This window comes from Anoplopoma fimbria, chromosome 4 (genome assembly GCF_027596085.1).
Source record: "Anoplopoma fimbria isolate UVic2021 breed Golden Eagle Sablefish chromosome 4, Afim_UVic_2022, whole genome shotgun sequence".
Taxonomy (NCBI): Eukaryota; Metazoa; Chordata; class Actinopteri; order Perciformes; family Anoplopomatidae; genus Anoplopoma; species Anoplopoma fimbria.
The window spans coordinates 10,432,664-10,672,197 of record NC_072452.1 but is presented as its reverse complement, the minus strand read 5'-3'; the positions used below and the strand labels follow the sequence as shown (position 1 = coordinate 10,672,197).

General features: G+C 40.2%; 11 protein-coding genes across 16 annotated transcripts in view; 9 read left to right on the top strand and 2 right to left on the bottom strand.

Moving 5' to 3' along the window:
* Positions 1-22,475: 22,475 nt before the first annotated feature.
* si:ch211-153b23.4 (uncharacterized protein LOC335392 homolog) lies at positions 22,476-27,049 on the bottom strand. The gene is made up of 9 exons (XM_054598070.1): positions 26,998-27,049; positions 26,406-26,519; positions 24,618-26,291; positions 24,420-24,519; positions 24,182-24,330; positions 23,946-24,058; positions 23,777-23,866; positions 23,562-23,684; positions 22,476-23,464 (listed from the first exon to the last, which is right to left on the bottom strand). The coding sequence occupies exons 1-9, from the start codon at positions 27,047-27,049 to the stop codon at positions 23,258-23,260; spliced, it is 2,622 nt and encodes an 873-aa protein (XP_054454045.1). The 3' UTR covers positions 22,476-23,257.
* A 642-nt stretch (positions 27,050-27,691) lies between these two features.
* si:ch211-153b23.5 (uncharacterized protein LOC321177 homolog) lies at positions 27,692-29,454 on the top strand. Its single transcript, XM_054597627.1, has 5 exons — positions 27,692-27,771; positions 28,205-28,317; positions 28,553-28,724; positions 28,816-29,017; positions 29,107-29,454. The coding sequence occupies exons 2-5, from the start codon at positions 28,210-28,212 to the stop codon at positions 29,297-29,299; spliced, it is 675 nt and encodes a 224-aa protein (XP_054453602.1). The 5' UTR covers positions 27,692-27,771; positions 28,205-28,209; the 3' UTR covers positions 29,300-29,454.
* Positions 29,455-32,317: 2,863 nt separating this feature from the next.
* On the bottom strand, positions 32,318-183,271 carry si:ch211-153b23.7 (uncharacterized). 3 transcript variants are annotated; one of them, XM_054596922.1, is made up of 10 exons: positions 183,218-183,271; positions 182,340-182,431; positions 160,651-160,714; positions 38,495-38,585; positions 35,863-36,016; positions 35,292-35,435; positions 35,017-35,145; positions 34,699-34,932; positions 34,326-34,454; positions 32,318-33,881 (listed from the first exon to the last, which is right to left on the bottom strand). In XM_054596922.1, coding segments are annotated over exons 1-10 (1,266 nt in total). In that variant the 5' UTR covers positions 183,219-183,271; the 3' UTR covers positions 32,318-33,653. The 3 variants fall into 3 exon arrangements, with proteins under 3 accessions (XP_054452897.1, XP_054452898.1, XP_054452899.1); XM_054596923.1 differs by having other exon boundaries at positions 34,326-34,451; XM_054596924.1 differs by lacking the exons at positions 160,651-160,714; positions 182,340-182,431; positions 183,218-183,271 and adding an exon at positions 39,358-39,375.
* On the top strand, positions 162,345-178,921 carry frmpd3 (FERM and PDZ domain containing 3). The gene is made up of 15 exons (XM_054596921.1): positions 162,345-162,385; positions 162,578-162,732; positions 162,850-162,952; positions 163,238-163,283; positions 163,952-164,056; positions 167,563-167,670; positions 169,470-169,601; positions 171,242-171,361; positions 171,690-171,826; positions 172,356-172,482; positions 172,866-172,955; positions 173,202-173,381; positions 173,604-173,739; positions 174,446-175,330; positions 176,112-178,921. The coding sequence occupies exons 1-15, from the start codon at positions 162,345-162,347 to the stop codon at positions 178,919-178,921; spliced, it is 5,175 nt and encodes a 1,724-aa protein (XP_054452896.1).
* A 60-nt stretch (positions 183,272-183,331) lies between the features above and the next one.
* Positions 183,332-189,279, top strand: LOC129089641 (ribose-phosphate pyrophosphokinase 1). 2 transcript variants are annotated; one of them, XM_054596925.1, is made up of 7 exons: positions 183,332-183,676; positions 184,095-184,284; positions 184,905-185,003; positions 185,222-185,346; positions 185,544-185,717; positions 185,903-186,062; positions 186,344-189,279. In XM_054596925.1, the coding sequence occupies exons 1-7, from the start codon at positions 183,555-183,557 to the stop codon at positions 186,434-186,436; spliced, it is 963 nt and encodes a 320-aa protein (XP_054452900.1). In that variant the 5' UTR covers positions 183,332-183,554; the 3' UTR covers positions 186,437-189,279. The 2 variants fall into 2 exon arrangements, with proteins under 2 accessions (XP_054452900.1, XP_054452901.1); XM_054596926.1 differs by having other exon boundaries at positions 183,338-183,676; positions 184,095-184,278.
* Positions 189,280-189,594: 315 nt separating this feature from the next.
* Positions 189,595-192,151, top strand: LOC129090377 (solute carrier family 25 member 53-like). The gene is made up of 2 exons (XM_054598016.1): positions 189,595-189,845; positions 190,079-192,151. Exon 2 carries the CDS (start codon positions 190,086-190,088, stop codon positions 190,965-190,967), a length of 882 nt encoding a protein of 293 aa, XP_054453991.1. The 5' UTR covers positions 189,595-189,845; positions 190,079-190,085; the 3' UTR covers positions 190,968-192,151.
* Positions 192,152-192,375: 224 nt separating this feature from the next.
* On the top strand, positions 192,376-198,131 carry LOC129089921 (thymosin beta-like). 2 transcript variants are annotated; one of them, XM_054597344.1, is made up of 7 exons: positions 192,376-192,559; positions 192,964-193,081; positions 193,837-193,868; positions 194,147-194,249; positions 195,608-195,639; positions 196,864-196,966; positions 197,565-198,131. In XM_054597344.1, exons 2-7 carry the CDS (start codon positions 192,979-192,981, stop codon positions 197,603-197,605), a joined length of 414 nt encoding a protein of 137 aa, XP_054453319.1. In that variant the 5' UTR covers positions 192,376-192,559; positions 192,964-192,978; the 3' UTR covers positions 197,606-198,131. The 2 variants fall into 2 exon arrangements, with proteins under 2 accessions (XP_054453319.1, XP_054453318.1); XM_054597343.1 differs by having other exon boundaries at positions 192,380-192,559; positions 192,967-193,081.
* A 2,756-nt stretch (positions 198,132-200,887) lies between these two features.
* Positions 200,888-213,253, top strand: zgc:66447 (SLAIN motif-containing protein-like). The gene is made up of 9 exons (XM_054597091.1): positions 200,888-201,107; positions 202,019-202,677; positions 205,871-206,007; positions 207,689-207,811; positions 209,598-209,738; positions 209,857-210,186; positions 210,325-210,468; positions 211,642-211,927; positions 212,049-213,253. The coding sequence occupies exons 2-9, from the start codon at positions 202,028-202,030 to the stop codon at positions 212,101-212,103; spliced, it is 1,866 nt and encodes a 621-aa protein (XP_054453066.1). The 5' UTR covers positions 200,888-201,107; positions 202,019-202,027; the 3' UTR covers positions 212,104-213,253.
* A 48-nt stretch (positions 213,254-213,301) lies between these two features.
* Positions 213,302-220,591, top strand: znf711 (zinc finger protein 711). Of its 2 annotated transcripts, none has more exons than XM_054597089.1 (8): positions 213,302-213,621; positions 214,994-215,104; positions 215,217-215,315; positions 215,768-216,652; positions 216,763-216,909; positions 217,051-217,230; positions 217,486-217,620; positions 217,720-220,591. In XM_054597089.1, exons 3-8 carry the CDS (start codon positions 215,237-215,239, stop codon positions 218,898-218,900), a joined length of 2,607 nt encoding a protein of 868 aa, XP_054453064.1. In that variant the 5' UTR covers positions 213,302-213,621; positions 214,994-215,104; positions 215,217-215,236; the 3' UTR covers positions 218,901-220,591. The 2 variants fall into 2 exon arrangements, with proteins under 2 accessions (XP_054453064.1, XP_054453065.1); XM_054597090.1 differs by having other exon boundaries at positions 213,302-213,896.
* Positions 220,592-225,746: 5,155 nt separating this feature from the next.
* On the top strand, positions 225,747-229,245 carry kctd12b (potassium channel tetramerisation domain containing 12b). The gene has a single exon (XM_054597917.1). The coding sequence runs from the start codon at positions 226,485-226,487 to the stop codon at positions 227,334-227,336; it is 852 nt and encodes a 283-aa protein (XP_054453892.1). The 5' UTR covers positions 225,747-226,484; the 3' UTR covers positions 227,337-229,245.
* A 700-nt stretch (positions 229,246-229,945) lies between these two features.
* Positions 229,946-239,534, top strand: part of LOC129090536 (uncharacterized) — a 9,888-nt gene continuing 299 nt past the window's right edge. Inside the window, exons 1-2 of the mRNA XM_054598184.1 lie at positions 229,946-230,072; positions 238,924-239,534. The exon at positions 238,924-239,534 is cut by the window's right edge and continues 299 nt beyond it. Coding sequence (XP_054454159.1) covers positions 229,946-230,072; positions 238,924-239,483 — 687 coding nt within the window. The 3' untranslated portion in view covers positions 239,484-239,534. The remainder of the gene's footprint in view (positions 230,073-238,923) is intronic.

Genomic DNA, 239,534 nt, shown 5'->3' with positions numbered 1-239,534 from the left:
GGCACCAAGGACAGCATCATGATCCGCGTCCCTGACCACACTGTGACGGGCCACCTATGTGACATCACCGGGCCCCTTGCTATTACTTCAGCCAATCCCAGCGGAGAGCCAGACAGCACTCACCACACCATGGTCATCAAGTCAGTGTTTCTTCTAGGAGCTTAAATTTCCTTTTACAGCAGATTATTCTTAATGCTACTTGTGTAGCAGAGTGTCTGATGTGTCATCTTATGCTAATTGTTGGAAACTACATGAACATTCACACACACTCTCCTACCATCTTTTTCTTTGCCACAGTCGACTGGGACACAAGATCCAAGGGGTTCTGTGTGATGGGGACTCAAATGAAATTGTTGCTTCAACTGTGGTCAACTGCCTGAAGATTGATGAAGGTGGGACACAAAGATATTCCCAGTATGTTCTCTCTTTTTTATGTATTTTTAGGCACTTTCTAACTCACGTCTATCTCACTGTTTCCACAGGGACCATCACCATTGTGAGAGAAGGCTGTGTCCCTGCAGTAAAAGTCAGACAGATATTCGAGAGAGTGAAAAGCACTATGGTGTGATTGTCTCGAAGCTCGTTTCTCTCCCTCAGAGAGCCTCCTGATGACTGGCTCATACAAGATCAGCAAAATTCAGGTCCCTCATTTGCATTCAACAATCTCAGAGACACTTTATCAACCATTATGTGAAAGACTGAGTGAATATGTGTGTATTGACGGTTCTGGATGTGTATAACTGATGATGTCTTAGCAAATGTTACAATGAAATATTTGTTGCTCACAATTCCCCTGATAGACACTTGTAACATGTTGAAAATCAGCTGATGTACCACAACTTTATCATTTTGTCAAAGTTTTGTGACAAAACTGAAAGGACTTTAAATTTTGGTTAGTATATCGAATATCAAAATATTTTAATGAACTGACTGCTGTAAATGTTAAAGCTAATCTGTATATTTGTATTAATTGAATTGAACTGTATGTTGACATTAATTTTGCATTTAAATATAAAAATATATAAATATTTTGGGTGGAATTGAAAAATGACCAATACATAAGCTCACTGTGCAAACAATGAATCTGATTGATGGTGTCTAAAGTTTGTTTCCCAAAATAGATGTAAATTAATAATGTAAATCATTAATATAATGTGTAGTTGATTCCTTTTTGAAATTTTTTACAATAGCATTTCTGCCTATGTTCAAAGCTGACAATTTATATGTGATATGAAACAAGGGGAACAAGAAAGGGGGAAATGAGATGCAACTAAGGCCCCCAGCTGGAATTGAACCAGTGACGTAGTGAGCAGAGAGAACATACTGTGAAGAATTCTTAAGTAGTAGATTTCAGCCGCTGATGGCTCCATGAAATGCCCATCACTTGCAATTGCTATTTCCCCCTTCACAAGGTCCAATTTACAAAACATATTGCACTACTGATAACACAGCACAAATGTTTCACCCACAAAATGCACCGGACTCAGGAAGAACATATATGAAGAAAACGTGAGGATTGTTTTATTCTGAAACAATAAATAAAAACAAACAGTTATTTGAATGGTCTTCAGTAGCTTTACTCTGGGTATCACTGCCAAATCATTTGGTTTAGATTGGGTCATATTATATGATCCTTTATTGTTTCCCTTTGGAGAAATTTGTAATACTCTATATGAAGGTTATGTCTATAATGCATTTAAAAAACATTCATAAGGCATTATAAATAATTTTAAGGCTTTATTAAACTATTTTAAAAGGTTTATAATCATACATGACAACTTATAACAAGGTGAATAAAGTCTTATACAGCAGGTAAAATAAGTATTGAACACGTCACCATTTTTCTCAGTAAATATTTTTCTAAAGGTGCTATTGACACGAAATTTTCACCAGATGTCAGTAACAACCCAAGTAATCCATACATACAAAGAAAACCAAACATATGAGTTCAGAAATTAAGTTATGTGTAATAAAATGGAATGACACAGGGGAAAAGTATTGAACACGCTTGCAACAATAAGGTTGCGAAGGTCTTGAGAGAGCTCTTTGCTTTTACCGATCATGAGAGGTTTCTTGTGTGACACCTTGGTAATGAGACACCTTTTTATAGGCCATCAGTTGGGACTGAACCAGCTGATATTCATTTGCACTGACAAGGGGCAGGATTGCTTTATCAAACTGGGAAAGGTGTAGATGATGCAAAACTCTTCCTTTTAGACACAATGTATAAACATTTAGAAAAGCCTGGATCTCATGCTAGATTGTTATTTGCAGACTTTTCTTCTGCTTTCAATAAGATGCAGCCACATATTTTAATTGAGAGACTAGCTGCTGAGTTTGAGTTACCCCATCAGATACTGTTGTTGCTTTTAAACTTCTTAACAGACAGAACTCAGAGGGTCTCTGTAAATGGACACTTGTCCCAGGCCATTACATCGAATACTGGTTCACCTCAAGGGTGCGTACTCTCACCCCTGTTGTTCATTTTGTACACAGATAGCTGTAGGTCCTCTCAACAGGGAAGTTATCTAGCTAAATTCTCAGACGACACTGCGTTGCTGTCCCTTTTCCAAGGTCCACATTGCAGCCATGGCCTTGCTTTGACATCGTTTGTTAATTGGTGTGATAACAACTTCTTAGATCTAAATGTAGAAAAAACAAAGGAGCTAGTCATAGATTTTAGGAAAGTGAAGGGAGCGCTCAAACCAAGTGTCATCCATGGGGAGGAAGTCCAACTTGTAGACACCTACAAATATCTAGGCACAGTATTTGATAACCAGCTTAAATTTCATCCAAATACTGAGGTAATTGTTAAAAAGGGACAACAAAGAGTTCACCTGTTGAGAATGCTGAACTCTTTCAGTGTCTCTAAAGTTATTTTGAGAATTTTTTACCAATCTTTCATTGAGAGTCTTTTAACTTTTTCATTCATATGCTGGACTAAAAGTCTGTCAGTGAAGGACATGAATAGTTTAAATAAAATTGTGAAGATCTGCTCTAAGATCACTGGCATCCAGCTCAAGAGCATAAGTTCATTGTGGAACAAACAAGCAGTCCAGAAAGCTAAATGCATTATCAGTCAGCCTGACCATGTCCTCAGTAAAGAATTTAAACTAATGCCTTCAGGGCGGCGCTACTGTTCAATCAGGACAAGAACAATGAGGTACTCCCACTCTTTTATCCCTGCAACCATCAGGTTACTAAATGATGACAAAAGTCAGGAGTAGGTGGAGAGCACACCAGTGTTGCTGGGTGTTTCCGGGGGCAGGGTGGTTGTTACTGACGGGTTGAAATGAATTGTGAGTTAAATGTGTGTGTTGGACTGCCTTTGATATATGTTTTTGTCTATCTCCTATTGCTATTTATTGTATTTATTTTATTAAGTAATTTATTATGTGAGACGGGAAACTGTGAACGAAATTGCCCATTTTGGGATAAATAAAGTTTTTCTAATCTAATCTAATCTAATTATTGATAGATTTCAGCTGGTGTCTTGGCTTTCCATGCCTTTTTGCACCTCCCTTTCTTCATGTATTCAATACTTTTCCCCTGTCATTCCATTTTATTACACATAACTTAATTTCTGAACTTATTTCTTTGGAAAATTTCATGTCAATAGCACCTTTAGAAATATATTTACTGAGAAAAATGGTGACGTGTTCAATACTTATTTTACCCGCTGTATCTGGTGGACATAACATATTATAAGTTCAGCATTCGTTATGCTTTATAGTTTCATGCCAAAGTGACAACAGTGTTTGAAAGAAGAATTTGATTGCTCGGTTACACAGCACATTATAACTGATAACTTAAGCCTGTTATGAAGACGAATAGAGAACTGCTCGAATTTATCTTAAGAAAATTGAAGTTTCTGAAATGGAATTATGTCTTTTTAACATCAATAACACGCTAAAGCATGACCTTGACATATATTCTACTTTGATATTTTTAGACATTGTATACTATGAAGTTTTTCAACAGACTTTATAATTACTTTTTCCGACATAAAGTACCATCCTTTTTTTTGCATACTATACTAGATATATTTTCAATGTAAATTACTTTTTATGTGTTTCTTGGCAAACTACACTGACTTTTTTTTGCCATAGTATAATACATACTTTACTATGAATGACCTTTTTCGATATACTGTACTGGCTTTTTTCAACAGGCTATTATATCACAATATTTAACTTTTTTTATAAAATGACTTTTTTAAATAATTTTCCCCATACTAGACTATGACATTCATGACATACTATTATATGAATTTTATAATAACATTTTTGTACATTTCATACAATGATCTTTTAAAAACTGTTTTCCGACATACTACACTGTGATTTTTTTATTTCTTTCAACATGCTTTACTATGACTTTTTTAAAAACTTTTTTAACATTCTATACTATGACTTTTTCAACATACTTTACCATGACCTTTTTTGTGTCTTATACTATGATCTATTTTCGTAATACTATAATATAACTCTTTAATGACTTTTTTCGAAAATACTATAGTATGACTTTTTTAAACACTTTTTTCAACTTACTATACTATGACTGTTTTGATGACATTCTATACTAGCACTTTTTATGACTATTTTTTACATACTATGTATACTATACTATGACTTTTTAAAAAACTTTTCTCAACATACTATACTTTGCCTTCTTTGACAAACTATGCTATACTTTTTTAAAGATGTTATACTTTGACTTTTTTATACTTTTATGGACATACTCTATAATTACCTTTTTCAACATACTTTACTATGACAGTTTTTCTACATACTATACAATGATATTTCAAGACTTTTTTCTACATAATATACAAGACTTTTTGATGGCTTTTTTTCCGACTGTTTTAACAATTTTTCAACATTCTATACTAGGACTTTTTCTACATACTGTACAAGAACATTTTAGACTCTTTCTACATTCTATAATAGCTATTTTGTATTTATTTTTTGACATGCTATACAATGACATTTCTTTAGTACTATGCCTGTTTTTACTTTTTTTGACATGCTGTACACTAAAGAAACTATAATTTGACCTTTTGACATACTATACTTTGACGTTATTAGACATACTTTAATATGACTTGTTGCAACATTCTATACTATGAATTTGTTTATGATTTTTTTCAACTATATACTATGACATTTTTACGACTTTTTCAATCATACTATAGTATTAGTTTTTTCGACATGCTATACCATGACTTTTTAATTACTTTTTGATATACTATACTATGACTTTATTCAACAAGCTATACTATGACATTTTTACAACTTTTTCGACATACTATACTATGACTTTTTTCGACATACTATATTATGACTTTTTTCGACATGCTATACTATGACTTTTTTCGACATACTATAGTATGATTTTTTTAATGACTTTTTTCGACATGCTATACTATGACTTTTTTCGACATACTATAGTATGACTTTTTTCGACATGCTATACTATAACCTTTTTCAACAAGCTATACTATGACTTTTTTAGGACTTTTTTCGACATACTATAGTATGACTGTTTTATGACTTATTTCGACATACTATACTATGACATTTTTACAACTTTTTCGACATACTATACTATGATTTTTTTATGATTTTTTTCGACATACTATACTATGACATTTTTACGACTTTTTCCATCATACTATAGTATATAGTCTATACTATGACATTTTTTGACACGCTATACTATGATTTTTTTATAACTATTTTCAACATGCTATATAATTACTTTTTTCGACATACTATAGTATGACTGTTCTATGACTTCTTTCGACATGCTATACTATGACTTTTTCGACATACTATAGTATGACTTTTTTCGACATGCTATACTATGACTTTTTTCGACATACTATAGTATGATTTTTTTAATGACTTTTTTCGACATGCTATACTATAACTTTTTTCAACAAGCTATACTATGACTTTTTTAGGACTGTTTTCAGCATGCTATACTTTGACTTTTTTAGGACTTTTATCGACATACTACAGTATGACATTTTTTGACATGTTATACTATGATTTTTTCATGACTTTTTTCGACATACTATAGTATGACTGTTTTATGACATTTACTTAATATGACATTTTTTGACATGTTATACTATGATTTTTTTAATGACTTTCTTCAACATGCTATACTATGACTTTTTTCAACATGCTATACTATGACTTTTTTATGACTTTTTTCGACATACTATAGTATGACTGTTCTATGACTTCTTTCGACATACTATAAAATGACATTTTTTGACATGTTATACTATGATTTTTTTAATGACTTTTTTCGACATACTTATAGTATGACTTTTTTCGACATACTATAGTATGACTTTTTCTACATACTGTACAAGAACATTTTAGACTCTTTCTACATTCTATAATAGCTATTTTGTATTTATTTTTTGACATGCTATACAATGACATTTCTTTAGTACTATGCCTGTTTTTACTTTTTTTGACATGCTGTACACTAAAGAAACTATAATTTGACCTTTTGACATACTATACTTTGACGTTATTAGACATACTTTAATATGACTTGTTGCAACATTCTATACTATGAATTTGTTTATGATTTTTTTCAACTATATACTATGACATTTTTACGACTTTTTCAATCATACTATAGTATTAGTTTTTTCGACATGCTATACCATGACTTTTTAATTACTTTTTGATATACTATACTATGACTTTATTCAACAAGCTATACTATGACATTTTTACAACTTTTTCGACATACTATACTATGACTTTTTTCGACATACTATATTATGACTTTTTTCGACATGCTATACTATGACTTTTTTCGACATACTATATTATGACTTTTTTCGACATGCTATACTATGACTTTTTTCGACATACTATAGTATGACTTTTTTCGACATGCTATACTATAACCTTTTTCAACAAGCTATACTATGACTTTTTTAGGACTTTTTTCGACATACTATAGTATGACTGTTTTATGACTTATTTCGACATGCTATACTATGACTTTTTTCGACATACTATAGTATGACTTTTTTCGACATGCTATACTATAACTTTTTTCGACATACTATAGTATGACTTTTTTCGACATACTATAGTATGACTTTTTTCAACATGCTATACTATGACTTTTTTCGACATACAATAGTATGACTTTTTTCGACATGCTATACTATGACTTTTTTCAACAAGCTATACTATGACTTTTTTAGGACTTTTTTCGACATGCTATAATATGACGTTTTTTGACATGTTATACTATGATTTTTTTAATGACTTTTTTCGACATGCTATACTATGACTTTTTTCGACATACTATAGTATGACTTTTTTCAACATGCTATACTATGACTTTTTTCAACAAGCTATACTATGACTTTTTTTGGACTTTTTTCGACATGCTATAGTATGACTTTTTTCGACATGCTATGCTATGACTTTTTCCAACCAGCTATACTGTGACATTTTTATGACTTTTTTCGACATACTACGCTATGACTTTTTTATGACTTTTTTCGACATACTATAGTATGACTGTTCTATGACTTCTTTCGACATGCTATAGTATGACTTTCTTCAACATGCTATACTATGACTGTTCTATGACTTCTTTCGACATACTAAAATATGACATTTTTTAACATGTTATACTATGATTTTTTTAACAAGCTATACTATGACTGTTCTATGACTTTTTTCGACATACTTATAGTATGACTTTTTTCGACATACTATAGTATGACTTTTTTCGACATGCTATACTATGACTTTTTTCGACATACTATAGTCTGACTTTTTTCGACATGCTATCCTATGACTTTTTTCGACATACTATAGTCTGACTTTTTCGACATGCTATACTATGACATTTTTTCGACATACTATAGTATGACTTTTTTCAACATGCTATACTATGACTTTTTTCAACAAGCTATACTATGACTGTTCTATGACTTCTCTCGACATGCTATAGTATGACTTTCTTCAACATGCTATACTATGACTTTTTTCAACAAGCTATACTATGACTTTTTTATGACTTTTTTCGACATACTATAGTATGACTGTTCTATGACTTCTTTCGACATACTATAAAATCACATTTTTTGACATGTTATACTATGATTTTTTTAATGACTTTTTTCGACATACTTATAGTATGACTTTTTTTTTATGACATACTATAGTATGACTTTTTTCGACATACTATAGTATGACTTCTTTTCGACATGCTATACTATGACTTTTTTCGACATACTATAGTATGACTTTTTTCGACATGCTATACTATAACTTTTTTCGACATACTATAGTATGACTATCTTCAACAAGCTATACTTTGACATTTTTATGACTTTTTTTTATACTATGACTTTTTTTTTTTAACATACTATAGTATGATTTTTTTAATGACTTTTTTCGACATGCTATACTATGACTTTTTTCGACATACTATAGTATGACTTTTTTCGACATGCTATACTATAACCTTTTTCAACAAGCTATACTATGACTTTTTTAGGACTTTTTTCGACATACTATAGTATGACTGTTTTATGACTTATTTCGACATGCTATACTATGACTTTTTTCGACATACTATAGTATGACTTTTTTCGACATGCTATACTATAACTTTTTTCGACATACTATAGTATGACTTTTTTCGACATACTATAGTATGACTTTTTTCAACATGCTATACTATGACTTTTTTCGACATACAATAGTATGACTGATTTTCGACATGCTATACTATGACTTTTTTCAACAAGCTATACTATGACTTTTTTAGGACTTTTTTCGACATGCTATAATATGACGTTTTTTGACATGTTATACTATGATTTTTTTAATGACTTTTTCGACATGCTATACTATGACTTTTTTCGACATACTATAGTATGACTTTTTTCAACATGCTATACTATGACTTTTTTCAACAAGCTATACTATGACTTTTTTTGGACTTTTTTCGACATGCTATAGTATGACTTTTTTCGACATGCTATGCTATGACTTTTTCCAACCAGCTATACTGTGACATTTTTATGACTTTTTTCGACATACTACGCTATGACTTTTTTATGACTTTTTTCGACATACTATAGTATGACTGTTCTATGACTTCTTTCGACATGCTATAGTATGACTTTCTTCAACATGCTATACTATGACTGTTCTATGACTTCTTTCGACATACTAAAATATGACATTTTTTAACATGTTATACTATGATTTTTTTAACAAGCTATACTATGACTGTTCTATGACTTTTTTCGACATACTTATAGTATGACTTTTTTCGACATACTATAGTATGACTTTTTTCGACATGCTATACTATGACTTTTTTCGACATACTATAGTCTGACTTTTTTCGACATGCTATCCTATGACTTTTTTCGACATACTATAGTCTGACTTTTTTCGACATGCTATACTATGACATTTTTTCGACATACTATAGTATGACTTTTTTCAACATGCTATACTATGACTTTTTTCAACAAGCTATACTATGACTGTTCTATGACTTCTCTCGACATGCTATAGTATGACTTTCTTCAACATGCTATACTATGACTTTTTTATGACTTTTTTCGACATACTATAGTATGACTGTTCTATGACTTCTTTCGACATACTATAAAATCACATTTTTTGACATGTTATACTATGATTTTTTTAATGACTTTTTTCGACATACTTATAGTATGACTTTTTTCGACATACTATAGTATGACTTTTTTCGACATACTATAGTATGACTTCTTTCGACATGCTATACTATGACTTTTTTCGACATACTATAGTATGACTTTTTTCGACATGCTATACTATAACTTTTTTCGACATACTATAGTATGACTATCTTCAACAAGCTATACTTTGACATTTTTATGACTTTTTTCGACATACTACGCTATGACTTTTTTATGACTTTTTTCGACATACTATAGTATGACTTTTTTCGACATGCTATAGTATGACTTTTTTCAACAAACTATACTATGACTTTTTTTGGACTTTTTTCGACATGCTATAGTATGACTTTTTTCGACATGCTATACTATGACTTTTCCCAACCAGCTATACTGTGACATTTTTATGACTTTTTTCGACATACTACGCTATGACTTTTTTATGACTTTTTTCGACATACTATAGTATGACTGTTCTATGACTTCTTTTTTTTCGACATGCTATAGTATGACTTTCTTCAACATGCTATACTATGACTTTTTTCAACAAGCTATACTGTGACATTTTTATGACTTTTTTCGACATACTACGCTATGACTTTTTTATGACTTTTTTTCGACATACTATAATATGACATTTTTTGACATGTTATACTATGATGTTTTTAATGACTTTTTTCGACATACTTATAGTATGACTTTTTTCGACATGCTATACTATGACTTTTTTCGACATACTATAGTATGACTTTTTTCGACATGCTATACTATGACTTTTTTCAGCATGCTATACTTTGACTTTTTTATGACTTTTTTCGACATACTATAGTATGACTGTTTTATGACTTCTTTCGACATACTATAGTATGACTGTTCTATGACTTCTTTCGACATGCTATAGTATGACTTTTTTCAACATGCTATACTATGACTTTTTTCAACAAGCTATACTATGACTGTTCTATGACTTCTTTCGACATACTAAAATATGACATTTTTTAACATGTTATACTATGATTTTTTTAATGACTTTTTTCGACATACTTATATGACTTTTTTCGACATACTATAGTATGACTTTTTTCGACATGCTATACTATGGCTTTTTTTGACATACTATTGTGACATGCTATACTATGATTTTTTTAATGACTTTTTCCGACATACTATAGTCTGACTTTTTTCGACATGCTATACTATGACTTCTTTCGACATGCTATAGTATGACTTTCTTCAACATGCTATACTATGACTTTTTTCAACAAGCTATACTGTGACATTTTTATGACTTTTTTTTTTTCACATACTACGCTATAACTTTTTTATGACTTTTTTCGACATACTATAGTATGACATTTTTTGACATGTTATACTATGATGTTTTTAATGACTTTTTTTTTTAGACATACTTATAGTATGACTTTTTTCGACAAACTATAGTATGACTTTTTTCGACATACTATAGTATGACTTCTTTCGACATGCTATACTATGACTTTTTTCGACATACTATAGTATGACTTTTTTCGACATGCTATACTATAACTTTTTTCGACATATATAGTATGACTTTTTTCGACATACTATAGTATGACTGTTTTATGACTTCTTTCGACATACTATAATATGACATTTTTTGACATGTTATACTATGATTTTTTTAATGACTTTTTTCGACATGCTATACTATGACTTTTTTCGACATACTATAGTATGACTTTTTTCGACATGCTATACTATGGCTTTTTTGACATACTATTGTGACATGCTATACTATGATTTTTTTAATGACTTTTTTCGACATGCTATACTATGACTTCTTTCGACATGCTATAGTATGACTTTCTTCAACATGCTATACTATGACTTTTTTCAACAAGCTATACTGTGACATTTTTATGACTTTTTTCGACATACTACGCTATGACTTTTTTATGACTTTTTTTCGACATACTATAGTATGACATTTTTTGACATGTTATACTATGATGTTTTTAATGACTTTTTTCGACATACAATAGTATGACTTTTTTCGACATGCTATACTATGACTTTTAAGCTATACTATGACTTTTTTAGGACTTTTTTCAGCATGCTATACTTTGACTTTTTTAGGACTTTTTTCGACATACTATAGTATGACTGTTTTATGACTTCTTTCGACATACTATAATATGACATTTTTTGACATGTTATACTATGATTTTTTTAATGACTTTTTTCGACATACTACGCTATGACTTTTTTCGACATACTATAGTATGACTTTTTTCGACATGCTATAGTATGACTTTTTTCAACAAACTATACTATGACTTTTTTTGGACTTTTTTCGACATGCTATAGTATGACTTTTTTCGACATGCTATGCTATGACTTTTTCCAACCAGCTATACTGTGACATTTTTATGACTTTTTTCGACATACTACGCTATGACTTTTTTATGACTTTTTTCGACATACTATAGTATGACTTTTTTTGACATGTTATACTATGATGTTTTTAATGACTTTTTTCGACATACTTATAGTATGACTTTTTTCGACATACTATAGTCGACATACTATAGTATGACTTCTTTCGACATGCTATACTATGACTTTTTTCGACATACTATAGTATGACTTTTTTCGACATGCTATACTATAACTTTTTTCGACATACTATAGTATGACTTTCTTCAACATGCTATACTATGACTTTTTTCAACAAGCTATACTGTGACATTTTTATGACTTTTTTCGACATACTACGCTATGACTTTTTTATGACTTTTTTCGACATACTATAATATGACATTTTTTGACATGTTATACTATGATGTTTTTAATGACTTTTTTCGAGATACTTGTAGTATGACTTTTTTCGACATGCTATACTATGACTTTTTTCAACAAGCTATACTATGACTTTTTTAGGACTTTTTTCAGCATGCTATACTTTGACTTTTTTAGGACTTTTTTTCGACATACTATAGTATGACTGTTTTATGACTTCTTTCGACATACTATAATATGACATTTTTTGACATGTTATACTATGATTTTTTTAATGACTTTTTTCGACATGCTATACTATGACTTTTTCCGACATACTATAGTATGACTTTTTTTTTTTTGACATGCTATACTATGACTTTTTTCAACAAGCTATACTATGACTTTTTTTGGACTTTTTCGACATGCTATAGTATGACTTTTTTATGACTTCTTTCGACATACTATAATATGACATTTTTTGACATGTTATACTATGATGTTTTTAATGACTTTTTCGACATACTTATAGTATGACTTTTTTCGACATGCTATACTATGACTTTTTTCGACATACTATAGTATGACTTTTTTTCGACATGCTATACTATGACTTTTTTCAGCATGCTATACTTTGACTTTTTTATGACTTTTTTCCGACATACTATAGTATGACTGTTTTATGACTTCTTTTTCACATACTATAGTATGACTGTTCTATGACTTCTTTCGACATGCTATAGTATGACTTTCTTCAACATGCTATACTATGACTTTTTTCAACAAGCTATACTATGACTGTTCTATGACTTCTTTCGACATACTAAATATGACATTTTTTAACATGTTATACTATGATTTTTTTAATGACTTTTTTCGACATACTTATAGTATGACTTTTTTCGACATAATATAGTATGACTTTTTCGACATGCTATACTATGGCTTTTTTTGACATACTATTGTGACATGCTATACTATGATTTTTTTAATGACTTTTTTCGACATACTATAGTCTGACTTTTTTTTTCGACATGCTATACTATGACTTCTTTCGACATGCTATAGTATGACTTTCTTCAACATGCTATACTATGACTTTTCCCAACCAGCTATACTGTGACATTTTTATGACTTTTTTCGACATACTACGCTATGACTTTTTTATGACTTTTTTCGACATACTATAGTATGACATTTTTTGACATGTTATACTATGATGTTTTTAATGACTTTTTTCGACATACTTATAGTATGACTTTTTTCGACATACTATAGTATGACTTTTTTCGACATACTATAGTATGACTTCTTTCGACATGCTATACTATGACTTTTTTCGACATGCTATACTATAACTTTTTTCGACATACTATAGTATGACTTTCTTCAACATGCTATACTATGACTTTTTTCAACAAGCTATACTGACTTTTTTATGACTTTTTTTGACATACTATAGTATGACTGTTCTATGACTTCTTTTGACATACTATAAAATGACATTTTTTGACATGTTATACTATGATTTTTTTAATGACTTTTTTCGACATACTTATAGTATGACTTTTTTCGACATACTATAGTATGACTGTTTTATGACTTCTTTCGACATACTATAATATGACATTTTTTGACATGTTATACTATGATTTTTTTAATGACTTTTTTCGACATGCTATACTATGACTTTTTTCGACATACTATAGTATGACTTTTTTTCGACATACTATAGTATGACTTTCTTCAACATGCTATACTATGACTTTTTTCAACAAGCTATACTGTGACATTTTTATGACTTTTTTCGACATACTATAATATGACATTTTTTGACATGTTATACTATGATGTTTTTAATGACTTTTTTCGAGATACTTGTAGTATGACTTTTTTCGACATACTATAGTATGACTTTTTTCAACATGCTATACTATGACTTTTTTCGACTTACAATAGTATGACTTTATTCAACATGCTATACTATGACTTTTTTCAACAAGCTATACTATGACTTTTTTAGGACTTTTTTCAGCATGCTATACTTTGACTTTTTTAGGACTTTTTTTTCGACATACTATAGTATGACTGTTTTATGACTTCTTTCGACATACTATAATATGAATTTTTTTGACATGTTATACTATGATTTTTTTAATGACTTTTTTCGACATACTATAGTATGACTTTTTTTGACATACTATAGTATGACTTTTTTCGACATGCTATACTATGACTTTTTTCGACATACTATAGTATGATTTTTTCGACATACTATAGTATGATTTTTTCGACATGCTATACTATGACTTTTTTCAACAAGCTATTCTATGACTTTTTAGGACTTTTTCAGCATGCTATACTTTGTCTTTTTTATGACTTTTTTTTCGACATACTATAGTATGACTTTTTTCGACATGCTATACTATGACTTTTTTCGACATGCTATACTATGACTTTTTTTCGACATACTATAGTATGACTTTTTTCGACATGCTATACTATGACTTTTTTCAACAAGCTATACTTTGACTTTTTTATGACTTTTTTCGACATACTATAGTATGACAAGCTATACTATAACTTTATGACTTTTATCAAAAAGCTATACTACGACTATTCTAATGACTTTTTATTCAACATACTATACTCGAAATCTAATTCTCAGATCTTTTCCAATATAGTATACAATTACTTTTTTTGACTTTTTTGACTTCTTATTTTTCCTATTGTTTCCTACAAACTCGACTATCCTTGTTTTGACTTTGTTTCGACATATTATATTTTGCCTCTTCTGACATAAAATACTCGGACTTTTTTCATAACTCATTTTTTTTTTTTTTTTTTTCAAAATACTATATTATACATTTTTTGATAAATACATACTATGCCTTTTTTCTACATGCAAAACTATGACTTTTTAAAAAGCTTTTTTAACGTGCTACTCCTAAAAGTAATTGTTTCAACAAAAGTAAATTAATTATATACATAACTGGACATTGACCAGATGCAGATAATAAATATCATTGCAATTAGAAGTGTAAAGTGTGCATGAAAGAGGAGATAGTGTAAGGGGGGTTGGAAGGTGCATAAAAGATAAAATGGAAAGTCCTCAAACAACTGGCAGTGTACCTGTAGGACAGAAGAGGGAGGCGGTGTGAGAAGCAGAGCGAGCAGATTGCGGGGAGAGCATGAGTAAAAGCACCTTGCTTTTAGGCTGGGAACACCAGGCCCACTTGAATTAGGGGGATTTGTCACCATCTTAACCAACAGTCCTTACAAAGCCCCCACTTTTTCACAAGCAAACATCAATGGCGCAAAGTAATTAGGAGCAGCGGCTTTCATTTCTTCCACTGTCGAAAACTGCAAAAAAACAAAACAAATGCAAAATTAGTTTAAGTCCTGTCATAATAACACCCTGAAATATACATATGTTTCAAATCATTCATGTGTGATGTCATTATGCTCATAGGTTGTTTTTATAAAGTGCTGTGATTCTTAAAAACAGGTGAGAATCATTGTGTCTCATCGTTAAAGGTGTTTTGGATGCATTGGTTGGAAATGGTGTCATTATGAATATGCGGAAAATTCCCATACATAGAAATGATTTTGTATAAGAAGCTAAAGTTTCAGGCTCTTCCTGAAGATTTGTTGTTTCAGGGTTCAATTCCATTGCTTGTTTTCTCTGTTCATTTCATTGTGTACATTTTCATAGTGGGTGGTTTACAAACAAAGCTCAGCAACTTGATCCACTGGATTTGACTTGATTGACATCAATAACACGTTGAAAACTCTGCTCCCACCCTGTGGGCCCACCACCCGCAGGGATAGGCATTGGGGTCGGGTGCAATGTGAGCTGGGCGGCAGGCTGGGGCGGAAACCTGGGCGTGCTGACCCCCGGCATCACAGACTAGCTCTAGGGACATGGAATGTCACCTCTCTGGCGGGGAAGGAACCGGAGCTGGTGCGGGAGGTGGAACGCTACCAACTAGATATAGTTGGGCTCACCTCCACGCATAGCACCGGTTCTGGAACCAAACTCCTGGAGAGGGGCTGGACTTTTTCCTTTTCCAGAGTTGCCCAGGGTGAGAGGCGCCGGGCGGGTGTGGGGATACTCACAAGCCCCCGGCTGAGCGCCGCTGTTCTGGAGTTCTCCCCGGAGAACGAGAGGGTCGCCTCTCTGCGACTGCGAATCGCAGGAGGAAAGTCTCTGACTGTTGTTTGTGCCTATGCACCAAACGGCAGTTCGGAGTACGCGGCCTTCTTGGAGTCCTTGGGTGGTGTTCTGGAAAGGGCGCCGACTGGGGACTCCATAGTTCTTCTGGGAGACTTCAACGCTCCAGCACCAGCGGTGAAGGAGGCCGTCAAGCTGAAGAAGGAGGCCTTTCGGGCTTGGTTGGCTGAGGGGTCTCCTGAATCAGCAGGCAGGTACCGATTGGCCAGAAGGGCTGCAGCTGCGGCGGTTGATGAGGCAAATACCCGGGTGTGGGAGGAGTTCGGCGAGGCCATGAAGAAGGACTTTCGAATGGCCTCAAGGAAGTTCTGGCGAACCGTGAGACGACTCAGAAAGGGGAAACAGGGCTTTTCTCAGGCTGTGCTCAGTAGGGGGGGAGAACTGCAGACCCGGACTGGGGATATTGTTGAGCGGTGGAAAGAACACTTTGAGGAACTCCTGAACCCGACCAACACGTCCTCTGTGGAAGAGGCAGAGTCTGAAGACTCAGGGGAAGACTCGTCCATATGCCTGGCGGAGGTCGTTGAGGTAGTTAAAAAGCTCTTCAGCGGCAAAGCGCCAGGAGTGGATGAGATTCGACCGGAGATGCTAAAGGCTCTGGACATTGTTGGGCTGTCTTGGTTGACACGTCTCTTCACTGTCACGTGGAAGTCGGGTACAGTGCCTGTGGAGTGGCAGACCGGGGTGGTGGTTCCCATTTTCAAAAAGGGGGACCGGAGAGTGTGCTCCAATTATAGGGGTATCACACTGCTCAGCCTCCCCGGGAAAGTTTACTCCAGGGTGCTGGAAAGGAGGCTCCGTCCGATTGTCGAACCTCGGATTCAGGAGGAGCAATGCGGATTCCGTCCTGGACGTGGAACAGCGGACCAACTCTTTACCCTTGCAGGTCTGTTGGGGGGTGCATGGGAGTTTGCTCATCCAGTCTACATGTGTTTTGTGGACTTGGAGAAGGCCTTCGACCGTGTCCCTCGGGGAGTCCTGTGGGGGTACTGCGGGAATATGGGGTACCTGGTTCGTTACTACGAGCCATTCGGTCCTTGTATGACCAAAGTGAGAGCTGTGTCCGGATACTCGGCACAAAGTCGAGCTTGTTCCCAGTGCGTGTTGGCCTCCGCCAGGGCTGCCCATTGTCACCAATCCTGTTTGTGATTTTCATGGACAGGATTTCAAGGCGCAGCCGGGGGGAGGAGAGTTTCCGGTTTGGGGACCTCAGAATCGCATCCCTGCTTTTTGCAGATGATGTGGTTCTGTTGGCTTCTTCAGAACGTGACCTTCAGCACGCACTGGGACGGTTCACAGCCGAGTGTGAAGCGGTCGGGATGAGAGTCAGTACCTCCAAGTCTGAGGCCATGGTTCTCTTCCGGAAAACGGTGGATTGCACCCTCTGGGTTGGGAGTGAGTCACTGCCCCAAGCGAGGGAGTTCAAGTATCTCGGGATCTTATTCACGAGTGAGGGTAAAATGGAGCGGGAGATGGACAGGCGGTTCGGTGCAGCGTCAGCAGTGATGCGGGCGTTGTACTGGACCGTTTTGGTGAAGAAGGAGCTGAGCCGAAAGGCAAAGCTCTCGATTTACCAGTCCATCTATGTTCCAACCCTCACCTATGGTCATGAGCTTTGGGTAGTGACCGAAAGAATGAGAATCGCGAATACAAGCGGCCGAAATGAGCTTCCTTCGTAGGGTGGCTGGGCTCAGCCTTAGAGATAGGGTGAGGAGCTCAGACATCCGGAGGGAGCTCGGAGTAGAGCCGCTGCTCCTTCGCGTCGAAAGGGGCCAGCTGAGGTGGCTCGGGCATCTGATCAGGATGCCTCCTGGACGCCTCCCTTAAGAGGTTTTCCAGGCACGTCCAACTGGTAAGAGGCCCCCGGGGTAGACCCAGAACACGCTGGAGAGATTATGTATCTCGTCTGGCCTGGGAACGCCTCGGGGTTCCCCAGGAGGAGCTGGAAAGTGTTGCTGGGGAGAAGGACGTCTGGAGGACCCTCCTTAGCTTGCTGCCCCCGCGACCCGGCCCCGGATAAGTGGAAGGAGATGGATGGATGGATGGAAACTCTGCTCCAAAGAATAACCCTTCGACAGTTCAAATTACATATATCTATGACTTTCTTCGACATACTATACTATGACTTTTTCGACATACTATACTATGACTGTTTTATGACTTTTTTCGACATACTATAATATGACATTTTTTGACACGCTATACTATGACTTTTTTATGACTATTTTCAACATGCTATATAATTACTTTTTTATGACTTTTTTCAACAAGCTATACTATGACATTTTTACGACTTTTTCATCATACTATAGTATTACTTTTTTCGACATGCTATACCATGACTTTTTAATGACTTTTTGATATACTATACTATGACTTTTTTCAACAAGCTATACTACAACTTTATTAATTTTTTTCAACATGCTATACCATGACTTTTTAATGACTTTTTGATATACTATACTATGACTTTTTTCAACAAGCTATACTACAACTTTATTAATTTTTTTCAACAAGCTATACTATGACTTTTTTAACGACTTTTTCTTCGACATACTATACTATGCCTTTTTTAACGACTTTTTCTTCGACATGCTATGACTTTTTTCGACATACTATAGTATGACTTTTTTCGACATGCTATACTATGACTTTTTTCAACAAGCTATACTATGACTTTTTTCGACATACTATAGTATGACTTTTCTATGACTTTTTTCGACATGCTATACTATGGCTTTTTTCGACATACTATAGTGACATGCTATACTATGATTTTTTTAATGACTTTTTTCGACATACTATAGTTGACTTTTTTCGACATGCTATACTATGACTTTTTTCGACATACTATAGTATGACTTTTCTATGACTTTTTTCGACATGCTATACTATGGCTTTTTTCGACATACTATAGTGACATGCTATACTATGATTTTTTTAATGACTTTTTTCGACATACTATAGTTGACTTTTTTCGACATGCTATACTATGACTTTTTTCGACATACTATAGTATGACTTTTCTATGACTTTTTTCGACATGCTATACTATGGCTTTTTTCGACATACTATAGTGACATGCTATACTATGATTTTTTTAATGACTTTTTTCGACATACTATAGTATGACTTTTCTATGACTTTTTTCGACATACTATAGTATGACTGTTCTATGACTTCTTTCGACATGCTATACTATGACTTTTTTCGACATACTATTGTATGACTTTTTTCGACATGCTATACTATGACTTTTTTCGACATACTATTGTATGACTTTTTTCAACAAGCTATACTATGACTTTTTTCGGACTTTTTTCAGCATGCTATACTATGACTTTTTTAACAACTTTTTCTTCGACATACTATACTATGACTTTGAAAAATGTGTTATTTAGAGCTTAATGAGATAACAAAATATGTGTTCATCATACTATAGTATTACTTTTTTCGACATACTATACTACGACTTTTTTCAACAAACTATACTGTACCTTTATGACTTTTTTCAACAAGCTATACTATGACTTTTTTAACAACTTTTTCTTCGACATACTATACTAAAATTTGTTATTTAGTGCTTAATGAGATAACAAAATATGTGTTCAAAACAGAATATATTCTGCATCATATAATCATATAATAAAAACCCTCAGTCACATCATTTCAAAATGTAATAAAAAAAAATCTTCTTAAAGCAATGCATTTTATTTTCCTTATTTATCACTTTAAAATAACTTTAAAAAGTTATAAATGTTAAACAATGAAACTGTTCCTGACACACCCTATAAAAAGGCCCCTCAAAGATATCTATAAAATAAACTTAGAATTTTCCCCCAATCGTCACCACAAAAGTGGTTACATATTAACCCATTACCAGGAAGACTGGTAAAAAAGAAAACTGTTAAACATATGTGATTCAGTAACACATTAACCCATTCCACAAGCTTATAAGGCTTCAAAGATAAAGATAATAAAAATACTTTGAAGGATTTGAATTATAAACATTCATAGTCTTGAGTGTTATTTTTTCATGCAAATCCTCAAGGAGGGATAGTACTGGTACAAGCACAATGTTTAGATTGTAAGCAAGCATAGAACAATATGCTCTGGTGGCATTTAAACATATCAGCACACAGTCTGAAAAGGGAAGAGCTGGTTGGACAGTCAACACAGACACAAGTATTGATGCATATATAATGAGCGCCGTTACATATCCATGTAAATACACAAACCTTGTCTGACATGAACCCTGTTGTGAGATGTTATAGTCTTAGGCCCTGTGTGCAGATGTCCTTTTATTCTGCACCACAGGTTTTGAGTCACTGTGGTTAACAATGTGAAAAGGGCACACTGTGGAGTTCAGACAGCCTGTTAACTCAATGACTCCTAAAGTAAGAAAGTAACGAGTTAATGAAACTCTCCACTGGCCTGCTTGGTTCTTAGTGCCTCACTGTGATTCCTGGTAAAAAGTTTTTTTTATTTATCAAGTGCGAGAGTATTAATTATTAATCCAGCAAGGGTAAGTAAATATTTTCAGGAAAAGAGACATACATAATAATGACATACATAATAATCAGGAAACAGCAGTGTTTTCCTACAGTGTCACGCATTGATTTCTACATGAGGAGATACAAAGCTTAAAGTTTCATTCAGTTCAGCATCAAACACAATTTACCCCATGAAACTGATTGGTTAATTTAGCCCTCTGGGCTTGAGTACCACATTCTGCAAAGGAAGCTACTATCTACCGAGAATCTGTGATATTGGTGAGAAGAGGTGCCTGCGAAGAGTTCAAAGGATATTAAAAGACAATACCCACCTCAGCCACAGCTTGTTCACCCTGCTGCTGTCTGTCGAGAGATAAAGAAGCTGCTTTACCAACAGAATTGAGAGCGGCTCCTTGAGACTACTTCATTTATCCTCCTGACTTCACCATAAAGTTCAGTTTTGCATTTTTTGTTTGTTTTTCGTATGTAGCAAATGGGACTACAAACTGCCAGAAACTTGCAAAACACTGTGATATACAATGACGATAAAAAAAACCTGTAACCTGATGTAAGGAGATTCCAGTGTGGAAAGATTTTAATGATTTTTACACAATAGGATGAACAACAAGAGGAAAATCGATATATTTCAATCAGGAGAGACTTCAATAAAATTGAACAATTTATTACACATATGAAATTAATATTGCAAAGTCTTTGACGATTGGACTCCATGGCGATGAGTCTGATCTCAGTGATGCTGAGATCAGACAGGTACAATCCCCCCTGGAGTCCAGACACTGGTGGTGGTGATGTAATGAGTCGTTGAACGATGTGATTGGCTTAAGGAAACCGTGGCAGACTCTGGTTGGTTAACTTTAAGTGACACCCATAATCAGCTGATTGAGTAGTCACGTGGAGAGAGTGACTGGGATCATGAATGACAAGAAGCGTAAAGATAGTCATCCTGACTGAATTTACGTTAAGCTTGATTTCATTTTACCCTGAAAACACAAATCTTTCGGGAATAGTAAAGTGTTTTTTCTCAAGTCCTGTTCATCATTGACAACAACTACTGGGTCAACTGACATATACCCTATACAATGATCACAATTCTGTGCAAAACCTGTTGCAAAGTTGTTGTTTTTTTTTCATATTGAGACATTTTCCACACAAGTAAGGCATCATCAGACATTATTGGATAAACATATGTGATTCTTTATTCCAACACACATTTTTTTCATATTTATTTTCTACTTTTTTTTTTTTTTTCTTGACTATATGATACCTTGCTAACGAAAGTGCTTGAAATAGAAATGAGCAGACAATATGAAAAAGTCTTTTGAATGGGCTTGATCTCCTTTTTTGAATAAAACTCATTGAGAGTTTAAGTTAGTAATATATACTTGTATACTTATGGCTATGTTTCATTATGCCTATACTTGTTTACATTTTTAAATAATATTGCCCTTAATGCACAGTTATAGTGCAGTCAGGTAACTTTCATTTCGGGCAGTGATCTGTAAATGTTATAATGAGTATCTTTTCATAGTATACAGTTAAACACAGTTAATAATAATAATATATTCAAATAGTATTGTATAAATACTAGCAGCCGCTTTTGGAAATAATTGAATGTATATCTCATCATGAAAAAGTATATACAATACATCCATGCATCTTAAAGACTAAGATTACCAGAAAAATAGACAATTGAAATTTTAAATATATGACATACAGTACAAAACACAAATTAAAGTTAGTTACCCAGCTAGTCATATTACAAGTGACAGTGCATTAGAGCCTGTATGCATATTTTCAAACGAATATGCAACATTCAGATAACCAATTAAACAAAATAAATATATCAGTTTGCTCGTCATAAAACACCAGCACATGAACAGCTTGTGGGGTTGTCCCTGTGCAGTGGAACCTGAGACCTCCTCAAATAACAGTGTGGCAGCTATTACGTTTCCTATGTGTGTAATGAATCTGAGTTATGTTACATTTGGCATCATTTTCACAAGCAGTGTATTGATACTATGACCCATTTCTGAGGACTGGGCTTTGTTCCAGTGATACTTTAGACAGTGTTGATTTTCCTCTATCTCTCCCCAACTCTCCTGTGTCGTCTTCTCCTGAGCTTTTGTCCATTTGTGTATCTGACAGATGCAGTTCATATTCAAAAGCAGGATTTGTCTGCCCATGTTTGTGCTGCTTCTGAACCTCCTCAAAGATATGAAGAACCTTCAAAGTACAAAAACAAAAGCAGCAGGTATCAGCGTAAGCATACACTAAACTGAAATTGTGTATTTATAATGAGTAAAACAGGAAGGGATATTACCTTGGATTTAGGAATGAGACCCACTCTGAAGAAACCAATATGCCCTGTTTCAATCTTAGTGCAGTCAACCACAGTAGATGCAATATTCTCTGGAGATGGTCCGTCACATAACACTCCATCCACCTAACCGAACAAAAGGCATATGTTGTTTGCTGCAAGAACAAAAACACCAGTGCCTCTTGTATTCATTACACTCACTGAAATAGTGTCCTTACCTTTTTTCCCAGCTTGGCGTAAACTTGATTGTGGTGAGTTGTGTCTGCCTCGCCTGTAGGGTTGGCTGAAGTTACAGCAACAGGCCCCACCTACAAGAAAAAACATTCTTGTATTTACTAAAGTGACTAGTTTCACTCCCTTTATAGCAATTAATTCCACAGCCCTTACCAGATTAATGAGATGCGTGGCCACAGAACAGTCTGGGTTTCTGATTGCAATGCTTTGTGGAGTCCCTATGTGTTTGGCAGCGTCTCCTAAACCAAAGGTGTCCATCCATGGGCCTGTTTAAGCCAAGCAACTAATATGAATCTCACAAAACCCCCATCATGTAAAGTGAGGCACCCATACATACACACGTACAAAATGTTACTCGTACAAATGTACATCCATAAACCCACACCTACCTCTGGGTATAACCATGCTAATGGAGGAGGGCCACGCAGCCTCCATGAAGTCAAGGAGCAGAGGGCTCAGCAGGTGTCGCACCGGCTCCAACTGTTTGATGGAGGAGATCCACAGGGACATGGGGCGGTCCTGCGCCTGCTTCTTCACCCTGAAGTCAAGCACAGCAATTAGAGAGTAAAGAAATTAAATCAATAGATGAATGCAGATAATTGCACTCTCATGAAAATGGAAACTCACTTGTAAGCTTTAACAACTGCGTCGGGCCTGTTGCAAGCAGCCACCAGCACATAGACGGTGTCAGTAGGCATTCCACATATGCCACCATTTTTCATGATTTCTGCAGATGGAAGAATAAGAAAAATGACACTTATATCAAGTATACAAACAACTATGTATTTTTAAAAATCAACATTCAATTATTTTTCACATTCTCACCCGCAATCTTGTGAACAGACGTAGACTTGCGGGCTGGTAAATGTGGACAGATATCTGCGCCTCCCCCAACCCCACTTAGCTTGACTAGAGGTTTTCCTAAGGGGATCAGCGGGGACTGGAAGGTGCTATTAAAAATGTTTGCCAGGAAACAATAAAAACTGACAAGGCCAAAAATAATGGTGACTCCTATGTCATAACCATAAGGCAGTTCACCTACTGCATCCAGCAGGAAGCTAATGAGGATGAGCTGGAAGGTGAGGGCGTAAACAAACCAAGCGACACTTAGGAACAGCGCTGCAGCTGTCACTAAACAGTTAAACAGCATGAAGCTAATGATCCCGACAGCCACATTTAAGCTTCGGGTTTCACCACACAGGCCGCCGTATCGTGTTAAACCCCACACTGCCCACATCACCCCATAAAAAATAAAAACTGTGCTCTCAAAGGTTTTCCCTCGAGCAAAAGCTACTAACCCACAAAGCAGCTGGAGTGCCCCTCCAGCCACCACCACCCAGGGCAGAACCAGCACAGACAAAGGATTTACGTCACCAACTGTGGCTGTTATGGCAAAAGCAGCCAGCACATTACAGGCGTGGCCTAACACCTCTGCATCAGCATACTTGGAGTAGCCCAGGTGAGGTACATGTAGATCTTTATCATGGGCTCTGAGAGTAAGACCCTGCATCCTGGTTACTAAAGCTTTGAAATATCCCCGCCCCGTAGGAATCATTGTCGTGGAAACCATATTGAATGTGGTAATAAAAAGCATGGCGGCAGAGAACACAAATATAGCTCCCTGAACACCCTGAGTGCCTCCTTGGAAGAAGCCTTGAGGCTGGGCTGCAATGGCGATACAATAAGCTGCAAAGAATAACTGGTAGACCCCCTCTAGCAAGCTCTTCTGACAACTGAACAGAGCCAGGATGGAGAAAAGCACAGAGAAGACAACGGGGAAGGGAACGGGGGAGAAAGGCTGAACTGAGGATGATAGGAGAGCGCTGTAGCCCTCTGCAAATTTCAGTAGAGCGGTGAAGCCGTAAAACGTGGCAGCCAGTGTGTCCATGGCCCGGTAGAAGAGGACACACATGCCAAGCTGGAAGACTCCTGCTGTCCACAGCCAGGGGACGTGGCCGGTGGAAAGCTGGGGGACCACACCTAACAGAGGACAGGCTAACACAGAGGCGGACAGCAAGTTCATGACCAGACCCACTGATACTGCATCACCACACCCCTGGTTCCGCTCTACTCTCAGCTCGGCTTCTCTCCTAAGGTCGGTTCCTGGAGGCTCCGCTCTACCATGAGTGATGCTGGAGAGCAGACGTCCAAAACCAAAGTAAACACCCACCAGACAGACAAGAAGGTAGTTGGCAGCTGTTGCCGACAGACCAAAACCTGAAGCTGACAAACCGGCGATTTGATGGGCACATGCTAAACTTATGCCGAAAGCTATGAGAAATAGAACTGCTTCCTTTGCTACAACTGCTACGCAGCCTATGACAAGCAGGGCTAAGGTAAATGCTGCTAGGCCCGGGACCAGAGAGGATCTCAGCTCTGTAGGTGGCAGCACCGCCTGCCCCACCAGGATGTACACCAGACCTGAACCACACCACAGGGCCGAGACAGTCAGACACAGAGATGAAAACAGCTGGGCGTGGGACAGACTGCGAGAGATACCTAAGATACAGGTGAAAACAGAGGACGGGATATGAGTTAAACTAACAAAGACAAATCAATTAATACTACAAATGAATGAATTCAATATTGTGATAAGCATTAATCAAATCCAACCTGCATAAGCTAAGAGGACTGCAATGATGAGGAGCAGAATCCCCAGTGCAGTATGGGGGATGAAGTCTTTTTCAGGTGAGCTGGCATAGTTGGTTACCAAAAGCAGGAGAGAACCTATAAGTAAGAAAACATTTTTTTTTATCCCAAATTAATATTATTATTGTTTGATGAAAAGTTAGATGTGATTTTGCCCCCTCTATAGCACGATTACATTTATTTTAAGAAAAGCATTTGGTATGATAAGTTTAAAGAACAAAGTTGCTTTCTAACCTAGGCAGTATGCTCTTCTGAAGATTTCAGCTTTAGTATCTATAGCTTAAAACGTCAACATGTTTTTAAAAATGTGTCACTTTATTTTTTTGGTACACTACACAATACATAACATGTTATTTGTTTCTTAATACAAATCTGATATTTGTGTTGTGCTACTCATTCCAAAACGCATAGGCTACATCACACTTTTTAAAATCAAGGAGGATGTCAGTTTCATAATAATAAGTAATGTTAAAATAAATGCTTAGTAGCCTACAAACGCCGAAAATGTTAATTAAAAAAAAAAAAAAATCACTAGCTTTTGCAATTAAAATCTTACCGCCAGAGATGCCCAGGATGCCGATGGAATCATGCAGTGAGTGTTGAGCCATGGTCGGAGTTGATTCCTGAATCCTGAAGGCTGAACTTTATAGTCTAAAGTTTCGGGTGACGTCAGCGGCACGCAGAAAAATTGAGTAAACGAGAAGGGCAGCACCAAAGGAAACACCTTTGTTATGAACGAGGAAGTTAAGGCTGGTGTTTTTGACACATTTTGTTCCTGTGTTACCCAAATGCGATCATTTCACCTGTAGTTTTTGACCACTAAACAGCCAGTAACATATAAACATCACATTTAATGACTTATGTTTCGAGATTAATCTTTTTCCTCCAACTATGCGTCATAAAATGCAAATAACGACAGGACTGACATTCATATTACACTCAAAGGACCTGTTATTATTATTTAAATGTTTATTTATCCTAGTCATAAAAATGAATGAATCGTTATCTATCAAAATATTCTATATTTATTTTTATAATCAAATAACTTTAAAACACAGGTGATTGAATACAACCCAGTAAAACAAACTAATCATGTAATTTAGTTCCCTCATTACTTCACTTATTGTTCATTGAAAACTAAGTTACTGAGAGGAATGATTCAGCACTTTATCTCCAAAGCTGGCCATGACGACAGGTTACCTTTCAGCAGGTTGTGGGAGGAGACAGAGAGGCAGGCAGGACTATAAAGAGTCTTCTTCAGAGTTAAGCCGGCACACCTTCGCTGAACAGCTCGACCATCACATCTGGGCCGCCTACTGCACATTACAAGGTGAGATCTGGCTACATTGTCTTCATCTCTGATATCTGAACTTAATCAATGTTTTTCGTCTAATATTTTAGGAACAAACATGTTGATTTTTTTCAGCAATGTATTGATAAAATGCAAAGAAGCATTAAAAAATGCATAAGGGAAGTTATGAAATGCTTAAAAAGTGTCTGGAACATATTGTTTTCACAGCAATGCACATTCATTTATACCAGTGGAGTCTTGCGCAGCAGGCTTTGGCCTCTTCCTGTAACTTAACCTAGGTGTTAGCAGTGTAACCTGGCAACAGCAGCTACTCCTCCATCCCCTGGCTCTGTGCATTTTTTTTGTAAACAGGTGCATCATGTGGCTCAGGAGCTCTTCAGGATTGATAGGGAACAAATAGGGGATATAAACACTAGATAAATATATGTGCCTTATATGTGTTTGTTTAAAGGAACCATGGCAAAGCGTGTTGCAGTTATTCTCTCAGGCTGTGGAGTTTATGACGGCACAGAGATCCATGAGGCCTCCGCTGTCCTCGTCCATCTGAGTCGAGCTGGAGCAAAAGTAAGAAAAGCTCAGAAGTAAACTTATTACTGTTATTTTATGTAACATTTCTGGATTCAGTCCCATTAAGAGGGGCTTTGCAGCAATCATGTATACGTTTCTATCTTTTTATTTAGCAATAATAGAGCATTGAAATAAACCTGACCCACTAATATATAAATGGCCTCAATAACAACTCTAAGTAGATCCTATAGTCCTTGGCTTCAGAGGCTAAGTTTTACGTGCTTCATTTCAGGTGCAGATGTTTGCTCCGAATGCAGATCAGATGCATGTTGTTAATCACTGTGAGGGGAAACCTACAGAGGAGAAAAGAAACATCCTGCAGGAAAGTGCTCGCATCGCCAGGGGTGACATCACCGATCTAGCCAAGTTAGATGTTTCAGCATTTGATGCCGTCATCATCCCAGGTACGGCTGAACCAGCCATCAATAAATGCCATTGAGTCAATTATTCTCCAAACTGGGACATTCTTAACAAATCCTGTGTGCTCTCATTCAGGAGGCTTTGGTGTGGCGAAGAACCTGAGTGACTGGGCAGTGAAGAACAAGGAGTTCACCATCCAGCCACATGTAGAGAAGCTCATCACGGCTTTCCACAAAGCCGGAAAGCCGATGGGCATGTGCTGCATGTCCCCCATCCTCGCCGCCAAAATCATGCCTGGCTGTGAGCTCACTGTGGGACAGGACAAAGAGTGTGAAAAGTGTGTGACATAGTTTATCATAACCAGTATATACATAGTAAAAATACACAGTTCTACTGTTCTAACTTTCCTTCTCTTCTCATCGTTAGGTGGCCGTATGCTCAGACAGCGGGCACTGTGAAGGAGATGGGCTGCAAACATGTCAACACGGATGTGGAGAAAGCACACGTTGATGTCAAAAATAAACTGGTCACCACCTCTGCATTCATGTGCAATGCTCCCATTCATAACGTTTTTGATGGAATAGGAGTCATGGTTAAAGAGACACTGAAACTGGCTTAAGAAGTCTCTAATTATATACTGGATGCTTATATTTACTTGAAAACCAATTGTGATTTTCTGAACTAAATTTTAAATATATATGTATAAGCATTTTTCTGATGTTGTATCATCAATGTGTTTGGAGATTTTCAATAAAAGTCAACTCAACAAATTTCAATTTTTGCAATTTTCTTCTTTATCAAAAACAAACAAACAAACAAACAATGAAAGACATAAATACTTAAGGATAATAGGCTCAAATACTCATATATAATGTATTGTGTTTGTACCGAACATGGAAGAGTCTTCACTGGTTTGTTTAACAGGGCAGATCATTTTTCCGCCCACCTTCTGTCTCTGTAGGCCAAGTTTCAAGATATTGTCCAGGCAGAGATCCATGTGACCTCAACCTTTACATTATGTTAGCCAAGCAGGAGCTGTTGTTGCTTATGGTATTGTTAAAACTTTTATTCATTATTGCTTCCACAAGAATCAATTGATTACTGTTAACCAAAAACAGGAAAACCTATTCTTATTCATCAAAGATGTCACGATGTCCTCCATATTTTTGCAGAAACTAAATGGACTGGGATGAATTGAAATTCACCGACTGCTCAGTGTCTTTGTATTTTGAAAATACAATTGATATTTGGGTATACTTAAAAACAGTTTAAAACAGTTAAATGTATATATGTTTTATTCAACGTTGATATAAATCAAAGAGCTTTTTTATAGTCTTTGGTTGGAGTAAAATAAATAAAGCTTTTATGCTGTTTTTTTTTAAGTTAAGGTCCAACCAAGGCAAGGCAAATGTATTTATAAAGCAAATGTCATACCTGAAGACTACTCAAAGTGCTTTAAAGATTAAACAGGTAAAGCACAAGAAAATGATAGGTCGATAAAATGATAAAAAAACTATTAAAGCAAGCAAACACAAGCACACAGAGTAAAACAATAAAAAACTATCGAACAAACAATAAAAAGCACACAGAATAAAAACAATAAAACAAACTCATTAAAAGCACTAATATGCAAGTCTTCATCTTGAATTAGAAAGTAGTCAGCATCATGTCAAGTCTGGGCTATTCAATTGAAATGTATGTCAGAATCCAGGATAACGGCAAGGTTTATAGCTTGATTTTACTTACTCTTCAGAGTAAGAATATTGAGGTAAGAAAATGCAAAGAAGCATTGAAAAATGCATAAGGGAAATTATGAAATGCTTAAAAAGTGTCTGGAACATATTGTTTTCACAGCAATGCACATTAATTTATACCAGTGGAGTCTTGCGCAGCAGGCTTTGGCCTCTTCCTGTAACTTAACCTAGGTGTTAGCAGTGTATCCTGGCAACAGCAGCTACTCCTCCTTCCCCTGGCTCTGTGCATTTTTTTTGTAAACGGGTGCATCATGTGGCTCAGGAGCAGTGCTCTTCATGATTGATAGGGAACAAATAGGGGATATAAACACTAGATAAATGTATGTGCCTTATATGTGTTTGTTTAAAGGAACCATGGCAAAGCGTGTTGCAGTTATTCTCTCAGGCTGTGGAGTTTATGACGGCACAGAGATCCATGAGGCCTCCGCTGTGTGCTCTCATTCAGGAGGCTTTGGTGTGGCGAAGAACCTGAGTGACTGGGCAGTGAAGAACAAGGAGTTCACCATCCAGCCACATGTAGAGAAGCTCATCACGGCTTTCCGGCTTTGTGGAAAGCCGTGATGAGCTTCTCTACATGTGGCTGGATGGTCCGTCTAACGTTATGTTTTCCAACTAGTTTTGGAGACAAGTTGAATTTTACTTCATGCAGACATAAAAAGAAAGCCTGGCCTGCCCAGCTGGCCTGATGGAAAAAACATCTAACCACATTTAGTTTTGTTGCACCTTGTTCTTCCTGCCCTGAGACCAATATAGCTCGACCACACAGTTTACAGGTGCTGTTACATGCAATTTCTTTATAAATAGGTTATTCACACACACATACACACACACAAAACGACTACACTTACTACTACCTTTTTCAGTTTTATTGTCTCCATACATTACTGGTGTTTAGTCTTCTCTTCCTCTCCCTGTGAGTCTTGTCTCTGGAGGCTGACAAGCTCCTCTGTGGAACGACTATACAGAGCACAGAGCACCTGCTGGAAACTCCACTTAATTTGTTACATTCTAACATTCTTAAAAACAATTTAATTCACAGGGAAAACCCATGACTCTGTGACGCACACTGCCTTCGCATTAATCCAGGTGTGGAGGGCCATTCAAAGACATTTCTGACTAAAGTAACCTTTCTTTTCGGGAGCTATATGCCGGTCTTGTGTTATCTCCATATAAAGGACTGATGTCATGAGTTAACAGTAAATCAGTGATTTACAGACACAATAGGCTATTTTTGGAGCTCTCTATTATCTTTGGTCCAGTCTGAAATGAACGATACTTCAGTTCCCGGTTACTAATTACTCTGTCACACAGTCTTTCCCAGTAATCACCGCCTTGTATTAAACTTTTCTCTTCCTTGTCAGGAGGTAGGAGTGTAGAATGGGGGAATGAATATCAGAAGGGAAAATCAACATCAATGTTATTATTAGTTCAGTTTTTCCTTTTTTAATCTTTTTTTTCTGTTTATATATAAGAATAAATAAGAATATCAGTAGACATATGTGTGTTGTAAAAAGATGATAAAAGTTTGATCACAAAAAGAACAAATGGGGTGGGAAGGGGGCTGAATATTACTTTTTTCTTTTTCTTTTTTTTTTTCAAATCAAGGCCCTCAAGTGCATTATAATTGGTTTTTGCTTTGGGCTCTCTGCAATATAAATAGATACTAGAAAACTGCAATACCTTCAACCCAATATCTCAGAATTATATATCAATGGCAAGTATAACAAAAGAGTGAAAAATTAGCTACTGTGATTTGAATAAAGAGCTGCAAAACGTTAAGCCTGTAACTGCTGCCTGTGAGTGAGTAGGGCCAGGCTTAAAGGCTCTTGCAGACTAGAGTGAATAAAAAAGAATTGCTTAAAATACATACAAAAAAAGTGAGCACTGTATACAACATTCCTAAAAAAGCTGATAGCAATGAAGAACTGCTATAAAAGATAAAAGATCCTGGTATGGTATTTGCAGAAAATACAAAATGAAAGTATATGTTTAATAAATGTTTAAAAAACGTATAATAATACAAACTCCTATCTAACCCCCATTAACCACCTAATACTTTTTATATAGTACCTAACTTATTTATTTTCCGTTGACATTTTGATTAATAAACAGGGAAGGAGGAAGATACTTAGCAACGCACAAACAAGTTGTCAACTTCCTTCTCTGAAACTGTGTAATAACCATGTTTGAGGCCGTAGATCATTGTCAGTGTGTGGTCAATAAACAGCAGAATCCACAATTTAACTTCTGCCACAGTGACCAGAAACATATGATGCAACCTCTTGGTGTCCTCATGGGTTTATTTAGTCTCCTAGCTGCTGATGCATGCTGTCATTCATAAGACTGCTTCATAAAATGCACTTTATGTTGTGTTGTGTTGTGTTTAACAAACAGGAGGCTGGGTGACTGATTTACAGACGGGAACCCCCTGATTGCCTGGTGGCCATCTCTGTTGTGTGTCAATAGTTTCAGTTCAGATAGGAACCAGTGAACAGGAAACAGCAGCAGTAAACCGTACAGCTTCCTTCAGTGTCAAAGCAAACATCAACTCTGCAAAACACTCCAGAGGCAACCGTCTGCTCCTTAACAGCTGCTCTGGGGGAAACTCACCCAAAACAAGCTTCCTTGTCTGACATTCTGATGTCATTGACTTTTAATGTGGATGTGGCTGTTTTAGTGAGCCAAGTCATTTGAGAGGAAATTATTGTACATACATTAAAGTAAAGCACCACATAAGGAAGATATGATTAAACTGTTATTAGAAATAAGCCAGATAACCCTTTCTGACGCAGAGACGTTGAAGCAGGTAACAATCACCCAGCATTAGCGGTTATTATCATTTATTTGTATTATTTTTTATATATTTACATATTTGTTATGTGTCTTTGATAGAAATCAAAGTCAGAGTAAACAAAATATTACCAATGAAGAAAAAGATAAGAAAAGAGATATATCAAAGGACGTATATTAGATATATTAATGATATATAGGTACCGAAATTGGCAACTTTTTCTGTTATGGTAAGGATTGCACATTTAAACAATGTATTTATTATAAAGGGTAGAAAGCAGAACCCTAAACGGACAAACAATTAATTTGATCTCAGATTTCCTGATGTTGGTCTTTTTCCATAAACATTATGGAGTTCTTATTAATCCGATATAAGTGCTGTCAGTGAGTATGAAGGACGACAAAAAAATGATATATAGTTTCCGACCCTCAGTCTGACTCTTTGTCCCTGTTCGGGTGCTTGGGGCAGAGTGGGTGGTGCTGTTTTCTTTTCTCTCCACTCTGTGTCCTCTTGTCTCCTCCTGGTGGCTGCTGCTCATTATTGCAGCGGTGGATTAGCACAGGGTCCTTGTTTGGAGCCGTTTTCTTCAGCAACAGCCGCTGCAACATCTGTTTGTCCGACCGCTCCCGGCGGAAGTCATCCTCATAAACCTTGAGCTGTAACAATGTCATAACCACAGACAGTAAGACAAAATCATCAAAAATAACATGAGATTCCATTGAAAAACCCATCCAAAGAATTTCAGGAATCAGCAATAAGTTGGTTCATCACCATATATTGTCAAAATAGGTTATTTTAAACCCTGGAAGGAGATGTGGAGCTGTGAAATATCTAATCAAGGTTTTTTATTTTTTATTTAAATTAGACTTTATTTTATATCATGTGGTTAATACAGTATGTTTAACATGCTATTGCATTAGCCAGACACGTATAATCTAGTACATTCAACCAATACACCACTTGCTCATAGATCATACCTCATTTATGTTTAAATAATGTATCATTCTGTATGAATGTGCATGTGTATATCTGTGAGCGTGTGCTTAAGGCAGGGTGTGCATTTGTGTGCATGTGTACTGTAGAGAGCATCAAAACACTACCTGCTCTTGTAGTAGTGCCACCTGTTGGCGCGTGTCCTCCCTCTTCTTCCTCAGCCTCCGGTTCTCCTGGAGTGTGTGTTTGTGGTCGTCATGCTCTGTCTGATACTCTGCTTCATATATCTGGGTCTGCTGACACAAGACATCAATATGGCAGTGAGCCAATAACAAAGCCATATCTTGTGATCTGCAGATACTTCTTACTTCCTGTGAGATACAGCACCAAGCCACCACTTGGTGGTGCACTTTACTGTCTCATTCAAGTTTAAGCATTAAGCAAATCTTTCCCTGGCAACAGTGAGCTGACTCCAGTTTTGCTTTCATCACATCAGGAATGGGAAAATGTTTTGATGCTGTGCTGAAGAGAGCATCCCACCTGACATTGCAGTGCCTCAAGCTGCTTTTTTAGATCCTGCACTTCTTGATGGGAGTCTGGCAGTGCTCCCAGTGGGGTACTTCTACTTTGGCTTTTTCCCTGCCGCCCTGCCTCTGGGCTGGAAGAAGCTGTGAAAAGGGAGGATGAGTGGTTGTATCCAGAGGCGTGACTGGGTGACAGGTTGGGATCTACTGGAGGATTAGTGGTGGGGCCAGTCACAGCACTGAAGCTGCCCTATAATAAAGATATTTAGAAAAAATGATTAACCAAATACAAGTCATAACTCATGAGAGACTTTTCCACCGACAGGTATAATACCTGTTTGGCAGGTGTGCAGTCTCTGTCTGGGTGGTGCATCCTGCTTTCCATCAACCTGATGTATTCATACAGCTCCTGGTTCTTCTTCAGCTCCTGCATCAACGCCTTCTCATAGTACTCCTTTGCACTCTGCAAACCCAAACAAAGCATACAACCTCACACACATAAACCACATCCATAATCTTCCACCATCAATACCTCCTAAGCCATATCTCACCGTTTAGGAATTTCACCCATAAGCTGTATCCACACTTAAAGAACTGTTGCTTGTTTACCTGCTGGTGCTCGACTTTGAGCAACAGTCTGCTGTTGAGCTGTTTGATGGCAGCGTTCTCCAGCTCCAACGCCTCCACTCTGTGCTGGAGACCCAGCGTGGCACTGCGGTACACCTGGTCCCAGTCCTCATTCAGCTTCATCAGCTGTAACACACCATCATCATCACAACATCATCAGTGCCATGGCCTCCACTACAGCCATCGATATCAGCAGTCATTCCATCATTACTGTTGTCATTCCCAGCCTGTCCTGACAACAATGTAGGTATAAGGGAGTAGATTTAGGTCAGTGAGGTGAAACACGACACAACGCATTCAAAATACATCACAGTTTACAACCGTTAACAGAATCATTTCTCATTTCCCTCATTCTCTTTTTATTAAGCAGCATCTAATTAAAATCAAGAAGCAAAGGTTGTGTAAGTTTAACGATGATTCTTCACGCTGCTAAGCAGCAGTTTTCACAACGCCCACAGTCCTCCTCTGGTTTTCAGAGAGGACTAAATGCCAACATCAGCAATACTAATGTGGTCCTGTAGAGAATCTGCACAGTTTTAAGGGGATGTTGTACCTCTTTGTTGACTCTGCGGAGCTCAGTGTTCTTGTTGAGCAGCAGCAGTTTCTCCTGGTCGGTGGAGGTGACAGTCATACTCTCAGTGATCAGAGTGACCTGCTCCTCAGTGGACAACAGCCTGCTGCCACCCACGGGACTCACATCCTCTGTCCTGCACACCAACACACAGATGCAGTTACAGAGAAAATGTGCCATAAATAAAGTCATGATGAAGAGCATTAGCAGAGGATTTCCATTAATAAGCAAACACATGTGCTCACAAAAGAACGTCAGAGTACTTTTGAACACCCACTCGCACAGAGTGCACTTACAGAGAATTGAATCGAAGCTATTATGCACACCCACGCACACACATGCATGCAGTCACATTATGCACTCAAGAAACTCAGACACACACGCACAGAGTGATGCATTTCTCTGCATCCGAGCCAATCAGAACCTCTGTTTACTATCAGATGTCTTTGCATATCAATAGCCCCTGGAAACAATATGGGTGATAACCCTGCAAAATGTTTATTTCTATTGAACCACTATTTGGAAAGAGTAATAATCAAACTATAATAATAATAATAATAATCAATCCTTTATTAGTCCCACAATGGGGAAATTATTTCTCTGCATTTAACCCATCCCGGAGGAGCAGTGGGCTGCAATGAAGCGCCCGGGGAGCAACTTGGGGTTAGGTGTCTTGCTCAAGGACACCTCGGCATGTTGCCGGTAGAGGGGTTTGAACCACCAACCTTGTGGTTACGGGACAAGCGCTCTACCTCATGTGCCACAGCCGCCAAACTAGTTTCCTTTCCAGCAGCCCTGCTGTGAAGTCTTGTCTAAAAGGCATATCTGACAGGGATGTAGAGGACATCTCAAGCCTGGGGGGATCCGCATGCTCATGGAAGAACATACAACTCTGAATGTAGCCCCCAGGGCTACTTCACACATACATACTGTAGTAGCACTTTCTTCCACTTACGCACAATGTTCTGCTATGTGAAAACCAGTGTTACAAAATTTTAGAGAGTTGTATTAAAGGAAGTACAAATGGGTGCTTTGATTATGTTTAAGTTTAATGAAATATGATGTTTTAATTAGTGAGGTTTAGAGGTGCTGAGGCTAAGCTAAGCCAATCGACTGCTGGCTGTAGCTTCATATTTTGTATGTAAAGACATGACAGTGATATTAACTGCTTATCCAATTCTCAGCAAGCAAGGAAATTGGCATATTTAGGGGCTTTTTGGCATAAAAAGCCTCTTAACAATGTGAGGCTATGTGAGGCTATCAAGGACAAGGGGATTTCATATTTTCTGAAAGGAGTACTTTTCAGAAAGGTATTATCCTAGTCAAGGTTATGTTCTTTATAAAATGAAGTTGTATTTCAAGATACACTGCGATTTGTGTGAAAACTACATAGTCTTATCAGATAATTAAAAAGTACATAATAGATAAGTTAACCCAGAGTGAAAACATTTGTACAAATCTGCCCTCTGTACCATCTGTCATCAAGTTCAACAATGCAGGAATCTTTAGTGAAGGGTCTTTATTGCCACTAATGAGATAATTAGCCACACAAAAATAACAGTTCTGCAATTTGGGAAGTGTAGGATGAAGTCAGAAGAGGAAATAATACACATGAAATGTTTTTTTTTGTGGCCAGTATGAGCACAACACGCTAACATACCCATGCCCAATACCCTGCCTTGGCAAGTCAGCTCTGTGTATTCAGCCATCCTAGTGGGAACACACCATGGTCCATGTCGCTCTGATCCAGAGCCTTTTCTCTTACAGCCTCACTGACAGCCGATACACACTGTCTGACCCAGTTTCACAAAGTTTTCAATTGTATGCCGCCTTGGAAGGACATCAAAATGCCACTGCTTCCAGCAGCAATATAATAATTCACTGTCATGGCATATGATAAAGAGAGATATATTATCTTTCCTTCTAGCTTGTGGCAAACCTGAGAAATATCACTCTAGATAGGCCTCTGTGTGTTACTGGTCGATGGCCACAGTCAGATCCCCTTACAGAGGAGAGAAGTGTGCAGTTTCAGTATTTCAACATGGTTATTTTAAGGCAGACTAATCATTTGTGTAGGTAGTGTGGTCACGACATTTACCAAGTGTGCCCACATTAAGAGCCATGAAAGAAGAGACCAACCATGAAAGAAGAGACCAAAGCTAACTTCAGGTTGATGGCTTGACATTATATAATTGATATCATTATTAAAGCATTTTTATATGATATATGATTTTAAAACATGATGAGTATCAATGTTGTGAAATGACGAACTGAATGTTCCATCTTCATGACCTCATGGGAAACTCCGCGGTCACCCTTTATTCTTCCTCTCATTAGACTATAATCAACTATCTCTGTAAACATGATGAGAAATATAATTCATCCATAATGTAGATTACAAAATGTTTCTAGAATTTAATACAATACAATATTCCTACAATAAATACTACGTTATATTTACTGTATAATGTTTAACATTTGTTCACACTCACTCAGAGAGGTGTTCATGGCTGTAGTTGGTTGAGTTGTTATATTACATTTATAAAGATTATACTATAATATGTTGCTGTTTTTTTTATTCACCCTGTAATTTAGAAATGTGAAACATACGTACCATAATTCTTCAGTTGATTTGTGATCCTGTTGACTCTGAGGGAGGCTGCTGTCGTTCTTTGTTGAGGTATCTTTCTGGGTTCCTGCCGCTCCTGATGATGATAGGGATAAGGAAGACGACAAAGACAACACATCTCCATCCATGATCGTTAAAATGTTCAAATCTTCATAAAGTGTGAAATAAAACAAAAATGCTGCTCTACACACGAGCCAAAGTTTGTCTGCTGAGGATGTGTTTGAAAGTCAATACTGTCGTCAGTATAGATACATAGCTAATGAGGAAGTAGCAGAGACTTTGAGCCACATGATGCACAGTTATGAGAATAGGAAGTGACTGACAACTGTTTCAGCTTTTCTTTCAAGAGGGACTGTCCCACTGTTGTGAATTGAATTAATGTATTATACATATTTTTTAATAATGTTTACACAGTTGACATGTTGTTTTGGCGTCATTTAGAGAATCTGGGAAACTCCACTCTGTGTAGGAAGTGTGTGTATGTGTAGTGTGTTAGTTAGGAGGCTGTTGCCTGATAGCCGAGTTGCCATTTTGTGTTTTTAAATGAGGAATTCAGGGAAGAGCTAATAGCAGGGGAGCTGCATAGATATGCATAATTGCAGAACATGTAATTGATGATGATAGTGACACATACATTTATTCATGACAAATAATAATAGGGTCAGGATGATTGCATTCACTAGTCTGCTCATTATTGGGATTGAGGGAAGTGGGCTGCAGCAGGTTAATTAGGAAATCCCATGTTCATCCAAGGGGCAATCAAGTAAATTAAAGAAATTTTGTAATTATGTTCCTCTTAGTCAGGCTAAGCTGTCTTTTATTAACACCAAGGAAATTAATTTGCCAACCTCGTTTGCTACACATTCTCCTCCAACAGTTGAGTCAAAGAGAGTCAAGGCCACTAGAGAAAGAGGTACAACATGGAAGAGGATATGTAGTGCAGTGGCCCAGATGTAAATATCCTGCTCTACAGCTGATATAGTTTACAGTATGTTGAGAGGTCAAAGGTAAATAGAAACAACTCTCCTGCTTCCTTTGTAAGTGAAACTTGTCAGCATCTCTTCTCTAGGAACCGGATAATATTCTGTGTAGTTAAGATAAAAACATAGAAAGATGTTTTTTCATCGTGGTTGAAGCACTAAAACTGAGTTGGATATTTACGTACATAACATTTAAATTATGCTTGGAGAATGCATGAAAGATAAGAAAAAGCTCTTGCTCATGATACATTTAAGGTTATAGTTGTTATTTATATTAAAATACATTTTTATACAGTATGTTATTGAAAAAATAATTGTTACATTTTTTATGTTTTATATATTATGGTGTCTTCCATCCCATGTGAATTAGGCAAAATGTTTGCCTTGACAAGACTTAAAAGTCAGAAATGCCGAATCCAGCCTCGATTAGCAAAAATTCCTGACTTTGCGATCTGAGTTTACTACAACATACTCAACTGCCATTCAATATTTAATAATTTTAACTTGCCTTAAAATAATACTGGAAAATTATTACAATAAAGTGGTTATATTGTTTAAATTTGTGATATTCAACAGGAGCTCAGACTGGCAACGTTATGTGATGCAGCAAAGTGAGTATTTCTTGAGTTTACTTCAGTATGAACAGTGTGCTGGCAATGGCGTACTTAATTGTTAATTTAGTAGGCAGTATGCAGTTCAAACAGTTTGCGTAAGTAGTATGCAATACGTTAATACGGGGCATTGAACACAACCATGGTCTGAGTGACAATGCTAACATCCTGATGTTTAATAGATGTAATGTTTACAAAGTTCACCATCTTAGTTTAGCGCCACTATTTGCAAAATTAGCAACACAAAATACAGCTGTGGGAATTTCATTAGCTTGGCAGGTATTTGGTCATAAACCAAAGCATTGGACAAATTCGAATTTTGACTTGATGATGGTGAACAGTCATGGTTCCTCAAAGTGATTCATCTAAATGTATGTTTCATAGCAATCCATCCAGTTGTTTCAGTTTGGACCAAAATGGGCACATGGGAGAAGTTAACCTTCAGGGCTTTCTGACATAATTTTCCTTAGCTTTAGGTAACAAACCTACTTGTTTAGGTTAAGTTAAAGATTGTGATAACACCCTGAAAACCCTGAAGACAAACTTCTCCCATGTTCCCATAGTGGTGGACTGACAGACACCATTTAACTAGCATGCCTAAAAATATGTCTATATCTAAAGAGATGATAGAGTAGTCATAAAGGACTGTTTCCATTAAATTTCTGACCCTGGTACCTCAGTTTAGACAAAAACACTGGTGGAAAAAAAAACAAGATTAATAGTGTTGTTATCTACTGTGGTATCCAGAGGGCAGAGTCAAAGTTTCTGTCATTTTACCATCTGATGCACCACCATGAGATAAAAGTGTGAGAGGCAACAAAATGTGTCAGTCGATCCGACTTGGTCCAGTAATTCCATTCACATGCCTGTGCCATCTATCATGGATGGCAGTCAGTATTGCTGTGCCAAGCAGAGGCTTTGCTGGGAGGCCCAATGAGGGAGTAGCGATGCAGTGCCTTTATTGACCCAAGCTTCTGTCAAGCCAAGGACAAATGGGCTGCTGCTCCATTGGGGGATTGATTTTTAGTCTAACAGGAGATCGTGGAGGGGAATAGAGATTGTCCCATGTAGTGAGGACGACTGAGAGGTGGATAGTTCTCCTGGGTTACTGCCACTCCTCTTGTGCTGAGTTCCTCATTGGAAGCTAAAATGAGAAGGTCTGGGTTTTTTAACTGGGTTGGATCAAATTGAGGTCTTTAGCACTTGGTCTCTCTGCAGAGCCACTCTAACCAGTTGCTTTACCTGTTAAGTCTCAAACTGCAATAGCTTGAACAACTCAACAAGGGCCAATGATTGAATTTGACTGAGACAGTGACTGAGTACATCTCTGTATGTCTTAACTAAGAACCTGGCTTGTGTGTGTGTGTGTGTGTGTGTGTGTGTGTCTGAGTTGCATGACTGTGGGTGAGTGTGAAAGTGAAAGTTCAGGCTCTGGAGAATTTCTGTCAAAGCGTAACAATGCATTAAGCTGTCCTCTCGTGGTTTACCACAAAGGGACGTGTCTCACCGTGCAGCATACATGCAAGCTTGAATTCACTCACACCCACGTGCATACACACAGACACACACACCTGGTACTGAGTTAGTGCGCTAAAGCTCTTGGGACCAGTGCAGCAGAACTGCTTTGACTAGTAAGTCAAGAAAAGACTGGGAGTTAATTCCATGTAGATCCACAAAGAGCAGTTTTCCTATCACAAAGATTTATCCATGTATTATTTATTTCCTATGCATGGAACACTGTCACATTAATTATATTTTGAACATATTAAATGTTGATTTGTGTGCATCCCATAAAAATGCAAGAGGCAATGAGAGAGAGAGAGAGCGTGAGATGAGGCATAAAACATCTGTGTCCTCCAAAGAAGATGAATGTATTAGCATGCAGACCGATGCAACTGAAGGCCATTTCAAATGCAAAGGCTGTCAATAATAGAAAAGGCTCTTTAATTAAGCCTCTGGTGGAACATGGCCTTCCCCTGCTGGTAATATCAGCAAGCAGAGAAAAGTGTAGGAATAGAAAAGAAACTGTTGTTTAAAAGCACCAAGCAAAATGTGTGCTGTTTCCAGCTTTGAAACTGAGTAAGATCAAGGTTCCTCAGTTGCTTGCAGCATTTCATCAGCAATGTTTTGCACTAGAAAACAAACAGGGAATCTATGGAAGTGTAATGTGTTGTCGGGAAAAAAAAGATATTGTAAAGATAAAGACATACACACTTTTAAATTGATATTGCTCACATGTAATTATGCACTGGGTAACACATCTGAAGGTATTACCCCACAACAACATTCACAACAAAGACTGCTGCAAAGGCAGAGACTAAAGAGACAAAAATATGTTGTAAGATAAAGCTAAAACTGTTGCCAGGCAGGTTCAAGGGCTGACAGAGAGTTATTGCCTCGAACTTTTGAACAATTAAACAATTCAATCTGTAGGATGGGGTGGTGGTGGAAGAGGGGGCCAGTGCCCCCATAATATTAAGCTTGGCCTCCTTTGCTGTCTCCCTAACTGTGACAAATGTTTTTGTTCATTTTAACCCCACATTTATCCCCAGAGGGGAAATTGTAATTATTCATAGCAGTGATAAATTGTACTGAATGAGTATTATTATTTTAATTGTTATATAATATTATATGTTGTTGTTGTTACATTGTTTTGTTGTAAGACTTTTGGAGGACCAAACATATAGGGGTAAATGGACTCTATTTATAGAGTGCTTTTCTAATCTAAGTGACCACTCAAAGCGCTTTACAACAAAAGTCAACATTCACCCTTTCACACACACGTTCATACACTGGTTACAGAGGCAACTATACAAGGTGCCACACAAGGAGAACATCCACACTGGGGCGGCTGTGGCCTAGTGGAGAAGCGGGTCATCCTTCAATCAGAGGATCGGCAGTTCGATACCCGGCTCCAATAGTCCATGTTGATGTGTTTTCATAACACTTATCGCCAAATTTGTCCTGAGGGGCTGTTCCATCGGGGTGTAAATGCTTAGTTAGTCCTGATGGATTGTGGCTCCTCGCATTCACACCCGTTCATGCACTGCCATCATTGTATAGATGGGTTAATGACATGTAGTGTTAAGTGGCCAAAGACTAGAAAGGCAATTTAGAGTTCAGTATCTTGCCAATGGATGTTTCGACATGTAGACTGCAGGGGCCAGGGATCGAACCACGATCATCCGTCACCCTACCTCCTGAAGTATGTTATAATTAACAATTTTGGTTCCCCTTAAATTGCTTTTGTCCCCATATATCATCATATAGCTCCATTGTTGTCCGGAAATTGTTTAAAAAGTATCAGTGATTGTGCATCAATCCTCAGCTAAAAAGCACCATTTCCTCTTGTTTGAATAACTATGACAAAAACTACACGGTCCGGCTGTGTTTAGTTGTTTTTTTAACTGCTTTTACTTCTCATGTGATTTGTTGACAATAATAAAGTTGGCTTTATCATTTAATCTTATACTTTGTGCTTTTATTTTCTACGCGTACATTTCTAACTCTATATTTAAAGCCCATTCGGATTGCATCTGAAAAACCCTGTGTTACAGGAGGGAGGGCAGACTGAGCCCAGTAAAGTTTCAATGTGCCGCTTGCAATTAATTTGGCCAGTTAATCACAAATGCTCACTAGTATTCACTAACTAAACTTTTAATGCCCCCATTAAGAATTAATATCACCCTGCTTTGTACTTAAACATGGGTGAGCTCATTAGGGAAAACCTCTGAACATGGCTCTTCCCTGCACGGCCATAACACAATACATCAAAGTCCTGGTTCACTGTCTGGATTATATTCTTTGGGAATAAATCTGGGCCATTTAAATCAGTAGCCCAGCCAGGTCCATCATTATGTCCTTGTGTAATCTCAATCTCGTTCTTAAATTATATCTATGTCCTTCATTTCTCTTTCCTCAGTCTGTCTGTCCTTCCTTGCATGCTTGAAAGGTCCTTCCCTCTGTCCTCTCCTCTTTCTTTTCTCCTTTATTTCTCCGGCATGACAAAGAGACCAGAGCCAAACACTTTGCATATCTGGCCTAGATCTCTGCTGGATAGTTATGACCCCTATTTATCGGCTGGATAAATTATAACAGGGGACAAAATGATGAGCAGCACCGTGTTCTACTGCTACTTAAACTGTGAATCACAATCACAGTGCAGTGGGAGAACTAGAGTGAAATTATGCCTGGATCTTTTCCATCCAAATTAGAAATAGAGCTGAGCAAGACTTGCTCTGCCTATCAAACTGACTTGCGGAGGAAGAGGAAGGGGGCCCCCAGTCACAGAAGCATCCATCAACAAATGAATCTGTCCTGTGTGTGCCTGTGAATATCGTACAGGTAACAGGGTGTGTGTGTAGGTCTGAGTGCAGCAGGAGCTTTTAATATCGCAACAGGCTACATCCGAAATATTTCATTTCCAACATCTCCCTGCTTTTTAATATGTGTACCAGCTCAGAACCCAGAGAGGGTTGTATGGAACATGCAAAGCATCAAAGTAGCTGGAAAGATTTCTGGGCAAAGAATCAAACACAAATAGACTCTTGGCATGTAAAACACAACTACCACTGGGTACATTTTACCACTTTCATCTCTACCTTTTACTGTAATGACTGCCAAACATGGCTCAATCACAATATTTGTAGGGTATTCACAAAATCTTACATCCCGTGACAATCTTTTGCATTCATACATGTCTGCATGCTAGCCTTTAGTCTATACATCCTCTGTGAAGTTCGTCCTGGACCCAGAGAACCTAACACCAGGTGATAATCAACCATGAGACAGTAAATCAGAGTCATTCATGTGCTGATCACTGGACCAACTTGTGACCTCATGAACAACCTAGCCAAATATTGATCTTCACCTGCAGACTTCACACTGGCCATGACAATAACCACTCTCATAACTCTGCTCTGCAGCTTCTGTAGAGCTAATCTGTCCAGCAGTGGTATGTGGTTACTGTATTTGACATGTCATATTTCCTGGCCAGCCCCTTATTGCATTACAATTGCTCAGCCATATGAATGAATGTATAGAGCAGCAAATACTTGCTGAGACGACAGAAATTCCCATTACAATTATTTCAGAACAGTGTGGGGCCTTTATTGGGCAGGAGTAAAATAAATAGGAACTCCATGGCCTGTGAAATACGTATTTGTATGTCGCATATTGCATTGGTGAAATGCTGTGTGTATATGTGTGTGCTGGCTAAAAGAATATGAGGTCAGTGAGAATGTGAGCTGAACGGGGCGGGGGAGCCTGCAGGCTCTGGATCAGCCTGACAGAATCAATGGGATCAATTAACATAGGGCCCGACTGAAAGCAAACACTATATCAAACTCCATCGGTAATCCATGATGCGTTTCTTCAGTGTGTGTATATGTGTGTTTTTGCATGGAGGTGGGTGAATAATACCAAGATCAGCACACAATATGTAGTAAAAGAAAAAGTGAAAAAAGATAGTAATTTCCCCTTACTGGCAGGAGACCAGCGTGAGCGGAATAAATAAATAAATAAATAAATAAATAAATAAATAAATAAATAAATAAATAAATAAATAAATAAATGGCAAATCTTTAAAGGTCTATACGGGATTCAGAATATCAATATACCATCAAACAACTAGGCCTATTTGCCAAGTAAACATATAGTTGAGTAATGTCTACCTGAGCAGAGAATGAAGTTGCTCTTCCACTGTGTGTGTGTTGTAATGCGAGTTTCTCCTAGTTTTCTTTACCTAGCTGGGCTGGCCGTGCATGCCTTTTAGTGTACATTAGTGCATGAAAGCAAGTCAAACTGGCTAGCTTATGGCCGCCGCTCTGCACTGTGTTGTCATCACTAGAGGGAAGTCCTGGCAGAGAGACAGCGGCAGTGGGCTTCCATGGAAAGTTGATGTACCAGCTAAAGATGAGATTGCATGTATTTGGGTTTGTGTATGCAAATTTGCAGTGGGACAATGTGTGCTTGTGATTGGAGGAGAGTATTACCCATTGAGTCCAATAAAGGGCGGAGCCTGTATGAGTCCTTGACAAGTCCAAAACTGACGCTGGAAGGCCAACACATCATAGTGTGAAGCGTAGGGCCACTGACTCAGCTGCGTTATTTAAATAGTTGAAAGAGAAACCTGTTGGTCTTCGCTCATCTTAATTAATGTTGTCTTAACTATCAACTGTAATCAGGAATTTGTAGGAGATACCACAAGCAGCCAAAGCTGACCAATCACAGTTTTAGCAGTCTCCATCTACATAGCTGCTGCATTTTTGAGGACGTGCATGTAAGTTGTGGCATAGCAACAGCAGCTACATGTGTATGCTAACTACACCATAACATTTGAACGCATCAGTATAAATTCCCCTTCAGGTCTGAGTGTGGGTTGAGCTCCAAAAAACACAGAATCTTTTGCTTCCTTTTATTCCGTTTGCTAAATGCCCTCATCTCGCAAAGTTTGTAACCTTTTGTTATAAAACTGTACTCCCCAAAACCAATCTGCGAAAACCCAGATGAGGTAATTTTCTCTGACATGATGAAGCTCCTCCAGAAGACATTATACAACAGTTATTACAGGCTGAGCATACCTCCCTGTGACCATTTAATTAACTTTGTCTTCGTAAAGTGCCAATGTGGAGTGCCTCTTTGAATGAAACCTTAAGGTCTGCCTGCACTTTATCTATATTAAGGGACCAGATGTGTTGATGCGACACCTTTCAGTCAGTCATGTGTTCAAGGTATTGTGAAAACAGCTATTTCGTATATTCACTGTGGGTCTTATTGCATCGACAGGGAAAATGAGATAATGATTCTGTGAGACAAATACCTGCTTTGGGCCTGTTATAGTATATGAGGGCATTATCCAGACAGACTCCAGACAGTAAGTTTCTGGCTGTGCCTGCTTTTGATTTAGTCAAAGCCAATATGACTATTTATGTGGGGCGCTGGGAAATGATAAATGATGATGTGCAGCCTAATAAATATGAAATCCCAGGATCATTAGCTGGATTAGATTGGAGGGAAAAGTGCATAATCAGCCCATGGATGCACTGTAATCAGGGAGCCATCGATATCAACGCATCAGCTCAACCTCAGAGAGACAGAGATAGTCAGAGAGACAGAGGGAGAGACAGTTAGAGAGAGAAAGAGAGAAATTATTAATTCAGTAATGGACCGTGAGCAGGCCGAAGCAATTACAGAATATGGCTGTCTATTTAGCATTGAAATGGGAGCACTATTGCCATGTAAAGAGAGATTGTTCAGTCTTGGAGCAGGCTGCCTGATGTAAAGCAGGGGAAGAGGAGGAACAAAGGTATACGCTTCCTGTTAGTAGCAATGTACAAAGGCAAGGAGAGGGAAACTGAGGAGATGAAAACAATCTTTCTTGTGTTAAATATATTGTGCTGACATCACATTACATCCAGTGTTGCCTTTACCTTTTAGCTTCCAGCTAAACCTCAGAGGTAGTGGAGAAGCGGTGTCACAGATTGCTGCAGTGGGCCATCCCTCCAGCCCGCTGACAGAGCAGTCGATGTGTTTAATCAACCAAAGACAAGATATAGAGAAACAGGCTCTGCATCAAAGAAGTGCTGATACATTGATTCACCTCAACTCCAGCCATAATAGCCTATCTGCTTTGCCTGATCCAGGGCAGCCAGGAGCACAGGGCAGCCAGGAGCACACTCTGTCGTCATGACAGAGAGAGAGAGAGAAAAATAAGATGACCTTAAAGAGGAGATATTTAGCTAAGAAATGGAGGATGTGTGCTGTTAAAAGATCAATATGGTGTTCAAACATTGCTGTGCTATAACATCAGGGCACCATATAATTGATCTGGACTTCTGAGGGCTCCTAATTTCAAATATCAGCTTTCTCCTGACACTGTCATCATGAAACACATATAAATACAAAATGTGACATTACAAAGTTTCACATGCAGCAACGCTGACGGTAAATCACCCCTCATCTTCTAATGCCCTTCTAGATTTGGGAGCTGTTCACCAAATCATAGAGATTGACTATTATCTCCTCAGTAGTAGGGCTCTGTCTGACTTCCACTGTGTCCTTGTGGGATCTTAAAAATGAGCAATGAAAGATGTCAGTGTCTTTCATGGGACAGTAACTTTTCCCAAGCAGTTTCTTTGAGCAATAAAAGTATTGAAATCTCTGAAGTATGAGGATAAACGAGGGCTTAGAGAATGAGATGAAACAACTACATTGCTTGTGTGATGGACATTGTCCCATACACACAAACATACACGTCCATCATACATGTCCATCATATCAACATCAGACTTTCAAAATGTGTCGCTGAGCTTTTTGTCTCTGAAGAGGTTTTTTTCTGGTGCAGATTTCATTGCCAGTGTAGAAAATGGATTTTCTGTAATTTATTCTCCTAATCCTTTGACATGATCCTTCTTTCATATGAATACACCATAGAAGATAAACCCTACAAATTTTTTTGCCTCATATATTCGAAGAGAATAACAGCAAAACTAGATTTCTTTGAGGATATGGCTTGTGAGATTACATTTCCTTTTATATCATCCTTTCTCATCTGCTCCCAGTCCTCCCACTCCCAGAAAAGGGGCTGATGGAGGCTGTGCTGTTACCCTCTAGGTTTCCTTATTCGTTCCACTGCCCCTCGCCCAAGCCCGGCATCGTTAGCTCACCGCAGGCCTAATTGGGCTGTGTCTAATAACTGCAGTCCCCAGGGTGTGCTCTAATGAATAGAGAATATAATTAATGCCACGGTGACGGATATTGGCTCACAGCCCTTAAGCAGGAGCTGCTCAGCATTCAACTTCTTAACCAACTTATCTCCGTCTGTCCCTTTCTGTCTCTTCATCCAGTCAACTGAGCGATCACAGCATTAGAAGCATAGTCTCTTTACGTAAGTTTCACAAGTGGGATTTGCTCCAGAGTTTTCTGAAAAAGCTCCAGATGCGTAAGCTTCCATTTAAGATAGCTGATCATGTGTAGTCCTGCAATGACTGGAATTATATAGATGTTAATCTTATTGTGAATAATGCTGAGGCTGTCTGCCCCACTGCTCTGTGCTTAGGCGTTTTTTTTATTTTTTATGTGCAGGACATACTGTGAATTTTTAAGCATGTTTTTGTGCGTGCGTGACTGGCTGTGGGTGGATGCGTGAGTGTGTGGCACCAGTGCCGTGTCAGCATATGTGTCAATGAGGCATCCAGGTGAATCCAGCAAAAGACGGAGGAGTGAATAGCCAGCTGCTCTGCCCCTCAGTGGGCACACCTACAGACATCCATCTAGCTGTCCGTCGCTCTGTCACGCCTCACAGGAAGACGCTGATGGATTCACCCTAGATCTTGCCCTTTCTACTCTCTCTCTCTATGTAGCTCCTCTCTGCCCTCCCGCATCCATCTGTCTGCCATCTGCTCCATCCTTCTAACTTCCTCGCTCCCATGTGACCTCGAGTACAGTTTGATTTCATTCCTCTCCTACTGACTCTATACTTACTCATGTTTGGGCTGTTTGATACAGGAGTTCCTACTCTATTAATTCAGTCAATCCATCTGCTTCTGAATCATTAGGGTTCCGCCTATTTGTGGGAATTTTTAGCTTTGGAATAACACTTTGTAGGTTTGAAAAGATAAATACTTTGTGGCACATTACCGGCCCCCAGTGGTGGATTATGGCCACTACATCTCACAGGTATGATTACCTCCAGTTTGAGTGGCAGGGTCTTTGGCCAGGCATCAGTCCAGGGTAAGCTCTTAATGAGCATTCAGTAGGGAGAGAAAATGAGAGAGAGAGGAGTAGAGGATAAGTAGAGCTGGAGAGGAGAGAGGAAGAGGAGGAACAACGTTGGCAGGATAAAGAGCTGCAGTAAATGGGGGTGAAGTTATAACGAGGTGTTGCTCTGTTGCCTCAGTTAGCTGGATGTTAAGCAAAGCTGGTATGTAAAGCTTTGGCAGGATTAAAGAGTGAAAAAGCATCTGCGCAACGAGAGGCACGCTAATGACCATGCTAGAGATTATGGCAGCCTTTGACCAAAGAAATTCTTAGTGGAGTAACACTCATACAATTTTGTCAATTTTGTCAATTTATGAATTATTTAGTTGATTTAATCGACAGATCTGTAAAACTGAGTTTCTCCACAAAGAAACAAAAAAAAGCACCACTTTTAATCTTGTGTTTACCAGAGATGTGGTAATTAGTTTCTTGGAAATAAGTCAATCAGCATGAAAAAGCATAAAAAAACGACTTATCAACTAGATAAATATTAGCCGACAAAGACCAAAAAGCCCAATTAGTAAGTAGACTAATCGACTAAGAGGGGGCAGCCCCACTAGAGATGGACGGACCAATGACCAATGTGTTTGTGTAGGTCGGTTTCATGAATGAGCATATAGGCCTGTGGTTGCTGCGATGCTGCGATGAGGTTATTAGTGAACATGGTTCCTACATATTTATCAGGCTGACAGAGTAAAGCCGAAGCTTTATGATAAAACAAATAGCAGGAGGCTGAATTCATGACATGCATGGCTTCTATGCCAGTTGACTGAAATAGCTATAAATGGATTAAATTAAGTATGGAAACATCCTGACTGACATAGAAGCCATGCTGAATTACATTTGTAATTTCACAGAAGGTTTTGGCTGCTGCAATGTAATTCTATGGGATAGAAAAAATGTCTTTGTTTGAATGAAATGAAGATTTCCTTTCCCTTTTGTGTGCATACCAGTGTGTGTGTGTATGCATGACGGAATAGGGATGCCATAAAAGCCTCCATTAAACATCTTAACATTACGGCACACTGCACTCCACTGCACTGACCTTGGCTGTAATTGCAGCAGGACCTTTTATTTTATGCATTGGTCACCAGGATGGAGAAATGAAATGTCAACCAAGCCTGAGGGGGAAGAAGCAAAGGTATCGGATTGGAACCTCTCCAAAATGTCCGACATTCAGTCTCACTGTTCCCTCTGCCCCTCATGAGAAAGCCCCAGTCTCACTTAGCACACACACACACACACACACACACACACACACACACACACACACACACACACACACACACACACACACACACACACACACACACACACACACACACACACACACACACACACACACACACACACACACACACAAGTACTTGGAGGGATGTCAGAAACAGTAAAACCCTCCATTGAAATGGATACTAATGGAATTCTGTGGGAGTCTATCTAATTGCAGAGAAAATTAGAGAAAACAGTGAATAAACACACACACATTCATTCATGCAGCCAGGAGCAGAACACATACACAAGAGTACACATATTGTATGTACATGCACACATAGGCACAGGCAAACACTTGTCACTAAGCGGTACAGAAGACAGAGGGATGGAGAGTATTCACATTTGGAGGGGAAATAGAGCATGTGGTGACAGCAGAGTGGTGGCAGCGTCCAGAGGGAGTCGGTGATGTGCAGCAGAGAGGAACATCTTTGAGTCAAGGTTTCTCACAGTCACAGGGGGAGGAACACAACACCAGGCTGTCTAAAAGGTTTCTCTGAATCAAAAAGTGTCCCAGACATTTTCTGGTTGTGCACTACGATCACACTGCTACATTCGTGAGTTGAATGTTCAGGACCTAGAAATTGATTTCTACGGAGCAAAGTATATTTATATTCTGCCAGGACTTGTCGCACTGGCTTTGACATGAAATATCAAATGATACATTACATTTATATTAAAGTTCACCTTTCATAGTGGCTGATCAGGAAAGACTTGTACATTACCAGTTGTCAAGTTTACAGCATAAAATAGACTTATTTATTTGATATTGCTACCCTATCTGTTGCTATTTGCCATGTGACACACAGCAAGAGTGTTGCTGTCATGTTGTTAATATATCATGGCAGATATTTCTGCTTCCCTATTTTTTTTCATCAGTGGCGCAGTAAGACTTAAAAGCCTCAGTAGCGTTGAAAAAAAACCATGTTCCCACATGGATTTTAGAATCTTTGAAAAATGCGTCGTTAAAGTCTAAGATCAACAAAACTGATCTCAGTCAAGCTTCAAAGAGCGTTTCAGATTTAGAAGACGGCGAGGCAACTTTTAATCATACACTGTGCTTACTGTGATGTATGATCTAGTTTGTCCAGCAGTGACCACACTACAGGGTATTTTCTCAACCTTAAGACACTAAAACCAAAGAGGGGTATTTTGCATTGTCATCTCGAGTAAATTATTTTTAGCAGGTCTCACCACTAGCTTAGCCCGTCTCAATGGCATTTAGTGGATTCATTGCCAGTATTGTCTTCTCTAGCCGGGGCTCTCCCTTGCAAGGTGGTTTTAACGACGGTGGTTTAAGTCCTGCTAAGTTTTTTTTTTTCCTCCAGGACCTAGTGATTGTGTTGAATTTTAAGAAATCGCTGCATTCTGAAAGTCTTCCCCCGGAGGTCTGAGACCAAATTGCCGAGTGCAGATTAAGCCCACCATTGTCAAGCATCTCACCCAGGGGAAGAAAAAAACAAAGTCGTTGGCACAAATTCCTTCAACCTTGTGGAGGGTATCTATAGTCAGAAGCACACACTTAAGTAATGAGGATGATTTTCTGTACTTCTGTATGAGAATGTTGGCAAATCTGTAGACTTGGAAATAATGAGCGGGTCCTCTAGACCTAGAGAAAGATATCAGAAAATAAAGTTATTTTATTACATCCAGAGAGAGATGATTTATAAATGGGGCTCTTGGGTTAAGGATGCCCCTCAACAACTGCAAATCTCAGTATTATATGATGAGTCATCTTCCAAATCTGATGTGGGAAACTGAATTTGGACTTAGTACAAACTGAAATAGCTTTTGACTTTAACTGAACAAAATCCAGTTGAAAAAAGATAGTCAGCATACTATTTTATATTTCCACCAAAAGGTTTTAGAGGGGAAACCATAGACATAGAATGTGTTTCTATGAAGGACACACACACAAGATATCAGTCTGTCAAAAAACTTGTAATTACACATATGAAAGTTTCAGAAGAATTTCTGTTAATAATGGTATTCAGCAAGCACCGTTTTTATTCCCCATCAATCACCAATCGCCCTCTGACTCCTTTAAATGAAACAAATAAAACTGTGTGATCCATCTTTAACAGAAACTGGCAGTTACAGCCTGAACAAACTGTTCTTATCACACTTTGAGTGACACCTTGGACTGTTAGTGAGCCAGTTACTTTTTTACGAGCTGCGATTACTGTGCTGTGTGAACATTCTTGTTGACAGAGTGTAGTAGTGCACCATTTTGCGTATGTGTGTGTGTGTGTGTGTGTGTGTGTGTGTGTGTGTGTGTGTGTGTGTGTGTGTGTGTCCGTGTGTGTGTTTGTGTACAGTATGTGTGTGTTCTTCTTCTGACCTGAAATGTCTTGCAGAAATCCAATCACACAGTGAAACTCAGCTCAGTTTGTCACAGCTCAATGAACCCTGGATGTAATCACATCATATTCTGGAAATGTTTCAAAAGTCTGAAGGGGTAGGAAATGTTATTCACCTAAAACAGCTCCCTCACCGTATACCAATTTAGCAGAAGACATTATGTGCTTTTTTCACTACTTTGGAATGGAAATTAAAGGTTTGTGCGTGATTACTTACATACTTTATGGCTGAGCTTCGGCTGTGAATGGTTTGCAATATATTTTTGAAGACGTCTTTGCAACTGTAATGAAAAAAAAGGGAATTTTAAGACCTGGCTCCCAATTCTGTAATTGTAGTCTCTAAAGGGATGAGTACATTTTGCTTTTCCATTTGACATTTTTTTGTCTTTGAAAACAGATTCAAAAGTGGTTCATTGAGGAGAGCTATTAAATCTTCAGAATAAAGAATTGAAGTGAAATATCTCTAAATTGCTGTTGGATAATTCTCAGTTATAAAAGAAAAATACATACATAGACACATACAATGAAGGCTGAATAACACTATGTCTTGTGCATGTTATCGGACTGCCTATCCATTGCATGAAACATACATTTTCATATCAAAAGAATTCATATAATTTTACTCTTCAAGATCGATGAAAGGAGTCGAAGAAGGTGTAATAATAAAAGTGTAGATGGTTGAAGTTTATCTGTGAGCTTTGGTGTTGAAGCTTTCACTCTCTATAGTGTCACATGCACACAAAAACTGTTCAACTTGACCACATCTCGAGATAAGTGAGGTGAAAATCTCCGATCAGCAATCAATTACAAATTCGGGGGTATGATATACAATGTGTCCTGGTACCAATTTAAAAGTCAACAATATCAATATAGATCAATATTTGTGATATTGACACTAATTAAATTGAAACCCTCTAATGTGAAATAGTTTTTTGTACTGCCAAACTCACTGAGAATCAACATTCCCGCCAACTACCCCTTAGAAGGCTTTTGGCTCATTGTTTTGGATCAGCTAGTCATATGGTTGAATCTCATGGCTCTCAACAACAGATGGATGAGATTCCATTTTCAAACATGTCATAAAGGATTATTAATGGACATTTTATACTTTTAGAAATAACGCAACCTGCTGGAAAACCATAATAATCTTTAAAAACTAATTTGTACAAAACAATCATCCACGTATTTTTATGCAAGCCACATGCTGACAACTAACGTGCTAATCTAGCTAATGCGACAAAGTGAATCCCTTTGTCCTGGCTGAGGCTAAGAAGGACAGATTAATAACATGGATACTAGTAGCACAAATGAAATCTTGCCATTTGCCAGCGAAATACCAGCTACATTATCACAGCGGATTTTTAGTGTCACATCAAATGTAATAGAAGTGATACAATAAAGCATAATGCAAAAACTCATAAAAGATGCCTGCGATGGAATTAGGCAAAGCTTCACTCACTAAAACTGTGTCAATATGGGAATTATTATGTAGAATTATTAACAAGCTCAAGGGGAATGCAAAAATAGACTCTGAGCACACATGTGAATCAATAAGTACCTTACATCCATTTTTGATAATGTTCTTGGAGAAAATTACAATAAAGTTTGTATCGTTAGCAGGGACAATGCACAATACATGTATAGCACCAGGTACAGCTAAAAGCCAGTTTTCGTTGTGTATTTCCTATCTAAACCCATCAGTCTTTCACCTCTATCAAACCTGAAATACAAGCCATCTTCAAATTGCTTACTGTAACTTAAGTCCAACAATCACTTAACTTTGTATTGATCAGCAAAGCACAGATCATAAAGCCTAAGAAACTGTTGCACTTCACATAAAACCAGCCATAAACATGCTGTGTTTACGGCTGGTTTAATGTTATCAAGCCAGTGATAATGACACAGCAGATTACTTTAGATATATGCATCCGGGTAATACTTTTAGCTAAAAATTAAGTTTTTCCTCTTGGGATATTGGGCATTTTCCAACATCACTTACTGCTAGATATGGTTTGTCTCAGGAAGAGTAGCAGTTGTTTCTGTCAAGTGAGGTGAGTGAGGCCGGGCCAGCAGCAGTGACAACTAATCATACTTTATGCAACGGTGCCTTTATACATGTGAGTGTTGCTCGTGGGAACCAAACAAGATTTGATAAAACTAAACAACCCTTGATGAAGAAAAATAACTTGAAAATATCTGTTAATTTAATGAAAGTCAAAGTATTATTCCACATATGTCACTGGCACTTTGCAGACTTAGATTGTGAGTTTAATCACACTGATATCATCAGACTGGAGTGTTTACTCTGCTTGACTTCAATTTTTGCCCTAATGGCACCATAACAACATTTTGGGAAAACATATAGATTCTGAATGTGAAGGTCGATCAACCTAATATATATTACCAGAGGCAGTGAAAGGCAGGTGAATGGAGACACGGATGAAAGAGGGGGATTTTAAGAAGGAGTCAGACAAGGTGGGAGAGTGGTGACGAGATACAACCAAGGGTGATATAGCTGCACAAATCAGCTCTGAGTTGATGCTGTGACACTGGAGAATTAAAGTCTTTAGGAATGAGAATTAACACAAAATTTGCACATTTTAACATAATCCTTTCCTTTATTCAATTTTTCATGATGTCTGTCGGTCTGGGCATCTCTGGTTCCTCATTTGGTCTCCTTAATAATCCATTCAGTGTCTTTGGGAGTCTTTGCTTCCCCAGTGAACTATAGCTAAAAGGCAACAACTCCAAATCTGCTGAATTAGTTTTGCTGCACAGGCCGATAACAGATTTATGGCATTATTAATCGGTGAAATATAAAACCTGTATGCAATATATAAAAGAGAGAAGAAGCCAACGAGGAGTTTTAGGATTATAGAACAGTGACTGAGGCTGTAGCTCTGAGGTGAGTCACAGGCACTTATTGAGTAACTGACAGTCCCAATATGTTAATAAACTGCACTGATAAATACTGGATACCTGAAACAAGATTGAATTAAGGATGAAAAAAAACCAGGGATTGTATGAGGCCATTAAGTCTCTGTCAGTATGAATTGTAATAACTTTGGTGACCCCTCAGCTTTTCCTCTAGTTTAATCATCAGTTTAACATTTCAATTTGTCCAGTACAACTCATAACATTCCAATCAGTCTCAACTTTACATTTTGTTTTGTGATAATTAAAAAAATTATAGCATGTTAACATGCTAAATTAAGATGGTGAATACTATAAACAATATGGTGCTCAAAGCACTGAGCCATGTTAGTGGCCTTACAGAGCTGCAAGAATGGTGTAAACTAGTCTTATCTTAACGCACAAGCATAAAAGCAGTTGGATAAGATTTTTTTTTTTAAACTGGCAAAATCTGGAGTAAATTAGATCACAAATCTGACCGATGCCAGTTTTAGGGACTTGATTGTTGCTGCTACGTACAGCACTGTAGCCTGAAGAAACTGAGGTCAAATATAAATACTGATAAATAATGAAATAAATAGTAATAAAACATGTTGGTTTCAATACTGATGAATACTAATGTCATAGCATTCTGCAGACTGCCAAGGATAATCAGAAAATATATTTTGCAAAAACACGTTAAATCTCAATTCTATCACTTCCATGCATTTCGAAAATCCCTGAATTCCTGGAAAAAACACATATCCATGACCTCAGTGTCCTTAATAGGAGCTACTTCCATGGCTACCGACATATATAATTCTCTACAGCTCAATACCCAGCTCTATATTCAAGAATAATGCCCACCTTATGTTCAATATGTCCTTAAACAAGAGTAGTACATTACTTGCTGTGTCTCTCCGCTACTCTCTCACTTTTTCTCTTTCCACCCTGAAATCGATATCCATTTCTCGAAATGGAACGGAGGGGGGATTGAAGTGCTCATTAAAAGCAATGATGTCACACTCTGGGGCAGGTTTGCAGAGAGATCCGCCGTCTAAGCCTCAATATTTAGAAAAATAGACTCACACACTGACAGAGACATAGGGGCTTATTTATGTGTGTGTTTCGAGGTCCTGCATTAGGTCCTGCAGTCCACTGACAAAGACCAAAAGACATATTTTCTATCACACCTTCTGCCTCCAGCCCACCTCGCCCAGCTACTACTAGCGGGTAACAACGTCATGCTCCTGCTGCCTGGCAACGCCTCTTCACTGGATGAAAAGTGCTTCATTGTTTTTCTGCCATTCAGAGCAGCTGTCTCAAGGTCCCTGCCTCTAAGGGAGAGGAGGGCACCTTTCCTTTTTTTCTCTGTGTGTGTTTGTGTTAACCTGCGTGAGCATGTGAGGCAAGACGGAATGTACTGACTGAAACAAACAAGGTGGACCCTTGGGCACATGAGGGATGCAGCGTATCCAAGGTCTCCACTAAACTGCACAATGGTACCCAGCTTACCTTTGTCTCTTAACAATTTTGAGCTATTTTGCTATTTAAATGTATTATTATTTAAAATCATTTTGGAAGAGTAAGACAGGAAAGAGAAAGACAGACAGATACATGAAGGAGGAGATGAGAAAAAAAAAAAGTCTATCACTGTCACAATTTAAGTGTCAAATCACGTAATGCTACCTCACTTGTGTCATACTTAGCTCCAAATTTGCTGCAGATCAATGAAATGTCACCTATCACCAGAGGCATGGTGTCTCATACTAACCCTAAAGACAGCGTGTCTCGACAACCAGGTGTATTTATCACAGCGGCTCCCTCTCAAACTCTCTAACTTTCTTTCCCCTGAAGGTATTAGCGGTTTCAAAGCAATGTTCTCATCCTTCTTCTACTCTTTACACTTCAGTGCCTTCGTCGAAGAAAGTCTCCCAGTTGACCCTGTATTCTTACAGTAATGTCTGTTCTATCAGATCAGAAGAAGGGCTATTGCTCCCTTTAAACAAATAGCTTTGCAACATATATGCTCTAACTATTCACACACACACACACACACACACACACACACACACACACACACACACACACACACACACACACACACACACACACACACACACACACACACACACACACACACACACACACACACACACACACACAACAAATCAGAGAGTGCTGATGGATACAGTAGAGGCATGCACACACACACACACATAATCTGACAAAGGCAAGGCACTGGAGTGAAGGCAGGGACACTTTTGTACTTGAAAGCAATTGCACAGTCGGGATCAGTGCAGATAAAATGAGGTCCTGGGAAAAGAAATAAAAACGCCACTCCATTTTTAAACCTTTGATATACGAGTCACAGCTTCCGTTTGATTCTCAAGGCTGGCAGATTGGAGAGATGGTGAGAATGCACCTTATCTTCTCTCGGCACCCTGTCGCTCTTTTTAGCTCGTTTTAGTTGGGCCATAAAGAAACTGGTGTCGCTGATAAAGGTGTCCAGTGTCCGACTCTTTCACCTCTATTTAAGGGAGAATCATTGCTCTTTCATACGGGTTGAAGACAGACAGTATGGAATGTGTTGCTTCCACTCTTTGTGGTGTTTAAGTCAATGTATGATCAAAATGCTGAAAAAAAACTGAGATTAACATGTTGAAACCGAATTTGGGGTCAATAAAGCAAGCATGCAAAGTCTGCAGGACACCTTTTTTTTGTTTTTAAACTAGTTGTAAAATATTCTGATTAAAGCTCATTTTGTAAACACTTTTATTGGAAGGTGTGTTATCAGAGCACAACTGGAAAACCATAGAGAAGTGCAGCCATGTGTAAAAATCATAGACAATCTTTTTTTCAGGATTTATTTTATGCCCGGGCTACTCAGATTTATTAAACCGCTAGTCACCTGCTACAACATCTCAAATTTGCTCTTCATGGCAACCTACGCCGATAAAACAACACTCATTTTTACCAAAGCAGACAAACAAAAGCAGCAACACTTAAACACAAACTTTCTATTTATATAGCAAACATAACTGCAAGACCTTTAAATGGTTCCGGCACATTGTGTAATGATTAAAAGGTCATTGTTTTCACTCTTGCAATTAGAGTTAATTGACTGAAGCTTTCCAGCAAAATAGTTGAATAGAGCTAATTACAAAATGGGAAAAAATAAAAAAATAAAAGCTTTAGCCCAAAAAGTGATTAATAAGATTCATAATAGCTTTTTTTCTCCCACAAATCTGATACTGTTTTGTGTAAAATTAAACTCCTATAGTGATTGTTTGCTTCATTTCACTAAACTGTATTGCAGAATTTAAGCATGCTGTAAGGGATTGTTACAATATCAGTGAAGTTGAGGAGTAATTTTAGACTTAATGGGTTCGTGGGCTTGGATGATTAAGGGTTTAAGCAAATGATTGATGGTTTGTTCCGCTGCCTTTGATATCTGAGAAAAGAGGCACTTTCACAGGAAACTCTCCATGGAAGAACTGGATTTTGAACACACTGTTTTGTACCTGGGGAGATAAGGATCAAAGTAAAATGAAAACTCTGACAGAGTGTTAGAGGGCAGCATGAAAACCTCCAGCAAGGTTCAAGCTCTTTTAATGAACTAACATTTTCTATGGGATGTTTTAGATGTTTGATTTCATATTTGGGCTAAAGGAAGCAATTAGTGAATGAAGCTAAACCCTAAATACCTCATTCAGATGAGATCTGACCACAGTGGGATGTCCGTTACTGTAGTTTGAAGCAATAGTACAGTGATCTAGACTATTATCTACATAAAGGGAGAAGCAATCATCTTCTTCTGTTCTTTCTAAGTGACTGTAGCAGCTTGTTTGCTTGTAGGCAGGCTGGATGAACTTAAATAAACCCCCATACAAAACTGAAATAAATGTGTCAACTTTGAACATTTTGACAAAACCCGAAGGAATGATTTAAAAGTTCAATATTTTCATTAGCCCTACTTAACATGTTTTGAAGAGAGAAAGCACTTTAAACATTACTAGCTTTTATTAAAAGACTACCTCACCATCTAAATATTCCTGTTTTAAGTGTGCAGAGACCAGACAACAAACCTGAACTCAGTGAAAAGACGGATAAGGCCTCCATCCCATAATGAAACCTAAAAGCTTTTCCCTGATTTATGGCAACAGTTATAGGCAAAAGCAACTTTTTAGGCCACCATCAGAAAGTAATGTTCTGAATAATGATATATGCTGCTGGCGTTAAGCAAACGTTCTGCTTCGTCTGAATCAGATAAATGAAAATGATATTACACAAATCAGGACAATCAAAGCGCATACTTGTGCCTCAGGCCTGTAAGTAAATTATCCCAACAGTTTATCAAACACCATGTTGTTGTGAGAGTCACAGTGCAGCCAAAAGACAAAGGTCGTTGGGTGGGTTCACAGAAAATGAGCTGCCTTTGTAATTTAAGGATTTTCTATTTTTCTTTGTTTCCTATAATTGTAATTTGAATAATCTTTGGTTTGGGGATGTTAGTTGGACAAAATCCAACATTTGTGATCCTTGACTTGAGCTCCTGAAACACTTTGAGGGATGTTTTTTACAGAGATTTCTTCAGCATTTAAACATTTTATATGTTAAATTACATATTTTATAAACAATAGACCAGTATTAGTCAAAATTAAACACAAATTGATCATTAATGGAAATTGTATTGTATTGTATTGACCACGAAACTAGAACAATCTAAAACAAAGACAAACACACAGAAACCCACACAGAAAATCCGACACAATAGCAACAGCGTTAATCATAATTAAAGATCGACAAGAACCAAAAAGACAAGCAGTTAAAACAAAATCAATGAGACAAAAAGACACAACAGCCTAGCACAGAGGCAAAATAACCACACACAGATCTGGCAGAATTGTCTATCGTTCCTTTTTTATACCTGCATATCCTTTCAGGGTCAGAGAAATAGCTTCATAAAATCCAATTGCACCCATTAAGTCTCCATCAAAAAAATACACAATAAACAGTAATAAGCAATAAGGAGCTAAAGAAGGAAGCTAGCTTTCCTTTGATGGTTACGAAATACAGAAATAATTTCTCAATAGTCCAGTGGATTAGTCGGGTATCAACTAATTTTGGACAGTGTTCAGCTTTTGTGTCTTTGTGCTGATGGCAGATAACAGTTTATATACAACTGACAGCTGTGGAGAGTCTTTTCAAAGCACAGTTTACCACAGGTGGGGTGCCTGAGGTGACCATTCATGGTGGCAACTATCTCATTTGGGCAAGTGTCAAGTGCTACAACAAATGATGGAAAGTCGCTTCTCTTTGTGACCTTTCTCTTAAACTGCTGTACAAACACTGTACGTTATGTCCTCCAGTAATGGAAAAGTGGTGCTGGCAGGTTGTGTTAGGCCTGAATAAGCAGCTGAGGGGAAATCAGTGCAGGAGCATGCTGGCTGAACTCTCTTGATTCTGCTCCTCCATGTTGTTTTGTGACAAAAGTATGCAAGGCCCTCCATTTTTACATTGGATAACCTTAGAATTCATTACATTACTACGAAAAGATACATTCTTTCATAAAGAATGGTATTTCAGAGCTGTTGAACAATAACAGTATAATATTTTTGGAGGCTGAAGCTGTCGTTATTGTTGCTGTACTGGAGTGTACTGTAAGGTTTTCTTGCCATTGTGTCAACCCTTGTGAAGAACAAGAGGAAGAAATGTGAGCACTTTTCACTGCAAACTGTTTAACAGCCGCTGTTCTGCTGCTGCTCCGATACCGAGGACAAAACAAACATGGCTGCAAGGGTGAATATCTGCATTACTGCATCAGGACCTCTGTCATCTTTGTTTTTGCACCCACCGAATACTAATGTTTTTACAGGCCACTTGCGACTGGATTTAGTTGCAGTTTTAAAGTTGAAAACTACAGTTAAGGATGAATGTGTGTGTGTACGTGTGTGTGTCCGCGTGTACATACTGCACCCTATCTTCCAAGAGAGGCAGGAAAAGCTCTGTGCTTCGGGCAAAAGGATGACAGATGCTGCGAGTTTGGGAGTGAAGACTCTTTGGGTGTCTCCAATGTTGAAATAAGACATAAGAGTTTAAACGACTTTCTTTTCCTGTCACTGAGTCACTCTCCGTGTGGGAGACTTGGTCCCTGTGTTGGAACTGTCTGAAAAAACCTTGCAAAACCAAAGACACCAGACAGAAGTGTGACGGAAGTGCAAGTATAAGTGCAGTCCTCCTGTGTTGAATTTCAAATGGTACTCCCCTTAATGGTAATGGAGTTTGACTTCCTTTGACCAGCTGGCCGGTTCAACACAAAGCACAAACAGCTTAAAGCCATGTTCAGACCGACAACAGCTCTGTGTCAAAAAATCTCATTAGTTCCGATGAGGCCACTGCATTGGCACAGCAAGGGATTAAGAGTTGAGTTGATCCAAGTGCAACTTTAACTATTGGCTCAACTTGGCCCAACATGATGCAACATTATCTGACAAAACACTGCCCTTGCAAATCTAATTAAAAAAATTAAAAATAATCAACAACAAAAAAATCTAATGAAAGCTCAATCTTAAATTTCTAGTATATTATTGGACTGGTTTTAGACAATCCACATTTTGATTTTATTCAGTGATTCAAACAGATCTTGTGATGCGGCCATTGACAGCTGTATTACCAGAGCTGTGAGAAACATTTGACCATATTAAGGAATGGGACGTCATTTTGCTTTATAGCTAGCTAGCAACATAGCAGCATGGGTGAGATTGACGCAGCTGTACAGGTTGTTGTCAGTCAACTTACAGAAATAACTACTCTTCAATCAATATATGTCTTTGATTTATGTGAGAAACATTAAATTGGCTATAATCATTTTTTCATAATAACAATTAATCGATGACTATTCACATGACTATGTGAGAACAAAATGGTTGTTTTTAGTGATGAATCTACTGAAAATGTTCACCTGAATCAGTTGATCCCTGTCAGCTTTATGAGACTCTATGGTTTTTTTTTTTAAGTTTCAGCTCAGTATTTAGCTGTCAAGCCTGCAACTTAACTTTTGGTTCACTCTCGTTGCCCTTTTAGTTTCATTTTGCAACAGCAGGCAGTTGTTTTCAGTGTAAAAGCCTCAAAAATCTACTGGACATCACAAGCTGGTGCACATAGTGGAGTATTATCAGCTAAAGAGCCAACTCTTTCGCTCAGTAGTTGGCAGAGCAACATGGCCCATTGCCTTATATTTCAACACAATGCTATTTTCAGTCTGAACACGGCCCGAAGGTAAATTAATTGAAGTCACAGCCAGGTAAGATGTAGGAGTAGTGTGAATTTGTTATCGTTATTGGTAGAACAGTGTGCTACACGTTTCATGCTTCTGTGTGTCTTGACAGCCTGACCTGCCTGTCCTCAGCATAATCCCTAAATCATTGATTTGATCAAAACAAATTCTGACCCAATCCCTGGAACCCATTGTGAATAGTGCATTTTTAGTCTGTGCAAAATAAGAGGAAAGCTTCTTGTCTCCTCTTTCCTCTAACAATCAGTTTTTCCACCCTTCAGTCCTTCATGACCAATAATAAGGCTAATTCCTCTGGGGCGCCGTTTATCGGTGTGAATCCTACATTCGTCTGGTGTTTGATTATATACTGTGGTCCTGATATCATGGCTGCAGAGATGTCAATCACGATACCCCATTGCATAAAGCATGGCCAGACTATTAAGGTCCCGGTTATGTGGGAGGCCCACGTGCCTCTGTGTATTCCTGACTCAATCAGCTCAAGCAGGTACATCTCTGTGGCCCCTCTTGCCCTGTTTACATCTATCTGAGATTGGTTTTGAACAATGTGAATCTGTCTCTCCACTCTGCCCCTTCAAACATACAGCTTCTACATTTAAACACAGATGGCTTGAATTCATGATTTTTGGTCACAGTTAGTCTTATTGATTGATTGTCCGTTTCTTTGTGAATCTGTGCGGTCTGTATAACACCTTCTCTTTCACTCTGAACCTTTTCCAACTCGAGCCATACTAAAACATGTATTTCATGTGATTATCTGTTAATTCTGTCACATTACTGGTACGCTGACCTTAGTGTCAGTCTGCTCTTTTATCTCCACATTCTGTATCACTGGAGGAAACTGCTCCAATTCATAGGCATACCATGTGTAGATTTTGGTCTCAAGTGCCAAAAAATTAACTAGAGAACAAAGGAAATATTTATGATGGATACATTAACTGTCTTCTTCAAAGGCGACCGCTGAAAACTAAATATGCAAAATGTTTATCCACCCACAGAGATTCTTTCATTGTAACCTGACATGCTGAAAGTGGTCTGTGGCATTTTCTTCCTGACTCTGAAAGACAGAGGGCAGGTGAAAATGCACTATAAAAGCTTTTGGAAGAAATTTACAACATTTGGAATGAAAATGAACAGCATTAAATGTCTGTCAGAGAGAGAGAGAGAGACAGAGACACAGAGAGAGAGAGAGAGAGAGAGAGAGAGAGAGAGAGGGAGAGAGAGATTGTTTTATGCTGCCCACTCACTGACTGAACGAGAAGACCATCAATTATCTCCATCCAATTAAGCCGGACTTTAAATCCATCAGCACACTTGAATCTGCCAAGGTGCTTCTGTCTCACATACATTTATACATATTTGTTCCATTTATAGACACCAAAGGAAATCCAACCATAGAGAAGCACACATAAGGTTACAGTGTATACATAAAAATATACAACTGTCACATACTTGGTGCACTGTGTTAAGCTCTCTATGCTGCAAACGGAAAACACTCACTACTGCGCAGCGCCCAGATTCTGCAAAGCTTCCGCACTGTCATTGACAAGAGATCCAATTCTAGGCAGTATATCTAATCGTACAAAACACCAAGAGTCAGCATGTTTGCATAATTAATTACTTTGCATTTCAAATTCCATTTGTAAAATAAATATTTCATTTAGACAAGACACCCTGAGGCTATTAATCATAAAATATTACAGAAGCAATTCGTGCATATTACAATATGTCGGTCTCTTGATTTCAAGGTCTTTTAACACTGTGTAGCACAATTTTGTAAAAACAATTAAAACAAAATGCATTACAGTTCTTCTTAAACTATCACCAGCTGTAGCATACAGTATTAATCCACAGCACTTCAACTGTATATCAGTTTTTAAAATATTGTGCACAACTGGGAGTTTGGCCAGAGCTACAGTAAGCAGAGATTTCACTTTGTTGTCCCTGATGATTCACTCTTTCCTCCATGAGTACTGTCAAAGGACTATGGCGTAAATTACGCCTCTGCATATTAATGTAACGCAGTTAGTCTGCTGGAGTGCCTGACCCCCCCTTAGGAGAGATAAACCAGGAAACTCTCCTTTGTCTGCCCGCCTGCTTGGTTAAATATTGATGCCCTCTGTGCTGTCTCAGGCCATTGTTTGGGCTGACTGTAATGTTGCTATAGTCAGGTTACCCTGTTGTGGCCGGAGCTTTGTAAACAGGCTGTCCCTTGTGTGTCGGCTAACCTGTGTTGCAGTGTCAGTCAGCCTAATCAGATATCACAGCCTTTTTGTTCTCCATCACACTGAGCCAACAGCTGATGAAGCCTGTTGTTTGATTGCTGAGAGTTTAATGCACTTGCCAATCACAAAACCTGTGGGTGTGCTAGCGTGAAAGTCAAGCTGTCTACAGTAGCTCGCTCTGTTGACATTCATCAGCCTTTAACCTGTGTCTAGAGATATTTTTCATATTTCCATCACTTCACAGTTCCCTGGATACCAAAACTAAGGTTAGATCCACTATATCATGTGATTGATTGAGCCATTGGATCAAGAAAACTTATTGCCCCATAGTGTCGTCCATCCGGCAAGCTATTCAGGGAATTGTCTGCATTCAGTCAGGATGTCATCCGTTGGAGCGCCAGAAATGGAGGCCTGCAAAATGGATTGCTGCATTTATAAACCATCATTTGATGTTTCAAATCAAGACATTTTTGTCTGAAGGGAGTTTTTCCCTAAGTGGTCATTTTCTTTAACTTCCTTAAACATAATTTCTACTCCATCATTCCAGTTGACGCAAATGCAAAAGAAACAGATTGTATAACTGTGCAGTGAACTTCTTCAACTTCCCACTCAATAGCACTCGAGAAGTAGCAGTGAGTGGTCCATGATTTCCTGTGGGCTTGTTGTAAAAAAACACTAACCCCCCCCTTCCCCTACCCCCCCAGTCTAGCCTTTAGTTCTGTGTATCTGGAGGGGAGTGAATAAAGCTTGTTCACGTTGAATGATGAGGTCATTAGCAGAGATAATAGGACTTTGCTGTAACAACCTTAAAACTGGGATAACACATCACATTTTAAAAAGCTTATCTGTACAACCATAAGTCACGGGCCTCATTTTCCTAGTCAGATCTCCCCCATCACAACTGTAATTTTCATACAGAGACTAAATTTAACATTCGCATCGCAACAGCCATCTGAGCTCCGCAGTCTATGACAAGGTGAATAATGTCTGCTCCCTGACGAAACATCTGACACTCAAATCATTTCTGCATGAGATAAGGTTGGTCATGCATACTGCAAGCTATGGTGTGTCTATGGGAATGAGGTTATATTCTCTCACCCTCTCTTGCTCTCTCTCACTCTGTCTCAGTGTATTTGCGTGTGTATGTATCAGGGGTGGGGAAAATGGGAGAGTGATGAGCTCTGTGGTCCTTTTTTGTGAGCAAATGTTCGAGGTCTTATCATTATGCAATTAGGCAGATGTGAAAGCATCAAGGTCACTCTCTGAGAGGGACATGAATAAACTGAATAAAAAAAACAGCAAGGAGAGCTGTGCTGTCCAGTCATATGTAAAGCTTCATGCAGACAGCCAGCCTATCTTTTTAGCATGCACTGTGGCTGTGCAAAAATCAGGAACCTATGACTTATAAACCATAAGTGATTCTATTCACATGTTAATGTGTATGGTATCTCAATAAATGTTCTAAAAAAATAAAGTATTTTATAAACAAAGTAATTGCTGAATGTCGAAGCTTATATATGTGATATTATAAGTATCACATATAGATGACAAGTTTTGAGGTATCTGGAATTTGGTTTCTCGTGCTCATAGCGTCTCTGCTGGTTGCTTGGCAACCCCACTGTACTTACAAGACACAGCCAGGAGTGAGCTTTTGTTTGATTCGCTCATGTGCTTTTAATGAGGGTAATGTCAGTTGGTCAGTCTGGCAGTACAGAGTTAAAAGTCTCAATAACTGAAGGAGAGATCACCATTCAATTTGGTACAGACATTCATTATACACGGAGGATGAATCCTAAGGACGTCTTGGTTGCCTGACTATTCAACTAAGAATATTTAACTTGTCAGACAGGGTATCTCTAAACTTGATTGGTTACTTCCTGTCAACTTCAGCTGCACATGTAGATTAATGCTAACACTGTATGCTGATATGCTACCGTTATCATGCAAACATGCAAAGTGTTGGAAGGTACAGGACTGTTTGGGTAAAATGAAAATATATTGTTATTCAATAAAGAATACAAAACACAAGTAAACTAGTGATAAAGTGATCAAATATTTATGATGTGAAAAATGATGTTCAAACTTTTGTACTCATGGCTTACCGCAATTCAACGCCCACAGCAGTTTAAAATAGAGCAATACATGCAGTCAATTTCCTCAGTCATGCACATGAATCTCCAGAGGTGAGAGCCATGAAAAAATCACTATGATTAGCTTGTTTTTAAAGCACAATCAATTCCAGAAGGAAAAAATAACAGAAGGTAAACACACCTCTACACTTCCCTCTTTCTTTCTCTCCCTTCAAAGCGCAAGGACACCACGAGCTGGTGTTCTGAAGTGTAAACGGAGGAGATGTTATGATTATGCTGAACCAAACCCATCCTTTCATAGATGAGAGGTGAGATATCTGACTGCCAATTACTTCAGACTAGCAGGAGGTCAAGCATAGCAGCCAGGATCCGCCAGCTCAGCGATCTCTGTGCAGATGACCCCTGGGAACATCAGTGGACTTAGCTGAACCTAAAAACCCACAGAGAGGTGCTCCAAATAGTTTGACTATGGCCTTGTCAACACCCGACCAGAATTACACAGGGACATCCTGTGAATGCTGAAGCTGTACCTAAAATTCTATCAAAGCTCTTATTAATAATTTTCACTGTACCCATCACATATTTGATGACCTCTGCGTTTGGTGCAATATATTCAGTGTTTGCAATTGATTTTTTTACTTTGCAGTTTTTAAAGTCAGGAGGTTAAAGCGAGGTTAAGATCACCAATTATCACAAATCATGCAGGGACTCCAGGTAATACTAGCCCAGTGCAAAAGGCTACATGAAGGCATTTCTTTAAGCAGTGGGATGATGCTATGCACCTCATACAGGCCCCTTCTAAACAGATAACCAGTGTTGAATTTATGAGAAATAAAGGTAAGGTTCATGGTTTTTATTGCTCATGAATGAGACAGGAGATCAGCTAGCTAGCAGAGGTGAACATTTGGGGGTATTACTTATGACTTTTCCGCCTACAATCAAAGAAAGGGTGTAACTCTGCTCTTTCGACTAGCAAAAAGGTCAGCTCACCCCTTGAAGAGGGGGGGAGAAGATTCTGGGTGTAACCAGTCTGGACCTGTGAATGTGAGAGCCCAGTGCCCCGTTGTGTAAAAGAGCAGAGCACAACCTTTTAGAAAGGGCTGGACAGATGTAATGTGCTGGCTCTGTGATTACACTGCTCATCCTTGTGGTGCCCTGAGGACGTGTTCACACTGGTCACATATGGAGCGGTTCAATCACACTGTACCATTCCTGATTTATTTTGTGTATGTTATTTTAAGGTCTTCTTTTTCTGAGGTAGCATGATTAAAAACTTTATGTATAGCACAACTAATTTATATTTTGAGCTACATTGACAAGAAGTAGAGTCAGGGTCAACAAAACAAGAACCTTTCCTGACATTTAGATTTTAAGCTAGAGTAATAAGGGTCCAGCTAAAGAGGCGTAACCATTACAAAAAGGTGAACAGTGCTAGCTAGCTCCGTAACAGCTCAGCAAACCCGGTTTATCAGGCCCATTCATCTTGTCATTGCTACTGGTCAGCCTGGGCTGTGTGATAGATGATATGACAGAGACACAACAGGACTTACATCCTAACATTAATCACCAGGCCGGTATTTACACACCAGGAGAGCTGTTAACAAAGACAGAGGAAGGGGAGGGTGGGTTAAGTAACAAGAGCATTTCAGAGCACTATTCTGCCTCTAAATTGGGCTTTCATGTGTATGTTAATTTGTAATTATTGAATATTGCAGAGGGTATGGAGTGGCACACCTGCTCTATTGTGCGTATTAAACATATAACGAAACACAACACACACACACACACCATCTGGCTCTGACACTTGTGAAATCCCAATAGCAGACCACAGGGCCATCGGGAAATATAGATCTCAAAGACTGAGAAGTCTTGCTATCTGCTCTAAACAGATCAGCAACATGAACCCCAGCGCTCCTCATTGCACTCATAAAGTTGTCATGTCACTGTTGAACTCATCTCTCTATCAATAAGATTTTCTTTGAAACAGATGGTATTTCAATTACTGGACATCTGTTACTGCATGTTTATTATATTTTGTAGACCGTGGCAGAAATATTAGCAACATAGATCTCCTTTATATTGTCATAGCTGTTTGACAACTTTACTTTTGTAAGTAAATGACAGCTGCCATTTGGGGTTTACTTTATGGATCCAAATATTCCCACAGACCCTTAGGCCAAATTTATTGAAATGTCAATGAATAAATGTCAGTGTGTGCGTGTGTGTGCGCTCTGTGTGTGTGACTGTGTCCTGTCCTATTTGGATGTAATATATATATATATATATATATATATATATATATATATATATTATATATATATATATATATATATATATATTTGCACACAACACACCGCATGCATGTACAGTATTTACTGTACACACTATATCTGACTATACATGTGTTTTGTCCTTGAGGGAAAAAAGCGTGGAAGCGGATGGGGTTTAAACAGTGAAAACATCTGTCTGGCTTAAATTAATTATACTTTTACATTCAAAATGTCAAATGCTATCTAAAATTGATTGTTTTACCTAAATGCACTGTGTGTATTCTCCTGGTCCAACAAGTGGACCAGGAGAATCCATTTCCTTGTTGAATCCATTTCCTTCCTCATGAAACATATGAAAAGCCAATTTTTCAAATAGTTTAAATTGTGCCTTGTTTTCTTTCATGTTTGCTGCCAAACAGCCTTGTTCTTGTCTGCGTCGTTGGCATAGTGCTACTTTTGGCAGTGGCATTAATGAGAATCGCGTCTCCCACATGTACATCTCCATGCACAATACAAACAAAATGGGAGAAGACTCAGAAAAACATTGCTCCAGAGTGCTAATTGTGTTCAAAAACTGCACATGGTAACTGAGGATTAACGTTTAAGCCATGTGAAATGATGATAGATGATGAGATACAACAGTTTAGAATTTCATCCGTAGCTAATTTTTTTTTAGAACAGATGAAGAGAGGATTAAGGAGAATCTATATTTGCAAGGTTGTTAGGTCCAATGATAGCCTGCTGCACAAATGGCATCAGTGTGATTGGTTGATCAATGGTCACCCAGTGTGACTGGCTTACAACCAATTATACTGTAAGTATAATCAACTGAGTTTGCATCACTAATTGTTCTGCCAACTTGAATGTGGAAGATGCCATTAATGGGGCGGGGGTGCAGTTAAGTGATTTTAACTACACTAAATGCTCGGTTCAGTTATAGTACAACAAAATATCTTCTTCAAAGAAACTATAACAATGAAAACTTAAAGGGCACTCTATCTTTAGTCACACAAACCAGTCAAGTCTCATAAGTTAATCATTCTGTGAATAACATCTGGTGTCCCTCCTGGACAGCAGGATAGAAGGCAAGTCTGGCCACGAAATAGATGGCTGATTCCCAACCTGGGGGCTAATTAAAGGAGGTGACATTCAACTAACAATAGAGCCGATGGAGTATGGCAGCAGTGCTAATGACTGTCTTCTCTTAATCAAAGGTGTTAATGCCTTGAGTTGGGAACTCATAATAGCCACATTGAGAGTAAACCAAATCTAAGATAGAAAAAAGAGGGAATCCAATATACACCCTTATTTCCCCGTTAGTTGCTGTAATGGTGAAAGGATGGGAACAGCTGAGAGTTAATAATAACTCGTTTGAGATAGTTATTCTGTTGCACAGTTTCATTGTTTTCATAGTTTCATTATTATTTAGGAGAATTCTTAACATTCATGTTGGAAAGTCTCCAACCATCTGCCACTTGGCTGTCCTTGACTGAATGATAAATATCTGAATGAGCCCTCAACTACATTGTATTAATATAGTCAATACAACATGAACACCCATCACCGTAAGGCACCATTTGGCACCCCTCAATGTATGCAGAATAAGCAATTAGCAGTCTCTGTTTACAATATACCCATGGAGGATGTTTTATTGCATTGCTTGGATACTGAAGGGAAGTTTAAAACATGGTGATTCTCAGGCAAGTTCTGGAGTTAAAACAAGTGTCTTTTAATGATTTCAAAGCAGCTTAATGGATGATTACATTGCAATGGTAACCTCGGAGTGTAAGTCAAACAATATGTGCATCATGTCTGTGTGTTCAAATATGATTGAGTTATAACTCTAAGAAGGAGTACTATTACTACAAATGTGCTACTAAACAAGTCCCTTATTTGCCTATCACTGGAGAGGACACTTTACAGTTTAGAAACCTCTGTATTATGACAATCTGAATTTGTAATTATGTGGGTGATGTCAGGTCATACAGGCGATAAATCTCATTAGCAAACTTGTCTGTTTTGGACATTGCAATTTACAATCAGACTACAGTCTTCATACTGCTGTTCAAGTAATTTCTTTGCATTGCAAATATATCCCTAGGATATGGGATCAAAACTCTTTATCTGTATATTTAATAGCTACAGCTTTAAATCAATATGTGGTTTCATGTAATGTAGGAAATTGTAATCCACATCACCACTAAAAACAAATCAATTGTTCCTTGGCTCGAGGCCTACCTGAGTACAATATTATAAAAATCCTTTTATAATTTATAATGGTTAAAAGCATAACCTCTTTGGCATTGTTGATGAAATTAGATCCACAAAACAATTGAAATAGTCTTCTGGGAGATTGCGTAAATAAGTAGGCAGGTAGGAGTGGCAGGCAGTAGAACAAGAACAGAGTTAATTACAAGGAGTAGATTGCGGGATTTATCTGTGGTGCCGGGTCTTTGCCCTACATTTTACAAAAAACAGAGCTTGTACTGTCTTGCTTTTGATTTCATCATCTGTTTTTCTGTTTTCATGTCCCTCGCCCTAACTTGCAAACCCTAACTCTCTAGCACGGAGAGCCAGACCCTCCAGAGGGCCTTTACAGTAGCTTGTTGTGGATTACACTCACTTATCACACAGTACCGACTAATGACTCTGCAAATGGTAGCCTGTGAGGTAACAACAGTCAAATGGCCAAAACAGAACACTGGGAACATCAGAGCAAAGACATTGAATAACTGCATCAGCCAGCCAGACAGCATCAGCTTGCCATGAAATGTCATACTTGCCTGTAAGAATTAAAATCACACATTGACACACAAACCAAATCTAAACGCTAAAATCCCATGGTTCCCCACCATTCTGTTAGGATCCAAAGCACACACACATACACAGACAGATGTTGATGTCATAATAAACAATGCACACGCACACGCGCACACGCACACACACACACACACACACACACACACACACACACACACACACACACACACACACACACACACACACACACACACACACACACACACACACACACACACACACACACACACACACCTGCAGTATATTTTTAAAGCTGACTACCTCTCTCTGACAAAGTGGATTCTGGACGTGGTCTGACTTCGATTTTTTTATGATTTAAGAGAAGACCTGTCAATCTTTGAGCACTCTGAATTCTGACCCTTTCTTCTGCTGTTGAGTTCCCTGAATGGCTTTGACTTGAAAGCGACTCCGTCCACTCCTCTCTTGTCTTCCCACATCCGTCACTGCCAGACCAGACAGGACAGGGTCATCATCAAAGATAACGGGTCACATCAAAGACTCACTGCATAAAGAACACTTCATTCCTCAAACTTCTGAACAAACTTGTCTGTGCGTTTAAGCATGGTTATGGAAAAAGTCTGGCAGATTTGTTTGCGTCAAATTTTCCAATTACTGATGAGAGGCGACAACTTTATTGGTGCAGTCTGTTTCTCTCCCTTCTTCTCATCATCTGTCTCCATCTCTGCAGTCTCTGTGTCTCTCTACCTCTCTCTCTTACTGTGTCTTTCCTACAAAATCGATAATTTCTAATAGATTCAGGACATGATTGAGTATGGGCATCAGTTTTCCAAAGGCTGGAAGAGCAGCGTATTAATCACTGAAAATGTCTTTTTATTATTTTGCACCACAGAGCCCTGTGGTAACCCTCCAGCACAGTCTAACTGAAGTGAGTGTGTGTTTGTGCGTGTGTTGATGTGTATGTTTATGAGTCTTATTTCAGTGAAATATCAAATAACCTGTCATAGTCAATGCACATTTGTATTTGTGCAACTACAACTGCACATCACAGTCTGAACATAGTTTTGTATGAGAGATCAATACCATTGAGGAATGAGTTCACATCAGCCTTGTATCAGAAACACTGGTTTAGCTTACCGCAAAGTTTAACTGTGGCCTTTTCAATAGGTGGACGATTTGTGTTGCAGCTCTTTCACTCCATTTATTGCCTGGTCCACCTCTGTCTCACTCAGGTATACAAAACACACTCAGGCCAACACATTGTAGTTAACATGAACCTGACAGCTGATAGCTCCCTGGCTTACATTTAACCTCAACAGTGTAATGTCTGTCCAGAGTATTCACTGGGGAAACAGACACTTTAACATTAGATAACTCCTTTTATTAGCTTACAATTCTGAACTTGGACAGATTAATTTTTTTAAAACAACAATAATTCAGAGTTGCAAAGTGGGAGAAGCTATGTTTTTTTCCCCAATTCTGTATTTTCAATTCAAATGTTTCTTTGAACGCTATACTCAGTGTTATTTCACACAGAAATGCAGGACTCTTAATGTAGAGATCATATACTGTAGAAGAGAATTTAACAGACAGCATCGCATTATCCTAATCCTGGCTTCTCTCCATTAGCTCCTTTTACTTTTTTGAATTGATTTTAAGATTTTGCTAATCTCTTTAAAGCTCTGGCCTCAAGCTATATGGCAGAAATGTTGATCCTCAGGTGGGACCTCGAGGTGTGTGTTATTTACTCTTAATCACAGTACTAATCTATGTAAACAAAGCTTTTGGAGCTGGCTGTGCGCCATCGCGGATCTAACTTTGCAGACAGAGGACAGCAGTCAGGGGACGGCAGAGCTGAGGAGCGCTTCATGTTAGGATTTATGCATGGTTAGCCCCGCTTACACCCAAGTAGTAGCAAATTCACAAAGTTTGTTGTTGAAGTTGTGAACAAAACACTCTGTCATGTTGTTGCATTACTCCAACTCTAACCCAGAATCCGAAAATAAATTGATTTAAGCTGCAAATTGTGTTGTCAGCCAGCACTGCACCTGCCGTTAGTGGTGCAGCAATCTAAGCGATTTTTTTGCTGAAATGCAATGTGGGAGTCATAGTTACATTTTTTTTATGTGTACCCTTGACTTTTTAATCATAGAACCAGATATTTTTTTTCCACAGAGTTCTTATTCTGTTAGATTAACAAGAGGAGGGTTTAATGCTGATTCAAGCAGTAAATTAGCTCCAATGGTGAGTCATGTATCATTGGGCCTTATTCAGAAATGTTCTCATACATTTCTCTAATATTTTCTCTATACTATCTCTCCAGAGAAGGAATAAGAGAAGTCAACTCCAGATGCACCAAAAGTTCTTAACCATCCAAATCTGCTCTTTCCCAGATGTGCTTAATGATGAATCCCTCTTGATCATATATTGGAGGTATATGGATGATTGTTTATTATTTGCATAGGTAAAACTAATTGTGCGAGATGCAACCAAAAAAGGCCTTAAGAAGTACTTAGGTAGTAATGAAACAGAGGTACCCATTAAATAAACAAAGTAAAGATGTTATTTTCCACAATAACAGGACTGGCATCAGCAGTATGTAAGCCAGCTGAACACACACAATATCATCCATATTCATTATCTTAATTAGTATCAATGGACTAAGAACATGTTCTTTGGCCCACAAATTTAATAATCCAATCATTACAATTACTCCCAAACATATAATATAAATTTGAGTATATGATACTCATGAGTTTTTTGCCTCAAATCTAAAAATTTTAAAAGTTTCCTCGCATTGGGCAAACAATTTGTGGACTGCAAAATAATGATATTTTTTTTGAGTACTGTTGACCACTAAATAAATTTTCTCTTAAGAGTGAAAATAATGAAACATTGGTAAATCACAGAAATCAATACAAACAAAATGAACAAATCATAGACACGAACAAAAGTAAGAGGAAATTTGTTCTTAAATTGACTCCTTCCTGAGGCCCAATCCTAACATTGAGTGCTAGATGATCCTTATGATATTATGTTACAGAAATCCCCCCAATCTTTCTACTGCGCCCCCTAGACTAGACCTTTTTACACAAGACATTTCACTCTCAAGACAGATGTTCCTGCCCTTTAAGTAACCTACAGCAAACAAGCACATGAATTGTCATTGCGAAATAGAGTTTTTGTCAACAGGGATCTCATTTTCTAACCAGTCAGCCAGAGAAACCACAGAGTCAGTCAGAGACATTCCCCTCAGGGATTAGGGATTCAGTGTCTCACTCAAGGACCGGCAGCAGCTTGAGCCGGGGCCCTTTGATTAAACAACAGTCTATGGCTGCTGTTGCTGCCACCCTGCTTCTGCTGTGAAAGGTACAGTCAGTTTGATCCTGTGAAAACTGAAACTAAAATCGAGACAGCATCAACGAACACATGCATGTCGACTTGCAATGTGTTAAAAAAGGGATTTGTAAACTTAAATTAAATCAGTCTCAAGGCTCATCAGCCTGCCTCTTAAGAAATTGGAATCACGCTTGGCCAGACCACATGGCAGATGCGAAGTCAGAGGAAACTAACTGGCTCCTGCCAACGTTGCCCATTATCTGCTGGGCATGCACGCAGGGCACAAGGTTAAACAAACAGGCCTGCTTGTCCCAGATCAAGCCTTGCTGACTAAACACATCGACACACATACACACACACACACACCCCACATGGCCCAAACGGCTGACACAACAGTATAGCATAATGTTTATGTACATGTTCATGCAGAAATCTAGATTTGGATTCATTTTAGCGTGTGGGGAAGTTGCATTGTTGACAATGTGCATCACAGTGAAGACGGAGAAGCATGTACAGCGGGTAAAAAAAGCATTGAACACGTCACCATTTTTCTCAGTAAATATATTTCTAAAGGTGGTATTGACATGAAATGTTCACCAGATGTCGATAACAACCCAAGTAATCCATACATACAAAGAAAACAAAACAAATAAGTTCAGAAATTAAGTTATGTGTAATAGAATGGAATGACAGGGAAAAAGTATTGAACACGCTTACTGAAATTGATTTAATACTTCGTACAAAAGCCTTTGTTGGTAATGACAGCTTCAAGACGCCTCCTGTATGGAGAAACTAGTCGCATGCATTGCTCAGGTGTGATTTTGGCCCATTCTTCCACACAAACAGTCTTCAAATCTTGAAGGTTCCGTGGGCCTCTTCTATGAACTCTGATCTTTAGTTCTTTCCATAGATTTTCTATTGGATTCAAGTCAGGTGATTGGCTGGGCCATTCTAGCAGCTTTATTTTCTTTCTCTGAAACCAATTGAGAGTTTCCTTGGCTGTGTGTTTGGGATCATTGTCTTGCTGAAATGTCCACCCTCGTTTCATCTTCATCATCCTGGTAGATGGCAGCAGATTTTTATCAAGAATGTCTCGGTACATTTTTCCATTCATCCTTCCTTCAATTATATGAAGTTTGCCAGTGCCGTATGCTGAAAAACAGCCCCACACCATGATGTTCCCACCTCGCATGTAAACAACTCTATTAGCCAGCTGTCCTTGGATGATCAAGAGAGTCTTTCTCTGGTCTTCTGTCTCACCACCTTCCCCTTTTCTCTCGCTCCTTTTTCAGGCAGCACAAGATGGCACAAAATGGAATACTTAACAGACTGTGATCACCTTTACTGTTTTCCCTGTCACCTCTTATGCATCCACCACCAGTCACTGCACAGTGCAAGCAAGACGTCTAGCTCTGATTAAGTGTAGCTTGCCTTCTGTTCAGATGTCCATTTGCCATTTCGCATTTCTAGTCCATTATTTCAATATTCTATCCCCCAGACCCCCACCTCATAATCCCATTACTGTCAAAAGCCTGCTTTGTGCCCCTCGCTGTCTCAGGTTCTCATTTTTCTTCTCTGACAATAAGCCGACACAGAAATGAGACCCCTTTGAGCTCAGGAGGGAAGAGTGAAGATGGAGAGTAGCAGGGAGACAAGACAGGGGACATAGACACACAATGGAGAAAAGAAGAAAGAGGAGTGAGGCAGAGCAGAAGGGAGAGCAGGAAAAAAAAGGAGAACTGACAGAAGACGGTTTGGGTTTGCAAAGAAAGGCGAGGAAAATACAAGCCACTTGAGGGAAACAATTTAGAGGGAAATAGGTGAATAAGAAACGAAAGGCAGGACAGGTTCAGGTATTTCTGGTCATGCTGGGGGATAAATATGTGTCTGTGCTCATTCATTATGTACTTTTTCTAATTTATCTTCAGCAAAGTGCAAAGGTTTATAGCGCCTCTTCAGTGCAATCGCGGCATCATGCTCAAAACGTATGGTCGGCTCCAAACTCCATCTTCATGTTCTCTGCAGTCTATTAGTTCACATAAGACCTCCTCTAATCTCTTACTCCCTTGCAGCTTGCACATGTTCAGTGCTACTTTATCAGCATCAGAAGGACTACACTGAAGAAAGGCCAGTGGTGTGGAAATCTTCTCCCCTCATCAGCATAACTGTGATAGGCAGAACACACAGGAATGCAAACGTTTAACCTTGGAGCTGTCTCTGGTAAACATAGTGCACCATTACGCCCTCACACTGCAGCACAATATAAGACCAATGATACTGTAGGACTTGGTGTGTGCGTGAATGGTTAGGTTTGTAATAACCACACATTCTGTACCTGACTGTAATGCTTCATTCTGTGTCAGCGGGAGGGAAAAAAACATTTAACAGAGGGAATCTCTCACGCACACACTAGCTGAAACAGTGCTATCTTCAGCATCTTCACCTCTGAGACACTGCCTATTACCACACACACACACACACACACACACACACACACACACACACACACACACACACACACACACACACACACACACACACACACACACACACACACACACACACACACACACACACACACACACACACACACACACACAGCTGTTCAGATGCACAGCCTATGGCAAAGGCTGGGATACAGACAGAAGCATACTCTCATGAGAAACGAGCTTTGTTATCTCCGTTATCTTCCTCCCCAGCTGGGCCCAGCAAGACACAATAACGTTGTCGCAACGATCGATGCATTTCCACAATACACAGAGCTGATGGAGTGGGTGTCAAACTCTGTAACTTACTTTTTTACATCACACCCCCTCCATGCGGGTACAGGCACACACAAACACCTGCCAACACATTGCCAGAGCTATTCAATCAAACCCTGTTATCTGAGTTATTAGGAAGGTCAAAAACATCAAAGGTCAAAGCAGCTCGTGGATGTGTTGGGAGGTAACTTTATTATGTCATCATGCCGGTTGGCAGCTTTTATTTGCCATTGATGAAGCTTGTGTTGTGTCGCAAGAACGTATCTCACCCAGGGAGGAAGAATAATGGCTTCAGAGGTGTGAATGGCATACTAAGTGTCTCATATACGAGTCCTGGAAATTCATAAAAGTTGCTGCAGCACTGAGTCAATTGTTGATTAATCAATTGACAGACAGATATTTTAACAACTCATTATCATTTTTCAAGTAAAAATAGCAAACATGCTCTAATTTCAGCTTTTCAGTTGTGTAGATTTGCTGCTTTTCTTGGTCTCATGATAGTAAATTGAATATCTATATTTTTCAACTGCTGTTCAGATAAAACAAGCTAATGATGAAATTATCTATAAGTCCTGCAAACCACATACTCTAAAACGCTGAAAACCTACAGAATATAAATATAATATAAATAGGGGTTTGTGTACATTTGGCATATTGTGGAATAGATAGATAGATAAAAATATACTATTCATTATAGATTTTTTAAAGAATTTTCTTTGAGAATTGGTGGGACTTACCATTAGCAGCATATGGTCTGTTTTTCATCCTCTCCTGACAATTTCCAGTGTGATTTTTCTTCTTACCTCAGCAGAGACAAACAGGGTCTTATAATGAAAAAGAGAAAAAACTCAGGGATTCTCTCAGAGAGGTGATGTCAGGTTTGGTTTGCAGGTTTTCACTGTGCATCTGTGCACACGCCTGTGATCCTGTGTTAGTGTTGAGTGTGTCTGTTTGTTTGTGTGTGAGTGTGTGTGTGTGTGTGTGTGTGTGTGTGTGTGTGTGTGTGTTGATGTTTTATGACATCAACATGTGTCTGTGTTTGTATTTGTGTGTGTGCTATGGATCCAAACAGAATGGTGGAGAACCATGGGACTTAGCTGTTTCCTGCTCCTCATGAGTTTCCTGATTAAAAGGCCTCTGGCAGCGAAGACTATTTTAATCTCCGTCTCTGTCTGTTTGTCTCTCGACGGTTTTCTCTAGAGCTTTCTCTCTCCCTCGTCCAACATGGGCCTGGACAAAAGCCTCTTTCAACCAGCTGAACACAGGATCCTGCTCCATCCCAAAAGACGGCATCTTTTCAACTCCCATTTAAAACACTATGAGTAATATAATATTATGAAATAGTAAAATCATATTTATATAGTACAATATTAGGATTTAACTGTTGAACACAGACAGTGGAATGTGCCACAGTGCACAGGGGGAAGAAATAAATTGAATCTGTGCCTGGCACATGTGTAGTTAAAGAAAGGTATCTTCCACTTAGATAATTGAATTTCCCAGAAACTCTCTCAATCCCAAGTGGAGAATAAAAGAGAAACCTGTGATTAAGTTGAAGGTGAGTGTGGAGGAATAGAAAATAAACTCTGTAATTAGCCAGCGCATTAGATTTAATTTAAACGGTGTTGAGCAGTTTTCCCATTTTTCCTACAGCGGGGCTGTGGGTTGATTGAGACAAACACCTGTAATCATTGCCACAGAGCATCTGGCTTCTCATGAAAAAAAGGACTCAACCTTTAATGAGTTCAATCTTTTCATCTATTTTATAAATGGAAAGTAAAGAAGGAAATATCAAAAATAATGTAAGAGGCCTTAGATTCCTGGCACTGCAGTCAAAAACTATACAGAGAGTGATCTATTAGCTGATGCTTTATAGGTGTTACACTTTTTTATTTTTCCACCACATGATCTAATATGTTGTCGAGTAAACATGCTTTAGAAAAAAATTACCTATGCTGTTTGTTTTTTTCTGATATGGCCTTGATGGTTGAGTAAATATTGAAATAGATTTTTATTTGAGTCACAAAGTTCGGTGTTATTTTCTATTCTTCAAGTCAGACACAACACGTAAGGAGAAGTCTACATTGTCTGTTTACGCCTGCACATTTCCAAAACCACTATGGACTTTCTGTCTTTGATTAAGCTGCCAAGATGCTGAAAGCAAAGCTATTGGGTACTGCCTGCAGGGAGTGCAGAACAGAGATACGATGATAAGTCTTAGTCTCTCAAGTGTTAAGGCTTCTCAATGTTTTTTTTGTTATTCCCTATTCAATGTCTCAGAAATGCACATAAGTATTCTACCCTCACCTCATTATATGGCAGCTTGTTGGATCCCGGCTGCTGCTTGGGATGGGAACAAAACATAAGCTAGTGTGTGTATATAGTATAGCTGAATTTGGTTGGATTTCTCACGTATTTGCAGTACACTGGTAATAGGCAAAATGTGATCCAATTATCGGCGCAGCAATGTAAACAGCTATGTTGGCAGGAAGAGAACAGCACTCACAAAGCCTCTCTCTGTCTAACACAAACACACACAGGCAAACACTGTACAGCATGGAAACACTGCAACACTACAGAAAAATCTGTATCTTATTTACTCTTGTGTTGCATCTTAGTGAGTTTTGACACCTGCTGTTTGTTTGCTTTGTTCCAAATTAGCCACTAAAGTGTATTGCTACAGTGTTGAACCTGGCCCTTGGTTTACTGTCTGTGCACACCGCTGCATCTCTAAGCAAAAAACATTTTGTACGCATTTGGCAAAGTGCAATTAAATTCTCAGTCGTCAGAATTTGCAGGAGTTTATGACAGTAAAGGATTTATGTGGGAAAAACAACGGAATGGCACTGTGGTATACAACAAAACAAACTAAATGAAGCATGTAGGCATCAGTTTAGAGTTTGCATCACTGCCTTTGCGTTGATTCTCTGATTTATTAAACTAGTGTGAAATGTGAACCAAGGCTGCATCTATGTGGTACTGCGTTTTAGAAGAAGAGGAGACTTGCTCTGATGAGCACCTACAGCAATTCAGTGACCCACCATTTCCTTCATAATGAGTTTTGTGAGTAAGGTATGTGTCAGAGAGAGCTGCCCTGTCTGTGGGAGCAGGAGAGACAGTCATAGGAACTGCGGAGATGTCATATGAAGAAATTACAAACTGAGGTTCATTTCAGAGTTGCAAGCAATTACATTTGAGCTTAAAGAGAGCTTGAAAGTGTGCCAACATTACCATCAGCATTGTCCTTAGACATAACACACCTGATTTGTTCAATCTTGCTGTAATGTTATTCGTTAATGTCAATAATGTTCAGGCATACCGAAGAAGAGAAGAAGTGAAATTCACTCTGACAAGAAGATGGTTATATCCATATTACAGGTGTGTAGTTGTGGGCAGGAAATTGGCAGATTTGCTTGTTTCTCTAAAAAGTAATGACCTCTAAAATTCTTCTTGCCAGACAGTTTCTCTAACTTGACAGAAGCAATTTAAACAAGGATAGGCAGATGACTATTTTCACAGATGAGCCACTGACTTAACTGTCATTTTGTTTTTTCTCTGCTCCATTGACATAAATGAGCCGTCAGCTGGCATCTCCACTGGCTGCCAAGGATGAGTAAAGGTATTTGCTGGATTATAATTCTTTCTCTGAATGAAGTGTACTGCTTTGCTACAGTGCTGACTTTGCAAAGTTAAGTATATTGCCACCACACATGCCGGCATAGTTTAATACCCCTTATCCCCATTCAACACACAAGTTATTTCCTATTATAAGCATTTTTTACTTCCCCAGAGCCAAATTGCTCGAGCGGCAGTGAGAATATGAATCTCTCCAACAGAAGAATTGAATTAACAACAGCTAGTGAAATATTAAGGAATGAAACACCGGCCAAAAGAAACAAACAAAATCAACCAACTTTGAGTTTTCCAGCACAATGAGACTCTTATCTGGTTTGTTTACAGCCCATTGGTTTCAGTTATTCAATGCTTAAGAAGTGAGTAATATAAAACTGAGGGCTTTTCTAGCAAACGTTCGTCTAACATAAGAAAAGGGGATTGATAAGGTTAGCTGGATTCCTGCTTAGAAGTACACACATTTACAAAGGTTATATAATACGGAATCCAAAAACATTTTTACGTATTTATTGAACAATGCATGCTTTATAATTTGCATGCACTCAGACAAAAGCATTTGTTGCAGTGCCACCAAGGGATGCTGCTGAGGAGCATCAGCGAGGAGTGATTCATAAATGAATAAATACAACACTTTGACACTTTTGACTTATTCATGCTGAGCTTTCAGTTGCTGAGATATACTCTGGGTTTTCACATGCCACTGAGGATCTTTGAAAGCCAAATGTGCAAATCAAATATCTCCATAAAAAATGAATCTCTGTCTTTTTCACCCTCTCTAACACTGAGTGCAAGTCTGTTGTGTGATAAAAGAGCATACACATTACATGCAACCTTCAAAAGCACTGCACATATAAAGATCCATTAATAAGAACATGGAGAAGTTCCCACGGAAAACTTGGTTCAGTTGCTGACTGACAAATGTAGTTTGTTCTGTGTTTATTCCTCCCAATTCACAACAGATCTCTTCCTTTCTGCTAAAGCTTTTATCTCTTTTAACTTTAAATATTGTTTAGTTTAAGCCAGTTAGGAGGTCAGTCATGAAATTAAAGTCAAGGGTAAGCAAAATATATCGATTGAATTTAAGCAACATGTTTATTGTAGCTTTTTGGATAAGAAGATTGATGAATGGATGGATGAGTTTATCCCATTTCCTCTTCCCATGCAGTAGCTCTGTTAAGCACATGAAAATTAGGAAACCTGCAAACAACTAGCCCTTCAATCTGCCATCAGCAGGAAAACAAACATCATCAGTCCCATGAGTCTCTGCTACATTCAAGAGTCTACAACCATTTTGTACACATTGAGGGCCCCGAAAAGGCAGGCCGAAGAAAAAAGGACTACATATTGACAACACGGAGCACTAGTTAAAAATAGACATCATAATAAAAAGACCAGTAGTCAGCGTATTCTCATGATCAGAGGGGTGCTCTGCGACACATTTGAGTGTTAAAGATGCCCTACAAAGCTTCCCCATGTGTGCAAACTGTAGGAGGTAGTTGGTTGGGGAAGGATAATTAATAGGAGAGCAAACAGGAGAAGCTCAGTGCTGGCCCTCTCGTTCTGCTCCATTAGAGGGAGAGAGCATCATTGGCCTAATGTGCCCAGAACCAGCTGTAGAAGAAGAAAGCGCTGTCTGGAGTCCAAGTGGAAACACTAATGAGCTGCTTTTAAAGACACAGCCCTGCAACTGGCCAAGAGGCTGAGGCCTGAGGGACTGACACAAGCATGTAAACAGGCATACGCACGTGCACGCGCACACGCAAACGCAACTCACACAAAATTGTGTGAGTGGAGTGAAAATACTGAGAAAGAAAAGGCAGGGGAAGTAAAAGGAGGATAATGGCTGCTGGATTGGAACAGATGACAATACACTTCCTTCCTCCTCCTCACCGATCCCCCCCCCAAAAAATATCTCAACGTAATGGCACAGCAGTCTACAGGCACATTTGTCTCACCCTCCCCTGAGAGTGACTTACATTATTCTGCAGAGAGCTGCTGCTGATGATGATGGGAGAATATCAAGGACACTCACACACAAACAAACACGCCCTCAAACATGCACTGAAACATATACAGACACCCACCCACCCATTCAAGGGCAAATAATCCACTGCAAACGACATTGCTTTATAAGCCAAGACCTCAGCGGGCCTCAACAATCCCTTTAACAGCTCTTAAGAGAGCAGAATTACAGCAGGGGTCATTGTTATTTGTGCTCCTCTCCAACAAACATTTCTGTATTGCATCAAATCGAATACACATTTTAGACTCAGTGGGTAGAGAGGGTCGTCCTTTAGCCACAGGGTTGGCGGTTCGATCCCCGGCTCTTACTATCAGTATGTCAAAGTGACCTTGACTGGGACACTGAACCTCAAGTTGCTCCTTGAGTGATTTACAGCAGCCCACTGCTCCTAAATGCTTATAGGTTAAATTCAGTGGTCAAATTACATGTATGTGTAGCCGAGCTAAATTTAATTTGATTTTGTTTTATTTTTTTTATCATTGTTCATACCTTTTTTTATTGTGAACTCCACCAAATATTGGTTCCTAAGTAAGTTGGTTTCGTTGTTCCCTATGGCATGCCTTTTGTTTCCCTGGGGAGTGGTTTGCGTTGCACCTGTGTGTCTAGCGTGAGTGAGCGCTGATGCACGGAGCTGAGTGGAGAGTGATATCCCGGATTGTGTGTGACGCCCGTGTTGTTTTGTCTCCTTTTGAAAGAATAAACCTCCAGTACTCGACTCCTGTGTGTGCCTCACTCAAAGATAAAAGACACAACGCAGAAAGACATCGGTTACAAATGGTGCCGTGACCCGGATTCTTCAGATCAGCCGCTGCAGATCGCGAGGTTATGCTGTGAGCAAGTAAGCGTATCGTACAGCAAGCAGGAAGGATCCGTTGATCGTTGAGACCTTTCATAAAAGTTTTTTTTATTTGTGGCTGTGTTTTTCCACAATTTATCATTATTTTTCCTCAAATACAGTGTCCCTGTACAGTTAAATATTATTTTAACATCACATTTCGACTGTTATATTCCACCATATTCATTGTGTTTTAATTGTAATGGATTTTACACGATTTGGGATGGGTAGAGGGTGTTTGCAACCAGGGAATGCAGAGCAAACTAGGACGCCAGGCATTAGCAGCCCTCAGAGTATAGATAATGGTACGCCTGTAGCAAGGCAGATGTTTTCCACTCCCGCCACTGCTGATAATGACACTCTGGCACAACTGCGTGACCTCTTAGGGGAGCTGGGAACCCACATTGGTAACACTGTTGTGAGTCGCATATTAGCCAACCAAACACCTACCCCCAAACTCAATTGCCCACCCCCCATGACTCCCCACTCCACCATTCCGCCATTCGCTTTGCCACTGGGGCTCCATTCACCACCCCCATGACTTCCCCTCCACTCGAGCCCATGCCTTCCCTAGTTGATATGTCTCGACTAAACATCATGGTAAAAGCAGCTGTCAAGGAACCAGTGATGTTTAGAGGAGATGGCTCTGACAAATACACAGTACAAGAGTGGATAGAGGTGATGGACACTTACCTGCATAAAAATAACTGTCCAACCTCAGAGCAGGCCGATGAAATCCTCAGTCACCTTTTGGGACGAGCTAAGAGTATCGTTAAAGTGGGGCTGAAGAGTAGTGCCGATGTCAACACACACCCTGAAGTGGTATACGACATACTCAGAAGATACTTCAGTGATTCTCCCATGTCCAGCTTACCGATGGCTGATTTCTATTCTACACATCCCGATGCAAATGAGAACCCAGTAGATTACTGGGTCCGGCTCAATGCAGCAGCTGAGCATGCTGACCGGTATCTGGGGAAAAGTGGAGAAAAGAGGGAGACCATGTCAGCGCAAATTGCTATGATGTTCATCAGGAACTGCCCCAACCCAGAACTCTCCAGTGTGTTCCGGTGTAAGCCTATCAGCAAATGGTCAGCCATGGAAGTGCAAGAGGCTATCGATGAACACCAGAGGGAGCACCAGGCAAGGAGGAGGCCCATTAAAGCAGAGAAGTTCAAAATGGTGACAGCAGCTGCCACTACCTGTTTACCTGTAGTTGAAGAGCTGACTGCAATGAGGGCTGGAGTTCAAGAACCTCCTACACAGCCAAAGGTGAGTGCAGTCACCTCTTCAGAAGCAGGGGCCTTAGAACGAGTACTGAGCATGCTGGAAGGCATCATGGCCAGAGCAGCTTCACCGGTCCAACGGCCGACCCCGTGGACACGCCCCACTTCTTGCCGTGTATGTGGTGACAAGACTCACATCACACGTGAACACTGCATGAAAGAGAACAGGTGCTTCGGGTGCCTGGAACCTGGCCACGCAAGGAGAGATTGCACACGAGCTGTACCACGGCAAACCCAAGCAGAGAACCACACACCTAACCAGGGAAACTGAGTCGCTCACACTACGGAGGGCAAAGTGTGAGTGTGTTATGTCAGACCCTCAAACCTGAAGAAGACTCGCGTTCAATATATGAAGAGAGCTGCAAGACTGCACCGAATGGCAGCGTCATGATTTTCCAGAATATACACAAGCTCGAGAAAGCAGATGATCTATTCTACACTGATGTGCTGGTTGATGACCAAGTTGCACTGCACGCAATGCTAGACACAGGTTCAATGGCTTGTACAATGAGTGAAGAAGCAGAAGAGGAGCTCCACAAGGCAGGGTTGCTCTCAGAGGGTGCTCAGTCCAGCGAAGACATCTTTCTGGTGGGTTGTGGTGGTGTGCATGTGCGGCCCAAGTGCATTCATCAGTTAAAGTTGAAAATCTATGGACAAGAAGCAATCGTGCCCACATTAGTCGTGCCAGGTCAGCGTGACCAAATGATAGTAGGCACCAATGTGCTGAAACACCTGCTACGCCAATTCAAGCAAAATCCCAGCTATTGGCGCGTGATGAGTAAAGCTGACTCCACTGGTGAACCAGGCATCGAACAGTTCTTGAGCATGCTCTCGGGCATAACAAGATGGAAAGGTGACACTATCCCAGACGTCATTGGGACTGTAAAACTTACCAATGCTGTGACGCTGATGCCCAAACAGGAGCACATAGTGTGGGGAAAGCTTCCTGGAAAGGCTCCTATCTCAGAGGGAAGTACCATACTGGTGGAACCTTCAAAGTCCCACTCAAACCGGAAAAGCATCATGGTAGGGAGAACTGTGTCATCAATGAGTGGAGACAGGTGGGTTCCTGTGAAGGTCGTGAACCCAAGTGACAAGCCTGTAACACTGAGGAGGAACATGAAGTTAGCTGATGTTTCACCATGTGTGGCACTTGAAGACTTCGAGCTCGGAGTGGACCATGTCACCGACACAGAGCTAAAAGCACAAGGCCAAAGCGTAAGAGTAAGCACTGACCATGTCCCTGATACCTCTGTAACTACCACCCTTCAGGACAAGCTTGCTGGTCTTGGATTGAACGATATAGACATCAACTCTTGTGAAGTGTCCCTGTATTGGAAGAACCAGCTTGTGGAACTCATACAGCGGCATGGAGATGTGTTCTCCAAGGACAAGCTGGACTGTGGCCTGGCCAAAGACTTTGTCCATCGGATCCATCTGACTGATGAGCGCCCCTTCCGTCTAGCATACCGCCGTGTCCCACCAAGCCAATACCAGAAACTAAGAGAAGTCCTCTCTGAGATGGAAGAGAAGAACATCATACGCAAGTCATCAAGTGAGTGGGCTTCGCCATTAGTACTGGTTTGGAAAAAAATGGAGAGCTACGCATCTGTGTGGACTACCGGTGGCTTAATGCACGCACAGTGAAGGATGCCCACCCAGTACCCCACCAAGCTGACTGTTTGGCTGCGTTAGGGGGAAATACCATATTCAGCGCCATGGACTTGACATCGGGGTTCTACAATGTCCCCATGCATGAACAGGACAAGAAGTTTACTGCCTTCACTACACCAGTAGGCCTCCATGAGTTCAACCGACTACCCCAAGGCCTGTGCAACAGCCCGGCGATTTCATGCGGCTCATGATGAGTGTCTTTGGAGACCAAAACTTCTTGACCCTGCTGTGCTACCTTGACGATGTTTTGGTCTTTGCCCCAAATGAAGAGGAAGCCCTGAACAGACTCGAAATGGTCTTTAAGCGGTTGAGAGGACATGGGCTTAAGTTGGCACCGAAGAAATGCCATTTCTTTAGGCGAAGCGTCAGGTTCTTGGGCCACATCATTAACGAGAACGGAGTTGCCACTGATTCTGAAAAGATACAAGTCATCACAGACATGAGTGAAGCGGATTTGATGATGGAGGATGGAGTCACACCTTCAGCAAAAAGGATCAAGTCTTTCCTCGGTATGATAATGTATTACCAGAGATTCATACAAAACTGTTCCAGCATGGCAAAGCCCCTGTTCTCCCTGACCGCCGCTGCCACTGGAAAGGCCAACGCAAAACGGGCTTCTCACTTCAAAAGGCTCAGCCCAGGTGATTGGACTCAAGAACAGAGCAACTCATTCAACCAACTAAAGGCTGCTCTACTGAACTCAGTTGTGTTGGCTCATCCAGACTTTGGTCGCCCTTTCATTCTCTCAACCGACGCTTCATTGGATGGATTGGGCGCTGTACTCTCTCAAGTCCCCGAAGGAGGGAGCAAGGCACGTCCCATAGCCTTCGCAAGCAAGGCTCTGACTCGCCCTCAAATGAAGTATCCAGCTCATCGGTTGGAGTTCCTCGCTCTCAAATGGTCTGTGTGTGATAAATTCAGCCATTGGTTAAAGGGACATTCCTTCACCGTCTGGACCGACAATAACCCGTTAACCTACATCCTCACAAAGCCAAAGTTGGATGCTTGTGAACAGCGGTGGGTGTCGAAGCTGGCTCCATACGACTTCAGTATCCAATATATCCCAGGCAGCAAGAACATCGTCGCGGATGCCTTGAGTAGACAACCCTTTGTCAAGCCACGGGTCAGCGAGAGACTTATAGCAGAGCCGTATGGAGCTCTGCTGGAAGAAGCGCAGCAGATCCGAGATGACAGGATACAGGATGTGTTTCGGCTGAGCACCAACTGCCAAGAGGTCAAAATGGGTGGATCTGAAGTGGCATGCAGTTCAATGAGCAGTGAAGAAGTGACAGCCGTCCTGGATGGTCAAGTTGAGTGGGTTGAGGGGCCCAAAGGACGAGTGATCTCCTGGCTGGCAAACAATGTGCATAAGCTCGTTCCACCAGGTGAAAGTGCCTTACCTGTCTTCTCCCTTAAAGAGCTCCAAGACAAGCAACAGGAAGACACTATACTGGCAAGAGTCATACACTACGTGTCACGTGGTAGTAGACCATCGAGGAGAGAAAGAGTCAAAGAGCCTCTCAAAGTCCAGAAAACTCTAAAGCAGTGGGAAAAGCTCAAGATGTTGGATGGTATCCTGTATAGAGTGATCAAAGACTCACTAACTGGGAGAAGGCGTTACCAGTATGTCGTGGCTGCATCACTGACCAAGCAGGCTCTGCAGGGTGTCCATGATGAGGCTGGGCACCAGGGACAGCACAGGACTCTATATCTTGCGAGGCAGAGGTTCTTCTGGATTGACATGGAACGAGATGTCCGTGAATATGTCAAGTCATGCAAGCGCTGTGTGGTAAGCAAGACACCCGAACCTGAAGGGAGAGCGCCTCTCGAGAGCATCAAAACAACAAGCCCTCTCGAGATGGTCTGCATTGACTTTTGGTCAGCCGAAATCCCAAATGGAAAAACTGTCGATGTCCTGGTCATCACTGACCATTTCACAAAAATGGCTCACGCTTTTCCATGTCACGATCAGTCAGCAAAGCAGGTTGCCCGTCAGCTCTGGGATCGATACTTCTGTGTCTACGGCTTCCCAGAGAGAATTCACTCCGACCAAGGAGCCAACTTCGAGAGCCAGTTGATCCGAGAGTTACTGCTGATTTCTGGTGTAAAGAAGTCGAGGACAACGGCTTATCATCCCATGGGAAACGGTGTGGTTGAACGCTTCAACCGGACATTGGGAAGCATGATCAGAGCTCTCCCTCCAAGAGCCAAGCAAAAATGGCCCCAGATGTTGCAGACGTTGACTTTCGCCTACAACTGCACTGCCCACGAGTCAACAGGCTACGCCCCGTTCTATCTAATGTATGGGAGGATCCCCAGACTCCCAGTTGACGTGATGTTCCACAATGTGGAGAGGGACTGTGACATCGCTGACTATGATAAATATGTCCTTAAACTGAGGGAGGAGTTAAAAGAGGCATTATCATCTGCTCAGGCCAATGCTGTCACCAGTCAGCAGCACCAAACTGAACTGTACAACAAGAGGACCAAAGGTCATGACATCGCTGAGGAGACCAAGTGCTCTTGTCAAACAAATGTGAAAGGGGACGCAAGAAATTGTCTGACAAATGGGAGTCTGTCCCGTACATGGTGGTCTCAAGAGATCCTAGGTGTCATACCTATCGGATAAGGAATACAAGCAGTGGCCGTGAAAAGGTTGTGCATCGCAATCGCCTCCTGTGCGCAAACTTTCTTCCACTTGAGGTGGAAGATGAAGAGGATGTTGACGCATCGTTCACTGAGTCATCTGAGTCGAGCCATGACGAGACACAAAGCCGCGTGTCAGATGTGGCGACAGGTGATGTCACAGAAGACAGGACATCCAGTTGGGTTCTGGATAGTGCTTCTGTTGTCCAAACATGTCTTGACGATGATGAAGAGCTTGGAGACATTGACCTGCGGGAAAGTGTTAGCCAGAGGTCAATGAGTGTGTCAAGTGTGGTCGATGAAACAGGCTGGAGCAACGACCCCCCAAGCACTGTGAGCAGTGTTGTCTCCCGTATTAGAACAAGGGTGGGTAGGCTGGTGAAACCTGTAGATAGACTCATTCAGAACATGACCCAGAGGAAAATACTAGCTTGAGTGATGAACCTCTGTAAGCCATCAAGTACCTTAAGACAATTCTTTAATCCAGTGTTTGGGTTGAACATGTGTTAGAGTAGCAGTGATAAATATTAGGTACTCCTTGTCTTTTGAAAGGTATATTTAAGTATTACCTTTATGAAGTAATGTGTAAGGTGGTGTAAAGGGCACCCTTTTTTGCAAGTGTACCCTGGAGGGTTGCGCAGCCCTCCTCGGCCATTTTCTCAGTAATATGAGTAACTAATGAGTTGCATAACGTGAATGTATTGGAGTGTTCTGCTAAAGTCTTGAGGTATTTTGGTGAAGTTCAGAGGGGAGTATGTAGCCGAGCTAAATTTAATTTGATTTTGTTTTATTTTTTTTATCATTGTTCATACCTTTTTTTATTGTGAACTCCACCAAATATTGGTTCCTAAGTAAGTTGGTTTCGTTGTTCCCTATGGCATGCCTTTTGTTTCCCTGGGGAGTGGTTTGGCGTTGCACCTGTGTGTCTAGCGTGAGTGAGCGCTGATGCACGGAGCTGAGTGGAGAGTGATATCCCGGATTGTGTGTGACGCCCGTGTTGTTTTGTCTCCTTTTGAAAGAATAAACCTCCAGTACTCGACTCCTGTGTGTGCCTCACTCAAAGATAAAAGACACAACGCAGAAAGACATCGGTTACATATGTACCCAGGCCCGCCGACAGGGGGGACAAACGGGTACGTTGTCCCGGGCCCTGGACTGGCCCTGGAATGGGGGGGCCCATAACTGGACCCCCATGAAGTTAGGATTAATTATTGTATGTATACTTCAAAATGTGTTGATTTAGAGAAGAAAAGTGCTTTATTTGCATTCAATTAATGACTCCTAGATTGTTTGCCTTCATTGCCCTTGAAAAAACGGCCAATAACCCCCTATCACCCCTATGCCAAAATGGTTTGGTCTTTGGAGAAGAAAAAAGACGACATCATTCCATTAGTGGTCAGTGCGCGAGTTGATTCAACATGCACAAGTCAGGAGCCCTGAAAAAAAAAAAGAAAGGCGAAAAAGAGAGGAAGAAGCCGAAAGCCTGAGGGGATCTCTTTATAAATATTTCAGAAAAGACTCAGGTGATGCTGCAGGTACCAGTAAAGGCAGCTGTGCAGCACAGCCAGGTAAGACACGGCCAACTTTTTCCAGCCCCGTCGTCAAGTAACACAGGCACAGGCGGCGTATCAAACATATTAGCGCAGCACCACATGAGCAAGTCACACGGAGATCAATATCAGACAGACAGGGGGCATTGAATAATTTGATAACCACAACGGCTTTATTACACTGTGTTTCATACGCCTATATCTAATTGAATCTTAGAATATGCACATTACCCCGCAAATAGGCCCATGTCCAAATCAAATGTTTCAGGCAGGCACGCGCTGCGCACTCCAATCAGGCTGAATTGATTTGAGAATCATTCCCAGTCAGCTGAATTACAGCCAGTGTAACGCGGCTCATGGTTTAAAATAAGCCAGTGGCATGGCAACATGTGAAATTGCCATTTAGATAGAGTTGGATGTAACGAATGGGTTATAAACGTGACGTTTTGGGGTAGCCTGTAACTTAGTTTCTGATTGCCGTTAACTTGAAACTCGCCAGATGAATGGGCTCCGCCTTGTTCCCCAAACATTCTCTGGAAGTTCAGCGGACATAAACGCGGGTCTGGCGATAAATAAAAGTAATGTAAAATAATGTAATGTACCTGTATGTATATGACGGTTGAAATGAAGTTCCCTCTTTTTTAAGTTTAGACATTATTGTAATTCCATCAGTTGTGCTAGTGATATTTTACAAATCAACTGGCATCATTGTTTTTGGGTTCCAGACCAAATGGATAGTTTATAGTTTCAACTTTAGATTTTGGTCCATATAGAAGTATTTTTTTAGACTTTTTTTTGTTTCTTTTAGATTTATTTGATTTAAAATGCGTGATGTTATAAGTGAATCTTCAGTCCAAGACTTTGATATTCTGTGTTAACATGGCAGCTACTTTAATATTAGTAGGTATATAGGGCCATTGTGGGCACTGTTACAAATCATTGAATAGGACAGTTTTATGGCATGTTAGGTTATCCTGTGACTTTTGCATTTATGTGATAGAATACTTTATGAGGTATTTACATGCACTGAAATACCAAACAGTCTGGTCAAATAAATCTAATTCTTCATTGATTGACCAATTCACTATATCAACATATATATGAATATAATTTGAATACCATGATATAAAAATACATATATCATGGCATTATATCCATTATATTTATTATACTACCATACTGTGAGTTCTAGTTCTTTATTAGCTTAAAACAAAATAAATATGGTAACATTAAGGCTGCATTACAATAAGACAAAGCTCCACTACTAAGCACCCATATGGTTCACTACAGGATATTAACAGTAGAATAAAATCAGCTGCGTGGGATAATAAAGGAGGCACTTGCTATATTCAGACAAGTCAATCACGCACCATACATCTGCTATTGACTTATTTGATAAGCAAAGCAATAATCGCGCAACCAAACAATCTGTTGTTGCATTTTCAATTCAAGCAGAACATCTTTGCCTGGGGCAGAACAAATGTTTAAATCCAGGATTTTCCCAAACTGTGTTTACAAGACTTTGCTTATGTACGGATTAAAAAAGTAAATTTTAGGGGGGGCGGGCTGGTCAGCATGATGACAGACTGTGGTCTCCGCTGTTGTTATTGTTATTGACCTCAGATGTATGTTGTCATAGTCAGAGGGACATTAGTCTGAGGGGAAACTCTAGAGGAGTACTAACTAATTGAAGGATTGAAACAGAGTGGTAAAGGTCGGGTGAAATTGCTCTCTTGATGTGAGAGGAACAAAGAGCAGAGCCCTGAGGTAAACAGGGATGGTCCCAGTAGCTGGCCCAGACAGATGGCCCAAATCAGACGGGTTTAGACCGACTGAGGTTACTGGAGGCTGACAGACGGCAGCAAAAGGGCAGCGAGTCGGCCTGTCGGTTTGTTACCACAACAGTTTAGGTAGTTATTCAAAGTTACAAACATGAACATAAGGACTTCAGTCAACAGTTTAAACTGTGTTAATAGTAACAATCACAGTGTCAGAGATAACAGTGGACATGATGGCAGAGGCGAGATCTCTCAGAGAAGTTTGCACATTAATAAAAGTGTTTTTAGCAGCAGATAGGCTAAAAGGAAACAGTTCTTGGCGGACTGCTAGTTAACTGAATAACCATTGTCTCACACTCTTTGCTCTGTGTGCTGATTACTTGCTGTTTCATTATTTACATCCCAAAAACTTGCAAATTCAAAAAATCGAAAAAGATTCAAAGAAATGGTCCACACACTGTATTAAAATCTCCCAATAGCTGTAAGACACACACACATTCATCTTTCGGGTGATTGTTTTCTGTGTTTGATTGTTTGTTTGAAATAATATCTAATTACAGCATAGATAAACACTGATTAGATTATTAAATACAACAGAAAAAAATGTGCATTGATCAGATCATTGTTTACAATAACATGCCTAATACAAGTGGTAGTTTCACAAAATTGCTGTCTTTTGACATAAGGTAAGCTGTACGCTACAAAAAGTCTCTTATGCACCTCTTATAATATTCAGTTTGATAGCAAAGTAGGCACTAAGGACACAAAATGCTGTCAGTTAATTTAACCTAAAATACATTGTGTGTATTCTTGAGAACAAACAAAGGTGATGAAAAGATTTTTTCTAACTCAAGTGTATATTAGAAATGTTTGGAACATGCATTGTTTTCCTCAGCATGATCAATTTTCATCTTTTATTGACACATTAATGGGACAGAATTGGCATTAAAAGTATATATGCATAACTATTCTCTGCAGTCAATTAGAAATGGCATTACTTCACTCCCGTGCTTATGAAGCAGAACATTGCTCTACAGCGACAGAAGTGGTCGAAACCTACACAAGTGATCTTGTGATAATTATTTTCGACGATCAAGCTGTGGGTTCTTGTAGTCACAATTTAATAATCATGTTACCTTTATGTAACAAAAATACTTTCTTGAGATTATGACTCGATTGGTAACTAATTGTGGCTGCAATCTCGGTGTCAGATGTTAATTAATGTAAAATCTAATGTGGCACTCAGTCGAGAGCTCTCTGTCTGACTTCCACATTAATCTGTCTACAGTGTGACTCCACTATCAGGTCTACTGCAATTGCCTTTCATGAAGGTAACAGCAATTAGATTAAAGTTATGACCTTGAAAAACCATTAATATTCTATCTTGAGATAACAAGATAATTAAGTCAGCATCGTGAGATTAGAAGAGTTAAAAAGCATGTGGAACGATGGTTGCACACAGGACCGCTGAGGTCAGAAAAATTTGGTTGAAAGACTCGACCGTCAGCCAACTGCATGTTTAATGACCAACTTTTCGCAATTTGTGATCCCATCAAAGATAATTTAGACAATTTAAGCCATGGTTTGGATGAAACCAATTTATTATCTCCCTGTAATAAGATACCTGAATTCTGATATCAAGAAAATAAAGTGTCACAATAAATTATGATTACAAAGATAACATTTTGATGATAAATCATTGAATAAAACTACAAAAAAAAAAGAAAGTGAGCAACCAAACGCAACCATGCCTGCTTTGAGCTCAAAAAGACATGTAGGAAACACCAAAAAATATTAGAAGGTATCGCACGTCATCAACCTGTCAGTTTAGGGCCGACACTCTGTGAAGTTTCTCAAACTGTGCTGTTACACAGGCCTCTGTAGGTTTTTTTAGACTCCTAAAGCTGATTCATCTTCTGACAGGAAGTTTTGCCAGCAATTGTCAGGCTCCAGTGTGCAGAGTGTGAATTCAGCTGTGCAAGACTGCCAATTGCAATCAGTAATAACCAGACCTCCTCTGGTTCTCACAAAAGGGGGGGGGTTTGTGTAGCAAGATTGTTTTGTGTAGGTTCAAAAAGACCCTTTAATTGATCGGGGACACAGGATCCCAGGAGCCCAGGGTTGTGTACTAACATGCCTGCTTTGTGTCCGTCTGTCTAATGTGCTGCCCTTTGACTGGCTGGAGTCCCAAAGGCTATTTTTAGACTCATTCCCATGATAAAGATATCCAAGTCCTTGATATGTCTGGACAAAGACTATCTTGTATTGTCTGTAAATGTGGACAGCATGGATTGACCCTTCTTTTTGCAAAGACCAGAGCCCTGAGTCATGTGCTTTAATCGCTTTTGTGCCGGACAATTGGTTTAAAATAAAACACACACACACACGACTGCATGATTGTTCTTTCTGACTTGCTGAGATTTTGTGGAGAACAGAGAAGGCGCAGACAAAACCCAGCAGGAAACACAACAAAAGCTGCCCGGGGCGCCTGGTAGAAATACCCATTACAGGTGTGGCACAGTTGAAATCTCACAGATTCATGTGGTGAGAAAGGCCACTGAAGTTCAAAACCTTGCTGCTTGTCCCCTCTGGTTGTTGAATTAGATGGCCCAAAATAACAACTGTGTGAAGGGCAGCCTGTATGTTGATTGTCAATTGTGACATGTTTGGATTTGCTTTTTACGTGTGTTGTTGTGAATTCTCTTCGCGGACCAAATTTACTCTTATAATGAGCTTATTTTAATTCAACAGCACAGAAGTAATAAGAACGTAAATAATTTGAATTTCACTTGATTTACCTGATTTGAACACAGCTACACAAAGGAAATGACAACAGATGAGGCAGCACTATTGTCAGAAAAATAAAAAGAAAGAGTGATAATGGTCAATGTGAGGAGAACTATATACGTACTCACCCCTGTTGTTCATTTTGTACACAGATAGCTGTAGGTCCTCTCAACAGGGAAGTTATCTAGCTAAATTCTCAGACGACACTGCGTTGCTGTCCCTTTTCCAAGGTCCACATTGCAGCCATGGCCTTGCTTTGACATCGTTTGTTAATTGGTGTGATAACAACTTCTTAGATCTAAATGTAGAAAAAACAAAGGAGCTAGTCATAGATTTTAGGAAAGTGAAGGGAGCGCTCAAACCAAGTGCATCCATGGGGAGGAAGTCCAACTTGTAGACACCTACAAATATCTAGGCACAGTATTTGATAACCAGCTTAAATTTCATCCAAATACTGAGGTAATTGTTAAAAAGGGACAACAAAGAGTTCACCTGTTGAGAATGCTGAACTCTTTCAGTGTCTCTAAAGTTATTTTGAGAATTTTTTTACCAATCTTTCATTGAGAGTCTTTTAACTTTTTCATTCATATGCTGGACTAAAAGTCTGTCAGTGAAGGACATGAATAGTTTAAATAAAATTGTGAAGATCTGCTCTAAGATCACTGGCATCCAGCTCAAGAGCATAAGTTCATTGTGGAACAAACAAGCAGTCCAGAAAGCTAAATGCATTATCAGTCAGCCTGACCATGTCCTCAGTAAAGAATTTAAACTAATGCCTTCAGGGCGGCGCTACTGTTCAATCAGGACAAGAACAATGAGGTACTCCCACTCTTTTATCCCTGCAACCATCAGGTTACTAAATGATGACAAAAGTCAGGAGTAGGTGGAGAGCACACCAGTGTTGCTGGGTGTTTCCGGGGGCAGGGTGGTTGTTACTGACGGGTTGAAATGAATTGTGAGTTAAATGTGTGTGTTGGACTGCCTTTGATATATGTTTTTGTCTATCTCCTATTGCTATTTATTGTATTTATTTTATTAAGTAATTTATTATGTGAGACGGAAACTGTGAACGAAATTGCCCATTTTGGGATAAATAAAGTTTTTCTAATCTAATACACCGAGAGAAATAATGTGCATACTTGTCAGTCAGACAGCCATAAATAACTCTCATAGATGCCTCAAAACCTGGATATTTTGACATCATGACCACCTGGTTAATTAAGTTGTTGTCCTTTTTTAGCATTAAGAACATGAACCAAATTTCTATGCACATTTGATCCAAGAGAAAAATAATTGATAAATGAATCAAATTTAAAAAATATTTTTTTGTATTAGACCTTTTGAAGCAAATAGCCATGATGAACTGGGCAATTCTAACAGATACTAACAACTCCTAATGGCATGGCCCATAACACGTTAAGCTACATTATCGCAAACTTGGAGTCTGAGAGCTCTAGTTTGCCATTTATTAACGTAAGTGCAAAGATTACGCAAATGAGGAAAATGTAATTTTTGAAGCAAAGAATAACATATGAAAAGATCTGAAAATCAGCAACTCCTTAAATGCTTAATATTTCTTTGGCAGATGCTTTATTTTACATCTAGAGTGGAAAACAGATGACTGTGTTGTCGTTTTTTTATTTGTCTTTTCTTTTTTTGAGCTGTGTGTTTTCACTTCAGACTTAGTCTTCACATAATCATAACATTCAGTCAATGTCATAAGGCAGTACAGCTGGGTGTCATGTCAATGCAGCCAGGGGTCAACATGGATATGGTCTTATTTCTTAACTATGGTTTCATGGCTCAGCCTCTCGTGAAATCCAATATACACAGAACTGCTGACCCCTGAAAACGATGAGGAGGAAGTAAGATTTACATGTGAGTATATAAAATCTGCAGTGCGACTTTGTCCAATGAAGGAGAACATGGAGCCATTATCTTTGAGTGGAGCCTCTGTGTGTGCAACATGTATATATGCGCTGATGCAGCGTTGTAAACCGCAGGGTTCAGAACAGATCAAAGGGTTAATCGACCGTTAAGCCTCCATGATGTAAAGATCAAACACTTGCAAGTCTTAGGATCACAATCGCACCTTCTCCATGATCCCGCTGCAAGATCCTCTCTGGCAAGGTCACCGCTGACAGAACGCTGGATTGGTTAGGATTTATTGTGTGTATCATGTGTGGACCTGTGTGTCTCAGATCAGAGTTAGTGTCAGCACGTGTGAAACAACAACCTCGAGTGTAATGCAACCAATCTTCAGTTGTCATGGTGAAGCCTTGTGTACATATTTAATTTGATTTGTTGGATGAAAATTCAACATCCCAGATGTTTGTGTTCATCATTTGCATGCTTGCTTGTGTGCTGCTTTGTACTAAGGCATGATACTGCTGTAGATTACACACAATAGATCAGTAGATCACAGTGTAAATAGTTGTAAATAAAGAGTATGAATTAAATACTATTACAATTACTATTGGGTAATGGGGCACCAGACTTATCGTGTATGTCCTCTCACAATAGTTTTATTATTAAAAAGAGCTAAACTAAGTGTGACACTTAAAAAAACTACTTTATTGTATATATGTAGAACATTATATATACCTCAGCTGGAAACACCAAAAAAACAAAAAGGTTTAAACATAGAACACTAGAGACCATCTTTAAATGGGATCACATCAGCCGCAACACCAAATCAGGCGTGGGTTGCGAAGCTATTGCAACATGTAGACAAAATCTGTCCACAAACAGAAATATAAACACCCGTCTATGTACTCAAGACCTCCTCTGTGCAGTTCCTGATATGGAAGGTGTCTCCAGGACAACCATTTGCCACGATGACACACACACACAGACTCACAAGGTGAAAACAATACCAGCGTCAACGTCATGGCTGGTAATTAACATGCCATTAGTAAGTGATGAGCAGCTCACCATACGTTTCTTTATACTTCATGCTGTCCAATGAATAATGCTCAAAAAGGTCTGTGAGATCTAACGACGAGACAGGACATTATAAGCTCCTCTAGGTTTTTCTCAGACATCAGCGTTAATTGTCAGGTGGGTCTTTGATCACAAAACCACATTACTGTTCCCAAGTATATCATTATAATCTAAAAGCTATACCATTTCATAGCTATAAAGGTGCACCCTTCTCCCAGGGAAACTTGTTTCCTTGCAATAATAACACACATCTGCACTTTATCAAGATTTAATAATACTATAATTAAAATGTTTTACAGGAGTACTGTTTTTTTAATCAGATTGGCTTGTACGACTGTTCCAGGTCTGATTCAGAAAACACTCTTAACTGCAGAAACATATTTCAACATGATGAATGCTACCTGTGCATGTGCAGGTTTGTGAGATTAAAATCATCAACATCATCAAATTACTGTATAAGAACGCCTGTTGGGCTCCATTTCTTAGCTAGTTTCACTGACAGAAATGCAGAAAACACAGAAATTAAAAGAATAACTTTTAGCAGAATCAGTAATGGTATTAGTGGGCCTGGAAATATTACCCAAGCTATCAACACAGTCTCATCACAGAGCCCTACTGTGACAAAAAAAGCTACAAAGTGTTACTCAGAGTTTTACTCCGAACTCAAACTGATCTGTCCTCATATCCCATATTCATTACAAAATAGCATTGATCTCATATCGCATTTTTGTCTCTAGACCCTCACCCTTACTGCTGATATTATCCATCTGCTCTCTTCCACTGTTACAGAGACCTTCACTAGCAGTATCTTTAAAGCGAATAAATGGAGGCAGCCTGATCTAGCCAGGATCAGAGAGTGACAGATTCCCTCTTTTCTAGTCCAGACTGACTCTGATTTTCTCGAGCTTCTCCTTCACAGGGGGAGCAGTAATCCGAGTTTGTAGTGACCATGCTGAGTATTCACCTTTTTTAAAACCGTATGCGACATAATCCCTGACTGAAAGCCTGTGGAGCCCATGTCAAGGAAGTAATCTTTAATCCTCTCTGGGTTTTCAGGAAGAAGCCGCCTCTAACCACATCTCACACTGTTTAGATGTTCAGACATGATGAGGTGTAGACCGGCACTGGATCACAGGAGTGTAGGAGGTCATCTCATTATCTTATCTTGTCCCAGAAGCTGAAGGTCAGGTTGTCCAGGTGTTTGGCCACATCAGTCAGAGGTCCTGAGAGTGGCTCTGGATTCTCCTGTAGGGTTCACTGCTGGACTCTTTCCACTGCAGCCCTTTCAGTTGCATAGGGATGTCTTCAGCTCTGGGCTCCTACTCTGTGGCTCTGACTGTGTCTAAAAGAGCTTCTATCTCTCGAGTCTCAATCTTCTTTTTCATCATCTGGCTCTTCTGCTCCTCTTCCCCCCTCAGGGCATCCATCCTGGCCTCCTTTTTCCTCTATAATAAAGTGGTGAAACTTCATAAACCGCTCATTAATCTGCCTCTCCCTGTGTCAGGCCTGGACGGGAGTGTGCTCTACTCTTTGGTCGAACCTCAGTTTCACTTTCTTAACTTAAGAGCTTCAGGGATCAGTGGAGCAGTGGGCCTGAATCTGTGGTCGTTATGTGTTTTTGAATTTCTGCAGTTTTGACACACGCTGATAGACAGAAGAGTTTAAGTTTCTCAGAGTGCCGACTGCAGAGAACCTCTGAAGCTCTCAGATTGCTCTCCTGCAGCCCTCACACAGATTATTTAATGCCAAGTTTAAAGGTGATTGTTCCTTTGAAAATCTTGTCACATGGAGTGGACACTTGTGATTTTGGTTTCCGTCCAACAGCTCTCCAGACAGTCCTTACATGGGCTACATGACAGAAGAACATGAGACTCAAAGATATATCAGCAGAGATTTTTGACAGTGAAGCCATTTTCTCTGTCTGGAGCTGAAAACACAAAAAGTACAGGCAGTACTTTCAATTTCACCCCAATATACTTTCACTTTGAGTCCAGTTTGTATTTTTTTTAAACTCACATTCAGTGTGTGATATGTGAGTTTAAATATGAGGACATTGAGAGTTTGTTGTGGAGGTGATTTTTTTTGTTTGTTCTGTGTTCATAAAAAAACAACTCCAAAGTATTGTTCGTTCATTGTTCAAAGGGAAATGTGGATTGATATTGTGCAGAGGTATACAAATCATCTTTGTTTGTCGTTACTGTTTGTTTATATACACACAAGCATATTAATATATAACACATTTAAGAATTATTTCTTCCTATAAAGTATCAAAATATTTGAATATCTCTACTCACTCTCATATGTCTATTGGTAGATACACTTTCTTGTCTTACTACCAATGTTCTTGGAGACACTATGGCAGTACCTTTGCACCAGTCAGCTGTGCTTCATTTAAGAAAATAATTTAGCTAGTTTATTTCCTTAATGTTTTTTTTTTTGTATATGCTTCCCATGTAAGGTTTTTGTCTGAAATCCTGCTTATGGTGTGCTGTGTACAAGTAAATCTTATTATTTCAAAGTTACAAACTTGGAAATTGCAGATTTGGATTATGTAAAGAACCTTTCATTATGGACCTAATAACTAATACAAGTACAGATGACTTCAACTTCTGCTTGTCACTTGAAACCCCTGATGTTAATTTTTTCAGCTGTGACAGCAGGGTAGCATTGGCGCAAACACAACAACTGGACCTCTGTGACTGCTGTAGCACATCTGTATGAGAGCAGATGATATATGTTTGTGAATGTAGGTACCGGTGCATTTGTAATCCAGAGGTCTGCCAGAAGTGCAGGAGCCAGAGGGAATTACCATCTGTTAGTCCTCTGCCAACATCCAACGTAGTACTAACCGTCTTCCTCATGCATAATTACCCCCACACACACTCCACAAGGCTGATTCTTCTCCACGAGATTGCCTCAGTGTCTGCCTCGGCTAACTCCTAAAGCCTGATTTAGCAGCAGATTAACACAGCCGGGCGTCAGGGAATGTTTCAAAAGCAGACCCTAGGTCAGCGCAGAACTGTTTCCCATGAAGGATCAGGTCTGGATTCAGTCAGGCTACTCTGAGCTCTGCTGTAGGATGAATTACAAGGCACATTGTGAAGCAATTTTAAACTGTTGTTAATCAGTTCCTCCAAATCCATTACTTCCTTTTCATGTTGGAAGTCCGTTCCATAATTTGAATTTGCTATAGCAGGTACGAAATGCAACCTTTTTGGTAAACATTGGTCACGCACTCATATCTGGGAGAATCAGTTTCTGTATCAGAGAAGGCTGTTGATTATCAAGAAAGCAAAGCCTGAAAGTTGGTGTCAAGTTGGGTGCTGTAGCAGAGATACATTCTCTTTCTACTGCCCTCGAGAGGCCCGAACATCCTGAAAGTCTTTCGTCTGCTTCAAACAAGTATATCTGTCAGTCTAGACATTTCAGTTTGCAGAGATGCTGGAGATTATCCATAGACTTTTCTTTCAGGTTGACAGGGGTGACCACTGTTTTTCTCTGCTTGAATCCTAGTTTCAAGCTGGACGGGGGACATGCTTTATTCAAAGCCGGTTACATGGAGAGGTAAGAGTGGATTCTCCTGAAGATAATACATAACTAAAAAGGATGCAAAGACAAGGACATCCTTATCTAAGAAAGAAATGGAGAAATAAAGAAAAGATGAAGAGGTTGTTTAATATGCACCATGTGCTTTCTAAATGTCTGTTTTTTTATCAGATATGAAAATGTCTTAGTGCATGCATTTCTCGCTCTTTCTACCTCTTTCCTACTTTGTATTTCTTTCTCTGTCAATTTCAAAAGCGTTTCTTCCAATCTCCAGATCTTAAATCTTCTACAATCCGTTTCTTTCCACCCTGTCTCTTTAATTCTTGAGGCACTCAAAGCAGAACAGACAGCATGCTCAGAGAACAAAACAGAGCGCACTGTCAGTGAAACTGAGCCTCCACATTTCACATCTTGCCTTTTTCATTTCCTTTCCTTCCCCTTCTCGTTTCTCCCTCTAATCAAATGGCCCACCTGCCTTTGGGGTTCGTTTAGGAGAGGCGTCTCACCACAGGGGCTATCGTATTTATTCTTCCTCTCTCCTCTCCTTTCCTTGCCTCTCCTGTCCTCTCCTCTCCTTTCCTCCTCTCCTGTCCTCTCCTCTCCTGTCCTCTCCTCTCCTGTCTCCTCCCTCTCCTCTCTCCTCTCCTCCTCTCCTCTCCCTCTCCTCTCCTCTCCTCTCCTCCCTCCGGAGTGTCGAAGTGTGACATATCATTCCCCTGGGCATTGAAGGAACCTGTTCAGGCTGTAGGTTCTCAGGGCTGTTGATATACTCATAGCCTGAGGATATCTGAGGCGTTCCTCTCTTCTGTGTGAGTTTGGCTGTGTGTGCATTTAAGCTGTGTGTACATGATGTGTGTACACAACAGGCTATAAACTTCTCAGCTTGCACAGTAAAACATGTTCATTAGCATTCAAATGGTTTACAAGTATGCATTTGCACACATAACACAAGCAAGCTGTGCAATGCACCAATAGTTAAATGAAGTCTCTGCTTATGTACAGTACATCTTTTGCCTCTCTCTCTCGTTGTCAGTCACACACAGCGACATGCGTCTAGGTATAGATGACTAATTAACTCAGCCATGGCCATGCATCCCTGATTGAATTGATAACGATAGATGGAGGAGGAGGGAAAACAACCTTTCCTATTTTCTTTCCCTTGCCATTCTTCCTCCCCCGCTCCTGCACACCTCTCTCTCTCTCTCTCTCTCTCTCTCTCTCTGTCCCTCTCTTCCTCTCTCACACTGCCTTAGCATCTCGGAGCCACCGGCAGCATTAACAGTTAGGGAAAAGACTCTGTTTCCAAACACCGCACACAGAGTGGAGCCAGCACTGACGCGCAAACGCACAAAAAACGCATGCACACACACACTCACACACATGCACCGCGAGAAAAGGGAAGGTGGAACGAGGCTCCAGCAGTAGCATGTCCACTGGCTGCAGTCAGACATGTAGGAGGAGGAGGTGCTCTGCTCTCCGTTCCATGTCTGCCTCAGTCCTCTAAGCACCTCCCATCCCCCCCTGAACGCTTGCTCCCTGGCTCTGCGGTTGTTGAGGGGCTGGCTGGAATGACCCAGGAGAGCGGGAGACACAAGGAGATGCACTAGACGGGGCTGCCGGCTGGGAGGACCCTCTGATCCTTGATCCCTCCTCTTCTCCAGGCTGAAAGATTACAAGGCAGACCTCTGATCTGCCCCACAGATGCATGCCCATATAGGAGGGCATGGCTGTGTAGACCGAGGGTCTTCATCAAGCACAGCCATAAAGAATAGGACCACAACAGAGACACGCAGGTAAGAGGCAGCACAGCTGGGGCTTTTCTGCTGGATTTCCATTTATATTGATCTGTGCAGATGTTAAGGGATCAGCTATGTGGCGTCTGATATATAGATTACTTCGCTCCTTTGATTGTCATCTGTGTTCATCCGTTGGCTTGGTAATTTACAAATATTCAGCCGTGTCTGTCTTGTTTGTTAATGCCTGCTGTGCTGCATGGTCGTTGATTAGAAGGGGAGATGGGTCTGTGAATGAGCGCTGTGGCATCATGATAATGAAATACGTCTCCTGGAGGACATGGTACAATATCCATTAGACGTCTGGGGAATGTCAGCTGGAAAGAAAAGGGTAAAACAGGGAAGAAAAAAGAAAATAGAGACAGACAGAGACAGAGGGTGAAAGTCCATGGCATTTTAATATGATTTATGTGAGCGCCATGTCCTGTGGGCTTCTGATGCTTTTGGGGGGTGACCATTTGGCTTTGCTTTTCATCAGTGTTTCATTTGTGATTCATATATTCAACTCACACTCCACATTTGGCCAGTTTTTCAAAAAAGTCTTAAGGCTGCAGGTCAGTGTAGCTCGTGTTGACAAAATGCCAGAGATGAGTTTGAAGAAGGGGTGCTCACTGTAGCCAGAGAGCACGAAGACCCCATGAGTGTGAGTATGGTGTTACAGCCAGCAGGGTGGAAGTTGGGATGGAAGCCTCGGGACAGATATGGAAGCTGGGATTTGCTGCATAATTAGAGTTGCAAACTGAGATAACACATGTTGAGCAAACGGAGGTTCATTAAAATGACCACTGAAAGTCATATTACTAAAGATGAAACACAGCTGCTGCAACCTTGAGACTGTCCTGTGGCTGCCCCTGCAGAAAAGGGAAAAAGGTCAGTTTACAACCCCTGCCAAGAGAAGATTTCTCCCCTCAACCCTCCAATCATTTTCTCAAGCCTCATTACATGACTCTAAAATGGTTATGGTGCTTTTCTTCTTCTGTGGAAGTGCATTCCAGAGTTTGGCCAAGGGGTGGATGTGCTTTTTCAGAGGTGCCTGTGTGGCTGAGAGAGATGAGCTGTCCAGTGGCGTTGCATGAAGCATACATCACTGGACGCAGGGCCAGAGACCCAGGAGGAATCAACAGAAGGAAAGCCATTACTTAGATGACCAGGCTTCTCTGATCTCATCTTGTGACTGGGCAAGTTATAGAGACACTGGCAAGGGGCAAATGGAGGGAATGAGACAGGTAGAGGCCGGCAGTCAGAGAGCACTCTCCTCAATGCCATGATTAATTCCATAGCCGGTGCATTCAGCATATGGCAAAAAACATCAATATTTTCCATTATACTGTGTGTTTCAGAGTGGATGGTGGCTGATTTAGAGGTTGATTTTAAAAGCCATTCTGCAAAACCCATCTAGATGCCTCAGACCAACACTGGTTAGGCTGGAATTTGATGGAGTGAAAGTCTGAGGTTGTTTGGGTGTTCTTTTGCAGAAAATGCATCTGTTGGTTGATAGTGAAAGTTTTTCTAACAGTAAATATAAACACAAGCATCATTGGAATAGAGGAAAAGTTTTTTTTTTTTTCCATTTTGACACCAGAAATGGATTTATTTGTTTTCCAAATGTAAAAAATGTAATCAAAAGCACATTACAGTCCTGAAATCATTTCTGTGATCTTACTATACATTGTAATTTCACACGCAGGTCCTATTTTATCCTCTCTGTCAACTACTGCTTAGTCATTGGAGAAAGCAGAACGTCCCCATGGTAGAAGGGTAGAACAAATTGATATAACTTGGGCTGCAGCCTTTGTCCAAGTGCACAAACAGATACCAAACCTCGTAAAACGGCTCATTTAGACGTCCTAATTAACAGAATTTTTATAAAGCCTGAACACATTTTCAGAATCCAATCAGTATCAAAGTAGTCTGATGCACATGTAAGGAGAGCCGTTGGCACAAGCTGGCAGCTCTGCAGAGGCACATAAAAGAACATTATAAAAACAGACATGGCACTCGATAAAACCTACAGATCAGACCAATTACAGTGGAGGGCATTTAAATGAGGGGAAACATCATGCATTATTTCAGTCTCTCAAACACTTTGCGCTGGTAGTTAAGCATGAGTGGATAGCTCTGTTACAAGACATGTAAACCCTCTCTGAGACACGCATGAATGCACACACTCACACCAACTGCCTCCTGCGCTAGAGTTGATTTTAAATTTAAGCACTGCTCTACATCTTCAGTCTTGTTTGGCTAAATGATTTCTGTCCATCTTTAAAAGCTCCACAGTTTATATTTTTGTTATTATAGTTATTTTCCCATGAAAAGACCGAAACCACCAGTGAATTGATTATGAAACGAGAGTCTGTGCAGCCAAAAGTATCATATAGATATTGCATCTTCCCCATTGATCTCTATTGTAGCATTTGGGTTACACGTGTTTAGTGTAATTGCAACGAGGATAGGCGGTGTTTGGTTTATTCCTTTGAGTGGTGTACTACATCCCTGTGAATGCCAAACAGCATCTGTCCAACTGGTTGCTCATCAGAGATACAAACAAAAAAAAGTCTGGTTTTGTCAGGATTAAATACACTGGCTATGTTCATCATAAAGAAGGACATGCATCAATGCAATGGTATCTTTCATGTGTTTTGGTTGGAATTCAGTGGCATGCAGTGACAGGCTGTGGCTACACAGATAATGCTTGGTTAGTAGAATTGACTTCTTAGATTGATTTTTGAAAACTGTTAATAATGTTATAGTAGGTCATACTGTTTAAAACCAGTATAGGCATCTCTAGTAAAACCCTGGTAGTGACATGTTTAACATGTTGTATAGTTGAATAGGAGTACAAGTATGATCTGAAGGAATCATTTTCGAAATACAGGACTATAAGACTTCAACACTTCAATTTGACAGGTGAAACATTTTTCTATGTTGCTGAAATGTGATTTCAAAGAAGATCACTGATAAACAATTTAGTTCCTACAGAAAGCTTTTCTATTTCTCAAGAATACACAAAAGAAAAGCACTCATTAGATAGAGATTGAAAGAGAGGACAGCACATACCATGAGCAAAAAGAGTAGCCACTCAGAAAACTGTATGACAAATCTCTCTTTCTCTCTCTCTCCAACTTGCTTGCACGCTCTCTCTTGTGGTCACCCCTGACAACCAGCTGTTCCTGCTGCTGTATCCGAGGACCAATCTGCCTAAGCTGGATTCATGGCATCACACGCTCATGAGAAACTAAAAAGTAAAAAATTCAACCACAGTAATACACTGGCAGTGTTACTGGGGCGATAAACATCTGAGTAACAACATGCATATTAATTGCTCTTTTGTGTCAGCACATATCTGAGAATCACGCTAGTGCACCGCAGATGAGCAATGCAGTGTGAAGTCATTACTTTACTTGGCCAGGATCCCAAACCATCAAATGGGGAAAAGAAAACACTTGCAGCAAATTAAAAAATAAAAACACACTTTGAAGACTGGAATTGTAAGATATGTGTGTGCTAAGAACAGCTTTCTGCCCTAAATGAGAGCGAGAGCTATGCTAAGTCCCACCCCCTGCTGTTCCTCCATCAAACATTAGGAGCTGCCATGGAGCCCACACTGTCACTAACTGCACTCCCTGCATAAATATTAGCCTATTTAATTTTCAATTAAACAAAATTCAGAGCAATTTCAGAGGGAAACCGACAGAGGAGTCCACATTCAGGGAAAGGAATGTAAACTGGCTTCATTCAGGTTAGAGCAGCCACACAGCCTAAAGCTAAGTTCCTGTGAAGACGAACGTTTATTTTGAAATTACACTGTGCATTTAACAAGCGTATATTGACACAATGCAAACTAGCGCTAAAGTTGTTCCTAGTGCTTGATCTCTGATGCCACATGGCAATGAGCAAGCGGAGGTATTTAACAAGTTCGGAGTGAGAATGTGTTGCTGCGGCTCATACTACGGCCAGACCTCAACAGATCATTATCACTTATCTTAGCTGAGAAAACACATGGCTGAATATAAATTACTAAATAAGGGGGCTTCACAAAAGGCCAAAAGTTGAACTAAACATGGCCTAAATCTACTTGTTGTTCCTGATGTTGTGTTCATTTTAACCTTTACAAATTGCAGCATTTGGCTTTAACTCATGGAGTGGGAAATGGTTGAATCTATTAACATTAATCTAAACAGTCATGGAACAAAGAAATCTCTCTTAAACTTTAAAATATCTCAGGCCAAAAATGGAGACTTCGTGTCCCTAGTCTAGCAACAGCCTAAGTTGAAAATGTGCTGTCTCTGTGGAGAATATTTGCATTCTCTCTTAAGACACACAATTTTGTACATAAATATGTATGCTTTGCACAAAAACACACACAAATGCTCAAAGTAAAAGCACAATCATTACTATTAAGATCATGTTGATGACTTTTTTTCTTGTTTCAAAGGGTACAAACATAGCCAAGGGCCACAAAGCTAATTACATTATCAACTGTGGTTCCATGTTCCCTTTTCTTTCACAGTGATGCTCTAAAGGCCGCTTCAAAATAAAGCATTTCATGGTTGGGTATCACAAAACTCCCATCTAGTCCACCTGAGAGTGTGTGTCTGGACAATTCTTTCTGCAGCCAAGTAGAAAACAGATGACTGCGGTGCTTTCTGCAGGTACAGCCAGCTCCACTCTCTTTCTTCTGATAATGTTATCCCATTAGGTTTGCTTTTCAGCACCCTTCATTTGTCAACAGCGAAAAACAGAAGCATTTTAAACATGCTATAGATTTGTGTGCCGTAAAACAAAAACACAATTTTGCAGTTGAGGACAGTTTTAGAAAAATAGCCAGGGGGGAAGCTGTGCACAGAGGGAGAAGTAGTGGGCAGAGATGGAGCTACTGCAGGAGAAACGAGGAGATCAGTGAGGTAGACTAAACTGAGGAGCCATCAGGAGTCTCTCTCGTAGGCCACACGTGTGGAAACTCAGAATGAACTAAATCTTTCAGTACAGTTGGTCTTTCACCAAAGGAATGGGAAACGTATTCAAAAACAGATATATTTACTTAATATTTCAAAAGATTTTAATGGATTTTTCTCTCTCTTTCACGCTCCATCCCCCACACCCCGCTCCACCCCCCCTTCTCTGTGTCTTTTCTTCCTCTCTGCCGTTTCTTACAATCTGGTTGACGTACATACAGTGTTGAAATATATATACCTCATGGACATGGCACAGCGATATTAATATTAGCAGCTTAAAATGTTACACTGTTATAATATTTTATTAAATGGAGCTAGTCTTGGGCTTTTAATATGTGTGTCGAACATTTGTTTGTTTTTATCACTGCTGTCATGTTGGGGATTTTTTGTTCAATTGAGAATAATGTCCCGATTATTCCCCCATAACATCCACTGACTTAAATTATAAATCAAGCTTTGTTCATGTAAACATTACATTCTGGAGACACTAGGGTTTTTACCCCAAAAAAACAATAGCACAACCAAGAGTTATCTAAGCCTTGAGATTAACAACAAAAACTGTAATCTTTTCCCACAACTGAATTTGTTACCCTTAACATTTTCTCCATTATTCAATGTCCATTACACATCCAGTACCAGTTTGGACCGAGAAACGAACCATTCGTTATCAGATAATATGCAGAAAATTAGTATGATCAAGATAAAAAAGAACTCAATATATTCCTCGAGTCTGATAGCAGACAGAGAAGCAGATGAAGAAAATAAAAGAGATGCATATAAAAATGTGGAGTTGAAGATGATTGATGATCTTTAATTTTTTCCATCTGCAGAGGAGAAAACAACCTCCTATAAATGTTAGAAAGTAGATTTTGAAGACTGTTTTTTAAAGTATTTTTAAGGGGGGTTAAAAAATAATATGAATGCATGAATAGCTTTTCACTGTCATGCATAATACACACAGAACAACAATCTTTCCTCATGTGGCTCAAGATTTAGGAAGACTTTGTGATAATATTTGAATTATAATCACTAATAACGATCACCAGCAGTGAATGTGGGGCATTTGTCTAACAAGCTGTTAGAAACTGAATTGCAAATTAATAATAAAAATTAATTATAAAGTCTGGAATAAAACAAAAGGTTCTCTGTCTGGTTGTGTTGCTCAAGACTGCAAATCTTTATATGGTTGATATGTGCTGAGAAGGTCAAACAGATACAGTGTCCGTTATATAAACAGCAACAAGCAGGACGATGAGAGGAGGATTTTCATCAGAGAGGTTTCTGAATGTAATGATACAACCCATTGCGTACACACTAAATCATCGAATCATTTCTGTACAGAAAGACCTGATATTGTGCACAAGCAGAACAGCAGCTCAATCTTATTTTTCACACAATTTTTCATCCAATGATAACATTTCATTGATTTTAGCGCAGAGCAATTGAGCAAGACATTGAGCCTTGCTATTCTCCAAACTTTAATAAACTTATTTTAACTGTGGTGTCACAAAATGGAGGGTACAGTGACGTCATAGACTTGTGAACAGATATGCCGAGATGATTAAAGCCATATATTCAACACAGTGAGTCACATTTTCCACAATGATTAGCATACCATGTGGCAATCAGTCAAGTCAAGAAGCAGAAATAAAAGAAGAAGATAGCAACAAAACATACCAGTCGTACCATCATAGTATTCAAGTGGGCTACCCACAGGGGTACAATAAAACATTAATGAATTAAAGGGGCAAAATCAATTTTCTAAATAGCTTAAAAGGAAGCTAGGACATGATCTTGCATTAAATTGAAAAAACGCATTTGATTAATGGGGCCTAAGTGTACTGCATTACTGCATACAAGTATTATTCAACAGCACTGCAGCCAGACTTTTACATTTTGTGCTTTAAGACACCTACTGCAGCAAGAACTACCACAGAGATGGTTTGAGTTCTCTGCCAGGTGTTTATATGTCTTTCTGTCTGTGGACAGATTTTGTCACCACGAAAGTGTCACAACCCTAAAAGATGCAGTCATGAAACTGAACAGGAGTGTAATTCAGTTAAAAATAAAGGCAGAATTAGAAGGTGGGCGTGGTACGAGCAAAGGTGCCGGTAGTAGCAGGGTAGGAAGTTGGGAAAGGCCCCTTCCCAATACGAATTGGCATTGCGCCTGGTGTGATCCCATAGCAAAATGGTCTTAAGTTTGTAATTGTGTATGTTTTTTACAGTAATTGTTTTTCTGTTTTTTCTATTTCTGATCCCAACAACACAAGTGGGCTGTAAATATATGAAGCAGGCTGGCTATCTCTGTCTATTCTTTGTACAGATATGACCTAATTAACAGCATTATAGGATGCATTAATAGATGTAACATACATAAGCCTGGATTAAACAACAGCTGGGTGATGTAGTAGAAAAACACCTCGGAAATCTGTGCTGGTTGCAAAGACATACTTTACATGCTGAAATGTTTCACTTGACTGTCACTACTTTGACATTGCCACTTTATTTTAATAAGAAAATCTAAAATAAAACAAACTGCAACAGCATCTACAATAATTAGATTAACCCTTCAATTGCTGTAATTATGAGTGAAATTATTAAAAACTGGTTTAATTCAATACCCGGCTCACTGTGTTGTGTTCTTTCTACATTTGTGTTAACTGACAAGTTAAGTGTACTCGTTTTTTTGGTTTGAATAAAAAAAAGAAAACATGATCATGTCTGCTAATGACAGAGAATACTGTTATCTCTAAAGAAAGAAGCTTATGAGAGGGAAAACTCTTGTGATTTGTTGGAGTAAATAAGTCTGAGGATTCACCTCAATCGTTTGCTGTTGTCTTCTGTGGAGATTTGGGAAGAGATCTGATGTTCTTTGATGAGTGTACTGCTCTCTCCCCAAGCAGTGCAAACCAAAGATAACACTGTTCCTTATAATGCAGGGCTTCACTTCAAAAGGTGTAAGAAGAAGGAAACACCTTAACAACTTGTCAGTGTTTACAGGTGAAGGTGTGTGTGTGTTTGTTTGTAACACCATTGCCCAAAAAGTATTTATAAATTGACTTTGCCTTTAACAAAGTTTTTAATAAATACAAAAAAAGGAATTCCTATTGCCTCTCAACATGTCAAAGACGAGCCGGCGACTCACAGCTAACGGTGCTAACAGCGCTAAGAGTGCAAACTACAGGGAAAGTGTTGACAGAGCTAACAGTGTCTACCTGAGGGGGAACCAGAGGATGAGCGTTACACCTCCGTGATGAAGCTGTTGGTTGGGTCAGCATTTTATCAGCTGTGACCGCCGTATGAGAGCAGTGCAGAGCAGCAGTGTGAGCTAGCCTAAAAGCATGTGTGAAAGAAAGAACGGAGAAGCACCCAGTTAGACACTATTCCACTATATCTTTGCAAAACAAATTGTTTGCTGCCATATTAGTATTCAGAATGTTAAATACAGGCAGAGATTGGGTTTAAGCTTCAACCATGTCAGTCTTAACCAAAGCAGCAGAGCATTGGCAATGTTCTGATCGTAGAAACTATTAAAGCACCACATAACAGCAAAAATAAAGTATATAGATAACACAATGCAGATGATCCCCAATACCCCCTGATATTGCACATCATTTACAGTTTTAAAGAATACAATATAATAAAATTAGCAGCCCTATTTGAATTGAGACATTCCTTTGAGCGTTTGTGTTATGTCATAAAATCACATTCACACATTTGCACACACGCCGTCCGTAGGTGAGCTATGCCAGAATTATATGTTTATGAGAAATGATGTACACGTGTATGCATGAAATGTATATCATACACACACAACTACAGTTTTGCAGGTATTGTGTCTCGCATAATGTGAAAATATCAATTGAATGTGTTTCATCTTAGATTTTGTTCAGTCTATGTTAAAAGGGAAGTAAGCCCATTTTCCAAATGCACATAATGTGAAGCTGAGTCTTTTTCAAAAAAGAGTGCCAAAACTCAAATTTGTGATGTGGAACTGCTTCAGAGATAATGAAATAGGAAAGATGTTATAGATGACACAGAGAGCACCTATGTGTACAGCAATGTATGAGTATATGTAAGAGATCACAAGTTGCAAATTTCCCCGCTGTGGGACTATTAAAGGATTATCTTATTTTATCCTACATGTAACACCTACTTCTCTGGTTTCTAGCTTTAAAAAATAGCAGCTCCTGTTAACAGATCCTGATTGTTATGTCTTGGAAATAACATGTTGGAATTCTTAACTTAGGCTGAGTTCCCCTTCAAACTGAAGAGGGAAAGTAGAGCTGGAGACAAACTGAGACACTGAGGGTTTTTTACAGGTTAAAAGCCACGTCATTGTCAATATGCTTGTAATTGACAAGTAATGTACAGCATGTACAGTCATTAAACAGATTATAGTGTCTACTGTATCTCAGCAGTCAAAATATATAACATGTTATTGCATAGTCTCCCATTCAACTCTGGCCAGTATTTTCATTCCCCTTCATTCCATATTTTTTCTTTGTCTCTGTCAGCTATTAAATAAATACAAAATGCCATAAGCTTCCAAATATTATTATCTGACTACTTTGCCACATGTAGTCACTGTTCAATAGTAGGTTATCGTTAAGGTGCAGAGCAGATGAGAGTGTGGATTCAATATTCTGCTTACTTCGTCAAGACAGACGTTGTGATTCCCCTGCAGATAAAGATGCTTTCCTTCATAAAGCCCTGCTAGATTCTGCTGTCAACACAACATATCTATGTACAAACACAAGCTAAGACTTCGACAAAAAGCTCAGCTTTGTAGCCGAATGCTACTACTCACATTCTGTTTGAATCAGACTAATTGCTTGTGAAACTGAATTGTTTTGAAAACCACACAGACAGGGTTCATATTCACCCGCAAAATGTTTTAGGGAATTGTAGCTTTCAGCCCACAGGTCTGTTAGCATTCGCACACTTCCTGCTGTGTGAGTGTGCGTGAGTGTGCGTGAGTGTGTGCACTCATGCATGAGTACGCACAGATAGAGCAGCCCAAGAGGAGTTATTACTGTAAGACAGTTCCCTCCCAACCCCTCTCATGCACACACACGTACACACACGCAGTGTCTCACACAAATTCATTGTGTGGGGATACGTTCACTCTCATCAGAGAAGCCTAATTTAAATTTTTAATGGATTCACACTCTTTGAGGAAAATAGAGAAGTGGCTTCCCTGAATGCTTATAACCCTCCACCCCACCCACCAACCCAGAGGGAGAGGACGCAGTCCAATATGAACATTTACTGTAATTGGACACGCTAAATGTGGTATTATGCATAACATGTTTTCGTGTAAAAAAAGCACTCTGTCATGCATGAATGACTGATTTTGTTTGAAACCCCAGTGCTCTTTTCATTTCCTTCCTCATAACTTTCAGCACGGTATCATACACAGAACCAGACTCACGCCAGGATATCTTAAGTATCTATAAAATAATAAAACTAATTTAATATTTTCAGGAAAGACTTTGATTTGATTGCCATCTAATGATTTTATGAACATTCAGAATCCTATTTGTTTATCACATAAAATAGCTACTTATATATTATTGATTGCCTTAGGCTCCCTCAGGTACTTAAATACACCCAATCTGATTCAGTTAAGATTCCAATAAACAAATCAAGCACTGCTTACTTATTTGTTTGTTTATAGGGATTATTAAGTTGCAATAGGAAGTTATAGAAAAATCAATATGAACCATAACCACTAGAACAAATATAACAAACACATTGTTGTGTGCCATGCAACATTAATGCAAGAGATAAACTGGCAGGAGACGCTTAATGTCAAGAGTATTGTCTATATAGAGTCACAGGGATTTACTGTGTCTATGGAACCAATCAATTAACCATGAACATCACTGTTTTTGTTTAATTTGAAAGGTAATACTTTGGGGGTGTAAAGCATCTCTAAGATTTAAACATACAGCATGAATGAACAACCACGGCAGTTTACCAAAATCTAATTTCACATAGTTGGTTGGAGTATTTTACTAAACTTTAAAGCAGCCCTGTCTCTTAAGCTATATTTATTATGACTGAAAAAATGTATTCCAAATTCAGTTTCCTCTCGTTTCCCTTTTTGAATATTTTAACACCTGCACTGTAGAATTATTAGTTCATATTTTGTCAAGTCTCACAACAATAAAGATCACTTCCTAAACATAATGATAAGTTGATTTTCAACAAATAAACTTAAGAAAAAGAGTGAGGAATGTGGATTAATAAGTGAATGCATTCAACAGAACTATCCTTACTTTGTAGATTTTTTTCTGATTTTACAATTGTTACATTGTTCCTCACATACTGTACAGTAAGTACACACACACACACACACACACACACACACACACACACACACACACACACACACACACACACACACACACACACACACACACACACACACACACACACACACACACACACACACACACACACACACACACACACACACACACACACACACACACACACACACACATTAGGGACACCCTCCTTTGTATCTTTTCCAACCTGGTATTGGCTGATGGTGACTTGCCTAGCTGGATGTCTTTTAGGATCGCCATTATTCTTGTCCAGAAATTTTACGGCCTCTAACTGATAGTGGTTTACACAACTGAAGGGCCACTGCTGAGACGAAGCTCTTGTCTGGTTAATTAATGGTCTGCAGGTAATGTGGGCGACTCGGTCTCCAGCAGCAGTGGAGTACATCCTCTGGAGAAGGATCGGCCTGTAATGAAGGGCACTTAGACCACCTGCCAGGAAACGGCAGCCATGATTAAAAGTCACCAAGATTTTCCTCTGACTAAAGAGGTCTGCATCACAGATGTGCTACTGAGACGTTGTGCTGCTGTAAACCCACAGGTCCGGATTTGTATTCAAACGGAGTGCAAACAGAAGAAACAGCGGAAATGCAGCAAAGGACATGTTTGCTTAGAATCTCAGTGATGATGACGAAGTGTCTTTCTGTGAGCAGCAACAGTGATGAATTGTGCTTCGCCCAGCGTATTCTCATTCAGCGACTGTCTCAAATGTGAGAACTCTGGATTCAGACAAATCCTTTGTTAATGGCCTGTCATTCCTCTTGGGGAGACAGTAAACACTGGCTCTGTAAATTATATTTCAGAGACAAATATGCTGACAACAGACAGCACAACAAATATAGAACATGAATAATGCATTTACTAATGAAAGGGAGAAGTCAAAATAAGACAATATTCATGCAAAAGCCTGTTGGGATATGTACATATAAAGCCTGCATTTGAATGAGTAAACTGTAATCAGTTTTCAGAGTTTGCTGCAACAGCACAGAAGGATGCGTCTTCTAATTTTGGCTAAAGCACTCTCATCTAGCAGAGGTGTACAATCACAGCTGCTGACCTGCAGGTTTTGACTGTTTTCCAGGAAACATAATGGAATTAATCATGAATTTTGCCAGAGAATGAAGCCAAAAAAGTATCTGGGACTGTCAGAAGCAAAACAAACTGTGTTGCTATGGAGCCTTTTTAAGGATGACCAATGGAAATTATTTATGAATATGCCTCCTACTGAAGGTGGAAAATGCTTTTCTCCTGCATGGCGTTTGTAACTGTAAACTTCTCCTCACTGAACATGCTGCCGTCTGATAAATCAAAGCTTCCTGACATATAAAGAGTTAGCTTAGCTTTTGTTTCTGATCTTTGTGACAGTCTGTACTTTAGTTCCACCAGCCAGTTTGGAGAGAGAAAATGTTGAATCCACCCCAGTTTGTCTGTCAGGTGTTTGGTGTCTGTTTGAAGGATCCGTTGAAAACTTGACCAGTAGAATTTGGATGGATTTTGTGAACATATGACTATTCTCCAAAGGATCAGCTGATCAGATATTGATGATTAATTGTCTTCATGTTTCTAATAAAAACAATCTTTGTCATGAACTTTACAATGCCTCTCAATTTCACCACAAGCTCCATTTAGTTGTTGCTCTAGGTCTTTCAGTCATAAAAAATGTTCAGTTCAATTTTAACATTTCCATGACAACTGGGAAAATTCTGCCGGTGAAGATCATGTGATATAAGTGTGATCGAAAGCCAGCTGTACAGCTTGTTGTGACATTGTCAACTGTCCATAAAATATCATTGACCATCACGGAAGCTGTTGTGGTTTGGAGATATATTGATATATACATTTGTGGTTTGATTTCTACTTAAAGTGCTACATCCCACTTAAACAGTCACTGTATATGTGAGTTATTCCAACATATTATGAATGAATAAACCTTTGTTGAACATTCAAAAAAAAAAAAAAATCACAGTTCCCTCCCGTCTCTCATGCCACCAAACTGTTAAAAGCTAAAGATGACTCAGCTGATGAGGACGTGACATTAGAGTCAGCAGTGATGATGGAGATGTTGTTTTAACCATTGATGACTGGGCTGTATGATGATGGCTGGACGTACTCAAAGTTTTGGTTTAACTGATTGTTCTATGTACGTGTGTGGTGGGTTTTAGCATTGGTTTTACATATTTGTTATTATATAATATGTTCAAGTCTGTGTATGGGCAGTATTTCTATGGTCTACATGGCAAATTTGTTGAAGATGTTACATTCGTTTGCCAGTGGTGTTAGGGGAGACTTGGAATGAGAAACATAATCTCTGAACATAAAGAAAAAGCAGAAAATTCTCTCAAAACTTGGTGTAATGTTGAGATGACTTCGCTGTAAATAGCCACTGCCTAAATATAGCTCTGATTGCCCATCTGCTGTAGTATTAGCACGGACAGTTATTCAAAATGGCTACGATTTAGACAGGCACATTTCATTTCTCAGTTCAGAATCAGTAATGAAGCAAGTGAAAATGTGAAACAAGCTGATAATGGAGCGTGGCATAATATATTAATTTCGGGTCCACATGTGGATTTGGCATATCTTGTTATTTCCATAATGTTGCAGTTCATGCAATCTGCTGAATGCCAGCTATTATGCTGCCTTCACTACAACGCGCCTCTCTTTCCAGACTGGTTGGCAGCAGCTGATGACTTCATATATCTTCCTGGCAAATTGAGGCTCCAACAGAACATGTGGCCAGTCTCTCTCTGGCCCAATGTCTCACTGGGCAAAGGCGTTGCTCCCAGCTAAAGGCTGTAATCTCTCTCACACCTGGCTAGTGTGGCCAAGGCCAATAACTGCCTGCCTCTCATCAGTCTGGCAGGCAGTAAATCAGCCCGAGCCCCTGCAGGAGCCCTGGAGCTGAGCTGCACGTCACAGACAGCACTTTAAACCTTCCTGCGGGCTCGCCCCTCTGTCGGAAATTTGCTTGCCTTGTGAACACAAGCATGTGGATGAAGCCTTGGGTATATTCACAAACACACAAATGTTTTTGTTTTTTTACTGCAGCTTGCAAAAAAGACCAAAACGTCATTTTGATCATTTATGATGCAGGAGAAGATAACAAGCACACCTTCCATCCAGAGGGAACACTTTGAGCTTTTCTGAAAATGCTACGTGATTCCGCTGAATGCCGCTCCTCTGCTGGTCTTTTGTCGGAGCATCAGGGAGGAACTGACATACATTCCATGTGTTTCTGCTTGTGCTGGATTCTGATGTGTATTTGTTATCAGTGTGTGCCAATGCATATGTGTGTGTGTGTGTGTGTTTTGTGTGTGTATTAAGTGCTTTCTGAGCCGGATGCAGGGGCCTGGTATGACAAAAGCTTACAGCTTCAGACAGACAGATGTTCCTCTTCAGATATCGATCTCGGCATAGAACACGGCTGTGAGAACAAAGCCATCTCCTGTGATTATGCTCCCTCTACAGCCCCAACCTGGGGAATACTTTGTGCACCATACAGTTGAGACCCAGCTGATTGGAGTCATACAGAGATAAATGATTAATGCATTTATGACATTTTTCTATTTTTATATCTACCACAGTGGCTGTTTGATGTTGGTGAGAGATAAAAAAAGAAATGGAGACGCCTAACCAACTTATTTGCCTTGTTTTTACTGTGACTTTCAAAGCCCACTGAGATAAGAGAGTGGGGGATATGGCAGCTGGCAGAGTAAAGGCTGTTTTTGAAAAGCAGAGACTTCAGAGCCACCTTCTTACCGAGAATCATCCCCAGCAGCTGGGAGAGGAGGACCTGAGCAGGTGATTACCAAAGGCAAGGGCAGGGATGCGACTACATCCCACAAAGGGGACAAAGCCCAGTAGTCCTAAAATCTAAGTATCAAAAGAGTAAACACATGCTCACACATTCTTTCTTTCTTTCTTTCTTTCTTTCACACACACACACACACACACACACACACACACACACACACACACACACACACACACACACACACACACACACACACACACACACACACACACACACACACACACACACACACACACACACACACACACACACACGGTTCATTGGCTGACAGCTTCAAGGCTTCTGTGAGTGAGAGCTCTTTTTCTGATAACATGAGGGGGAAAAGGTGAGGGCTTCAACATTTGTTCAGGCTGTCGGCTGCCATGCACACAGTGATGAATGGAGGCTGGAGCCTTAATGTGACTAAAACCAGAAAGCCAGAAGGCTAAACTGTGATGGAAATGAAGTAAGAAAATAAAATCTCATTGTGGGGAGGAAACCTCAGTAATGCTGGTCCAGAATAAAAACAAAAAATGGAAATTTTAATAATTGAAGACATGAAAATGTAGATTAGTTTACAAGCGTCATAAACATCTAACTATAAAGCAGGGAATATCTGCCTTTCTCTCTTTGTGTGTTCTTTGCATATCTCGACAGTCGATCATCTGATCTACTTTACACAGGTGTATCAGTGGGGACCCCATGGAGTGTTTGAACAAATTTGGTGCAATTTGGACATTCAATATAAATAAACTTTGAAAAACAATCGTACAGTGCTTGGTGTAGATGCGGGGGCCGAGCGTCAGGGCTCTGCCGTCCAGTGTGTTGTCCGCAGTCGTCACACCGCTGCTCTTTGACTGCAGTTCACTTTGGCTTCAGGTTGCTGGATATACCATGTTAACATTACATGACTGCTGGATAATGTTACAGCTGGTTGTATTTTTGTATAAGATACCTTTTTATCTTGTTTTATTCAGTGTTTCTCATATCTAAAATTAGGTCTTGCAGAGGGTTTTTTTTGTCTGGCACTGGAAAATAAAGTACTGCACTTAAGAAGAATTTTGTACTTGTACTTTACTCTAGTATTTTCATTTTCTGCTACTTGTACTGCACTACATTTCAGAGTTAAATATTATACTGTTTACTTCACAACATTGAAAGCTGTAGTTAGTAGTTACTTTTCAGATTAAGATTTTAAATAAACAACTTGTCTTGTAACCTCTTCAATACAGTCAGTGTGTGATTGTGGCTCTTTGTCATATTTCAGATGTTTATACTGTAAGTTGTTAGCAGTTCCACTAAAAGAGACCTCTCCTCTCTCGATGTCCTACGTAGTTAAATTTGAATTACTGTTCAAATTATCCATCATTTTACAAAAAAACTAAGATTAGACTCAACACTTGAAAAAAGGAAAAAAAGATAAATGTATCAGCACCCTTTCTCCTTTCTTCTCCCATTAGTAATCTCATAGCCCTTCAGACTTATATTGTGACCCTTCGGAGGGTCCCAACCCCCAGGTTTGGAAACACTGGGCTAACCTATCCAACTCTATACGAAGATATATTTACTCTACTGATACGTAAAACGTGTGGCCCCTTTGGCCAGTTTCAACAGTAAAATGTTGCTTATACACTGATGCAGTACTTTTAGTACATTTTGCTGACAACAATTCTGTACTTTTACTTAAGCCAAATGCAGGACTTTGACGCGTTAAGGTATATCGTGAGGCGACCTCTAGTGGCCATAGTAATTATGAAGGGAGCAAAGGAGGAAGTCAGGTGACGTAGTATAAAGAGCAGCAAAGTCTGTGTAGGAGGACGTCGGAGTGCATGGATGGGTCAAACAAACAGGAATCATGGTACACATGTAGTAATACCTCACATGTGATGATGTGATATCCTATAGTTATTTGACACATCCCACAATCTTTGTCTATATTTTAGAGAGTGGTCGCATATAAAATCAAGAAATCATACAGCTTTGACAGCCAGAGATTTGCAGTCACAACTATGACTGTACAGAGGAAAAGGGCAACTTTGACGTATTGACGCAGAGCAGGGGCTTGACCTCCTCTGCTGTCACTAATCAATGTTCACCTCAGCCTTCAACATATTCTGCAGAGAGGAATCCTTTGTGTACCAATGCAATTGGACTGCTTTTCCACTCTTGCTGTCTATGTCAAGATTTAAAATGTGTGACTGTACTTTCTTCTGTTCAAACGAGAGGTGAGCTTTAGTGGTCCAATGCAGGGGCTCTTTAACGATCCTGGTTTTATGGTGTTACGTAAAGCATGACGTTAGCAATGTGTGACAAGAATGCTGAGGAGGCAAAAGGATATGGTGCACAGCCACCTCCTTCCCTACCCACAACCCTCACGAGCTCCACCCAGTCCCTGCAAATTTATTGTTTCTGCTGAATGCAGGCTGCGCTGTTTTGCATATTACCCATCAACCCCTGGGGACAGCACTATAGATCATAAATTTGTTCAATGGTTTGTAACTGGATGAACTATACAGGTAAAAACAAGAGAGAAGATGAGATGATCCAGGCATTTTATCCGGAAACTAAAATAGATAAAAGGTACTTGGATTTGGAATTGAAATGTCACATAATGTTTAGGATTACATTTTGGGTTACTTATTAAAACTAGGCAAAATGTATTTGTCAATGCTGTGCCGCCTCGTGCACTAACAGTAAGTATATTAAATTCAGCTCACCCCAACTCGTCAAATACCGATGCTTGGTCAGTGACCCTAAGCTTCAAACTATGATGCCCTAGGTAAATATCTAGTGTCAGTTTTGGACATTGCAGGGACAGCATGTCAATACTATCTAGTTACATGCATAGTGTCTATTAAAATTAAATTAAGGTTAAGGCAACAGAACCACTTAGTAAGGGTTACGAAAAAGCGTGGCTGACGTTAAAGTGACTGAATGACTTCTCAAGTGCCTATAAAACTCACGTGCCAAAATGTCGAAATTGACTTTTGGTTTCACTCGGGACACAAACAGTTGTCTCTATGAAAGTCCTGTCTGTTTAACCCATTCACCACCTCTCCAACCTGCCTTACATAAACCATCTCTTATACTACGCCGGTTGCTAAGCGTGTAATAATGACATGTGTGGGTTAACATTGGAGTCAGTTGAAAGCAAGGTGTGTTGCATACAGACTCTATCGTGTGCGTTGGTGTCAGACGCCGAGGGCAACTGACCAATCTGCAGTATTTGATGCGTTGCGAGTGAGAAAGGGTTGAATAATTTCTGTAGTCAAAGGCATAGAGACACTGTGCATCATCACCTGATGAGAACTTGTGCGTCATTCAACACAAACAGACAGAGTTAATCTTCATATTAAACCACTGTTACATTGCCTGCCTCTTAACCTACCCCACCGCTGCACCACAAAGACAGCCACAGCAAAGCGAGGATTACAAGTTATCCTGTAGCTTTAGCTACATGTTTCTTCCTTTACTTATCCTAATTGTTAGGCTCTCTCAGTACAACCATCAGATGAAGAGCAGCACTCTTTGAGTCATTTAGTCCTCCAAGTGCGTCAGCAGATGAAAATCTCTTCAGATTTATCAGTGAGGATACATTAACTCGTTGCACTGAGAAAAATGTCCTGAAATGGAAAGCTGAAAGGCTTTTCATTCTCATTACAGTGGTGTGACAGTCCTCGTTTCTTACCTCATTTACATAACTCTCTCAACATCTACTTATCGTATTTCATTTTAATTTATTTGCCTCAAAATAAAGTTGACCATGGGATTTGTCAATGTTAAAGATGGACAGTGACTCTGCCATGTTACCTTTTTATTGGGATGTTTTTTTACTCTGACTCTTACTTTGATTCAAGGTGTGCTTATTAAAACGTGATTCTGTTATGTGACATATCTGCATTAGGAAAGAAAAATAATGTAAGCAGAACTGTCTTTATTATGAGCAGATTTAGGCTACCTTGAAGAAGTAATCTTGATAAAAAATATATATAATTTTGACGGAAAGGTAAATAAAGAAAAATATATGGTTGTCAGAATCTAGGGGAATTAACGACTATACCAAACTTATTGGGTTTGAGAGCCTGGCTGCAGCTTATATTTCATATCTCCACTGCATATGGAAAAGCACAACTTTATGACTCGCTGTAAAAAATAAAGCCATTAAAGCTATCACAACAATTAATCTCTGTGGTGAGAAAAAATAAGAGGCACCCCATGCTAGCCTCCATTTAGCACAAAGATAAAATACAAATGCTTCCCAGTTTTATGACCCTCCTCTCCCCCAAAATCATTTTTGCACTGTCCAATGTGACAATGAATGAGGACATCAAAAACAATCTTACACAGAAACTCAGTAAATTATGTAAGACAGGCCTATTTTTGTGCAGTGTTTTTGCTTTGCTGCATGAACACTGTCTTTTGTTGAACTTTAAGATCATATTCATGGTTGTCACATTGTCAAATGTCAATTGATCCCCTGTAAACACTATAACAGCACACATAAAGTGTTTGAGCTTTCAATACATAGGCTCAATAATAAGGCAGTTTCTTAATAACACCCTGTTCTTACAAACTCAGAACCGGTTCCAGCTCAGGACCAGCTCTAAATGTTGCTTCCTGATTTATAAACTCTATTCGACCAGAATTCCTTCCTTTCTGCAGATTTTCAGTGCACACATTTAAAAAGGTCATCAGACTGTGTTTCTGTGACCCTCTCTGTGTAATAGCTTTCTCTGGATGACTAGTAGGCAAGATGCCCTCAAGCTCTTCATTGGGCCAAACCTGTTATGATGCAATGCTTTTACCCATCCCCTCGAGACTTGACTTTTAAAGAGTTCACGACAGTGCCCTTTGAAGGATAAAGTATTAAGATCTAGTTTATGTTACAGAACTACTCAAGTTTACACTGTAGTGTCGTACAGTATGTCAGTGGACTCGTGTTCCCAGTGCGCTGAAGGCTTCTTAAGGTTTCTAGATTTAAACTAAATAATTTATAAATATATGGGAGTATATTCAGTTTCAGTAGATGGCTAGACTTACATGGGTGGATTAACCATCAAAGGAGGGTTCAGAAGGACAGTGAACATGCTCTAGCTGATTTGTGACAGAGAGGAATGGAATGCATAGATAAGACAGACTGCAGGCTATATAAGCTCTCACTTTAGTCTTTATGTTGCTGTCCTGTTGCCATACTTATCTGTGGCATCAGGACATCAAATCTTTGGCACATTTACTTGTATATGTGTGGGTGAAAAGTGAATCAAAATAATGATGAGCTCTTGCTTATTCAGCCAACCTGTTGTAAATAAAAGACTCATCATGTTTCCACTATGTTTTACAGGTATTACATGTTATACTGCAAAGACTTTATTTCAATGGCTGCTGGTTTATTTTCAAGAAAAAAATGATATTTTCCTGAAATGTTCTTAAGAGGTAAATTTAAGGAAAAATACATTATTAAACATGAAACATATCTGTTGTTAAATCTATAAACCAATAAGAGAGGATGGCGTGATGATAAAGAGGAGCAAAGGAATTACTAGGGATGTTTTTGTTTTGTATGATAACTGACATGTGGTCTGTGCAAAATACTCTGTAGCTCAATATCAGTCAAACTAAACTTTATTGTTGGCAACAATCAATGTAGGCAAATGAGTGAGTAACTCTTTTTTGAAAATCAGGCAAGATTAAGCCGATCATTTGTAATCAAAAGAGTTTTTTGATGGCTCCATATTACAATTGCAAATCACCAGCAGCCGGATGTTGCTGTCTTCTATACTGCGGTGCTTTGTTGTAAGCCACAGCAAAGTACCGCATGAAAAATAGTCATTTTCTCAGCACAGAGTATCCATGTGTTGGTGGTGTGGGGGTGTATTTTGGGCACTGTTTGACATTGTAAGAGAAAAGGGGAGAGTGCAGTGAAAGACATGATTAGTCACAGGTGTTCTGGCTGCTGACGTAAACTCCTTATGCTGGTCACCGGGTACATTCATGCAAAAAAAGGATGGATTCCAGAGCTGAGATGAGTGGGCTGTAAAAGATACTATGATGTGTGCACTTACATTACCAGTTAGGTTTCAATTGAATATTTCATAGAAAGTGTTAATAACATGGAGAAGGACATTATCTCTCCTTTATACCACTGAAGTGTGTGCTCAGTATAAAACATACAGATTAATGTAACAGAACTCTGCCAGCTGGACGAAAACTACTTTTAAGACCAAAGCAAAGCCACAGCCTCTTGTTTCTAAAATCAATAAAAGCAATAGCCTTACAACTGTTTTTATTGCACCATGATTGATAATGCACTACTCTAAAAATAAACCTGTTTCATAATGCTGGCTTTCCTAAATGCACTGAACAATAAGCTAACATTCTCTCACTGTGAAGAAGTAATGAGAAACAATATAGCACACAGTGTGTATTAATGCTATTTAAGCTATAATGTTTTAGAAAGAGATTTATTGGTTCACAGTTTTGCTTTGTCAAGGGGGAGTGGGGAGCATTGTAGTAGCTTAATTATGTGTTTGGTTTGTTGGATCAAATTGTAAAATGGCAATATCCTTTTAGAAGTTCAATTTTATTGTTTTTTTAAGCCTTTATAGGCTTTGAGGTTCCCATTTCATTAAGTATTTTACATGATGAAGGTTTAAGGACCAAACAGCGATCTAATTAAATAATAGCATAGACCTTAGAGTGTCTTTCTCTGTCAAGATTTAAATGCGTACTTAGCATTTTGATTTATCACTTCAAAAAAGGTGAATGACACACAAGAGAGCAATGGTCAAAAAACGAAGCAGCAGAGGCTGAGATATCCAGACTTTTAGTGATTAGGATTGGTCAAGCTCCAAAAAAAAAGGATTCTACAATTCCCAGGACAAGTGTCCTTCATTAGCTAAATACTCTTAAAAACGTCTTTAAAACCCCATCCCCTCAGGCTTCCAGTTAAAAATCTTAAATCCCTAGCCCCAGATGAGAATACCAGAAAGACATCATCAAGCTTGTTTTTTCAGACTATAGAAAGCTCCTTCAGAGCCACAAAAGGCATTACACAACTACAGACTGAGTAGTACTCTTCACAATATGTAAAATGAACAAAGTAAAAATAGTATGATGATACAATGATAATAGAGATAGTTTGTGATCGTTCACAAAGGTAGAAATCAGTGATTCTTGTTTCTTATATAAAAAGTCATTATATGGCACAAATGGTAAAACGTACATAAGGTATAAATTGTTAACCATGTATTCATTATGGATTCTGTGCCCGTCTACTGTACGCAGTGATGGAGGAAGTGTTCATATCCTTTACTCAAGTAACTGTTATACAACTACATATTATATCAGTGGACTATTATTACTGATGAATCTGCGTGTATGCCGCATTTTACTGGTATAGCTATATAAACTACTTTAGATATACATCTAAACAATGTACCATATAAAGTAATGCAGTAAGAAACTGTAGCTGACAAATAAATGTAACTACTCAATTTACTGTAGCATAATATATGTACTTAAGGACATTACTTGAGTAAATATACTGTAATGTTTGTTCCTTGGATCAGAAGTTATTTGAAGTAGCGTTACAAAGTATCATGCCAGAAATGTTTTGAATGTAAGTGCAAGGAGGTTAATGGACTAAGTCTCACAAAAGTGTTTTGTTTAATATTTAAAATATCTCTCAGGATACTTAAAAGATGTGGGATCTAATATTTACAATGTGAGTAACCAGAGCTTAAACATTGAACTCTTTTGCTGTGTTGTGATTAGACACAAACAAGAACAACACAACCTCTAAACCTGAAGGCCTGCAGGGGGAATCATCAAATAAATGATTAATTCATCCTTAGGTCCTGACTCAAGCCTTACTTGTATTTCTTAAAATCAAATGAACAAATTGGGTTGGCTGCAATTTTATGTGTACAAAGAACATCCGGCTGATTAGCCAGTCGAACAACAAGCAGATTTATAACATGTCATTTACTTCCCGGTGTAAAAGGCTTTATTTGGATCCACATGATGTTAGCTTGTCAACTTCATAATGTCATTATGGCTCAGCCTGAGCTAAAATCCTCTTGGTAATGTGGATGATTCCAAAGACAAGCAAATATCAGGTGTCCCAAGACTGCAGCCAATTTTATCTTATCTGAGAGATGTGCAAGGAATTAGAAATTGGAAATCATCCAATAACACCCAATCAGCACCACCAGAGACTCTGACTCTGACACACACAAGACTGGATCCTTATTCTGAGAAAAGACTACATTAATTAGTTGCACACCTTCCAATTCATTGTTCTCCTTTAGGCTCTCTCTCCCCTCTGTATTCATGAGGTAATCATGTATGATTGGCCAGAGGTGTAAACATCAAGCAGCAGAGTAAATCATCATAATGAGCCCAGTAAGTCTATAACAACTCACCCTGAGGGTAAAATAATCCATAAAGCTTCTGTTGGTTACCAATGAGCATTATTTAAGTTATCCTAAATACAAGGTATTTAAAAGACTAATGGAGGACATAGTGTGAGGAGATAATACTCAAGTTGTCAGCTTATCATATCTAAGAGGCTGCTGTGAGAATCTTCAGATTCGTGCTGGTGGAGATAAAAAAAGAGAAAAAAGTATAAAAACAACTGTCATACCAACTTTGGATGCTGAGGGGATTTTTTGACATCTCCATTTTACCAATAAATGGGATTTACATCCAGAGAAAGTGGGTGTCACTTAAACATTTTTTGACATTGTTAGGCTTGTGTAGAGCACTGGTGCACCCCAAGGAATAGAAAAATTACCACATGTAGCCGCGGGAGAGAGGAAGCAGCATGGACATCATGTTCTAGACCTTATCTTGTTTGTCTGTTACAATCTAAATATTCTTTAACAGATTTCAACGAAGGAACAAGTATAGCAAAGGTGCCATCATTTGTCCATTTATAAACTTCTTCATTTTTGGCTCATCACTCCTAACTTTAAGGAATCCTCGATTCCTTACTTATAGACAAATCCATCAATATTTCCGAAGACATTAATACAGCTTTTTTGTAAAACCGCAGTTTCAAGGCCAATATTCTTACAACTGCCATGACCACTTGGGTCAGGATTTTTGTTAAGCCCAAATTATACTTTCTGCAAGGTCGGTCGCACTGACGAGTTGACGTGGAATCGTTCATTGTGTTCATTAGATAGTCTGTAACTTTGTGGTAGTGTACAGTGGGCTTATCAGGGTGTGTGCCATTCAGTTGGGAGACATAAAACCAAAACAATGAGATGCTAATATGAACTGTAAAACTGAGATGGATCGCAGTCACGTAATAATTCTCTGTGGGTTCATTAGGGTGAACACCTTTCACATACTAATTTGACCTATTGTTAGTAAAACAAAACATTGATTAAGTGCAGCTATAAGTTTTGAATACAATTTGTAAGTATACATAAACCTAAAACTTTGATATCTTACAAATCCCATGTCCAACATCAGCCAATCAACCAATCGGTCTATCACAGTGCCTAATATGATGAAAATCTGAATCAAGATGCAAATTCAACCTTTCAAAATATGATGTTTTCCCATAATTTCAAATGTAGAGGGTTGTAGAATATTAGTATTGCATCCTTGAATGCTATCTAATTCCTTTGAGGTTTTTTCTTATGCATGACAATGTATTTGTTGAAATGTGCTTGATGGTAATTAGCAAATGTAATCTGCGTTGCATGTCACTGATATAAAGTTGCAAAAAAAACAAAAAAAACATTTGAAGCAGGGATATACAAATCTTTTTTCATGCATTGCAGTTTAAATCAAAACAACATATAAGAAAGCCGTCACTCTGATAATAGTGTATATTGTCAGTAGCAGTTACTTCACTGTCACGTTTAAATAACTAAAAGTTCCAGGTTTACGTTCACCTCATTACTCCTCGATTATTTTACAGCAGTAGTTTCCACTGGCTCTACTGCATGCATATTCACAGATGAAGTCCACTCTCTCTCTCTCATCCTTTCATTTCCATAGAAACTTGTAGTGCCTGCAGATCTGTCAACCTCTTATTCCCACAGTGAGCAAAAACTGTCTGCAGAGAGCAAGCCCCGGGGACTAACTATCTTAATTAGCAGGTATTCCTTTTTCCAAAGTGAAGCATGCCACAGCAGAGGGCACAGTGAGAAAAGGCCAACCCGCAGTTTTCCATTAAAAGCTTTAGGGGGTTAGGCGCTAAGAGAACATCTAACAGCAGGGTGATCAAAGCCATAAAACACAAATCAATGTGTACTGTACATGTATAAGCACACACATACTGTACAAATGTGTGTGCACACAGTAAAAACTCACAAGGCTTGCATTAAATTGAAATCATTTAGGCTTGAAAAGCAGCTGGACCACAGAGATATCCCCGTGTCTGGACACTTCAGCAGGTTTATTATGGATATCCAAATTCAAATAGCTTTCAATATTTTTACGCTCACAAGCATCCAACAGTTCCCTCGGCCAGAGCCACGTGTTATCTAAGAAAAAGTCAAAGCACCTGCTCTTATAACCACAGAGCCTTTGAAGGCTTTAGGATGCATATTGACAACACAGTACCCTGGGCAATTACAGGCCTTATCTTCCTGCCTGACAAACAGTCCGCTTCATTATGAGCTTTTAGCAGACACCTTGCCCTAGCCTTCGCCATTGAATGAACACTGCTAATGTAGAAAATGAAATGGCGGTTTGTTAAATGTATCTGAATTGTTTAACCGTAATTTTCCTCCTGGATAGTCCTTTTAAAGCTTCCATTAGTGAGTGCATGTAGTGAATGACAATTGAAGAAAGGAGATACAGAGGAGGAGGAATATGTAATGCACTCACTTCTGTAGGAAAGCAAGGAGGATGGTGGTTTGAAATAGTTTCAAGTATATGACAATTACTTGAAATAAATTGGATTCTCTTTCCAGTCTAACTGTGTGAAAATATATAACTGATAAAGATTACAGTTTTGGTTATTTATTGATTGATTTATCCCTCTGTGTCAGGCAAAAATTCCAGAGGCATGAGTTTTGTTAGCAGGTTATACTGCTTTCCAACTAATGCACTGCACGTCTTGATCAAAGAAATACTTAAATGGTAAAACTAAATTAAAGCTATAAATATTTAGGTTTAATGGGTACACTCTTTTAAATAAGGATACTTGTTTTCTCCTAAGATTGCTACTTTAGGGTGATCACATATCCTTAAGTTGCACTCAAATTGTCAGCCTTTGAAAGTGACTGCAACTTAAGGACTTGTCTACAGTGAAAATAAGAATGTTTAAGCTTGCATACAGAGGGCTTGTACCTGTAGCATGGTGCCCATCCATCTGGGATACAAATCTAGTATAACTCTCTGGATGGCTACCATTAAAATAAACTCAGTGGCGAGGTGCAGAAAGATATGCCCATGGTGCTGGTATGTATTTAGGAGACAGTTGCTGTCCATGGTGCTGAAACATCTCCACCAGAAAGTTTGCTATCCATGGTACTGAAACATCTGAAGGATCCAACGTGCTGAAATTACAAACTAAGGACTGCTTACTGCAATGTCCAGCTTTTTACTGCCTTTGCTGCAGCTGTCATGAAGATTTGTATGTGTTGTTTCCACCTTGTCTGTCTAATGACATCCCCTGACCTAACAATCTGGTCTGGTCCTAACAATCCATTTTAGCACTAATTCATCAGAATGAATATTTTATAAAATATGAAGCTCAGGCCCATGAGCTAATGAGCTCTAATTACTGTTGATGCTGTGAGACATCTCATGAAGTTACCATAGTAACAGAGAGGATGCCAACATTGTGGGTGTAGTGTTGATACATGGATGTTGTATACAATATGCTACCAATTAATTAAATATGACAAATTTGCAAAGATAAGTAAAGTAGTATGGCCTTTGTCTTTCCAGTTTTGCCCAAACCCTAGTTGACCTTGTTTGGGTGTAAAGGTTAAAAGGGCAGCAGAGTATTTTCATAGATAAAGTGAGCATCAGGTGTGTATGGTATGGTCAGATTTCTAAGAGAGCACAGAGACCAGGCTGTGGTTTTCCTGGCCACGTAAATAATCTCAGTGAAGAGGTGTCAAATAGAGGAAGGCAGAAAAAAAGAAACTGCAGACAAACATAATTTTCACCAGACAAATAAGAAGTGTTACAGTGTTTGTCCAGGGAAAAGGGGTGCTGAAAGGATGAAAGAATGCAGAGAGGGTTTGGCAAGAGAATAGTGTGGATGAAATAGACAAAGAATCAGGCTCTGTTTACTGAAGATACAAGTCTGATGGTGGATGGATGGCAGTAGAAGATGAGGTTTAAAGTAAGGGGAGATGGGTGAGTTTAAAAAAAAAAGGAGGGAAATAAACAAAATTGGGGTGAAAGATAGATGAGATTAAGAGACAGAAAGGTGAGGAGCCTTCTTAACATTAGGATATTGATTAATTCATGTAACCAGGTAGTGAAAGGGTCCGACTATCTGACACTTCCAGAATTCAACAGGGAAAAGCACCAGCTAACCAGGCAAAACATTCAATTAACAGTTTGGTGAACCTCAAACCAATTATAGTTCAATAGACTAAAGAAAATGACCTCTGAGAAGAAAAATATATCACACCAAAATAGACATCTGTCAGGGCCACTGAAGAAAACACTAAACAAAGAAGTTAAAACGTCTGAGGCTTTGGAGATTGTGTGGCGTATGCAAACATTCTAATAATGGTCAACATGCTGTTGTTTACTCCTTCTTGGTGCCACTCCCTTTATAGGTTTTTTCTTTTACACCTGGCATATATATATATATATATGGATACATTTTTATATATATATATATATATATATATGCACATATATAAAATACATTGTGAGCCATGAAATTACACCACTACCTATGTTCACGTGCCACAATCCACAGCAAAAGGCAGGTGGTAACAGGGATTCTTTTAGTAATTACTTGTCAATAAAAGTCCTTAATGTATGCTTGAGTGATGGACTGTTTGCCGTTTCTTCAATAATGAACATGTGTTCTTGTATAACCTCTGGCAAGTGATGCTATTCATGATGCAACTGGAATGACTCATGAATGAGTGACAGGAGGTAAAAATAATGACGATAATATTACTTATGAGGATTGAAAAAGAAAAAAGGAAAAAGGTGATGGGCATGTCATTAATACTGAAACCTAAAATATGTCCCTATTTCCATATGATGCAATCAAGCTTCATACATTCCAGCTTAGAGTTGCAGCTTTGAAAGTTGTACCCCAGTAGTAAGAAGGGTTCTGTGTATCAGACCCTTTTCTTTCCAATGACAACATATGGTGCCATAAAAATAAATAAAAAATAATGAAATATCTTGACCTTTTCTATACTGTTACATGTGTACAGCATTTCCATATCTTCTTTCGACTCCTTTGTCTAGCTCTGTGTTGTGTTAATGCTCATTTGACACTAGCAGCTAAAACAAATAGCCTTAGTGTCTCTGGACACAGATCCGCTTTGGTGTCCGTAGCAGTTACAGAATCTATTTTGGTACTATGGTATGAGACGCTGGTCCCTGCTACGTGCAAGCTAATGAAACACTTACCCTTACCATTACAGGAAGCACCACTGAGCCTTGTTGGTGCTCATTAGTATCCTGCTACTTTTAAGTCAGATCTGATTCTTATCTTGGATTCTACATTCAACGTGTAATAAATGCTCCTGGGTCAGTTGTATGAAGCAGTGGGAGACTGTTATGTAGGAGTTATCCAGGTTCCACCGAGTCTCTATCTCGTTCTGCCTCCTGTGATCGAAGCTGCGGGACGTCTCTCTTTGAAACGTACCATTTGTGCAATTATACAATGAATATGGAAGTTTTCAGGCCCATTAAAACAGGAACACTTCGCTCGACAAGAGCAGAGCGTTTCAGTCTGTATTTAGAAAAGTGTGATGAAATAGTAAATCGGGGCCATGTTTCAGTGCTTACATTGTCATTACTTGGCTCAATAGCATATTTTAAGACCTACAATTTATATCAGTTCATATTGAACTCACTTGCTTGCCCAGAACAAGAAAAATATTTAGGAAAATAAAAGGCATCATAGAGAGGGATTCCTCAAACATGCAACACGGATCTTGACAGATATTTATCAGTCTCCTGTTCATGTTCATCTTTACTGTCATAGCAGGAATTATGGACACCAGCTATCACCTAGGGCGTAAAGAAACAACCTTAAAGGACACTGCAGCAAAGCTGCAGCACCTGAAATAGATTAGGAAGAATACCCACACACAGCAGACTAACTTATTAGCCAACTCCTACTCACACCAACAGACATGCAGCAACATGAATGAGCAAGGTCACATAGACCAAGAAAACAGGATAACAAAACTAAAATATGCATTGGCAAGAACCTGAACTGAAATAATGATAACACAGGAACTAAAACATTACAATATGAAGAGGATGAGTCACTTCTAGTAGCTAAGCAAAGCTTAAAAGAAGGATAGTAGCACTGTGGTGCAATGTTTTTGTGAGTGGGCCGCAGCCTTGTTACTCTCGTGCACGCACAGGTCACACGAACAAGCGCACAGTTTACATGATACACATTCCTGCCAATGGTTTACATTTGTTCCACTACTTCTACAGGTGGCATTAATGTGCCAAGAAAGGCAGAGAAGAAGAAGACAAAAAATTAGTAAACACGGATGTAAAAAATGCAGGGTCCAGAATAATCACAACACCTGCTTTGAAAATGTTTTATGTGGAAAGGAATGTATTGTATTCCACATATTTGTAAAGGATACACACAATGTGTATAAGTGAGTAACACTGAATGTAAACAGAAACTTTGTTTGTTTGCAAGAAAACTTCTTAGGGCACTTTTAAGGTTGTCCAAATCATTGCAATTAAACCCATAGTGTTTTGCTACCTTTTACAGCACATTCCACCACCCATTGTTCATTTGCTTTACTTATATGTGGAAAAGTATGTGTAAAAAATCACCTGGACAATAAAATGATTATTTGATAAGGCAGCAAATGTGTGCATTAACACACATTGATGGAATGAATGCACAATGTTTGACAGCAGGTGCAGAAGCATGTGTCAAGTTGGTCCAGTGGCGTTTTTTTAAATACTTCTAAGTGTTTAGTTGACTGGGTATATTCTGTTGAGTTACAGTCATCTGTGAACCAGGGAAAATATAATGTATACAATATTAAATATAATACAAAAATAAAGAAAGGTGGCATGCTTAGGTGCGGGACTAATAAAGGATTATCTTATCTTATCTTATCTTAATAATGAGTGTTGTTTCAGTTGCATTAAAAATGTGATCGTAGACAGAGACTCTGTGCCACTACAAATGAAGAATCAATAATGTTATGTATTGATGTCCTGACACCAATCTGTGCCCGGAGTGTAAAAATCTTTGTGAACATTTAAGGGGTCAAGCACCATGGTTCAGGTTTTTCAGCTCCTGTAATAACATAAAAGATTGTTTGAAAAAAATACTTTTACCTCATTTTTAATTAGGGCAAACTTGTCATTAGCAGAGAGGATAGAGCCATCATTACAGAAGACTACAGAACCAAATAGAACATTCAGCAGTAAGCCTCATGAAATCTGCCGTTCTAACTGCTCAGAGTGCAAATATATTATTTGTTTATTAATTAATTATCGCTCCTTGCAAAACAGACTTCATGATTAGTCATTTACACTCTAGTTTTAATAAACCATAAACTACAGCACAGGGTGTTATTAGCAATACAATTGAAAGAGGCTGAAACAAGGTGGTTTTAAATGCTGATATACAGTGGGTACGGAAAGTATTCAGACCCCTTTAAATTTTTCACCCTTTGTTTCATTGCAGCCATTTGCTAAAATCGAAAAAGTTTTGCAAATTTATTAAAAAAGAAAAACTGAAATATCACATGGTCATAAGTATTCAGACCCTTTGCTCAGTATTGAGTAGAAGCACCCTTTTGAGCTAGTACAGCCATGAGTCTTCTTGGGAATGATGCAACAAGTTTCTCACACCTGGATTTGGGGATCCTCTGCCATTCTTCCTTGCAGATCCTCTCCAGTTCTGTCAGGTTGGATGGTGAACGTTGGTGGACAGCCATTTTCAGGTCTCTCCAGAGATGCTCAACTGGGTTTAGGTCAGGGCTCTGGCTGGGCCAGTCAAGAATGGTCACAGACTTGTTCCGAAGCCACTCCTTTGTTATTTTAGCTGTGTGCTTCGGGTCATTGTCTTGTTGGAAGGTGAACCTTCGGCACAGTCTGAGGTCCTGAGCACTCTGGAGGAGGTTTTCTTCCAGGATATCTCTGTACTTGGCCGCATTCATCTTTCCTTCAATTGCAACCAGTCGTCCTGTCCCTGCAGCTGAAAAACACCCCCATAGCATGATGCTGCCACCACCATGTTTCACTGTTGGGATTGTATTGGGCAGGTGATGAGCAGTGCCTGGTTTTCTCCACACATACCGCTTAGAATTAACGCCAAAAAGTTCAATCTTGGTCTCATCAGACCAGAGAATCTTATTTCTCATAGTTTGGGAGTCCTCCATGTGTTTTTTGGCAAACTCTATGCGGGCTTTCATATGTCTTGCACTGAGGAGAGGCTTCCGTCGGGCCACTCTGCCATAAAGCCCCGACTGGTGGAGGGCTGCAGTGATAGTTGACTTTGTGGAACTTTCTCCCATCTCCCTACTGCATCTCTGGAGCTCAGCCACAGTGATCTTTGGGTTCTTCTTTACCTCTCTCACCAAGGCTCTTCTCCCACGATTGCTCAGTTTGGCTGGACGGCCAGGTCTAGGAAGAGTTCTGGTCATCCCATACTTCTTCCATTTAAGGATTATGGAGGCCACTGTGCTCTTAGGAACCTTGAGTGCTGCAGAAATTCTTTTGTAACCTTGGCCAGATCTGTGCCTTGCCACAATTCTGTCTCTGAGCTCCTTGGGCAGTTCCTTCGACCTCATGATTCTCATTTGTTCTGACATGCACTGTGAGCTGTAAGGTCTTATATAGACAGGTGTGTGCCTTTCCTAATCAAGTCCAATCAGTTTAATTAAACACAGCTGGACTCCAATGAAGGAGTAGAACCATCTCAAGGAGGATCAGAAGAAATGGACAGCATGTGAGTTAAATATGAGTGTCACAGCAAAGGGTCTGAATACTTATGACCATGTGATATTTCAGTTTTTCTTTTTTAATAAATTTGCAAAAAAATGTCTACATTTCTGTTTTTTTCTGTCAAGATGGGTTGCTGAGTGTACATTAATGCGAAAAAAATGAACTTTTTCGATTTTAGCAAATGGCTGCAATGAAACAAAGAGTGAAAAAAACTTTAAAGGGGTCTGAATACTTTCCGTATACCCACTGTTCTCATATATATATATATATATATATATATATATATATATATATATGAGGCTGAGCATCAGTGGGTTATTCAGCATCTAAAATGTGACAAGCATTCAAGTCTTTTGTACTTTTGTGTCTCTCAACAGGGACTAACACCACCGACCAGATACTTGTGTGAGTGAGTGAGTGTTTGTGGGAGACCCCTGAAGAAGAACCTCCTGTCCACCAGTCAGTATTCAGAGATCGTAAGTAAACATTTCAACCTTCCATTTTCTCAGAGGTTTTAATAAGCCAAAGGGGTACCCTCTTCCTGAGATAATTTAAATAGTAGGAGAAGCTTAACCCAATTCAAAACTAAAATGATCTTTTTACACAGAACATCATGCAAAGAAAGATTTAAATCTCTTCCTTTTCTGTTGGATCTAACAAAAGGATATAAAACCTAATCTTACAAGGATTGTGTGCTAAATCCTTTATCAATGTGAGCCATAGGCAAAAGCTATAGAGTTAAATTGCGCTTCAATGCATAACCTCTTTTCTGTCTTGCTGGCTGATCATTCTGCTTTAATAGACCATTTAAAATAAGTCATGCTTAATTATTCCCCCTAACCTTCTCGGCCTCTCTGTCATTCTCAAGAAACATAAGTTATATCCTGTTAGAGGTTATGAACTCTGTCTTGGTGGGAAGCCTCTGTTGTTATGATATTGCAGTAAAGGTGTGATCATTCCACCCAGCAGCGGTGGGTGTGTGTGTGTGTGTGTGTGTGTGTGTGTGTGTGTGTGTGTGTGTGTGTGTGTGTGTGTGTGTGTGTGTGTGTGTGTGTGTGTGTGTGTGTGTGTGTGTGTGTCCTCTGCAGCTTTTGCTCACATCTGCAATTCTGCATTGATTCTATGCCAGTGAGCTTAAGCTGATGCAGAGTGGTGGGTTCTCTGTTATAGCCAGGTACGTCAGCCAATGGCTATAGCCATTACAGGATGTGTGAGAGGGAGTTTAATGCAGCAGAGGAAATGACTGCAGTCAATTCAGTCATCAAATTTGCTGCAGTCATAAGCAATTGTGAGGAAATGTAACGTATATGCAATAATATGATATTATAATTATTACAGGTTTTTCACTTTTAGAAATAGATATTTCCCGGCATTGTTTCTTCTATGTATTTATGCAGCACAGTGCACTAAACACTAACAAAAAGAGATACTTCTCAACAATTGGAAGCTTTCCTTAATTAGCACATGAAAGACAATGTTCACAAACATAAAAAAACATGCTGTCTATTACCGCAGAGTTTCAGGATTATAAACAACTCACAGGAACACTTATTGTCTCAGAGGTGGCCACTTATGCTTGTTAGGACCCCCTCTATGCTGAATCACTGCCCTGTATTTCATTGCCTTGCTTTTCAACAAATTAATATGGTCAGCATCAAGGAAAACTGAAATGAAAAAGCCTGCTGTGCATCTTCAATTTTGTCTGAAAGTGGGTAACATGCTGAGCTACAACATTTTTGGGAGTTGTTAAGATTGTAAACCCACCATCAGGACCTAATAAAAAAAATAACATTCACACTCCCAGTGTAACATGGCTGGATACATGTGTATAAATGTCATTTTGTCTAAACTTCATACATAGACTGTAGTTATAAAGCAGGCTTGATATTTAAATGCTGCAGAGCTATATATTTTGTTTAAAACCCTTTCTTTCTGCACAGTTGGGGCTAAAGATTATGATACAATATTATTAGTAATATTCTCTTCGTAGAATTCTATTCCAGTGGTAAGTGCATATGATTAGTCCTGACCCCTGTGATCCAAACATTTTCACTAATTCCAGAGCAAGTCCAAAAGTAAAAAATGGTTGAAAAAATATGGATGTTATCATTTCCAAAATTCTCTACATGTTCCCTTTCTCACTAAATATTCTGCTTCAATTAATATTTATTGGCGTTAAGCCTTTCAAAAACAACATTTTCACTCCAGAAAACTGCTCACTTTTCCAATTCGCCAAATCCACAGCAAGGCAACAGGTGTAGGGAATAGAATGTGACATTCTGGTTGGTTTAATTTAAAACCACCCCTTTGCCACTTGCCCTTACCTTGTGCACAGATAATGCTCCATTTAATTAGCAAAAATGGAGTTGGAAATGCCCTAAATGCACTTTCAAGATGCACTTTAGACCAAACACTATAGATCGTTTTAAATACGGCCCTTAGAGTCTACAGAATATGCAGCTCTATGAGGCTGTACTTCAGCATGCTAACATTCTCACATTACAATTCTAACACGCCGAGGTTTAATGTTTACCATTTTCACCATCTTAGTTTGATTTGCAAATTAGCACAAAACATAAACCACAGCTGAGGCTGATGGGATTTAGTTTTTCCAGGTATTTTGTCATAAAGCAAAGTATTGGAAAACATGGCAAACCATCCAACTGTTGTTGATTAATTTCAGTCTGGACCAAAGTGGTGGACACACTGACAAACAGACTGACCAACTGACCATGCAGCTATGGCTAAAAGTTCAATTCAAATGAGAATCAAACACAGTATACTTTTTTCCCCTCCTGTTCCACAGCTGCATATTGTTACATTCCACAAAGAAAGTGACATTGCTAAATATCTCAGTAGCGCTGGAGGAGAAGGGGAAGCGCTCTTCACCATTTCACAAAGATTTGAGCAAACTGTGCTGAACGAAGGAGGCCACAGAGGACCTGGTGTGCGGCGGATAGACAACATAGATGCAGCAAAACAATAAAATAAACCTCTGCTCTGCCAGGGGGGATATATACAGCTACTCAAGCATATGGAAGGTGTTGCTATCTTAGGCAGGGAGAGTGGTGGAGTTGTTTTTTTTCCACCCGCTGCTTTATGTGTAGGCCTTGGTCAAGCCCTACACCCCTGCCCGACCACTTCGCTCTGCTGCCTCGGGGCGACTGGTTGCCCCGTCGCTCAGAGGTCCCTGCGGCCGATCCACCCGGTCACAGCTTTTTTCTGTCCTGGCCCCTCAGTGGTGGAATGAACTCCCCACTGACGTCAGGACAGCAGAGTCGCTGCCCATCTTTAGGCGCAGGCTGAAAACTCACCTCTTCAAGAAGTACTACCCTGAGCCTTCCTCGTAGCACTTATTGCACTCGTATTAGTTGTTGCACTTACTGTATTCGTATCAGTTCGCTGCACTTATTGAATTTGTATTTGTTTACTGCACTTATCCTATTCGTAGTAGTTTGTAGCACTTACTATATTCGGATTAGTCTGTTGCAATTATCGTTTTCGTAGTAACTTGCCTCTGCACTATACTTTTGCTCTGGCTTATGCTTTGAGATGCTTGTTTAAGAAAGGAGATGCACTTATGACTTCTGGTGACTAGTAGTTCTCTTGAATACCTATGTTGAATACCCTTCCTGTAAGTCGCTTTGGATAAAAGCGTCTGCTAAATGACTGTAATGTAAATGTAATGTAATGTGTACGGTATGCATATGATGCTTTTGCTGAAAACTTCCTGTGTGATCTGTTGCCTTGCCTTTAATGATCTCTGAATGCATGTGAACACATGTTGGTGAAAATGAATAGTTCAGCCTGACAGATCAGATCCTGCAAGTCTGAGGTAGAAATAAGCCTTTCATCGTCAGAAACACTCTTTCCTTACACTACATTATTTTTTCCTAAATGATGCATAAGTAGATACTGGTTCTGGGATAAATGTTGGATTCAAGGAATAAATATGGAGTCCACACTCTGGATAATGCTCCTACGAATGTCTTTAACTATTTTCCATCCAGCACCTGGTATTTATCCTCTGGATGTATGTGCTTTTGTGAATACTTTTCTTTAAATGTGGGGAATGTTTAACATTGAGTCACCATCTCAAACACCAATCACTTCCGGTTAGGAGGTTTCTTTTTCATGTTTGCTCCGTTACTGATATGGGAACTGACCCAATTTAATGGTTGTATTGATCAAATTGATTGAATAGCTGTTCGACCTTATACTGGGGAGATATCTCTGTTCAATGAACTGTGCTCTGCATCAGGACCATGATGCATTTCCCTCTTGTACCGACTACAGACACCCTGTTCAAAGCTGACATCAGAAAGACAAACCCATCAAAGGCCGGGCTGGATATCCTAGTGGGGAAAAATTTGCCAGCTAAAAACCGGCAGATTGATCCTCAACCTCTGGTAGATTTCTCTCATCTAGACACCGTGACCCTCCTCTTGCTTCATCCCTGACCTCTCTGTGCATCTACCACACTCGACATTTACTCACGCCATCTTCAACTACTCCACCTTTACTTCTCCCTCCCTCAGTTTCCTGTATATAGCGGATACAACTTGTTTTCTTTCTCTTGCTCCTTGTCGTAAAATGTTGTGTGATGGTGCGCTTACAGCAGCCATCAAACACGGTGGATTTTCTTATCTCTGGCCCCTTCAGCCGGGAGGCTCTGAGGTCTTTCTTCGCCTGATAGACAGATGCCAGCTTCTTTGGGGGTTGCTGACACAGCTGAGCTTGTGCCAACATGTTGATATCGAGAACTGTGGTAAATATTGAGGCAAAGATTGCTGTTGCTAATCACCGCTTGCAAAACTGTGAAACTGCAATCAGTCAATCACAGGTTGATTTTCCCTTCTTTGAAAAGCTGACTGAATTTAGGCCAGATCTGAATCTGAAATCCTTTTCTTGATCACAGTGGGCTGTCCATGCTTTGTGATGCTGCTAACTAATGTGTGTGTGTGTGTGTGTGTGTGTGTGTGTGTGTCTTACGAGTGTACATCAATGTGTGTGATCATCTCCAGACTCATCAACATGGTGCTCGTCTCCTGTCACAACACTGTCTGGCAATGAGCGGCTCTGTCACACTGGGTGACACAGTACTCCAATTAATCAAAGAGAGGGACCACTAATGAAGTCATTATGTATTCTGAGAGTTTCATCTTGACAACCACTTTTCCCTCTAAAGAAATGACTGATACAGAAATACATGTAAAAGGCTTAAAGGCATCGCGGTAATGGATTAGCAAAAATGAAGTTTGACAAGTGAAAGGTTGCTCTGAACAAATGAATGCTCCATCTCTACAAGTGTTTAATTTCACTACTTATTCTGCCAGTGTTGTTAATTTTTGGTTTCTCACTCATAAAATATCAATTGACATTCCCTTTCCTTTTATTGTAATCAGTCCAAGAACAAAGTCCTGGAGTTGAGCTAACTATGTCAGTCAGAGTTGGATTTGTATCTAACTTTTTTCTCTCTTTGCTTCTCAGACTACTGAAGCAATACCCACATCAGATAGTTATTAAGCTCTAGTGAACTAGTCTGCTCACATAAATAATACAACTAATGAAGTTCTACAGTCCGATATCAATGTTGAATTAAGTTTAAAAGTTTTAGAAATGTTTACAGTAAAACAGAAAAAGTCCTCTAACTCCTAAATGGTCCTCTCCATTTAATCACTGATTTAATTAGAAATTGGACCGGATTTAACTGACCCTTTAAAGAGGGAATTTGATGATATATTATATGAGAAACTGAATACATTTTATAAAGTGGTACTGAGATTAAGACGCTGAAGTTTAGAAAGATCTGTTTAAACACAATGTAGAAATATACTGTATTCCCAACTGAACACTAATAATTAAAATATAATTATATATAATTAGAGTTAATCACTACAAATGACCTCAATGGTGTGATAATAGATTTAGGTTTGTTTTTTCCATCTGGTGTTTCTGTCCTCAAGAAAAACACACCGTATTACCAATGAAGGCACTTCTTAAGATGGTCCAACAGAATAATGAACAGAATATGCTCTAATACAGAGTACAGGCCGAATGCATGAACAATATAGAATGAAATGCAGTCCTGTTTGTACAAACTTCTCTAAGACTGTTGATCCAATAATCTCTTAATTTGGCACGCAGCCTATTTGGAAGCTCATGACTTAAAGTTATTATAAGACTGATGGCACTCCTCATACTTTAGCTGCAAAACAAAATGAGCCTGAACTTATGGAAGCAAAGTTCAATCTTCAAAACTTGACACGACTCAGACAACATTTTGTAATTATCCATATCCACTTCCAGAATCTTTCAATGTAAATGCCACTTTGCTAATCAAAAACTCATCGTTGTGTTATACTTATATATATATCTTATGCAGTTTTGAAGAATCAAAATGCAGCAACTCTCAGTCAATATAAAACACAACAGTGCTGAGTTTATCCACGGTTCCCGTGGCGCTCGGACCTGCCAAATGCTATTTGTGGCTGCATTTTATCAAACTCTTCTCAAATGAGCCGCTTGACAGCTGGCAGGGAAGCCCACACAATCACACACATATTCATATGCATGTACGTGCAAATTTATACAGAAATGAGAAAAAAGAGAGAGGGAGAGAAGTTGGGTGGAGAAACAAACATAAATTGAATCCCAGACAGACCGTTTGTAGAATACAAAAAATAAATTAGGGGTGGCAATCAGAGGTATGCCAAACCGTCTGAGACACAAACACATACTGTATTAATAGCTCCGTTCTTCTAAATCAATCATAATATTGATGATCTATGATAAAAAAAGTAGAGCAGTAATAAGCCTTACACACGCTTTCTGCATCATACCATATTTACATCACTATGCATACATGTGCATATCAGTATGTTCGTATACATGTGCTGACTGAGAGCAGCTGAATAAATTAACCAAACTTAATATCCTAAATCATTACAATAAATGGCACTAGCATGTATTTGTTTACCAATGAATTCAATGGCATACATTGAGCCAACTGATATACGCCTCCAGGTATGTGCAGTTACATATACTGTTCATTTTTGCAAAAAATAAGAAAGAGATAAGTGAGAGAGAGAGAGATAGAAAGAGAGAGAGAGAGAGAGAGAGACTTTGTTAAAGACCAGCAAGAGTAAAAGGATGATGTTAGTGCGGAGCTACATGTAGATGTAGTCTCGGGGGTTCGTGAAGTGTATCGTCTTACTCAGAACCTCTCTTCATTCCTCAGCCCTTAGGCTTACAGCCGCTATATTGTAGAGATGCTACTTTGCTCCTTGTTCCATGTTGCTATGGTGATCACTGACCTGAGGATTATGTAAATCATAACTTACTGAGTCCACAGGTGTTTTATTATGTTTTGTAAAACAATGATGGAATGGAACAGATAAACTTCCTGGTAATTTTATGACACATGAGTAACCATTGTGTCTCTGGGAACTTGTGTCATTTCTTTTTTTTTACATCAGTAGAGTTTAAATGTCTAATTAATTAATTGATTAACAGGAACTGTATTGGCAAAACATTTGATTGGTGATTGTCATTTTTTAAAGCAACTAAAATAACCAAATAAAACATTTGCTATTTGTATAGTTATTTATTATAGTAATATGTTATGCAACCTGAACATCATTGGGTTTTGGATTGTTGGTTGGATCAAAACACGCAATTTGAAGATGCAAACTTGGGCGAACTATTTTTCAACATTTTAGAAAACAAACCAATTAATAAGGTAAACTACCTGCAGATTAATTGATAAAGAAAATAATCTTTGCTTAAATGTTTTTTAATGCAATATCCTGAGCATGCCCAACAGCATAGTGGGGCTTAATGTATATGCACACACTACTGCTCACGTAGAGCACAGAAACACATTTTGTGCTTCCTTAAAGCTATATGCTTCAACACTTTCTTTCTGGGATGATTGACTGTATTCTTCTCACACACAAACACAGACCCACTCGTGCTTGTGCACGTGTGTGATGTAAAGGCTTTCTGGAGCATGAAATAAGCTTTCCAAGGGAACAGTGAAAAGACAGAGGCTGCTGTCCCTTGCTATTTCTTAATTAAGTACACGCAAGCCCCATCTTAAAATCCTAAATGTCACCTTAGAGCTTCTGGCTACTGGTCCAGCTCTTCCTCTTGGTTATGGCTCTTAAGTAAAAGGCTGGCGCAGTCCGAGTAATGCAGCACTTGGACATACTCTTAATGAAACACTCTGGCATAAGGGCTCTGTAACTACAGCGGGTCATTACATTTTTTGTAATCCCAAAGGTAAACTCAAGAATGCAACTTTGTTCATGATGTGTAAATGAGTTTTAAACCCTCCCTCCACTCTTTCTGACTTTATATCACTCCCAAGGATGGCTGATGATGTTGTGAGTGACGTGTGTGTGCGTGTGCGTGTGCATGTGCGTGTGCGTGATGTGCTCTGGACTGAGATGAGCTGAGAGGAGGCAGCTCCACGATAAGAAACATATCGGTGTTCAGCACCTGCCTTCCTGCCTGCCTGCCTCTCGACTGACTGACTTCACAAGCCGGTTGCATGTGGAGTCCCCTCTCATTGTCAACAGCAAAAATCCCCAAATATAGATGAAATAAAGTGTAGTGTCAACCTTAAGGCTTGGTTTTTGCCAGTTGATGCATTTTCTACCTGCGTAGCGTGAAAATAAACCGCATCAAACAAGTTTTAGTTGAAATAGAATTTGTTGTTCCGACTTTGACATGTGATCAATCCTGAGGAATGATGAGTCTAAAGGTATATCTTTCAAGATGAAGCAGCCCCTAGCCCGAAAAACAAACAATTTTGTCAGGACCCTACAAGCCTAAGCACATTTGTCACTGTGTAATAAATGCTACAGTTATTTTGCTGACAGGTTAGCTTCTGCACAGTTGTAGGCCTTCCAGCTTGTTTTACCTGTGCTGCAATCACCCTGCCAACTGTCATCTTATGTTCCCATTACATGCAGCTCCTTTTATAGAGCCAGGAAATGTCTTGTGTCTTTTGCTGTAGCTCCTGCCCTATCATCTTTAATGGTTCATAAGCACATAATCTGTCTTTCTTGCCATTGTTTGTGCTCTGTTTTGGTTTGTATCTGCAGCTCAGTGGATGAGCAGTGGGAGGTATATCAATGTCATTTCATACACAGTATCACAATGCCCAGCTGTTAATTATCTTAATGCAACCAGACATTTGTTTGTCCTTGGTTCAGAGTTAAAGGAATGAGCATACGCTTGCATGCCTGCACTCATCTCTAGCTCCAGACATTGCTACCAATGCAACCACTAATGGTGTGTTCACACCAAACCCAAAGCAAATTTTGGACAAAACTCTATGTGTATAAATGTATGTTTATAAACCATAGACAGTCCATGCTATTACCATGACTTTATTTTGAGTGTTGAACCCAGACACAACAGCTTTTGGTTTTCAAACCTATTGATCGATACATGGAGGTAAGTCCCCCTCCTCTCCAGGACATCTAGCACGAGTGACGTGAATAAACAGAAATGCTCCCGCGGTCAAATTTGCGCAAGTACCGCAAGGCGAAAATTTGCTTGACATTTGGTGTGAACACAGCTTAACACCAATCACAGTCTCTAATTTGATCAATTTCAAAGTGTATTCTCCAAGCATAGCTCCCTATGTTTCCCTCAGTCAGACCATATATTGCACAAGGTCATCTAATTTTCCAGCCCGATCCCTGACTTCCCTGTCGCTCCTTCCTTCCCCCCCCCACATCCAAACACATAATGCTGTATAACCTCTCAGTGCCCCAGTCAGGACTCCACCACTTTGCAATCAACTTAGCTTTCTATAAATTCACACACAGGGCTGGGCAGACACTATCACACAGTGCTGAAGAGGGTATGAGACGAGCTGTGACAGGGCCAGGGCCTCAAGGAGAGAGGCAAGGAGCAGCCAGGGAAAACCTCTAAGCCACTCAACACCCTAGGGACATTCGCAAGTCCTCTGTAAGTCCTTTACTATAACAAAGATGTGAAATTTAACATCAAATGTTAGATGAGTCATTAGCGGCATCTTCCATCATTTTATGACAGCCTTTGCACTGAATTATGAGGAGATGGATACATTTTAGTGGGTCATCAGAGAGGAAGTAAAGGGGAAATAATATTCCTGAGTCAAAAGAACAGAACTGAAATTACTACAAAGTATCAAGCTAACACAAAAGAGACCTATGTGTATTATCTGTCTAAATTAGACTTATATTTCTCCTATTCTCGCCTTCATCATAATAACACAAATGTTCCCAAGTGTATCACTTTTTATACAGAAGATTTTACAGATTGAACCCTTAGAATGGTCCTGAAAAGGTTCGATATGAAAGACCACCCAGAGCACTACCTGCAATCTTGTTGATTATCTCCACATTCACATCGATTAGCATGTGGTTCCCTCCCCCTTCATACTCAGTTATAACTCTGTGGTTGCTGCTATTGAGCTACATTATTGATCGCAGCCCATTAACGGTGATAAGAGTGCAGAGTTGCAGCCTGATTCATCACAGCTCTTGGCGGAGCCATCAGTCAGTGGGCGACCTGCACTTTCAACTGGAATAAACATCCATCTGCAGGTACAATTCAGATCAGGTGCGTTCTATGAAACAGAGCTGAAGTATGACAGAGGGTTTGTCAAACACATAATAAAAAAGTAAACAAGGAAAATATATGAGGTGGTATCTTCCTAAAATATTCATACTATCTCCATTAATTGAGCTGGTTGGAAGCCTAAAGAATACAAAAGTCTAAATCTCACTGGAATCGGTACTGTGCATTGTTGAAACTGCGAGCTGGAAGAACAAATACACATTTGGTGGTGAAATGGTCAATATATCATGGCTGCAGAGGGACAGTGTCATTGATTGAAAGCAGTGGCTCAGTGCTTAGTGAAGTTCATTGAGCATACACTCTGACTTATGCTGGAAAACGAATTATAAATGACAATGACAGCCGGTAGACGAATTGTATGCAGTCAGCGGTTCAGCTTCTATGTAGTAGTCAAGCTCTTTTAGATATGTGCACCACAGCCGGCTACATATTCCTCTCTCCTCTCCTTTGCCCAGGGTGCATTAAATGGATTAAAGAACCAAAAGCAGCCAAGCATATATTCATTTTCTCCACACTGAGAGTGAGAGCAGCAGACAGAATATTCTCTGGTCACAAAATCCCTGGATCATCTTGCCAGATCAAAAATGGAAGTTTAGAATCTTTAGTGTAGATACAATCTCTTTCATTAAGCAGCTTTTATGCTACACTGTTTGTTTGCTTTTTGCCAAACATAAGCAGACGTTACCACACTACTACTACATAAAAGATCGCCGCTGCTGAATTTTCTCCGCCGCTGCAATAAAAATCCTTCTCCTAATTTTTTTTTTTTTTACGTAGCTCCTTTTAGAAAATATACAGCGCGTAACGTCAATTGAGCACGCGGCACAGACAGAAAGAAGAGAAAGAGAGACAGACAGAGAGAGAAAGAGAGATAGACAGAGAGAGAGAGAGACAGACAGACAGAGAGAGAGAGAGAGAAAGTATGTTTCTCACGAAAGCTTTTGGTTCCATGGAATGATTTGAAGTTAAGCATAAGTTGGAAACAAAGAGTAGGCCTATGTTGTGTACACAGTATGTCGGCTGAGTATTTCTGTGCAATTGATCATATATAATTAGCAAAACTGAGAATCTGTAATGACAATACAGGTCTCTATGGGTAATACTTTCCTCGAATCATTAGCATGCATTCGCCCCCTGAAAATTTGCAAAAGCATAGCTGGCCAATCAGGACTATAAATAAGTCAGGACCCCAGAGTATATAAAGCATCTCACACCGCTGTCTGCTATACATCTTCTTCAGCGAATGCTGTAGGAGCAAATGGGCCCCCTTGGTAGCGGGCTCTGCCTGTGCTTATAGAACAAAGGTTACTATATCGTAACCTTCGTTCTAACTCACACAGGCTGCGCCCTCTACTGGATTCTATGGGTACAGTGGGAGGAGCTCGATGGGTTCACGCCCTGCCGTGATACAACATCGACCCAACCACACTGATCCTGACTGACTAGACGTTATGGATGAGGGGATCGATACACAGCTGTGGTGGTCATTACTTGCTGGTGGACTTCCGAGGGATGCTGATGTGTCGGACACCATTTAGATAATGTCGTCATCATTATCATCTGCAGACAAGGCCGGTGTCTCAGCAGGCTAGAGCTGTTGCCGGCACGGAGGCATGGAATATGGCTTTTGTATTTTTGTCTTTGTTTAAGAAATATGTGGTTGGACAGACTGTAGCAACACATTAGAAAACCTCAAAGAGAACAAACGCTACACAATTGCTGCAAAGTGGTATACTTTGGTCCAAGCTGAGGCATGGGAACAGTGTGGCCCTGGGTGAACCCAAGCAGGCAGGCAGCAGGGGCATGGCAGCCCAGCAGGCCAGATAATTACACACCCTGATGAAACTGCCACTTGGTATTCTCTGCACATCCACAAAAACATACCAGCACTGGATAATACAGTGGTAAGGGATGGAGACGGTGGGAAAGAATGGGAGGGAGAGCTGCTACAGAAGCTCCCGGACCATCCACAACCGGACAGCAGCGAGTCTCGGTTACTATATCAACCGCTCGCCTTGGTCTGAACCTGTGCCGCTCTAACAAACAGAACCATCACGCTTTGCTTAAAGACCAAATATTACAGTTTACTTTGATGTATAATCTGCACAATTAGAGGAAACGCCTCGTCATGTCAATAAACACAAGCACTCTCCTTGCCGGATTGCTGAATGGAAACAGCAGTTTTGAATAAGAGAGAAGATGCACCTCAGTGGGTAATGTGTTGGTGGAGCAGAGCAGAGAGGTCGGACTGCACATTACAGCTGATTAAGTGTTTGAACACTTTGTCATTATTACATGTAAACAAGTGATATGGGCAGAAATGTGGTACTAACTGTTATTACAGAGAAACTTATTAATATTCCCTCTTTAGCTCCTTATGTTGCTGTTAAATATACAAAGGAGGAACACAGACATGGGAACATCACTTTCTGTGCAGTTCAGCACAACGCATGAATTCATATTACAGACAGAGAGATGGTGGAAATGTGTTGCAGTCAGGATATTTGTTTAGATTGTGTGAAATGCATAGCTGAATGTTAGTCAGAAGCACAAATATAGAAAATAGGAAGGGTGGTTTGATGGTAGTCACAAAAGGGCGGAGTTGGGAGGGGCGTGAGGGTGATATCTCCTTGGTGGCAGCGATAGGAGGAGGAGGGGGGAGGCAGCCATGCTGTATTTCGAAGAGAATGAGTGTCACTCTGTGTCGTTCCGCTGTCAGGCGAGCTGCTGAGAGCTGTGTGCTTCACTGAAGGGTGACAGCGGAGAGACAGAGCCGCACTGCTGCTGTCACGGACACTCTGCCTCTCGGTTTTTGGCTGTGGGCAGCTGGCTGGTTCAACTGGCTGCTGGACCTGAGTGGCTAATCATGTCATTTCCGCTATGTAAGTGAAAGCTAAAGCCAACTGTTAATGCTAATGGTCTCATTTATAAAAACCCTTTGCACAAAAAATATGGAGCAGGATGGAATTGATTTAGTAAAGGTCAGTCGTGTTAGCCTTTGGTGGTAGCTCGGCCACACTGCCAACACTTAAAACTTCTGTCTTATTTACAGTATCTATACAACGTGAAAGGTTAGGTCAAGTAAATAGAAAGAAATAGATCAGGAATGAAAGTTGAATATATGGACACAATCTGTTCAGTGCAGAGTCCCATCAGAGCAAAGGCTGGTTGGTAGACTTTGGGGAGAGAAAATTGCTACGCAGCCCAGACTTTCTCCTTTCAGCTCCTGACTGATGAATCAAACGTAGCCAAGTGGAACTTCTCCAGCCTGAACATAGATTCAAAATAACCAGCCAGGGAAACTGCATCTCCTTGCTATCTGAGAAGGATTATTGAACTATGACGGCTGAATTTATTTCCTGCTCTGCCATTCCACTTATGAAATATTCCTCATTGCTTATTCCGCTGCTCCATATTTCATTTTATATATTTCTGTTTTACTGCCCTGTGGCTTAAACTACTATTGCTGCTTTATTTTTTTCCTCCTCAAAATAACACATTCAGGCATATGCACATACACACAGAGAAGTGTTGGTGTTAAGATATATATCAGATAAAGGGTTAATGCATGTAAGCATATTAGTTTTAATTCAATAATCAGCATTTTTTTTGGCTTTTCATTTCAGTTTAATCCATAATCATTGGGCTAACAAGTAAACATCTTACTCAATTTATCCCACAGGGTTACTGGAAAATGGTTCTCTATGTCTACTTCTCATTTATACTGTATGTATATTTTACCTTCAGCAGGCCAACGGGTGTGCTGTTTCATGGATGGGTAGAGTGGACCCAAATGGACAGTTAAAAAGATTGCCTCTGTGGTATTGGCTCAAACCCAGCACTATGGAGATATATAGCTCTACCCTTGGCTTGCTTCCAATTCCCTCAGTTTAAAATCCTATTCTCCCTGCCGGAATTGTGATGCAGCGCATGGTGGACAGCAATTACGGCATTATGTAACGTTTCACGGAAATGCAAAACATTCTCGATTTTATGTCAAACTGGGAAAAACCTGCAAAAGTGAATGGCGTATTCAGGTGCAGTGAAGGTGACTGAATATTGTGTAGTCATGAAGGCAATGCAGAGGAATAATAACTAGACAACGTTTTGGCTGTCATCAGACAGCACCGTCATGTTTGCCTTAATATTCATTTTCTTTACAGGGGTGCCGCTGTCTCTGGACAGCATTAAAGTCTGCCCTTTGCCCTCTATAAATATTTTCTTTATGGCCTGGGGGAAGGGAAGGAAAGTGGTAACAAGCTATTACATGGATGAGCTGCATTTATTAACCTCATTCACCTTTTATCAACAAATATTCTACTCAGTGACCTGCAGAGACAGTCAGAGCTGAACATCTGTTTGGCTAACCTCCTTCAACCATCATTCCTCAGTGACACCATGCTGATCCATCAGCTCGCTGTCCCTCCTCTCCAGATCTGTCTGTCTGTTCGTCTGTATGCCAGAGAGAAGGCCAGTCTATTGAACTCAACCCAATGAAGCAGGCTCAAGGTCTTTACAGCAAAGCTATGTTTTAACCGACTCTGGTTGAAGGAGAAACCCGCTGTCATAAAGGGTTTTGTCAAGGTCTGTGCCGAGTTGTGGGGCCCCACTGTCCATGTAAATGGCACGGCTTGGTCGTATTGAATTATGTTCTGAATGTAGACTGAATGTAAAGCATATCACTTGGTCTGTGGCAGGACTGAACACTCCCAATAGCTATGCCCAGGGGCTGTGGTTTACTGGCATTGTGTATCTATACTGTGCACACTGTCCCTGTGTGCATGTGGGAGTCTGCAATTATTTGATTATTACTAATCTGGTAATTATTTTCTTGAATAACAGATTAATCATTTGGTCATGAATATAGTGTAAATTGCTCATCACAATTTCCCAGAGCTCTAAGAGACCTATTATTTGCCCACCAACGATATCGAGTTTACACCAATATAAAACAGAATATATCGACAAATATTCCAATTCTGTTGGATACAGTGTTTACAAAATGACAACAAACTAATCAATCAACAAACTAATCAATCACCTAATTGTTTGAGCTCAGTATTTACAGTATTTAACTTCACCTGAGAGGAGACATAATGTAAACGCTAGAGAAAGTCGTATGCTCAATGATTATAGACAAATCAGAAAAAAAGCCTATTATAAATTCCCAGAGCTCAGGTGAAACTTCATATTACTTGTTTTAGCCAAAAATCAGTCCCAAAAACACAAATATATTCACTTTAATATAATACAAGAAAAGCATCAACCCGTCATGATGAATGAGCTTCTCCAAGTGTTAAAGCCCTAAATGACCCACAACAACACAAAGTATGCCATCTCAGAATCACATAACAATCATTTTAAAACAAGAGTAGGTACACAGCAGGTAAAAGGCAATGTAAGAGACTCAGACAAGAGACTGACAGACAGAGCAGGGTGGTGGTGCTGTAACTTCAGATCCCATCAGAGCACCTGGCACCAGCATATGGCTACACTTTAGCAGTAGATCTAACTGAAGCCGTTAGCATGCAGATACGTACCCCTTTAGATCAAAAATGGAAATAAAACATGTCTAAATAAAGACAAAAACAGAAGATCTCTATCATTTGTCACAATAATGGACAAGAGAGATTTAAGCACTCTCTATTGGTACATGTGAATAAAATCACTGATGTGGAACATTCGTAGATACACAGTTTATACTGTTCAGATAACACTGTAGGATATAGCATGATAAAGCCTGTCCGCCATCATTCATCTTCATTTGTCTTGGTCGAGGTGCTAAAGAAAGCAGAGTGACTGAGAGAAAAGGGGAGAGAGAGAGAGAGAGAGAGAGAGAGAGAGAGAGAGAGAGAGAGAGAGAGAGAGAGAGAGAAATCCATTTCTGGAGGAGGATTTGTTTTCCATGTTTGCATTTGTTGCTTAATGGAATTTGCAGAGAAAGCGAAATTATGGGCTGTATCCTCCTCAAGGTTGTGAACTCCATTATGAATAAGTCACATCCCACTCCAAATCTTATTCCCTTTTTTAGATGCTTCTTAACCTTTCCCCGTCTCCACCTACAAGACAAAAACACCTTGTAGAGACACACAATCAACAAAGCACATGGGGGGAAAGCCCTTATGTGATTTGCATTCTCTTTTGATAAGTCGTTTGCTGATATCCAAAACCTTTCACAAAATGTTCATCATCTGTTGATTGCTTGCTTTCAGAGAGTGTTGACTGGTGTTTCAGCCAGGACACGTAGTATACTCTGCTTTGGTCATTTAAACACTTTATGATCAATGGTTGAGAGGGAGTTCTGAGGAACCCAACCAAGAAAATTGTGCTGATGAAGTAGTGTCTTGTTGCCAGTTTATATAACTAAACCTATTTCTCAGATCCTAAAGAACAGTGGCTTCTATCAACAAAACTCAGATATTCACAATTGGGCAGCTATACAGCAAATACTGTAGATGGCATGGCCATGTATATCTTTGACACTTATTTTAGTTTGGCACACATCTAACATAATCTTTTTCCATAGATTCATAGCCTACTTCACTTTTACAAACCTTTAGGCTTGCTGGCCCAGCATTGGACATTGCAAATAAAGAAAGTGGCAAATTGTTTGACAATACAAGAAAGGTAAAAAGCTCAACACCTGATTCTACTGCAAACATTCAGAGGACATTTTCCACATAAATTACACTCCGAACAGCCGATGCTCTCTCTCTCGTTCTTTGCTGTATCAATCACCACTCAAGCTGTTGCTTATACCCACAGCCACAATCCATTTTCAAATAGTCAGCTCGCTTTGGCTGTTAGAGGAGAGAGACCAGGTGGTGACAGACGGATAGGCAGACAGTGACAGAGAGAGAGAGGAAAAAAAGCGAAACAGTATAGGTGGGCAACAACAAGCTCAGAACGTTAAAGTGAGAAACAAGTCAGAAGCGCTCGCTAAATGGATGCCATCTGGCCCTAGCAGGGAAGTCAATTGTGTAAAGAGAGGAAAGGATGCAGCCATGCTGGCGAGCAGGCCAGCAGCTGAACACAGCCAGAGACAGACCGAGGGATGGGTCCGGCAGCTGCACCAATCTTTGTGTGTGTATCTGTATTTCATATGACAGAAATGACGAGCAAGCAGGCAGCCAGCATGTCAATTGAGGCTTACGGAGATGAAAAAGAGTTTTTATTGTTTACCTTGTAGCAGGGATAAGAGGGGTTGGCTGGAGAATTATATCTGTAAGAGAGAGAAAGATTGGGGAAAGTAGATAAGAGGTGAGATATATTGAGGAAAAGTGACTGTCAATGTGAATTACAAAAAGTGTCTGTGTGTATGTATGGGTGTCACAGGGTGCAGTGTACAGGCATATGAATGAGAGACTTAATACAACTGCATAATAATGGTGAACTACAGAAAAGGAGGGATTGGCAAAAAAGAAAGTAATGTGAACCGCTTCCAATTTTAGGACTAAAGGCGTACATTTTTAAATGATCCAATACTTTAGATTCTTTAGAATACAAATTGAAACGTTTATCAGCAAGGAAGTTCAGGACTGACCTTCATATATCAGCCTTCACTTTCCCCACAGAATTAATTGGTCATGTTGTCCTACATGATTCCTGTGGGACTGGCCGGGACAGCCTGCAGTGATAGAAAAGATTAGGCTCATTGCCGATGGCTTCGTTTGATTGGCTCTCTCAGTGCAAAGGCCTATCTGTCACCACAAGTCACAAATCCTTTTAAAAAACAGCAAAAATATTTAGGTTTTATCGCAGAAATCAAAAACAGATTAAAGACAGTGGGGACCATGCTGCAAGAATGACTTTAGTGTTTGCAGCCTCCTAAAGCCCAGACATGTGTCAGGCAGAGTATCTTTGACCAGGAAGGCTCATTTCACAATACACTGGGGAGATTATTGTGTCGCCTCATTCATAATCCTGAAAGGATTTTTGCAGATTCAAGGATTTGCTACATTCGATACAAAATGCTAGCAGGCTGTGCTCTAGGCTGACAAAGGATTTCTCAGTGATTAAATGGGAAATATGAATGTGACACATGACTTTGTATACATATGTATGTAAAATTAGATATAGCAGTAATTGAAACTGAAAGATCTACCATCTTTATGCTGCATTATCTTTTCTCATGTTTGTGGGAAAAACTATTTTCAGCTACAGTAAAGATGTGTATTATCACAAAGCAGATTAAGGCATTAAGAAGTTGCTTATATTGCATGTTTTTCTACCACTACCTAATCCTCCTTGGCAGAAAGCAAATTTGTCACTGACTGATACACATCAGCTATTCAACACAGCTATTAGCTTGATCGACTTCTTATGTGTATTTGATTGATTTGTCTGAATCTGGAGCTAAAGACATACAGTATATATGTAGCTTGAACATTAGTCAATGGGGGAAATATGGACAATTATGGTGTCAGTGCATTGTGATACCGAGAATGTTTCTAACGTTCTCTTTTACTGTCTGGCTATACTCCAGCCCGGGTAAATAATTACTAAGCCCTTGACCCTGCTCAAGCACCAAAGAAAATACCACTCCTCTCATTGATTACAGTTCCTAATCACATTTTTAAAATATGGATGTTCTTAGCCAAGTCAAAGAGTCTTCAGCAATGCTAGCACCTCTGTGAGGCTGTACTTGGGCACAGCAGGGATTTGAACTCAATGCTAACATTAGCATGCTAACACACTGATGCTTTTCAAGTATGTTTGCTATCATAGTTGAGTGTGTTGCTAGAAATACATATGTAGCTGAGGCTGATGGAAACACCATTACTTTTGCAGACATTTGGTCATAAATAAAAGCATTGGAAAAATTAATATTTTGAACTGATGATGGCGCAAGAGGTAAAGTCAGGGGATCACCAACATTATTACGATTTATTGTCTGGGGGCATTGAATGTCAAGCTCATCCAATAACTAATGAGACTTCCGTGGTGGATTGAACGACAGAATGACATTGCCATCGATAGAGCCACATGTCTATAAAACCTTGGAGGCTATCTGAGTACCGTTTACCATAACCAGCCTATTAGGATTACTCACAGTAACAGTGCCTTACATAGCTTCAGTTCACATGATCAAAAGTAATACAAATCCACTCAGAGCCACTTCTAATATGGAACCACCATCAGAACTGACCAACAGAGCAATATACCACTATGGTGGCACAAACTATTCATGAGGTGAAAACAATCTTAGATTGAATTGACAGAATGCCAGCGCTGCTAATGCATTCTTATGTTCATGAATTATTTAATCAGCTAGAGGACATAAGCTCGGGCCGGCCTGCTCATCGGTGCGTCCGTTATAAATAATCACTGAGATAGCACTCACCTATTGTCTGACTTTTTAAGGCAATCATCCAATAATTTACAGTCACTTGTGACTCTTCTCAATTTCCAATTAGTGCTGCACAACTCCCAAGTTGCAGTTGATACCATCTCTGATTCAAATTACAATCTATAATTCAGGCATTTAACAGACGCAGTTAATCAGAGAGATTTACAATCAGTGCAACAGTAAAATAAGTGTAAATTCATCAAGCATCAACAAGGTAAGTAGGCTGATAATTCATGTGGAAGTGCTATGCTAACTGCCACTGGAATGGACTAAATCATAATCATCTACATCTACATTCGAGACGCAGCATCAGTTGTATCAGCACAACTTAACATCTCATCTCAATTCTCCCTGTTACTATTAATGGGATCAATATCCGTTTTTTAAAATCTGGTTTACTTTGGCTCTCCAAAATCCCAAAATTATATTAGTATTGTTTTACTTAGGTCTTGACCGATGGTCACCCCTAAATAATTTAGTTTATTTTGGACCCATTTTAAGTTCTATTTAGATTAATAATATGTTATATTGGCTGCCCAACTACCTCCAGCGATTGTGATATATTAGTTAGGTAGAGGATCAGGTTATTGATGCTTTCATATTCCATGGGTAGCTTTTTGATTTTCATGTTTAACAAATCACATGGATACTAGTATTCCCTAAAAATCTGGTACCCTTTTATTGAGGCAAAAAACAATCATGGCTGATAAATGTATCGGATGAGTCTACTTTGACCCTTTCCCTGGATTTCCTTATATTACCTAAATGATCCTAAATGAGAAAAAAGGTGCATTGCCTTCCCCATAGTCTAAACCTTACTTTTTACCTAACTTATAAAGAGAAACAAATTGCTGGCATTACTCTTTATATTACAAATTATTTTCTTCTCAACATCCTCCATTATGCCAAATAAAGAAATAGAAGTAACAAGTATAATAGTTGAAATTATAATAAACTAAATTATCCATACAATTTTCTTCTCAATGTCATCATTTACGAATCATATCAATGTCTCAAGTAGTGAGTAGTTAAAGAGAGAGAGAGAGACACACAAGGAGGAAGAAAAGTTTATAGCTATTTTACCATCTACTCCAATTTACTGGAGCAATTTATAAAAGCTTTATTCACCAAGCAAGACATTAACGTTAAACAGTTTTTTTCTGTTTATGTGTTGTGAAAAATGAGCCATGATTAAGGATTAACAATGTAAACCAACTCTCTCTTTGGGAATGTATCTTTAAGGTCTCAGCAAGTATTTTAGAGGCTTTTCTTATTATGGATTCATATAATTTTTAATTAATAATATTGTCTGTAAATGATATGCTCTGAAACAGACGCACTATGAAATGAGGAACTTGTTTGATTTTGCAGCCTCCTCTATTTGCCAAGGATCATGTCAGGAACATTTTAACGAAACGTAAAAACTCCCAGAGAATAATTGAAGCACGGTTCTCAAAATGTGTTGGCTAGCAGCCGGGGCAGAAACTGTAGTTTAACGTTGGGCAGCTACAGGAGAGGCAACTTATTTACCCTCTCCTCAAGGGAGATGCAATGACATATTTAATTATGTCATTGAATCAATTTATTTTATTCTTGTCAAATCTGGTTTCGATTTAAAAAAAGCAACAACTTGCTGGCAACAGTCATTTATACTGCACATACTTATTTCTCAGTGTTTCTAAAATATTAGAAACTCTTTATAAACACAAACTACAGCCTCCAGCGTGACTTAAAAGTTGCATCAACATCTCTCTGGGTACATGATAAACCTTATATTTATAAAGATTTTATTGGATTTTATGCAGTCAATATACTTGAAGGTGGTTATATAAGTGTATAAAGACTGACTAACTGGTTGGTTTATTGACCAATTTAACGCTTTAACAGCATGTATCTCTCATTTCTGAACACCTGATCACACTGAAACTGAAACCATTCCGCAATGCTGCTGTATGAAATGCAGTGTCCCTACAAGCTAATGATAGCCCTGTAAGAATGCAGGCCTGGGAGGAGAATAAGTAAAAGGTTATTCTTCCCAGACCCTGAGGCCTGGTGAGCTGCTGCTGCAGACTGGGACACTGGAGCAGAGCAGGTATGTGATGCCCTGACCTCTGGTGCCCAGGGAAATGTTGGCATCTGGCCACAGTGGCTGCAGGGAGATCGCAGAGCGTCTGGCTAGTCCTCCCTCTCCCTCGAAGAGGCCACATCACTATTCTCATCCACCCACTATCCCTCGGTCCACCCGTGCTTCAACAAGCTACCGAGAGCCGTAGCCATAGCAACGGGCAGGCCTGCCGATGCCCTTGGGGATAATTTCTTGTCAGAATTCCTCGGTGTCCTCTCTCAGTAAAAGGTCTGCCCCTCTGCTGAATGGATGTTTATCTTTGCAGACATGTTAGCTTCAGTGTCCCTCCGGCTACCTTCATCGCTCTCCCCTCTGTTCAGCCATTCCTCACCGCTTATTTTGAATACCAATACCCATCTCTACATTAAGTGAAGAATAGCTGTAAATCCTGTCCGGCCTCCACAAAGCCACAGGAGAAAAACACACAGAGGAGGACATATTCCTCTGTTACTGATTCAATAACAATAACAACCAGCTTCATGTCGGTGTCCCTATTTGAGCTTGATATGTAAAAAAATATCCAATGACTTTCAGAATACAACAAAGGCTCTATGAATAAAAGACAAGGTATAAATGCAGGCTATTCACAGGATATTGATAAAGGCTCCTTGATGAGGTCAAATCTTGGTGACTCTGAACGTGAGAAGAGGTTCTGAGGAGTTACTGACATTCTTAATGACACACACACCTGATGAACGGCTGATCATTGGCACCTCCTTGAAGATCCAACAGAACGGGTGTCCTTCCAGCAACTGGAAAGGGAAACAGATGGTGGAAAGACAAAGACATTAGTGGGACAGGAAGAAGAGAAATAAATGGGGAGGGGTGTGCATTGTCATAATCATTGGGAGAATTTAAGGACAAAATAATCATTCTCAATCAAAAACATCCCATCCTGTTTAGAGGCAAAACCAGCTGGTAAAGCGTCGTTCGTCACCGCTGTGCACTTGATCTTTAGATGATCTTTTGTAAGTCAGCTGAGTATGAATACAGAATTTTGTATTCAAATCTAATCTTTTTAAATGATTAGCATCATTTAAATAGATTTTTAGTCATGGACCGAGCTCAACATGAAGCCTATCTGCGATGCATCAACCCTCATCTGATACCATGATACAAGGTAGAGATCAGTAATGCAACGCTGGAATTGTAAATGAGCCATGCTCCCCCGTAAGCCACTCTTATCAGAAACAGCAAGTGACAAGAATATGAATCTGAACTATTGACTAATGTGACTCAGCCTCCTGTTACTGGCAGTTTGTTCTCTGCCTTTGGCACTCAGAAAGATATTTGCTCTCAACAGTGTATCCCCGCATAATAATCAACACCACTGTCGTGCTCTTTATCCGTGCCTCTGTTGTAGCCCGTCTGCACCATTAACATCTCAATCGGTGTCTCATCTTTAGTCAGTGTTGATCAGAAACCTAGATCACAGATATGAGCACAAATGGCTGGCACTCTTTCCATCACACAATCATTCCAATCCATTTTTCTGCAACAAACAGAAACCCACGTGTCACATACACACTCGCACACAGTCTTTGAGTAATCTTGCTCTCACTGCCTCCCACACAGGCATCTGTAAAAGAGCATGTGTGGTTCACAGCAACCGCTTGGTCCACACTGGGAGAGGTTGGCAGATTCATAGACCGTAATGTCTTAAATACTCTATATCTGAATGTTATAGGTCCTTGATAATTGCAGTTTCTCTGAAAGGCATGTCGCAAATGTCAGATGCTTTTAGCAACACAATTACCTACATTTTACTTACATCTTGTGCATATTCACTGCAACGCAGAACTTTGTTAGGAGCCAAATGCATCTTGATGACGTTGGACGATGTCAAAGATTTTAATCTTTAATGTTACATTTTTTCACCTTCACATCTATCATTTTAGATTTCTGTGCAGCAGCGTTCCACGATGTGGTCAGGAAAGCTGTGGTGATAAAGAAAATGCTTCAAAAGACTAACATACGGTGGAGAAAGCAGAGTGTTTCGTATTTGTTTACTGCACTTATCCTATTCGTAGTAGTTTGTAGCACTTATTATATTCGTATTAGTCTGTTGCAATTATTGTTTTCGTAGTAATTTGCCTCTGCACTATACTTTTGCTCTGGTTTATGCTTTAAGATGCTTGTTTAAGAAAGGAGATGCACTTATGACTTCTGGTGACTAGTAGTTCTCTTGAATACCTATGTTGAATACCCTTCCTGTAAGTCGCTTTGGATAAAAGCGTCTGCTAAATGACTGTAATGTAATGTAATGTAATGTATTATTTCTGAGATTGTCTCCTCCTGTCTATTGTGCAGGTGAATGATTGCGAAACAGATAGCGGCCTTTGCAGTGCGACCCTGTCCCATGCTGCTCCCTCCTCTCAGGGGATGGCAAAGGTCCAGGATGGACACACGAACGCATGTGACAGGTACACTGTGCTACACATGACCTTGACACTTTTTCTCTGCAAAACAATTTTCTTTCAAGACAATATTCACAGCAATTTCACATAGGATACAGAAGTTTTATCTTTTATCTTATCTTGTCCCTCATATTTAAAAAGGCATATGTGTATAGTCCTTTCTCTTTTTATTTATGAATGTGTCTGCATACTCTGCAGCCCTGCAATGTTAGAGGAGAGCCAAGATGGTATGGACAGTGATACCCTAAGTCCTGCCTCAGCTCGACAGGTCACCATCCAGCGCCACCCGACTCAAGGCTTCGGCTTCATTGCAGGCAGCCAGAGGCCTGTCATTGTACGCTCCGTCTCTGCTGGTTAGTGTGTGTGTGTGTGTGAGAAAAAAGATCCTATGATCACTCAAATTTAAACTTTCTTTTTGACTGTATGTTTATGACTTTGTATAATGGCTATGTGTCCAATCTCATCTGCAGACGGCCCCTCCTTTGGCAAGCTTCTTCCTGGAGACCAGATCTTGGCCATTAACGAGGAGACGGTGAGCGACGCGCCCCGAGAGAGAGTCATAGACCTTGTAAGGTAACATCCTTTACTGTCCCAGGAGGGAGGGAGGGAGGGCGAGGAGGAGGGTAAGGGGCCAGGGGACCAGCAACACTGGCAAGTGGAAGTTAAGTGGACGTGGGTGAACAGGGTGGTTCAAAAGGAACAAACTGGTTGTTATTGCTGGTGATGCATTACAACAACACAAACCTGTGGATGAAGGACAGCGAGGATACGGCAGATATAAACCGGAGAAGCTCTCCGAATACCATGCTGTCTGTGGCGTTATCTGATCCCACTCCATTCTCTTTTGTCTTTCCACAGACGCTGCAAAGACACTATAGTTCTCACTGTGCTGCAGCCCCATCAGGTAGTATAATGGGAAACTCTCTCTCTTTCATGTTCCTCTCCCTTAGGATTTAGCTTACTCTTCATCAGTCTTAACACTTTTCCTGTCTCTCTGAATCATAAAGAAACACTGTTCAGTATTGTTCCAACAGTACACACTGATGCAGTGCACACTTACATTAGTCTTCAAGGCCATGCCTTCAACTAGAGTAACTTCTCTTTCTGGTAATCCCTTTAAAAACAGCTACATGCAGGCACATACACAAGACCTTATTAAATAATATAAGTGTGTGCATCCATCCACAGAGAAGAAATAGAAATATAACAATTATGTATCCTAGTAACTGAACTGGATATTCTTAGAAGATGAAATACTGATATGAAAATGCAAATAGATGTGCTTTATTTAATTATTTGGAACCTAGAGTAGCATTTCTGCAGGAATTTGCATATATGTTGGCTCTAACGTCTGTATTGCGTTAAGCACAACAATTTAAAAAATATTCAAACTTTTAGCATGTTGAAAGCAAGTTTGCAGCTGTCGCATTGCAGCAGCATTAGCCAGCTCTCCAACACACATCTCTTTAGCACTGGCAGTCACAGGGGCTTTTCTTTCATTTGCGTCGTTTCATTCAAGCTGATTCAAGAGTTTCTCTCTCTCTCTCTCTCTCTCTCTCTTCTTATCCTCAGTCACCTAAGTCTGCCTTCATAAGTGCAGCCAAAAAGGCCCGCCTGCGAACCAACCCGCCTAAAGTGCGCTTTTCAGAGCAAGTGTCCATCAGCGACCCAGACTCAGTAAGTTCAACTAGTCGTGTCTCTCCGTGACATGTGCATGCAAACACATGCTGTTACATGTCTCTCTCCGGCTGTGCATTTCTTATGTTAGCAATCGCAAACCCCTAAAGTATCCTCTCTCCGTCCTCTAATTTTAACCGGAGCTTCTCTACTGTGTGTGTGTGTGTGTGTGTGTGTGTGTGTGTGTGTGTGTGTGTGTGTGTGTGTGTGTGTGTGTGTGTGTGTGTGTGTGTGTGTGTGTGTGTGTGTGTGTGTGTGTGTGTGTGTGTGTGTGTGTGTGTGTGTGTGTGTGTGTGTGTGTGTGAGCCTTTGGTCCAGCAGGTTGGCCTGGAATAAATTGCTTTTCTTGACTGACTTGAATTCTCACAGGGGCAACCTGAACCTCTTTTCAAAGGCAATCACTCATTTTGGAAACAGTTATAACGTCTCCTAGAAATGTTTGTTGTTGTTTGACCACAAATGTACAGGTTGTACATGGCAGAGCTTAAAATGTTTCAAATGTTTTACCTGACTAATTCAAATCTACAAGAAACATATCTCTTATGGGGCTGGGGTTACACTATTTAATATTATTGAACTAAGACCTGCTCTGTGGCATATGTATGAGGTAAGAGACTGTACACAAATCAATTACTACGGGGCGAGGGAGGTCAGAGGAAAGGGAAGCTATTGTAATTACATTTTTTGCCAAAGGGATGCTCTTGTCTTTTCTGACCCCATATGTTTTATTTTATATATTTATTTTAATTATATCAGAAAGAGATAAAATAGTTACCTCAATATGTTTTTATTTGCATCATGGGGGTGTGTTTCGCCATATGCCGAGGTTATGGGGGGAATGGAAATACTGCGGTGCACAAGCTGTCAGCTGTTCCTAGTTTACTCAGTTGGTGGTTACAATATGTTTTTAAGCACCTCTTGGTTTATAATTAGATTAATAGCTGTTTTTTCATAATTGTGTTATGGTTGCCATAAATATATCATTTTGAGTTAAGGATAGGGTCCAAAGACAACATGATTTGCACTGGGCCTTGCTTTTTATAAAATGAAATATACAATTAAGCCCTCCTCCAATCATAATTATTTTCGTACAGTCACTAATTCCTGGTGGTCAATCAAGTATCTATGGGGAGAGAGGAGGTTACACTGTTAATTAAGTGGGAGCATGAAGATGACAAGCAATGGACAATCAATAAAGAATCAGAAGTTGGAGGGCAGGGTATTCCATCAGTCCATTTTCTATTTATCTGAACTAAATGGAGAAGATAGAGAACAGGATTGCTCATCACATGGACCACCAGGTTTCTGATAACCTTTGGGTAAAGCCAACACAGGGTGTTAGGCTGACAGCTTAAACTTGTTTTACATTACAGCTGATTTTACTATCCGCTCTAGGCTGGCGGCAGAGTTTTCTCTTCATGAGACCGAAAATTAAGCCTTCAGTTCAAGGGAGAGGTATTCCCACAAACCAGCAAAGACCATCAGCTGCATTAATGGCTAGAGCAATACTGTAGGAGAACTGGGTCTCTTCTCTTACTCAACCTCCCTGAACTCTCTTAGAATTGCAAATCCAATTGATCATAGCTCAAGAAAACACCGGGCCCTGCAGAGATAGGAGGCAACTGTTATGACAGGCAAAGATCATAGGTTTCAGCCCCCAAAATGCATGACAAGACATTTCTAATCAGGGGCCACAGGCTGCTATTGATCATCTGAAGACCAGATCAGTGTTGGCCACCTAGCCTAGTGTTTATTGAGAAAAAGAAAGGGGGAATGAGATGAGGCTATGGCATTAAGCTATGATTTGTCTCTCCTTAAACTTTCCCTGCATGTATGTGACAAACAGCTGAGGCTCCCCCTCACTAGCAAGAACAAAGGTAGTGGGTTTTTTTGTGGGAAGTCATAGAGCTTCACCAGTTCACCCTCACTTTAATGCTGCAGTATGGAGAAAGAGCTGTTCACTCATAACTCAGGCTTCAGTCGCCTCCAATCTGCACCCAAGAACAGCTTGTTTGAGCCTTCTGAGTATTTAACTTCTCCAAAACAGACTGCAGGACATCTGTTGTGGACACAGCTCTCCATTTCAACTAAATGCCAAGATATATTGTTGCAGTAAATCCAAATCCCTTTATTGTCATTAGTAATGTCTGCCTACTGTTCTTACAAATCCCACTATCATATGCAACCTCAAACACGACCCAGATATTACCCTTTGCTAGGCCCCTCCCCCTGCTGCTTCTTTGTCAAGCTGTCAGAGCTACCTTGGAGCCCAAACTATCACTAACTGCACTCCCTAAATAAAGATTATCTAGTTACCGGAAAGAAGAAAAAGCAGACAGAAAGGTCTTCAATATGCGTTTCAAGGATATATCCAGGATGTCAAACGGATTCAGCAGTGAAAACAGTTAAAAAGTTAAAGATAGAGGCTAAAGCCTTCAGATCAAAGTGTAAAAGTAAACCACCACATCACCTAGAGCTTGAGATAGAGACCAAATAAATGAAGGAACAACACTTGCTGTAAAGCCGGGTAGGTCTTTATTCAATGAGTATACTTTCAGTATACCGTTCAATAGCTTGCGTAGCATAGAAGTGCTAACTCATATTAGCTTCACAGTTTTTTTTACAAAACTGAAACATAACCTTTTAGATACGTTTAGCTCCTTCCAACCTGTCAGTTTATTTTGTATCACTATTACAACGCGTTAAACTATGACTAACTCCAAATCTACAAAGCCAGCCTGGAAATGAAGAAAATCTGAGACAACTGATTGAGAGTCTATGGAGCAGACACTGATTGTCACCCCAATCGGAGCTGGTCAATGATACGCTATGATTGGCAAGTCTGTGATTCGAGGGTCAATTCAGGGGGATTTCATCAGGGCTGAATCCTTGCCATGCATCCATAATGTCACATTAAAACCCTTCGGTCCATCTTATCACATTTAGATACATCCCTTCACTATGATCAAAACTGTGGTTCTTTGAAACTACACAATGGGAACTGAGCCATTTTCTTAAAAAGCCGTCAGCAATATAAAAAAGGGAGGGACTGCCCGTCACATCACATCCTAGCAATAATGAACTGAACTCCATATCAGAACTTTTCTTCTAAGGAATGCTTTGAGTAACCTTGAATCAGGCAGCACCTCTTACGCCTCCACTCACAAAATCTTGTCATGAATGCTTTCAATCCCAACATCCACTTTACTTTGCATGGCATACATATTGAATGGGTAGACTGGAGAAACGTAATAAACCCTTCTTTGATCCTGATGCAATGCATGGGGTGGGCATCCTGAGGCAAAGTTTTGCACCTTCAAGTATCTCTCCATTGTTCACATAAGGAATTGTGTTTCTTAACACTCCTCCTAAAGGACCTCCTCCTTTTTCAACTACTTGTTCTGCAAAGCGGGGACCTGCAATTACAGATGATTGTGTTTGTATTGTACAAATAATTCCTTGTTTTTCACTAACCAAAAGGTGTATTCTCCCTCAATCTCTTTCAGACAATGCTCAAGGACGACTCCTTGCTACTCATACCAAATGTGTTAAAGGTGTTCCTGGAGAATGGACAGATTAAGTCCTTTACATTTGATAGCCGTACCACTGTTAGGGTAAGTTTTTAACACAGCTTTGCACATGAGAAAGGCAATTGAATTTCAATATTATTATGATTTTTACATTAAGCAGCTATAATCCATTTTCATATTAACAATGATCTTAATAATGTTTAATGTGTAATGGCTGCCCATAGGGATAAACCCACATGTAATTATTACACAACTCTGAAGTTACTGTCAGTTCTATGGAGGATTTTAGTTCAAAATTTCATATTTTTGTTCAATCTTCCTGCATTTGTCAAAAAAAAAAAAGACTAACTACAGTACCTACCCAGCACCGAATGGCAGACAGACAAAGATAGTGACTAGCTGGTAAACATAGCAGGACATCAAGCAGCTAAAGAGTTAAGTTTCTTTGGGGTGGTAAAGACCAAAACAGAGCTAGACGGAGAGTGACTCCAAATGAATGATAGTGTCATTAAGAAATGTTACAACTTAATGAGGCGATAATATGTCATGGTTATGTCTTCATCTTGATGGGCTGCCCCAAGTTGACCAAAAAAAAAATCAGTTAGGCCAACTGTAGGTTTAACATTTGGCCTGTTACAAAACACCCAACATGAGCATACCATTGCTCATGTTGATGGCTTTTCCATGATGATTTTTAACATTGTATATTATTATGATTGTGTTAGAGGTTCATGTGGATTGATTATCAATACAACTCAGTCACATAAGATTACCTGTGGGTCTGTAACAAATAAACTAGCAAAAAAAACATAAATCAAGTCAAGGGTCCTCATTTTCAAGTCTATATCTAATAAACTAATTAGAATAATAAAGTAATTGTTTTAAAAACTAAATAGAAAAAGTCAGTTTAATTATGTGAAACTACACCATAGCAGTTTTTGGAATATATAATCTCAGAGATTTTGTGATTAGAGTCATGAATCAACAATTGAATTCAATCAGACAGAGGTCATTTCTTTCTGTATGTCAACCTCTAAGATGATTTTGACATCTCTGAGTAGACTCATTAAACAGACTATTAGATTTCACAAATCTCTCCTCTGCTCATGGAGGGAAACCAAGGGAGAAAAAGGAGAAACCCTGCAGCACTTAAAAGGGGAGATGGAGGAAGCTGCTCATGTCAGCCTAATTAAATGGAATTTTAGCATAATAAGAAAGCCAAGATCAATATAACAAAGCCACAGATTAAATCAATGGCGCAGTGTATGCCCAGTTGTATGCCCATTAGACTGTCTGTCAACTAAAGTGGCTCTCCTGAAATGTTTTAGGCTTTTATTTATAGCATTCTGTGGCCTTCCCAGGCATTATTTAATGCAAACTGCACAGGTCAATACTTTAAATACTGCTTATTCATGTTTTTCAGACAGCGGTTGCTGAGGTTTCATCAACCATTAGTGTACATATTTTACAGCTGTAATGAGCCTCCACACTGAGACGCTCCAACTAGAGCAACATATTAGTAGAATAGATTTACTTTTAATGTCCATGCCTCTAATATATTCAGAGGGCAAAACAATAATGAAAATGTATCCTAAGGCATAGCCTAGGGTAAACTGTGATAAACTGGTAATTTCCCCTCAGAAAGTTTTCTCTGTATATTTTGAAAAGAGATAAAGCTCTACATTATTCATAGACACTGATCTGAAAGGAGCAGACATTTGCCCTGCACACTTACAAGGATGTGAATTTAACAAACTACCCTATGCAAACATGGATTTAATTCAGGGTGAAAATAGGCTCAAAGATAAATATCTATATTTTTTGCAATGGAATGTATTCTTATTGTGGAAATCTCTAATCCGTTTCCATGTCTCTTCCTCCAGGATGTGATCTCCTCCCTGCAGGACCGCCTCTCACTGCGCTACATTGAGCACTTTGCCTTGGTGTTGGAGGCAGGTGGTCTGGACCAGAACCAGAGGTTGCATCTGCTGCAGGAGAACCAGCCTCTGACACATGTAAGTAACCCAGATCAGGAAGTTTTGTGTAAGATTAAACAACCGTTTCAATTGGTTGATGTGTTTGCAAGATTAACAGTATGAAAGCATTAACAGCAACCCCAAACTAAGTATGGCGTGGCACTACTGCCTTTCCATTGGGCAGCCCATTAGTCAAAAGTGGTGAAAATGTGATATTGTATGGCTATTGCACATCGGAGTGGCAAAATGGTTGATAACGAAGGAGCAAAGGACGAAGGAGCCCCTAAATTACGTTTCACTTAGATGTACGGATTTTATTTATTTTGTTGGGACATACAAATAAAGTCTCTAGAAGGTAAGCTGTAAACCAAACAGGAAGGTATTTTGAGATCAATGTGCTATTAATGGCATTTTTTGCCATTTACAGGCACTGTACTTTAACCAACTCCTCCTAGAGATTTCAACAGATCAACTTCAAATTTGGTCAGTACAATCTTAAGACCTTTGCAATAATAAATTGGGAAGCTTTCTAGTTTTCATGGAACTATGTAGCCATGGGGCCAAAAAAATAAATGTTTGCCATGAAACAGCAGTTTTTTGTAATTTGAGCCTACATTGTCCAATCTGCTCCAAATTCAATGGCTGGATAAGAGTTCATGTCTAAACACATCTGCAGGGGAATATAGACTTGTGGTCATGGCGCCTCCTACTGGCAACAGGCACTGTACTTTGACAACCTTCTCCTCGCAGATTAATCAGACCCATCTCAAAATTGGCTAGAAAAGCCTTCGGATGTGTGACGATTCAAAGGGAAGATTGTATGTTTTCGTTAAACTGAGTTGCAGGGGGCAGCGCTCAGATTTTTGATGTTTCATCATGAAAAACCCAGCATTAGTATGCTAGGAAAATTCCCTTACGACCCCCAGGCTCCACTTGCAAGTCTTTTTTTAACTTTTGGGAGCTCGCCATTATGAATGAATAATATGTAAATGTGGAAAAAAACATCAATGTAAGCATTTGACTATAAAATCCAGTTAACAGAACAGTTGAACGTATATAACTTCAAAACAAACTTAATTTGATGGACACCTCTGATAATAAAATGACAATGTATATGATATTAAAACAGGCCATCACATGTTGGTATTATTGTCAAAAGTAATGGCCCACATTTCTCAAACATAATAAGGGTCCAGGCCTCAGGAAGTTTACATGCCAATATAGGCTCAGTCATAGCGTCACCTACCAGAACAGGAAGTTGCTGTAAATTGAGTGTACATTGTCTAATCAGCCCCAACATCTCATGCTTCATAACAGTCCAGTCCTGAGGACATCTACCTGCCAAGATTGACTAATAGTCAAAGCGCCACCTACTGGCAAAAGGAAGTCAGCCTCATGTGACAATCTAATTAACATGAATTTTACAGTGTGAGGTATACACTTCATGTAGAGCAACATTACTCTATCTCTGCATAGTGGACCCAGAAACTGATGAAAAATTTGCTATACATTGTCCCAGGCGCCTCGCACTATGTGCAGTGTCTAGTGGCTGCATCAATGGGTGTCCCGCAAGTACTAACGATGTGCCCTGTTGGCCTTCCAGAAATTCTTCTTTGTTATGTATGACTAATGCCAAAGATGTACTTGGTTATCTAGCTGATATTGTTTTATTCCCACAGGTGGTGCATAGAACCTATTTCCAAGGGATGAAGTGTCTGTTCCGCATCTGCTTCTTCCCCAAGGACCCTGCCGACCTGCTGAGAAGGGACCCCGCTGCTTTTGAGTACCTCTATATACAGGTAAAGCACTGGATTAAAGTGGGATTTAAAAGGATATCATTCAATCATATGACACTGTTGGAGAGCTGTCTCCTGGAAGAGTAGGTCTTTGCCTTCTTTGACTGATTTTACAGGTAGAAAGGTTGCATATGCCAGAGGGCAGAATGGGCCTTTTGCAGACTCTTCAAAAAGTCTTTCAGGTTAACTTCAGATATCTCACAGTCGTATGAACTTAGAAGCTGTCCGTGGCAATTAAACTAATGCTAAGACTTACAGAATCATGCCAGTCTTTAACAGTGTTGCTTGCAGTCATCTTCGTACTAAACAACATTTCAACATGTCCTAACAGAGTCGCAATGACGTCATCAAGGAACGTTTTGGCATGGACTGGAAATCTGACATCACGTTACGGTTGGCCGCGCTCCATATATACATCACTGTGTCCTCCGCGCGGCCAAATCAGAAGATCTCTCTCAAGCATGTCGAGTAAGTCCACAAAGTAAATTACCTTTCAAATGAACCAACAGAGATGTATTGCATTTTAACCTCATTAATAATTCTGTGTACCATATAATTGAGTCCCACAGTGAAGTTTGTTCATTCAATAATGTCTAAATGATTGATAATTAATCCCAATAGTATTAAAAACTCAAATTACTCAAGGATCATTTTCCCTAGGTCGTTATGAGACAAAGAAATCCATTGCTTTGTGAAATTACATCTCTCCCTCAATTTGCTCATTTATTCTCCAACCTCAACCTAGCAAGTAATTAGCTTTTGCCATCACAGCCACAGAAGCAGAACAGATTCACTGTAATAGACTCAGGGTGGCCATGTCAAGCTAGTAGTCAAAGACAATGTATGCTTGGCTCACTGTGTCTTCCTGTGGGACGAAAAAAAAAAAACCTTTGTCTTCTCAATGGGGACATCTTCCCCAGACTCTGATTAACCACTCCACTGTTGTTTTTCTCTGGTTTGTACACTCTTCCATCTTTCTCTTTGCTCTTGATCACAGAAAAGAGTGGGGGCTAGAGCCTTTCCTACCCCTCACTTTGCTTCCAACAGTCAAGGAGAAAAATGTGTGCAAGAGCCTGTCTCAGTTGCTGAAGACCTACCAGCATCCACCACCGTCCGGCAACAAGGTTCATCCATCTTAAACATATCTAGGCAATTCTTTGTGGAGAATTTTACTTACTCTGGTATACTGCCATTATACCACATTTTTAGCATTGCAAATACAGACCTCTTGCCATATTGCCATACTTTTGATTACTATTAACATTTAAATCTCAAAATGTTGCTGCTTCTTTAGGGAAGATTTTGTTGTTGATTATTGATGGGTTTTTTTGCTTGATAACTAGTCCTTTTTATTAGGAAGTCCTTCATCTCTATAGATGTAACTGTTGCATAAGACTTTATGATCAGCATCTGTGGCTCAACAGTGCCACCAGGAGGACGTGGGAAGTGCTGGAGGAGGCTTCCTCACTCTAAGATGAGCATTTCTTGTTTATCATTCTGTTGACAGGTCCCTCCTCTTCAAGGAAAGCTGCAGTATATGCGTGTCCTCAACGACCTCCCACCTTTTGGTGGTATACTGTTTCATACTGTTGGACTGGTAATGGCATCTTTGTGCATAGAAATACAAATGGATCTCTTTTGCAAAATTCTTTGCTCCATCCAATTTCCTTGTGTGTCTTTGAAGCTGTGCATGTTGTCACAAATGGAACATGCTTCTTAAATGAACCTGTTCAACATTAAAAGGAATTTTTGAAAGATGGATTTTTAAAGTTATTATGCAAAATTCCAATATGCTGTATTAAATATTGACAAATAATTATAGACCTCTTGTGTTCTTTAACAGGATGAAAAACAATCAGCTACAACACTACTTGTGGGTCCTCGACATGGTATAAGTCATGTAATTGACCTAAAAAACAACCTCACAACAGTTCTGGCTGAGTTCAGTAGGGTTGTCAAGATCCAGCTCTACCGAGAAAGCCAGGGAGTGGCTCGTGTGGAGGTGACGATACATGAGGCCAAGGTATTACAGCAGTAAAGAGGCACACCATAATTATATCTGATAATGACAAGACACCATTTTACATCAGGGGAAATATGTATTTTGAATGCCATCTCTTTGGAGATCAAAATGTTCAATGGTTTTATCAATTTGATCCATCAGGTCATTACAAAATGAGCAGGCAATGCTTATTGCCTGTCCCCTAAAAAGTCTCCTAATTCCCCTCCCTCCCACCCCTTGCAGCCCCTGGTCCTACTCATGGAATGGCCTGATGCCAGTAACTTTGCATGCCTCATCTCTGGCTACTACAAGCTGTTTGTAGACCCTAAACGGACCATCTACTTCCGGACCCCTGGTCAGTCTCAGCTGACCAAGGCAGGTATGTTAGAAAGCTTTTTGACTTGTAGGGGTTCATTTTGAACACATGCTCTGAATAAGCAATAGACATCAAGAATTTACAGAAAACATTATTGTTTACTTAAAACTTATGATGAAACATTCATATCACCCATTTGGAGTTGTATAAGTGTCTTTCTTTCAGCATCATATTAGACACTGCATGTCTGGCAATATTTGGTAATCTTCATTTATGTTCAGTCTACATGGACATTAATACGCTTCTTCATTGGCTGAAATCATTACCTGTAGAAACCAGGTTATCCTGGAACTACCATCCCATGGCGCCCTCTGCTGTCTCTCCTCTCATCTCAGTCTCGATCAAACCCATTGGAATGGAATACTCCGTATTTCTTTTCCCAAGAATGATTAACATCATGGAATTTTACAGGTTATTAGTTTTGTATACATGTATATAATATATACTGATCAGACATGAACAGATCTCCTGCCATCTGCTGTCTCAACCTGTAGTCCACATAAAAGAAGGATCATCATACCATCACATTCCACCAGATTCTAACCCTCCAACCTCAAACAAACTTCAACTATCAACATCCATCTCTGAAATAACAAATAATTCCCATGTGACCACCAGCTGTTACCTCTGCTTTCCCATCTGGATCTTCTCTATCCCGCTAGTTTTTACCACCTCAAACTTTCCCCTGCTCTGACAATTCTATCCTCAGATTACAGAAGCTCCCACCATGCTCACCCACGTTCTGGGGCAACCAGCTTGCCAAGTGGAGGGCGGCGAGGGGACGAGAGGGAAAGCTCACACAGGGAGTCAGGGTCTTCAAGGGCCCTAGTTCCGGCAGAGCCTCAGCATCTCGGTCTGTGTCATGTCCACCTTCGAGAACAACAACAATTTCAAGAGCTCCAAACACACGCTGAAGCTGAACTTGACATCAATGAAAACTTTATTTCCCATGAGCCCCCTGGGCGGCCTCGCACTAAGTCAGACCCAACCCAGCAGAGTACAGAGGAAATAGCTGGGGTTTTAGAGAGCCCAGCAGTGGAGAATGCAGGATTCAGAATCAGAGCCCAAACAATGTGTCAATCCCAGAAAGCCTCACGATTCTTTTGTGACTCCTGCAAAGCCAGGCATAGGGCAGAGGGTCTGTCATCAGCAGTGAACAGTAGTGGGAGCGCTGGGAAACACTGCTCCAATGCTTGTGCCTCCCGAGATGGAGGCGCTGTTGACCTCATGGCCCTACCGCCCCCGGGGAATGAAGAGGAGGACGAGGCAGATGGTGGTGGAGAGAAACTGCAACCACCACCACCTGCTATTGCTGCCCCACCACCTGGCTTCAGGGACAATAGTTCAGATGAGGATGACCCGAAGAGAGGGAGGAAGGCTCGAACCAGTGCCAGCCCTGGGGTCGCCTCTGGGAAGCTGGCCCAAGCCAAGGGAGATGTGCCTGTGACACTAATTGATAATGTGGCCACACGAACAGTTCGAGATCATGCCCAGGAGCTTGATGATGCTCTGGTGTCCACCTTACAGGCACTAGAGGCTTTGGCAGCCTCTGAGGACTACCCCCATCACCCTCAACAGCCAACACAGACTGCAGGTCAACAGCCTCAGTCATACCACAGCCTACATCTCACACACAGTATTAACGGAAGTAATGATCCAATAATGTTCCAAATTCTTACTTTTTTTAAATCAATCAATATGACACAGTAACTTTTTAGTACATCCTCTTTTTCGCTATCTTGAGTAATGGCAAGAAAATCTTGTGGTATTGTGGAATTTTGTGGTAGCAATGCATGTACAATAACTGGAAAAAACAACATAAAATGAAGGTAAAAGGTTCAAGACATCCGGAGGTTGCTGAACAAATGCCAATAGCCCAAACTAGAATTATATTAAGGTCAAGCTGAAAATACCATGGAAGCAACAACAACAATAGCTGATAGTTACATACTTTTATGTGTCTCAAAAACACTATAAAAAAAAAAACAAGCCTCCATTATCAAAATTAACCATTTATAAATGAAAAATAGCTAATTAATTCCATGAGCATAGAGTAGAACATTTGATAGTCTTGGCATATTTCTCCAGCAAACATGTGCATCTGCATGGAAAAGCAGATGTTCTTTCAGGTTGGGTGAGGCAAGCAGGCTGGTGCATAGATCTGTCTGGAAAGCAATGATTTGGGGAACAAATTGAAACTTTTCCAAAATTATTTTTGCTGTCTTGTAATCAAGATGAATCCACTCAACTGAAAATGGTTTGAGAACTGACTGACTGACTGGAGAATACCAAAATTAACTTTAAATATTTTTGTGTTATTTATATTAATTGTGTCTTCATTATCCTAACAGTGTGCTGTTTGCCTTCATCCTCAGGGCTGATTGTCTTAGCTGCCATTACACCTGAGTCATCATTGGACTCAGGCCACGAGACCAACTCTTCTGAATTGACTGATGTTTCGGAGATGGTGTCGGCTATGAAGCAGAACCAGAACCAGGCCTACCTGCTGGCTCATCATATCAACAAAGAACGTATACTCTGCCGCCGTGACTTTCCCCTGGCTATCCCTGGCTGCACTGCAAAGACCATAGGGACTGGGGCCTTCTCTGTGGGTCAGATTCGTGCTGGCTGTCCACCCAAGCAAGTAATCCTCAGCAAGACGGTTCCCTTTAAAGTCAGTCCCAGTCAAGAATCTGCAGTACTCAGTGTTGTGACAGAGCAGGGGGGAAATCAAGAGACTCAGACAGAACAGAAAGCAGAAATGAAAGCAAACCCTGAGTCCACCAAAGCAAACACCCCTGATCGCCCTTCTAAGTCACCTGATGAACTTAAAGTGTCTGGTACTTCACTGACAGCTCAAGTCAGTAAAGATCAGAAGTCATCAAATTCTTCTGGGGAGACCCTGAGCCAAAATCTTTCGGAGGGTATAAAGAGGAAAACAACAGCATCTCTTAATACAGACCCTAGCAACAAAGCCTTACCTATCCTCCTACCTGTGGACAGAATTGCCTCAGCCAAGATTTCTCCCACTAATATGTGCCAAGACGCCAAGACTGCCTCTAGTGAGACCATGAAGCCTTCAAGCTCTACAGAACTTTTGCCAGTTGACGACCTTTTCTGCACATGCCCAGTGCAACAGGAGCCTGGGCTTCAACTAAGACTTAAAGACCCACAGGTTCAGAAGATAGCAGTGTTTCAATCCTCCTCCCCCACAGATGACGAGCATCTTCGGGCCAAAGTCCTTCAGCTTGCTAATAGCAAAGAAAATGCTGTGAGAGTAGGAGCAGATCCTAGTTTGGCAAAACCCAGCCCTCAGATACAAGCCAAGTACTCCCCTCGTTTGCATGTAAATGCAGAGAGAAAAGAGGCAGTTGAAAACAAGACTGAGAGTGATCCGGGCAAATCCAACCCTGAGTCGCAGAAATGCCCCATAATATCGTTACCTATTTTGGATGATCTGACAACACCTAGCCCCTCTGTAGATAAGGTATCTACTCTCCCTGCTAGAGACTCAAAGAAGCAAGGCAGTGGTAAGGGGAAGTCCCAGCGCAGTGCTCCTTTCTTGAGCTTTAAAAACCTTCTTTCAGCTACCTTCCCGGCACGAATGCGAAGAGAAACAGATGAGCGAAGGGTGCAGTTGCAGAAAGTCCGCCAGTATGAACTAGAGTTCTTAGAGGAGTTGCTGAAACCCAAGTCATCCCAGGGAGAATTTTTGCCCCAGGGATCCTCACCTGTGCCCTCAGGCACTCCTTGTGCCTGCCAGCTCCGCACCAGCCCTGTCCTAAAGGCTCCAGGTATATCCAGGGAGCAGCGACGCAGCTGTGACTGTAAGCGAATGTGTAGGGGCATGCGACTACCTGACACACCGGTTGGATCCACAACAGAGACACAACACAGAGGAAGAGAAAGGCCTATCTCTAAAACCCCTCCAGCAGTCTCCAAAGCACCTCACATCCAAGGTGCTTCAAGGAGACCTCAAACATTGGAGATCAAGACCACACGAATACGCTCTACCAGTCTGGAGTCAAGAGAGCCTAGGGGAGAGCAGGGTTCCTGCTTGCCCACCTGTAATTCTGAAACTGATTGCATGAGAGCTCCACAATATAAGAAGCTCCAGAGGCGATACAGCATTGGAGAGCTGGATAACAGCACTGACATGCCTGTTTATGCTGAGGTGAGACCCAAAGCCAAGAGTCTAGAGAAGGAGATGGAGAGAGTGAGGGCTACAGGGCTGAGGCTCCCCACCCCAGTAGAGCCGGTCCACACTCAGTCTCACCAAGCAGAGGGGAAGGGTAAAAAGGGTGTGTTTTTCATTCAGGGAGAAGAGCTATTGCGTGAAAGTAAAGAAGCGACTAGCGAAGTTCTGCTGAGCCTGCCCAGTGAAGACAGCGATGACAAGGATAAATGCTGCTCATTCTGTTTCTGCTACAGGAAATGTGAGGCTGCAGATGAAAGCAGTGAAAAGGATGAGTTATCATACTCTATACCCCTTCAGGTCCTTCCAGGCATGGAGCTGGACTCACATACCTTTCCTGTAGTGAGCAAAACGCTCCAGGTTCTTGATGCAGAGGATTGCAGTGGGGAGGAAGAGGAGGAGGAAGAGGAGGAGCCACAGACACAGGAGATTGACCTGAGAGCCTGTGGTACAATGGAGGGGAGCCTGGCGCGGGTACAGGCTCTACAGGGGAAACATTTCAGCTTGCCTGATGGTTTCCTAAATGCCCAGTTGGATGCTAATGAGTTGCTAGCTATTCTGCGTCAGTGTGCTAACAGCCCACAGGCTGAGGGCGAGGCTCGCCTTCAGCCCTCACAGATTACAGAGTACAAACAGGAGCTGGCGGTGCGCTTCAAAGAATTCAGAGCATCTTGTCGACGAGTGGCAAGTGTTGAAAAAAGCCCAACACGTATGCTTGCTGTTGTCACAGCCAGCTTTCAAGTGTTGTGTGAACTAACTCAGACCTTCATCAAATTGGTCAGGGGGGTTCGTTTGGAAACCCAAAGGCTGCAGCTGTTGAGAAAAGTTGAGGAAGTAGCTATCAACTACACTTTGCTCCTGCGTGCAGCAGAAGAATCAATGGGGCACTCAAGCAGCTTGCCGACTAAATCTGTGAGCCCTCAAGTTTCCTCCAACACCAATAACATGAGCTCCCTCACTCGACCCATCAAAACTCTGCCTGCCCAGTAGGAATACATCTGGCAGGGATGTTTCAAAATCGTCCAGAATGTGGGTGGCTACTCTATCCAAATTCATTATTTGTTTATTGTTTACAATTTTTACAAGACATGCAATGACTCATCCTCAGTAAAGATTGCAATGCAGCTGTTCCATCTCATGTTTACAGGCCCTGAGGTAGCCTCGTGGATCTTGTTTTGAAATATAAAGATACACCAAACTAATGCACAATGGAATAAGAACCCTATAACAGACTGGGTGAAACAGGGCTAATCACCTTATATCAATATTCACAATATACATAAGTCATTGAAGTATAATATTTTCTATGTGATGTATATTTGGGTTGTGTCTACTTAGCAAATAATATAAAGTTTTGTGAAGAATATATTTGAAATGTATTGAGTTAAGAGAACTATAAAGATTATAATAAATCATTAAATAAATGTATGCTCTGGACAAAAAACACTTCAGAGATCTCGTCAAGTAGCGACTTCTGTAAATTGCGTAGTCCAAAGCGTTGGCTGGTTAGATGGTGATGTGTTTGTTTGTTGAATTTATTATCTGTTGTAATGCAAAATGGAGATCTCTGTTGGCTAGAGTGACAATGTCTGGCGTAGTGATACATGAGTCCAAATGTAAGTGACAGTGTTGGAAAATGAAAACCGCTGAAAGACGACTATGACATTTTAAACTATATTGACTGACAGAGGCCCATTCTCTCACTATAACAGTGCACGTATGAAACACACCCGCTCTGGGCAGACAATGTAGCAGAGACCCAAGTCACAGTCTTATCGACCATACAGTAATGAGTGTCGTTACCTCACTCAGCTGTAGAGAAGGGATACCCACACTGTACTAATCAACGCACAGTGTATTTTACACCATCACTGATCCATGGCTCACTTGCAACTCACTTGTCCTGAATTATAGTTTTAAATATAGCCATCCACTTGCAAGTGGGTAAACGTATCACTAGAATTTTGCACAACCTCTGAAATTAGCTCTGAAGTTGAAATGTATCTTTTAATGTTTGATTAAGTGTTTTTTATTCACACTGCTGCTGAAAACCTCACCTGAGTCAACACTACCAGTTTTACATAATTCATCACCTCGAAAGCTACAGCTTACCCGTTTCAAAAGGATTCTTTGTTTTTAATTCAGGTTTTCAGATAAAGTATAAACTAATTTGCTTTCTATGTGCTGTTATACATTGTGCAATCTAGCAAATATATAAGAAACACACAAAGTAGTTTTCTATGTATTTTAATAAAACTAACACATCTGTTTCCTGTCTGAAATCTTCTTTGTGTCTCATCCTCTTGTTATTCCTTGAAATTAGTCAGAGAGACTTTATATGTACTGGCCTACCATGTATACTGGACGAACTGTTAAAAGAGAGTGCTGTCAAACCAAATCAATCTTGAGAACCGGCCTGTTACAATACTAAAGATAAGAAACACAATATTGCTATTTTTTCACAAAATGTGTCCTTTGGTATATAATGTGGCTGTCCAATGAACTGCAAAGTTTTATAAAACAGTGTTTATGATGTTAGTATCCAGACCGGGTAAAGGTATTTAATTGTTAAAACTAATACAGATACTAAGTGCCAGACAGTGCATACTCGCAAATGTCCAATATTTAACAAAAAATATAAATCAACGCAACATACATTTAAATGCAACAAATATTTTCTAGCCAAATTATGTCCTCGTACTGCTGTAAATCTGAGTCACTTACAACTTCTTTGTTTTCAGCTTTGATGATTGTTTATTTATATGTCTGTGGCTATGTGATTATTCATCAACTTAGCAATATAGCTCCCCATTCTGTAACACTTTCATTTTACACAGAGTTTGACCTCCAATGTATGACAGAAATCAGAATATCAGCTTGTTGTACTTCTTTTCTTGGTTTCAGAACCCGTTAGTAGTGTTTACAAGAACTCTCTTTTAACGGTTGGTGCTTTGCTGTTGATGTGGCATTTTCCATAGGCATACTCAGTGTTCCCTCTTTCACTGTACTGCATGTTTTTCTTTACGTATTAGACTTTCAGGGGCGAATACTTTGACCATTAAAGGTGATTATACTGCTTGTATAGATACTTTTCCAATTCTAAAATGGAAAAACAGACAAAAAAGAAACATGTTAATGTTTTGGAAATTATTATTCATATTCAGTATGGAAATGTATTATTCTACACAAATGTAAATAGTAAAATAACATATTTGAGAGAATAAGACACTTTTGAAATATTACCTGTAACATTAAGATTTATCCAAACTCTTTGTAAATAGGTAAAGATAAAACATGTCTGTAGGGTAAATATTTATAGTAGTATTGTAACATAGAGACTAATAGCAAAACATATATTTTAATGAGTATATATCGAGTATAAAGCATGGGACATGTTTATTTTTATAAACAAAACTATCAGACAATGTTCTCTCATCAGCTCTTGAACATTTTAACATTCTGATAACTTTTTATGTGGTTGTCATTGTTCAGTTGCTTTGGTAAAATATGTGGATTTGTCCATGTTTCATTCACTCAATGAGCCTGCCATGGCTTAATCCATTGTTTTTTTATGTGCACCTATTCATTCCTGTCTTTATTTACTGTCAATGATCTTGTCGTCACTGTGGTCTTCTGTCTGTGTACAAAGTTAACTCATGTTTTACAAGCAATAAAGTATATAATGTAAACTCTTTCAGAGAATTTGGAAATGACATTGCATGAAGTAAACTTTCCCTAGTGACAAGGTGTCCATTAGAATGACTTCAAGCAAATGACGTCCAGTGAAAGATAAACACACCGGAAACGTCTCTATGGCTGCTGCTAGCAGGTTCTTGCTGCTTTGGTTGTATCATTCATTTGCCTCTGGCAAAAACTGATGTCTCAACAGTGCAAACCTTGACACAACACTAACAATTCACACCAAAGTGGTTTTGTGTAGTTGACATTTTAGATAAGTTTAATTAAAAATTATTATCCATGTTATTCTTAACCATTTGAAAAGCAGATTTAAGCTAAGCCAACCACCAGAATCTCCTTTGCATCTTTGCCATAAAATTGCAATAAAAAATGTTTTATCATTTACAAAGTTGGAAACGAGAACGATAATCCACTACAAAAACAGCTTTCTTGTGATATTAGATATCTCACACTCATAATTGAACACACCAGTCAAAACTTAACACAGTAATATGCCACTGTTAATAGTTAAAAGGCTTTATTGACTGTATTCAGTATGAAATGTCACATTATCGGGCATGTTGGCTCACTGTCCCACTTCCTTGGCTTATTAGGCCTACTGGGAACATTTTAATTGATCACAGCCGTTGACGTTATTAGTAATGCCTGTGCTTTTCCCACTTTGACGGGTCAAAATGTCTGCTGTGAAAAGGCTTATGGGCCTACTTACCACTTCTGCATTTTGGGGAAGCACATTCGTTGAAGTCCCAAAGTTCACCATGTTGTCGTTGAAGTCCTGAGCCAGGCACATGTCAGAGATCACTGCAAAAATGACAAATTTAGCTTTAATGACAACACAAGGTGAATGTGCAGTTGTGTTACCTCTGAATCTAGCGTAAGAACAGGCTAAATATAACCATAAACAACACATGTGCTTTGGCCTACATATTCACTGCAGTGCCCTCCAAGTAACTTTAAATGTGGTGAGTATAGAAGTCCACATTTCCAACAGATTCACAATCTATCGACATTTTTCACAGCAGACATTTTGGAGGAAATGCACCTGTGAAACTGATAACATTAACGATGGCTCAGTTCCATTAAGTGTCCTAGTTAGCTTTAGTGAGCCAGCATGCACAATACCAGGACCTCCCCTAGGTGGGATGTAGCCATTACATATACACCTGTGCTTTTCCGCTGTGTCATGTCAAATTGATTTATTGAGGCTTAGAGGAAACACTAACGTTACCTGAGTGCCAATATCCCTGTTTGTTATGAAAAAAAATGGAATTTTCAGTAGCAGTCAAAAGTTTGGACACACATTCTCATTCAATGGTTTTTCTTTATTTGCTATTTTTTTCTACATTGTAGATTAATATTGAAGACATCCAAACTATGAAGGAACACATATGGAATGATGTGGTAAACAAACAAATGCTCAACAAACCAGAATATGTTTTATATTTTACATTCTTCAAAGTAGTAAAATGAGAAGCTGTGTCCAAACTTTTGACTGCTACTGTAAACTACTAATTTGTGGCAATGAAAACTACAACTCCAGGTCAAAAGGGGACAATTCTGCACCACAATGTGTTAGCGTGAACTTACTTTGCGTTTATTATGTGCATTGTCACGTATAGGTGCGTTTACGACAACGTGGACTCGCTCCCGGTTTTTTGGCTCCACTTTACCCGGAAGGACGTCATCGCGGCGGAACGTAAAGCAAAGCGTGCGCGCCACTCCTGGAAGTATAGCCGCACGCGTGATGTGTGGGACATAATGGTGGATAGGTAGGGAAGCCTGCACAGCTCGGTACGAGTTGCTCCTCACCTGCTGACCATTACATTATTGCTGACTCCTCTCCCGGTGTGTGTGGTTGTCTCGGACCCCGTCGCTCCCTCTGACTCGACAGCTGCCACTGAACGACGACCTGGAGCGCAACAAAATGCCGAATATCAAAATATTCAGCGGTAGCTCACATCCGGACCTGTCTCAGAAAATAGCAGACCGCCTGGGTCTGGAGCTGGGGAAGGTTGTGACGAAGAAATTTAGCAACCAAGAAACCTGGTGAGTGTAATGCATTGGTGGTGACTTCATCTAATGGTATGTGACGCCTTTTATAATTAGAAACGTGGTGTCATGGGGGGACATTTACGCGCAGTGTTGTTAGGAACTTGTAGTCCACGCGTCCATGGCCTTTTTTTTTTTTTTTTAAGATGGCTTTGTCAAATTGAGACTGTTGTTTTTCTGACGCCATTGTTTACTCCATCTCATCATTGTTTACTCCATCTCATCATTGTTTACTCCATCTCATCATTGTTTACTCCATCTCATCATTGTTTACTCCATCTCATCATTGTTTACTCCATCTCATCATTGTCCTGCCTTTGCCACGGTGTGTCCCCTCCATGCCACTAAGTACTGTTTGTCTTGTCTCCTCTCTCTCTCTCTCTCTCTCTCTCTCTCTCTCTCTCTCTCCTGGCAGCGTGGAGATAGGGGAGAGCGTGCGTGGGGAGGATGTCTACATCGTGCAGAGTGGCTGTGGGGAGATCAACGACAATCTGATGGAGTTGCTGATCATGATCAACGCCTGCAAGATTGCCTCTGCCTCCAGGGTCTCTGCTGTCATCCCCTGCTTCCCCTATGCCCGGCAAGACAAGAAGGACAAGGTGGGGGTGAGGGATATCTGTCTAATTACTTCTGTCATGCCATTTTGCCATCCAGCATCATGACGAGAAGCCTGCGGCCATGCCCATCAGTAACAACCTGACAAGGCATAATTGCTTTGCTTTTTTGGGTTTGTTTTCCTTTCTCCTGTTCTGTGCGTGCTCTGCTGAATCAACTTCCCGTTTATTTTGTTCTTGGCTTGTTGCTTTTGCCTGTTTACTCTCATTCAAACATGTTGATGGTTTTGCATGAATGGAATGTTTTTTTCCCTTTTTGACTACCAAATCACAATGTTTATTAATTATTGTCATGCAAGACCAGATAGCATCCAGGATTTACATGAGTTTGTTATATAGCAGTGAGTGTTCCTATTCTTAAAAGCCATATTGCAGTTCGGCAAAACATATTTATCCACTTAACTGAATGCCTCTGTGTTTAGCTGTACATACCGGTGATATTTAATTTATATTTAAGGTATCAATAAGTAATTTGAGGACTAGATTGTAATATTTTACTAGCATCATTGTATTGGATGGCTAAGCTCTCAGTTGAGTGTTATTTTTAGAAACGAGCAATGCTTGCCAGTTCACTTCTTCCATGTGACTGAAGAGATCTATTTCCATTGCAGAGCCGCGCCCCTATCTCTGCCAAGTTGGTGGCCAACATGTTGTCGGTATCAGGCGCTGACCATATTATCACCATGGACTTGCACGCCTCACAAATACAGGTGAGCAGCACAAAAAGCAGACCTAAACTGAAGTGCATCCTCTTCAGTATCCTGCTATGGATCTGTCCTTTGGGTGATATTTTAACCTATGTTAGAAACTTGACCTCCATAGCCTGCTTTATATATGTCAATGGGAGATATGAGCCTGGTCTTGGCCCTTCCAGCAGGTAGTGCATGTTCAGCTCCTCTAACCCCGTTCCATATACCTCTCTTTCCAGGGATTCTTTGATATTCCTGTGGATAATTTATATGCAGAGCCAGCTGTGCTGAAATGGATCAAAGAGAACATCCCTGAATGGAAAACCTGCACCATTGTTTCGCCAGATGCAGGAGGAGCCAAGAGGTATGCCAGTAACACTTGCCGTACTGTAGGTGTTCTACCCTTGAGCATCTCCTCTGGAATTTACTTTAGATTAAATATCTGTTGGCTTTACTTATCTCTGACAAGGTTCTGATTTGACGTGTGTGTGTTTACAGCGTTGTACGCTTTGGCGTGCACTCTACCTCTAACTCGTGGAAATTATTCTCTCTTATTTGCAGGGTCACCTCCATAGCAGACAGATTGAATGTGGACTTTGCCCTTATTCACAAGGAGAGGAAAAAGGCAAATGAGGTGGACCGCATGGTTCTCGTTGGAGACGTGACGGATAGGGTCGCTATTCTGGTGGATGACATGGCTGACACATGTGGAACAATCTGCCATGCTGCTGACAAGTAAGTCCTTTTATTTTCCTCCTGTGGTAAATACATTGAGAACTTTACATCATAAAAAAAGCCTTGACCACTGACAAGAGGGCTACTGGGGTTTTCATGGTCCTGATGTCGAGCTATCTTTGGAAGCGATCATTACTGAATTAATTTAAGTCATGTGATGCATTATATTGTTTCTCTCTTTATAGACTCATTTCTGCTGGTGCCACCAAGGTGTATGCCATCCTAACCCATGGCATCTTCTCTGGCCCAGCTATCTCACGCATCAACAATGCCTGCTTTGAAGCTGTGGTGGTCACCAACACAATCCCTCAGGAGGAGAAGATGAAGCATTGTCCCAAAATACAGGTCAGGATCCAGCATTTTATAATTTTGATTATCTATTCCTTTTTCAGTGTGATTTATTTCACTCAGAACCCAAAGTTGGTAGTGAAATACATAATTGCCTATGAAGTAGCTCTATTTATAGTTTTTAGAAAACAAATGCATAAGTCCTCAGTTTGAGAAGCTAGACTTTTGTATGTTAGTATTTTTATTTGATAAGTTACTTCCAAAGTCATTCATTTTCTGTCAATAAACAAATATCCAGTCTTGTTATATCCACAACAACCCATCCTCTCTCCCTCCAGGTTATTGACATCTCCATGATCCTTGCAGAGGCCATCCGTAGAACTCACAACGGCGAGTCTGTGTCGTACCTTTTCAGCCACGTCCCCTTGTAACAAATGATGTCTCCCATCCACTGAGCGCTGTTACACCAAATAAGAGAAGAGGGAATTCTCCGACCCAAACACAACCATTAGCAAAGATGTTATGCTAACTGTGGAAAACAAAAAAGAAAGAATGAACTGTCATGCCTGTTAGTACTAACTCTGACCCCCTCACTTAAGTCCCTTCCCCATTGAGCAGTGTCCCTTCGTGTCTGGGTACCAAAGCAATCGCAAGCTACCAATTTAGGCCAGCATATTTATTGTACTTGGATAAATAGGTGTTTATCCACTGTGAACTTTTGCCCCCCTCCTCCATAACATTTAGGTACAGAGTTTCTCCTGACCATTTCACCTCTCCAGAGGGCTGTACTACGAAGAAAGTTAGACAGCCAGGGTTTCTTTGACTTAGCTGGCTCGACAAAGCCTGAAACCCTGATCAGAGATAACGGGAAAGGCGTCATCAACTTGCTTTGATGACCCAGGTTTTCTTCCACACACTCCTTAGCTGAACAAAATGGACCCATTGCATGCTCCTCACTTACGCCTATTAATATCAAAAAAGGTTACATCAAAAAGCAACACCGTTTCTGCAAAAGAGGAATTTATTTTCCCACTCGATGCCGACCGTTTATTTTTAACATGACAGCTGCACATCTTAGAGTTCCTAAACTTTACACTGGAGGCAGCAGATTTAAACAATATACTTTTATATACCTCATATACCATAATGAAGGATATATAATGCCTATTGATTACTACCTTTTCTTATCTGTGTTATATAAACTGCAGTACCCGCAGTGTAAAACGGACTTAAGCAAATCAGGGCACAGCATAAAAACATCCAATGTGGTAATGTAATGATTGGAAGGAATTATACTGCATTTCATATGCAAGTAGAGGTCATACTGATGAATAATTTAGTTAACTGTTATGGATGCTGTGGCTTTTCTTCGCGCCAATGTGGGGGAAAAGGCCAGAGAACAATAGAAACACATTTGTAGTCCACTGAGAGCAGAAACAACATTGTGACTAAAACAAAACTATATTCTAACTCAGATTTTCTGCATCTACAGCTGAATGCATATTGGTTCCTGTGGCAACGCGATGCCCACAGTTTATACTGCTGTAATAGCATGGCTGTGTTCAGTTTCATCAATAACGTATCGTTGTGCCTCAACAAGTTTGCATATATGAGGTATTCCCTCGGATGAGGATCTCTATCTGATGGATTGATTAACCACGACGGTGTCACTATTCCCAAAAGGTTGATAAATGAAAGGTCATTTTGTTTATAGCTAATTTCAAGCTGAAACTGAACCAAAACTGGTCCTTATGTTTGCAGCAAATCTTACCATGGCGATCTAGCCAAGTTAAAAGCGAGCCCCATGGTAACGAGGAAATGTCTTGCTTTAGGCACAACATACCTTGCTAACCCACTAATCTCGCTTTGTGGTACAGCCCTCAGGTTTCATTTCAATCAATGGTCCAAGAGCTTGTATAAACATCCCTGGCAAGTTCCAGTGGTCAGGAGAAGCATCTGCCATATAAAGCTGTTACAATGAACGAGTGTAGTTTTTCATGTTGCTCCTGTGTTTTCTGCTGTCTGCAAAGAATTTAACTGATGAAGTGAATGTGTATTGAACTAGTTTACAGTGCCACTGAGGCTCCACTCAACTCAAGAGTGCCTCAGCAGTCTGAAGTGGGATTACTTTTTTTTTTTTCCTCCAGTCCCCCCCTCCTCCTATTTAGCTGTTTATTTTTGCACTGGACCGAGAACTTTCTTGTGTCTTATCAGGCAGTAAAAGATGTTCTGGGATGTTTCTTTCCACTTTTGAGGTGCCCTCCATTGAGTGGGGTTTTCCCAGTGTCCAGGGGTAGGTTCTACGTTGAGCTTTCTATAGAGAAGCTGTCGGGTTTTAGTTTGGGGTCTCTGCAGGCTGGAGCTTCCTTAAGAAATGTTCACCTGCAATTTTTATTTTATTTTTTTTGCACCCTTTTTTTTTTTATTATTATTTTTGTCTGGAGGAAAGATTTGTTATGAATGTGCATCTCCAAACCTTTTGTCTTTTACTTTTTCAGTAGGGTGAATGCACCGGTTATCTGTGGATGCGTTCTTAATAAAATGAAATATGCCTAAAATCTTAAACCTGGCACTTGTTTTGTTTCTGGAATTGGTGTATCTTACATTTAAGCATATAACACTTTATTATCGCATGTAAGCTCAATATGAAAAAGTTAAATACAACCAGGATTATAGATAGCATTTGTATTGTTTATTTAAAACAATACAATACATTGTGTTTGCTCAGTTAAGGCCTTTGTGTTCAGGCTAGCTCTTGCTCTTTCATAAAAAACAAATGTACATGCTGTATGTTTTACCGGTTTTATCTTTGATTACTGGCACTAATAAAACGGTCAGCATAGAGTCAGGAAGCACGCCATGCATTAACAATCCAGAAAAACACAAAGCAAGTAAAACTGGAATTCTATGGCTAGCATGCTTCAGATGTTCGTCTGCTATTTGGTCACATGCTTTGTTCCCTGCCAATTTCACAATGACATAGCAGACTTCAGCAGGTCAAATAAACACACCACCATTATAAGTTACATCACCAACATTAAATTCATCACTCTAAACACTGATTTAAAAAAACAAAAACACTATAATGTGTACTCTACAGATCTGCAATATTTAGCCCCATAAATAGTGGATAGCAATGGGCATTTTAATGTTATTGGCAACCTTAACTTCTTTCCAGAAATCATAGACATGATTCTGCTGAAGCTTTTTTCACCATGGAGTTTGCCCTCATGGCCAGATCATTTATTTGAATAAAGCGCCCAGCATATTTCAATCCAGCATTTGCATGTTTCTTGTGTTCACACTCAAGCAGTCAAATCATAGCTTTGACATCTGTGTTTGTCAAAGGGTTAAGTAAATAAAAATAAATAATAGCAGTAGTAGGTCTGTTGCTTTGATTTTTTTTTTCACTTTATACACACCCTTGTTCAGGAAGAAAGAAAACACATTTGATTGATAGGCAAAATAACCAATCGCTGACTACGTGACGTAGACCGTCTTGACCAATAGTTATTCTAGAGGAGGCGGGCCAATCACGGACACCGGCATCTCAATTCTCAGTGCGCTGTTTCATCTCGGATCTGAAAATGTTACACGTTTTGGGACGAGGCTTGACTGTTTATATTATATTAATATTATTTATATTTGGGGAGAAACGAGCAGAAAACGTGTTGCGAGGCGAATGACACGAAATGATCTCTGTTCCTGCAGTGTAGTATAACAAAAAAACGCCTGTGCTGCCTTCATCTCCCATCAGTAGACGGAGGAAATTTAAGTAAAAACTAGGCTGTATAAATTTAGCGTTTTGATTTTTTTTATCATCCACTGATAGCTGACTGGGTAAGTAAATAAGTCAATTTCATCTCAGATTTTTCTTCAATATTTTCTGTTCTCAAATGATACTTAATGTTCATATGTTATGCATATATATATTATTTAAGTGTCATTTATTTGGCTGTCGTTTATCTACCCTTAGTTTTCAGTTTCATTTCCACATTGGTAGTTTCAGTATCAGTATGACTGTCCGATGTTAGGGCGACACTGAAATGATTTGTGATTAAATTTTTACTCAGCTCAAGGATGGCAGGAAGCCCCGGCCATGAACAAGATGAAGAGGGCTTCAGGGATCAAATGGTTCGTTTCCACAGCTACCTCCACGGAGGGACCTCCAGCTTGTTATCCACCATCCCCACCCTCATCGTCTTCCCTGTCTACAAAACTGTTTTCCGTCAACAAATCCACAACACCCCGGTTCACCAGGCAGTGGGACAGCTCCTCAAAGAGGGACCTGTGAAGCTCTACAGGGGCGTGGCCCCACCATTACTGATGAGGACCCTGAATGGCACGCTGCTCTTTGGCCTCCAAGACACCCTCCTCCGTCAGCTCTCCCTGTCATCCCAGAATGTCATCTACACCTCTGCCTTGCCTGCTCTGGCTGGGTTTGGTGCAGGTATGGTGGAAGCTGTGGTTTTTACCCCCTTTGAGCGCATCCAAAATGTGTTGCAAAACAGCCAAAATGACCGCCACCTACCCACCATGAAGAGTGTTCTTGTGAGTCTGAAGACACATAGGCCGGCCTTAGGGTACTACAGAGCCTTTCTGCCAATCACGGCCCGCAATGCTCTTGGCAGCTCCCTCTACTTTGGCCTGAAGGGGCCGGTGTGTGCTGTCGTGGAGGCACAGGGGCTTTCTCCAGTGGTTTCCTCCTTCGTCTCGGGGACACTGACCTCCATGGCCATCAGCATGACTCTTTACCCTCTGTCCGTGCTAGTGGCTAACATGCAGGCAAAAGTGGGAGGGGAGGTGAAAGGGGTCATGGCTTGTTGGAGGATGCTGTGGGAATCTCGGCAGCGGAGTGTTGCTCTGCTGTACAGAGGAGGCTCACTGGTTGTTTTGAGATCATGCATTACATGGGGAATCACCACTGCTATCTACGACTGGCAGCAGAAAGGTTCAGGCTGAAAAACATCATTTAAAAATTGTTTTACAGTTTGTATTGGCTATAAGGTACAAAAAAAAGTTTTTTATGTTCTGAAAATATTTTTTGAAACTATTAATGTGAAATTCAAGTGCAGCCACAAGGATATGATCCATCACCTGGTTCATATCAACAATCACGACCAATGTATCAGAATTCACAAGCAAGTTCAAGTCACCACTACCAGGAAGTATTTATCATATAATGATTGATAATATAAATATGGTGTTGGTGAATCAGGTGCCTTTTATTTTTACTGTCTTAATGGAGAATTTTACCAGTTTAACTCATCAAAGTCAGTTAACTCATCATACTCAGGTTATCAACAGCTACTTTGCATATTTGCTATTTGCTGGTATTTGTATAAAGAAGAAATATCAGGAAATTACAGGAAAGAAATGGGGAACAAATGACGTCCAACAAAGATCACCTGCCAGTCCAACAGGATGCCCATTGAGTTATCTTAACTCTGATGATCTTTCAGGGTGATCTCGGTTTGGAGACTACTATTTAAAGCAGAAGCCCTGCAACACACATTTACCAGCTAGGAAACAATATTGGTTTCAACATGGAAAAAAAGTAGGATCCTTAATTTTTCAGGCTGGAGCCGTATAAGTCACTAAAGGTCAGGATATCAGCCTTTGCTGCCTTGATCTTGACCACCTGTCTCTGTTGGAGTGCAATACTAAAGCACTGTCATTTCCCTTTAAGTGCATAAAGGGAGATGGATCCATGTTTATGGTGTATTGTCAAGACATTATTTAATTTTCTGTATGACATAAATATTCCATGTGAGTTAAAGGACTGGAAAAAATAATATAGGCCTCAGTGTACACACTCTCTGTGTGGAGTTTGTATGTCCTCCCCATGTCTGCATGGGGGTCCATAGACATACAGGTTATGTGAGTTGGAAACTAAATGGCTAAATAGCACTGGAATACATTGTCAACTCATCAAGGGTGATGTGGGCAAGCTCCAGTGCCCTGCCATAAGCCAATGGATGGAATAAATAAGTGTTTTCACAATGTAGCCCTTAAAAAAAACGGTATCTATGTGACTGTGAAATAAAAAAAAATGTCAACAACCTGTCTGTAACCTCCAAGTAAACATGTGAACAGGGAGTAGCATTATAATAATACTTATTATTGAAGTATACAGACGTTTTCCCTTAAAGTGCATTAATAAATGAATATTATCTATCATGCATTTAAGGAGTTTCTGTGATGTACATGTCCCAGCCCGTCCACTAGATGGTGTGTGTATGTAAAATAAATAAAAACCAGCTAGATCCACTCTAGTGGAAGCTGAGCAGTTGTGCGTAAGGTAAGGGGAGGAACCACTGATCCAAACGATTGCAACATTCCTTGACATGAACGGGCAGCCATCAGCTTTGCCCAGACATCAGGGTTGTCCAATGAAAATTCTTCATCTGAGCTTTGGGAGCCAATAGGAGCTAGAACATTGGTGTCCATGTTGGCGTGCAGAAGGGCGTGTAGTCTCTACTTAAGGCGATCGCTTTGGACACATCACACAGACGCATTTTACCTGTTAAAGACGCTGCGCACTTCTGCACCAGGTAAAGTTATTCTGCATTATCTCTGTTTATCAGGGCGCGCACTCAAAGAGACGCCTGAACATTGGAATGTGATGCAAACATCAGTAATTGTTTTTATTGTTTTTAACATTTCTGCTACAGGCCAAATACTTTCCACAACAGTTATTTACTGTTATGTTAAGTACTCATTATAATGTAGGGTGTGGTCTGATATACTTCCTGGACGCAGTTAATGTTTTTTTCCCGATGACTGTATGATGTAATTCCAGGGTTCAGCCCAGTTCTGTTTCCTTTTTAACAGAGCTAGAGGCTTACTTTGCATAACTGTATTGGATTGTAGACTACTGCTGGCAACGTGTTCAGTGAGGCCGATGGGATCATGTTTTCCTGCTTTCACTCCCACTTTTTTTTTTTTTTTTCCCCAGTAGAACTCTTCCAAAATGAGCAAGACATGTCCAGTCAATAAGGAGGTGCAGAAGTTTAAAAGAAGTAGTCTCAAGAGGACTGAAATGGAAGAAAAAAACACTCTGCCAACAACTCAGGGTATGTGTTAAGGAGAAAAGAAGTGCCCTCTAAATACAAACTTCATCAACTTGTGCCAAGTTTCACCTTTTCCTCACAGTCGTCACAGTTCAACTACTCCTCCCTGCCTATCATTATGAAAAGGCAACTGCAAACAACTGCTTTACTGATTAACAGCAGGTACACACCCAGTTACCTGAGAGCTTGCCCTTGTTCTGCTTAATGCCAACCTGTTCAAAGGAACATTTATCAAAAAATCTCTCTCTTTATAACATTTATTAAAAAGGCTAAAGGGCAAGTGGAGCTTCATGCCATCCAGCTGTGGGGTAAAAAAATTGTAAACTTTAATAGAGCAATAAATCAGTGTCCCAGACAATGTGCTGCGCAGTAAAAAGGCCTCGCCTCGGATCCGGTAGCAGGAAGAGGACAGTTTAAAGTGCGTGTGCGTGCGTGTGTGTGTGTGTGTGAGATGTTGTGGAGACATAAATCCGTTCACACAGTCGCATTGTTGGGGCTCGCATTACTTTTGGGAACAAAATGCATGTCTCTGACAATGTTAATCATCACATTGTATTGTAAGGACTAGGTATAAGGTTAAGTAGGGTGTGTTTGTGTGTGTAGGGGTAGGGGGAGGGGCGGGTGGCCTCTGATTAGTTGGCATTATCATTCTCTTTATAGATAAATTCTATGAGTCCCAACAGGTCGGCTGTTTATTTATCAGCATTGGTGATTCAATGCTAATTTTGACCTCATATTTGTCCCTTTTGATACCACAGTAATCAAAGATGAGAAGCAAGCCATCGAAGAGGTAAGTACCTGGAACGTACCTGTGATTATTCCTCTCATTCAGTCCTTTACAATCAGCAAATGTGCTTAAATCATGGTCATCTTGCTTTAGTTTGATATATTCTGGAATTTTTTTCCCCAATCAGAAGCACTTTCACCACAAAAGTTAAGCATTTAATTTTCCAACTATGCTCTTACTGACCTGTTTGCTTCTTTAGCCCATGTAATTTTAAAAATCTGTGTTTTTGATTTCAATCATCATGTTTTTGCTCTCTCTGTCTCCCACTTTTTCCCCATTAGATAACTATGAAAAAGCCACTCAATGAGGCATTGGAGCATTTTCAGACAGACATGCTCAAGAAGACTGAAACAATAGAAAAAAACCCTCTTCCAACTACAGATGGTAAGTCTTGAAAATCTCTCTGGTTCACCCCATCCAGGTTTCTTCAGCTCTTTGTTCAGATACACACCCAAATTCCTTGGTGCTTAAACTTATTATGCTTAATGCAGCAGAAAGAGTTTAAGTTTAAGTAGCACAAAAAGCCCGTTATGTCAGTTGGGAGGCACCAAAGTAGTTGGGAAGGTCACACTGCTAGTACATGTCTGCTTTTCTGAGCCTTAAACTGTGATTTTTAGCTATGCTATGTTGTAGTGAGGGGAGGAATCTGCGTTGTTATAAATAATTCTCATGAAATTGTAATTATTTTACTAAAATCATATCTTTGTTCATTTCAAAGTTGATTTTTACTCCTGTGCCACGCCTTAAAACATTCTACATTTAATTTCATGGCTTCGTGTTCTCCATTGCTGCTGCAGTAAAAGTCAGGCATTACATTAAAGGAGCACTTCACAGATTTTACACACACAGTTAAGTTGGCTTGTCGTGAAGAGTACTATACAACCTGTGAAAACAATTGTATACTGTGGGTTTTCAATACCCACAAACCATACTGTTTATTAGCCAGAAAAATATTTAGTGTGTCACAATACATAGTATGTCACATACAGTATGCCAAAAATACCAGGATGTCCTAATTCATCCGGATGCAAGCCAGCATTCTTTTCTGCCTATCCTGACCCACAATCCTCTGCGCAGTGGATGTATGAGAAAGATGGTCAAAGCTCAAGGTGTAATGATATGACAAAGTAGTATGTCCAAATTGAATGCATACTGTATGGAACATTGCATACTTTGTAAGGGCAGCTACAGTATGTACGTACAAAAAAAACGAGACGTATGCCATTTGGAACGCAGTGATAATGTCTTCTTTGGCTCTGAAGGGAGCCGTCTTAATCTGATGATCTCATCAGGAAAAGCAGGTTAGACATGAAGACTACAAAATAATCACAAACAAGCCTGCGCAAAAACTGGGAATTTGCAGTTTAAAAGAAAGTGGGCTTTTAACTAATAAAAGATGCCATTGAGTTGCATTATGGGAAACTTGAGAATCCAGTGGGGTTTTTTTGGAGCCTGCCCCTTACTAGACACTCAATTTTAAGATATCTCTCCCTGTTTCTTTGATTTTGCCAGTTAGTTTTCAAATGTGTCTACTCAACTTTGTGGAAGTGCAGAACTACACTGCTAGAGTATCTCTTTAACAATTTTGTCTGCAGTCTGTACACACCTAATACTCTTACACACCTTCTAGAATATTTGACACTGATGCTTAAGATTATCATGGTTCTGTGTATTGTACATCATAGTTGGGGTATTATAAGTATTGCTACTCACCTCATCTCTGTCTCTCTGTGATCACACAGTAATTAATGAAGAGAAGATCGCCATCGAAGAGGTAAGTACCTGAAATGTACCGGCCATCATTGCTTTCATTCAGATCTTGGCTGTTCCCTGCTCTTACTCCCATTATGAATCTGTCCATCATCTCCGCCTCTGCCACGATTTTCTGTAAATTTCTCAACAGTGTAGTGTTACAAGCAAAAAGATGGTTGTCTTTCTTTTTTCCATACCTTTTTATATGCTGATGACACACCGTTGTACATTTCCATGTCCACCGATGAGCTTGGTCTTGTTAACAAACACATGAAATGTATTCATTATTCTAATTGCTGGATTTCCAGAGACTTTTTACAGCTCAGTACAGACAAGAATTATATATTCATAGTTGATCCTTAAAGTAAGAGACAGGAAATATATTCACACTTTGCATCACTGTCGCTCAAATACAGTGAGCAAGTCTAGGTAATATTTTGGGTACTGATCTCAATTTTGAAAATCACAATAGCAATATAACTATAACTAGAACAGTGATTTATCACATAAATGTATCTCAAACCGATTTTCAGAAACTGGTTCCTGCATTTATGTCAAGCAGGTTAAACTACTGTATAGCTCTATTCCCAGGATTATCCAGTCAGTAGGACAGCTCCAGCTTATTCACAATACAGCAGCTAGGATCCTTACACATGCACTAAAATGTTAACATTTTACTCCTGTACTGAAAAATATTAATAGTACATTTTCTGAAAAACTCATACACTTTACAAAGGGGATAAAAAAAGAGAGAAATATGTGAGAACATGCATCATAGAAATAGACACTGTACTGAAATAAATGTATTGATTCTGGGTACAATACAGAATAACTTTCAAAATCCTGCTAATAGTCTACAAAGCACCTAAAGGTTTACTTTCATATGAATAAAATTGGCATTGCCATTTATTGACCATGCAGATCAATGTTCAAGTATGGCATGTTTCCCTCTTATCCCCACAAGCATGTGGAACTGAATACCTGTAAATAACAGTACAGTGTAACATGACACCACATAAGAGCTATTTGTTCCCCATGAGCCAGTAGGTAGGTACAGGTTGTCTCTTGTGACTGGCTTGCATAACTCCAGAGTTCAGCCCAGGACTGTCTTTTTAAACTGAGATGGGGCTTGATTTCATACTGCATCTCGAATAATGAATTGAAGATGGGATTGTGTGTTCATCTCTCTCGGTGTTCTCTTAACATTTTATCGTGCCATGTCTGTCTCCCCCTTTTTTTCCATTAGAAATCTTTGAAAGATCCAGTCAATACGGAGGTGGAGAGTTTTAATGCACAGAAGCTCAGGAAGACTACAACAAAAGAAACAAACCCTCTTCCAACTGCAGCAGGTAGGTGTTTAAAATATCTCTGATCCACTCTTGAACTAGGTTTCTTCAGCTCCTTGTTCAGACACACATCGAACTTCCTGGGAACTTGTCCTTGTTATGCTTAATGCAGCAGAAATGCTAACCTGACATGCAGCAGCATAAATCACTTTAAACTGTGATTTTCTCAGGAAAGCATATGCTTTGTTGTAGTGGAGGGAGGAACCTGCTTTGTTATAAATGTTATTATTTTTTTATTTTTTTTACTGGAATCTTATCTTTGTTCATTTCAACCGTTATTTTCACTCCTGTGCCACGCCTTGACACATTACACATTTAGAAAGTTGGCAATTATCTAATAAAAGATTCTATTGTGTTGCAATATGGGAAATGGAGGATCAAGTGTTTTTGGAGCTTGACCCATAGTAGACACTTAAATGTATGATATCTCTGATTTTGAGATTTCGTTTCTCTTTCAAGGTTCAAAGGTTGCTAATGTTTAATCTCAGTGCAATACTGGTTTGTTTTCTTGTCCTGACAATGGATAAGGGCTCATCTTTGATGTCCAGACCTAGGTATAGGTTGCTCACCTCATATCTGTCTCTCTCTTGTGATCACACAGAAATTGCAGAAGAGAAGAAAGCCCAGAAAGGGAAGAAGTAACTGAAACACACCAGCCATGATTCCGCTCTCTGTCCTGCCCGGTTACCTGCTCTTCCTCTAATTCGTAATCTTGTCCAGCATCTCTGCCTCTGCCTGTTTTCTGTGCTGCCATGTTTTATTTGAAATGGTTTTTGGGCTGATGCTATGGCAAAAGATCTGTCTGTAATCCCATGTAAATGTATTTTCCATGCTGTTAAAAAGGGCTGAACAGAGCAATATTTTTTTTTTTTTAAGGTGAGAAATTATGCATTACCTTATTAATGGAAAGCTATATAAGGTATTGCATTGATAACAATACCACAAGTATGCCTGTAAATGTTCTGAAAAAGAACACATGATTTATTTTTTCTTCTTTTTACTTAATAAAAAATGGGTGTTTAAAAAATGTTTGAGTAACATTTGTGTATTTCAAATTGTATTTGATTTTATCATGACAATTATTTCTAATGTAAGAGCGGGACATGGTCTAAATAATTGTCAAACATGACTGGCAAACAGAAATTAAAATAGAAATATTTAAAGCTCAGTTATACTTTCACAGTCAGTTTTTGCAATGTTTCCCAGTCCTAAAGCCAGGAGTAACATTGCTGCTAAATAAGTATTTCTATGCAGTAGAAGGCTGCTGTAATTTCTCCACAGTATATTCTGGCTCATATACCGAGTAAGCTAGCCCCCAATGTGCGATTCCAGCATTAGACTACAATATGGAAAATAAGCTGGGAGCTCTGGCTGCTGGTAACATGGAGGGAAGTTAAACATTGATATATTGTATATATTACCCACATTGAAATAATACAATTATTGTAGAAAATGTACAAATTTTCCCTTTAAGTGGTCTGAAATGAAAGTTAGGGCAATTTGGGTGCACTGCTCTGATATTTAAGCTGCCCAACCCTCATGGGTTTACAAGACACCAACAATTCAGCTGCAGTGGATCCACATATCATCAAGTCACGTTTGATTACAAAACAACCGGTTGCTTCATCGCTCAATCTTAAACAAAACAGAGGTGAGTCTTTCAAAATAAAACGGGACACAATGAATGAATGAATGACATGAAACAAAGAAAGACATGACCTTAGGAGCAGGGTATGACATCACAGCACGCCAACATAAAACTGAAGATAAATCATTTGAATAAATGACCTGTAAAGTAGAGCATGGCATTTAGTTATTTAGTATTTTAAATATTAGAAGTCACAAGGTAGACTTGTCATTCTCTTCATATGCAGTACTCAGGGGAACAATATTGTGTTCCAGTGTGCACAATAAGGGAACAATAGAAACAAACACAGCATAATACAAAGGCAATAGCTGGTTTCAGTATATCACTTTTGCAGGTTTCACCGTTATAAGCAAAAGTCAGTTTATTGTCAATAACAGTAACAAAATATTTATAGAAATAGACTCTCTCATTCTCCTGCTACTTGACAATGTTTGGCTGGGTAGAAAAGGGTATTAAATGAAATCTTGCTGCAATGTTCATGTTTTATTTTTGAATAATAAAACTATGACCGTTGTTTGTGAGGATGCATAGTCAGTTTGCCTTGGCTGCAAATGAGTTTGCAAATTGAATTTTGTATGGTTTGAGTGAACTATTCTCACAGTCAAAATCTTCTCCATCTAGAGTTACAACAGGTCTAAGCCTGCTGAAAAAAGGGAGGGGATCTGCTTCAGGTGTTACACATTCCACATTGCCATGAAACATTTTGATCTTGGGACATGAGTTTCAATATGCAGGGGTGACAAATTTACTATTTTTTTTAAAGGCATATAATGTATTGCAAAATGTTCACATGAATCTTCTATCTTTGCAGTATGAACTTGCTTTGGTGACGCATCACATGGACCAGCAGCTGAGCTTTTTCTTTTCATACCAAGTGTGTGGATCGCTTAAGATAGTGCAGGCTTTGCTTTTCCACAACAAGCCTGTTGAAACATGCCCATACAACAGCATGCAGGTACTTGAATGCAAAGACATACTTTATAACAACTAATTGTCTTTAGTTAGAATAAAGTTACCAAAATTACAAAGACTTATGCAGATTAACAATTTCCCTTCTGTTGTAAGGACGTCTGACAGAGCTCATGAAAATAAATTCAAGGAAATGATAGCTTTCATGAGTCTGCAAAAATGGATGGTATGCATGTTGTTTTCACTTCCAATGGTCTTTCAGGATCAGTCATGTCTGTGCACTATGATAACAGACTAGACATTGCAACACCAGAAGAGAAAGAACACTACTAGTTTATAGGACGTAGACACAGAATTATGATCTTATTCATCGTCCTCAAAAATCATTCTCAAGCTATACACTGAAAAACCCAAACTTTTATTTGTGATTGATGCTTTAGCATTGCATTGTCACAGGGTAACGGGTTATTTGCTGTCCTGCCTATATTTCTATTGCCTGCTGTGTTCAATTATCCCTACATCAATATTTTGACAAGTGCACATGATTATTGTCCCTTGCAAAACAAGTTATACAGGTACTTTTACGAGCATCACTACTTCCTTATCTAACAAAAGATAGACAGAAATAATCAGCCACCCTCTGTACAGCATAAAGACAGTGAAGAAATGTTTGAGTAAACTACCATTGTAATACAAAGAAATACAATAAATATAGTATGAAATAACGTCATATCATTTGTCGTTTTCTAACACAAGTCACACACTTTTGCTGCATTCATACCACATCTTAGTAGTTTATTTTCTTTTGCAATTTCACCATCCCTCGTTTTGCTATGCACCGTTACAATAAAGTGAAGTCATTTTGTAAGTAAGTCTAAAGCTGTGAAATAACGGCATGATCATCATCCTCCAATAGCTGAAAGAACATAAATGAGCAGAAACACTGTGTCTGTGTTCTAATGTTATAACACAGTTATAACATTTGAAATGCCCTTTTGTTTTTGTTTGTCGAAGTTTTTTTTTTTACCAATGTTTTTTACTTGCTATCTCCACTCTAGTACAAGGGGGTGGATAAATTATCAATAGCTTGAAAAAAAATCAACAGAAACGCCTTTGACTAAGAAACGGTGTACCATTCTTTCTCATTCTTCCTCATTCTTCACTGTCTTCAAACAATTTCACTGATACAATATTATGTAAACAGCGACACCCAATGGCCACGGTACAGATTACACAAATATGACAGTGCAGTACCACGGCTGTCCCATAGGGGGCGCCAAATGACAGAGAAACTCGGTAGGGGGCGGGGCGAGCGCTGCTGGTCTGACTGGAGTCCATCAACGAGCTAGTTAACCATAGCTGTGGAGAGACGCTGCACGCTGCCAGTGATGCTCACGTAACCAATACATCATGGACTAGCTCCCTGAGATTAATCCCAACGTGTTGACAATCATTATCCAGGTGAGCACCATGTCAAAGGGGGTTTAATTAGCTGCTTCATTCATGCGGCTTGAGAGCTCCGAGAGGCGGGGGTAAGCTCAGTCATCAGCTCGCTGGGTCGACTGCAACAACACGGATCACTCACCGGTACGGTTGTTTTGCTGTTTGCATGCTAACCGAGCTAACATTTGCTCACATATACACGCATGTGCGGATATACCACCACATGCATGCTTGGAGGTATATTGGATGGTTTGCATCAGCCCCCTGCAGACTTGTGCAACGTGATAGTAAATACATGTAAGAGGATTGTTGGGTAAAATGGACTCACGTTAGTTTATGCAATGTTCAAGTGGCCTACTGATACTAAGAGCTGCTCCAGGTGACTGAGGTCTAAAGATTGCATGTGAATGAAGGAGACAAAGAGGATTTATAATGCTAATGTGTTTATTTGGCTGCAGTGACCATGTGTTAAGTTGCTGTTGTGTTGCTGACTACATAGTGCCCATTCACTAAAGGTGCAGTCTGCAACATAACGAGAGCAAGCATGAAGTACATTACATTACATTATTTACATTAGTCATCATAAGTGTTTTCAACATAGGTATTCAAGAGAACTACTAGTCACCAGAAGTCATACAGTACCAGTCAAACGTTTGGACAAACCTACTTTGAAATATCTAAAATATAAAACATGTTCTGGTTTGTTGAGCATTTGTTTGTTTACCACATAATTCCATATGTGTTTCTTCATAGTTTGGATGTCTTCAATATTAATCTACAATGTAGAAAAAAATAAAAATAAAGAAAAACAATTGAATGAGAAAGTGTGTGCAAACCTTTGACTGGTACTGTAAGTGCATCTCCTTTCTTAAACAAGCATCTAAGAGCATAAACCAGAGCAAAAGTACAGTGCAGAAACAAACTAATACGAATACAATAAGTGCTAAGCGGAAGGCTCGGTGGAAGTACTATCAAGCTTGAGCTAATGCCTTAATATGAAGACCTGTTGTGTGATGTCATGGTTTAAATTATAATCCTACTCTTCCTCCCAACAGAGTAGGAGCATGGTGGTCCCGGACAGTGCCAGCGTGGTCCCCCAGGCTGACAATGGCAGTCCCGCTGGCCTCAAGGAGACCTCCAAGCCTGGGTGCGAAGAAGAGGAAGAGGGGGGTCAGGACCTGGCAGGGGTGGAGCTGGAGGAGGTACGAAAGCTGCAGGAGCTCGTTCGTAGGCTGGAGGTCCAGAATGAGACCCTGCGCAACAGGGGGAGCAAGACCACCATCAGCCGAGGAGCCATCAGCAACAGCAACCTCACAGACGCTGGCAATATCAATGAGATGCTTGTGACTTGCGAGGAGGTGACCAACTCCCACCTCAGGTCGGAGCACGGTGGCAAGCTGGGCAGGACAGACTTTGAGCTGTCACCCACTCAGGACAGCAGCAGCGGTGAAGACATGTCCCCTCTGCCCACGGCCAAAAGGCTGGAGGAAGAGGATGAAGAGGAGGGCCAGGCTACATGTGGCGGGTTTCTCACCTTGACCTGCAGCAGCAACGGAGCGACAGAGTCCCAGACCCCAGAGAGCCCCTCTCAGGAAAGTTATGAGTCAGAGACACTTGCAGATAGCGACTCGGGGGTGGACCAGACTGCACTGGATGAGGTGGATGTCCTAGATTTGGAGGATGAGTGTGCAGACCTAGAGGACGAGGACAGCTGGTATGTTTTTTTGCTATCTGAACTGCTTGTCTCTGGTCTCTTGTTATGTTTTGATGGCCTCCCTCTATCCTACTATAGTACTGGACTGATCAGTGTACAGGATCTTAGCATCTACAGATGTGAGAGAGAAAGCTGTTCAAGTCCATACTAGTATGTGGCACTGCATATGAGTTACCTTCAGGGGAAGTTGATTTCTGGCAGCACAGGCCATCTTTTTAAGTTTTCTTGTGTATAGGTAGAGAAGCCCCTTCAGCCCGATGAGTCACTTGTGCTCTTTCATTTTAACCTCTGATTTTTAAGTGTGTTACTCCCCCACAGGAAGTGACTATGCTCTGTTCTGTAGCAGTAGGTTATTTGGATTTAAAATTAGAGTTAGTTCTTGGCCAAGACTGCATTTTTTCCCCCTTATCCACAGAGTCAAGGAGACTTTTCTTGTACTTTCAGAGCTTTGCTTAACTTTGGCAAACATTTTGACCGCTAACTCTGAATATTTACTGCTAAGAAAGAAAAATGAGGTTAGTGATGGAGAAAAGAGAGAGAGGAAAGACGCTGGTCTGACAAGGAAGCGGTAAAAGAAATGGGCAACCAGCCGGAGGGAACAAGTTCAGAAGGAGTTGACGGGCCTACAAAAATTGACTCTAAGCTGTCTGACCTAAGAAAACAATGGGCGTGACCTATATGCGACCTGTTTGGCAGGTAATGATGAACACAAAGCTTTTGTACCAGACGAGACAGAGGCTCTGGTGTTGTTTTCACCTGCTGACTCTCTATGTGGGTGTGTCATCATGGCAGACCGGGGTCAAGGAGACACCTACGGAAGAAGATCTACCACAGAAGTGTTTTTCAGTACTTTGCCAGGTGTTTATATTTCTGAAGACAGATTTTGTCACTGCATTAACGTCACATCTGTGTAAAATGCGTCCCATCGCAAGATCGTTTCTATTTTATTAATGTCTACAGATGGCATGAATGAAAATGCTTTAGGCACCAGAAGTGTTCCATCAAGCTGTTTCAAGGAGAGAAGCTATTTTTATAAATTGTTATAATACTATTTGTTATTATGTTGTCCCGGCATAGATCTCCATCAACTAAGCCTTGTTAAACAATGTACGAAACATCAACTAAGCTATATCAGCATTAGTTCATTCCTGCATGCAGGTCATGTTGAAGCTTATATAAAGCCTGTTTGTTTTACACAAGATGAACTTTGCTAATTTCCTCTAGTTTAATTGGCAGAATTTTACCAGAATGACCAGTAAAAGAGGGTAAATAACTAATAATCCATGTTAACATCCCACCAGAGTTCAGTCTAGACATGTTTGTTTATGCTGTGCACGTTGCGCCGCCTAAAACAGATACCATATTGTGTTCCTGATGGTTACTCTAGCAGCTTAACAGTCAGACCGTTCACGACTTATTTTCGGTTTCACATCATTAGCCATACCATATGTGCTTTGGGGGGTTATCATAGCCAAAAAATCCTGTAATCCTAACGGCGACATAATCTCATCTGCTCTGGGCTGGATGCTGCCGCATGGCTAAACTGCTTTGAGTGGGATTGCACAGCATGTGATCCATGGGCCCCCCTGTGTGACCAGACTGAAACAATGCTAGAAACACTGGACTTTTTGAGAGAAAAAAATTGACTACCAGTGGCACAGTTTCTGCACTCTAAATAATGGTTCCAAGACTTGATTAGACTAGACAGAACATTTTTCAAACCCACCAGGTCAATATAAAAAATCGCCCTGTCCATCTTGTTCTTAAATCCTGGTCATTTTCCTGTTGGACTTTTTTTTATCACTTACATAAAATAACTCTGTAAACTCTTAAGCTTAGCAAAATAGTGTCTCCGACCTATTAGATTCCACACACAAGCCTCATCTTAAAAACCTCTGTCTTACTCTCCTCAGTGATACAGTCAAGCAGAAAAACCTGGAATGCATCGAAGACATAAGTTATCCATCCTGCCTCTGTGATGTGGCTCCTGGCTGTGGTTGAACACAGATAGGACACTGCTTGGTATCATAATAAAAGGATGAACACCTGTTTTATTATAACTATAATTATAATTAATAATTAACCCTATTACTACTATAGGGTTTGTTTGAAATTATAATATAGAATAACTAAGTCGGGAACATACAGAAATTGATGTTGTCTTCATCCACATATGCTGCTCTACGTATTTCTTTGATATTATTATAAAGACAGTTGTGGTCGGGTATATCTTTTCATTTGATTTAGCAGAAATCAAACACACCCACACACACGCACAAAAGCCGTGCTCTCTGGCAGGATGTGTGCCCTGAATATTGCTCTCTGTATTGTTGCTCATTCCGGTATGGAAATGGTCCTTTTGTGTTTGCCCAATGGGACGATGATTTGCAGTTGATTGGCACAGAACCAGTCCGTCCAGGCCTTTTTGTGTGTCCAACTCAAAGGGGATCAGCTCATGTGACTGCTAGTTCAAAGTTTGTGGTGAACGTATGCCTGTTTGCTCTCACTGAGGCAACACTGGACACGCCACAGTTCAGATGGCGACATTGTGTGGCTTCATGAAAAAAACGATCATGGCTGGCTTTGTGTTTGGTTTGTTGACGTGATTGTTTCCGGCAGCTTATTCCAAATATAACTCTGGGTTTGAAATTTGACGTCTTTATTTGACAGATTTTTCAGCCAGACTGTTGCCCGTCGAGATGAGGATATGTTAGGCAGATGTAAATGTCCCAGCAGTCATGTTTGAGAACCAGGTTGAGGCTGAGATAATGATGTTGAGAGATGTATTACATAAAGTATTTGCTCACTCCCTGTTTGATCTGATGACATCATTCACTTCAAACAAACCAAACTTTAATTGCAGCTTCCCAGTGTCTTACTCAGTGGTTAGGAGTTAATGCTGTGATCAGTCACTCCTATGTCGTGCATTGTTATAAACATTCTTACTGTGCACGGCATGCTCAGTACTATTAAGTGCATACCTCATAGGCCAATAATTCACACTAATCTCCATCTTGACAAGCATGTTTAATAAAAAGTAGATTAGGATTACTGTTTCGTTTCCAACCTGCCTTCTCCCCAACTCAGTTTTTCCATCTCTGTATTCCTCTCCTTATCCCCTTTTGCTTCTCGTCATTGCTCACATTTCCCTTAATAATAGTTTGTTTTCTTCTTGTCTGCCTTTTCTCCACAGGTTGTATGTGTCTCCAAAAAAGCAAGTAGCCGATCAAGGCCCAGATTCTCCATTGAAGTGGTGTCGGCAGGCTCTTGACCATCGCAGCCCAGAGACAGAAATAGCTTGTCGGACCCTGATCAGCCGCTTGGACCAGAGTATGTAAACACACACTTTGAAACGTGTGAACCAAAAATGAATCGACTTGCATTTTTGTTCATGCCCATAATCCCTAAGAAACAACAGCTTTCAAAATATGGCTCAGATTTTTGTATGTGAAGGTCTTTCTGTCACATGTCGCTGCCTCAGAGGTGGTTGGCCTACATCAAGATTAAGACACCTTATTCAGTACAGGGAGATAGTCTTACCTCCCTTTGCGAAATGACTGCTTTCTTATTTACTGCTCACCTCAACTGTGTGCACAGATCTGTGTTTGTTTTAAAGCCCGAGCACTCAGTGAATGTGTACATTGTGTGTACTTGTCTACGTGTGGACAGAAGTTTGTGTCTGATCCAACAAGTCCCATATATTATTTACCAAGCTCGCAGCTCCGACTTCCTGCACACTGCAGAACCGGAACAACCGAGCTATTCACGCCAGGGCTGAATGACTACTGAAGTCACAGGCTGGGTTGGATTACCTCTTCCCCCTGGGGCAGCTCTCGTTTTTAAACGGCAGCAGCGGGCCATGAAACTGCCTGTTGGCGTAGAGACTATAGGGTTAGCTGTAAAGATGAATTATAGAAGGAAAAAAAAAGGTATTTTCTAAACTGAACCTTACAGTATTCATATATTGACACTGTTAGTTCTCAAAGCTTTCAAGGAAACAATTTACATCTGCACCTGTTATTGCCCTGAACATTAAACGCTGCATTACTTTGGTTAAAGCAGGAATGCTGGTAAATCAGTCTGATGATGGGATGTGCTGCACAGGAGCGCAGTGCTATTAAACACAGCCATGCATTGTGTTCACTTAATTAAATCACATGCAAATGACACCAGGCTGCTACAAAAAACCCACACATCAGACTGGTTGTTTATAACTCGGCCTTCTGTCTATTTATGAGGGAGACATCGGATAGCTGAAGCTCATTAATTCTGTGCTTCACAGCTTCTTTTTTGTTCAGTTCATGTCATATTTGATTTTAACGCTGCGTCCACATTTATATACAACATAATCATTTCGTACATGAAATACAGTACAATTATGGCATAAAATAGTGTTGGATTGGTGAACTCGTATATGATTCGTTCACTAAACAATTATTTCTATATGTTTTTGCCTGAATAACCGTTAAAAGTACTACACAACATCTCCCTCTGGTTGATGTTATGAGGTGCTATGTGTTCACAATAATGTCGCTCTACATCATCCAGACAACAAGAAGATTCCCCAGAGGTCCGATTCCTCCTTTGTTGACTTTTTGTCGTCATGTGTGACTGTTGTTGGCTCAGCTGTTGTGACGGACTCTTTTGCACTTTGCGCTTCTGCACCTACATGAACCCAAATAGTAGGTGCAGGGTGGAAGACGTGCACACAGTTTGTGTGCCCAAGACCTATCGCTTTCCCCTAACAATGGTGCGCTTAATAATTTACATTTGTCCAACCATACTTTATTATATATGATGTTCTTCATATTTATTTATCTTCATATTGTCCTTTTATTTAGCCAGGAAGGTTCTATTGAGATACAAAGTATCTTCTTCTTCCAGGGATTCTTGGTCAATATGGCACCATTAGCAGTTTCAAATAAAAAGATTTACACATGTAAAGACGCAAACAAAAGTGTTTATCTTCTTCTCGGAGGATATCTAATCTCTCCCCTCCTGTTCCCTGCAGCGTGTCGATGGAGGAACATGTACAGTAGCCCTTCAGCAGAGGCAGGCTCGACAGGCTCAGGCCTGATCTCTCCTGGGTACCACAAATCAACTAACAAATCCCTACTAACTTGTGGCAGCTCAGGTATGGCATGACATTAACACACTGTGCTCCTCATTTCCTGCTCAACACCACTGTCAGGTTGACTCCGGTTATTGTGAGGATGTAGGTCAGTTGATTTGTGTGTGCACTAATGCATAATAATGTGTTCCCTCGGGATCTGAACGATCATTTTTAAAGACTATTCTAGCCTTTTTGCATGTTTTACCCAGTTTACCGTGTGCCACATACACTGCACATTTTTTTAAAACTATTTTTCAAAACATACTACAAGTTAGATTGATTTTCTACTTCTACCAGGCAGACATTGTTTGCCATTTATTTTATTACTGGGGTCTTTATTACTAAATTATGGTCCTTTGAACAGCAGGGAAATTAGGAACGAAGAAAAAGAGAAGTGACTACAGACGTCATGAAAGGGCAAATGTGTATTTGGTAGCTTCTTGCATGACAAAAGGTTGCTGATAGTAAACACATGAATGCACCACAAACCACACATCTGTAACACTGTTATACTTTATAAGTATATGTGGTTTGTACCTCAGGGGATAAAAAAAACTTATTGAAGGGTTTTGGTAACGCTAACCTGTGTGAAATGTGTTATGCAGTTGATCTTGACTTTGTGGTGATTGTTACGGTTACTTTGCACTTTTGTTATTCCTCACATTGCCTGGCATTTCTTTGCAGAGACCAACAATGCTGATGTTGTTATGAATACCCTGTAAATAACAAATATTTGCATGAACTTGTAAATGCTTGGCTTGTGGGTGGTGATGCTATCTAATCCCAGAGTTTTTACATAACCAAATGCCCCTGGATGATGTTGTCATTTCCCATTAGCATGAGAGTGAGGCCTGTATTAAACAGACACGCCTGGCGGGGGAAACTTAGCATACAGCTTTCCTGGGTATCATCAGTAGAGACAGTCCTTTCTAGTCTAATGCTGCTTGAAAAGTGAGGTCCAGTGGAGAGACTTTTTAATTTAAATAAACCAGATGAGATTTTTCTATATTTACACTTTAAATTCGTAAATCTAAGCCGTGTCAGTCTGATAATTTACATAAAATGTGTATCCATCGGGGGATTTTAACTTAAATCAAAATTTGTCCTGAAGTAGGCCGCACCACCTCACACACCTCAAGCTGATAGTGACCGATTAAGCTACTGATCTCCAATACTTCTAAACTAAAACCAAAATACCTTGGTTACCTTGAGGCAATAATAAATTGTATGAACTTGATCAATCAATTCCCGTCATCTACTGAGCAGAGTCTGACAGATACTGTTGGCGTCAAATCTTCTGTGATCAATTCAGTGAACACATAGCTGATGGTGTAACATTTCTCATACTCGTTTTTTGGCGTAAAAGCGGGCCCATTAATCAAGACAGTTGCTTATATCAATCTCGTTTTTTTGGGTGCTGAAGTCCTGTCTCTGTTGGGCAATCCTGGTTTGAAAGCTTATAATCATTCTTTGATACAATCCTGCGGCTGTGCAGCATTGTACAGGTTTTAACCTGGCACCATTCCTATGCACAATGGAGGCATAACATGCCAGGCAATATCCATGGATAACTCTTGTCTGGAGAGCATGTAGCTAATATAATATAACACCGGTCTTAGAAAAGTTTTTTTTTCCACAGTTCGCTCCCCTGGCTTTTATTTGTTCAGCCCACATGGCCATTATTTTGGTATCTGCCTTTATTTGAGAATTAAAAAGAATTCTGCCCAAAGTAGAGTCATCATAAGTGTGATTCATATTGTTGTGAGATGCAGCTTTTTTAATAAAACGTGCCGCTGTGTTTTTACAGGTGCCCCTACCATGCAATCTGCCCTGAGCTCGCAGTCCTCCATAGACAGTGAGCTCAGCACATCAGATGACTCCATCTCGATGGGCTATAAGCTGCAGGATCTCACTGATGTCCAGATCATGGCTCGACTACAGGAAGAGAGTGAGTGGGAGGAGTTATGCACATGATGTGCTGAACATCACGTGTCATTGTCTTTCCCAATTCTAAATTCCATGGCTGCCTGTATATGCCGTTTTTAACTTTATTATTTTGGTGTCAGGTCTGAGGCAGGATTATGCATCCACCTCAGCATCTGCATCACGCCGCAGCTCCAACGCCTCATTACATTCCCTGCGCCGGGGGGGCACCTACAGCGATCAGGAATTTGACAGTTACAGCCTGGAGGACGAGGAGGACGAGTTTTGCTCCATGCCCCAGCGACGACAGCGCTTCACCCCGTCGCCGTTAGGCTCACCCCGGTGCCTGTCCCCCTCCACCTCCAATCACGGCCAGGAATACAGCAGCCGACTCGGGGCTCCACGCACAAGAGCACCCAGACGATCTCTCCAGGGCCCCAGTGCAGAGCTGCTTAAATTTGCCAAGAGTGAGGGTAGGCTATACCAAGCGATTCAGCATTTATACCCTAGGTCAAGATGATCAGAGGGACCATCACAGATTCTTGTTGAACCAAAGCTGTGATGACACACATACTGCTGTTGCTAAATGTGAATTGTATGTGTGGTTCCAGAGGAGTTGAGGCACAGTATGCCTAATCTGGCCCCCCGCACCAGCCTACGTTCCCTGGAGGCAGTCAGAAACAGCCGCAGCATGGAGGCTAACCTCCAGAGCTCTGGCAACCGCATGTCCCACCTGACTCACTCCCCCTCCACAGGTAACACTACCCTCTTCACCTGGTCCGCACCATTTCTCCAATATAATGGCACCTTCCTTTGCCTTGCATTTAGCCCTTTTGTAGTGTCACTTCCAACCTACCCCCATACCTTCTCAAAGCCTTGCATGACCTCAGGTTTGAACAATATTCTGGAAGATTTGTATTAAAAATACCCTGTGGAATAATTGACCACTACTAGCCCTATGGAGCAGTTCTCTTTATGAGCAGGTCCCCAGTTTTCTTATATCTTGCACATGGGTGACACGATACATATATTTGGCAACGGTTTCACATTAGTCACTAATCCACTGATGGTAATAATGCGCCAAGAAACACAGCAGTGCACCAACAAAGGCTGTTAAGACTGATGGCAAACAAACGAATGCAAAGCAGGTTTTACATTTTTTTAGACGGTGCGTAACTACGAAAGTAGACAGAAAGTTAAAAAAGAAAACAGTAATATAATAAATGTAAATGTATTGGAAAAAAATAAAAGTGCACAGAAGGCTACTGTCAATGAAACATTTTTAATGTTTACCAACATTAAAAGACATGTGCTTGCTACAAATCTCATGCATTAACCAACAAAATAATATGCATAAGATAGCAACATTCTAAAATATATACACAAACAAAAATCACAAAGTTGCTCTGATCATGTTTTTCACGTGTAAATAAATTGCTAAACATGAATGTTGAACAACCTCAAAATGCAAGTCTTTGATGGACATTGATGCGCTGACACTATCCCCCGAAAATCTGATATTGATCTGATGCATCGAAATGGATGTATCGATCTATCCTTGACCGTCTAACCCTTACAAGTTGTGCTATCTATAACAAATTCATATTATATATGGCACACAACTATTATGTGAGTTCCATAAACCATCCCAATTTTACCTTCCTCCTTCCCTAACATAACCCAGGTAATGAAAAGTTAACTGCGACATGATTATTCCACTACTTTCCTCCAAACTTATCCTTGCTAACCCAGTACTGTTCCTCCCAGGCTTACCTCCAACTCGTACATACCACACACAGGGTTTGGATTTCAACTACAGCATATTTATATTTTGTTTTATATCTACAACCTGTATTTGATTTCCCTCGCCAAAAAGCAATAGCTGGTTGAGATTCTATTAAACCTGTGTGCCCTTTCTTCCACTCAAGGTATGGCTTCCAGTCGACTGCGTGGCAGTGGCCAGTCACCTCTCTCCCTGCAGACTCCAGTTAAAGCTGTCAATCCTGCGGGCGCCATGGCACCCGGTCGTCAGCCTTCCAGAGGTCTGCCCGTTGTCCAAGCACCGCCTGCAGGAGGGGGCCGCAGGGTCCAGTCACCAGGTTCTGCCAATGGCGGTGCCTACATACCCGGTAGAGCCTCCACTGGAGGAGGGAGGGCCGCCGTGGGCAGAGGACAGGCATCTACCAGGAGTAAACTTTCACAGCCCCCAAGGAGGTGAGTGCTGAAATGAAAAGTTATGAAGGAATGTTGAAATTACTTTTCAATAATGGTAAACTTGTTTTTATGCTATTCAGATCATCACAATGAATGAAGACCAACTCTATTTTATTGACAGGTCTTTTGGCATGACTAAAATGTCGGATGAATCCTGGAAAGATGGCTGTTACTGAGCCTGGCCGGTAATGAAGGATGTTCACTGCTGCAACCCTCACCTGACCTCTTCCCTTTACCTCTGTACACTCAAAGAACACAGCAGCTGTGTCAACAAATGTGTCGTACAACCTTTCGGTCCCTATTTCAGACTGGAGCGCTGGGCTGCACTGGATCCGAAATCAAGGCTAATCTCTCTTCCTCGCATGAAACATTGTCAACCCACACAAAGAGGATGTGTAGGCAGACATTAAGGCACAAATGCACACTCCACTTGTGATATGGACCAACTCTGAGCTTCCAGAAAATTTGTTTGTGTCAATTTTACTTATTTTTCTATGGTAATTGTGAGAAACTGCTGGAATATGAAGGGTTGTATCACTGTTCTCTTGATGTAATTGATATGAAGACAATTTAAATGAAGATATTGGTATGTTCATTTTCTATGTGCATTCCTACTAGATCAAGGTGCTGAATGTTGCATGCTTGTTTTTATTTTGGTTTTTTTTATCCTAATCATGTAACTGCAATATGATCTGTGTGGATTTATGAATGTTGATTGGTTCATTGTGTAATTATCTTTAGATTTGTGTTGTATTTGTGTTTTGCTCTTTGCTGACACAGCAATGCAACTCCTGTAAACCACACTGCCCTTATGAAGAATACAAAAATGGAAAATACGGTTTGCGCCAAGGTGCATTTCAGCTGCAAAACTCTTTCTATTTCCAGAAGAATCTTGAGTCATTAAAAGGTACTGTTATGGTAATGCTTTTGAACACATTTTTACTGCATATCAATATTTGGATTTAGAGTGTGCTTTTGAATACCACTGCAATGAAGAAAATGTTTATGCACGAAGGCCTTGTGCCTTAAGACAGCTATGCACCCTCATGCATAGTGCCTCTGACAATTAGGAGCTGTAAAGAAACTAAATAATAAAGTCCACCCTAAAACTTTAATTGCAGCTTTTCTGTTTGTTTTTATTATACAATCCATGCATGCAAAGGTCTGTTTGCATATCAGGCAATTTAGTCACACTGCAATCCATCCACAGCAGCAGCACCATCAGCATCTCCCGGAGTTTCCTGGCTGCATGACCAAACTCCTCACAAATGAGCTCTCCACTACCCCACCCCCCTTGTGACAAAATGGCCCACAGGCCTCTGCAAGAGTTTAAAAAAAACCAAAAAAAAAACATCTAAATCTCCATGTGATAATGTTTTGACTCAGTGTCTCACACCCGAGCTTACATACATGTTGACATTATGAGAGAAAGCCCGTGTTAATGCAACTCTGCTCTCTTATGCATGACGCAAATAGTAAGGGATCAGCGGTAAACGAGGCCACGCATTGTCTGCCCCCCGCCCTCCCTCTGCTCGTCAGGAAGCAAGCTGATTGGCCGAGGCCTAGCAAAGGGTGCCCGGGGATCCAAAACTGCAGGCCGCACTTAGCTTACCGTCAAAAACAAACCAAAACAATAACAGACAAAACTGAGAAGGGGGACAAACACCGATAGAGTCAGAAGACGACGCTATCAGGTAAAATTATCTCGAGTCGGTTTGAAAGGCATGTGGAATAAGACGTGAGGGCCCAGTCGGCCGTAGCGGGCCTCCGTTCAGCCTTCTGGAAAAACAACATGGAAGATAATGCGGCACACGCTGCTGCGCGTTAGCTTAGCAGGCTAGCTAGCGGGCGACGTGGCGCAGAACAGGAGAAACGAGCAGGAGAAACCACCAAACCCGGAGCACTGAGCCGCTGCATATGCTTGTGCATTCACGTGAAGTGTTGCACGGCCTCCCGCGCTGATTTAACGGTGACATAAGATCGTTTTTTCGTGCATTGCGTGAGTTAGCTTTGAGGCTAAAACAAGATGGCGCGCAGAGGAGCAGCGCTAGCTCGGTGGCTAGTTAGCTGCGGCGGGGTGGAGGGCGGTAGCCGCCCTGGTATGCGTTGCATAACGTCTGCGGTGCTTTCAATGGCGGCCGTGGACTCGGTGCATGTGTAGCTTTATGCACAGCACTGGCTTTGCACCACACATGAAGAGAGAGGAAAAAAAAAAAAAGCGATATTTTGATCTTAGTGATGTATACCCGCAGGGATATCGTCCCCTGCAGATCATTAACGTTACTAAATGATGAGGCAATGCACTTCCTCTTATAAAAACAAGCAGGACTCATCTTTTAGGAGCGATCAGAGCCGCTGCATGCGAGCTCATCCTCCTGCACACTGAGCCCTTTGTCTGCAGCCATCAGGCTCAACCAGCTCCAGGTGTCTGGCTGTGTGTCCTCAGGTTGGAGCTGCCTGCAGTACTCTGGACAGCCGATGGGTGGAGCCAGTGGTCAACAACACAACTGACAACTGCCCCCAGTGCTTTCAGATTATCATACAGAGGCCAATGTCTGTGGGGGCAACAGTGTCCTTATGCTAAACCAGAGCCAGTGATGTTGTTACATCACAGAAAGGAGATGCACTTGTGTAGTTCTCTTGAATACCTATATGTTGAATACACTTATCGTAAGTCGCTTTGGATAAAAGCGTCTGCTAAATGACTGATGTAATGTAAAAATGTAATGTACAACACTTAAGTGTCACCCCACAGTGGTGGAATGAAATCCCCACTGACGTCAGGAGTGCCCATCTTTCGGCGCAGGCTGAAAACTCACCTCTTCAAGAAGTACTACCCTGAGCCTTCCACTTAACACTTATTGTATTCGTATTAGTTTGCTTCTGCACTGTACTTTTGCTCTTAGATGCTTGTTTAAGAAAGAAAAGATGCACTTATGACTTCTGGTGACTAGTAGTTCAATACACTTATTGTAAGTCGCTTTGGATAAAAGCGTCTGCTAAATGACTGTAATGAAATGTAATGTAACTGACTCATTACCTCTTTTCTCTCTTTTCTTAAATCAGCTCAATGCTCAAAAGTACCATTAGAGGGATTGATTAATATACCTTGATGGAAGGAAGCACATTAGATATCCTATTGGTCGTCTTCTAAGGGTTTTGTCATCAAATGTGAAGGTATGTATTAAGTACCAGCCTTTGGTAGATGGTGCTTTCACTTTCATTTTTAGTAATGCACATTAACAAAGTTCAATGAAACAGCTAACACAGTGTACACTGCAATTTTCAGTATTTTTCCAGAGTAACGACATGGATCAAGGAGGAGGGGTGTTGGAGCTGCACACTCAGGAGCTGAAGATGCCTCACGCCATGATCATGCAAGACTTTGGTAGGTGGTCAAATAGGACAAGTTGAACCCCCAAAATCTCAGCATGCAGAATGTAATCCAAGACACATTACCACACAAGTAAAAGAAAAGCTTAGCCTACAAGTCATAAATATAAAAACTGTTATTACTGTAAACCATGATAAGAGACCATCTCATACACTTACTGATCAGGTGATTTGTGTCACAGCTGTCACGTTTACACTGTAAATGACATTTAGCTTAATCGTCTACCTAAATAACAAAGTCACAGTGACATTAAAGGTCTGTCTGACATTTTCACAGCATACCAACAACATGAGGGTAATACACCTTCACAAACATTTGAAAAGCTTCTCAGATATGTTCGCTGTAGCTAGAATGTGCAAAAACAGTTTTTAGCTTTACTTGTCATTAGCTTTATGTATGTCATTAACTCTTTGTCATGCACCCCTCTTGTTGTCTCGTGTTTACAGTTGCAGGAATGGGGGGTCTGGCTCACATTGATGGCGAGCACATTGTGGTGTCTGTGCCCGAGGGTATGCTTCTTTCTGATGTGATGACGGACGAGGGCATCCTCCTGGAGCATGAACTTGAGGTGGAAGGCCTAGAGACGCAGGTGGTTCACGACTTTGAGACTGAGGTGGTCGAAGAACTGGAGACTGAGGTGGTGGAGAGCTTACACGCAGATGTTGACTGCCTGGAGGCAGAAGTGGATGAGCTACAGACACATGTGGTTGAGCTTGAGGCTCAGGTTGTCGAGGGCCTAGATGGTGAGGTGGAAGTGGAGGGTCTGGAGGCGCACGTGGTGGAGGGCCTGGAAACTGAGGTCGATGTTGAGGACCTGGAAGCTCACGTTGTCGAGGGCCTTGAGGAAGAGGTGGAAGTGGAGGGTTTGGAAGCTGAGGTTGTTGAAGGCCTGGAGGTAGACGTCGAAAGTCTGCAGTCTCAGGGGGTAGAAGCCCATGAAATTACCACTGAAGACATGGTGTCCTCAGAACACAGTGTGATCATGCCCGAGAATATTCTGGGCACAGAGGTTGCAATAGAGGAAGATCTGGACTCCCATCATCATCATCACCATCATCACCATCACCATCATCATGTCCTGACATCAGACCTCATTCAGGACTCCAACCACCACCACGACGACATGCCAGACCAGGTGTTTGTGGCAGAGCTACTGTCTGAGCACCAGGACAACACTCTGGACCACCAGCTTGTGTCAGAAGGCTTGATGGTGACAGAGGCCAACTCCGAGACCATAATCCACCAACAGCTGCCAGCTGAGGCTGTTCCCATGCAGACAGATGAGGATGATGATGCAAGAAGCAGCTCTGAAGATTACCTCATGATCTCCTGTAAGACAGCTTGAGTTTTGAGAGCTTATATTAATAAACATTACTCTTATGCAACGCCATGTTTTCTTTATGCTGATTTTTGATAACTATGGCTACTTGTGTCGCTTTAGTGGACGAGGTGGGAGAGAAGTTGGACATAGGAGACACTCCCCTGGAGATCAGCACTGAGGTAATGGAAGACAAGGAATGTAAAGAGGAGGATGGCTCTGAGGTCATCAAAGTCTACATTTTCAAAGCTGAAGCGGATGACGATTTAGGCAAGTAACTTTAAGAATGATCACTTAAATCATTTTAACAACACAATTAGATTCCTCTCTGGTAATTCATTTAGACCGGATGTAACTAATGCAATGATTGTATGGTTCTTTGATTAAATTTGAATTTTTCTCTTTTTCCAGGTGGAACAGAAGTCATAACCGAGGATGATTACCAAAATGGCCATCCTGACCTGGAAGCTGCATCATCCGGAAGACTGGGTGTTGGCCGTGACAAGATGGTCTACATGGCAGTCAAGAACCATACAAAAGAAGAAGAGGATGATGAGGACGACAGTGATGAAGATGACGATGATGACATAAGTATGTTTCTTAATGACACAGCTTATAGTTAATTATGTCAGACAGGTTGTTTGGCTGTAAAAAGTAAAAGGCGTCAACATTCAGTCTTTGACTGTTGAAAGGAGATCAGTAAGAGGAGACTGCTGTGTGTCAGCATTCACTTTATATGACTTACTCAACAACAAAATATTTTTGTCTATGTGCAGTACAGCAAATGTCAACACTTTTGTCAAGTGCTTCATCCTGCCTTTAATATAATCTTAACTGTCTGTGTAGGTAATACCATTGATCAGGTGAAGAATGGAGCTTCTACACCATTTCTTCAAATCCGAGAGGGGCTGGGTGCCAACCGGGTCCTCAAACCCAAAGCTAAGAAAAAGAAGAAAGGAGATACACGACAGAGTCAGACTGGTATAAAACACATACAGTTCTTAGATTACAAAATCAGTATGATTTGATTATTTAACAATGTAAAAGGTTGTTAACCGCATTTTCAACCATCTCTTCCAGCTGTTATAATTGGACCAGACGGTTTGCCTTTGACTGTCTACCCCTGCCACTTATGTGGGAAGAAGTTTCGCTCAAGAGGCTTCCTCAAATGTCACATGAAGAACCACCCGGACCACCTGCTTAAAAAGAAGTACCAGTGCACAGACTGCGACTTCACCACCAACAAGAAAATCAGTTTCCATAACCACTTGGAGAGTCACAAGCTGCTGAGTCACAACAATGAGCGCTCTCCAGAATATAGCGAGTACGCACGGCGCTACCATGAGTCCAGCCCCTTGGGCTCTGACAAGCTCATCGTCAAGGACCGGGAGCCCAAACTGCATCACTGCAAGTACTGCGATTATGAGACGGCAGAACAAGGCCTGCTCAACCGTCACCTGCTGGCTGTGCACAGCAAGAACTTTGCACATGTGTGCGTCGAGTGCGCCAAAGGCTTCCGCCATCCGTCAGAGCTCAAGAAGCACATGCGGACCCACACAGGCGAGAAGCCCTACCACTGCCCGCACTGCGAGTTCCGCTGTGCAGATCAGTCCAACCTTAAGACTCACATCAAGAGCAAGCACGGCGCCGATCTGCCTTTCAAGTGCAGTCACTGTCCCCAAGCCTACGCTGACGCACGGGAACTCCAGCGTCACATAGAGATTGTGCAAGGCCACAAGACCCACCAATGCCCACACTGTGAGCACAAGAGCACCAACTCCAGTGACCTGAAACGGCACATTATCTCTGTTCACACCAAGGACTTCCCCCATCAGTGCGACGTGTGTGAGAAAGGCTTTCACAGGCCTTCGGAGTTGAAGAAACACGCGGAGACGCACAAGGGCAACAAGGTGCACCAGTGCCGCCATTGTAACTTCAACGCTCCCGACACCTTCACTTTGAGTCGCCATATCCTGTCCTTGCATACGAAGGACCTCCCCTTTAAGTGCAAGCGCTGCCGGCGAGGCTTCCGGCAGCCCGCTGAGCTGAAGAAGCACATGAAGACGCACAGTGGTAGAAAGGTTTATCAGTGCCAGTATTGTGAGTATAACAGTACGGACGCTTCTGGCTTCAAACGCCATGTCATCTCCATTCACACCAAGGACTACCCCCACCGCTGCGACTACTGCACCAAGGGCTTTAGGAGGCCCTCGGAGAAGAGCCAGCACATAGCCAGGCATCACAAAGACATGATGATGTAATGTCATCGAGCACACAAACACACTCCTCTTTCCCGAGTAAATCCTTGTCTCACACACCCAGAGGTAATTTTAGTGTATTAACAAAGAAATGACACTGATGCTGTTGGTGAAGACGACAACATTATAATTGCCGTTGTGTGTTCTGTGTTGTTATGGGTGTACAGCTCCTCCCCCAGGGGTAATGCAAGAACACATTTTAGATGGGGGTGAAGTCTAAAAAAAAAAGACAGTGTGTACACTGAGTGGGACAGCTGTAAATTGTGTTTTGTTTTGTTGCAGAAAATCACATATGAACATATATTCAGGGTCTCAAATGTCTATATTTTTATACCCACTCAGCTGAAATGCTGCAAGATGATGACTGTCCTGTAAAACAGAAAGTGGTGCTTTGTGAACGTCACGCCAGTTCTTCAGATGATGTGGAATGAGCACCGGAGAAGTTTACCTACATTGTACCAACTAGTATCTATTTTCCCTATTAACCAGCTTTTAATCCGACCTTTGTTTTCAATGCCATCTGGTCTTTAAGGGGCAGGGCCATTCATGAGTTCATAAATGGTTTTGAGTGATGTTGACGCATTACGCACCGTAAAAAGATATTTCATTAAATCAAACAGTTTAACTTCCATCGTTTAGGATTTTCCTGGCAAGTCTGACCACTTGGAGTTCCATTAAATTAATTATGTATAATAAAGACTGTGTTCTGTTAAATATGTCTTAAAAGTTAAATCGGAAACTTTCTGGTTCGATCAGCAGTGTCTAACAAGGAGGAGAAATGGCGCCGTTGGTATATTAGTAGAATATCCCTTTAGTGTACACAACACATTTCTGACACAGATGTCTCCTGTTATATCTGCTTTGATGGTGCCGATAGTTCACAGGTGTATTAGTAAATGAACTTGGCAGATGGTTGGCTAAACGTTTGATAACCCCTGGGTTGGTTTCATCTGACTGCCACTGTAAGTTGAGTATGTGTGATGTAACCTCTGACACAGGTGTGTTCACTCAGCTAACCATTTGATTGCAATCATGCCTTACATCTGTTGGTCTTTACCCCTTAAGCACTGATGAACACAGCTAATCAGAAAATAAGTGATTTTAACTCTCAAACATGCTGTATCAAAACCATTCTCTCAGAGATTGTGTGTTTGAGTCAGTAGAAAGCACTTTAATGACTTTTTTTTGTATTTTAATAACGTGTGTGTACATATATATAGATATACATATATCTATATATATATATATATATATAAACCCTTGATAATAAACAACTACAGAGTTTTGTGAGTTGATAAAGGTAAAGATTGTTATCTCTAGTGTTTTCTCTAGCAAGTGGGCACGATCCATCACTGCATCAGAACTGAATTGTCATTGGAAGTGGTGGGTGAAACCATTTATTGTTTTGTTCTATGGAAAAGTGATTTGGTTTTGTGTTTTGTTTGTGCTCACTAACAAGTTTCCCCCCCCAAATCCTCGTCCTGCAGTCCTGAATAATCCAACCCAATCCCAAACATGGGATTATACCCTTGAAGTCATTGGTCATCATATTGGCATTCGTCTTTAAAGTATGCACATATGCTGTCTCCATGAAATTAATTGTGGTATATATTAAAAATCCCCCGCATTTCGTGTACCTTAGTCTATATTTTCTTTCAGTCTGATTGTGGAAAAACTACTGGTGGGGAAGAACCAAAATAAACAATTATCTTTTTACGCTTTTTGTTTATTCTGTCTTGCAAACAGGAATCATCTTTACATGACATCGTAAAGACCCCGTCAGCAGTTTTTACACTATTTAACACACGTTTATGCACACGCAATTAAAGGCGGTTGGTTATAGCAAATCTGTATTTTGTTGAAGCGTTGTCAACGGTGCTTTTACATTTAGTAGATCTATAGGCCTGATTCAAGGTGAACATCTTGCAGGATTTTAGTTTTGAGACAATTGAGTGCTCTTTACTACATCTGTGTAGAGTAGGGAAATTGTTCAGGGCCGATGAAAACAAAGCACCCATCACTCTCTCATCCGGTTTGGGAATTTGAAACGGGCTTTACCCACAACCTGCTTCAGCAAGTCCGTTTATTTTGTTCTTTCAGCTCTGAGTACAGCCCGGATGTTTAATGTGGTCGTACTACTTTAGTCAACCGATAAGCAGCGATGAAATATGGCAGTAAGCCTCAGTTACTGCCGTTCCAGCGGCCAACAAGCTTTTTGTTTGTTAGTAAAAGGGAATTCAAAATGTCCCTTCATCACCAGCTCATCCTCCAACACATATATGCACACATGTAGGACTTAGTGTGTGAGGAGGCTGAGCTGTACTTCTGAATCCTAATACTATCCCAGTGGACAGTTAAGTCTTCCACTTCATTTGCTATAGAGTGAGATTCATACAAAAATCTTAAAGCTCTTGCCTTGAAAAACTAAAGCTTTTTTAGGCTTTGATTTTAACTCCTTTTTTCCAATTGCAATGATGCAATCCTGCAGCATTAAGAGCATCTCCGACCCAACAAGTAGATGGAATACATACTGTACAAGCTGAGGTCTTCGATGTGCCTCAAAGAGACAAGAGCCTCACTAGCTTTGCAAAAGCAACAGTCCGGGAGCAAAAACATCCATAAACTTCTAACAGAGCCAGCTGCTTCAGTTTCACCCCTCTCAAGCCTGCTCTGGATCTTACAAGCACATGGGTGAGTTTAGGAAGTAACTGCTAGTGTTTGTCATAGGTTTGCTTATCAGCCTGGTTGTTGATGTCTGGACAAGTTTTTTTATCTATTTAATTAGAAAGAAAATCTATTGAAAGGAAGTTTGAATCTGCAACCGACTGCTTTTGTTAAGTGTTTAGATGGAGGGTGATAGTAGGAAAAGCACAGCTGGTACTTATCAGATTAATGATGGATCTGTCCGAGTCATGACAGTGATCCAGACGGAACGATACCAGGACCCTCAAACTGAAGCAGCTGAATGCAATTCAGTCATCTTTAATTGATTTTATCATTTACATCTGTGCTTTTCCTGGTGTGAAATGACAACGTGTCTTCAGTAAAACAAAAAAAGGCCCATTATAAACACATCACATGTGGATGCAGAGATATTGGAAATCTGCATTGATGAAAAAAAACAACAACACATACAAACCGCATATTTATTTAAATAGAGACTATGTCGGCCCCTGACAGCAATCTGATTGCGATCACAATGTTGTCCATTTAAATTCAGCAAATGTGAAGGTATGTTAAATACCAGCCTTTGGTAGATGGTGCTTTCACTTTCATTTTTAGTAATGCACATTATAAAAGTTCAATGAAACAGCTAACACAGTGTACACTGCAAGTTTCAGTATTTTTCCAGAGTAACGACATGGATCAAGGAGGAGGGGTGTTGGAGCTGCACACTCAGGAGCTGAAGATGCCTCACGCCATGATCATGCAAGACTTTGGTAGGTGGTCAAATAGGACAAGTTGAACCCCCAAAATCTCAGCATGCAGAATGTAATCCAAGACACATTACCACACAAGTAAAAGAAAAGCTTAGCCTACAAGTCATAATATAAAAACTGTTATTACTGTAAACCATGATAAGAGACCATCTCATACACTTACTGATCAGGTGATTTGTGTCACAGCTGTCACGTTTACAAGAGCATTCAAATTTGGACCACTAACTCCAGAACTGGTAATAGCAAAGAAGAAGATCAGTTAGAGAGGTGACCACATTTGTCAAAGTCGCCTACATTTTGTGTTTTATGGGGAGGATATGATTGGTTGGGGAGTGGCCTTGGAGAAGGAGAAAAACAAACTGATTGTTTGAACGGTTAATGTGTTACCATAGAAAGAGATGAAAAGCACGGACTGAGTCAGGGAGAAACTGGAGTAAAGTGATTTTATTATAAACATGCAGTAGTAATACAGGTGTGTGGGGGCTGCCGAGGTGAGGCGGCCCCTCGGGTTGAGTGTCCACTTTAATTTCATTTGTGTTGTTCATCTGTCAGAGTGACTGCTGTCGACTCTGACTCAGTCTCATGATTAAATAAAACAACTGCATCTTTTCCCTCTGCACTGAGACTCACGGGGGATTTGACTCTCTCAACACACTAACACACTGAGTTGTGTCTCGTTTCGCTTCCATGTCACCCGTCTTCAAAGATGTGTGACGCCTCACGTTGAGGGAAATGAGGCTGTGCAGATGGGTTCACATGGACACCGCAAACACCTGATAGATGCAACCGCCTGTTCATTTTTTGTTGATCCCACAGCATATCTCATAAATCACTAACTGGTGCGGCTGTCAGCAGGAACCACAGAGATCAATATGCAAACATACCCATAAAATCCTCCCCAAGTAACTCTTCATACACACTGCATTATCCAAGAAGTCAGAAGGAGTGTGTCGGGTTGTTTTTCTCTAGTATCGAGTATATGAGATTTAGCAACAGCAGTGGCAGTCAGTACATTTTCCCATTTCCTGTCTGAGTATGCTGAACCACGTTCTCTCTTTTCCAAGCCTCTTCTCTGTCTATTCTGAATCAGTGGAGCATCAAACACACACACACACACACACACACACACACACACACACACACACACACACACACACACACACACACACACACACACACACACACACACACACACACACACACACACCTAACAGGCCATCACTGTGATGAAAATTGACAAAAAAGCACAAAGATAATCCAGCCGCTGCAGAAGGCCAAAGTAATTTATTTGATGTAGTCATTTTGTCCATTTTTCTGAGGATCAATGAGCTATTGTCTGGATGCGATTAGAATGATGAAACTGACAGTAAAACTCCAGGGTCACATGCTGATGTGTGGGGATATCTGAGTCTGCGAGTGAAAAGTGAAGATATTTTAGTAATTTTATCATTTTCAATCACTGGCAGGGATTAACAGTTGACAATAATCTTTAATATCTAAATACCGTTTTTGCATCAGATCATATTTGGGCTATTTTGTTTTGGACTGCACAGGATCCTGGTGCTACACAGCATATTTCTCCTGCATATTACAGAAAAGGAAACTGCAAATGGAGCTTGAGACTGTGTCATTGACTTATTTCCTTGGCAGACAACAGTGCCATATTACCTCCAGATCCTCTGTGGTGGCCCACGTAACCAGAGTGGTCCAAGACAGATTGTCGACAACAAGGCTGTTAGTGCTGCAAGCCAGCTGGAGACTGCGAGGTCTTCAGGGAAATCAGTGCCAGAATGCTTGGAGATGAGCAAAATTGGCCTATTAGTCAGAGAAAGGAGTGTGTGGTGGACTACACATGACTAGAGAGAGAGAGAAAGGGGAGAGAGACACACACATAGAGCATACATAGCAGGCAGCCTGTTGCAGGTCTCTCTGACTCATTAATGCTCTTTATTTGTGTGTTTGTGCACTCTGCTTATAGAATGTGTCATCTGATGTCAACCTGAAAAATGATTTCCAAAAGCCAGTAAGTGGACTTTGAGTTTTGATTGTTTGGTCAAAAAGTTATTTCTTCAGTTTGACGAATACGCAGGTCAGCTAAAAGTCATTTCTGTAAACTGAGTACTTGTTGAAGATGTTTTCAGTGGTAGCCTAGTGAAAAGCAGATTCAAAAACATTAGATATAAACTTCAGTTCAATTTTCCTCCTTGAAAATAAATCTAGAATCTCTGAATATGCAAATATTGGTTATTTCTAAAGCAACAAAATTGCTCAACACAAAATGTCCTCTACTTTGCTGAAGGTCTTTTCTCAGTTTGCACTGGAGTTAAGTTGAATATAGGCCCTCTTCATAGCAGCCATTTTTGACATGTCGCTGCAGGGTAGTCACAGGTGTAATTGATATCATTAATTAAGTCCCTGTTAGGCTCTGGTATTGTTCATGCTGGTTCACTGGAATGACTCCGACAGACTACACAGACGACAGAGTGGGACCATTAATTGTATCACTCACACCTGAGTTTACTCTGCTATGACCTCTCATATGGCAGCTGTGAAAAAGGCCTATGGGACTACCTGATGTAATGACACAAACCATGCTCCTACATATGTGTGATTAACACAGATTTAAAGGTGAGCTAAAATGAACTTCTTCCCCTTCAGCAGATGAGTGTGAAAACAGCCCTTTGGCGTCAAATTCTGCACATGCAGTGAAGTTTCAAACATCATAGTGAAGTAGCACATTTAGAGTGTGGGGGGGCTTTAACTAGAATAATAACAACTAATGTAGATTAACAACAATCTTGCTGTATGTCTGATCATAATCTCTAGTTAATGTTCTGGAAGGAAACAAAACGAACTTCCTCTTGAGTACTCACTAGATGTCACTGTTATCCCACCCTTAATGGAGCCGCAGACTGCACTGATTACTGAGTGTTTCCAAAAATAAATGCATCAAATTTAAATGCAAACCCATTTCTAAGTCAGCCGCTTGGTTTTAATGAGACTCCCGCATAATAAGAATTGGGCAGTTTGATTATTTTATTGTTAGTTCACTGTTTATTCAGTCCAAGAAACAAGCGAGCACATTTTCAAATGCATTATAAATGGATGTTGGCACCACAGGTTCAGTTGCTTTTATCATCCCATTTATGGTAGGTTTATTTATGGAATGTATGAATAAATAAATTACAGGTCGAACTCCAAAAACGAGACTCCCTCTGGCCTTATTTATCCTTTCAAAAACAACTATTTAAATGAAACATGCAGGAATGTGGTCAGACTTCATTACCCATGCACACACGGTAAAGGACCTCTCCTGACCACTCACACTTGTCTCGGAGATACTTTGACCTGGATCGACAGCAGAGGCGCGTCACCGTGCGTGGGCGTGGCCAACCGGAGTGGATAACGCCGTGTCCTCCGTTATGTTGCAGCAGAGTTGCCGTCTGACGAGAGAGAGAGAGAGAGAGGAGCGGAGGGGCTGAAGAGCTGCCCACCAAGCGCGACTTTCACAGTGATGGAAACCTCTGAGATCGTTTTAGTCACCTTCCTCTCGTCTCACTACTTCGGCACAATCTTGTTCATCTTGTGGCTTTTCGTCTGCGGGACACCGACTGATCTCACCAACTATGGATTGCCTGATTGAAGTTGGGCCACCTGATCCTGTTTGCACCCGGACAACCCAACGAAATTAGAGCGAGAGAGGTCGTTATGGTCTGCTGTGCCAATCGTGCATTTCCTGCTCAGAGAACTGGGGTCAAAAGCGCAAAGCCAAGCTCAGGATATCACATCTATTTGCGCGTAAAGGACGCGGACATAACGGCTCCATTCAACGCTGCCTGAAATACTCTGCGCTATGTTTTAGTGATTTTTGGATAGATCCGTAGGTAGAATAGAAGGCATGCTTGTGATAGTGTTTTGTTTCTGCCTGCTTTGACGTGACAGCGGCGTCCAGCTTTTATTGCGCGCATACCAATTGTGGATTGCAGATTAGCCGCTCCGGTACCAAGGCCGACCCACCGCAGCAGCTCCTAATATCTTTGACCAACCACTGTGAAAGGTTCCACTGAAAATACTATTGGGGGAAAAAAAATAAATTGAACTTTCACTAAAGCTGCATTCAAGTGCACCTGTGAGGCAGGAGTAAGCCATGGCTTTACCAGATGGTGGCATATCTGGGGAGGAGGTACCCTTTCCAGAGATTATAGAGCTCAATGTTGGTGGCCAGGTGTACATAACCCGCTACTCCACCCTCACAAGCGTCCCAGAATCCCTGCTATTCGAGATGTTCAGTCGAAAGTCAGCCAAAGGTCTGGCCAGGGACACCAAGGGTCGCTTCTTCGTGGACCGTGATGGCTTCCTGTTCCGTTACATCCTGGACTACATGCGGGACCAGCAGCTGGTTCTACCAGACCACTTCCCTGAGCGCGGGCGACTGCAAAGGGAAGCTGAGTTCTTCAACCTGCCAGAACTCGTCAAGCTACTGGCGCCCAAAATCAGCAAGCAGAACTCCCTTGGCGACGAGGGATGCCAGAGCGACCCAGAGGACTCCTCACCTGGGATTGACACGGCCCGTCACCTCGGCTCCCTGGGGGCTGCAGCCGCGGCCTGTGCCAGCCTGGTGCCCGGGGCCATGGAAGGCAAGCGGTCCGGGTTTATCACCATTGGCTACCGAGGCTCATACACCCTGGGTCGTGACAGCCACACCGATGCCAAGTTCCGCCGGGTGGCACGGATCATGGTGTGCGGGAAGACCTCTCTGGCCAAAGAGGTGTTTGGGGAGACCCTGAACGAGAGCCGTGACCCGGACCGCCCCCCTGAGCGCTACACGTCCCGCTACTATCTCAAGTTCACCTTTCTGGAGCAGGCCTTTGACAAGCTGGCCGACGCAGGCTTCCACATGGTGGCCTGTAACTCCACCGGGACCTGCGCCTTTGCCCATGAGCAGACCGACGACAAGATCTGGACCAGCTACACTGAATATGTGTTCTACCGTGAGTGAGACTATCGGCTTTGTTCCCCTGGTCCCCATACCCTGTCTCCAAGTGCCCACCCCACCCCCCTCCAGCCTCCAGCCATCCTGTCCTTCTCTCTCTGAGGGCTCCTGCACCCGTAAATGTACCGTAGATGTTGTGCCCCTCCATCTCTCTCTGCAGCCTCTCCAGCTTTGATCCTGTGAACACTACCCAGCTGGTGCTCTGACTCTTCAAACCTTCTCTGCAGGTCGACATCTGCAGCCCCCCCACCTCTCTCAACCCCAGATCCTTTCCCTTCATTTTTAGGTTCAGATTTTGCCCTTGCTTAAACCGCCGCTCCATCTAGTTGTAGTTCCCTGTCCTGGACCACAGCAACCCCACAGCCTTTCCTGCAGAGACTGATACCTTCTATGTACTATTCCCCTTTTGTACTCTATATATTGCAACTGCCTTGGTGAAGCACAATACTGTATCCAAGAGCTAATTTTGTTAAAAGAGCACCCCGATGTGTCTACATGACTATTAAAGCAGTCATAAGGGGCATAAGGTAAAGGGCTTTAAAGAGTGGCCGTGATGTACAGTGCTATACTTTGCCTGCTCACCCGAGCAGATCGGACTCTCTCCTGCTCCTCTGAACTAAATGACCAAATAATTGGACATCTTATCAGCCTTGAGGGAACACGAGCAGACCAAGCACAAGAAAGAAGTGTAACAAAAAAAGAAATCTCCTTCAGTTTTTTCTTAAATGTGTCCAGTACCATGTGGTTGGAAACGTGCCATACAATAGTTTGTGTTCATCTGTTGTTATGAGTGAAAGGCAGGAAAATGCATTGAGCTTTTTATTTTGAAAGGAATAAGTAGATTGTAGGTGTGTGGAGTTTCCTTTTCAAAAGAACGCTGATTGTGGGGCAAATGAAAAAGTAGCAGGCTTTGATAAAAAAAAACGATGGAATTTCAAGTGTCACAAGATGTTGTGGACAATAAGAAAAAAAAAAAGGTTGCTGGATGAGGTGTGTGTATTGATTGTGCAATGGAGCTTTCAGTATTTTAATAACTCTCGATGGGAGGGCCGAGGAGATGTTGTTACATCACTCACAGCCCACTGCTTTGTTTTTTTTTGCTCATTATCCTTCTTTGACATTTCTTTGCTCAATTAGATATTTAAGAGCATTTTTAAAGTGAAGCGTGTCTTGAGACAGGCTTAGACCATGACTACATGTTCTTTCCCTACGTCCCCCCAAAAAATGTGTTAGTCACCTTAGCGGATCACGTTTGGAGTGTTCTGTAAACAACAATGTTATTCTTAATACTCAGTTTGGTATTAGTTTATGTTGCATATTTGATGATAGCTCTCACTTACTGTAAGTGATTACCCACAAGAAAGGGTAGGATTACGCTGTAGCCAGCCAAAGCCCAATGTTTTCTCACTACTGTAGCAAGGGCACTGTGAGGGCAGTTTATAGCAGGCAGGTATGACTTCAGTTATAAAAGGAGCGAGTTAAGATAGAGGGTCTTTTCCGGATACAGCCTCAGGACAGGCCTGCACATCATATAGCCTACCTCAGACTAAAACACAAACTGAAGGCACTTAAGATCCAGCTGATGACGTGAAAATGCAGACAGAGGTAGAAAAATATCCTAAGCGTTTATGCTGTAACAAGATTATGAAGAAGAGGTTTAATTTGAGAAACAGCTACCGAGGCAGCGTAGTGCAGGATTTATCCTCAGCTGTCAGGTTGTTGTCTCTGGCAAAATGTATTCTGAAATGTCTAGAAACCGCAATGTTGTGTTTCAGTGTGATGAAGTGCTGTTGACATCTGAGTCAATATGTTAGATCTGCTGCAGTGTGTCGCTGCAGCCGTAGACCACTGAAATTAAAAGTGTTCAGCGATAAGCAAAATTGCTTTGTCAAATAAAAGATGTTTTCTTTCTATCCGGGTTGTATTTTCCATTTATGACAAAATGTTTTCTCAGTATTGAAGCACATTCAGTGCAAACCAGGAAGAAAGCAGTTTAGATTTGCAATGATACAACTCAATCAAAAGTAAACCAATTTAAATTTCACCATTTCCCATTCAAGGATATGTCCTTGGACACAAACTCTACTTATATTAAATGTTCAACACTCTACCCTCAGGCACCATCTCCCTCCCATCTGCTTTCTCACTTTTTCTCCACATATTATTCCTTCTTTTTTTTTTCCTCAGCCTGGTCTTTTTATTTTTCTAGCAGTTGACCAGAAAACAGAGCCAGGATAGAAATGAGGACATGCATATGGAAGATAACAGCCTATTTTAAAGCATCTTACAAAACACTTATTATGTTGCCAATAATTGACCTAATTACTAATTACAGTAAAAACATCATACAAAAAACTGCATTTTTATCGACACCCACAGACACAAAAGTGTGCATAATTTACACTTGAACAACAACTAGGGTTTTGTTTATGTAGGTGAGGCAGAAAGTTTTCTACCAAGGGATTATCACATGCTAATTAGCTTAGTATGAGACCTGTAAACCTGATCCCAGTCTGGCCTAGATAAAAGCAGAGCTGATGAGCTTCACAAAAAACTGTTGCAAGATTTATGTGGCTTCCCTCCTGGAAAACAGCCGCTTTTTGGTGCGGCCTGGAATGCATGATGAACCCCCGGAGACAATACCGGGCCTGCAGTGTCTCTTCGGTCCAAACAAACACAGTCACAGACAAAGTTCCTCAGTCACTATCCTCCAGCACACCGACGCAACTCGGGAGCGCCAAGGTCAGTCATTAGCACAAGCATGGAGAGACACGCCTCGTGTGAAATTTCAGCTATCGGTGTCCCAAACCACTCTCACCCTTTACCTCCATGAGTGGCCTAGAGACTCGACATTCAACAGTAGATGTGTGACAAGTGTTGACACTTGAGGTCCACAGGCCAGGCTGTGATGAAATGCTGCTGGGGTTTTTTTATTTGTTTTTTTAAGCTCTGTTGTGAAACTTGTGGTTAAAACATGTACCACGCCTGTCTTGTGTGCCAAACAAGAAGCCGGTTTTAGTTGTGTCAACAGTGGTTTCCTTGTTCTATCGAGAGTCTTACAATAAAATATATTTTACATTAAATTTTGCTTATCTGTCTTTTGGGAAAAATCCAAATAACAGATTGCATTTCTTTCTCACCACACAGCATAAAAATCTACTTAATTAAATCTGTTATTTAGATTTATTTCTACAAGGTTTGAAGTTAATATTTTACAATGAACTTGTGCAATACATTATTAAACTATTGCCATGAAAGTTCAAGGCAAAAAATAAATGAGCCCTGAGAGTACAAGGCTGTTCTCTCTACCTTGCGGCAGTGATTTGACCCATGTCGTGTTCCTGTGGTGCTATTGTCACTCTACATGGCATGCATTTGCTCGGCCTGCTTTCCTCTCTTGGAATGATCCCCTTGACTCACAGCCAGCTGGGTCATCACTCCCCTTCTTTGGAAAAAGAAAGGAGGAGAGCAGAGGAGAACAGGAACAGATGTACGTCAAAGGAATAAAGGGATCAGAAGAAATGGGGCGAGGAAGAGGAGAGACAGCGATACAGATAACCAGGTAGAAGTTAGATGAGAGTGGGGGAGTGCTTCACTGGGAAGGATTTGGTGTTCCCATCTTATCTCCCTTCCTGAGCAACATGAAATGTCCTGTTATTCAGAGACTCTCTGGACCATCCTGACAAACAAAGCCCTCACTGGGCCGTGCTGTAATGTGATCATCTGTGGCCTGTGTGCTCTGTCAACATTAACAGAGTGATTCAGTGAAACCAGACAGATATAGATCCAAAGGATTACTTGGTTAGTGGGGTTGTGATTTAATATTGAGCATGATCACATCAAACCAGAGGGGGAAAATTGTTATTTTCCAACAGAAAAAAATAAATCATCCTCATATTTAGGTGAATCATGAGTCGTTCCTTTTAAATTGACTTAAACTAGCACAGGTTCCCAGATCTCATCCTATTTTAGGAATAAACAGTATGAGTTAGAGTGACAGAACAGATCGCCACAATGCACTCTTAACATCTTAGACTGGTTGTACTATCAGATGCTACAGTTTCTGTTCATTCCGCTGTAACCATCTGTGGCTCTGCGCTTGTTTATGTCTCCTCTGGCCCGATTCCTTGTCTACTTTTGGATCTGTGTGTCAGTATATTTTGGCTCTGGTTTTCCTTTTTGTGCTGGTGTTTTGTGCTTACGTGGATTTTTGGCTTGGGTGAGTGTTGCCGTTGGGTCGGTCGGTGCTGGGTTGGTACGGGGGCCATGTGGGGGCAATGAACTAGGTGCACTCTCTGTCTCACAAATGTGCTGAGCAGGCAGTAGGCCTCTCTAAACACAGACATGCACATGCATGGAGGGAGTGAAGTCGCTAGGAGATGTGCGCCGGCCATCCTGCGCAAGGCTAATGACTCGTTAGCTGTGAGGTTTTAGATCTAATTGGCTGCCTTCGTTTCACTCTTCTTTGTGATCAGTTAAAAAGGCATTAGCAGGCAAACAAGCCCTTTTGAATCCCTCATGCTCTCTAGACTGCAATAAACAGAAATCCATGCTTGTGTAGAAAAGCATCATTGCTGCTAATTACCTGGGAGTAAGGTCGGCCAATAAGATCATGTAATGGGTAACTGGAGAGAGCATGCAGCCGCCTGAGGGGGCTCAGCTTTCTCCATCAGTATGTGACATAATGTGTGTGTGTGCATGTTGTGTGTGAAAGTAAGCAGAGAGCTTTGCATGCTTTTTGTTAATTTACATGTACACATACGGGAGCTCGAGTCCTATTGTTTGTTTTTGTCCTTGACGACAACACGGTTCGCCCACGATGCCATGTAAGCCCGCATGAACAGAGTACAGTAGCGCTGGCTCAGGGCATCTTTATCTCATTGTGTGTTGGGTTATTTATAGTGAGCCAGCCACGGATTCAGATGTGTACCGTCACTGCACTGCTCTATCCTCCAGCACGGCTACACAATGCTGGCTGCCCTTCCTCCTCCACCTCTTCACACGTCTCCTGCGGAGAGAAGCTATCACAAAACATATTGGCACACGAACTCCATCATGCAAGGTCAGGGGGTAGCCTTACCCAAGGGGGGAGACAGAGCTGGGAGTTTACAAGGGACATGTTCTAGCAGCTGTAAAGGGGCAGATCAGGTTACTAGTAATGACACAGTACTGTGTCTCAGCAACTATAACTCTATCTCTCTCTCTCTCTCTCTCCATGTTACCTCTTTATTATTCTCTTTGACTTCACAATCTTTTTCTTTTCTCTTTTAAGCTCCAAGAGACAGAAAGAATAAGTGACAGAGGAAAGCATGAGGGACGTGTGGAAATACAAAGTAGCAGCAGGATGAGAATGAGCGAGCATGAAATTAGTTGAAGGGAGTGAGTCAGAGTTTCAGAAGCAAGTTGTAGGATTAAAATGGAAAGAATCATAAAAATGAGAAATTAAGTGGCAAAGTTCCTCACAGACAGTTCAAGAGAGACTGTAGATTTGTGAAGAAGAGATAAAGGAGAGGGTCAGGAGCAGTTTAAAAGGAAAAGAGGGTAAGAGGTGAGAGAAAAAGAGAAATGCCCATTTGTACAGAGCAGGGTGGAAGTTGAGGCAATAACTGACTTCGGAAACAGGGGGAAGACAGTTAAACTTCCTGAGCTACACTCTGAGAAATAAAAGTCCGTACTAGAACCATAATGAGTTCTTCGGCTTGTCGCCATTAGATCCCTTATTGTGATCAGTTAAAAAAATTATAATTTTTGACATTTAAACATTTGATTCACAATACACAAGGCCTGCAGTATGTACAAGGGGACAGTGTTTGGAAACTCAGTCCATCAGTAGCCGTTCATAAAGGTTCTGCACACCTTCTAAGGTTTAATGGTTCCACCCAGAACCCTCTCTAGAGGTTCTATCAAGAACCTTTCCACCATATAAGGGTGCTATCAAAGACCCACTGAAGGGGTTCTACAAAGAACACTTTTCCATTCCATGAGTTTCATCTTGGTCGTGGTCCCTTAAAGCCACAGCCTCAATGTGAAGCGATCGTAGACTGTATATAAGGAGTTGATTTAGTCTCGGTCGCCTCCCAATTTCTTTGTGTACTGCTGTTATAAATGTCGCCATCTGGTTTTTTTTGCAGATGTGAAACAAGAGGGTGGAGCTAAACACAGCCAAACGCTAAACAAGATATTTTTAGCCGACCAAAATCTTACAGTTAGCTCTCCTGAACTGAAAACACACTGTTCAAGGGTTAAAGTTGTAAGAGGAAAACATGAACAACTACCAGACCAGACAACTTTATGGCAGCGACCTGTCAATCACAAGGTAGCCTCGGCCTAAAGCGTACCTGCTTTATCGTCTATTTTACTCAAAATGGGACCCAAATCTACTAAATGAACGTCATGCTGTATTTAAGAAGACTTGAAACTAGCGATTGAGACCATAAACTCATGTTTACAATGTTTACTGAGGTAATAAATCACGTTAGAAGTTTTTCTCATTAGACTTCAATACAATCAGACTTATTTTTTGCAACAAGAAGAGTTGCCCCTTATGGCTATTAGAAAGAATGCAAGGTTTAAGACACCTCGGCATTGGTTTAACATTTCCGATCTGGAGGTTGCCGCCTAGAAGCAACACATCAGTAAAGGTTAAGAGCTCAGTCTAAAGTAGTAAAGTAGACTGATGATATTTTTGCTGTTGTTGAAGGGTTGTTATTTCACCCCCTCTAAAAGTATTTATTAGGGAATATATTTATATGTTGTTTTAATCAATTTCTTTATATTATGGGTATATCCTATGTTTTGGTAATCAGTGTTAGTTCACCAGGATCGGTGCCCTGTATGTTCATATATATAAATAAATTGAGCCTTAGAACTTGGTGCTTTTATGCATTTGTGCCCAGGACCTATTGTCTCATAATCTGTTTATAATTTATTCTAAAATGTCTTTCTTTGCAAATGACACAAATTACTCCAATCTGATGAGTTGTAATTGCATGCCATCAATCACAACGAGAGGGAAAAAGTTGTCCTTATATGCTGAAGAGGTTTTAAATATCCTTTTGTAATGGAAGGTTTAGCGTCTTTTAGTTACAACACACCAACAAAGCCTTCCACTTCATGTATTAAATGATTAAGTTATTTTAACAGGTACACAGTTCATCGTGTGGCGGAAACAATGTGACAGAGCCGTGAGCAACGTCTCCTGCTTTGAGCAGTGAGTTGTCAGTGTGTCTGTCAACTCTGTTTATAGTACAGCGTTCACCTCGGCCATCTGGAGACTTGGGCTCTAATCTACCTCTCTAATTATCAGTAATCTAGACAGGCAGGCTTGTCCTCGGCGCTGCAGTCCTGAGCAGGGCTGGACCCTGGCTGAAACCCTGCAGGAGAGGAGAAGCAGGTGGCAGGGGGGCTGCAGGCTCTGCAGGGGCTGAGGGGTGCCAGGATGGGCTTTAGGGTGCTTAGTCAGGCTGCTAATGTGCTGTGGTTAAAGCTCAGGGTTTTTAAAGCAGTGAAAGATAAAGATGAGGCAAGTGGAGCAGGCGAATCAGCAGGACAAGTAGATTGTAGATTTGTGCAATTCTGCAAAAATAAAAATCATAAAATGTAGTTTTCCACACCCAAAATAATTGAAAACCATATCTGCTGGTTAGTTATCGATGACTTGATTTCTTCCTTCTCTTTTCCCCTTCTTTCCCTCTAACCTCTACTCCCTTTTTAGATTTTCACACTCGGCAGCAGCTCCCCCGGTCTCCAGCTGTTATTGTCACGCATTTCCTCTACATTATGTAGATTGACAGATATGTAATTGCTGAGAGACTTGTGTGCACACTTCAGTGATTTTGACTGTGCTTCTGCTTTTAGTCAGAAGAATGTATCTTTCCCATGTCTGATTACACCCCTGTTTGCTCTGGTGGCAGAAGACAATGGCCAAGAAGACAGTAGGTGGTGAGGCCCACTCTGTCATTAGGCGCCATTTCACAAAGCAGATGTTGGATATCTGAGCTGAATACTAGGCCATTAGATATAAAACATGCAGTAATTGCTAAAACTATGTAGCGTGAGCTCCCTCTGAAACAGCAGGATAGAGCCATATGTACAACTTCACACCCTGGATAAAAGGCTCCTCTTAGACTGAGAGACATTACTATGCATTTGTGTTGCTCTGGCTCCTGCACAACATTGTGGCGTTACCATGGAGATGATGCTGTCCTCTTGTTTGCCAGTCTCCCCATCCCTGGGTCACAACACCTGTTAGTGGCCACAATGAATTTTAAAAAGTACCCACAGGCTGAATGACCTGGTCATACTCAAGGTAACACAGAAGCATCTGATGTGCTTAGTTTTATACAGCTTTACCCTTCATGTATACATTGTTAATTAAAGTCTTCCTTCTTCCTTAAACTATTTGAGTGAAGGAAATATCATCCCACACAATTTGAATCACGACAGAGTAACCAAGGTGGAGTCACAGGATAACATTCGGAAGTTAATAAAGTCTTTTAGTGCCCTTCCACACAGATGTTGCAGCGTTCGAATTTCCAGTTCCAACATTGTCAGTCTAGACCAAAATATCACTGTACAAACATGTTGATAATAACAATTTTCACTAAAAAGGTACATAAGCCAAAGGAAAAGCTATGATAAAATACAGTATGCCTTTTTCTTGGCAAAAATATTTTATTTCAGTTTGACTTCAACATGAAAGAAACTCGTTGTTTACATTAGGTCTGGATTAAAACACAATCTGAATCTGAGACAGATAATGGATGATCTATTTTTAAAATATTCTCATGGTTTCATTAAGTCAAGCTGTAGGAATTCCCAGTGCTGCGCTATGATTTAATATAATGTTAAGGTTAAACCAACATTGCACACCGTAAAGAAGATATTTTGTGACAGAGAGGTGCCAAACAGTGACACATTAGAGTTGCTAATAGCAGTAATGATGGCAACGAAGGGATGTGTCACACTGAACAGATGGGAGAGACCGAGAGAGAGAGAGGAGAGGAGAGGATGTGTGAGAAAGTGCTTTGGCTTTTGCATATATCCCTGGAGAAGTGGCCCGGGGAAACAGTTTGAGTGCTCTCTTTTCGCTGTTCTCCTCCACAAGGCTTAGTGGTGGAGGAAAGCATGGAGCCCATCCCCCAGTGGATTATTCCTACGACACTGCTAAGCCCCCCATACTCCCACGTCTAGGCGGCCCTCAAACACATGTATTCATTATGAGAGACACTGAATGCACGGAGCACACAAACACACACAGACGTGAACATGTGTCTACCAACCCCCGTCTTCTTTCTTTTTCAATGTCTTTATCTGCCCTTCTTTCAAATGCCAGTACATGACCAGAATATAACAACACACATACACACACACACACACACATGCAAACACCCACACCTACACTTACAGTACGCACACACGTCCTTACGCATGCATGCACAAACACACAAGACGACACTCAATCGCTCTCACACAAAGGCTTGTGCCCTTCTTTTTTATGAACACACACACACACACACACACAAACACACACACGCACACTTGTATTCAGGTATTCAAAAAGCCAAGGCAGTGGGAGAATATTCTGTGCCGCCTCCGTTTGACACAAGCTGCTTTTCCAGTTACATAAGAAGGGTTACCGTGACGATGAGCAAAAGAGCGCCTTGTGCGTCTTCGTATGTCTGTACACATGTGTGTGGCATATTGTGCCTGCATATGTGTATTTCCATATTTTGTGGCTGCATGAACTGCATGAGGCTGCTTCCCAGTAAGAGTGAGCATGTGGGACTGTTAGATGATGCTGTGCATGAGCAGTAGCCTGCACACAAAGGACTGTCATGTAACTTGTAAGACCAAACTCATGTGGATACATTTTTGAATGTATCCACATGAGTGTTTTCTATCCACAGCGCTTTTTCTGATTGTTTTCTGAAAGTTCAGCGCCCAGAATGAAATACCACAGCGACAAAAACAGTGCACAGATCTCTTCTGTTTGGCATTTGCAGCTTTAAAGCTTTGCACTGTTTCCACCAGAGGCTTTTCTTGAAATGCTGTTAATTGTTTACAAAGCCGGCATGAAGTCAGCATTTTCCTAAATGGATCACATGACATGAGAGAATGAAAATGAATAACAATCATGTATGTGATACTCAGATTTAGGAATTTAATGTGTTTTCAAAATCCACCCTACAACACAAAAGGGGCAAATTCTAATTGTGGTGTTTTCTCCGTGGTCAAAAAAGAGACAAAAGAAGTATATTGAAAAGTATCCACTTCAGTGTGGACATGGGATACGTTTTTCAGGAGCTGCTCAGCCAATCTGAGGACGTGTTCCATCACATAGACATAGAGAAAAACCTTGGCTGTTTGTAAAGAAAGAGGGGCCAATTTAAAATGGTTGATGGGTTTTCAAATACCAAGAGGTGCAGAATGTGCATTTGCCTCTCCAACTATTCTAAGAAGTCGCACCACAGAAACCTGCTCTGTCCTCACACAGAGATGAGATGAAAAATCAACATACCTTGAAAAATGGCCTGTCAAGCTTCAGTCAGAAGAGTTTACACCATCCATTCAGTCACAGTATTGCTTCTTGGATAATGTACATACAAGCAAAGTTAATTCTGAAATAAAATGAAACTGTCCTCCACTCTCCTTATCTCTCATTTCCTTTACTCTCCTGCTGAGCTCCTTTTTCTCTGCAAATTTATATTTCCATAATGCTCCTCGATGCTCTTTTGCCAGCTTGTGTTTACTTTTGTACTCTTGGAGACAAAAACTGCGGAGCTGAAAGCTGAGGTGCTTGTTTCCGCGCCAGCCACACACTACTGACACACTTTGATAAGGCAAACAAAAAAGCCAAATGTAATCAATTTCTATGCCAAGCTCCACTGTTTTGTTAAGACCTCAATTTAAACAAACCAGCCACCTGAGTATGAATGTTCTATTCATTCTCTCAGTTATCCATTTCTAAAGGAATAATTTAACATTTTGGTGTTATGATTATTGGCCAGCATGCCAAAAGTAAGATGAGTATATTGATACAACTCTCTAATGTCTGTATGGCAAATAAAAAGCATAGCTGGTAGCCGGCTAGATTAGCTTCGCATATATACTGGAAACCGAGGAATACCGTTAGCCTGACTGAAGTTAAAAAAATGCCTACCAGTTTACTAATTAACACATATCTTCATCTGTACACAATAAAAAAAAAGAAACGTGTGGTTTTAAAGGGAGTAACGGATGGAACAGTTGAACCGTCTGCCCAGCATTTCTGTGCAGTAATGACAAAATAGCAGGAAGTTACTGCAACCTGATGTTGGGTAGTAAAGAAATTGTTTCAGTGTTAACTTTGGACAGGCTTGTTGTTTTACCCTCCTTCCAGACTGTAAGCTAAGCTAATCAACGGCTGGCTCTAGATTCATATTTGCTGTCGCACATTTGAGTGATATTGATCTTCCTCTTTAAATATAATTTTCTCAAAGAAAATGATAAGAATATTCCCCAAAATGACAAACTGTTCCTTTAAGTTATTGCTACTTTGAATAAAATGCTAATTGTACACACTTAAATTTGTAATTATTTTCTCCTACTGCAGGTGGCTCATCAGTGGTTTCCAAGGCAACTACCTCTGACCCCCCAGCTCTCACAAACCTAAATGCTGCTCATACTGAATCATCAACAGCTGAGCCAGGCAGCACTTGCCGAACCCAAAGCCTTCCAAAAACCGTCTGCATCACAACACTGGACATACGAAACCCGCTGCCCCTTGACTCTCTTTCTCCTCTAACACCTCCTCTTCCTCCTCCTCCTCCTCCTGCTGCAGACAGCCCATACCTCCCACCTCTGTCACTTCCAGATCTGCCTCCACCTCTGCCATCATCCAAACCTTTTTGTACCTCCAGTCCCTCAACACCGCCTCCTGCTGAGAGCCCCCATCGTCCGACCACTCTCAACCTAAAAACGCTGCCGCGGCCAACCGTCAGGGAGAACGGCGGCCCCCCGCCCGGGTTGGATGAGGAAGAGGAGGAGAAGAAGATGCTTGAGGAGGATCTGAAGAAATGTATTGAGGAGTTCAAGAAGATCCGCTTGCCCAGAGAGTTTCCTGATCGCAAGAGACACTGGCAAAGCGACTTGCTCAAGAAGTACAACGCGTAGAGCGCTTTGCTGCCCAGGATTTTATTACTATGCTGTAAGCAGTGGACTCCA

Excerpts from the sequence above, each read along its gene's own strand:
- LOC129089641 (XM_054596925.1), top strand. The coding sequence starts at position 183,555 with ATGCCGAATATCAAAATATTCAGCGGTAGCTCACATCCGGACCTGTCT. Across the intron at positions 184,285-184,904 it reads ACAAGAAGGACAAGGTGGGG|AGCCGCGCCCCTATCTCTGC; the intron begins GTGAGGGATATC and ends TTTCCATTGCAG. Across the intron at positions 185,347-185,543 it reads GATGCAGGAGGAGCCAAGAG|GGTCACCTCCATAGCAGACA; the intron begins GTATGCCAGTAA and ends TCTTATTTGCAG.
- LOC129090377 (XM_054598016.1), top strand. The coding sequence starts at position 190,086 with ATGGCAGGAAGCCCCGGCCATGAACAAGATGAAGAGGGCTTCAGGGAT.
- si:ch211-153b23.4 (XM_054598070.1), bottom strand. The coding sequence starts at position 27,049 with ATGGCTCAACACTCACTGCATGATTCCATCGGCATCCTGGGCATCTCT. Across the intron at positions 26,520-26,997 it reads CATCCTGGGCATCTCTGGCG|GTTCTCTCCTGCTTTTGGTA; the intron begins GTAAGATTTTAA and ends TCTTACTTATAG. Across the intron at positions 24,520-24,617 it reads GTCTGTTCACAAGATTGCGG|AAATCATGAAAAATGGTGGC; the intron begins GTGAGAATGTGA and ends TTCCATCTGCAG.
- LOC129089921 (XM_054597344.1), top strand. The coding sequence starts at position 192,979 with ATGAGCAAGACATGTCCAGTCAATAAGGAGGTGCAGAAGTTTAAAAGA. Across the intron at positions 193,869-194,146 it reads AGAAGCAAGCCATCGAAGAG|ATAACTATGAAAAAGCCACT; the intron begins GTAAGTACCTGG and ends TTTCCCCATTAG. Across the intron at positions 195,640-196,863 it reads AGAAGATCGCCATCGAAGAG|AAATCTTTGAAAGATCCAGT; the intron begins GTAAGTACCTGA and ends TTTTTCCATTAG.
- zgc:66447 (XM_054597091.1), top strand. The coding sequence starts at position 202,028 with ATGGTGGTCCCGGACAGTGCCAGCGTGGTCCCCCAGGCTGACAATGGC. Across the intron at positions 206,008-207,688 it reads GATCAGCCGCTTGGACCAGA|CGTGTCGATGGAGGAACATG; the intron begins GTATGTAAACAC and ends TGTTCCCTGCAG. Across the intron at positions 210,469-211,641 it reads GACTCACTCCCCCTCCACAG|GTATGGCTTCCAGTCGACTG; the intron begins GTAACACTACCC and ends CTTCCACTCAAG.
- znf711 (XM_054597089.1), top strand. The coding sequence starts at position 215,237 with ATGGATCAAGGAGGAGGGGTGTTGGAGCTGCACACTCAGGAGCTGAAG. Across the intron at positions 215,316-215,767 it reads CATGATCATGCAAGACTTTG|TTGCAGGAATGGGGGGTCTG; the intron begins GTAGGTGGTCAA and ends TCGTGTTTACAG. Across the intron at positions 217,621-217,719 it reads TACACGACAGAGTCAGACTG|CTGTTATAATTGGACCAGAC; the intron begins GTATAAAACACA and ends CATCTCTTCCAG.
- si:ch211-153b23.5 (XM_054597627.1), top strand. The coding sequence starts at position 28,210 with ATGGCAAAGCGTGTTGCAGTTATTCTCTCAGGCTGTGGAGTTTATGAC. Across the intron at positions 28,725-28,815 it reads TGATGCCGTCATCATCCCAG|GAGGCTTTGGTGTGGCGAAG; the intron begins GTACGGCTGAAC and ends GCTCTCATTCAG. Across the intron at positions 29,018-29,106 it reads CAGGACAAAGAGTGTGAAAA|GTGGCCGTATGCTCAGACAG; the intron begins GTGTGTGACATA and ends TCTCATCGTTAG.
- frmpd3 (XM_054596921.1), top strand. The coding sequence starts at position 162,345 with ATGGCAAAGGTCCAGGATGGACACACGAACGCATGTGACAG. Across the intron at positions 164,057-167,562 it reads CCATCAGCGACCCAGACTCA|ACAATGCTCAAGGACGACTC; the intron begins GTAAGTTCAACT and ends AATCTCTTTCAG. Across the intron at positions 173,382-173,603 it reads TGACGATACATGAGGCCAAG|CCCCTGGTCCTACTCATGGA; the intron begins GTATTACAGCAG and ends CACCCCTTGCAG.
- kctd12b (XM_054597917.1), top strand. The coding sequence starts at position 226,485 with ATGGCTTTACCAGATGGTGGCATATCTGGGGAGGAGGTACCCTTTCCA.
- si:ch211-153b23.7 (XM_054596922.1), bottom strand. Across the intron at positions 36,017-38,494 it reads AAATCAACTGAAGAATTATG|GACAGAGGATGTGAGTCCCG; the intron begins GTACGTATGTTT and ends GTTGGTGTGCAG. Across the intron at positions 34,455-34,698 it reads TTGAGGCACTGCAATGTCAG|CAGACCCAGATATATGAAGC; the intron begins GTGGGATGCTCT and ends GTCTTGTGTCAG.